The sequence below is a fragment of the Falco biarmicus genome, chromosome Z (assembly GCF_023638135.1).
Source record: "Falco biarmicus isolate bFalBia1 chromosome Z, bFalBia1.pri, whole genome shotgun sequence".
NCBI classification, from domain to species: Eukaryota; Metazoa; Chordata; class Aves; order Falconiformes; family Falconidae; genus Falco; species Falco biarmicus.
The window spans coordinates 31,900,181-32,113,006 of NC_079311.1; the positions used below are offsets into that span (position 1 = coordinate 31,900,181).

Here is a 212,826-nt window from a genome sequence, read left to right on the forward strand (position 1 = left end):
TTGGTATGTGAAAGTGCTTATTAATCATCTGTACCAGTTTATCATCCTGAAAGCTCAGTATCTGTGGATCTGAAGGCACTGCTGAGGGAAATGACAGCTAATGCACAATATATTTTTGGGACTAAGATCTTAAAAAATGTTGTAATCCCTATAGCGGCAATGATATATATAAAGATGAAACCCACTGAGTTACCTCTGAACATTCTATTCACAGACACCAAGATAAAAGTTGATCAAGACTGTAGTACAGTTACTGCCAACTTTAGCCCAGGGAAGGAGGAAAAGGGAGGAGAAAGTAATTTCACACCCAGAAAGTCAATAAAATAAATCAAGAGAATCTTACTTTAATAGCAATTTATTATTGTTAAAAGTAACAAGTAGGTTTAAATCTTTTTTGTCTTAAAAATCTATTGTAACACAGAGGTCACTGCTACAGTTCTATGAAACTTATGGCAAAATTGTATCCCCAAATCACACCATTCTGCCTCATCCTCACAGACATTAGTGTTGTGGGACACAAACAACACAGATTGTTCTGCACAGCACTTGTTATAAGGACGATCATTAGGCATGAAGATGCTACAAGTTATTCTGTAAGAGCTATTAAGTATAACTTTAGCTTTCCCTTTGTTAATATTGCTGGAACAATCATTCACAGAGTTTTTGGTAAAGCCATAAGAATCTTTCAAGAATAGTATTTCCCCCTGTACCTCTTCTTTGCTGCTGAAATTTTCCTTTTTCCTTCCCCCTCAGTGTCACAGCTGCCCCATGCCAGAAGACTAAACTGCAGTGATGTTTACACTCACTCTCCACACAGCATCATGTGTTTCCTTCACATTCAGAAGCCAGTGCTCAGCTGTAGCACTTACCTTTACCACTGCTACCAGAACAACTTGGCAGTGCACAGTTCAGAAATACTATGTGCTCATGTATTAATCTCCAGCTTCTTGGGAGCTCCACAACTTAAGTTAAGCTCAAGCTAAGTACCCAAGATAGCTAATTTACGGTTTGTTGAGATTTGTGTAAAGGAGCAGCAGCCAGACACTGCAGGACAGATGCATCTTTACGTTACAGCTGTTCACAAAAAGGCCTGAGCAAGTTATAATACTGTTCATCACTGGCTTGCAGGACCAAAAAAAAAAGTCTCCACAAGCAAGCACGCACATTGATGAAAAGGAAGGATGGTTCTAATTCTCACAAGCATTTCATGTGTTGAATTTAAGCATACAATGTTACTCAATTTTCAAGAGTAAGCAGAAGCCTCTCATGTAATGTAGCAAAGAAAGAAACAGAACAGAAGTAAACTTTATACAGCTACTCAGATGTGGTTTGTACATCATTTCAGGTACACACAGTTTGTTCTTCAGGAGCAGACCCCTCAAATGGGTATTTCTGCATTATTTCACAGTAGCATGTAGAACTGGGGAGCTAAATGAAAACATCTGTAAGCAGCTTGAAGTACCTCTATATCCACTCTGGATTTAGAGAGTCATGGGAAAAAAAAGTATAAACAAAATCATAGAATAAACATATGAAGGAGGTACTAGAGCAACAAATTCTATGAACACACTCCAGTTCTCCAACACCAGTTCACACTCTTCTCTAAGCAGACCCACAAGATAAACTCCAGGAGGAATGGGGGTGTTAAATTTACTCAGCTGGATATCTTGGGGAAAAAAACCCAAAACAATGCTTACAGCAAACCTGTGAAATCCTGTCTTACCTAAATATCCTAAACTACTATCTTGCTTTGTAAACGTACCTAACAGTTTATGAATATCCCACGCTTACTCAATAATACCTTAATGACTTTTAACTGAGGTAGCCACTAAACCATCACCATACATTAGCTATGTCAACACAAAAGGAAAAGCTCAACTAAGATGCTCAAGAACAGCTAGTTTGCCAAAACCAACAGCAGTTTCTTCCAAAAATGCCAGCTTCTGTCTTGCTTTCCTCCTCCCACCCTTGTTTCACTTCCTGTTTCTCCTTTTGCCCATCTCTAACAAACAGCAACAAGGAAAATTTAGCTTTCCAGTTAATTTGTAAAACGTCTTTGGATTTTCAAAAGCAAATTTTCAAATGAAAAGTCAACGAATGTACTTTTATGTGTCACTTAAAGCACTGACACTCAAGGACAATCTCCAGCCCCAACGACTGACATGTCAGGTGCTAGCTCTATTGTCTTCCTGCACATGCCTAGGTGCTAAAAGCCATGGAAAGACTCTTGCATGGGCAAAAGACAGTTGTGAAAAGGTCCCTTTTATTTTGTCTCATCCCATACATGCAGACACGCAAAGAATCATCTGTCTAATCACTGTCCTTCAAGTACTCAGGAAGTTAAAATAAAATGGCAATTATCATTCCTGTAGCTAAGAAGTATATAGATCTACCATACCCTTGATGTTTCTAGTGGCATTCACTTCTTAAAATGAAGATATTTCCAACTTACATCTGTAGCTATGATAGCCTAAATTAACATTCACACACACAAAAAAATATCAACTTCAAGGATAATTAATACCCTGGTATTTTTTAAAACATTTCCAGGATTCTTTTGTGGTCCCTTATCACAGAACTTTTTCAAGATAATTCAGAATTCCCTCTACCTACATGCAAATCAACCAAAAAAACCCATCACTAACAAATCCCAACTGAAAATTAAACACCCCAATATCTAAGTTGTTTAATATTTGTATTGCAGATGTACATTCTGGTAAAGTTCTGTAGTGTAAACGTTCAGTTCTTTCCTTCAACCACTACCCAAGATTTGAGGGTTCTCTCCATTGGCTAAATGCTTTAATGCAACTAAAGGAATGCAAACCTCTCAGTTCAGACACATTGCATCGACCCAAGCAGTGTAAAACCTCTGCTTTCAAGACACACACATACCTACCAAACGAACAAGCCTGAAAAGAAAAACCATGCCCCTATTAGAGCACTAACCAGTCTGGCATGCATGATACTGTTTTCCCTATCTAGATCAGACACTGTGTGCATATTCCCAAATATAAAAATAAAATTGTACAAATTGCATGCAACTGTACATAGTGCAGTTCAAGCAATACTGAGGTGTTCTCCTTGTTTTTGTGAATCCTGTGGACAACAGCAGACTGCAGGGTGATAACTGTAACGTGGTCCTTGGGTGTCTTCTTCCACACAGACACACAAAACCACTTTTATTTTCAAAAACTATAGCCCACAACCTGGAGATATTAAACAATTTAGTATGGTAACTGTGCTGTGAAGAATTTCTGAATTTCCTTATATGTGTCTAGATTACCCAAATGGACTTCTTGTTAGAAGTCCTTTACTATGACTCCTTTTTCACAAAACACACACCAAAAGAGGTGCCTTCTGCTTTGATTACTTATAGTTGTTCATCAGGTGGAAGTAGATGAAGGTAGTTTATTACATCTTTAAACTAACCTCATCTTTATGAAACATACATAATAGACAAAGATTCCAGTTAAGCATCACCACATACTAACCCTTCATATTTGTGTAAGATGACCAGTCATGAAAGTGTAACTACTGAAACTGTACACAGGTGCCTTGCTAAATCATACTTATGCTACAGATCTCTTTCTAAAACCTTCCACAACTGCCTCTGCATTTGGGTCATTTTTGTTCATTTCACCTATTCAGCCGCTGTGTTACCACTTCTCGGTACATGATAGAGATATAGATCAGCAGAAGAAAAATAACAAAGAAATCATCCAAGAAACCCAGAATTCCAAAGAGGGCTTCAGGAAGAAAATCCAGAGGTGAAGCCAGGTAGAGCAAGGCTCCAAGCAAGCAGAGGAATATTCTGATGCGAAACATCCAGAAGAGGCCACCAACAGAAAACATCTCTCTGAAAGCATGCCGCAATAAAGTGGGCAGATCCATAATTCTTTCCATAATCTATGAAGAAAGAAAGCTAAAGTTAGCATTTTGCTTTAGCAACAGATTCACACTAAATGGGTCTTTTTCCAGGCTGAAGTTTCTATTACTACATTACAGCTTTGGAATCTGTTAAGTTTGTAAGAATTAAACTAAACCAAAATAAGACAAAACTTTCTGGATTTAGTTTTGCTGGGTAAGCAGGTTTAGAATATATAAATTTTCAAGAAACAGTCAAACTATGTTATTCTATACCATAAAACATACATGTAACTCACTACAAAATACATTGACATCTATTAAGAAGGAAAAGCAGTGACTACTAGAGTAAAACAATTGACTGAAAAAGTGAGAAACAGCAAACAGGTTAACTGGAGTGAAAAACAACCAGGGATTCACATAAGCTTCCAAAGGATGGATCAAGCTTCAAAGTAAGCTAAAGAACCTTTAAGTGAATCCATCCCTGACTCCTTTCCATTTTTCTACAATGAGTCTGTCATCTCAGTGAAGCAGAAAATACTCAGTTTTTTGTTGTGAGGCATAGGGAGGGGTGAGCTTTAACATTTTTTTTTATACTGGTTCCTTTTTCTCCACAGTCCCGTGACATTAAATGAGTTATTGCCAATGCTGAAAAGTTCCCTAGAAAGGAATTTTGCATGTGGTTAAGGCAATACACCATGTATAAACCAAAGACAATTTATCCAGTCTGATTAGGGCTTTAATGCAGGCTTCTGGTGTGACCTCTGATTATCAGGGACGACACAGAGAGGTCTGATGGAGCCTGAAAGGTAGTTTCAGTCTATTTTGGATCAAAAGAATAACTGTTTCATAGTTTAGAACACACAAAAAAAGAACTCCAGTCTCACACCTCTTGTGTCTCTTTGGACTGTAACTTTTTCTTGCTAACATTTTGTCACTTTATCCAAATTGAATGAACAGATGAAGAGAAGCGGGGAAGTTACTAGTATGCAAGTGTGCACATTCCACCTGGCAAATCACAGAACTTGCACATACAGGACAGGCTCACAAGGCTGACTTTCTAAAGTTCATAGCACTTCAGCCATCTCTTAGCTATTTATAAAAAAAATTATCCTGTTTTCTTCACTCAGAGAGTAGAATAGACTGTCACAAAATGTAGGAGGAAAATAAAAAAAATCAACACCACATATAGCTTGAAATCTAAGGCAGGCATGGAGTAGAACTTCACATTCTTCTAATCAATGTAAAAAGATCAACCAAGTCAATATCCTTCCTTGCAGGTCATGTATTTCATTAAGTATTTTTACTGACTAACTATTAATCCTTTCAAATTAACAAGTCACAATTAAAAAAGAACTTAACATGTGAACAGGGAACTCAAGGCTTATTACCAGTTCTCACTCACAATAAAAACGCAGGTTTCCATACATTTTCGCAAATTACAAATAAATATTTTCAAGGTCATGGGTTTGCCCTAACTATATAAACACAAATTTCTCAAGGAAAATGTGCGTAGTCCTTAAGCATCACAAAGAGAAAATCCATACATATCCCAGGGGGGGTGAAAAGACAAGGCAGGAAGGGCAGATCACAAAAAATGCTGTTAATCTCCCCCAAAATCACTGACTTCCACCCAAATTTACCCAAAACTTACAGATCTGGGCTGTCCTGAGAATCGCCGATTGTAATCATTAACATCTTGAAGTACTTGGGTTGCACCCTGCTGATCTTCACCAAAGAGTGGTAAGAACAGTGTTACCTAAGCACAGCAGGGAGATTTTGTTACATGTGCAGCTGTCTTTTAAATGGAGGCATTGTGAATTATAAATGAAAATGGTAATCTCCAGTTAACTAGAGAACAAACTCTGTTTTAGTTGAATATTTGGTCGGAAAATAAAACAAAAACTACTAACACGGATACTGCTGCTAAGTTTTAACAAATTCATTGATTACAATTCTTTACAGTATATTAATTTTGAAAAAATGTTATTAAAAATAAGAAAAAGAACCCTCCTTCTCAGACAGGCTTACAGGAAATTTTTCTGAACACCAAAATGGTTTCGGAAGTGGGATGAATGATCTGGAGAATAAAGTTAATTTACCAAATTATTCTCGTTTTGTTTCTTAAACTGAATATAAAATAAAGCAATCGATAAGGCAATTTTTTTCCCAACTTCAGAATGGCCTTGCATTTCAGCAAACAGGCAGCAAATTCACACTTTTGCATATGGATATTCATACCAAGACCAAGGACAATAATACTGAATAATGAGTTAAGAGGAAAAGATCTTCAGCTCTTTTGTAAGCACAGAGAATTCTGCTATGTTCTTGTATTAACTTTCATGCAAACAGAAAAACATGGAAGGTCATATTCACATATATCTTACGTTATCTTTCTGTATATGAGTTTCTGAAAACTTAAGACTTGAATTTGGAAGTGAATCTGATATAAAATTCAGGTTATCATAGGAAACAGAAAATGCATAGCACTTTAAATTATTACAATCTCCAAAAGCTCCCTCTGTACTGGCCACTAAACGTATACCTGTGCAGTAGTCACATTTAGGAAATGACAGCAGGATTAGATCTACATTCAACTCCCAGCCCTGCCACAAACCTTCTGTATGACTCATGTTGTTCACGTGTACATACTTCCAAACCCCGTTTATAAATCAGACCTTATTCTTACTTCATAGGTGAGAATGAATGCATAACCATGCAAGCAGTGCCACCCAATTTACCTGTTACTCAGACAAAGAAGAATATCTATTTAAGGACAGACACTACAACAATCGCTTATTTTCCCCTTTTCCATCTTCCTCACATTTATGTTTTGTGTCACCCTCCTCACTGGCCGCACTCCAAACCTATACTCATTCTTCCTCAGTCATATCTATTTTTCTTTCCTTCCTCTGTGTTGTCACAGTCATTTCTCCTGCTGACTCTTCCTCAGTCATATCTATTTTTCTTTCCTTCCTCTGTGTTGTCACAGTTATTTCTCCTGCTGACGCACACAATCAAAGCAGGATATAATGTATGGGGAAGGGTGTGCAGCACATTATATAATTAATCAGAAGTTACTAGCTCTGTAGTTTGTGCACTGTTAAAATAAAGATGTACTTTTGTTAAAACACACACTGTAAGACTCAGATCCTAAGTGTTAATGAGTTACAGGGACATATTTCAAACTGACAATGTAAGTTGCTCTGCGTAGGAAGTTAATGCTTGCTCTACAAAGCTCAAATTAATAATACATACAAACTAAAAATAGGGACAAAATAAGAAATTGACATGGGTAGGTTTTTTTGGCAGGGAGAGAAGGAAGGGAGAGGGTACTTCTCAGAAGCCAGCAGTATACTGCCTACTGGCAGCCCTCCACAATAGGCAGGTCTTTCAGATGCAAGTTCTGGTAAAGCTATTATTTAACATCCCAAACAGAAAGAGGCATAGTTGAGATCTTAAGATTTTCTGTTTTCATATACTCCTTTACAGAAAAAGGACTTGAGTTACCAGCGCTGTTCACTTAAATTTGAGTTGTAGAAACAATCTGTACTTCTTGAGCCATTTGGCAAAGCAAAAAGTTTAAAAACCACCCTTAATGTTCACCATCTACACTTCACATACCCATATTCTTTCAGTTTCTCAGACTTATTCTGTCAGTTTCACTACTGCAGTTCACATGTAAATGCTTTTTTGGTAAGTTATATTAGATATATTGGTAAGATATATTAGATAGCCAAACTATCAGGTCCATGATTACTTAAAATATTACCGTTTGTCGGCAGATTGGACAACGGATGGCACCAAGCCATGAGCCATACCTCCAGTAGGCAATAATACAGGAACCTGATGAAGGTAAGTTACAGACATTTAAGCTTCTGAGTTGAAACACCCATTGCATGAAATAGCATCTTACACACCAAAGAAAACAGCAGAAGTGTATAAACAGTTAGGTTAAACTATTTTTTTCTGGTGTAATTTTGTACATGGCATTAACTGAAGATTCCAAGAACCAATGTGTTCAAATTCAATGCTATTAATGAGAAGAATCCTGAATAGGTTCAACTGCATCATTAATTTTAAGGTATTACTTCTGAAAAGACAGAAACCTTCTTAATCATTAACTGAAAAAGCAAATAATCAAAAATTTTACCAGTTTAAAATCCAGATGTCACAAAGATGTCAAGAGATGTAAAACCTATCCTAAAAACCTGGTTTTATTATCACAGTTTCAACAGATGAAGAAATATATAAAAGTCTGAGTACTTTTCCAAATTTGTAGATTCTTTCATTTAAACAACCAGGCACAGATGCACTATATACTCCATAGAACTAGGTGAATGCAGTTAAAGAATCCTGCTGGGAACCTGAAGGCGAGGAAGCGAAATGGTACATAGAGCATTTATATTTAAGTTTGAATATCTGAGCCTAAAAAAAAAAAAAAAGGCAAAAGCTTTAAGCATTGTGAACTTAGTCTTAATTTTTCAGGACTTTCCAGAGAAAAACAAATCTCTGAGATAAAGACAATGCAAGCAGAATTTTTTACTCTTTCTAAACCAGTTATTTTAAAATTATACATTTCCAAATGTTTTTCAGCCTCTTCACTATTTTTCTTTCAGATGCATCTGGAAATAAGTTATACTCTGTCCTTGACATTTTCAAATTAAACCGCAGTTCCAGTCCTGATAGCATAGGAAAAAACTGCAGCACAATCTCGAAGTGACTGTTTATTTTCTCAACAATTTATTTCTAATGCAGACTAGAAGATAAGCAGTTAAAAATTGAACAAAGTTTTGCATTAGGGTGACTGTACTAGTGCCAGAAGTTTGTATTTCTGTTCTATCTTTGCAGCTTGGGATTTTTGTTGCTTACCACAGAAGAGGTGTCCACAGTTTGTTTCTATAGGAAATGTAGCCTGTTGCAAACAGACTGGACAGGACATATCTGTATAGAAGCGATGTCTGTCACCAGCAGAAGCATCCTGTTGGAGCAGAGGAAAAATGCAAAGTGTTAGATACTATTTTTACATGTCTATCGAGTTTTAAAACAAACAATAAAACCAGTGTTCATTTAGTAGAAGTCAAACATTCAAATGCAAAACTATGTGAAATGAAAGCAAAATATATTTAAATTCAAAAATCAAACATACTTAAATGCAAAACTGGGTGCACTAATCAAGTTCTTGTGACAAACACATTATTTTATCTTCAGCCATTACATAAGTATGTGCTTCAATCAAATTAAAGACCACAAAGAAAGAACCTCCTTGGTCCTTCACGTTAAGTTACGTTATGCATGCTGAAGCATGAGTAATTCAGATTAAGAATGGTACTTTGTTATTCCAAGTAGTTTTGTCCATACCCAGGTAACTGGCATTGCTCACCAGCTGCAGTATTTCAAGTTCCCAAGTGCAAGCATAGACATCAGTTTGTGTATGTCACTGCCATAAAATTGTTTTTTCTCATGTTGCCATATTTATTTTGCACACGAATACGCACTGTAGTTAAAAATCTGTCATTATTTTAGGAAGTATTATGATGAAAGACTCTTCTCAATACTCTCCAAAAGTATGGCTTTTCAGTCTAGGGTTGGGAGTCAGCAATTTCCAGTAATGTGGCCTAGACTCTCCCATCCCCTCCTCTACATGTAAGAGCTGGATGCAGTCATAGAACCATAGAATGGTTTGGGTTGGAAGGACCTTTAAAGATCATGTAGTCCAACTCCCCTATCATACACAGGGACATCTGTCACTAGATCAGTTTCTTCAAAGGCCCACCCAACCTGACCCTGAACACTTCCAGGGATGGGGCATCCACAACTTTTTTGGGCAACGTGGCCTAGTGTCTCACCACCTTCATGTAAAAAACTTCTTCCTTATGCCACACCTAAACCTACGTCTCTCAGTTTAAAACCACTGCCCCATGCCCTGCCATTAAAGGCTTGGATAAAAAGTTTCCCTCTGTCAACTCTGTTGCCTGGGCTCTTCTTGTTGTGCCATTGTTCCACTACACATAGTTTATCAGTCTAAACATCTAACCTCTGTCCTGTGGCAGCAAGCTGTACTCCAGATTTCCTTTCCTTTACCACTAAGTTCCCAGGAACACTGCAGGAAGCACACAACAAACACACTCCACCTTGTGGCAAAAAATTGTTTTAAAAAAGAACCACCCAAATATTTAATTTTAATTACTTATCAATTTTAAAATGCCTACATTATCTCATTACTTGATAAAGTTCAAGGATGCCTCTGTACAGTAAGTAAGCTTCCATAGCTTTCAAGACTAGCTTCTTCCAGAATCTCACAGAAGTCTACTCTACCACAAACCAGGCAGCTGAACAATGCCAACACTTAGCACAGCACCTGCTCAGTTTGAAGCTGCTGACGAAGAGCTCGCACTAGCTCTTGATTTTCTGGGTGTATGTTCTGATGTTCATTTCTGTGAAAGGAAATATAAGCAGTAAGAAAAACTGAACGCTGTGACCCAACACTGAGAATTATGAAAAAATACTTGTACAAAGGGCAAAAAAAATCATTCTTTCCTGCTATAAAGCATTTTAAAGGAAGTACACAAATAATTAAGGAAACAGGACATTTATTTTAGATCCTAAATTACTCTGGACATTTAAAGTTGTACAGCAGCAAGATTTTTCAGAGACTCCGTAATCAATCAAATCATGTTAAAACTAGATTTTAATCTGAAAAAAAATTAAGCCATTAACCTGCAAAAAAATCAAGTTGCTTGAAAGCTTTTATATTCCTCATGCAGAAATATGTTTGGTCTCCACTGCTAGTTTTTGTACTGTTGGTCTACTCACAGATATCTTATTTTTTCACTCACTGCTTAAGTTATAGAGTTGAAACCCCCTAATTATTTCACTTTTATCTGATACATGAAAGAGTAAGGCAGAACATTTACATAAGACTGGGTAGACAAACTCTTAGATTTAGAACATTGAATTTATGTAACTATCAGCAGACTGGATATAAAAATAAATCACTCTTTTTAAATAACTCTTTAAAAAGAAAGATTCTACAGGCAAGAAAACTACAGGTTAGAGATGCCAAGGGGAATCACAGGGAACAGATTCACTGAAGAAAGGAGGCTGGATATTACAAGTTTGAAATTCAAAAGCACAACGGGAACAGAACTGGAATTAAAATCGTGCTGACAACATTAAGAGGTGCTGAGTTACAATCAACATGAGCCCACAGCATCGTATTCAGAACTGAATTTTTATGCTTTATTTATTCATACGGATTTCTCTGGCGATATATGCTGCTCAGCACTGTTGACGTCTCAGCTGGATTCTGTTCTCCATTTTGGGCTAAATGCATAAAAACATGTAGAAAAGTTGGAGGAAGTTCAGAAGAGTAAGAAGGATGGCCTACATTTTTTAAACGTTAAGAGAAAGAGTGAAGAAATGCCAGTTCATACAGCAGACTGCTCATGGAGAGAAAAGGGGACAGGATAAGGCTTTCATTCTATAAATATGAGCAATTATTTCCCACAGTTATCTAGGGTTGGTGCAAAAAACATTTCTAACTACTAAATGTACAAAATCAGAAAAGGTTACCTCAGGGTATTGCAATCTATCTTTGACTAAAGTTAAATCAAAAAACAGGTTGCACTGCTTCCAGGGATGATCTAGACAAACTGATCTTCTGTCAGAGCTGAGGGCTGGACTGGCTGAATTTTTAGGCCATTTGCTTGTTGCAGTTCTATTTACATGATTTCCTCAACGGCTCTAGGAACTGCAGTATTTTCCTTCATTTGATGTGGTCAATCATAATACTGCATTACAGATATCTTTTAACATTCTGCCTCCTTCATTCTTTCTTCAGAGGAACAGACAAACCCCATATTTTTCATACCAATAATTACACGGTTATCTGTAAAAAGTAAATTTATTTAACACTAGTGTGGGTGACATATGAAAATTTAATGATGGGAAGCTTACAGCTGGGTCTCAAGAGTCAGATTTTGTGGATGTTGTCTGTCATATGTGTTATACATACAAAAGTATTTTTCTGTTTAGTTGCTACAAATTAGCATATTTTGCACCTTCAGTTCGCCAAACTTTGATATATATTGAAATTCAATTTGAATCACACACATGTGGAAGGTGTGAATTACAAGCCCATTTATTCTGATTCCTTCATAAAGAACTTACTGCAAATTTGCTGCTTAAGTGTTCATTTATATGACTTCAGTATCACATACTACATTGAATATATGAGGGTATCTGTGGAGCTGTAGAGGTACGCTATGCACATCTGTCACTTACGCATAAGATGCTGAGGTAGCAGAACACTGCGCAATGTCCAGGAGGGGACAGACAGAGCTTAAGACATATCCAATTCATAACTTCCTTCATGTAATTATTGTGACAAAATAAATGAAAACTACTATGGTGCTATGTTAATTACAGGCATTATCAAACACAAGCCAGAAAGAAATAGTTAGGTGCAAAGACTTCTAATTTCCCCATTTCTGAGTGTTAGCACTCCATAACTTGAGGAAAAAGGTCCCATGATGTGGAAAGATTGTACTATGTATCACAATGGGCTCCACCAGAGTATCAGTATCAGAAGGAGGAAGGCTGCCTACTCATTCAGTGTGCAGTCTCACGCATGGAAAGGGAGGGGTGGTACTGGTGTGGGCTGGTGTATCACCCTGTGCAATGGTGGCCATTGTTCACTTCCAAGGATTAAAATCTCACTTCTACTGAAAATACTGACTTGATCTAATAATCAAACAACATGATGGAATAGAAAAATGAGAGGAAGAGATCTAAATTTGCAGATTCTTAAGCATGGATTAGGTAAGTCATATTAGACAAGTAAGGAATCTCTGATACAAAACACTGGAGGGTCAGGCTCCCTTTAATTTGTTGCATGAACTAAATTTTTACAGTTTCATTTATAATGTGATAACCTACTCACAAGTTTAAAAGATGATGGAAAAAATCTGGCTGCATTTTATAAAAACTTATAACTCAAAGACATACAGGTTTTGCAAAAGTATCTTCCAGTGACTGAACAAAACATCTGCAATGTAGTACATACATTAATTACTGCTAATAGGTTTCTCCACCAAAAGCAGAGAGGCCTTCAGCTCATGCCCTGTTCTGATGTCTCATTGAGTTCTCCCTTCTGGAAACAAGTACAGCAACCATATCCCTTAATAGTTCTTTCCATGTTTCACTTCTGCCCCCTAAAAATCTACTGCAACGCTGCTTACTTTCCCTTTTTATTCAGTTCCTGCAACCTTATTCATTCCCCTGAACTTTCTTTCAGGTATTCTTAGCCTGCACCTGTTCCTACTCAACTTAAGTATTTCAGATGTTGCATACAGAAGTGCGGCTGGCAAAGAGACTGGGTTAATAGACACAGTACAAGGAACACACAGACCACTGTATGGCCCTAAGTTAACTACGGAAGAAAATACTCCTTTTCTCCTCCACTTCCCCTTCAGTGCCAAATAAATAAAAATTATTATACTTCTTGTACTGTACAGGTTTTCTACTGTACTGTGCAGATTTTGACGGAAACAATACAAAGCAGGTAGCAGAAAAATACTGCTGAATACAGACAATTTCAGAAGGTACCAGAAGGCACAGTGGAGAGCTAAGAGGATGGTGATAGAACTTCCAGTACTCAGTCATACAGTGCAAAAGCAAACAAGCTTCAAGACTTCTGAAGTATGAAAGCTTTGTGTCCAAGTGAGTTTGCCCCTCCAGAAAATAAACCATCAGGACATGTAAGAGGATCCACAAACTTTTTACTTAGCTCATTACACTGTAGAGGTAGCTAGTAACTGGCCTTTTCTCCCTCTCCAAGTAATCCTTCACCACTGATGTATCACCCCCCCTGAACTCCAATCCTGAGTGAATTCCCACTACTCTTGCCCACTGCTGACACTTGTTCCATTCACTTTTCTTCCATGTTCCTAACTTACTTTCTGTTATGAAGTTAAAAAAAACACGTTTAAACAAAACACTTAAAATTCAAGTCACAAATGCTAAAAATGTCAATGTAAAGGGTATAGAAAGCATAAGAGAGCAGGGGGGAAAAAAGGCACTCTTGCAGCCATTTCAGTAACTGGAAGAGCCTTAGAAAGAAAAACAAGGTGAAGTGCGTACATTTCTCAGACTCCTTTACTGTCTCCTTGGTCCTGAACAGCAGCACTGCCTGGCAGACCAACCAAACTTTCCCACTTCTGGTTTCTTTTGTAGCTTGCTCTCAAATGTCTCCTACCTCACTAATATTTTTCATATGGACAGACCCTACTTGGTAAATTCCATAATGCCAGTGCATCATTAAAACTGAGTTCTCTTAGTTCTTAAAACTCTTCTGTGTTCAGAAGTCTACAGACATCCATTAAAAAAACCCCAGCATATCTGAAAGCTCAGACATTTTCCCAAATCACACAGGCTAAGGTATTTGTTAGGTTGTAAGGAAAACCTCTGAAATGAAAAACAAGCTTTGATTACTTGACCATAAAAGCTACTGAATTATGAACTTAAGCATTTGCTTTACAGAAAGCATATTAAAATCCACTGTTTTCCAGCATACTAAATTATATACAAATCAGTCAATCTATTCAGGTTTGAGTTTTTTTGGGGGTTTATTTTTTTGGAAGGAGACTGCAACTAGACTATACATTAGAGGATTATATCCAGTCTTGATTGTAGTGTCATTATTGGCAAGCCTGTACTTTGTAAGCAGATATGACACACCAGCCACGTAAACTGTGAATTCAGCCATGTTCAGTCTTAAGGAATGATGAACATTATTCAGTTTGATCATATGAAGACAAGGAAGAGTTAAACGTCACTTTTGAGAAATTAATTATTTCATTCTAACTGTGAATTAGATTATGAAACTCTGCCAAATAATTAAACAGAGTAAGTGATCAAGCAATCTTTTTTTAACGTCACAAAATCACAGTTGTTTTATATACCAATGCAAAAATTTCTTGAGAAAGTTAAAATTTTACATATGCAGGTATGTTGATTAATTCCTGTCAACATATTCTCTCACCTTAAAAGCGTATATACCAGAGCAGCAATGAAAGTGAAACTGAGCACAACTGCCACCAGTACCTGGTCACTTATTCCTTCTATAACTGAATCATTATCTAGCTTCAAACTCTGAACTTCCGCTTGGTGACTGGCCATCACAGCTCTAAAATGTAAAAAGAAATATATAAACATACACACACTTTTTGAACAAGTTACAAACATGTATACAGATGTATTCATACACACAAATTCCTGAAGCAACAGATTAGTCATTACTGGGGGAAAAAAAACAGTAAAAGAAAAGGGAACAAAGGCGTTTTTACCAAACGTTGAGCTTGCTGCAGAGGACTGCAAAACATTTGCCTTGCGCAGTGGCAAACAAGTCTTAAATGACTGTGCTGTGATTTGAAGATTTTTTTTAAAATATCAGGTAGATACTTTACGTGGGAGTCTTTACCAGACAACTTGCCTAGGAATAAGTCACTGTTGAATTCGACATATTATAAGGACAGTTAATTTAAAAAAGGTGTAATGGCTCTGCATTATCTAGAATTTTAGCTATTACATGACTCATCATTCCTGCTAGGCTAACATAACATAAGAACCTAATTTTCACCACTTATGTGAAGAAACAAACAAGGACATTTGGGGTTTAGCTGTTTTTTAAGGGTTAAATGCCCATTTGGATACATAGGAATCACCCAATGCACTTCATATTTTATCCGTATTTTCTAAGCTTTACCATCTTTCAGCTGGAAGGACGGGAAAAACTTGAAAGAAAGAGTATTATCAGGCTTCCCTAGTTAGATAATTTATTTTATATTAATTTCATATATGCAACAAGCAGAATGACTTGCCAACACTAACATTTATTATCCTACAGCTGGAGACAAGCAAAATAAAATAGTTTCCAACACACTGCTAAATCACTGCTGTTTTAAACAGGAAGTGAAATGAACCACAGATGTGGATATCATAAAACCAGGAGAGTGACATTAACTTGCAAATGACCGAAAAGTCATACTGAAGCTGTGTCCATACACAAAGTATTTTTCATACAGAGCTGAGAAAATTTCAGCATCAGTTTATGAGGTCAGGTAAGACTGGTACCATTCACTTTACTTCCTAGTCCAGTGTGCGTGCCTTAAGCTTGCAAACTTTCATCAGTGTTTCTCTACTCCACAGCTCATGTGTCATTTTTTAATTTGAGCCTTGCTGTCTAGCAAACATCACTAGACACTGTCTGGCCCTGAATTAATTGCAAAACTGAATGGAACAAGTCATTAGGATTTTAGTGGATACCTTTAATGACTACCCTGGCAAAATTTCAACATGTCAGTCTACCGCTAATAATTTGGAAAGATTAACTTCTCCCAAAGGTGGAACACCAGTGACTCATCAAGAGTAATTTTTAAAGTAGGTCAATATTGACCAAGTTTTCATATATACTAAAGAATAAAAGACTAGATCTTTGTGGAAAGGTCTTACATAGGAACAAGAGCCTATACAAGGAGTTACAGCATTTCTCTGTGTAGCTAGTTACACAATTACATTGCTATAAAGGCATGAGGCTAAGGTGTTGTGGAAGTTTTCTGAGAAGCAGTTCCTTATCACTGAGGATCTGGACTGGTAGGTGTGCTGTGATGCCTCCCCAGCTCAACATTCCCAACCTGTATGATTTATTTCTTTGCATATCCAATCCTGGAAGAAGCTTCTCTTTCCTTCAATACAACATTCTAGGAAACTAATGTTCCATACTGTGTCTCAAGCAGCGTGCTTGTATCTTTAATTCCTAAGACTTATCTCCTTAAGTACTATCATTAGTCAACTAATTTTTACTATGTCACATTTATTTCTGGGTTGACCACTCAGTACAAAACTAGAAGGAAGTGCCAAGGAACTACCGTGTGATGATTCCTCCATTGTCCTGCATCAGCTCTGTTAGAACAGACCAACATGCTAATAACAACTACATCACATTAAGTATTCTGCACTTCTTTTCAGAAATACACGCTGTGGCAGAGACATGTAGATGATTTAACTGCACCTTTGGAAGGCAAGTGTTGCTCACACTGTCACCTGAAAGGCTTCCTGTGTCACTGCTTGCTTGGTGTGCTCTGAAGCCAACACAGGAATTGTCAGTATCACACAAAGTTAACTCGGTTTCCCCGAACAGCCTTCAAGACATTCGCTCTAGAGCTCCCTCTCCCTCCCTGCATGACCCTTGCAACAGCACTCTTAACCCTTACCTGCCTACCGTTAATAGCACTCAGTGCATCTGTCTGCCTTCATTTCTACTCGCGCACTCTTTTTGAAATGCCAAACTATGGTGCCAATGTTAGCAGCAAAATATGTATAAGAAATACACAGATCCTCACCTTCTCTTCCTTCCCGCACATAATGCCAGTTACTCGTATCTACTTCACCCTTTTGATTACCACATACCACTTTCTCGATAACCATTTTCACACAAACTTAAGTGTCCAAATGAAACTGCACAGTCTCTCTGGCTACATAAAACACCACTCCCTCAAAAGCTTCGTATTCATCTACATATCAATACTGACAAGATGTACAGAGAGGGGAGTGGAATCTCTGTCTCAAGTCTTTCTCCCAGCTTCTTCTATTACTAATTTCTAAGAAAATGGGTTACCAATGCTTAAGGCTCATGTTAATGATTTAACTTACTTGCTGCTTCTGGACAGCCAACAAGTGCTAAGCATATTCCCCTCATTACCTCTAGCATTTTTTTTGAATCAGACCATTGCACAGGAGGGCTGACATGATTTGTCTAGACTACAAACTACAAAGACAAGAGCTTCACTTCGAAAGACCAATACATACTTTCTCAGAACAGTCATTCAAACCTCAGAGACAGTAACAACCTCCTTCTACTCTTATCCCTGGGCTAGCATGTAAAATAAAGCAATGGCTACAAGGAGAACACTGCTAAAATACACTATTTGAAAACCGTCTGACTGGAGGAAGGAATTTTCTGATCTCAAATCTGTTTTGAACACTTTCAAACAAAATACCTAGAACTGCAAGCTCGCAGTTCATGTTTCTTCAGGTGCAACCACAACAGCTAATGAACATATCTGCAGTGGTCTGAATGTGTAATAGATTGGCTAACAGTCCTAGAATAGTTGCTAGGAATCTTGCCTCCCAGTGCATGTGTTTTGCAGTGATGCTCTTTCAGTTGGTACAATTAATAAGCAGGATATAGGAGACTTAATTCTAAATGATGTAACGATGACCCTTCAGTCTTCAGAGACATCCACTGATAAGGACTAAGCGTATGCCACAGAAGACTTCCAGAACCAGACTTTATCACAAAAACCTAATCTTTCCTAAAATAATAACCACTAATAATTTTATGTCATTTAATGGGAACTTTATGTGGTTTGTATTAAATTCAATCTCTTTATGCTGATCCATTACATTTGTCTCATTATGCAAAAATAACAGTATTTCATCAACCTTTTCATCATATTACCCTTTTCAGATCAGCATCCCACACCACAGGCTTTTCAGACATTATCGTTAAAGCGGGTCTTTCTTCTCTGTAGATTTATGCTACTTCTGTTTCTTTTTAAAATTACAAAGAAGGTTTGAATATTTTTAATGCTGTGGCTCTATTTTTTCACACAAGAAATTAATTCCTGCCTATACTAACTCTCTGAAATTAACACCAAAAAAGTATCAAATTAATAGAATGAATTCAGGAAAAAATAGGCAGTAATTGAAAACAGATTAAATTTTGCGAATTCATGTTTGGTTACACATAGGATTTTTTCTCCTTTTAGCCATTTAACAAGAATAGCTTCCTTAATTGAAATGATAACCCCACCCTGTGTTCCAAATAAGGGGATGAAAGCCAAACCACACTTAATGACACTCACATCAGAATTGGAATTTATACAATCAACTTCGAAATGTGAAATGCATTAGTTGCAAAGTTTAAAAATCTGACAAAAATATTAGGCCTTTTTCCTACATCAAAAGCAACAACAAAAGAGCCCAGAACTTAATTTCCAGTTTCATTTAATCTCATCTTTAAACTACTGGCTCTGGCTTGAAGTAAAACAACACAACTGCTCAGTAAGGGGAAAAAAAGATGAATGACTCTACTGTTCCTCTTGGGGTAGCTAAGTTACAGGTGGACTTTGCAGCACAGTACTTAAACTGGGATCAGGTTTATCTGCATTAGGATTCTTGATAGCTACAGAATGTGAAAAACATCAGACTAAATTGTCCAAAAAATGCTTGGAAATAGAAAGGAAGGGAATTTAGCATTTGTAAAAATCACACCATTTTGTTTGTAAAACCCATCACAGACTAACCATGTGAACACAAGATCACCTCATTTATTATCAGTTTTTCTGAGAGTGATCACTGACAGAAAGCAATGCTAAGTTACTTACATTCCAAGTAAGAACCCACAGGCCTTAGAAGTTACATTTCTCCCTCTGTGGCTACATATAAACAATGCATGCAAGTTTACGGGGGGGGGGGTGTGTGGGGTGTGGTAAAGAACCATAATGAGAATACTGCAATTACAATGTCTTTTATTCTTGGAAACTCATACAGATCACATGTGAGGGCATGAGGAAATACACTAGCATGGATGTACTCTTTCTTCATTTTTCAGATTTGAAAAGTATTAGGAAAACTTTCAACATTCAACATACTGCACAGCTAGAACAATGCCCCATGTCATGATTCATAAAGAATGAAAAACCACCCTGTGTTTGCCATGATACACTAAACAATTGTCAGCTATCCAAAGTCAGAACATCCCCATAGATTTCTTAAGGATTTGAACTTTTCCAGGTTTATCAGGGAAGTACCATACACTAATATACTCTCAAAACCAGAGATTTTAGGACCCACTACCAAAGGAATATACAAGCATAATGAAAAAGTAGTAAGAGGCTCTCTTCAGGGCTGAGAAGTAAACAATGAGATAACACACAAGTGATACTGACGAGATCCAAAATTAATAACCAAGAGCAACATTTCATTGACTTTGAGAGCATGGTAGAATTTGGTCATCAACTGAAAGACATGTTGGATAACAATGTGTCATTGCAGGGATGAGCCAAGAGTGAACCAGACAACAAAACAATTGGGTTTGGTTTTTTGGGTTTTTTTACTTCATCTTTTCAGTATTTTCTTTTTGATGCAGTACTGACAACCACCCTCCGTGCTTGAAAGAAAACTGTAAAATTAAGACAGTGGTGGTGGGCCAGGGTGCAAGTCAGAGCCTGTAATTCCTTTTGCCAGTTGTCTTTTATCAGCAGAAGCATTACCTCCCTCCTTAAAAATACTACTTAACTGACAGGGATCATGTGTTTCCCAGGATAAGCTAATTCCTCTCCAATTAGTAAAATATTATGAGTCATATTTTTTTAAGAGCAAAAAGGCTTTAACGCCTTAAATTTTTTTTCCATGATAAAAGGAACCAACAAATAAACAAAGGTTTCATTTTTATCAACAGGTCTGTAATAAAATTGACCTGCTTTAGGTAACAGAAATCAACTTTTAAGAATAAAATAAAGTAAATTTATTCTGTAACCCACCCCTTGCATGCATATAAGCTTCCATTGAAATATCTAAGGCATACATATATTCAGTGTTTTTCATTTAAGCGAAGAATAGAAATAAATCCCCCAAATAGACAAATTCTTAAATGTGGGGCAATAATTGAGACCTCAGTCATCAGAAGTTATTCAATTACTTCCTGCTTCAGAGTAGCAACAGCTCGTGTAGCTACTGTCAGTGGTTGAGAAAAGGACTTTATGAATGGATCTGATCCAGCAAACTGGATCCTTGTTGGAGGAAAATGCCAGATCAGTGCTACTGTAGGCTGTACACCTAATCTTTGTCCCCTGTATAGCCCAAACCAGGACTGCAAGCGCAGTCAGCTGATAAATGCTAGACAATAAAAGTTTAATATTAGTAAGATTATGCCTGACAGTTCAAACGAGCTTTTTAGAACAGGAGACCCTGACCTTTAGAAGGCTGAAACGATGGAGATTGTCTATTGTGATTACTCAGAACTGGGACGTACGGAACCTGAAGCAATCATCCTTGAAAGAAGAAGCAAAATAGCGAGGTGATCAAGATACGGAACAACTTGTGAAGCCGACTGTCAAGATAGGAACTGATACTAGATTTATTGTGGAATCAAGAGATTATGTAATGTTTAGGTAGATACTATAAATATGTGACTGAAAATCTTGTAAGCTTGTCACTCTCTGCAGAGGTGACCCAACGCTGCTGGACCGATTAAAACATGCAAACCTAGAGTAACCCATAAGGGTTCGAGTCTCTTCTTTTACATCCTACAGTTATTTTTTACTCTCCTTCATGAAAAGCTCAAGGGTGTGCCTATTTTGCATTCAGAAGGGGTTAAAACCAGCAGGCCTTAAGCATGCATGACAAACAGCAAATGGATAAACAGCACTAAAGACTCTAGCTGAAGTTAACTAGCCTGAATCAGCTGAATCCTAACCGGTACACTTTATCCATGTACTTCAGTGTACTAAAGCTGGCCTTTGAAACAGCAGTGCAGACATACCTAACATTATAAAATACATATAAGGGAAGTGGTGGATGGTGCACTCAGAAAAAGTGGTTTTGAGGAAACAGGATTTGTTAGCTTCTCATTTTTTTGAGCATAGTCTAATTTGAATAAAGCACACACAATAACCTCTAGTATTAAGTATCTCCATACATTTCAAAAATCAGGAGGAGACCACCCAAAGGGCATATTTACTAAGGGAATTAAAAAAGAGTAAAATATAGCAACATACGAATTGACAAGATAAATTCTGTGACTTTTGAACACCTTACTAGGATTTCAAGCAGTCTGTTAACACAACATTATGATGAGTTAGCAGCAACCTTGGAGTCACAAATCAGTTTGCCTGATACAGCAAAATTAGAGCCAAACTCAGCCATATCATATTCAGCTATCTCTTCACCATAAACCACTTTTGCTTTCAGGAGTACACTGACTACATTTATAGGCATGCATGCTCTTTGCAAGAGAAAGGAAAAAGCCTAGAGAGTCTTGCCAAAACAGGGGAGAGGGCCATTTCAGTAGGCAAATAATCATTTCGCTGAATATACCTTAAGAACTGACCAGCTGAGGCACTTGCCTGGTAAAACAGGTCTCTGCAAAGTCTGTCAGCACTTGCTGAGGTACATTTTTTCCTAAACAGAAAAAGAAAAAAAAAAAGAAAAAAAAAGAAAAAAAGAAAGTAGATGTTCTACTTTTGCTGGTGGGGTCATGCTTTGCAAGTTAAAAATACTACAGATGCAAACTCCAGATGTAATTCTGTAAGGGAAAATAATCCCAAGTTACTACACATTCTACTGTGAAACAAAGTCTCCAATCATTTTCCCCATGAGCCTGAAACTATGTTGATGGCTTGAAGCAAAAAGACAAAATCAATGGTCTGTATAACATTAATATTTGAACTATCTGTCTGGGTGACATGCGACCTGTGTAAAACAATCTCCGACAAAATTTTCCACTGCTCTGTAAACCTAAAACATACTGAAATGTATACAGCCCTAAAAAAAACCCAGGGTAGAACTGAATTCATATGGAGTTAGGAAGATGAGAAAGAGCCTGCCAACACTTTCAGTTTGGATATCTGACTTTTCTGATCAGACAGGAAGAAAAAGGAAATAGTCAATTATAATGTTTACTGGAATATGGTAATATGTCAGCTAAGAATGAAAAGGCTTTATCTCTCTTTTAAGAAAAGTACCCAATAATTCTTTACTGCAGAAAACAATGCTTCCGTATATAAATTCATACCTAAAACAGCAAGACAAAAAGTATTATTGTATTTGCTTGCATCAACAAAATACAAAACATAAGCTACACACCATGACAACAGGTAAAGCAGCATGGGAAATGGGTACATAAAGGAAGATGTGGCAGAAAGCCTTAAACACTGAAATACACCTGTGAAAGCATTGTTTGTCAGAATAAGCACATAGCTTAAAGTACACCTTAAAACTTGGAATGAAAAGTTACAATCGCACAGCTTACATAGCTTTCTAAGACTTTTTAACCCATTCCTCAGTGTAAAAGCTACCTTTAAATGAAGGCAGTTTGAATTCATATCTTAAAAATGAAAACAGCAGGTTATACAACGAGATCAGTAAGAAGGTACTTTAAATGGAAGAAATTTAGAATTTTCCTAGCTTTTACAACTTAATTCAAAACAGGTTGACATAAAGGAAAACTCAGATTTTGCCCATGCTACCAACTTATTTAATGGAAGAACTGTGAGAAATCAGGAAGAAAGCAGCAGTTACCACAACCCTTCCTTTCTTAGTTGTTTATCTAATCCTCAGCTGTTACCAGTACACTGTATTGGCTAATCCATATTGCTGCACATCATGACAGTTGCTAACAGGGAACTGTACAGCTTACCACAACACCTAACAATTTCATTGTAAACTTCGGATGGCCCAAAACTCAACTGACTACTGAGGTGTTCCTTGAGCTCTTCAGGCAGTCCCTCTGCACCAAGATGGAGAGCTACTCTGCCTGGGGCAGCAAGGACACAGAGCCCCTCTGGTCACTAAACACACTCCTCTTAGAGATGAGAAATTAATCGAATTACGTGCAGCTAACGCTAAATAAGTAACTTTTCTCTTATGTTAATTGTTTTTTACTATAACAGAGAGAAAGTTTATGTCATTTGCTACTCCAGAAAGAGAAGAGCCTTGTATAGGCTGCTCATTCCGCAAGCCAAGCTGTATTACTAGCAAAAGCATCCTCACCAGCCAACGCTACCGAGGCCAGGGGACAGCCGGGGCTCGGAGTGCCGCTGGACGCAACTCCCGGCCCTGCCCGAGACCCTCCGAGGCAGCCCCTACCCGCCACCGGCCTGCCGCCGCCGCGGGCACACACAGGCGGGGAAAAACGGCCAAGCCCGTGGGGGGACGTGCCCCCACCCCCAGCACGCCTCAGGGGCACCAGCGGCCTACAGGGGCCCCCACGGCCTGCGCCCCACGTCGTCTCATCACGCCTCACGACAGCACCGATCCCCAGGCACCGCCGCCTCCGGCAGCGCGCTTAAACACCGCCGGGCCGGGCCGGGCCGGGCCGCACCAGAAGGGAGCGAGCGACGCGGCTGACGCCCACGGCGCTGCTCACGCCCCCCGAGGACCGCGCCCCCCCCCTCCCCGCCCCTCGCCGGTTGAAGCGGAGCGGGGGTGGGGGAGCCCCCCGCCGGGTCGGGCCGTGCCGGACGGAGACCCCGCCCCCGCCCCTTCCCCTCAGCGGCGCGGGGCGGGGCGCGGCCCCGCGCGGGGGTACCTCAACTCCCGGCGCGCGCACGACGGTCGCCACCGGCCGCGGCCCCGCCCCCGCCAGCGTCGCGACGCTGCGTCGCGCTTATCCCGCCCCCGCGCGGCGAACGGACGGCGCAGGCGCGCCCGGGTGGGTCTTGCCAGGTCGCTCTGACGTGTCGACGCCAGGGCACGGCCCGGAGCGGGGCGGGCGCCGGCGGTACTGGCCTGGCCGCGGCCGTTGGCCCCTTTGGCTGCGCCCACCATGTTCAACGTGTCGAGCCTGGAGCGGGCTGAGCTCGGGGAGAGCCTCCTCACCTGGGTAAGTGCCGCGGCCGCCAGCCCCCCGCCCGGAGCTGGGCCGCTCGGCAGGCACACGGCTCCGTGCGCCGCCCCGCCGCCGCGGCCCTGCTCCGGCGGGAGAGGGGGTCTCGCTCCGCCTCCCGAGCCCCTGCCCGGGCCGCACCCTGCCGCTCGGGCCGGTTCCCGTTCGGCCGGAATCGGCGGAGCCCTGGCGGACCCGCCCCGCCTCGCCTCGCCCAGCCGCGGCGGGGCCGGCGGCCTAGGGGCTGCGCGGGGTGGGGAGCCCTGCGCCGCCGTGGCTCTGCCTCTGCGTGGGGGGAACAAAGAGAGCGGCGCTCCGCGGCCCGGGCGCACGGCGGGGGGTGGCGCACCTGGGCGCGCTTACCCCGGCCGCGCCCCCCGCCCGGTCCTGGCGCTGCCCGTGGTTTTGAGCCTTCCGCCGGCCCGCGCTGCCTGGCAGCGCCCCGTGTGCCGGTGCCGCGTTTTTCAAACCGGCCGGCTGCGCCTCGCAGCTCCCTGACCAGAAACTTTATTTTCGTCTGTTTCTTTCTCTGCATTTTTAAGTAGTACTTGAGCCTCGAGAGGCAAAATTCACCTTTGCGGTCGGAGATAATCCATTATCAGCCTAAGAATTCTTTTCCTGTTTTGTCGTTCGGAGCTTGGTCCATAAACTTTTCGGGTTTTGCAGCCAGCATGCAGTGGGCATTGAAACTGGGTTTGCAGCTACTCCATAATTTCAGCAGTGACTGTAGCATAGCTATGCAACTTGTATTTCTGAGGCAGCTTATTTATTGGCTTGCTGTTTTGGACCACTGGATATGGTTTAGGGGCTGGTTTTTTCTTTTGTTTTGTTTTTTTTTCTCTCACTCCATCACCAAAATTGGCAAGGAAATACCCAGTACATAAAACCCAGGAGTACAACTGATTGTTAAAGAAAATGAGATTTTCTCTTACGTGTTTAGTCAGTGCAAGGCCGGAGCTTGCCTTGTTGCGTCTGTTGCACAGGAGCTAAACCTGTGATGGTGATGAGTAAGTTACTGGGAAATGACAGGTTAGGTTTCTCTGTGAGGGTCAAAAGGGGGATGAGCAAGGGGAATTCAGTGACTGTCAAGCGGTGAGCAGGTGGCCTGCAAAGTACAGAAGGTGGAGGTTTGGGGGAAGAGGGTACCTCAGTGCTTCATAGAGGTCTGGATTAAGTAACCAAGTGTCTCTTTCCTTCGCATTCTTGCCGATCTTTGCATCTTTGTTGGCCAGTTGTCCAGTTTTTGGCTTCCTGTACTTTCTTTGTCAGATGTTGGGAAAGAAAGTCCTCTTACCAATAGAATTGATGAGGAAGTTGATGTGTGTGAATCCTGGCAAAGAAAGCCTGAGTGAAAGGATTGCTGCTAGGAGAAAGAGGAAGGTTTACTGGGGAGCAATGGGGGAAACATCTGTTGTTACATGCTGCTAGTTTTCATGTGTCTTTGTTTTAGCTGTTTTAGATATGTTCCTCTTGTGCTCTCTGGCAGTAAAGCAGCTGTACCAATTGGAGAAGCAAAAGCTTGAAATCTTACCTGGCAAGTGTCCACAGTCCCAGTGTGCTTCTAACTCCCCAGATTTCCAAGTAACCAACAGACTAACTCTTTCCTTTGTGTGTGAGACTACTGTATGTGCAACACGGGAAATGCTGCATGATAAAAGAGATTGAATTTTCTCTTGATGGCCTGTTAAGAGTTATTTGAACTGTTGATCCTACCCATCATCCAGTCGCAGGCTGGATAAAATTGTTAATGACTTGAGAATATTTTGTTGAAGTATAGCATCTGTGCAGAAGCCTGTGTCAAGTCTGAAAAGACTTCAAAACTAAAAATACTCCATTATTCTGTTACTTAAATATTCTGTTCAAGTTTGAATTTGAGGTTTTAATATTTCAACAAAATTGTTTTTAAAACTTCCAAAGTTTAAGATGTTTGCTAGGGAAATCACAAAATGCAAAGTAAGAAGGCAGTGGCTACTTCCCTGTTCCCCAGAAGAATTCTTTGTACAGCCAAATATAGTACAAACCAGTGGTTTGTATGTGTTGGAAAGGATTGTTTTATTAACTTCTGCATGTGTTCAGTTGTGGTGGAAGTTGTATTAGTCTCAACAGTAAATAAGTGTCACAGGTTCTTGTTTGTGGAGATGAAGAGGACAATGTATGTGAAGTCTATTCAGTTTTAGTGAAAATTTCACTTATTTTCTGCATTAAACAAAATAGTAGAGAGAACTAGTGATTTGTTTGTTTTGTTTGTTTTTCCTTGCCACATTTGAGGTTGGTAGTTGAGGCAATTGATCTGAGCAGCAAACTGTACTATTACCCTTGAAAATAACCTGTACTTTCTTAGAAAAGTTAAACCATTGAAAAAAAATTACCTTGGCACAAAAAGCTGTCCTGGAAAAGTAGATGCAAAAATTGAAAGCATAGAGAGAGAAATCACAGTAACAGAAAAAGTCTTGGGGCATTGACCATCTGTAGGAATTATTACTGTCATATGGTCATGTTTGAGCAGTAGCTGGTATGTATAATCTTTGGTCCTGAAACTGCCTATACAGTGGAGTCTTGTCCTGCCCGTAGTAATAATCCACGCAGATCCCTTTTACGTTTCTAACCTTTGCACCCCTTCAGATATTGAGCTAATCAAGAAACTGGCAGCATCTTTTTTGGTTGACAGAAATCCTTCTTAAACAGCATTAGCATTTGTCAGTGAGTTTCTTAGATAAATGTGTGGGGTTACGGGTCATTTTTATTATTTCAGTATTTTTGTTTGAAAGTGACTTTGAAACAGATTCAGTAAAAAATATGAGGAAAGGTGATTTCAGTTTATTTCAGGATACGTGAAACTTGCAAAAGAGGCAATGAATTTTTTTTAGTCCTCAGTGAAACTGGCTGTATAAACAAGGTTTCTTTTTTTGTCTGGCTTTCTCTCAAGCCCCGTAATGATTCTTGGGAAACCGTTCATTTAGATGGGAGAATAGAGCTGTTTTAATTGCAGTTTATGCATACCTGGGATGACCAGTTTTCCCATTATGCTAGAGGAGCTGGCTGTTCTTAAGAACTGGTTTAACCTCCCAGATGGCTTGCTTCACATTCATGAAGAAGTACTTGAACTGGTTTATTTGTGTTTTGAGTAGATAAGGCTTTCCACAAGTCTGAGAACCTGTTCAACCTAAACTTTGTTGTTGTGTTGGCTCAGATAGATGTAGGTTGAGATCAAACTGCTCCTCCCTCTGCCGATGATTTTAATGAATAACAATATCCCTCAAGCCATTTTACCTTGCGTGTCTGCATTTCCTATTCTGGCATCTTTAAGTAGGAGTAAACTGCTTACTTGTGAATATATTTTGTTTTATTCTTTAATATATTGTGAGCACTCCGATGTTTGGTGTTGTGGTCTAGCTGGGGTTCTTTCCCTCTTTGACAGCATTGTCAAATGGGTTCCTGAATAACTTTTGTTCAGGATTTTAAACATCTGGGAGAGATTTTGCTTCCTACCACTTCAGCCGGTGACCATGATGTTATTTTGAACCAGGCAGGGTAGTGGCAATTTGGACGAAACTGAGTGAAGGACTGGAGCCCAGCTACTGAGATATCAAAGTTGGTATTTATACTTCAGCAGTGTTTGTAGCCTACTGTAAATGCAGAACTATTGCTCTACCAAAAATCTCCCAGAAGCCTCTTCTGAGACTATTGTAGGCACTGTGGTATAGTTATCTAAGCTGCACTGCAGCCAAAGCAGTTTAGAAAAATGTGGCTGTGAGATAAACCTGTGATGATACTGAAATTGACCAGCATATCAAATACAGATTCACATTTTTTCAGTTTAAAACTTATGATTGGTCCACATATGAATACACTTTTAAATCTTTTTTTTTAATTTGTGTGTAGTGTCAGGAGTGCTTTTAACTCTGATACATCACTGAGTTGCTTCTTAAAACATGGAGAGCTGTCAAATGTTCATATGACAGTTATGCTTGAGTATGTCTAGATCTAAATTCAGTGTGATGGCTACAGGCTTTTGCAATGTAATCTTGAGAAATTTTTAACATACAACTAAGACGTGATACTGAGAAGATTGCTTAACACTGGTATGTGAGCAGCAGGATGCCTCAAAGAGGTCACTGCTTCCTGGTTTAAGTAGCAGATTGCTGTGGAGATGTCATGAACTTTCTTTCCTTCGTTATGATAAATACATCTTACTTTGCCATGTGCTGCATCTTGGATGCTTGCTTTCTCTTTCAACCCTCGAGACCAAATAGTTTCCGTGGTAGACATATTAAAACCTTTATGATAAGTGAGAATTTTGTAAACACTGTACAAGGCCAGTGTTGGGGCACCCTCCATTTTAAAAGCACTCTGGCTGTTTACATGCTATCAGTCCTTTAACCTGTCTCCTTTTTGGCTGAAAAAAAGTCTTCTCAGTACAGTGTATCTTTGTCTTCTGTGTGGTGGCCTATCCCGGACTGGAAGGATTTGCCTCTGTTAGTTTGAAATATGGAGCCCATGTGAGCAAGTGCTGAAATGGATTTTGATTCCTCAACCAGGGCTGCTTGTAAATGGTCTGTGGGCACCCTTTTCGGAGAGAATCAAATCTGCTGGAATTTACTAGGAAAGTTGTGTTGTCTCCTGCTGTCCAATTGCCTCCTCTTTAGACTATGCTGTTCTTGGTTCTTCTGTGTCTGTGGTTTTAAGTACTCTTCAGGTTTCTTGTAGATGCCAAGATGGTATGAGACTTGCTAATCCTGTTTAAACTCTCTTCTTTCAGTGCTTAATCATTGACGACAAAGTTGTAGGGTTTCATTTTCTTTTGATGATATCATCACATCAGTATCTCTTACCTCTTGAAGAAAACGCCACGTTTCAGGACTGGTTGATTATGCTGGATATGACAGCAGGTCAAGAAGATAGTTGTTTGAATATGTTGCTGCTCAGACAGAAGGGAAAAAAACCACTGAGCTTGCCAGCAGTTGTGGAGCATGGGCTGAGATATATGGCAGACCACAGCCCCTGTATCAGCTGTGACAGACCAGTGCATTGAGCAACATTTTTTGTTTTTGATAACCTCTCACTAAGATGGTAAAGAATTTGTTGCTCCATCCTTTTAGGGGTAGTTTTCTAGGGTAGTGAATGGTTATGCTCAGAATATCACTATGTTTGAAGGAGCTGGGCTGTCTAGTGTCATTATTAGGCTATAGGGATTTTTTTGACCTGTTGCTGAGAGGTCAAACAGAGGCAGAAGAACTTCTCTTATTAAACACTGTATTGCAGAGCAAGGGTATAGGGCTGATAATACATTAATATGATAATTAAAGACAATAACCTTTAGTTTGTATGTATTCCTTCCCTCCCTCCCCCTTTCTTTTAAGTCAACAACAGGAAGGAAGGCTGAACACAGGATTTGGAGGTGCAGGCATTATTCTTTTGTGTGTTTTGACACAGTGTTAAGACTTTCATTCTTTGGGGCCTTATTCCAAATTGTGCATTTTTCCAATTTACTCCTTTCTGAAGAGCTGCTCTGTAGCAGTGGTAACTGTATAACAATTACTAGTTCTCTGAAGAAAAGTTTAGATGTGATTCAGCATGTGTTCAATTTCAGCTTCCAGTTCTGCCCCCGCATTTTTTGGGGTGGGATAGTGAGATGTTGCTTGGAGAAGAAACAGATTTTGCTGCTAGGAACTGTGAACCTTAAGCAGCGTAAAGGAAGCAACTTTTCTGTTAGCTTGTTAATCTCAGGGTGGGAGGTGAGGAGAGAAACCTGTTTCTCTGTTCTTTTGAAATACTTAAGCAGTTCTTTCAAAGAGGTGAAGTGAAATCATGAATTTTGCACAATTACCTTTGTCTTATTGTGAGATTGTTTTGAGGCGCTTGAACTGGAAGGCAGTGTTCTGACATTTTATTCTTCCTGGACCATCAGAAGTCTTTGCTGCAATGTGTTCGACTTGTTGTGTAGAGCAATTGCATACTTCCAAGTTGTGCAGCAGGGAAGGGAGAAAAGGGGCCCAAGGCTCAATTGCAATTCCTGCTATCTGCTTTCTTGGCTGAGCTGAGGAGCCTTGAGTACTGTGATAATTTAGAAAGACTTAAGTTGCTTAATCGATTTAATTCACAAGTCCTAGTCACTAATTAAAAAAAAACCCAAATCAACAAGGTTGTTGGCTACAGAGCAACTAACACTAGCACAAAGTTAGGCGGGAATGTGTGGCTGGAGGTGAGGGGAAGAGGGTAGTAGTGTCCTTCTTACATCTTTTGCTGCCAACAGTGTGGCACGATGTCCCACACAGGAAAGGGATTGACTGGTTTCCCAACCTACCAGTAGTGGTTTTCTGCCCTGCAGAGTATGCATGAGCTGTTTTCCTGGCTGCTTTACATTGCCATACATGACAGTCATTTTTGTGAGTTAACTTAGTACTTCTCATTCGGGGCAATGAAGAAGGGACAGCATAGAAAGGAGGAGGAAGGTTTTTGCAGAGGGAAGAGCTCTCGAAGGTTAAAGGCAGGGGGAGTCCAGCCATTGCGGCGGACGAAAGCTTCTGAATGAAAACAAAGCTGGAGTTGTGTTTCAGTGGACAAGCTGAGGCCACAGGGGGATGGCAGCTTTTCAGAGGGGGCACACAGGAAATGTTTTTGGAGTGGTGCATATAGTGGAGCAAGGATTGCACAAAAAGATGCATTGTAAATCTGATGATAATGTAGTTCATCCCTAGAATTCATAGGGCTCTTTCATGCCATTTAGCTTCAAGCTTCTTTGCAGGAGTACACTACACCAGAAGTACAGTGCTGTGACCTCTGTGGAAGTCCTGTTGACTGGAGCTAAATCTCAAGGTAGCTAAGTTTTACATACTTAAGATAAACAACAAGTGGGTATTCATGCCACATGTGATGTGTGTTTTGGAGGCATTAAATCTAGGAAATGAGCCTCTGTATTTTATTCATTGCAGATTTGAAAAGTATTAAATGTGTTATAGCCTTTTCTGTATTACTGGATTAATTAAGGTAAACCTTTGAGTGAACTTGTTTGCCATGGCAGCAAGGTATCCATAGTTTTACTTAAGGATAGGAACAAGTAGAAATAAGTTGTGTTTAATTGTGACAGATTATGGTTGTTTTATTAACTTTGCTGCCCATTTGGTGGAAAGGGGAAGAAACCAGCAGGACTGGATCACTCTGGCGTGGTTTAGCTGATTTTATTTTATGGACAATGCCAAAAGATGGCAGCCTGCTCAGTGGTGGCTCCTGCCTTTTTTTAAGGAATCATGGAATTTGGTCGGTCTCTGGGAAGAATCTTGTTCTGTATACCTACGCAGTCTCCATGAAGTTCAAGAAAATATTTACTGAAATGTAAGTCCTGGAAATGGGGACCTGAACTGTAAGATGTGCTAAATTTAGTGGTATGCTATACATGTGTGTTACCAGTTATAGAATCTGCTAAGTCTGAAATCTCTTAGCCTGATGAAGACTTACTGCCAACTCTTTCTGAATCCTATCTTTCAGCTGCTAAGTTTTTCTTACTTTTGTGATCCTGTGAAAGATTGAGCATCCACACTGATCAGAAAGTTTGTGTGGATGATATTTCAGTAGAACTTAGTGCTCTTGGATTAGCTTCTGTGCCTTGGGTGAAGAGCTCTTTATTCTGCCTGTCAATAGAAACAGTACTTTTCATCTAAATTACAGCTGCAAGAAGGTGGAGTTGTGGGCTTTAAATAGTTATTCTTCTTTTTCTTTATCTTGCAAGGGAAAAGCTGCCTTCTATGTTCACCTTTTCTTGTTTTGTTTAAGTAATATTAGAAATATGTATAAATTTGGACTGCTAGTATGCAAAGCTTTCTAGCAAAGCACTAGCGGATAAGTTAATGGATTTTGCTTTGTCTTATGCCATCAGATTGAAGCTATGCCTTGCTGCCTGTCCTTTGTCTTGCTATGGATCAGTTTGGGCACATTTGCCTGGTGCTATTCAGGTTTTTAGTAGCCTGTCAGTCTTCATTCAGGGTAAAAAGAACTTTACTCTTTTGTTCATTGAGTACTGTTTTGCTATTCATCTGCATACCTACTTTTAGAGAACAATTCCATTATCCGCCTTTGGTGAAACTTCATGCCTCCCAGTTCTATGGGTTGCATTATCATCTAGGCTTCAATGAGTCAAAGAGTGTTGAAGACAGAAGATAACCTACATGTTTAATGTGACATCACTTTAATTATGTTTTTTTGTCAACGCTGAGTAGTAGAGGTGGAAATTTTTGCACTCTGATCTGCAGAGGAAGCCAGTGGTTCACCTCCTGTAAACCCTGCCATTTGTATTTTCTTCCATGAGAAGATGATTCTAGTCTGAAAAGACACTTTTTTGGGTTTCTCAAGTTCATTGGTGCCTGATGGAGTGTGAATGTATGGATCCTATAAATGTGGGTGTATTGAGGTAATGTTTGGCAGTTTTGCACTTATAAATAACTTGTGTTTTGATAAAAGAAGGGACAGCATCAATGGTAAATATTATCTTTTAATAAAACATGATTAAGTAGATAAAAGCTTAGAGAGAACTGTGGTTTATGGTGCTGTATTAGACCTTCCTATTGTGTATCATATTTTCATTTTATCTTCATCACAAATGCTGTGTAATATTTTTTTTCATCAGCTGGCTCATCTAGCTTTCAACTGAAGAAAGGAATATGTTCATTTTCTCCCCAGGAGTCGGTACATTAGCTTTGATTAAGCTTTAGTCAAGGTATCTCTCCTACTTTCTGCACTCTGTTTCGGCAAAGGAAATATTTAATATTTGGAAAACTTAATCTATGAATGAAGAATTTTGACTGAGATCTTTCATGGCTTTGTCCTGTTCAGGTATGAGGTTAAACACAGTATGTATAAAATGAGAAGGAAATTAATATTCAACTTCTCCCCAAAAAACTCCCCACTCTGGCCAGTAAAGACCTTGCCATTTCATTGTTTTGCTAATTAAGTGCCTAACATTGTGACTGGATTGCAAAGTAATTCAAGTAACTCTTGTGTTTTTAATAAGAGAGGTCCGACATCCTAAAATTTGGTGAAAACATCTAGAAATACAAATCCTGGAATAAAACTTGTTTGTTGGGGAACCTGGATCCCCTTTGTTCCATGCAGTCTACTACTGTCTTGGAAAGCATGAAAAAATAGCTTAGGGCATGACTATTCAAGCAGAAGATAGCAGTGCTACCAGCTGGGAGGAGAAAAATGGGTGAAGAAACTGGAAAGTTGTCCAGAAGCACAGGATCTGGTTGTAGGATAGGAATCCAATTCTCATTATGCCAGGTCTGCCTCAATACAAAAATTTGGCATCTGAGGAAGAACAACTTTCTGTATCACATAATTAGCTTATCATCCTGAAAAAACCTGATGGTCTGGTTTCCTCTGGGCACTGAAGCTGGGTGAAGTTGTAGTGTGGGATTCTTGTGGATGTTTTAGGTAATACTGAGTGAATGTATGAGGCCGTAAGTATCCAACCCTCCTTAATCATCTCTGCCAGTTTGCTCTTTCAAGTGTTCTTGCTAATGACTGGAGTAGCGATTCGCATCAAAGCCAGTGAGCCTGGTTCTGTTCTTGTTCTTACTCCTCTCCTTTTAGCCACTTCTTCCTCTCTTAGCTGTGTGATCTTCTTTCTTCTGTGGTGATACAGTATTGTTCTAAGCTCTACATGGCAGCTAGTTGTAAGCTTGCATAGTCTGTTACAAAAATGTAGGGAAATACTGGGTAAGTAATTCAAAACGATCATTTGTAGGTTGCAGAGTACTTTGGGACGTAAATAATTGGAAACTAATTGAAAAAGGGTATTAACCTTTTGTTGTGTTTAAGATAACCAGTGACACGAGAACCTCTAATAAAGATTTCAGCTATTATTACAAAAGAAAACAAAAGGTATGTTATGAAACTGCACCAGCAATAAAACCCAAACTACGTATATAATCACTGTGCAAAGAGCAGGTCTTTCACTAACTCTTAGTGTTGAGAAGGGAAAGGTGCTGGAGAGCTTTTTTTGTCTTTGGGGGGGAAGGAGATTGGGTGAGGTTGGTTTTGTGTAGTTTTTTTTTAATTTTTTTTCTTCCAGCTTTGTGGGGTTCACCATCACAACTCTTACCCTGGTCTTCAGCTACTGTCCTTGAGAACTGAGTGTTTGTCCAGTTCTCTGACCTTCATATCATGAGTGTTTTTCATGAAATATGTTTCTGCCTCCTATCTCTAGTAGCTAATGAGCCCTCACTAGTCATATATGTAATCTGGAACTGTAACTCAGATTTTTCTAAGGTTCTGACTTCCTGCTGCTATTATTTAGTCCCCAGTGACAGCCTTCTTTGCACTGAAACAGTCACCTGCTACTCCTTTTTTTAAGGTTATATAGAAATTGACAGCTCATGTTCATGACCATGTGGATCAGAGGTCTGAATTAATATTTAATAAAATGAAAGAACCCTTTTCTCTCATTACATGGTAGCTGATGGAAGGTGTAAGGCCTACTAAAGGTAGCGATTGAGCGACTGAGCCAAGTGGTTCATGTGTTTTCCCCTAACACACACCCCCCAGCTCTTGTCTGAAAGAATCGTAGAATAGTTTGGGTTGGAAGGAACGTTTTAAAGGTCATCTAGTCCAAACCCCCTGCAATGAGCAGTGACATTTTCAACTAGATGAGGTTGCTCAGAGCCTCATTCAACCTGCTTGAATGTTTCCAAGGATGGGCCATCTTCCACCTCTCTGGGCAGCCTGTTCCAGTGTTTCACCACCTTCATCATAAAAAATTTATTCCTTATACCTAGTCTGAATCTACCCTCTTTTAGTTTAAAACCGTTACCCCTTGTCCTGTTGCTACAGGACCTACTAAAAGTCTGTCCGCATCTTCCTCATAAGCCCCCTTTAAGTACTGAAAGGCTGCAATAAGTTCTCCCTGGAGCCTTCTCTTCTCCAAGTGGAACAATCACAACTCTCTCAGCCTTTCCTCACGTAAGAGGTATTCCATCCTTTTGACAATTTTTGTGGCCCTTCTCTTGACCCACACAAACAGGTCCATGTCTTTCCTGTACTGGGAGCCCCAGAGCTGGACACAGTGCTCCAGGTGGGGTCGCACCCAAGTGGAGCAGAGGGGCAGAATCACCTCCTTTGACCTGCTGGCATGCTTCTTTAGATGCAGTCCAGGATACGTTTGGCTTTCTGGGCTGTGAATGCATGTTACTGACTTATGTCCAGCTTTTCATCCACAAATACTCCCAAGTCCTCCTTCACAAGTGCTGCTCTTAATCCCTTCATCCCCCAGCCTGTATTGATATGATACCAGAAGTTTCCATGCCCCAGGTGTGGGACCTTGCACTTGTCTTTGAGACTCAAGAGGTTCACATGGGCCCACTTCTCAAGCTTGTCCAGGTCCCTCTGGATGGCATCTCGCCACTCAGGCATGATGTCAAGGCTCCATATAGTGGTACAAAAAGTGGAAAAAATCGTACCAGGGAATGAGAATTAATTTACAGCTTTGGGGAGCTAACGATGGGGTCTGTATTGCAAACACTCAAGAAGTAGGAGCAGTTCCAGCAGGGTGAGACAGAAGTCTTCCAGGGGAAATGCATCACAGTGCACAGGAAGGACAGTGTTTTAACAGCTGTTCTTGAATAGCTGTTTAGAGGCACACACAAAAAGTATTTTCTTTGTCTCTGTAGCTGGACTTTGCTTCTGCGTTGCTACATTCTTACCATTCTTCTCCCTTCAGGAGATTGAACACTGGTTTTTGAGGTTGTTTTGCATTTTGTAGAACTATCTGAGAATGGTATGGGAGTTTGACATAAATTTGTAAAGCTGTTTTATGTAGGTTGTTTTGGAAGAAAATTCATTACCTATCTGAAGGATTTGGAAAGGATATAGTTCCTTTGTTTTAGGAGCTGAATAAGTGTTTTGTAGCATAAATTTGACACCTTAATTGAGGTATTATGCTATATATTCCTTTCCTATGCAAGCAAAGACATTTATTATAAAATTCAAATGTATGTGAAGAAACAAGTCATAAAACTAATTTTAGTCTGTCTCTTTCTGTTCTTTGTCATCTAACTGTGAAAGGCATTATTGTCCTCAGTGGTTATGTGCCTACGTGACTGTGGAGAACAAAAGAGTTCAGACTGGTTACCTGAGCCTTAATGATAGTGTTAACCTTTTCTTGTTCATGTACATAAAGTATTGGGGAATTATGATATTAAAATGAGTTATAAAACAGCAGAGTGTGCATTTTGTTTCTCTGTGTTGCAGAAATAGGCATAGCAACTTTTCTTCTGTCACTGTAGTGGTATCTCCTATGTACACTTTTATTTAGTCAAGAAAGTCTTTCATATACCAAGATGTAAAATTAATTTAAAAAATCTGAGTAGTTTGCACTCTGTTTGAAGACCTCCTTGATGTTGGTATTACTTATTTGAAACAAGCATTTCACTTTGACTATTTTTGAAAAATCCTAGTTCTTAAGTGATTTTTTTAAATTTGTCTATTGTACAGCAAAGTGATTTAAATTTTCATTATTTAAAGGTAGAATATGCAAAAGTAGAAGCAAGTTTTCATTGGCTATGCTGAGAATTTTATCTTCATAGCATCTTGGAACTTCTTCAGGCATAAGCATCCATGATGATGTAGCTCTTTTTTGCTAGAAAGTATTTCCTGTTTAGTGTGTTGCTGAGTTTGTGGATTCAGATTCAGAATTGTCTCTGTATTCCTTCAACAGTATTGCAATTCAGAGACTGTAAGTAAATTCAATTTTCTTGCAAAATAGCAATTTGGTGTTATATCCTGTTACGTAGTGTTTCATGTGTGCTTTTTTTTTCCCAACCCACCCACCCTGATTTTTACCCAGTGTCTTGACAATCTGTGATGGCTTCTTGATTCTCTGGAAAAAAAGCAAGGAGCTGTGTTTTCTGGGTAGCTCAGCACAAGCTATAGGAAAATCTACTGTATCAGAAGTGCAGAAGTCACTTCTGCCTGTTTTGTATGCCACACAGTAATTTGTTCTTGTACTCTTGGAACATGGACATCATTCATGAATCATCGGTCACTGTTGAACTTGATCAGCAAACGTGCTTCGAGAGCTCGGTTTTTTGGCTATTTGTGGGCACTGTTGCCTTCCCCCTCCCCCAATTGAGTGCTAGGGTTTTTTTTTCCAGAGGAAGAAAGGAGCATTCACCTAGGTGCTTGTTCTGCAAACTAATGTTAAGTGATGCTGCTAGACTGCTTACATGACATTCCAAAGATATTATGATGTCATGGTTTAACCCTTGAGGGTGATGATAGCAGACACACTAGACAGATAACATCTAAATGATGTAATCAAAACTATTTTCACAAAACTCAACCACATCCTTTAAAAATAGTGTTCATTTCAAGTAAATGATCAAATAACTTAGACCGGTTGGAAAAAATGCTGAAGTAGAAAGGCTCTTTTCCACACCAAGGGAGGAAGAAGAGCAGCTTTGCCTTGTGTATTTGTACACTTGCTGATATGGCAGGGGGAGGGTTTCAGATAGCTTGTATGCTATATGCATGAAAATGGAGTTGATGAATAGAAGCCATATAGAACCTAAGTGTGTTTTTGTTAAGAGATTATTCTTGCTCCTGTGTAACCTAGACTATTACACAGCATCCTCAGAAAATTAACTTTAGGTTGGTTTCAGTGTGTTCAGTGGGCAGTCTGGAGGGGAATTAGTCCAAACTAACTCATCTTTAGTCATAAGTAATTCTGTCATCAAACAGCTCAGTCCTATGGTCCTTGGCATTCCCCTTCAGAATAGCAGCATTTTTGGAATCTTAGCTTCCATCTGAAGATCAGAGACTTGTCATTGTGGACCTTACTGTCTGTCACCGTTAATAAAATGCCTTGAAACCTTTGAAACAGTAGTAGTGCATAAACTTGTTGGGGTTTAGCAGCATTGTGGTCCCCTCTTCCATCTGATAGTATGGAATAGTTTTGTTTGGAGTATGTATGTCCCTCTACATTTGATATTCTGGTTGTGGGGAGCCTATGAGAGCTTTGTGTGATCTGGGTAACTTCTAAAAGCTGAGTTTCTTGTGTGTATTCATTGAAAGAGTCTACTTGAGTATATGCTCCAGAAGTACTTGAATGGGAGAACAAAAGGCCCAGTGACTTTCCAAATTAGAAAAATAGCTTTGTGGAGAACATACTGCTGTTATTTGTCGCAAAGTTTACAAGTTTGCAAAAACGAAGATACTAAGCCCTGGCAGTGGTTTATTTCCTTGATTGCTACTAAATCTAAAGCTTCTTAATTCCTAACATGTACACTAAAAATGTGAGGTTTACACTGTTCTATTTGGTAGCATTTTTTTTACTTTTGAAAATCCCTTGACACTAAAGTAAAAGAGGATAACCTCTTCCTTTCTCCCACAGATACAGACGTTTAATGTTGAGGCACCATGCCAGACAGTGGAGGATTTAACGAATGGAGTTGTAATGGCACAGGTTCTTCAAAAAATGTAAGAAATTATTTAATGAATTAAATACAGTTTTTTATTTTTACATTTTGTAAAAATACAATTTGTGTATTTAAATGTATTTCAGTTCAAACTTGGCTGGTATTCCATAAGGATATGGCTTGTCCTATGCTTATACAGTACTTTGATCTGGAATATGACTGTTTTTTATCAATAGTTTTCAGAAAACTATAGTAAATGGAAAAAAAGTTTGGTTTTAGGGGGGTGTTTATTTAAGTGTGAGTTCACTACAAAGTTAGATTAAAACTAGGCTTACAAATTCAAACTTCTAAGAAGCTGGAACCAGTGCAAGGTAAGGTATTGGCCCTGATTGTTTGAAACTACAGTTGGTATATCAGTATGTCATTATCGTATTATAATTCATGAAATAAAACTTCTGCAATAAACTGAATGGACTATCAGTTTAGCTGTTTGCAAAGATACTACGTTCTTGAAAGTAAGTGAAGGAATAATAGCTGTTAATCTAGATAATGCTTTTGTTCTTTTGAACTTGTAAGAACAAACAATATAAAATGCATTAGTTCGACATCTCTGTGTAATCTAGGATGTTTTGGGGGACTACAGTTATGCATCTGAAATGTAGCTACATGCAGATGTACCTATTTTCACAGAAATACAACTTTTTATTGTTCTTTAGGCAGCATTTGCCAGTCAGCAGTCCAAACTAAACATGCCATCTCCTACAGACCTATAATAAAAAAAACCAACCACCGACCTGCTTCATTCTTTTTAATGTGTGAAGGGTACTGTCTTGAGTGTAAATGCAGGATAACATGTTTCTCGTGTAATCTGTTGTAAATGAAGACTGGACAGGTGCAGAACAGGTATGAACAGCTCTGTGTTAAAGTTCTGGTTTGCATCAAAGAACTGTAGAACAGTTGAGGTTAAACACTCCAGAGGTGCCTTTCAATCCAGCTCGCCTGTTCAGAGCAGAGTCTGCTAGAGAAAGTTGTCCCAGGATTGTGTCCAGTCAGACTTCAATTGTATGGAAGGATACAGACTCCATAGCCCCTCTGGGCTATATGTTCCAGTATTCAATTGCCCTCACAGTTTTAAAAAAAACGAACAAACAAACCAAAAAAAAACCTCACCACCCCTACCCTGCAACAAACAAAAACCCCAACCAATAAAAAAAAAAAAGCTGGGGGCATGTTTTTCTTTATGTTCAGGTGGAAGTACTTGTCTTTCAGTTTGTGCCCACTGCCTCTTGTCTGCTCACTGGACACAACTGAGAGGATTTATGAGGGTATAAAGATGAAGGAGCTGTGAGGTATTTATACATGGGATTGATAAGATCCTACTGAGCCTTCTCTTCCTGAGGCTAAACAGACATCTTGCTCAGTCTCACATTGTATGACATGCTCCAGTCTGTTAGTTATCTTAATTGCCCTTTACTTAGCTTCCTTGTATGTCCAAGTCTCTCTCATATTGGGGAGTCTAGGACACAGCACTCCAGATGTGGTCTCACCAGAGCTGAATAGTAACTCCCTTTGCCTCTTGGCAAAGCTGTTCCCAATGCAGCCCAGGATGTGGCTGGCCTTCCTTGCTACAAGTACGCATTGATGGAATGTGTTCAGCTTGCTTTCTACCAAGTTTGTTCTCTGTAAAGCTGCTTTCCAGCCGTTTGGCCCCCAGCATATGCTGGTATGTGGGGTTTGCACTTACCTTTGCTGAAATGCTTAAGGTTCCTGTCAGTCCGTTTCTCTAGCCTGTCAAGGTCTCTCCAAATGTCAGCAGAACTACAGGTGTATCAAATACTCCTTACAGTTTTGCATTATCTGAAAACATGCACTCTGTTCCATCATCTAGGTCATTACTAAAGACATTTAATAGTATTAACCCCTTGGGTACACTGCTAGTACACTGGCCTCTGGCTAGACTTCATGCTGCTGCTCATAACCCTCTGAGCATGGCAGTTCAGGCATTTTTCAACCCACCTCACTATCTACTTGCCCAGGCCATGCTTCATCAGTTTGTCCATGATGATGTTATCCTGATCAGATGGCTTGTAGTGGGCATCTGTAACAATGTCACCTGTGTTGGTCTGCCTGGTCATCCTGGCCCATTTCTCAGCTGTCTGATCATCCATCCCAAGACAGAGCTCATGCATTCCTGCTGCTCCCTCACATAAAGGGCATCTCCCTGTCACTGCATTCCCAGCTTGTCCTTCGTAAAAAGCCTGTATTTATTCATGGCAGCACCCTTGTAAGTAATGTGAGCCATCCTATGAAGTCTTTGTGATCCCAGTGAGACTGTGGCTTTCCTCCTGTTTGTTTTCAATGCTGCATGCATTAGTGCACAGGTGCTTCATGTGTGCATACAATCCTGCTGATTCCCAAGGATGAGAGCTTTCCCTGTAGTGTTTTTTTGTAGGCCTTCCCTTATTTATGTGCATGTGCTTGGAGTGACACTATTTCAGCCCTGATTTGTTGACTGAGGTAGCTCTTGTTCACATCATCTCATGCCCTCAGTCTGCTACTTTGTCACTTGATATTTGGTTGTATTTTTGTATTTTCGCTCCTTTATTGTTCCTTGTTTAAAAAAAGCTTTTTACCAGGCTGACCAGCCTGTTGGTGAAGATGCTTCTGCCCACTGTAGTCACATGGACCCCATCTCTTCCAAGCTTGATTCTCAAAGAGGGTTCTGGTGCTCACAGAAACCAAAATCCTGCTGCCAGCACCAGTTCACAGCCAGCTGTTGACCAGTAGGATCTGTCTGCTCCTCACACCTTTCCTGCTAACTAGCACAATTGGGGAGAACACCACTTGGGTCTTGACCATAGCTTCCAGAGCCGTGTAATCATACTTGGTACTTTCCAGGTCTCCCTAGCTGTACAGCTGCTGCCCAGGTAGAAGACTAGAAGGAGTAACAGTCTAAGGACTGGACAAGCTTTGGCAGTCTTTCAACAGTGCCATGAATCCAAATCCTAGGAAACAGCAACCTTTCTTAGATGATAGTCAGTCAGCTCTATCCCTTGCTAGTGCTTGCTACTTCCCTCTTCTACTGTGTAGCTCAGATCTACTGAATGCAGACAATTTGACTGCCCTCCTGGCCCCTTAACTGCTAATGAGGATGCTGAATCGGTTCTGTAGTTGCAAATCCTCAGGTGGAGCAGGAGCCTTCCTCCTAGTGAAAAAAGGGAGAAAGAAGAAATCTGGATGTAGTCAAATATTTAAAGGGAACACTTTTTAGCATGTGGAAAGTTAAGACCTGGAATGTAAAATCCTAAAGGCTTGAGGTAGAGAAGTCTTTTTCTAGAGAAGATGTAAATGGTGTGAAGTTTCTTTCTGCACTTAATTTCTCCTTCTGAGAGGAAAAGGAGGGATCACTTACAAGAATTACCTAATCTTTACATATTTTTGCGTCAGACAAAACTAATTTCAAGTAATGTCAGCAGTCCTCTTGCTTCAGAGTAATTGAAACAGTCTTTTTACTCTTCTGATGTATTTTGCTGGTACACAAAAGATGACATAATACGCCATCGCAGTAATGAGTTTTCCAACCCATCATTTAAATAAGCTTACTTATAAGTGTTCTGAAGTCTGAACATGAAGTTTGCAAGTCTGAAGGTAAATACATCGATCATGTACCACTAGTGTGGTTTTTTTTAGGTTTGGAAAGATGTCCTTTTCTACCTGCTGGAGTGTTAAAAGATGGTGACCGTATAAATGGTGTCTTTTGTAAACATAGTAAGTCAGGATTTCAGCATAATCATCATGAATCTCTTTTCAGAGTATTTAGAAAAAATGTAATAGCGATGTATCTAATATGGGTATTTTTCTGTCTTGAACTTCTGCTGTAGGGTATGAGTTCCATTTAACTTAATGATGGCCCAACAGTTGATAACTATATATGTTCTTGATTGTCTAGTTCAAAGGCAAGTAAAAATGTGGATTTAAAACATAATATACCTTGATACAAACCAAGACAAAACTTCAGTGTCAAAGGCCCCTCAACCTTACTGTCTGTTTGGCCTGGTACTGCAATGACCTGAAACAACTGCCTTTCTCCCTGGCACAGTATTAAGAAAACTATTCAGAGTTACTGTTTTCAGCTGATGAACCAAAGTTTTAAAGAGAGATGTACAATAAAAATACTGCATTTCTGTAGTTTGATTTTAAAGTAATTCCTGTAGCAATTGCCATGCTGAATATGGGAATTTTTTAGTTTACCCAGTTTGTATGTAAAGATCAGCTAAGCAATTTAAAGTTCTTTCTCTATGTCCTAGGTAATAATTTGAACCTGAAAAAATTAGTATTTGGTGGTCTTATTTTATGATAGTTGTGGTTCAGATTTACCATTTTGCATACTTGTGCAATGAATACATTGATACTCATGCAGAGATTTAGCAGTACTATTGCTAAATTTTGACTGTGTTCCTGCTGGGATAAACTTTGAAGTGCAGCAGCAAGCTGATCTTGGATTGTAAAACAGTAATGGTAACATATGAATGAGGGAAAATATTACTGCGCTTTTTTTTTTTAGTGACAGAAGAGTGCTGCAATTGATTTTTGAAATGGATACCAAGGGTTGCAGAATTGCCAAATATTGTCTGGACATGAGAACATAGGCCAAATACAGGGATCAGCATTTGTTTAGTTGACTAGAAAACTGATAAGGAGCATACTGACAAAGCCATTTTAAATATTCTTTCTTGAAAACAAATCCGAGTTTGACACTAGCAGTAAAATCTTCCTTTTGCTCCTTCAAACAGATACCAGAAGAGGAATACTTCGTTAGGAATCGGGACATACTTAACATAAAGCAAGTCTAGAGTAGGGTTCTCCAGTCTACTCCTGTTTTTATATTAGCAGCATTGGCTCCCTGTTTGTCCTAAGAAAAATAACCACATAGAAGAAAATTTTTACAGGTATAGAAATGTGTAAGAGCAAGATGGCTGGGTGCCTGAGGTTATTTGGAAAAGTCATGCAGTGGTGTTAAATTGTGAAGAGCAAGTACACCTGAAAGCACCATGTGACTGCAAACACTTAATTTGCAGTGGAACCTTGAACAGTGTGGCTTTGACACGAAAATCTCTCAAGTTAATCTTCAAAGGACAAATTTATTGTCTCCACTGGAGATACAGAACTTAAATGCTGTTATCCCCTTTCTCAATGGAATAAGGAAGCTACTATTTCTGTAATGCATGTTCCTTGAAATTTGCATGTCTTTCAATATAGCTGCCTCCTGTTTAGGGTTCTTCATCTGTGTGTTTTTTGAGGCTAATGGTACTAATAGGTTAATTACATGAAGGTGGGAGGGGAGAATTTTGGCAACTTTAGGGTGCATCAGGACTCTTACTATAGTAAATTAATCAGTGATTAAAAAATAACTGAAAGAGCAGATTAATATATCCAGTGAGAACCCTTTTTAAAAAAGTTTGCTATGAATGAGGAAAATTCAGCCAGTAAGGAACTCTTGAGGTAGAGAGCACTGATGAAAACTGGAAGATGTTGGGATGATCCAGTGACTTGGATATATTTCCATAGGAGAGTAAGGATAGCATTTCTTCTTGAAAACTTTAGAAGTCTGAACTCTGTTTTTTCTATTTTTTTAACCTCCACCTTCACAGAGAGAGTCTATTGGTACTTGTGAGGGTAGGAGATAGTGGAAAGAAGATGAAATCAAGACAGTTTCAAGGAGATCCCTAGTTCAGGGGATTAGTTGCTTTAGATATATGGAAAATTTGCACAACACAGAACTGTAGGATTTGTTGTTGCTGAAAGAAAAAAAAGGATTGCTTACTCATCAACTTATTCACAGCTGTGCCTTGTCTCAAGCATTCAGAAGGGGTCAGCAGCTTCCTCCATTGCTGTCCATATTCGTACATTGTTCTCAATATTTTTTGCACTCAAAGTAGAAGCCCATTTGTAAGTAACGGCCCTTCATCAGAAGTAACAACTCATGTAGAATTTTCTGTAATAAAACTGCTAGAAGAAGCAGTGAGAAGAGGGTACAAGAGGGTAATTACTGACACCTTCAGAAGCTTTTTACTGATGTAGCGTGTGATGTAAAATGGCAGAAACATTTGCTATGTAACCAAACATGAACATTTTGCTTAAAAATTCAGTTGTTAATGAACAGCTGTTGGTGAATCCCTGAAGGACACTTTCTTTTTATCATAAAACCTCTTATCTTCAAATTCAGGTTAAAGTACCACTGAATGGAATTATCCAGTGCTGACTATATTATCTTGGAGGAAGAAATTCAGCCTATGCTTTAGCTTACCTTTTTGTATTATTCTTTAAGATTCACTGTTCATTTGTGTTCAGATGTGGAGATTACTGGTTCCTGTGACTAGAATTGGTATGAAATACAGTGAGATAAGATCCTGTGCACAATCAGTTTTGATTATTTTACAGAGTGCTGTATTCCAGGAGTAAAGACTGGAAGCAAAATATAATACTTGAACTGAGTAAACTGTCTGCCTAAAATCATGTGGCTTATGCTGTTTCAAGCAGATAAAAGTGCTGTGGGTTGCTTATGAGTTGCATACTTTTTTTCTTTTTATTTTTTGTAGCTTCATTGTTACTCATGTTTTCAGTGTCCACTGGTATCCCTATAACAGCATAATTCCCTGTTTCATACTACAGTTCCAAATTTTCCTTTCATCCCACTCGGGAGAATGTTTAGTACCAGGTGTCCCTCTTCTTTTAATTCTTTCTTAGCCTGTCATACTGGCCTTGGTAAATGTAAGAGATGGTATATATTTTCATTTGTCATCTGTGCATTGTGCCTGACTTAATTATTCATTTGTTATATTATACATTGCAGCATGCTGTGTATGTTTTGACACATGCAGAACACAAAAGCCATGCTTTTGTATATTACTGGGGGAAGGAATTTTTTGTAAACAGACATTTCTTAAAGCAGCTTACTGTACCACTGTCAAAATGAGTAATAATCATGAGTTAACCAACCCACAGAGCATGTAGTATTTCTTCAGAAGAATATTTCTGTGTCTTGGCTTCTATGATGTGGAGAGATGATTGCTTAAGTAAAGGAAAATTTGCATACAAAATAAGATGGAGATGGTATAAATGAGCACTGCTGAAAACAACATCACATGAAGTGATAAATTAACAGCGTAAGTATCTTGTGCTCTGAAGAAATGACCCAGATTTCTGCAGTACTGTTCAGATACTAGGCAGCAACCAACTAATATACAACTACCTTTATAAACCTGGAAAGTTACCTAGTGCAAGAGATTGTGCAAGTTTGGATCCAGCTTCAGGAACTGACTGAATTCAAAATGCTCGGTTCTAACAAGTCATCTCATGGTAATGATGATGCTCCAGTCAGTTTTCTGCTGCCCTTGTTTAATGCAGTACCTTTTCAAAATGAGCTGGTAGGTTTTGTAATCACAGCTGCTCAGTTTTCAACCACGTACTTTCATATTTGCTTTGGTGATGCTTTTTCAAACACTCTTAAGAAATGATAGCATCTTTCTTAATGGCATGGACTAAGGGAGTTAAAGAACTCTGAATATAACTGAACTGTGATTCCCAAAAATTCAGCAGAGAGACTTGTTTGCAGAAAGGGCTGTGAATGACTGACTTAAATGTCTGGAAGCCCCTTTTAAAAAGTATTTGTAGAAATTCTGATGGATTTTTTTTTTTCAGATTTGCTTTCTGTTAGTTTGATAGAGAAAGCATTGCTGTTGGTATTAATGCTGAACTTTAATCGGACTTTTGGGGACAGAAATTAAATTATAACGGCACACTAGAAATTACTCTGAGGTCACTTATGGTTGAGGAAAGGATGATCATTCTAGATTTGCCTGGTGTTGATACCAAACCTGTTGCTTTTCTGATTGTTGTATTCCTGTCGAAGCGTTCTTGCAATATGCTACTAATTATTGTGTAATCTGTGTGGAGGTGCTGTAAAGAGAATTGTTGGTAGTATTCTCACCACTGTTACGTGTTGGTAATTTAGAGTGGATTACTTATCAGCTGCTGAACCCTTGGATCATTTGAGGTTTGTATACTTAAAAGAAGCCAACAAATGTCATCCGTGCGAGTGGATGACCACAATGAGTTTGGACTTAATTCTCAGGGACCTTTCTTATATATCTGAAGACACATATAAAGGTGTAGGTAGCCCAAGACTTACATCAAGACAGTGAAGGCCAGTTGCTGGTCCATATGTTACTTTTATCGCAGGAGGTAGTTGAGAAAAGCCGCTTACTTGCTATTGAAGTACAGGCTTCCAGAGTGGAATGAGTTGGAGCTGACCCTGAAATCTTGTTGTTCTTCCTGAGCTGATGCCCTTATTATTGAAAAATAGATATGCAGTATTAGCCATCCAATCAGTCCAAATATAATTCTGCTTGTAAGTGGTCGTTTCTGCTTACCCATGTTGCTTCTTAGAGTCACTGTTTACAATGAAAATGGCAAATCAAGAATTGGTATATTCATGGCACTGCAGCCTTGAAGCAGCTGAAGATGTTAGTGACCAAGTGCAGTCCTAAAGAAGTCCCTAAGAAAGTCCCTCTAGTCTTTTTGCTGGTGAGGCACAGGTAATTAGGCCTACCTGCTTTGTCACTCAGCTGCATAAACGCTTTGTAGTTGTGAGTCTGTTGTAAGCAAAATTCACTTTGTCCTTGGCAATTCCCAGAAGACCTATCTGAAAGGTGCTGGGGTGCTTTTTGAACTCCACACCTCAAACAGAATCAAATGTAACTTACATGGGGCTTGAACTCTCCTCCCCCCGCCCCCCCTTACTGTACAGATTATTTTATTGTGATTGGTAGAATTTAGGCAAATTAAGACTTTTTGCAAGAAGAGCCATTTGTTGCATGTGAAAGCTGAACGTGAGCCTTCATTTCTAGTAGATCTTGTATGTATTCAGCTCAATTTCATCCTTAGTTTTACCTGGTTTCTGAGCGCAGAGAAGCCATTTGAAACCTATTTGGAAACATCTGTTTCAAAACCAGATTAAATTCTGGATAAGACATTGCTTTTTCTGTTTCATAGTTTAAGATTCTGTCATCTGTGCTAGAACTGCACTGTTTTTGAATGGGAGTAATTTGGAGTCATCAACTTAACTAGTAATTAAAGCTGTTCTTCCAGCTATATGTTTGCGGATGCCATGTCAGAGGAAAGGAAATACACCGTAATCTTCACCAGACTCTGTAACAGTATGTGTAAAAATAGCAATTTGAATGTGTCAGTAGAGAAACAGTGTTGTTTGTGATCTCTCTCCATTGCTGTGTGTTGTATCGCGGGCTACTTGGCAGACTTTGATGCAATGTGAAGAAGACATTGGGGCGAAGATGGAGTACAGGAGATATTGTGCCTCAGGTCCAAAGTGAGGTTACAAACTCTGTGCCCTAATATAATTATATTATGTATGTAATTGCTGCATCCTGCTCTTAAAAAGAGAGCTCAGTCTGGAGGCTGCTTCTTCGTGGCAGATACAGCAGTAAATCTAACAGTACTCGGCAAATGCAGCAGTGTAAGTGCAGAAATTGGAATACTTCATGTGAAACTCCAGCCTGGCCTACCGCACTGATTCTTAAGAGCCTTACACTTACAAAAAAGTTGTTTTTTCCCCCAACTATATTAACTTCATATGTTGGATGAAATATGAGCCTTTGTTTATGTTATGTTGACCTATTCCTTTAAAACCAGTTATTTGTAGTACAGTCCATCTCCTTACTTTTCATCATAACATTTTCAAAATTCTCTACGATACAAGGAAAACATGGTTTAAGTGAACGGTAGACAATGTGAGCCTTTTAGATGACCTTGGAACCTGGGCAAGAGAGTCTTGGGAGTTGTCTTGAAACAGCAACTTATGGAAGGTGCTTGTAAGGAAAAGGAGGGAAGAAGTATACTTTACAACCAGTAGGTGTTCCATACTTTGTCTTGATTGCCTTGTCAAAAGTGCAGAAGATAAAAAAAGCTTTCAAAGAAGGGTGTTCACATTAAGGTTTGTCTAGGGTTACCATGAGAAGAGATTTGCAAAACCTGATAGTGTTTGGTAGCTGAAATAACAGAAATAACTGTTAACTTCAGTGATTGTTTTTGACTCTTCTCACCATATAAAGGCAGCAGTTGTATTACTCCACTTCAAGTTTCCCATTTTAGAAGTTGAATAGTTTTAAGTAGTGTATAGCAGTAGGGATCCATAAGACATGTAAAAGTATTGTTTTAACACTTCCAAGTAATGCAAGCAAATATTGCTCTAGCACCAGCTAATAAATTGGAGGAAGAAGAACTTAAAGAGAAAAACTGGCAAAATGCGTTCCAAGTACAGCAGCTTCCTCAAAAGCATTAGCTACTCACGGCACACAAATGAAGCTGTGCTGTCAACAGAGTGCAAGGCCTTAGAAAAGTAAGTAATAGCAGGTTTCTGAACTACTTTATACAGGCCATGTGTTGTATACAGAGGTCATCACTTAAATAACCTCAGCCTGAAGTAGAGGCTTAATTACTAAGGTATCTTCACAGCTTCTGTAACCTGTTTTTAATAAACACTCTACATTTTTTGTGTTTCAGAGATCCAGCTTACTTTGATGAAAATTGGCTGAACAGGATCAAAACAGAAGTAGGAGATAATTGGAGGCTAAAGGTATTTGACTGACTTTGCTTGTCTGTAAATCTGTATTTCAGTTCTTAGTACAATATTGTGTCTAAATATTAGCATATTTCTAGATTAAGACCTTGCTTTGTAGTACCACATTTTGAATTTTATACCCTTATAGTTACGCTTCCTTGGTTTTTATGTTGTTAGTCCTGCACAGTTTAGTGAAGAAGACACTTCGAGTTTGTAAATGGGTTTCAATTTAAAAGGAAAACATAAAAATAAAATTTATGCATAAATTACCTCTTTGTTTTTTAAATGTTGAATGAAAGATATTTTTTTTAAATGCAAAGTGTGAGAGTAGCATTAAGAAAACCACACTGAGAAGCAACTGGATAAAAACAGCAGACTAATAAGCGATTATTGAAATAAAAATGGCAAAGTGTTGTTTTCTTTTACTTCGTCAGCTCTGTGCTATTACTGACCTTTAGGAGAGGAAGTAATGTTTTTTTGTTGTTGTTTGTCCTCAGTGTGTGTTTTAACCACAGTCTATTTGCTGGGTCATTTGTATCGCTTGGTATTTTAATACTTTCTCTATGAACCTTAAGGGAATAGAATTTACAGTGCTGTGGCTGAGGAGCATTTTGGCTTATAAATCCCAAAGAACAGAGTTTCACATGCAGATGTTAGTGTAGTTTCTGACTAGCTTTCTTCAGGGTGTGATATATGCACCTTTCTAAATTGCCATTTCCAGCCTGACTGCTTGGGGAAACAAAATAGTGATGGTTTGCATGTTAGTTCATGTTACCTATAAAACCATTTTGTTGGCCACCAAAAACCCTTCTGAGCATCTGGGGAAGGGCTAGAACTGTGAAATGCTCTAGTACTTACAGGCTCATCAACATCACTTGCTGAATACATAGGACACACATGTTAAATGCTGCTTGAGGCAAGGGTGGAGTATGCTGCTGCCGTGTATGTTTTTAGTTGGCCAGTAGACCTGTTGGGGTGGTCTCTGCTGCCTTCCTGACTGTGTGGAAGTCTGATCTTTAGAATGTTTTGTCTACCAGGGCTGCCAGCAAAAATGTGGGGTATATTGATGAGGATATATTGACTGGCTGGTGAATAAAAGAGTGAACCCTAAAAAAGCTTTTAGTTCTGCTGGTTGTAGAGCAGTGAATTTAAATGAACTTTTCAAAGAAGTGTGTGGAATTGCAAGTGAACAGCTGGATGCAAGGTTTTGTTTCTCTAAAAAAATTCCATGTTTTTTTCCTGAGGAATATTGAGATCTTGGCTGTTAAATTTGGAGAACAACAAATTGAAAACTGTTTGTTATAATGGCATTTCAGCTGATTGAATGTGAACCAGCAGCTTCTGTAACTCTCATATGGAGCTTGAGGAATAATTTTTTCATGTCTCCCACCAGTTTGGCAGATACTAAGGCTTAGCAGGTGTGAATTAAAAAAAAAAAAATAAAAAATTGAGCAATCTAGTAACTTCCTTATGTGACTGAGATTGGAAAAACAGATCAAATTTCAATTTCATGCTGGTGTCATTCCTTCTTGTTTTTCATATATCCATGCAAATAGAAACTGAAGACTGATTATTTGTTGTTGTGGTTGAGCTGTATATGCCAGCTTTTTGTATAAATTTTTTTATTCCAATTTCCTTTTCATGAAGGATACTGAAAGGCACAAATGTGATATTTTAACTTATTTTGTAACCAGGAAAGCAATCCTATACTTTGCCAACTGTTGTTCTGCTTTGTATGTGAGTAAATACTGTTAGTAATCTAGTTGTTTAAGTGTCTGTCAGTCAAGCCGTCATTTGTAGTCTGGCTTGTAGGAATGCTTTCAATCCGTGCACATCTATTTGTTTGTCACTAGATTTAAAATGCAGGCAACATACTTACACATGACTGATAACAGATTTCATGTTTTGAGAAACCTCATGAGAAATGATAGTTGGGTTGTCTCACTGCCTCACAAATCAAGACAAGAATCTGAATTATATTTTTGTTGCTATGCATGTTGCTCTTTGCCTCTAGTATCATATGGTGTAATAGTCGCCACTTGTACAAGCTCTCAGTATTATGTACCACATAAAGGGAGCCAGTCTGTAGGGGAGTAAGTTAAAAAAAAAAACCACCAAAATGTCACATGCAGGTAGTTCGACTTTGGGGAACAGTGGTTAGAATGGCCTGATAGAGGTTAGTGTAGGCTTGATACAGCTCTCCTAACAAATGCTGGAAAGAGTTACCCAGAAAATCATGCAGTGGTTAACTCTGAATTTGATGCTGTCCTGTATGGAGAATAAGCAAGAATACATGGCTCAGCTTCATTATGTTTTGGGTTTAGCCATTCACTTTCCAATAACTGCAAGAATGCAATCTTATTAAAAATATTTTTTGCTGTTTTGTACCAGTTTATAACAAATGTATGCATTCACAGGGATGTTCTATGCTTTGTTTCAGGGCAGGTTGTCTGACTTGAGAGACTGAACAATGCACAGGGTAGAAAAAGGGAAATGGTGTAGCTCAGGGGACTTGCAAAGTAAGAAGCATTCAGCAAGCATTCTGTGTATTACAATTGAACAGGTTTTGTCAACTGTTTTTAGTAGAAAAACATGTTACTACTTTGGGGTTAAAATCTCTAGGGCATAGCATACATCACTGTACATAGCAGTTTGTTTTCTCTTGGGCAACAAAACCCCGATTCTCCCTGCTGAGCTGCACTTTTATGTTGTGGTAAAAAAAAAAGGGGGGGGTGGGTAGGGAGCAAAGACATATCTCTTCTGAGTAGTACAGCTGAATACTTTAGTTACAGTTTAAACTGTAGTTTAAGCAGTAGTAGTATTTCATTCTGAAGAAAGCGTTTGGAAATGAAACGGCCTTTACTGAAAATGGGAAACAGCGTAGAAAATAATTGTTGCCAAAATTTTGGAGGAATGAAATTCCCTAATAAAGAAACAAATGTAGTTCAGTGTCACAGGAACACCAGTAACAGGACAGAAATTTGAACAGTTAATGGTACATGTGTCAGTTTTGGCAATTACAGAAGAAGTTGTTGACTGAGGGGTTGTCTGAAACTGACACTCTCTTCCTCACTCCCCCCCCCACCCCCCCCCCCACCCCCCCCCCCCAGCCCCCTTTCTTTCAGTGTGGTTATACCTAGCTTGAGAGAGGAAGGAAATACATTGTTCAGCTTGATTTCTGACTTTTTGTTTTTCTGGACTTTTCGCTTCGGCATTCAGACTACAGCATCAGTTGAAAGTACAATTTTATCGATGTTTATAGTAGCAAGCTGTGTTTGTTCCATTACTGAATAGCACATTCAAACAATAGGAGCTACTAGACTTTCTGCAACTAGTACAGTTTGAATGCCCTGCATTTGGGCAATATTGCAAAACAATCAATGAACTTAGAACACAGACTACTTAATGCTGTAATCTAAATAAACAAACCTGATTTTTGAAGTGATTTTGACTCCCTGCACTAGTACAGTTATGTTTGCTCTGAATGCGCCTACAGTACAAACCGGGTTGGTCTGGTGGAGTAATGGAAGCTAGTTTTCAGTGTACACTATTATATTTATGCTACTTTCTTGTTCCTTTACAAGGGGAGGGAGCACTTATTCACGAGCAGCCTTTTAGAGGGCAGGGTTTTTTTCTGATAAGGGTGGAAGCCTGTCATGTGGATGTTTTTGTGCAAGCAAGAAGCAGAGTTTATAGGTATATTGTAAGCCAACATTCCTGTCACAGGTAATTAGCAACTGATGTATTTAATTCTGTTTCAGTATACCCTTAATTCCCAAGTCAACAGTGTGTCCAAATATGTTTAATTTGTGAATGCTCTCTGTGTTCAGAGTCACATTTATTTTTTCATTCTTGTGGTCTAACTCAAGGCAGTGTCTGTATGTGTTCTTTTGGGGATTTCTTTTTGCAGAAGACAGGCTGGAGGGGGATAACCCCCAAAGCTAGTGGACACTCTTTCTCTAGGCTTCATTACCTCCATAATCAGTGAAGAGACAGGCTCCTGCAGAATGTGATTTAGAGCAGAAAACTGGTGTATGTCTTGGGAACAGTGCACGCACATTCCCTCTCTCCTCCTTCCCTCCCTGCCCCTTTCAAGCGCAGCCAGGAAGAGTACCTTAATGAGGTACCTGAAGCTCGTTGATTAAGAATTCTCACCATTTGCAAGTGTGCCCTAGCAATGCTTCCAGAGGTTATAAGGTTCTTAATTATAACCCGTGTGAAGGGAAATAGGTCTGTGTGTAGTTACCCAGGAAAGATACTGATTAATAGCATTTCAGAACATATAGTTTTCCCATTCAGACACTTAAGGACCTGAAATGTACAATGACAAGTCAATTTACACTGGGTGTTCAGCGCAAACAAGATTTCAGTCATATATGTAATGTAAGGATAAATGCAAAGCTGGGAACTGGCTGTCATAATGTTAGAGAGAAAACAGGAGGTTAAATAACCCAAGTTCTCTTTTTGTCAGCAATCACAAGCTTAAGGGCATTTCTACTGTCCACTTGCCTCAGGCTTTCCTTTTGTTGCTTAAGTATATATATTCATAAAGAGAGAAATCTAGATGACTACTCTTACAGACCCTCAGTTTGGAACCAGTAAATTGTAATTAAATAAAAATAAAGATTTCATATGACAGATGGGGGGGGGGGGGGGGGGGGGAGACCACCACCCCAAACAGTTAAGTTGTATGGTGTTGACAGATTGTGTGCTGCCTTCACTAACCCAGGACATACCATCTCTGCTTTCATTCCAGTCAGTTTATCAGGTTAATGCTGTGTAATAAGGATCAGTCTCATACTGAAGAGTGTGTGCTAACTATGTAGTACTATACTACAGCAATGATGACTGTAAACTGAGAAGGTAATGATCATTTAACATAAGGAACATTTGCACAGCTCTGCTGTGGATACTGGTGAAAGTTAGGTGTTCAAAAAATGAGTGCTATCATGCAGATTGTCTTTGTAGATGCATTAGTTCAAAGTGAATGTCCTCTTCTTTGGTAATATGAGATTGGGGAAACAAAACAAGACAGATGGAAAAGAGGTTGAAATTGAATAGAGATTTATCTAGAAATAATAATCCATCTGTTGTGAGTTGCAATGGCTTTTGAAATGGAATAAAGCATAGTTGTCGCTTTTCCCCACCCCCCCAGTAAGTTTAATGTCTTTTCCAAGAGAGGTATGGGTGCAGGGAATGGATGTGAAAAGAATTGGGAGGATACTGTACATGCTTTGTGTGGAAAAAGAGGAAGTCAGGTTGCTGATGCAAGCAAATAATTGTCCCATGTGATCATCGGCTGATCTCCAAATGATGATACAATGCTTTACAGTCATGATCAATATTGGAAATCTTCTCTGTTGTGTTCTATCATTGCATAATTTAATGGTCTTTGTTAACTAGCTATAGTTAGGTTTTCCCCATGTGCTTAAGAAACAGAAAAAATTCTGAAAGCCATCAGAATTCTAAATCAAAGCAGGTGATGTAATAGGTTGTCTTTAACACTTTCTTGTGCTGTTGTTCATTTCATTCATCTGTATTTGAAGTCTTCCTTTTAAGAACTTGCTATGACCTAACAAATGTTACTGTAGCTACTGAGTTGAATCTCAAAATAGAAAACATTTGTGGTAGTTTCCCCAGAACTATTCTTTGCCAGTGGCCCATCTGTAGACCCATTTAATGTATTCACTGCAGCCAAGTTAAAAAAAAAAAGAACTTGAGAGCCCTCCAAGTAATCGTGAAGATCATTGTTAAATTTAAGCCAGTCTACAAAGACTCTGCTTTAGCTTTATAATTGTCTGATTGTGTGTGAGATACAAAGATGGTACAGTTAACTCTTGAGAGCAAGTTAACCAAGTACTGCTGATTGACAGTGGAATAAAATAGGACCTCAGAGACAAGATTTGTTTTCAGTTCATGTGCTGTTTTCTTCTTCCTATATGTTAGTTTGATGACAGATTTTGGTCAATATTGAGTTTGTTCCAGCATCACAGCATTAAGCTCTATGGAAGTTCTGTGGAGGAAGATGACTCTGTTTAAGGAATTTTTAAATTTAAACAGTGCTTCCAAAGAAAGGGGAAAAGAAGTATTTTGTAGATGGGTAATTTCCATTTTGTTTCTCATTTTTTGGAATTATGTTCAAGTTCAAGGTTCCTCACAATGCACGAAACATCGGTAAACTGGACTTAAATTTGCAACACGACCTTTATGTTTCTGGGGCTCTTTCTGCAGCAGACTCAGGTAAATTACAAACTGGAAGATTTTAATGAATCAAGTTTGAAAATTATATTCCAATCAGTGCTGTATTCTTTGTGGTGATTTGAGATGAAAATAAAATTCTTTACATTTCTTTAAATTCTTAAATCTGTGGCAGACCTTGGTTATGATTGTGCATAGCCTTTGAGTGGTGGTGGTGATTGTTTCTGGGCAGACAGCTAGAAGATAGTTGTAGTTCTTACAGAAACATGATGTGTTATTTATAATATTACAGAAATAGTATGTGTTTGGGAGTAGAAGGTGTAAACCTGAAAGTCAACTAATTATTATGCTGTTATGGGAGGGACAGTAAATATTGTTACATACTTGCTCTCATGTAGCATCTGCAGTTCTCATTCTAGGTTGTCAGAATATTTGATGCGTCACTTTTCAAGTCGAAGTAAATTTTTGTTTCTTTTATGACTTAAAGTTCAGTGATTGTGAAGACAATCAGGATGTTCTTACATCTTGATAAGGGGTCAGCTTTTGCTACTTGTTTCCAAAAGGGAGTGGATTAATAGGGGTAAGGTAATCAGATCATTATCACTTTGGATTTCATGGCTAAATCTTTTAGCATGTATTTAGGCTGTTCCTTTCTTGAATTTCTCTTAGAAAAGAGACTGGATTTTGCTTTCATTACCTCACTTTGTCTGTTGATTGTGAAGTGTTGAGTTTGTGCCTGAACGTCAGTATCATGGTCCTAACTGTTTTCTGTAGTGTTTCCTCAGATCTTTTGGAAGACAAGTGACTTCTGTCAGAGGACATAATCTTCTAGCTGGATAGTTTTGGAATATAATCAAGAATATAAAAATTATTGTGGGCTTTAAAGACTGGGTTTAAGAGTTTTCACTCTGCCTTCATTATAGTTCTACAGTTAGCCACTGTCGTCAGCAGCAGCACTCTGTGAATACAGATTTAATCAGGTTCAGTCTTTGTACAACCTATTCATAGAAGTCATAGAATTGTTTAGGCTGGAAAAGACGCTTAAGATCATTGAGTCCAACCATAAACTTTCACACTACCAAGTCCACCACTAAATCGTGTCCCTAAGCACCATGTCCGCACACGTTTTTTAAATACCTCCAGGGATGGTGACTCAGCCATTTCCCTGGGCAGCCTCTTCCAATGCTTGACAACCCTGTCAGTGAGGAAGTTTTTCCTAATGTCCAATCTAAACCTCCCCTGCCGCAACTTGACGCTGTTGCCTCTTGTCTTCTTGCTTGTTACTTGGGACAAGAGACTGACACCCACCAGCCTACAGCCTCCTTTCAGGTAGTTGAAAACAGCAATAAGGTCTCCTTCTCCCCAGCTAAACAACCCCAGTTCCCTCAGCTGCTCCTGTCACAGGAGACAGTGTACTGCTACTATTACCTAGATTTCTTGGTGAAATACTTGGGAGATTATTTAGTAGGAATCTGTAGCTATTACCTTCAGCAAAGTTTTCTTCCCCCCCCTTTAAATATCACCTATGAGATCCATGGGGCATTTTTATAATTTTAACTGCACTCTTTGTTTTGATGTACAGATATTTTTTTTTAATGTAAATGGATTTTTGCTGGAAAGGGAGCGGTGTTCAGTACCAGAGAAGTGTGGCACAGATTGTATACAACAGGAGACACCTAACTAGTGCCATTGGATATGCAAATGAGCAGAAGCTATCTTTGTATAGCAGTGTGGGCATCAGTGAGAAATGTGAATTTTGCCTTGATAATGTAAGATAGACATTCAGTTATAAAGAAACTGGGTGAAGGGGACACATGAACATGAAAATTAAAGAACTAATAGGAATAATTAATGAGAGAGTTAATAAATTAAGCTTACATAGTTGGGGAATAAAGGATATTGAGCAGTAGCTGGTTTTTGTTTGGAAGAAGAGGTTTATCTCTGCAGAAGGATCACTAGGATATTTTAAGAGAAGAAAGGAAAAAAAAGACTGTTTCAACTTCTGGATGCAAAAATAATCCTAAAATAAATAAGTACTCCAAAAAATACTCATGCTTTAAAGTCTGATCTAAAGCCTATCCAAGACAATGTGATGTCTTTTATAAATTTAGATGGGTTCTGTCAATTAATAAAGACTTGTGATCAAGTCTGGAGGCCTGATCATAAGAGTCTATTGCATAACTTTCATGATTCTAAATGAAATTGCTCAAAGTCTTAATGCTGCAAATAGATGTAGTTGTATGATTCTTCTGTGATTGCCTACTTCATGATCATTTCTCTGTAATTTATTCCCTGCATTTATTGTATTTCCTTCTTGTCAAATAGGTAAGCAACCTGAAGAAAATTTTAAAAGGAATATTGGATTACAACCATGAGGTAAGAACTGTTTTAAGTAATCTAGATCTGCTTTCCTTTTTTGTTACATATTTTGGTTAACCTATTCAATATAAGTTATATTTTACCAATTAAATCCTGACTTTCTTGCAAAGTGATTGACGTACAGAGTGTTTCATGGCCTGTTCTCAGGTGTTAGCCTTCTCTAAAACTTACCTGGTGTATTGAATACTCAGAGTTGCCAGAGGAGTCTGATGTGCAGTCTGCTGGTCTGATGTGCAGTTGTACAAACAGTAGATGTTTTTGCTGACTGTGTTCTGCAGATGGACTTCTAACAGCTTTTGACCTGTATCTGAATTTCGTTTCACACACACACACCCCACCCCTGTGCTCCAGCTAAAGATTGTCTCTTCCCTGGCTTTTTCCCTTGAGGAGAGAGAGTAAAGAGCCTCTCCCCATGATAAAATTTGCAATGAAATGTTTTAGTCCTGAGGTACTGGGGTCTCTCCTTGGCATTTGCTCTTATGCTATTGAGCAAACTCAGAAATTAATCACTCCAGAGGAAATACAATATATCCGTTTTTTCAGTGGTGAATTTTCAGTTGAAATATGCTTTCAGTTTCAGTGATGTTTTGAGGCAAATTGATCTTTACAGGCTGCAGCACAAAATCCATAGTATGTATGTTCTGGACATGGCTTGTCTCAAAATATTAGCTTCTCATAAATACTTCAGAGGAAGATATTTGTTAATGAACTTAAGTCTTTAAAAATGAACAGATTTTCAGAAAAAGTTTGACTCAAGCTCATATTCGGTGGATGGTCAGGTATCTGTGTTGAAATGAATTTTGAGAATTGATAGTTAAGCAAGCTGGTCATAACTGACAAATATAGAAAGGAACAATTGGTTGTTTATAACAAGTTAATACTATTGTGAAAAAGTGATCCCAGTGTGATGATTACGTTTCTGATGTGAAAACTTCACTACTAAGCAAGCTTAGAGTTGTTTCAAGCTGATTAGGTTTTGTATAATGCATATTTATGTTTAACTGTATTTGGTTTGATTTCTTTTTTTTTGGCTGAGGCAATGCTTGTCATGATAATTCTACTATGAACCCTGGTTATGTTTTCCTCAACCTGATTCCCTGTCCTAGCTATCACCTTCTACAGAAATACAGATTTGAATTTGTATGGACTTTACCTGATGTAGCTAAAAGCCTTTGAAAAGCATATAAGCTAATTTTGTTCATCTTCAAAAACTCAAAATTATGAATTGCATTCAGGAGGACAGTCTTCCAATAGCTGTCGTATGTTGCTGTCTCTTATCAGTTATAGTATGGAAGGACAAGAAGCCAAAGTCTGCATGCTGTGTTATGCCCCACTGATCTTGCTATAGAACTCTGCTGCTCTGTAATTGAAACTTTTGTTTTTACAATTGAGATCTTTTATGTTTATTTTTTAAAAAGGGGAAAAAATGCTCTTTTTCATCTCAGGATATTTATTGCAGAGTCTAGCCTTTATTTTCATATCTCTTTCACTTCAGTTTTTTTGTTGGATTAAAATCGTATCTCATGTTTATTTCAATATTTCAATCTTCTGTTTACACATTCATATCCTTGGTTTCATGATAATGCCTGTTGATATGGCTCTTAGCTTCAGCTTTCTTCAACAGCATTAATGAAGCCATTTGTATTGTTAACTTAAACCTGGCATTGCCTTTGAAAGAAATTAAGGAAGTACAGATCAATATATAAACATGTCAGATTTGTATAATTCAAATAATACTGTGTTATACAGTATTATTGCAGTCTTTATACAATGGTAAAATTTTCCATTGTGCTTGATGCATTCACGGATTTCTTATTTTCTCACTAGAATGACCTAAAGGAAGTCTTTTCCAATAAGAATGTATCTGGGTCCTTCAAATTGTACAAAAATTTTTAGTGATGTTGGTGCTTATTCTTTGAGATACCTGTTTAGAAAAAAATAATGCCACAATACAAAAAAACACTGTATAAAACAAGAAAGAACTTAACCACAACAATTCCAGAAAGCTGAACTCTGGAAAACTTTGAATGGCTTGATTTCAGTGTGTTCTTCATATACATCTGTTAAATGTTTTTTATAAATACCTTTACCTCATTTTCTTCTTTTCTTGAGTATTAACACAACAAAGGGCATCCAGCAAGCAAATGATTGGTTCCCTCCATAGTAATTGTTTCTTTATTGCACTCTGCTTAAGAAGTGACAGTTTCTTTTTATCTGCAATTAATGTGTCAGAGATGTTTTTAATTCCATATTTCATATTCATATTTTCAGCCCCCTGAAAGCTCTTTATGAACAATTTAGAAGTATTGTTTCATTTCTTCTACTGACAATCATTAATGTAAATCCTTCTTAAGTATAAATCAGATTACATTAATTGTAAGTCACATGAGGTTTTTGTTTTGTTTTGTTTCCTTCTGTATGTGGGCTGTGTAATTATGTATTGTGCTACTACCTCAAGTTCTCCTCCATGGAACTAGCTTTGTTAGCTCTGAGACTTGCTAAATATCCTTGAATTTTCTAGAAATGTGAGGCCAAGTGATGGAGTTTTTTACTGTCTTAAACTTGCCATCCATCAGTCCTAGATACATATGTTGCATAAGTGAAATATTTCAATTTCTGACTTTCTAGTGGTAAAGAAATGAGATTTATGTATAATACTTTATGCTATATATTTCATATAAGGTGGGTTTTAGGCATTAGATTTTTTTAATAGGATGCTTTTAAAAAAAAGTGTTATTATCCATGTGCTATTGATCATTGTGGAAGCCTGCCTTTAACTTTTATCTGAAAAAAAAAAAAAAAATCTTCCAGGTTTGAAACTATTAGTTTCTTACTAGTTAAGACAGTCAGGTTTCTCTTCTCCCAAATATTAGTTGTGTCAAGCAGGTTTAATATTTGGATATTAGGTGTTAGGCAATTCAGTTTGTTTTAAAGTTGGATTGAAAACTATGTTAAAATATAAGTGAATTGCTTTTGTTGATTTGGAATCATCTTTGTATTTCAAAATGTGTGTGTGTGAACATGTGTAGTGATACAGACATGTATGTATTGGGTCTTCATACAGATTCTGGGGCAACAGATTAATGACTTCACCCTTCCTGATGTCAACCTGATTGGAGAGCATGCTGATGCTGCAGAGCTTGGGAGGATGCTTCAACTTATTTTGGGATGTGCAGTGAATTGTGAACAGAAGCAAGGTATAAAATTTTGAAAGCATGTTTTCTCCCAGGCAGTGAATAAAAATCTAGCTTGTTGTGTAATTACTTAGGGGGAAAATTATATTTCTCATGTTGCTGTCAGAGGCAAATGTGGGGTTTTTGTCAGTGATGACATTGTTTTGTACTACAGATAATAACTTGTTTTGCTATAAGCTTCACTAGTTTTGGAGTCCCACATTGTGGAAATGGTTTTGCTTCTAATATACATGTTTTCAGTTTTTCTTTGCTGAGCTGAAAAGGCACTCTACACAAGAAAATTCTTGGGCCCATCATTTAACCATTTATGAAGTAGCTTGGGATAATAAAGAAAGAAAAAATGTGGTTGTTGCACTATTCTGTGTAACTCCTGATTTTAGGGGTGCATTCCAGTTGTCGTGTTACTACGCAGTCAAGAGCCATCAGTGTGGCTTAGGGCTGCACTGAAGATGTCTAATGTGATTTGGGATACTGTAGTTTCTGAGATTTTTGCATGGGATTGACAAATAGGAAAAAGTGATGCTGGCAACCATGCCCTTCTGGGCAGCAGCTGAAGACCAAGTGTGATACCTTAAGGGCATTGAAAATGTCACTTGAGGCATCTGTTAGGCGGTTGAATCCCTCTTCAGCAGTCACTGAAAGAGACTTCGGCCTCTCTTGACTCCCATGGCACCAGCTGTCTTATCTGACCTGCACAGGTAGATAAGGACCCATTAATTTTTCCTGCACATGCCACAGAGGATGTGATGAACAGCAGAGACACTTGTCGAAGTGTCCCAGATCTCATGCTGTCATGCTCTAAACTTGCCTTGGGTGCAGGGTGTTATTGCTTAATTACCTTAAATTGTTCTTAATTCAAGCCAGGTTAAAGTAGCAAGGCAACTACAAACATTTATTCTTAACACTTAAAACAGGAAGCAGAAGAAAAGGTTTATAAAATACACATGTGGGTAAATTAATATAAATACAGTAAACATAGTTTTAAGTTGCATCAAATACCTCTCTTCCTGATTTAACTTAATTCTGGTTTCCTTTCTGAAAAAATTGCAGCCAGGGTTTCAGACCCTTTGTCTTCCTCTTGCATTATGCATATTAGTTTTTTATAGCTAGTTTCGCCTTTCCACTTTTCTCAGGTGTCTAAATCACTTTAAAGTAAATTCAGAAGGAGAATTTATTCTTTTAATCAGGAGACAGTCTGGCTATTGTATTAATTAAAATAGAGGTAGTTTTCTTGCATGAGTACCTAAATAGATTTTTATTAGACCTTCTGTACTCCTTGTTTTATGTAAAATTATCTTCCTTTTAGTGACTGTTTGGCATCCTCAAGTGGGAAGTGTATCTTATTCCTGCATTTCTCTTACTCTTTCAGTCTGGACTTCAAAAAAATCTGTCAGAAATACCAGAACAGTCTAGTTTTACGTACTTCGATTGAAATGTAGCATGATCTAATAAATGACTCTGAGGTGACTGATTCCCAGCATTTTCCTCATGGGAAAATCGTTAAAGAATACAGGTCACATGTAAAGATGATCGTGTCTGACTGGAAACCATATGCTACTGGGCAAGTCAAACTCCATGATTTAGTCCAAATGTCAGAATCTGTCCTTATAACCCTGTATCATCTTACAAGGTACCTGCTGCGTAATTCACATCTACACATAGGTGAGGAATGAAAAAGTGGAGGGGACTTACTTGTGATGCCGCAAAGAAGTAAGAACAGATATGAAAATGCCTTGAAATGAGGATATTGTAGGAAGGCAGGATGTTTTTGTTAACTTATGAAAGAGGACAACCTATGCAAGGTTCATATACTTCTATAGCCTGAATAGTTTGGGAACAAAGTGAGAAAAGGAAGTTAAGTAGCTATTTCAGAAGTGAGAAATGCCAGAAGGAAAAAGAATGGATGACAACAGTGTACTTTTTTCATTGTTGCAGACTTCCAGTGAGCCTGGATTTCTGTCTGAACAGACTTCTAATACTAATGAAGTCTTGTTGAGTTTATTGACTTGGAACTTGAGTGGTGATTATACATTTTGGTGTCATCTGTGGCACCTAGTCACTTTGTAGGAAGGATGCAACTTCTGACCTCATGTTCTGTGTGACTTGAGTTTTAACAGTAACATTTCAGAATGCTCTTATTTTCAGAGTACATCCAGACCATAATGATGATGGAAGAATCGGTTCAACATGTTGTCATGACAGCCATTCAGGAGGTATGCTGGGATGCCCACAGTGTGTAAAAGTTCAGCCTGTCAGTGTTGTACAAAAGTCTGCTATTTTCTACTTTGGAAAAACAAAATAAGTGGCATAGATTTTGCCATTTTACATGGAGAAATATCTTATTTTTCCTTAGAAAAGCTTGCTTTTTGTCAAGGAACTCTGGTTGAATGTCCCACTTTTCTTTAAATCTAGAAGTTTGAAACTTCCAGATATTTTTGGTACTGGGTTCCCTTTCCTTTACCTTTCCCACCCTATGGCTCCTGAATTACACTAGACTGCTTTTGTATGAGTAATCAAATACTGTAGGATTTCTTCAAAATTTGTATCCTGAAATTGCAAAACTCCCATCAACTGTTAATTAATATTTTTGTTTTTGTTTTTTTTTTTTACTGGACAAGTGAAAAGAGAAGTGGATAGTATAGTATTATTTTGTCAGCTGTATTGTTATGAATAGGCTAATGAAGGTAGTTGTGCTAATACGTTATTATGAGTTAGCAATTATACTGCAGTGTGTTTTGTAGAAGTGTTCTCCGGTAGTAAATTAAAACTGTAGTGAAATACAAACCACAGTGTTAGGGACCACTACAACCATGAAGCTGCTGTGTGACTTCTTACAGAGTCTGGAGTGCCTGTCAGTTTTCATAGATGGAGGTTTACTGCAGGGCAGGCCACTGAGGAAAGCAGGAAATCGCTGGTAATCCTGTTTCTTCTGGACCTGAACAACAGAAACTAAATTCCACATTGATCTCTAGGGCAATTTCATTTTTCTGTAATGTCTGAACAGAGAAAGATGTCAGTGAGTCTAGAGGGACTTTGTCCCCTATCATTTTGTCCACTGCTGTATCCATGCAGTCATACATCCTGTTGTCTGTGTGAGGACTGCTATCTATAACATTGCAGAGGGGACTTTTGAAATTAGCATTGAAAGAATCCTTATGCTAAATCATCTTCCAGTCAGTGCTGTTAAGTACCAGTTTGCCTGAGTTTTGGGATCTATTACTTTTGCATTCTTTTTAACTGTAATACAGTGTTTTGGAGGATTTTCCTAATGTCTGCTTTTATTAAACCCAACTTGCAGCATTGCTTTATTCTGCGCTGTCTTAAAATAGTAAACCTTTTCTTATCCTTCCTTCTTCTGTTGAAAATCTCCTGTTTGATTTATTTAAAGATCTCCTTCATTTGCTAAAATGGGCAGATCTGAAGCAGCCCACAGTTTTTGGCATTTGATGAGTAGGAATTTAATTTGTTTAGTGTTTAAGTCCTTTTCCAGAGGTGGGGAGTAGAAGTGGGGAGAAATCACAGGTTAAGGTTCTGTTCTTCTGAAATAGATTTTTGAAACTCAGTGAATCAAAAACCTTACTGTTCAGGTACTTGTGCAGCTCTGAAAGGCAGCATTAAATTCACTCAAGCTTCTTAGAAATCCAAAGTGTTGAGGAGGATCTTGGGTACTTAACAAAGAGGTCAGAAAGTGTCAAAAAAGAAAAATAAAAACTCTGGGACACTTTGAGAGCAGAACCTCCCTCCATTATTTTTCAATGGTTTTGGGAGTCTGGAGAGGTCCCAGTCAACTGGAAGCTGGCAAAGGGTTGTCCTGATTTTCAGGAAGGGAAAGAAGGAAGACCCTGGTCATTACAAGCTGGTCTTATTTCAGTGCCTGGCAAATTTATGGAGGTTATTCTGAAAGTTACTAAAAAACACTTGAGAGACAATGCAGTCATTGATCATAGCCAGCACAGGTTCACAAGGGAAAAGTTCCACTTAACTAACTTAATTTTGACTTTATGACAAGGTTACTCATCTAGGTGACCAAGGGAAGCCAATAGGGGTGTGTTTATTTTATCAAAGCTTTTAATACTGTCTCTCACAGTATCCTTCTCGACAAAATGTTCAGCGTACATTTAGATAAGTTCATAATATTTTGGGTGAGCAATTTACTGATGGACTAGTCTCAAAAGGGTTATAGTAAATGAGGTTATATTAGGCTGGTGACCAGTCTCGGGGGTCAATTTTAAGGCAAGTGTTCTTCAATATTTTTATAAATCATCTGTATGCAGAAATTGAATGTACATTAAGTAAATTTGCTAATGAGCTTAAACTAGGGAGGAGCTGTGGACTCCCTTGAGGTTAGAGTGACCTTACAGAGAGATCTGGGTAGGCTGAAGAGCTGGGCATTCACCAACCATATGAAATCTAAGAAGAGCAAGTGCTGGATTCCCCACCTGTAATGGGGTAATCCTGGTTATACATAGAAACTGGGGGACGAGAGGCTGGAGAGCAGCCCTGTGGAAGAGATGTGGGGCTTTGGGTCCATGGAAAGTTGCATGTGAGTCAGCAGTGTGTCCTGGAAGCCAAACAGGCCAGCTGTGTCTTGGAGTGTGTTTAGCACAGCATAGTCAGCTGGTTGAGGGAGGTGATTGTCCCACTTTACACCACGCAGGTGCAGCCCCACCTTGAGCAGTGTGTGTTTTCAGTGCCTCAGTATAAGAAGGACATCAAACTATTAAGAGTGTCTGGAGGAGAGCAACCAAGATGGTGGAAGGTTCTGAGGGCAAGACTTGGGAGGAAGTGGCTGAGGTCAACTTAGTTTGTTCATCTTGGAGAAGAAAAGGCTGAGGGGTGACATTGTTATGGTCTACAACTTCCTCAAGGAGGGCAGTGGAAGGCGAGCTGTTGATCTCTCTGGTGACCAGCAATAGTACAGGAGGAAATGGAACAGAGCTGCATCAGGAGAAGTTCAGACTGGACAGCAGGACAAGGTTCTTCACTGAGAGGGCAGTGGGTCACTGGAACAGAGTCCTTAGGGAAGTGGTCAAGGCACTGAGCATGTTGGAGTTTTGAGTGTCTGGCCAAGGCTTTTAGTTGTATGGCTTAATTTTAGGCAGTCCTGGAAGGAGCAGGGAAGTTGGACTCTATGATGATTATGCATCCCATCCAACCTGAGATAATCTATGATGGGAGTTTAAATCCAGAGAGCGTTTTCAGAGCTGCACCTGCAGTCTGTGCCTTTGGAGGGCTGAAGCTTCACTGAATTTAGGGAGGTTTTTCTGTCCCTTGGACTCAGAGCAGCTCTCAGAATCCAAGTGACTTGGACTAAGCAATATGTAGGAGACACCAAAATAAAATGCCTAGGAAAGTAGTTATATATGCATATTTTAGAAGTTGGTATGTCACCAAAGTCAAACATTTCAAAGCATTTGACATGCAGGTACTCTTTCTTCAGAATTAGGTATATAAAAAGACTTCTGTAAGCTTTACTGATATATTATGTAATTTGTTCTTCTGTTTCAGCAAAGCACGTATTTTTTGATATTTCTTTGGTTTTCATAAATAATCTTACTCATCAATATATTTCATGAGGCACTGTAGAACAAGCATGTGCCCTGTTTTCTGTTTTTTGCATGAAGAAGCTGATTTTTAAATGGAAGAAGGAACACTTTGTTTTGTATTTTATTTGGTCATTTCAGTTTTTTAATAAATTCTGACTCCTCAGCATTTCCTTTCTTCACTTACTGAAGTGTTAAAATGAAATAGCAATAGTAAAATATGCTTATGCTCTATAAAGGTTTTATAAATTGAACAATGGTCTTCTGTTACTTCTTCAATGCAGTCAAATCAATCTGGTTGTTGCCAGCACCTAGATTCTTAGGTTCTAATATGAAGATGTGCTTTTCTAAATGCAGGCTATGCACAAGGTAAAATACTGCAAAAAATATCACATATACTTATAAATCAAGTATTGTATATTCTATAATATATACTCTTATATTCTGGTTATACTATAATTTATTATTACTTGCAATTAATGTATTACTATATATAATATGACATACATATTTTATTTCATAATTTGCAGATTTTTTTAAAGGCCAAAAAATTATTTAGCCATTTTGTGTTTCTCTTTCCTTTTCTTGACATCCTTTGGAAAATCTGCTGTCATTTTCCCAAGTCTTCTTTGAGCAGACAAGTTCATTGTTGATGAAGGTGGTAGCTGGAGAAATTGTTTGCCTTTGCTCTTTAGAACATCTCTAACCTTTATCACGTAGCAGGTATCTGTACAGGTCAAGTTGAGAGTCAAAATACAGGCTCTTAACAGCAATGTACTAGAGGTAGTGTTGAAAACTTGCCTGGGGTGTATAGCAAAAGGTACTTTCTGTCTGGATTAATACCAACTGTGTTACTTCCACAAAGCAGAAACTGTTTGGGTTTGTGGGTTTCCTACCCCCCATCCCGTATGTTGTCCTGACTGTTTAAAGGTTCATCTTGTCTGAAGTAAAAGTGTTTTTTGAACACCTAGGAAATAATAGAAAAAGACTTCTGTGGGTCTGTCAGTCGTACTGGAGGAAGAAGCTGCATCAAAGGATACACACTATGTGATACATAGCCTTGACTCTTAAAAAGCAAACAAACAAAAAGATGTTTTAAAAAAGTAAAACAACCTCCTGAATACAGAAGCTGGATTTTGAGTGTTTCATGGACACTTAAATAACCTTGTACAATATTAACGACCACAGAAGAAACATTTATATAAAGCAAATGTTTTGAACTTTTACCATCATCTGGAATGGTGCAGCTGCATTTGCAAAATCATGCAAATCATGTGTAGGGGGAAAAAAGCATTCATAATTCAGGTTATTCATGCATGCAGATTTTGTGATTTACCCCTTCCCTAATCTTTATGTATCCATGACAACACAACTTGTTCACATTTTGCAGGCAAAGCAGTTAAAAAGTGAAGGTTTTAATGATATAAAATTAGCAGATCTACAAGTATTTTTTAAGACATTGTACCAAAGCTTTGAGCATGTAAATGTATAGATGTAAAGGATTACAAGGAATGACAACTGCTTCTCATAAAACTACACAAAAAATATAAAACTTGTCATGTTGTGCAGATTATTGTACCATTTAAAATCCAGACTTAAGTCTTCAGCACAGAACAAACTCTTTTAATTTTAAATGACACTTTAGTTATTTGAACAAATACTTGTGCTGCTTCAAGTCTTCATTCTAAATATGCAAAGTAAACCAGAAAATGAGCAAGGAAGTAAATGATAGTTGTTTGCTTTTTCACTGTGGAAGGCTCTTAAGCAGACTTTTCCTTCTACTGTAGAGGCCTAATGCAATGGCTTGATTTTGTAGGCACTTTTTTGATTTCCCTTTTCATAATGAATTCACTTGTAAAATCTCTGCACATCATCCTTTAAAAGTACATGTGAAAATAGATTATAATACTAAAGCTAAATTATGCATTTGGAGCTGAAAGCCAGTTGCAGTGCTGCGAAATTGTGAAGGCAGATCTTTATGCCCACCTGTAGTTTTGCTTCTGAAGAAAAGAAAACTTGCAACTATGGAAGGAGAATGAGAAGGCCGGTTCCTTCTGATTTTTATTCTCTTGAATCAGCCAGCTGAAATACAAATGAAGGAGTTTGTCACTCTAATCTCAAAAGTACTGGCATTGGCCCATACCTCTCCAGACCATGTGTTTTAGTATCACACTTGCAAGTTGTGTGTGAAGCACTGAAACTACAGCAGTATATCAGGAATGTGTCTGAATGTGAGCTTGTAAATAAAGGAGATTTATAGCAGAACACAGCAAGGAAAATTGCTTTAAAAATCAGTAACAGCCTACCAGTATCATCAGATTAGTAATAAATAATGCAGAAAAAGCTAATATGCATGCCATTGAGCAAGTAACTGATGAAATGAGCATTTTGGAGCTCTAAACTTCAGTAGTACCAGAAGTGATAGTATCTGGTGGACAAAAACCAAAGTGAAGAATAGGGGAAAATGGGCAAGCCTGTTATACTTTTTTTTTTTAGGTGGATGGAAGGTGTAGTGTGTGTTTTGAGTTGACATGCATGTCTGTATGGAATCCTAAACCACAGCATTCAGTAAAATGTTTCTTGAATTTTTCAGGAAATCTTATTAAAGAGAGAAGCTTGGATAGGTAGGTGGAGTTATACCTTATTAGCTGTGCTGTTTGTGGTAAGGTGTTATTAAGCTAGAAGAAGCTGGGTAGAGGCAATCCAGAACCAGAGCACAGTCAGGGCAATTGCTTACATATACCATTGTCCTCTCCAGTGTGAGGGGAAAAGATGAAGGCATCCTTCACCCTGATAACTCTGCCTTTTCACCCCACTTCTTGTTTATTGTTAACTGATGGCCAGAAGTTGTATTCCTGTATTACTAGTGAGCAATCAGGTAATTTTGTTCCTGTTCCTTGTCTAGTCATGCTACCGGATGCAGCACAATCCCTTAAATTTCTTCTTTAGCATCCCTGCCATATTGCAGGCCATAACATTGCCAGATGCATTCTGTTGCATTGAATCAGTCATCTGCATATGTGGCTGTGGCTGTTGCCTTCAGTGCTTCATGCCAAGTAAATGAGGGAAAAGGCTGTGGATGCTGTCTCCCTGGACATTGGTAAAGCCTTTGACACAATCTCTCACAGCATTCTCCTGGAGAAACTGGCTGCTCATGGCTTAGATGGGTGTGCTCTAACCTGGGTTGAAAGCTGGCTGGATGGCTGAGCCTGAAGAGTGGTGGTGAATGGAGTTACATCCACTTGGCAACTGGTCACAAGTGGTGCTCCCCAGGGCTCAGTATTGGGGCCAGTCCTGTTCAATGTCTTTATCGACAGTCTGGATGAGGGGATTGAGTGCACCCTGTGTAAGTTTGCAGAGAACACCAAGCTGGGCAGGACTGTTGATCTGCTTTGGGGGTAGGAAGGCTCTGCAGAGGGATCTGGACAGGCTGGATCGATGGGCTGAGGCCAGCTGTATGAGGTGCAACAAGGAGAAGTGCCGGGTCCTGCACTTGGGTCACAACAGCCCCAAGGAAGGCTACAGGCCTGGGAAGAATGGCTGGAAAGCTGCCTGGTGGGAAAGGACCTGGGAGTGTTGGTCAACAGCTGTTTGAACATGAGCCAGCTGTGTGCCCAGGTGGCCAAGGCAGCCAACAGCATCCTGGCTTGTATCTGAAAGAGCGTGGCCAGCAGGGCAAGGGCAGCAGCGATCATCCCCCTGTACTGGGCACTGGTGAGGCCACACCTCGAACACTGTGTTCAGTTTTGGGCCCCTCACTGCAGGAGGGATGTAGAGGTGCTGGAGCGTGTCCAGAGAAGGGCGACGAAGCTGGTGAAGGGTCTGGAGTACGAGTGTTATGGGGAGCGGCTGAGGGAACTGGGGTTGTTTAGTCTGGAGAGGAGGCGACTCAAGGACTTCATTGCTCTCTGCAACTGCCTGAAAGGGGGCTGTAGGCAGGTGGGAGTAGGTCTCTTCTCCCAGATAACAAGCAACAGGATGAGAGGAAACAGCCTCAAGTTACACCAGGGGACGTTTCTAGTGGATATTAGGAAAAATTTCTTCACTGAAAGGGTGATGAAGCATTGGAACAGGCTGCCCAGGGAGGTGGTGGAATCACCTTGAGGTCTTTAAAAAAACACGTAGATGTGGTGCTTAGGGACATGTTTTAGTGATGAACTTGGCAGTCCTGGGTTAATGGTTGGACTTGATGATCTCAAAGGTCTTTTCCAACCTAAATGATTGTATGATTCTATGCATACTTCCCATGACATTCCTGGTACAGGCCATGGAGTTAAAATTCACTAGTTCTGTGTAACATTCACGCTAAACCCACATCCTAGATCTGCACTGCCTAATCCTTCTCCAGCTCATGTCATCTTCTCTGATTTCTGCTAAGGGTTCTCAAGGATAGGATGTTTTGGAGATGGCAAAACCTGATGAAGAATAAGGGGATTGTATCACGGGCCTCGGCCTGCTTCCCTTAGGGTGATCCACAGAACGCAGCAACACCACAGTGGCCCCTAGTGGGTTGTACAGCTGCTGGCCTGCGGTGGGCCTGGGGCAGGACACCACGCTTGTCACATGCCGGCTGTGAAGTACTGGCTTAAATGGGGCAATTTAGTGTCTGAAACGTGTTGGTGAACAGTGTTGTGGGGTATAGGATAGGGAGAGGATTTGGTTAATATGGATGTCTCTGTTAGTGCCTGCAAAAGCTTTTGTACGGTAGCTAGTGAAATGGTGTAATTGAAAAGTGTATACATATCACAGAGCTGAGGGGGACAGGAAATTCTTGGTTTAGATGCAAAATGATAATCAGCTTAGAAAACATGGCCCTAAATTAAATACAAGTTTGTAATGCCACCATATATGGTAAAGAAAAAGACATGTGACTTCATTTTTCAGGGGAACAGCACTGAGGCTAGGGGCTTTCTAATTACTGTTACAGAGATTCTGGGCTTCATGGAATGCTTCATTTCGGAGTAGTTTGTCATTGTAAAGATGTAGAGAAAATAAAGGAAGTCAGTTAGCAATAGACATTGTCAAGGTCTGAGGAGGACTTAGGTACAAATAGATGAATTTAAGCACGTGGCATACAGCTAAATCCCACTTAAGGATATGTGGAAAGGGAGAGAAATGTGTCAGACAGAAATTTTCTTTCATATACCATAGTATAAACAGAAAGGATGGAGAAGAAATTCAAGCTCCATGCTGTGTATCCACAAAACTCTGCCAATGAAAAGTAATGCAAAAGCACTGATTTTTGGAAGGAATAAAAGCAGCCGTGTCTCTGGAGAGAGTAATTAGGCTAGACAGCACACCTTGGGAAAGAAATCTTGCCCTGAATTTGGTTAGGGTAGGGCCTTTTTTGTTTCTTACTTCCATGGATTGTGTTATTGCACAACTCAAGTTTTTTGTTTGGTCAGGATGGCAGAAACCAACAGTGTGGTTCTGTAATGCTGCCTTTTGAGTTAGTTACAACCAATTTCTTCTTTGGAGGACTGTTTCTTCATGTGTACTACAACTTTCAGTAGTAACTTGACCTTAATATGTTTGGTGGAGGTGGGTGGGTGGAGGTCTTTGGGCTACAGATCTCACTACATTTGATTTAGTTTTTAACTACCTGTGTAGCTGCTCAGTGGCTTACTAAAAGAAAACTTTCGTACCAACTTTTTATCTTTTAGTAAGCACATCAGTCAATTTGGAGGCTTGCTATTTTGTTTTGTTGTTTAATTCATGCATAAAAGTAAGGTTTTCTAGACTAAAACTACTACTAGACATTCCTACAATAAAACAGGCGTTAGTATGAAAGGAATTGTAATACTCATTTCAGGAATACTCTCTGTAGCCTTTCTTTTTAAATTTGCAAGTTACAGACGACTCCAGAGCAGGAATTTTGATCATCTTTGTTTTGCAGTTAGCTGAGATACATGTCCCAACTGCAGTTAAATAAATAAGTTGATGTGAACTTCCAGGTGATCAAAAAATGCAAACCACTGGCAGAGAACGGTTAAAGGCAGATCTTGCATGGTGTGTTGATAGCTACAATCATTCCAATGCCACTTCAGTAAAATGCATAGCAGAGTGTACTATAGGTTACTTCATAGATAAAGAATGTGCATTGTCAGAAGAAGAAGAGATTACATAAGATTTATTTTAGTGTGTTTTAAATATTATAAATTCTGAAGTTTTCTTTCTGTAGTTGTTTCTGAAAAAGTCATATATAAAAACGAAGTTAAACTTCTAAATGAGGTCAGATTGAAGCTCCCAGAAGTTAAAATCAGCCTGATGTTCATTGAAGCTTAGCTTTTAATATAAAAGTAAATCCTTGCTTTTTCTAATCCCGTGTAATCTAATTGCAGTTGATGAGTAAAGAGTCTCCAGTCTCTGTTGGAAATGATGCTTACGTTGACCTTGATCGGCAGGTATCTTAAGACTAGATGTTTCTTTTCCTTCAATCATAGCACATCAGTGGCCAGTCATTTTGTGTTACTAAAAAGACTTCTTTCTTTAATCATGAAAAGGTTTTGTGGGAAATTCAATTAAGGTGTGTAAAACTAAATTTCAGTATTTCAAATCCTTTTGCTTTATAAATGTAGTTTACCCATTTTGTGGATTTAAAGGACAGGAAAAACTATATTTGGAAAACAAGTTTAGCTGTATGACATAGTATAGCAAAACTGCAGACCAGTGCAATCTTTGGGTATTGAGAAAGAAGAATAAAAAGTGTATGGTATTTGAATATCACTTTTTTTGCCAGTTCCTACTTGCAAAGTCAGTTTAAAAAAACACATAGATGTGGCTGAAAATCCTTAAAGCAGTCCTGGGAACTGTTACAATACATAAGAGAAATTTTCAAAGAGAATGCTTCCCTGTCTGATATATTTAAAGAATATGCAAACCCGATTTTATTCTTACTAGCTTAACCTCATGCTAATGCTGTCCTACTTCCTCGGTTTTTTCCTAATTGAGAGGCATAGCACAGTGGTGTTCCCTGTGTTCCTCCATCCTTTCTCTGCAGAAGTATGTAAGTTCTGGCAGATGGAATTATTTTTATATACCATTAGGCCCTTGAGAAGTAAAACTGAAAAAATAAGATACAGTGATGCTGTTTGAGAAAGTCCACCTAAAATTCATCATATATGATAATACATACCTATATCTCTGTATACATAATATGCACACACCTGCTTTGTCAGCCAAATTTTCTTGTAGCTGTTTTTTATGTTATCTTAACTGCAGTCATGCAAACCTGCAAGATACATATCTTTGAACATAAAGGCTTTGTGGGAAGTATCTGAACATTTCCTACTGCTTACAAGATTCAGCGCCCTTTTTCAGAAGGGTGGGCTTCTCCCTTCACCATTTTAGTGGTATTCCTTTTGTGCAGTAAGAGTAGTTCCCAGTCACTACAGAGATTTTACCCTAATTGTCCATTCCCTGTATTCCACCTTCCAGTCCCTTCTGTATTTGAAAAGTAGATTGAAAACTGAATTTATGCATTCTTCATCCCTAAAGAAAAGTGGTATTGACAATTTTTTTCAGTGTACAAAGCTGATGATTTCTTCAGACCCAAATTCTTCAGAATTTCAGTCAATTCATAGAACAGATGTGATAATTCTAATGCATTTTTGTAAGTCCAGATATTGCTTTTAGGTATGTTTACTTTTTGCTGTCACACAAGCTGAACAGTAATCTTATCTGCTTCTTTCTTTCTTTCTAAGAGCAGAATTGCCTTAGTTTTCAAAAAAATTAATGTATTACCTAAATGTAAAAACAATTTTACGGTCATGTAGTTCAGGATATTTTTAGACACTTCACAGAGTGATGGAGCTATAAATGTTTGTTGTTTATGGTAGCTGAAGAAAACTACAGAAGAATTAAATGAAGCTCTAGCAACAAAAGAAGAAATTGCCCAGAGATGTCATGAATTAGATATGCAGGTAAGGTTTGCTATATTGTTTGTATTAATTTTGAAGTGGAAAAGAGAGATGTTAATTTTTAGGTGGCTGAAAACAAAAAGTATAGTGTGATGATGTGATTTTTGAAAGGGAGATGAAAATCGCACAGTAATTGTTTTGCTTTACTTGTGCTAACGGAGTGAATTTTGTTGTTTTCTTGTCTTGATGCAGTGTTGCCAGTATTAAGATTATTTGTACTAACAAAAATTCTTTTCATGCAGGTAAGAAGGGGTTGAGCTGTGTGGTTAAACTCTTCCATTAGACAAATCTTGGAGGTTATGCTACTGTAACAGTTTCCGTTAAGGGTTAAATCCCGATCTGAAGTTACTGTAGTGTGTCAGCGGTGTATGGATTTAGACTAAGCCTTACTGTAAATCAAGCATGCCTTATCTGGAAGGCATAAGGAGTGTAAAGTGGGAGCCCCAGAAGGCATTGCCATTGCAACCCTGCTTAGGAGTATAATTCAGGCTTTTGCCAAGCAGTTCACTAACTGTTAGAATGAATAAAGGTGATTTGTGTGTCGTGGTTTTGGTGTATGTGATGACTCAAGCTCTTATTGAAGCATTTCCTTCTGAGATGTTCACATTCCATCTCTTCCCATCCTGCTCCTGCATGTTAATTCTATACTATTTAATAGTTATGTGAACCTGTGCTTCATCTGTTGTTTGAGTTGCAGCACTTTGGGTTCTTTTCACTACTGCGTGTTTTCACAGCGTTGGGGAAACAGTAGTCTTTGGGGCTGCGTTCCTGTTTCAGAGGCACTGGATTAAAAAAAAAACAAACAAAAAACATCTGGGAAGGGCACAGCCGTCCCTTCAGTGTGATTGATAGGCATTGTTTCTTTTGGAAATAAGTTTTAAAAGCTTTACTATGGAGGCCCAGTTCTATTTGGTTGTTGGGAAAGTATGCAGACTTCATTACAATGAAATCATCTTCTGTGATAACAAAGACTTCTTTAGATGCTTGTGCGAAATACAGTTAAGAATAGTTACGTTTTCTGTGTGGTAAATCTGCCCCTAATGTTGCAGTGGGTTAGTTACTTCACATAGCAATTGAATACCTATTCATGTTACAGTATATTCTTGTGAAATGTGATTATTGAAGCCTGTGTTTCCATTTGCAGGTTGTGCTGATACTTTATTATGCACGAGAAAAAAAATACTCTCTAGTTGGATAGCTCAGTTACTGCAGTGTAATGCTTTTACTACCACAGGTTGCAGCCCTCCAGGAGGAGAAGAGCAGCTTGCTCGCCGAGAACCAGATTTTGATGGAACGTTTAAACCAATCTGATGCTATTGAAGATCCCAACAGCCCTGCAGGTCGTAGGCACTTGCATCTGCAGACACAACTAGAACAACTCCAAGAGGAAACATTCAGGTAGAAAAGCAATGCTTGATTAAATTGTTTGTAGCTTGCAACAAGCTTGACTTACATACTTCCAGTTCTGCTGGCAATTAAGAATTAGTATAATGGGTGGTAAAACCACAGTAGTAAAGTTTTTACAGTGATATACATGTTATGATTTACCTCTTTACATGCTCCAGCATAAAAAAATTACATTATTTCATAATGCTGAAATGTTGTATACATGTCACTCTCTACTTTCTGGAGTTATTTTGAATTGTTTGCGTGCAATCACTTCACCCATGTTTTTCAAAATCAGTGAGAATGAAAAGTAGCATATTTTCCTTTATGTGAATTATTCTGACTGTATTCTTAAGGTGTAGGAATTCCTAGCTGAAAGTTTGCTATGGGCAGTACTACAGGTGGTATTATTATACAGCAAAGTGTGTCCTCAGAGTTTGAAAACAAATTATTTCATATCTGAAAGATGGAGATTATCAGCAGGTGAGCTCCACTCTTCATTTGCATTTCATTGATGTGGAAATCCAGTTCCTCTTTAAATATCCTTCGTGGTCCTTTTGACTGTTGCTTTCAAGCTGTGTAAGCCTATTCTGCTGAAGAAAGCTGATTCACTTCACCATCATCTTTTCATTCTTGTTGCTGTACTTTCCATAGCCTTTGTGAATGAAACTGTGGTATTTCTTTACACTGCCATTTTTTTCCTATCTTTCTGTCCTCTTCTGGTTGCCCTTTTCTAATTTTTATGTCAGCTGCCGTATAACTCTCCTTTTTTTGCCTGTTTTGCCATTTCCCACTTCCTCTTGCTAAGCCTTTTTCCTGCATGTTTAAACACAGTCTCCATTTAGTTTCTTGAAGAATGTTCAGCATTTCTCTTTTGCAGCAGCTAGTGTGTGATTTTCTTCTATGCATCTGCCATGTAAAGGAATAACATAGTGCTGTCTCCCTAATGTCCCCTTTTATCTCTGCTTCTTCATCTCCATGCTCTGGAATGTGTCCTACCTAAGTCTATTACCAATTGCTGTTTGAACAAGTTTCGTCCCCATATGCAATATCTTCACTGCCTGCTACTCTAGTTTCAGGTTCTGAAGGTCTTTTCACATGTGAGACTCATCTCCCAACCTCCTTTATCTCTTTCCCCTGCCTTCATAGCATGTGGTTTCTAAAGGCAATTTGTGTGTGTTCCTTGTCCAGCTCTACGTGAATAATCACGATGTACGTACAGCTTAACTGATGCCCAGTGTGGTGTAAGTTTTTCTGCCAGCCTTGCATCTTTATGTCCTTTGACAGTTCCAGACTATCATGATCCAAATCTTTTGTTGCGTACGATTTAGTTGACACACTGACTGTCTTTTGTCTCCATTCTTGTAGACTGTTTGTGGACTTCTTGAATTAATGGATTTAATACCTTGCCTTGCCTGTGTGCTCCCCCCTGCCCCAGCCCATACCTCTTTCTTCAGACCAAAATCACAATAGGACTTCAGGGTCCAGGTTGTGTCCTCTTCCATTCGTTCAAAATGCTTTGATAAAGCTTCTCTTATATTGTTCCTTTTGTTCACTGGCAGGTTAATGCAGCTTTGATTGTGTATTCTGTATGTGAGTAGTTCACTCCAGAAACTTTGGTCTGAGTTCTTTACATGCTAACTAGATAACTAAATGTATGACTTGGTTCTTCAGAGGGTACTAGGCATGCACAGGTTCTTTATAAGTAAATAAATAAATAAAGTCACCTTGGTGAGAGCTCTACAGCATTTGGAACATCTTACAATCAAGTCAGTATTGTCAAAGGTGTATAGGAGTTGAACAGCTGAACAAAATCTTAGGATAAAGATGTGTGTTCAAACTCTGTATGCCTCAAGATTAAAAAGGGTAGAAATTTCTGCTTGAACTGTCAATGTGAAAAATTATTATGACACAAAACCACCAGGATTTGTCTTTCTGAGAACATACATCACCTTTGGATCTTCCAAATAGAAAGACTGATACCAAATCAGGGAGCATCAAAAAAGTCAATCTGCTTCTACATTTTTGGAAAAGCACATTGGGCTGCTGTTTCCTTCACTGCACCAGAAGGCTGTTTCATGCCTTTTTATAGAGGATGATGATGATGAGGAAAGGTAACTGTGGCTAAAGCTGAGAATTATGTTCTGTTTTACTTAATTTCTATAGATTAGAAGCTGCCAAAGATGACTATCGAATACGCTGTGAAGAACTAGAAAAGGAAATTGCTGAATTGAGACAACAAACAGAAGAGCTTACTACATTAGCAGAGGAGGCTCAGTCTTTGAAGGATGAGATAGATGTACTCAGGTAAACTCCGTTCCATTAACCCATTTTTAACTAACTTTTAATCCATATAATTTGTGTACTTAGTCTTCATTAAGTTTTGCTTAACCAACTTTAATATTAAATATAAACACTTTGTCAATGCCAACGTTCTTTTGGATCCTCCAGTTAAATATACAGACCACCACACAATTCTGCTGAAGTAAATTAGTTATTATATACCTAATCAATAACTAGTAGTAAAATGTTCAGTCCTACATCATTTTATAGTCACAATAAATCACTCACTGGTCTCTTTGAGTATTCTCTACTCATCTTCACCATGACGTGGGCATCTGTTCTCATCAAGGGAACTACACTCTTTCCTTTCCTGGGTTTCCATTATTTGGACTGTGGGTCACACTTTTTGGTTCATCATACAATGCTAATGTGAACAACATCTGTTATAGATCTCCTTGCCACTGGATTTTAGCACCCAAAGTTGTGATGATTTGATGATGCTAGGCGTTTATTAAGTGGGATGGTCCCTTTTACTATGGTACATAATCCCTCTTTCATAGTGCCTTTTCTAATTCACCAGCAGCTTTTTACCAAAGCTGTCTTTACCTCCTCTGTGATTAATATAAGGAATGAGCCCATCAGGCTGCACAATTCCACAAACTATCTGTGTGGGCAGCATGGGTTCAAAAAGTAATTCCTTGCTTCACAGAGAGGCTCTGCACTTCATTGGGGATTAAGATTTGTCTTGACTCAGTGTCCCATAAATGAACCATCAATTTAATGGAGGATTCTCCAGACTTCATAGGAAATTGAGTCTGTAAATCAGTTGGTAAAATGAAACTGGGGGCAGTAATAGTAACAAGGGTGTGGGTGGTTGGGGGTGTGAGGGCTGTTGCTGTCCTGGCAGTGGACCAGGTGGACTGAAAAAACTGTAATGTTATAAACGAAGCCTGGTGTTTTGTGTTGTTTTTTGTTGGAGGTTTTTTTGTGTGTGTTTGTGGTTTTCTTAGAAGGAATCAGGCTCCAGAGCTGTTACGGTACTTCTGTGTCACCAAGTACATGCTGCCCAGGAGATAGATCTTTATGATTTTATTCCTGGGTATCATTAAAACAAATTGAAGGGCAGAAAATTTTATTCTTTACCCTTGTGAAATGCAGGACTGAGGATCGATTTAGAAATGAAAGGAAATGTGTGGGAGTGAAGGTGCTGAAACTTATTTTACGATTGGAAGCAGATAAGAAGGCTGTGTTAGGAAGAGTGATAGTGTCTAACACTACCTCCATCAGCAGCTCTTTGAGTTGTGGGAGGGAAGCGGACAATTTAGAAGTGAAAACATTAGTAATAGGAGGATTGCTTTCTTGTTCTCCCATGATGTCTCAATGTCTTCTGCATTAAGGCAAAATACTGAGGAAGCTTCAGGACATACAGTTTTGTTAGTTTTCAGAGTACAAATTTGACACAAATCTGTCCCTCCAGGCATTCTTCTGATAAAGTGGCCAAGTTAGAAAGCCAGGTAGAGTCATACAAAAAGAAATTGGAAGACCTGGGTGATTTGCGACGGCAAGTGAAACTCTTAGAAGAGAAGAATACAATGTATATGCAAAATACTGTGAGCCTGGAAGAAGAACTAAGGAAGGCCAATGCAGCACGCAGTCAGCTGGAAACATACAAGAGACAGGTGAGAACAAACATCATCAATGGAACAGTTCTCTGTATTGATCCACATTTTCTCTTCATAACATGGCTACATAACACCTCAAGTAAAAAAGGTATGAACAAAGAGTTCCTTGTGTTTAGGAGACTTCCATGTTTTGTAGGTAATACCTTTGTTCTCTTTTCCTGCAATTCTTATCATTGTTTCAAGTTCACAGTAGTTTGCCAATAAGCAAAAAACAAAGAAATATTTCTTACTTCTAAAAAATCAACATGTTAAGTTTATTTCCTCAAATTATTCCTAATTTATGTTTAGTAGGGGGGCTTGAATTAAAGCCTCTTCTTTCAGAAAAAGCATCCACTTTTCACTTAGAAATTTCCAGCAGTGACAAATGCACCACAGCTGAGGTAAGTTATTCTTGTAGTTAAGTATCCTCTTCCTTTTTTGTAAGGTTCTAGTTTGTCTGGTAAGTCTGGATTATTTGTCCAGTTATGAAGAGGGAAGGATGCACACCATGCCTATTGTGTATATGTACCCAGCTGAAGTAAGAGGCATCTGTTTATCCTCCTGCTTATAAAAGTTCTGTATGAACCTGTTTCTGTAATGGTGGAAGATGTGCTTAATCGTCTCTCTGCTTCTGTACTATACTGACATGACATCATTCTGGAATGCTTGTAACGGGGCGAGACAGTGTGGTTTGTTAAAGTGGTAGTCCCTGCCCTGTATTTTTGCCTGCTCGTAAGCTGAAGTGGTCATGGCCCAAGGGTCCCTATGTGTCAACTTACAGCAAAACGAAAATACAGAAACAACCACTAACAACATTGCAAGCCTGAGAGCCATGGGTGTCCCTGAGACCTCATAGCTCTTTCCCTGCACCTGACCATCTTTGTTATTAAGAACTAGCTTCAGTCTCTGTGGGATAATTGTAAATATGGTCTAAGTGATTCCACCAGAAAAAAAGAACTTTTCTTGTACAAGTTCTGCAATAAGACAATCAAAAGGAAAAGTGAATGTAGAAAGCAATGGCCTTGCACATGAGTAGTATCATGCTTACTGGCAACAAATATTTCACTCCATTGAACAGCTAAGTATGTGTTACAGTTGTGTAACCTTGATATCTGCATCTGGTTATTCTTATTTCACCAGCGGTAAGGATTTTGGAAGGGTCAGTCCCATCATTTGTGCTGCAAAAGTACTCCTCCTTTTCTTCATTGTTCCCTGTGTGTTATGGGTAGGATTTCCTGTCTGAGGAGCTGTCAATCTATACAAAACTGTTCTGCTGGCCGAGACTGGAATAAATGTCAGGTGTCTCATGACAGATGAGTTTTCTTCACCTAACCACAGGGCCTCAAAATGAATATGCAGTGTCAATGTATGTAAGGCTGGGCTTCTTTTGAGACATGCCTGTGAATTATGAGCTGTCACAAAATTAATTTCTGGGAATCCTAAATTGTGCTGTAAGAATTAAGCCAGGTATTAGGATTCTGATGCTGTGTCACTGCTGGGCACTAGTGTGCTCCTGTAGTAGAATGTGTCTTATCTGGTGTGTGAAGGATCCAACCCCACTCATGATGATGCTGTCAGAGGAGTTATTTCTTTCTTTGACTTAGAAGCTCTGTGCTGTGCAGATGAAAGTGCTTGATTCAAACTCCTATAATGATATGCAAGGAAATCACACCTTCACCCAACCCAGCAATTTTTGAGATGAGGTTAGTGGTGATGCATTGTGGTGGGACATATGGTAGCAATTATTTAAGAATTTTTGTTCACTTTTCTGAAAGGAAGCACAAGCATTCTCTAAGAAACTTTTTATTGCAGCATGAAGAATTGAAATATGAAGACTCCAGGATTTTTTTTTTATTTTAATTCAGCCCCTTTGTTCATGTGCATTCTGCAATATTTTTTAACAGTATGTCATGCTTTTCTTTGCTGCAAGATTCCTGCTTTATTCATTCCACATGTCAGATAATGCTGAGTACTCTGCATCACCATGTTAGCTGTACCTTTCTGTACACTCCTAAGTCCTGATTCAAGACAATTTATTTCCTGCTGTGTTTTCTATATTATCGTTACCATAGCATGAGTGATTGCAAACATTAATGCATTTGTTTCCATATGAAGTGAAAAAAATATACTTGTTTTGCAAGTGGGGGCACAATTGCAGGTGAAGGCCTGCATTTTTTAATGCCTGCAGTTATTCTGATAGCCCCGGTGATGGATGTCACATCTGAGAAACTAAATATTTTCATACTTAATGTTTTGGTATGATTTTAATCTGATAATCTCAGAAATGGCAGGTCTGTGGGGTTTTTGCAGGCTGTAATTTAAGAACAAAACCAGTAAAGTCCTTCTCTGAGACCATGCAGATTTTTAGACTTGGTAGTTATTTGAAAATAAAAGGTAATTAGAACCACTAGGCAGTGTTAACGTAGGTATGGCTACTGCTTTGCTTCACAATTTAAATTACTTTCTCTGTAATCTAAAAGCCATGAAAAAGACTTCTTATGAATTACTTCATTAGAAGCTGTATGTCTTTAGCTGAGTCTTCATTTAGCTTTTGTGTTTGCAGATCAGTCTTTATTCAGCTTACTTGCTTCCGTGCTCTCTGTGTTATGAGCTTTACTAATGTTCTGGGAATAAGCCTTTGCTAGTAAAGGCTGAGAGTTTTGAAAAGGCAAGACCTCACTCATTTGCCTCCCTGTTCACTGATCATTTCTGCTCAGCTTTCAGATTTCTGTTCATTTAATTTTAAAAATTCTTTACTGATCTGTAGTTGAAAGTATACATATGACTTTGTTATCAATGTTTCCTTCTTAAGTAAAGAGAACTGTTTATGAGCCTGTGGCTGAATCTTTATATTAGTGTATTAAAAATTATTAGGAAAATCTCAAGTTAGGAAATGTTACCTAGCTTCATAAGCTGATGTTTGAATTCTGAGTGAGGCTTGTGAAACAGACTTAACAAAAGGTGTAGATAATTTGCTTTCTTCATTTTTTTTCTTTATCCTAGGCTTCTCTGAATGCAGGGGGATTTTTCTACTTTTCCTAAGTTCTTTGATCCATAGAACTATATAGCTTTTTTTCTGTAAACCATGCTTGGTTTCACAATTTTTGCTTCTTTTGCTTGTGCTGAGACCTAATATTTGAATGCTGTTGGTTTTGCTGAAACACAGAACAACTGATGAAAGCAGTTTTTAGTATGTCCTGTAGGTAACTATTTCACTTGTTTACAACATGACTGGTGGTGCATGGTAATTGGCTACTTTGTCTTGTGTATTTTGTTTTAATTCTAATATTTGCAGACAAATTATTGATTCTTGTTCTCACAGGCAGTTGAACTACAAAACAGGTTATCTGAAGAATCCAAGAAAGCTGATAAATTAGATTATGAATGCAAACGACTGAAAGAAAAAGTAGACAGCCTCCAAAAAGAAAAAGATGTAAGTGCCAAGGTGTTATTTATTGGTAGTAGTGGTAGCAACTTTGTGTCCTTTATAATACAGAGATATGTTAATCATAGTTAGCTATTTACAGCAAGCTTTTTAAATTAGGAGGTCTTTTTTTTCACTTACAATTTTCTGATGTTTTTGTACAAGATTCTTTTTAAACCTGAAAACTGAAACATACATAACCCATTTTTAAGAGGAAAAGCTTTAATATTTGGGATCTGAGGTTGTTTCCTAACCATTTACCATGAGAAGGTTAATAAACACCTAAGGTAATTGTAATGTATTCTGAAAAACTATTTAAAGTAGGATTTCTGCAGTATCATCCTAGAACTAAGCTCCTGTTGCATTTTTTTTCTAAAGCATTCTTTGAGGTACCAGCAACATGCTTCTCTTTGTGGAGTCATGACTACTGCAGCTAGAGGCTTAGGGGTCGTGTTGAGGGACAAGTCCTTTGTGTCAATCTCACCTTTTATGACAGGTCCTTGTGATCTATCTTGTATTGCCAACATGGAATACATCAGTCTATTCCCTTCCTCTCTGTCATTTGCTGCTAGTGATTCTGCAATTAATTGCTTTGTCCTCTCTTGCCGAGACCAATCCTTCAGACTTCTCTTGCACACTATTGTTTCCCGTCAGTTTATTTCAGCTTGTTTCTTAGGAATGTATATGCAGGTGCCTCAAAGTACCTCAGACCAAGGCTGGCACTTTGAGTTAGCAATTTCTTAAGCTTGTTTCAAGTATAAGTCCATCTATCCATCAGAATCTTCTTTTCCCTCAATAGTCGTATTTCCTGTTCAGTTCTTTCCAAAATTTCCAGCCCCTGAACTGGCTTTGAACTGAAAGTTTTCAGTTATTTTCTGTTCGTAGGTCTCTGATTTCCATATTCTATTAAATTTTCAAACTATTCTGAACACTTGCCCTTTATCATGTCCATATGCCCCTCAGTTCAGATTGGAATGTCCATAGTAACTGTATTCATATTGTGCTTGACTTTTTTTTTTCTGCTCTTTATTTAAAGTTTCGTTTTCCAGTTTTGTTATGTTTAACAATGGTAAGATTGTGTCTGTGGCTTACCCATTGCTTGGTGGACCATTTCATCTTGCACAAAGGATCTGAATTGCAGGCCATTGCCATATACTTTTCTGTATTACCTCCTGGTAAATGGCATTTTAGGGGTGATGTTGTTTTTCAATGCATTCTTTTGAATAGATACGCACCTGTGAGAAGTAAATTACAGCTGAAGTCTCTCAACATTTGAATTAGTAGGTAAAACCAGTAGAAAATAACTCTTTCAGTTGCTTATTGTCACATACCTGTCAGTAAGGTTGTCCATAGAGGTATCTTGTCAGTTATACTTTGGAAACAATTACTGAAATTGGTTTTGTCCTTGTCTTTATGTTCTGGCAAAGTGTGGTAGTGTGTTTGATATCTTCAGCTGTGTAGCTTGGCATTTTACCTCTGTGGTGTTTTGTACTTATACAAGTACTAAGATAATTTGATGAGTTGACTTCATCTGCAATGTTCAAATGAAGCCCTAGAGCATATTCTAGCATTTGATTAATCAACTTGGTATTTCTGACTGATGCTAGCAGACTGCAGAATCCTTGTTTTAAGTAGCTGAGTTTGAGTACTCCTCTGTATGTCTCTTCTGTAGTATTTATGGTAAAAAGTTTTTTCACCTGTGGGGTTTGTGAAATGGTTTTCAGTGCTAATAGATTGTATGCTTTATTCAGATTGTTCTGACAGTTGCATGAGTTCTTGTTGCAGGATTCAGAAATACAGTAGAAGCCTCTGTCACACCTCATCAAAATGTTCTTAGCCAAAGTGATTCCAGGTCCGAGATCCATTTGGTCTGACATATAAAATCTACCTGAATTAAACTGTTAATAAGATTAAATGCAAGGGAGCTGTTGGCTGACAACTCCATACTTGCGCAGAGCCAAGGTCTGTCCTGGACCTTTTAGTAAGACTGGACATGCCTGATTTTAGAGCAAGCTACAGCTTGGATCTTTACATAGTTGCCATTGTCTCCTTTCATTTTTGAATCTTGGCAACCTTCTGGACAGAAACTTGATGCTACCTGTGGATTCTCATTTTTTGCTAAAAGGAGACTTGTGCCAAATTGGGGGAATAGTTGACTGATGCTACAGAGGAGCCCATCTATCAAGATCCCGAAGTGGTCCAGTCATGTTCTTCAGTTCTCTTTGGACTGATCTTCAAGCACCTGGGGTTTTTTTCATAGCTAAGATGCTGGTAAATGGCAAGGCCAGCTGACACGCAGGAGAAAGGGGATATGGAAATGCTGCTCACACTTGTACTGTGGAAAGACAAACAAAACAAAGTTAATGCATTTTATTTATTATGCTGACTGTGTACTCAGCTGCTTGGCTTCTTAGGGAGGGAAAAATCTATGGACTTATAATTAACTTAATTTTTCCCAGTCCTGATGAGAGGGAAAAGGAAGATGACTGGCCACAGTGGGTGATGTTTACCACCTGGTCCCAGAACTCGGTGTCACTAATATCCTAATTTTGTAAGCTTATACCCTGGTATTTTTACCCCCAATAAGTGTAATACAGAGCAGCAACCCTTCTCAAAAAAAACCAACACTGTTGTTCATGTAAAATATATAGTATTTGTTTAATCTGTTGCAAAATAGACTGAGATGCCTTGATTTGAAAGTCATCTCTAGAGTTGCATTAAATTCTTTGTAAACAGTTGAAGGCTGTGTCTTCTGGTGACTTATGTACTATTAGAGATGGATTTTTAGTGCCAAGACTGATATTCGTTCTCTTTCCAATTATTCAGAGATTAAGAACAGAAAGGGATTCTTTGAAAGAAACTATTGAAGAGCTTAGATGTGTACAAGCTCAGGAGGGTCAGCTCACCACTACAGGTAAAGGACAAATAAGGAGATCTAATGCATCCTTTTCTAAAGTTGTGGGACTTCTCTGGAGAGCATTGAATGTGCTTTTATTTAACACAGAACAAATATAAGCTCTTCTGAGATGAACAGTGAAAAGCTGCTTCAGCTATTCATAGCTTTTTAAGCATTTGAAAACTCAAATGTTATTTCAGTCCGTCAGAAATGCTAGTCTCCTCCCCAGTTTGACATTTTTATACTGTATATCTGATTTTGTGTAGTTATATAATCTTCTTCAGAGAAAGAAAGTTTTTCTCATGTGTATGATGTTTCATGTGTTGCAATTTATTTCTACGTGTAATGCTGCACACTTTGTAGTTTTTAGATAAGCTAATGAGCAGAAAATACACTGCAAAATTACTTTATCAGAACGGATGAAGACAGAAATAATTATTATTCTCCAAATGGAATTGTGCTTGTCTGTTTCTCTTGCTGTAGCCTGACTTTGTGTCATTTTCCATTGCCTAGCATTACTCTAAAACTGTAATCTTCTAGAACAATGTTTACTTCTGGTCTTTTAAAGAAAGTTACTGGTCTACTTGCTGAATTTTTTACTTTTCCTAACGTAGGATTGATGCCTCTGGGAAGACAAGAGACTTCAGACAGTTTAGCAGCAGAAATTGTTACTCCTGAAATAAAGTAAGCTGATGTGTGCTTTGTTCTACTAACCTACACAATGTGCCAAGAGATGATTAGTTCATTTTCAGTGTTATAAAGCTTCTGTACCTTACTACAAGAGCAATTCTTTGTTGTTTCTGAACAAAGCTAAAGAACAGAATAATGTTTTGAGGCAGTTTGTGAAGTATGGAGTTACTGCATAAACGTTCCAAATGATTGTGTGAGAGAGGACAGGACCCTAAATGCCATAAATACCCAAGCATTGCCTGTGGTTTTAGTGACTCATCATCTTTGGCTTCTGAAGATTAATTCTGGAGTTTATGCAAGCATACATCTATGCAGACTGTTTGCAGCTGCTAAACTTGGCCTCCATACCTGCTTGACAGAGGTGGACAGTAGCAGTGGCTGCTGTAGGACTGAAACTTTCTGGTATGGAGATCAGGGCCACTGCTTCTGCTGATGGAGGGGGAAGACTGCACAAGGCGGCCTATGCATAGGAATAGCTACTGCTGCTCTCTTGTTCCCTCTGGGGTGACAGAGCATGGGTCTATGTCCAAGCAGCTTTCTCCATATCATGGAGAAGATCTGTGGACCAAATAAGTGAGTTTTGTGAGGCAGATTCTGTCTGTGGCTTGTGAGTTGCAGCTCAGCATATCAACAAGTTCAGGGAGGAGTTAGCAGGCCTCATTGAAAGAGCTTTAAACTAGATTTGAAGAGGGAAAGGAATTAAACCAGACTCAGTAGAGATAAGCCTGGGGGCAGCACACTGTGTGCGTGAGGGATTGTGCTTGCAAGGCCCTTCAGTCTGCTCCACAGTAAGCACAGTTGGATGTCCCTGTACTAATGTGCTCAGCACCTTAGCCATTTCAGTGGAGGCAGGGGATGGAGATGCATGTGGCAGCTAAGATGCTTAAGTTCTTGATGCATTAAAAACCACAGAATCACCTGAGAACGGTCACATCAGAATTAGGGTTTCTTACCAAAAAAAGGTGACAGGATCAGTAGCCCAACTGAAGTGCGTCTACACCAATGCACACAGCATGGCAACAAACAGCAGGAGCTACAAGCCATTGTGTAGCTGGAAAACTGGTACAGTTGCTATCATAGAAACATGGTGGGATGACTCACACAACTGGAGTGCTGCAGTGGATGGCTATAAACTCCTTGGAAGGGATAGGCAAGGAAGGAGAGGTGGTGGGGTAGCCCGGTATATTAGGGAGTATTTTGACTGTCCAGAACTTGATGATGATTAAATAGTTGAGTGTTTATGGGTGGGAATCACGGGGAAGGCCAACAAGGCTGATACCATGGTAGGCATCTGTTACAGACCACCCAAATAGGATGAAGAGGCAGACAAAATATTCTATAAGCAGCTGGGAGAAGTCTCATGGCCACTAGCCCTTGTTCCCATGGGGGAATTAAACTTTACAGATGTCTGTGGGAAATACAGTAGAGAGGAAACAGTCTAGGGGCTTCCTGAAGTGTGTGGAAGATGAATTCCTGACATGGTGAGGGAACCAACTAGGGAAGGTGCCCCACTGGACCCATAGTTTGTGAACAGAGAAGGACTTGTGGGTGCTGTGATGGTTGGAGGCCATCTCGGGCACAGCGATCATGAAATGATAGTTTTTTCAGTTCACGGAGAAGTAAGGAGGGCAGTTAGCAAAACTGCTGCCTTGGACTTTGGAGGGCGGACTTTGGCCTGTTTAGTGGCCTGGTTGACAGAGTCCCTTGGGAGACAGTCCTGAAGGGCAGAGGAGTCCAGGAAGGCTGGGCATTCTTCAGGAAGGAAGTCTTAAAGGTGCAGGAGCAGGCTGTGCCTTGTGTGAAAAGACAAGCTGGCAGGGAAGAAACCTGGCCTGCCTAAACACAGCTTTGGCTGAAACTCAGAGGGAAAACATTTGGAACAAAGGGCAGGCAACTCAGGAGGACTACAGAGATGTCATGAGGTTATGTAGGGAGAAAATTGGAAGGGCCAAAGCCCAACCAGAACTTAATCTGGCTACTGCTGTAAAAGATAGTAAAAATGTGTTTGTAGATAAGTTAGCAACAAAAGGAGGGCTAAGGAGAATCTGCATCCTCTATTAGGTGTGTGTAACAAAGGATGAGGAAAAGACTAAGCTATGTAATGCCTTCTTTGCCTCGGTTTTAATAGTGAGACCAATTGTTCTTGGAGTATCTAGCCCACTGAGCTGGAAGACGGGGATGGAGAGCAGAATGAAGCCCCCATAAACCAAGGGAAAATGGTCAGCGACCTGCTACACCACTTAAGCAAACACCAGTCTATGGGGCTGGATGGGATCCACCCGAGGGTACTGAGGGAGCTGGCAGAAGTGCTCCCCACAACACTTTCCATCATTTGCCAGCAGTCGTGGCTAACTGGGGAGGCCCCAGTGGACTGGAGGTTGGCAAATGTGACACCCATCTACAAGACGGGCAGGAAGGAGCATCTGGGGAGCTACAGGGCTGTCAGCCTGACCTTGGTGTTAGAGAAGGTTATTGAGCAGATCATCCTGCCATCAGTCAGCATGTGCAGGGCAGCCAGGTGATCAGGCCCAGCCAGCAGGCAAGTCCTGCTTGACTAACCTGATCTCCTTCTATGACAAGATGGCCTGCTTAGTGGATGGAGAAGGGCTGTGGATTTTTTTTAGCTGGACTTTAGTAGAGCCTTTGACACTGTTTCCCACAGCATTCTCCTGAAGAAACTGGCTGCTCATGACTTGAATGTGTGTACTGTTTGCTGGGTAAAAAAAAGAGAAGTGCCAGGTCCTGCACTTTTGTCACAGCAACCCCATGGAAGGCTATAGGCTTGGGGAAGGGTGGCTGGAAAGCTGCCTGGTGGAAAAGGATGTGGGTGTGTTAGTCAACAGCTGGCTGGATATGAGCTGGCAGTGTGGCCAGGTGGCCAGGAAGGCCAACAGTATCCTGGCTTGTATCCAAAAGAGCGTGGCCAGCAGGGCAAGGGAAGCGATCATCCGCCTGGACTGGGCACTGGTGAGGCTGCACCTCAACTACTGTGTTCAGTTTTGGGCCCCTCACTACAAGAGGGATGTAGAGGTGCTGGAGCGTGTCCAGAGAAGGGCAATGAAGGTGGTGAAGGGTCTGGAGCACAAGTCTTCTGAGGAGCGGCTGAGGTACAGAAGAGGGAGACTCAGGGGGAGACCTTATCGTGCTGTATAATTACCTGAAAGGAGGTTGTAAGGAGTTGGGTATCAGCCTCTTTTCCTAAGCAGCAAGTGATGGAACAAGAGAAAACAGTCTCAGGTTGCACCAGGGGAGGTTTCAATTGGATATCAGGAAAAATTTATTCACCAAAAGTATGGTCAAGCTTTGGAACAGGCTGCCCAGGGAAGTGGTTGTGTCATCATCCCTGGAACTAATGAAAAGACATGTAGGTGTGGCACTTTTGGGGACCTGGTTTAGTGTTGGACTTGCCAGTGTTAGGTTTACAGTTGGACTCAATGATTTTAAAGGTCTTTTCCAACGTAAATTATTCTGTTAAAACAGACCAGCGCGGTAGACGTGACTTGCTCAGGTTCATGCAGTAGTTTGGTGACAGCTGAGATTACAACCTCCTGTAACACTCGGCACGAAGCTTTGCGTTCTCCGCGTTCTACCTATAAATCTGTTCTGTACTCTGAGCTATAAAAAGGGCATTCAGGCAACTTCCTTGTGTTGTGCCTTCTACAATTACAACTCTTCTAATCAGGTTTGTGTTTGAGGGTTTGATGACATGATTGTTGCTTCAGTTGTCTCCCTTAAATAGGTAAAGATTATTTTTGTTACATTTACGCCTTCTGTGGTAAGTTGCTTTCTTCTTTGTAGACTGGTGTACTTTTTTCTAAAAAACTGTTTTTTATGTATTCAGGGAGAAACTCATTCGCCTTCAGCATGAGAACAAGATGTTAAAATTGAACCAAGAAGGTTCAGACAATGAAAAGATCGCCTTGTTACAGAGCCTTCTTGATGATGCAAATTTACGGAAGAACGAACTGGAGACAGAAAACAGGTAACAAGTTTTGTCGCCTGTTTCTGTTGTCTTTTCTAACAATTACATACACTTTTGACTGTACTGTGTGCAATACTGGCTGCCCCAGTAGAAGAAGGACATGGACTTACTGGAGTCAGTCCAGTGACAGGCCACAAGGATGTGATTACAGAACTGCAGCATCTTTCGTATAAGGAGTCTGAGGGATAGAGACTACTATGTGGCCTGGAAAAGCGAAGGCTCAGGGTGGGTTTTATTAATGTTTATAAATATCTGATGGGAGGGTCTGAAGGAGATGGAGTAAGACTCTTCTCCGTGATGTGCAGTAGCAGGACAAGAGACAGAGCATTTAAAATACATTAAATTTCATCTAAACATAAGAACATGCTGCTTTTTTTTTTTTTTTACTGGGAGGGTTGCTAAACACTGGAATAGGTTGTTCAGAGAGGTTGTCTCTATCCTTGGAGATATTTAAAACCCAACAGGACATATTCCTGGGCAACCTGCTCTGACTGACCCTGCAAGATTAAGCCAGTCAGCATGTCCATGGGGACCAGCATGCATCTGAGCATGCTAAGGTAACTGACTGATACTGTGAGACTACTCTACGTCTAAACTTTGAATCTGCTCTCTATCTAATCTTCTCTGATCCTCCCCTTTGACTGGGGAAGGTTCCTGAACTCTGGGAAAAGGTAAATACTGCACTCACCTTCAAGAAGGGCAAGAGAGTCTGCAGAACTACAGAGACTGGTCAGCCACAGCTCGTTTTCTGGGGATTTCACAAAGCAAGTCCGTCTGGAATCTCTTTCCAGCCCTATGAAGGACAAGAAAGTAATCAGGAAAGGCCAACATGAATTTATACAGGGGAAATTATACCTAATTTAGCTGTCTTGACAATGAGATGACTGTTTATGTGAAGAAGGGTGAAACAGTGGACAGTACTTAGCTTTAGCAAAGCCTTTGGCACAGTCTCTCCTAGTATCCTTATGTTCAGAATGGTTAGATATAGGCTGAATAAGCGGATAGTAATGCGAGTTGAAAATTGATTGGACAGCTGGGCCTAAAGCATTATTATCAGTGTTACAAAATCCAACTGGTGACCAGTTCCTCAGGCATCAATACCAGGACCAATGCTGTACATCACCTTTATTAACAACTTGACTGATGGGAGGGACTATGCTCTTAGCAAGTTTGAGGATGGTACGACATTGGGAGGAGTGACTGATATGCTGAAAGGGAGAGCTGCTATTCAGAGGAGCTCAGCCAGCCAGAGGAATGAGCTGATGGGAGCTCTGTCCTGGCTGGGACCCATAGTTTGGGGAGCAGCTCTGCTGCAAAAGCCCTAGGGTCCCAGTGGACAACAAAGGAGGATGTGTCAGCAGCAGACCTTGCAGCTGACAATGATCTGGGCTGTCCTTACTACGGTGCAGGCAGTCAGTCTGGGAAAAGGATCCTTCACCGTACATCTGGACATAGAATATAATTTTGGATTCCCTAGTACAAGAAAGACATGGATGTGCAAGAGTGCAGCAGAATACTGCTAAGGTGAGGGACGCTGGAACATGTGATATGTGGGGTAAGACTGAGAACTGGGTTTGTCAAGGCCACAGAAGGCATAGGAGAGATAATACTGTGATCTGCATCTATCTGATGGGAAGGTGTCAAGAAGACAAGAGCCGGACTCTTCTCAGAGATTGACAGTGGAAGGACAAGAGGCAACAGACACAGTATGGAGTATGGGTCTGAGCTTTAGAAGAGAGGCCCAAAGAGACTGTCAGACCTCCATCCTTAAAGGTGTCCAAATCTGGATTGGATGTGGTTCCCAGCAATCTGCTGTAAGTGCACCTCCTTTAAGGAGGAGTTTGGATTTAGACAACCTATGGAGATCTCTTCCACTCTACAAGTTTATAGGATTCTGTGACACTGTAACAGCAGTAAGCTAGTAGCTCTCACACAGTAAAAATGACTGTTAGAAACCCTCTTTCTCATGTATATAGAAATCATTTCTATATACATCTATATATATGCATTTAGGTTCTCTTGGAAGAGTATCAGAATGTCCTGGATGATGACAGACTATAATCTCTGGACCTACTGTGTGCTCTGACTACTGTTGTAAATTTTCTGTGAACTAATTTTGTATTTATTGCATCTCTTGTGTTGATGACCTGAAAACAATGGACACTAAAATCTTGGGCTTACTTCTGCAGTTTGGGTTTTTTTCTGGGGGGAAAAAAAGAAGAAAAAAAAAATATCTCTTTCCTAGATTGGTAAATCAGAGACTTCTAGAAGTGCAGTCCCAGGTTGAAGAACTACAAAAATCTTTGCAGGATCAAGGTTCAAAAGCTGAAGATGTAAGTAGAAATGTACATCAAACTTCCATTCTAGTAGTTACCATTTTTGAAACTTTAACCTTTTTGTAAAAAAAAAGAAATATGTGAATGGAGATTTGTGATAGTTTTCCATATTTACCCCTATGGTCTCATCACTAAGTTGTGCATCTCTAAATAGGATATAATTTGTGTAGAAAATGCAATCATCCTGTGTAGAAAATAAAATCATCCTATGTAGAGAAGGTGTCAAATATATTTAATTTGATTAATTGTCTGTTCCAACAGTAAACTTAGTGTTAAAATTACTTAATTAGAATATAGAGTTTTGCAGGGAACTAGGGAAATCTTAAATCTCCATGTCTTAATAAAGTACCTGAAGTTATTTTTGGTTTAGTTTAGTTTTCTCAATGAAAGTTAAGGCTTTCCTGACAGTGGAAGCTCTGTAATTGTGGATGTAGGTGTATGTCATAATGCAATAAGCCTGGCAGGCCAAAATGGAAAAAAAAGTCAAATAATTAGTCCCTCAAGATAATTCAGCATTTTTCTGTTTCTGTATGTGGAGTTAAGTTTATTTTTTATATAAGAATACACATTGTGGCAGTTAGGTGTGGAAAACAACTTCCAGTCTTCCACTCAAAAGGTGTGTTTGCCATCTCCTGTATTTGACAGCGGAAGCTCTAGAACTTCCTTGAAAGCAGCAATTTGCTGTACTGTACATGCACAGTGTTATGCTCACAATTTCAATGTATTGTGTTGCTAATCAGCAACAAGTTGTAATGTGTTGCTTTCTGTTTTTGTGGTTTTGTTTTAACTAATTTATATAAAACAGTGAAAGTTCTTAGTAGCTGCTTATCTTCATTTGAATGTGTTTCATTTAGCTTATCCTTTTGGTTTTCAGAACAGACTGTATGAAAGTAAAACACCTAGTTGAGTTCAAATAGGATCATTTTCCCTAAATAACTTAGAATGCATTTTAAAATACACCCATGCTATTATATGTTGCTGAGATAAACTTTGTTGTCTTGATTATTGGCCAAAATCAGATTTTTCAGGGTGAACAAGAATATGAAAAAATTTTCTCAGATAATAGATATTGTAAATGAACCAGATCTTAACTGAATTTAGCTTTGTTTACTGAAATGTTAATTGTGTCTCTTTTTGAGGTTCTGGTTTGGACATTAATTTAGGACATGTTCATGATGCAGTTGCTGCATTCAAGTTCATGATGCAGTTGCTGCATTCCTGGCATCTGTGTAGGTCTGACCATGCCAGTAGTGATTTATAGGCACTAATCCTATGGCCTGTTTTGCTGAGTGTGGTATGTAGGATTTCATTTACTCTTAATGAAGCAAAAGAGAGTGTAGACTCCGTGAAATACTGAGGCTGCAAGAACCTCTGAAGGTGTGGACACCTCATCCAATCTCCCACACAAAGCAGAGCAAACCTCAAAGTTAAACCTGGCTGCTCAAGTAGATGGAAGTTATGCTGGGACCACCTGAGTTATCCTTGAGATAACCTTACAGAAAGAGATTCTTTGGAAGCATGAGAAAAAGGATAAGGAGAGACATGGCATACAGTTCATTGATGCATCATTTTCAGCATGTTTCCTCTGTTTTTCACTACTTTCTTTTCTGCAACAATTCACTAAAATTGGTGTTTTTATATACTTACACCGTAAATATGCTCAACCCAGAAGGCTGAAGATCCCATTTCTATTCGGTCCAGAAATGTATGATGAAGGCTTGGGGTTGGTTGGTTGGCTTGTTTTAGTTTTGTTTGTTTTCAAAGCTGAAGTAATTTTTAGTTTTGCCCAAAAAGTAGTAAAAGTACTATGCTAATCTAGGCAAGTAGCATTGCAATGATACGTACTGCTTACGGAGGTCCACACAGGCAATCAGTTTGGATTTTGTATGGAAGTGCATTGGAAGGCTCATGTTAGGAAGATACCAATGCCTTGAGGCCTGTAATGGGCACCAATACATCCTGTTGGGATGCATGATTAGTCCATGCTGGCTGTTGCCTTGCTAGCCAGGGAAGGGCCTCCTTACCCCGGTCTTCCAGACTACTGAATCAGCTCAGACATGCCTGGTGTGGTCAGAATAGCATATTTTATTTTTCTGACTGTCCTCCAGAATGCAGTGGTCATGTACAGGGCTGCTCAACAGGTACCCTGAACAGCTTCAGCTATGTCATTTGCATGCCTTATTATCAGTCTTTTGTCATCCTTGTTCTCCCTTTCTCTTCTCGAATCCCTTCCTATATAATCAACCTGCCTTTAGTTACTTCTACCCCACTGGACCTAGTCTTGCTAGATCCATACCATATCCAGTGTTTTTCATACTGTTACATACACAATCTTGGTATTATATGCTGTTACTGATACAGTTATAAGGCCCTTCAGAAGTGGCACCTCCCTACAAGTTCCCTAAAACACTTTTACCGGTTTGGTTACCCATGAAGTTCAGCCACTTTGCTCATCTGGTGAGACACTGGAACAGGTTGCCCATAGAGGTGGTAGATGCCCCATCTCTGGAGACATTCAAGGTCAGGTTGGACGGGGCTCTGAGCAACCTGTCTAGTTGGAAGATGCTCCTGCTTGTTGCAGGGAGTTGGACTAGATGACTTCTAAACATCCTGTCCAACTCAAACTGTTTATGATTCTGTGGTTTCTTTTAACATCTGTGAAATCTGACCATCCCTCATGGTGCTGTTTATAACTTTTGTTGTCATCTCACAGTGTTTCCAGTCTCATCAAGCAATTTTCCCAAGTTGTGCTATAGTTCCCTCACCTGGCTAAGTTAGCTTAACCTCAAGCCAGAGCCTAGTCACCTGTGCTTTTGACCTTAACATGAAGAACAAAACCAGACTTGGTCTTCAAAAAGAAGACAGACCTGTTCCTTTGGCTTGTTTAAGCATGAAAGAAATTTCCAGGAAAAAGACTTTATATCTGTTTGTGGGTTTGGTTTTTTTTGGGGTGTGTGTGGTTTTTTTGTTTTGGGTTTTTTTGTTTTTGTTTTTTTTTTAATGTGAAAGATGGCAATTAAATACTAGGAAGAATACCTGTTTTCTAAAAGCACACCATAATAAGTATTTTTTTCTGGTGTTTTTTAAGTGGAACTTTTAGGTAGTGGGAGGAAAAAGCAAAATAGCAAGTGTACAATTGCCAATTTTTACAGTTTTGTTAGAGAAATGTTCTTGTATTATGAACAGATAAAACATTTGGATGAAGTTAAATGTAAAACTAAATCAAAATTAGATAAAGCTTTTTTTTAATTGTGATTTTTTTAAGAGACTGGTTTTGCTATGAAAGAACAACAATTACAGTAATTGCTTCTTAGGAGCAGAGGATTTGGAAATGTGGCTTTGAAGCTGACGGAGACCTAAGAAAAAATAAATTCATTTTGGTCCTTTTTTAGAGTAATTAATCTGCCTTCTACAAGCATATACAGGATCTTTGGGTGGCTATAATCACACATTGTACTTTTTTTTTTTTTTCTAATCTTGTGTCTTGCATAAATTACACAGGGTAAACTCAGTCCTGCTTCTTTTAATGTGTGTGCTTTTTATCATTGTTAGTTTCTTGCTTGTGAGAACCTAAGATCTGTCTAGATGGGAGAGGGGTTACTCCCACAACAATACTGGTATTATGCAAGTAATATATATGAAAATATACCAGTAAAATCAATGCTGACAGCTAGTTGTGTCTGTTCCAAGCTAAACCCAAGTGCAATGCAAGGGTCACAAAAGAAAAGCTGAGTTCAGTTTTTATTTTCTTCCCTTAGGAAAATGGGCACTGCTGCCAACTTCTCCCTTTTTTATCCAAATCAATCACAGTCCCCTAAATGATCAGACATAAGTGATGGTGGCAGTTCAAATGCCTTGTGACCAAGAAAGATGCATACAGACATTTATTGTTACAGAAAACAGAGTGTTGCTGCATTTGTTCAGAGGACTGGAAAAGAAAAAAAACCAAATGGTCAAAACTTGTAGATCCTTAGCTGCTATGAGTTTCTGACTCTGAAGTCAGTAGAGTCACGGTAGCTTGTTTTTACGTGATCTGCTCCTTTCTTATAGTGCAGTAAGTAAATCCAACTTTGAAATCATGAAAAAGCATGACCCAGGATTGTGATAAAAAAACAATATTTTGGAAGTATTTACATTGTAACAAAGCTAAAAGCTTTTTTTGGGTGCACACAGTAATTGTCTCTGTTGGCCAGGTGTCTAAACCTTTGTTGAAAGACCATTAGAGAAAAAACAATGAAATAATTTTGTTAATGATTTTATCATATATTTTGATGATGGTCTAGTCGTCAGCCATATGCTGGACCTCCAATGTGATTGGTGCTGGGTAAATACAAATGAAAAAGGCAGTTTCTCATCTAAATGTTCTACATTTGTCCTGTGTGCAGTGTGGCAATAACACAATTCAGCATTACTCCACAAAAACACATCCATCTCTTAATTTTTGTTGTAGCCCAGTAGACTACGTATTTTCTCCTGTTTTTTAATTGTATGGTTTTCGCTTTAAAATTACTTTCCAAAAATAGCAGTTGCTCTTCTTTGAAATTTTAAGCAGAATAATTGACAAATGTGCTTCTTTACTATTTTCTTATTTTTGTTTTTAGTATTATCTTTTAGAAAATGTTACAGGATGAAAATGCTGATAAGAACAAAGGAGAAAAAGGCACATGTGTGAAAAAAATTCGTAGCTTTTAACTTTTTCTGTTCATGACTTTCTAAATAATTTCTTCTTTTGGCTGCTGTTTTGCTTTATACTAATGTTATCTTTGTTTCTTGGCATGGGCTTCTGCGCAAGGCTATTGTGAGTATGGCTTTCTATTTACTTAACAATACTTTGTTTATAGACATTTATTTGGTTAATTTTTTGAAAGGCGTACTCACCGAGTATTAAGTGAGTTTAAAATTAAAATAAAATTTACTTTGAAACTTTTATTCAAAGAGCTTATCTAAATGTGATTTAACCAGAAAGTGGAACACTGTAAGTTGTATGATAATTTTTGTGTGTCTGTAATCAATAAAGATGAGAAAGAGAAAAAGAGTAGAATTTCTGCTACACTCCAGTCAGAAACACTTTACTCCCTCTAGTTTCTGTGGGGACAGGAGTTTACTTCAATTAATTTGCTACATGTCTTCGTGCAAATTGCATTACAATATTGGTAGGAGAACTCTTCTAGAAAATTTTGCTGCACTTTCCGATTTCAGGTTAATTTATTGAGTCCAGTCACAGAAGTACAGAAGACATTAAAACAACTGCCATTGAATTTTGTCATTTAAAGATCTTGTTTTTATTGTCCTAGTTCCTGGGAAAATAATTTTAAAGTTACAAAGTGCTCTAATTTCAGGGAAGTCACACAGCTGTGGAAAGAAGGTTTGCTATCACAAAGGATGGCTTTACAGTTGTGATCTAAAACTGAGTGAAGTAAAAAGTTGGATTTTGGTTAGAATGTCAAAATTACGTGGTTTAAAATAATTTTGAAATTGTTAAACCTCCGCAATATAATAAAATAAAACATTTAACTTTCTATTTTAGTCAATTCTTCTGAAAAAGAAACTTGAAGAACATCTGTAAGTATTTTGTTTGCCTATTTTCTGTGCCGTTTGAAATTATATGTTTTCCATATGTTAAGAAACAGTCATTAATCATGCTTCTGGAAAATATGCAACTAGAGAAATCAGATAACACAGAAGTGCTTGGGAATCTGCTGTTCAGATACTGTTCTCATCTCATAGAAGACCTTTGTGAAAGCAGTAAAAAATGACAAAGGAACCATCATTTTGTGCTGGTTGGAAAACTTTGCTTAACATTGTGTAAATCTTTACTGAAGTAGCAGAAGTAATTCTGTTCTGAGGAAAGCATGCTAATATAAACAAAACTAATGTGTTTATTTTTAGTATACATTATGGCAAAGAAGGTAATATTTTAGGAAGTGTTATCATTTTGCTCTGCTATTTCTGCACCACTTTTACTTCCCTGCAATGCAAAGAGCTGTTAGCTTTTTGGCTGGCTTGCAAAAAATAAAGTAGTCTCTTTGGGTTTAACCGTTCTTTCTCAATGTAATCTCAATTACAATTGTTCATTTTAGGCATGCATCGTACAGTTAACTGTAAGTTCTAAATTAGGTTTGTAATTGCTGAGAATGAAGCTGTTGTTACAGTTCTCCATACACTGTAATGTTTTTCAGCTTATTTAAGAAATATTTCCACAGTGAGATTGTCATCTGGCCTCGTGCCCCACAGCAGAAATCAGTCGTACTCTCAGAAACATATCTTAGGATTTTTTGTGCTGCTTAATGTTTATTCAAGCACAGTAATAATACTGGGAAAACAATATGTGATTTTATGGTTTGTAACAGTGAGAAGCTCCATGAAGCTAACAATGAGCTACAGAAGAAACGAGCTATTATTGAAGATTTGGAACCAAGATGCAATAACAGTTGTGAGTTACCTGTGCAGTCCCATTTTTTTTTTTTTAAATTATTTCATGTGCAAGGTCTTTAATGACAATACCTAAAGGAGGTGCAAGATAGACAAAATGTACATTTTAAATGGCAGTCATATGTATGTTGTTAATTGCGCTGGAAGCTATGATGACCAAAGAGGTGCTTCTAACGCTTGAAATGCAGGGAATCACATCTTAGAGATCACCATAGAAAGAAAATTACAGTGGCTGTAGAAATACCAAGTCGTTGTCATACCTGTCATTGAACCTCAGCTGTTCAGAACTGTCATGCCTCCTAAATCCCTAATTTAGGAGATTCTTGCTGCCATCACCAGGTTATTTTTACTCCTAATATGTATTCCTTCAGTGTGTTTTCAGAACTGTATTGTAATTTGAGAAGATTCTGAGACACTGGTCAGGGGGAATATAGAATATATGCCATATTGCTCAGATGGTATCCAGAACCCAGCATCCACTTGGTTTTTAGCACGTTAATGCTGCTTGTTTCCTGAGAAGTATTGGAGGAGGTAGATTGGTTTTTTTTCAAGCCTACTTACTATAGAACAAGACAAAAGATTGCAACCAATGGCAGCTTTTCTGGTTTGTGCTAAAGCGATATTATTCATAGAGATCAAGGAAGATAGAAATATAAGTTCAGTATTTATTACATACTTTCTGTATCCAAAAAGAACTTTCATTTTTGTTCAGCTAGAACTGCAGAACATGTTACAAATTCCATGTCTTAGGAAACGTTAGAGCAGTTGGAAATGAGGACCAGGAATTTCATGAGTACCTAATAAATACATAATCCTATCATACTTGATAAGCTTCAGTGTGAGTGTAATAGCAGTTTCCTGACTTGATAGCTTCTAAACATTAGGGCATATTGAGGCTTCTGTTGTTGGTTTACTGAAATTACAAGTTGCTTTTAAAAAATCTAGGTCTGAACTTAAGTCTTGGTAAAATAAAAGTAGTTGTACATTCTTCCTTTCTTTCCATGGCTAGGAAGTGTGTGTGAATTATTTTTTCAGATTCTTTTAGCTATCCTGGATATGACCAGAATGCTTGGGCGTTGCACAAGAACCATGGCACATTTTGAAAAATGGATTCTTGTCATCTTGGAGACCATCTGCTATTGGTTTTCTTATCAGTCAATGAAAATCTTACTTGGCCCTGTTACCAGCCTAGTGTTTTCTGGGTGCTTAGAGAGAAAACAGTAGGGAAAAACATGAAAGAACATTTCAAAATGAGGCTGCAAAACAGATGGACTGAGGGTTGCCTGGGAACCAGATGTCAGTGTTATATGCTATTTGATTCAGGAGGATGTAATTGATCCCCTCCCCCCCCTCCCTGAGATCTGAGAAGACATATAGAAGATACATAAGCAATAGTGGCTTGCCATATTCTTACATCAACACAGAAAAAGGCTGTGCAATGAAATTGTCCTACTGGCCTGCATTGCTGCTTAAAATGTGTGTGTGGGAATTAAATTTAGTATATTGATGTCACAAGTCTGATACATTGTGTTCAGTGTTAAGAGTTTTGCAGATTTAAGCAAGGGTTGTGCCTGTTAAGAATTAGTCCTCTTAGATAAAATGGGAAAACTCGTGTTTAGCTACAACACCAAGATATTATGGAATCTGTAATTTATTAGTAAGGTCATTAATGGAATTGATTCAGGATTCCATTTCTCTTTTATTTTTCATAATTTTAAACAAAGCAAAATTTGTATACTAACTAGCTATCTCATGAGAATATATAGGATTACACATTTTTATGTGTTTCTGAACGCTTCAGTAATTAAAACTATGATATCTGCTACATCAGGTTCCTTATGTTAGCTTTTCTTAACTGAAATAAATTCTCTCTGTGTCTTAAATGTCTGTTGAAAAACATGAAAATAAACATAATAATGTTACTTTCCAATGTGTGCATCTTCTGACAAAAAGCACTCAAAATTGAAGAACTGCAAGAAGCTTTACGGAAAAAGGAGGAAGAAATGAAGCAAATGGAAGAGCGATACAAAAAGTATTTGGAAAAGGCCAAAAGTGTGAGTATGGTGTTCCATATTAATGATTCCTTTCTGACAGACTGCACCACATGTCTACTCTGCTGGAATGAAAATAAAGGAGTTATCTGTATACATAGTAGTAAGTAAGAGGCCAAATGAGGTCTTTGTGTCTTAACCATTACGGTACCTCATAGAGATTAATTCTGCAAATTTTACCCTGTTTTTGTGTTCATGACTGTCCCCTTTTGCTGCCTGTCCATAAGCCCTTCTGATGCCTCTGTACACATGTGTACCCAGTGCTACAGATTTTTGAGAGTCACCCAGACAAACCTTGTTAAGCACACTTTCATGTCAGCTGATGACAGGGAGAGGTTGTTAAACCCTTTCTAATGCTGAGATAACTTATTTCTTTGTGGAAATTATCTGGACTTCTGTCTCTGAGTGACAAAAATGTGTAGTACATCAGCTAAAATGGTGTCCATACTGATGGTGGTGGACTGATGGTATAGAAATAACCAAAATAGCTGTGCTGTATTTTAGAATTGGAGAACGACCCCATCTGCGAGCAAAGTACTCTTTAATTGGTGTTTGGGACTTGTGGGAACTTCTGGCACAGTTGTCATGAAGAGTCTCTTTGTACACACAGATAGAGCTTAGTAAAACCAAGTGCACAGTTGGACTGACAGGCTCTGGTTTTACCAGTTTGGCAGGGAGGGAAAAGGAAGTTTGGGATTCTTCACAAGTGACTGGATCTGTTTGTGTTTCTGGATGTTGTAGGCTTCTTGTGTTGCTCAGTCAGTAATGTTTGTCTTACCTGGAGCAGATAATTTGATACACTTTTTTTATAAATACAGCTTCTAGCTACTTCAGATTTCATCAGGTCAAAATTGCTCACATAATTGCTTATTCTTTTTGATAGACTCCGATTTACAGGCAGGGGTCTGTCTTCAGGAAATCTGAACAAATATGTTTGCCAATCTAAGCACAATGCAGAGCCACTTCAAATTTTATTTGCTTTCTTTGTTCATCTTTTGCCCCTGATTTCTATTCATGTTCTGTTTTAGTTAACTGTTTTAGAAACTGTTTTAATGTAGATTCTTTTATTGATGCTTTTTCCAGGTAAAGTGATCTTTTTAGCTGAACCACCTTTGAGAGCAGTTAGATTTCTTTGATCATGTTCAGCATTCTCTTTGCCTTTACTGTTTCATATATGCCTCTGTTGAGAAGGTGGCTCATATTTAAGTATAATATTGAGGGTATGCGTATACTACTGGCTTTACAATGGCAGTATTGTTGTCTTAATCATAGTCCCATTTCTTCTCTTACTCTATTTTGATATTTTACTTGAGTTTCTTAAAAGCATACCGGTGTCTTTGTTCATCTGATCACGGTAGTATCAAGATCTTTGCTATGGCTGCGTGTCATTAAATTGGAATTGCAAGTAGATTCCTAATTTGTCAAAACCTTATGCTTCCTTCTTTTGTTACTGTGTAGTTTCCTCAGTGACATGTGAGATGTTTCAAAAGTCTTCAGGAAATGTAAACAAATATGGTTTGGGGTTTTTTTCATCTTACGTTGCTGACTGTCTCAAAGTATTCCAGTGAAAGACTGTGTCACAATTTCCCTTTTCAATAAGATTTGTTTGTTTGTATGTACTGTGTTATATATTCCATATATATTTCATACAACTGTAGCATTAATTATTTTAGTTAGGTTAGCTTTTTGTGATCTTATCAACTTTCAGGTTTGGGGGGGGGGGGGGGGGTTGGGGGTTTTGTTGAATTTTTTTGTGTGTGTGAAGACAAGTACAATCATTATAGCTTTCCATTATAGAAACTGTATCCACCTCTAATGTGTATTTTTGTAACATATAGTGCACTTTCATGAATCTTCCTTCATAAGTACCATTCAGTAAAAATTACTAAAATTTAAAACAGTTTTTTATTTTGGTGTCTGGACACAATTCTGAAATGAGTAGAAAGACAAAACATGTTAAGTCTCCTTCTGTATATCCAGAGGTTTTTAAAAAGTTGTAAGCTATTTTCTATTAAAGGCTTAGGAATCAAGCATTTTGCTGGGTTTGTTACTGATTTAGCTCTGTGTTTGCTAGCACTTATGCTACCTCTAATATGCCATGTTACAAACACAACCAGGTGTCCCTTCATCTTACTAGTAATATAATGGTTGTGCATGTGCCACAGAATGCCTCTTGGCTTAACAGAACCATCTAGAAACAATATCCCATGTAGGTGAACCATGGCATCACTCATGAAGGACCTTCCAAAGGTCCATAAGGCTGCTTTTCCAAAGCAGTCCTTCCTCTAGCAGGAGGAATTGACAGGTGGGTAAACCTCAGCTATGAAGAGGGAAGATGTTTCTACCACTGCGGCCCCAAGATAGTGCATCGAGGAGTAGGAACTGTGTATGTGCATCGGGACACTGTGCCACTTTCCCCTATCGGTAGATTTGTTTCACAGCCCTGTAAAAGAGGGGCCCAGTTCAGAAGCTCTTAACATATCATGGCTCATGTTCAGAGGCAGAGCTGGCAGCCAAAGTTGTTATACAGGAGTCAGCTTCTTAAAACTGCACATCCCTCTGTTTCACATTTTGGAGTGTCATTTTTTACTTTCATACTTTGGAATTCCTTTGTCTTTCCCTTCAATTAGATTGCTTTTGCAGGATTTAATTAAAAACAAACTTATTTTCTCTTACAGGTCATCCGCACCTTGGATCCTAAGCAGAACCAGGGTGCAGCTCCTGAGATTCAGGCTCTGAAAAATCAGTTGCAGGAGCGAGACAGAATGTTTCATTCATTGGAGGTAGTAATCCTCATGTTTCCTAGTAGATGCATATTTCCTCATTTGTTTTTTAGGTATAGACTAATACTGTTGTTATACTTTGGTTTTAAAAGTATGCTTTTTTCGTATTTGTTTTGTAGAAAGAATATGAAAAAACAAAAAGTCAAAGAGAAATGGAGGAGAAATTTATTGTTAGTGCCTGGTACAATATGGTAAGAATCTCCCGCACATTTCATTACAAAAACCCACCAAACAAAACAGGAAAGAAACTATTAATATTCTGGGTTGTTGATAACAGCATTCATTTACACTTTTTGTGGTTTTTTTGTCTAAAACACATTTTCCAACACACAGACACAGAAACAAATGGTTTTAAATAATTTTAAGTTACCACTATGTAAGAATAAGTTCCTATGATAACCTTGGGGTAAAGGAAAAAGAACATGTTTGTTATTTTTAAATTCTAAAATGAGAAGTGGCACTTTCTAGAGGGGAGGGTATCTCAGATTGCTGTTTTGTAATTCCAGCCCTTCAGTTATACTAATTTACAGTGCTCAGATTACTTTCTTCTTTGACTCTGCACTTTTCAGTCTTCCAGTTGTTTCTAATGAAGGGGCACAAGAAAAGCAGTACAGCTTGCTTGCTGCAGGAAGTGCTCTTGAGACAAAAACCCTTTAATGTGAGAACAAATTTAGCCCCATGTAAAGGGTAAGCACAAGGGCAAGACCCTCACTTAAACTTTTCAAACCATAAGGAAGTGATCTGTGACAGCTGTACAGCTTTTGCTGGGCCTCTATGCCAAAAGATTTTTCACTTTAAATGCATTCAAGACTTCCCTTTGACAGTGTGGCTGCATTTAAACTGCTCTTCAGATAGAAAGAATTGCTGACCTGTGTAACAGTCATGTTTCATTCTGCTTCATCATGGAGTTCAGATTCCTCTTATCTGTCTTCCCTTGGAAAAGTTTCCTTCTTGCTGTTCTTGTTCTTGTTATGTCCATGAATAGTAAGCCAAAAATGGTACTTAAGCAGGGAGTCTGAATCCTTTAAATGTTGAAGGCATTTTCAAATGACTAGTGTCCTTGACCAATTTTGTAAGTTAGTCCCACAGACAAGCAGAAGACAAGCCTGAGCTAAGAGCTGTGATTCAACAGCCTGTCATGAACACTAAGATGAGCATTGGTAGCTTTGTGTCTTTCTCTAATTAGCTTCTGCGTTTGTACATAATTCATCACAGCTTCCCTCATTTCCTCCTTGCATTTACTCCTGCTGAAAACATACTTTTTCTCAAAATGTTCTCCTGCCATATGAGCTGGTATTTTCACAGAGGATGACAATACTTTAATTATTTTCAGAAGAAAAGTACGCTTCTAGCTCAACATGCTGAAGGGGAGCAGAGTGGAGAGGGGAAGCACTTCTCATTGGAGAGACTGGTCCAGTCAGTTAACACGTGTTTATTTGGAGAATCTGTGTTCAGATCTGGGACACTGGGGGTCCTGCTTTTCACCAGTTACTCCAAACCCAGACAACGATGGGGGGGAGAGAGGAAAAAAACCCGCCAAAAACAACACACAAAGAATTAAGAATATCTTAGCTTAATCCTTGAAAATATGGTGCTTCATGTTTGAAATGCAAAGTAGCTTAGTGTTGGTGAAGAGGGAGATAATAAAGACAATGTAAATGAGTAAAGTTGTTCAGTGTTATGTGTTGGTATTCACTGAGAAGTTTCTCTTTGTCCATAGGGAATGACTCTGCATAAAAAAGCAGCAGAAGATAGACTGGCTAGTACAGGCTCAGGACAGTCCTTCCTGGCTAGACAGAGGCAAGCCACGAGCACAAGGAGATCTTACCCTGGTCATGTCCAGCCAGCAACAGCAAGGTAGAGAAGCCTTGCCCTTAGAAAGAAAACTGCCCTGTGATCCAGGCCACTTCTGTTGCAAGTGACAACATTCAAGGAAAATCAGCCAGCATCCTTTCTCTTTCTCCACTACTATTATTTTACAGTTCAGGAAGGGGTTTTATTATGGTTCTCATTGTTCTGTATTGCCCTTTGCATATATTTTTTGGAGTCAATCTCTCTCTGTGCATTTTTTGAATGTGCCAAAGTTTTGAAAACATCTGGAGGAGTGCTGTATAATCTTATTTGTATGAAGCCTGGTCTCTTATGAAAAGCTTCATATGGGCTGTGTAACAATGTGAATTTCCTGTCACGGTTGATAAATTTGTGCCTATAAGGGTTGTTACGCTTTATAAGACTGTCGTTGTTCAAAGGGAATTAGGCTTTTTATTTCATGTGCTAACCTGTTGCTTCAGAAAAATGCTGAAAACTCATTACAGAAACACAAAATTAGTATATAATACCATTGTGAAATGTATTTGCTACTAAAAATATTAACAGCAATTTTATTTTTTTTTTAACTCCTACATGCAAAGTTTGCTTTTATTCTTGGCATGTAATAGGGAAGTAGGATGGGGGTTTTTTCAGGTTTTTCTTTATCTAGTGGTGTTACCTCTTTTGCTGGCAGAGCTGACAATTTTCAAATGGTTTGTTCTGCTCTTCTTGATCAAGTGTATGCTTAAATACATATTATAAAGACATTGAGAAATATTTAGAATGCTCTAATACGTTACTGCATCATCCTTTTAAAGAGGTCATTTGTTTTAAAATTTTATAATTATGGATGAACAGTACATAATGGATCAAGGCCCTGATTAATATTGTTGATGTTATTGTATACTAGTTGTCATCCGCTACTAAAAGTCTTGCTTTTAGTATGTTGATTCAGGGTACAGTTGTATCAGTTGCCTTACTAACGGTACCAGTGCCTTCAGGTGAGTTTGTTGCAGGCTTTGCTGGAAATTGATTGTGATTCGTTGTACTGCCTTTTTAGTGTGTAGCTGGTTATTTCTACATCAGTCATTTTAGCACCTTCACATTGATCAGTGGAGTTAGTGGTGGCCCCTATGCTTAATTTAAGTTCTGTTCCTACAGAGTTCTGCCTTTTTCCTGACTAATTCTGTGCTCTCCGTATCATTTTTGTCAAAGAATGGATGGACACAGAGGACCTGAGTATTGACCTGAGTTGAAAGTTTCATGTACATACATCTTGCAGTGATTCAGTTTTAAGCATTTTTTCATTTAGAGACTGTTGGGACCCTAACATACATGCCGTCTGGTTTATAAATTTACTTTTACCTTATTTTAATGGCCTCCCAAGTGAAGACATTCTTTCATGAATATTATTAGAGAAAAGACATACTAGCATTTATTAATCATCTGAAGGTCTGTGTTAATTCACAACTTGGGTATAATGAGCAAAGGGTAATTCAAACAAGCACACCTAGATTAAAGGGTAAAGAACAGGTGAATGACACTTTGAGGTACTGTTTTATCCTCAAGTACATCATATATTTTAATCTAGGCCAAGAAATGCATTCAGTATGAGTCTGAAAAATTTTATCAGTTCTGTACCCCCTCCTACACCCCCCCAGTAATATGAAAACAGATGTTGAAGTTTATTAATTGCATATAGGTTTGTCTACTATGCCTCACATTTAGAAAAAAAATGATTTTCTAAAAATTCTCTTTGCTTCTTCAAGTTATGACGAGTCTGGGTTATTGCAAGATTAGATAAGCTAGTGAAAATACCTTCTTGTGTGCAGAAAGGTAACAATGTAAGGGAAGTGTAGGACGATTTCTGTAGCTCAGGGAGGTGATACTCATTTTGCTGTCTGAGATACAGAATACTAAAGGGACAAGAAGTCATATGTGTTATCTGGCAAGATGACCACAGTCCGTGAAGGATGTCTTTTACTGATCTTATTGTGCAATCCATTCTAGTAATTTGAAGAACTCTTTTACCACATGCCATGTGTGAACAGGAGTGAATAAGATTGCTCCTCTGAGAGAATTTGATGTTCCTGTTTGAGATTACAGCATTTTATATCACCCAGAGAAAGAACCTAAGAATACCTAAAGCTCCATTTTTATTTTAATCTGGCTGGCTCTGTCTGTTACCTGCCAAAGCCTATTTGTGAAAGCGAAGAATACCAGGACATTAATGTGAAGTGTTATCTCTTAATTTTGTCTAATAATTTAATTTCCTGTTGCTGTTGATTAAGTGGAGGTCTAAAATAACCTGAACAAAACCTACACACTAGAATAAAACCTCTAGCTTTTATTATTTTAACATTTGTTTTGCCATTTTGCCTCCAAAGTTTTGATGATGGGCAAATGCCCCTAATGGTTAGGAGATGAACAGATGCTCATTAGAAGACTCATTTTTAGCTTTTGCTTTCCTGTCTCTCATGACTTCTTTTTACTGCTTGGTGGTTGTTGGCTTTTATGTTCTGCGTTGTAGTTCTGGTTGGTCTGGCCTTTTCCCCTAAGATAAGGCACTGAAGTGTTTTCCATAGTTCCCTTCAAGAATATGTACTTGCATTAGAGAGCAAAACAGCAAAACAAGGCTAATATTAATCTGTGCTTTATTGCACATAGTAATTTTTAGGTAAGATTGAACAAGCATTTTGTCTTTTGAGAATTCACAAACTTGTAGAAATTCTGGTATTTCCCAGAATTTGCGTTGAAGAATCTAAAAATACACTCTTTTTGCTATCCAGTTCCAGTAAGTCATTTGTTCTGTCTTGTAATGGTAATCATCAGGAATTTTAGTTCCTTGTTCTTCAACATTTTACTTCTATTATTTGCTGCAGATATAAATTCTTAATCTTTGGGTGTGGATGAGTGCAGGTGGTAAACATCATAAACCTTCTCTCTCACAGGAACAGCTTCTTATTGAAAACGTTAAGCTTCATTATTTTCTTTGCTTGTTATGTAGCTCTGGAAGTAGTGTGGTATTAAGAAGAAGAAGGGGTTCGTAGTGTGACTTCAAGGAATAAGCACATGTATAGACAAGCTACCAGTGAGTGAGGTCTATTTGTCTTATCTTCAGTATTAAAAAAATATAAGCAAAAAATCCGTGTAAAACAGAATTATCTCAGTAGTTTAGATTCTTCTAATAAGCTTTTAGGAACACTTTTTCAGGGGCAACAAAGACCATTTTTACATCAAAATGGTAGTGGTAATTACTAAACCAATGCTATATCCTTTCCTGATGCACTACAGAAAAAACCCCTACAGACTACAGAGCTTAAAGATAAAAGTTTCTTTACTGATAGAACAGCTGAAGAGTTCATGAGAGTATGTTCCTGACCACTGTGCTGGGGATCCACCCAGAATAATCTTTCTGACAGATTTAATTAATGCCAATAAAAGATAACAGTTAAATAGATTAATATTTTCAGCATTCAGAGCTGAGGCTTAGTTTCTGGTCTTAAAGGATGTGTCTGCAGTTCAGTTCATACACTTTGGTGGGGAGTTAAGTTGTTAGCATATCTGATCAGACATTACAGAATAAAATATTCAGGTTCTCCGTTTTCATGATAGCAACACATAACCACTTGGATCATAACACGTATTTTTCAAGTGCTGTGAAAATTGGAACAATCTAATTTAAAGGTTGTGTGTTCCACCACAGTGCAAAAGAAGATGAATTACTAGAGCACACAGCTTTATATCTTGTAAAGTGAAGTAAATATTTAATAGCTACAAGATGCTTTTCATTATATCCTTGGAAATAACCAAATGGTAATCTTGTCCTGTTCTGATGTCACTTGATGTAACGGCAATGCTTCTGCAAGTTTTCTGTGGCTTTTTATTCATGTAAGGACCACCAGTGACTTTATATTAATTGTTTATGAAAGAATTAACAGTGACTGTTCCTTTTACTGCTTTATGATGCTCTTAAATAGTAAGTGATACATGCAAGCTGTCAAGAAAATTTAAAAGTATTTTGCGCTTTTAAAGTCTTTGGTATTTTAACATGTGTAAGTAGCTTTTGCTTTTCCTCAGTTTTTCCTCAGTCTAGTATATGAGACTATCCACTTAGCAGCTTCCTGGCTGATTCTAAGTGGATTTAATTGTCTTGATGTCTTGACATTTTATGTAGATTTGGTAACAAAAATATTTTCATTTCACCGCTTGATTTTCTTCTAGTTAGTGATTTGGAGAAAGACTGTCCTGAATATGTCTAATTTTTCTTTTTCTTATGAAGCAAAACAGTACCTGAATTTTACTCATTTTGTAGAGGTTTTTATTCTTGTCCAACATTTGTACCGTTCGCAAGGATTGATGAGGGATGTATTTTTGCACTCAAAGTCAGCTGTGGCATACTGACTTCTTACAGATTTTTGCACATGTTTTAAATAGAATGGGGATTCTGTGTTCTTCAGTAATATTGTATGGATGAACTTTGGTACCTCCAAACGAAGTTTAGCAAATTTTGCAGGCATTTTCCTCACTGGTATTGTGCAAATAAACAGCTAAAAGAGGTTACTCTGTCAGGAAATACTTTCAAGTGGTGTTTTTTCCTCTAAGCCAAGTAGTCATACTTCAGCAGTGTCACCTACAGAATAGTTCAGTAGCTGGATTATGTCTGGAATGTGATCTCAGGAAATCAAGTACTTATAAAGAAACCTTTTCAGAAGCCCTTCCTTGAAACAACAACCAGCTGATGCTGGCAGTATGATACATTTAGCATTCTGTGAAAATGAAGAGGTGAATCATTATATATAACAATTTAAATGTAAAGATCAGGTAAACAAGACATTGAGTGAAAGAGGTTTTGATACAAACTGCAACACAGCCCAGGCACATGTCCCCTCATAAATCTGAGCAGTCTAGCTCCCTTCTCTATGGGGAAGAACGCTGCGTTTGGACTTTGTGCCTTTCAACAGGAGGAAGTGTAGTCTTGCATTATCTCATAGGTGAGTGCAGGAGCAAATAACGAATCACACTTGCACTCAGAACATCTCTACAAGCCAAACCATATTATTGGCTTGTGGCAGATACCAGATTCTAGGTAGGATTCTAGCCATACCTCCAGTTTGTTACTTTCAAGGAATGAAGAACTTGTCCTGGCATGACCGATTACCTTGCCTTGCTCCCTCTGGAAGTCCAAAAAAGGAGCAGAAGCCTGTCAGTGACTCTGCAGGCTGAAAGTAAAAATAAGGGATGACTTCTTCAGCTTGGAGGTGGAGGAGACTGATGCAAGCAACTATTTAAGTACAAAACTCTGAAGAGCAGTATGTCTTTCACCATTTTGCTTTTTGGTGTTAATTTGAAAACAATGAAACAGAACCTGAGCTTTTGGAGCTGGGCACGGTGGGGTGGTAATTAATTTTGAATTGCAGTTGATTAAGTATTAAAGGCTTTACCTATGTGAATAAGGCAGAAGCTATCGTTATCAGCCACAGCAACTTCAGACTTCATCCATGTGGTACAGTGAGGCCCCGGAGATTTTGACTCTGCTGCCGGCTTCATTGTACCATTCGGAGATGTTGAGGACGTAATAACTCTGTCCTGTTTTTTATTGACTTGACTTCTGTGGATTTGTTGAAATACTGGACCACAAAGTTAATTTTTTTACATGTATCAGCTCGTTGAATTAGGTAATAAATGACTGTTGACTGAGGAGTTCTAGGAAACATGGCAAACCGTAAAGTCCTGTGGGGCACCGAGGCAGCACTGGGCAGTACAGCCGAGGCAGCTTCCCAGGCAAATTGATCTGGTTTCAGGTTGTAGCCAGTGGGTCAGCAGGAGCTCATGACAATTGAAGTCCTTGCCTATTAGTTGTGGAGGGGTGGTTTTGCTGTGAACTTTGCTATGGCCCTAGATTCTAACCTTCACCTTTAGGCCTTGCCAAGGTAATGCAGGACTGTCCTGAAGCAGATGTCTGCGTTAGCTGGTTCTGGTGGCAAGTGAGGAATTTCCTCTGCTGCTGTTTGCTGTGTGCATAAAGTCATTTGGAAGACTGCGTATTGTGCAGTCTCTGTTGCACTGCGTGTCAATTCCAGACTGAAAGCAGGTTCCGTTTGTCAGATAAAAAATTCTTGCTGCTGCCTTGTTGCTTTGGATCTCACAGACTGATCCATACAACATGAAAAATATTGCTAATAGAGGGAAATCCAGGACAGCTGGGAAGCCTTTCTTGGCTGTTGGTGCCTTTATTCATTGCTTCACATTAGAAAGGTCCTTTACTATCAGATGAATAAGTTAAAAGAGTATCACGTTTCAGAAGGAGGAACAGTTATTCTAATCATTACAAAAGTAGTCATTTGTCAGCACTTCGAAGAGCTGTTAACTACTGTAAGATAGCACAAATCTGAAATACTGCAAAAGCAATTATTTCCACAGGTATAGGATAGCTTATTCTGCAAATGAAACTTGAATCCCTAATGATTATCCCTAATGTTAAGAGAAGAGAAAATCAACATAAAAGCCAATTGTTAGCATGCTTATGAAAATGAGCAGAATTTTAAGAAAATCCCAACTGTTGTAATATTTATATACAATAGTTATAGTGAAACCATCAGACTTTTAAATTGGATTTGAATATAACATTCATTATGCAATTTAAAATTCTGTGAAACGGAGAACATAGTTCTCAGTCACCAAAGTATGCAGGAGAGTAAACCTATTCCATGGAGGTACTGGAGGTTTTGAGAGAGATTTTGAAGCTTTTATTTAGCAGTATCCCTCAGAACTTTGCATAGTTATAAGCATGACATTATAAGGGCACTGTTCTTAGAATTTATAGTCCACCTTGTATTCTCTGGTTGTAAGAGTTAAGAAAATGCAAAGTGGATTCTTGGTTGAGCCTTTGCTCCTTTAAAAAAATCTCAAGGAAATACCATGGAGAAAGACAGAATAGGTGCAGAAAGAACAAACTTTAGCAGTTAAAGCTAGGTAATGAAGCTAGGAAATCTGCAGAAAGAGAAATCTGGAAGCAATTATTTCAAAGCAGAAGTATTTTGGGAAGAGTGTCTGGTGTTGGACCTGGAAAGTGAGTAGACTGCATTGGTCTGATAGTGTTGGTGGTGGCGTTAGAAAGTACTGCTTATGGACAGCAGGGTCTTGGCTGCAGAAAGCCTGATTCACTTTAGGATCAAACCTAGACTGAACAGGAAAAAAGTAGTTGCTCAGAGAGGACATGGGTTTTTTTGTGGGCGGGTTTTTTAGGGGTGAGCAGCGCCCTGAATTCGAAGTTCCTGTGTTGGTAGGTACCCCCCAGCTGGCTAGGTTAATGAAAAAGGCTGCCGTCCCTTCTGTGGCTTCGATGTGCTGGGGTTGTCCCAGTCGTGCCTGTGTGTTGAAGAAACAAGACGTCAGTGAGAAGTTAAGGAAGACTTTTAAGGGACAGATAACCACTTGTAATGAAGTAGAGCTAATGGGATTAGGCCCTGAATGTTGAAGGGAAATGCGTCACGAAGAAACAATCCCTCAGGCTGACAATGAACCTTCACTTGTAGCGGGAATATTTTGGATTGGCAAAGGAAAGAAGTAGGAGAAAGTCACTCCTCTATAGACACATCATCTGCTGCATTAACTGTCTCTTTCTGAAGATGCTGCAGAAGCAATGACAGATTATGCTGAGTGAATTTACCCTCATGTCTTGCATCTCTGTCTTCTGAAGTGTTGCCTCAACAGGTAGCTTTAAAATACATTATTTTTGAGGAGTTCTCCAAGAGAAAGAAATTGACAGAAATTTTTTCTGTGATGATTAGAATTTCTAGTCAGGAAACAACACTGTCAGATGAATTTGTTGCATCCTTGAAAGAGGATACACTGTCCTGAGTTTACAAGACCTCTCAAAAGTACTGTTGACTCAAAGCAAAACCTCAATGTCATCTCCATTTATGTGCAACAGGACACTTGAAGTGCTACTAAGTAACGTCTGAACTAAGTTACAGCCAGGTGAGACTAACAGAGTAGACTATATTGATTTACGCACTATAGCATAGATACATGCTTATATAGCTTGAATGTTTTTTTTAATAGACTAACTACAGTGATCATCACATTATTAACTCTGATTTCTGTAACTTTATGCACCCCAGCAGTGCCATGCAAGCTTAACAGACTATGATTGCTCAAATACACTCTCAAGGTCTTTGAATGTGTTGAAAGTGTTAATTTTTAAAAATTTTATTTCATTTGCTTTATGTCTATTTGGTTTTCAACTATGGCTTGTATTCTGTGTTGGTGATGAGAAGGAAAAGAGGGATGTGCAAGCTGCAGGACTTACAGAAAGGCAGATATTTTTTTGCAGTAAGTCCTCGAGTTCAGCTATAAATACTTTATCTATTTAACCTGGATTTGCCCTCATTTTTGACCAGTGCAATACTAGGAAGGAGGAAGTGGGGAGAGAAACAGTTTGCATGCTTTGATTTCGGTCTGGTGAAGCCATTTTGCTCTTTGCAGTATCAATCACAGTGAGTGCAATGTGAAAATGAGAACAAGCAGGTAGTGCTGTGCCATGCTGTGCGGGGATATTTGTGTTACTTGTGGAAGCTGAAATCACTGTAGCTGGTTTGTAAAGCATTCCGTTCCAATTAGACTGGCCAAAGAAGAAGAGAGCGCATCAGCAAGGATGGAGAAATATGCCAGCCTCTCCAGTTCTCTTCCAAACTTAGATTCACTTCCACAGCATTGTGATGTTCTCTTTGGGACTGCTCAGTGGCTTCTACTCGGCTTATTTCAACAAGAATACATATAACGTTCTTGCAATTCGAAACTGTATTCTCATGCAATGAATAGAACTTACCAGTGTAGTGTGGCAGTGATGCTGTTGTAGCCTCACACACAGGATGAGCTTTGACGAAACAAACACTTAAAAGTCTTTGAATTGTGCTCAGAGCTCAAAGGCTCAGAGTCATTATGACCCTGATTGTCCTCTAATATATAACCACACGCAGTACTGGACAGGCACCTTTCACTTTATATTGCTTTGATTTTTTTAACTGTTGTACTCACAGACAGCAGGAATGCCTGAGATGTTTTCACTGCTGTGGACTTCTTCTGTAGCTGTGTTAATTGAGAATGGTGCCTTGAAGGGCTTTACTCAGAATTGTTTTAAATTTTTCTGAATTATGTCTAAATTTAGGTATTGTTTAAGGCTGTTTTGCTGCTCTTTACAATTACTGGCATGTAACCTTCCTGTTAATTTGAAGAGTGGCTCTGGCAAGGGGTTTTCCCCATGAATTTGCACGACTCTTAAGTAGAAACAGCCTTACTAAACTGCTCTGAAAAATACCTGTTCTGTGCTCTGGGTTTTTTTAAAGGTAATATGTTATCTGCTTTTTAACTTTCTTCTTTATTCTTTTATTTGCAGTGATGTGGTTGCATGACCTGCAGCATTATTGTAACAGGGACTGTTCAGTGCATGACTTGCTTTTCTGTCCAGACTACATAATCAAAACTTAACCAGTTCTACACTTAAGACTCATGGCCATCTGATTTCAAAGGGAGATCTACTTGCAGAGAAGCTTACCATCCTGGGGAGTGGCTTTCCCATTTCCCACTTGCATTTACTCTTTCTCTTCACAAAAAGTCTCCTATGAGGCTAGGAGAGAGGAAATCCAGTATTCAGAACTCAACAGGAGGCGTTCTGCAAACTGACAGAGCATTGTCAGCTCTCCATTTTTATTTCCACCTGTCCACTTTATTTAATTCTGATTAACAGTATTAACACACAGACTTCCTGCAACTTTTTCCTATACTGAACTATAAAAATCTAGTCTTAATGAGTTCCTAGAAACATCTTTTGGTTACTGTTAAAATTTCAAAGCACCTGTACCCTTAAAGGATCCACTTTGAATCTTTAAATAATTAAAGCAAAGCGAAGGAGGTGTCTTACCAGGAGAAATGACTAAGGAATTGCTGCTTGGCTTCCCATCTTCCTTAGAAAACCAGGCAAGGTTCATCTGATAATCTCCGAGCCAGGCAAACTACCGGGTGGTATTTTGTTCAGACACTGCCTGCTTCCTTACTATGTATATACACAGTAGTGTTTGGCTGTTGTATTTTCCTCTACATTTTAGCTGTGTTGTCAGTTCCTTTCAGAAATTTTTTTTCCAAGTCTGTGTACAATTGTTAAAACAATCTGAGGAAAGAACGCGAATGGAGATAAGTATGAAAGCAGTCTACACTTTCAGTATCATGCAGACTGTCCTTGCCAGTTTATACTTTGGGTCATTTATCTTTCACCTGTACTATTTTTTTTTTTTCTTTTCTTTTCTTCTCCTTATAGCAGTCTTAGCTATTTAATTTCCAATTGCACTAGCTTGGCTGTTTCTTTGTATTATGAAGTCTAGCTATAAGATTTGCCATATGTAGACAGTGTAACTCAAAATGCTTTGTACTGCCTATATTAATTTAAAAAGCTACTTATTTAATATTCTTAAATATCTGCACATTTGTACTACTGTATCTTTGTTTTGTATTGGACATCCAGTACTGGCAAGATTCAGAATACGATGGGGTGCTGTAGTGTTCGAAGTTAAGAAGTTTATTGTATAGGAGTTAGTATGTAATGAATGGGAAAGGGGGCTTCGAAGCCATAGGAGTTGCTGGAAAATCTGAAGAGAGTCTGAATGATGAGTACTGTTAAGTGGTTTGGCTGAAGTCTGGTTGCAGAGAAACCCCATTCTTGCTCACTTGGATCTTAATCCTGCAAAAATGTAACCGCATATGTACTCTGCTTACTCCAAGAACGGTTTTGCTTATTCAGGCCACAGCGTAACTACGAGCCCTGTTTTCCATGTGAGCACTCCCATGCTGGAGGAATATTGTGTGCACTAGTCTCTGCAGTCACTTCTGGTCACAGAAACCAGCGCACGCCTCGTCCCTGGCCTGTCAAGTGGGGCTCTGGGCAGAGCTGCACCACTGCACGTGTTCAGTCCCTGGGGATCATGGTGCCTGCTGTGTCTGGTAGCGACCGGCCGGGTATCCCTGCAGCAGAGACAGCAGCACTTTCATCAGACTGAGACCAACAGAGGGCTAAAGGATTTGTGTCTTTCCAGGTCCTAGCCATTGATCCCTTCTTACATGTTCAGGGCGAGCATTCTTAGAAAAATTCCTTTTTGTTGAGTGTTAAAGGCATGATTTGTTTCTCATTTGCAAGTGCTGCTCTGGCTGGGACAGCATCCTGCCCCAAGACAGTTGGGTGCAGGAGCCCCGAGGTCAGGGGTTCTGTGCAGGGCAGGAGGGGATGTCTGTGTTTTCATGTACCTGCCTGCAAGGTGTCCCACAGTGGAGCTGAGCAAGTGATCTGTGCAAATTAGAGACTAAGTATCAGTTGTTCTTGAGCCTGAAGATGTTTGTGTGTCAGTGTGTTTAGCTTGGCCAAAACTGAGTTCGCTAATGCAATAGAGAGATGTCAGGTGGAGCCAGTAAGTTCCAGCGAGCGGGCTGGCTGCTGTAGTTAGATTAGCCTAGCATCTCTGTCATGAAGTGATTGCAAGCTCACAGCTCAGAGGTGATCTCCAGCATGTCTCTGATGTACTAACTTCATTTGTGCTGCATAGAAAACTCTTATTTTTTTAATAGCAGCTTGTTTGACAGTCCTGAATTAAGTGTTGATCAATTATCAAAGTAACTATTTGTAAAGTTGCTAGTGATACATTTTCTGTAAAAGAATGGATACTTACTGTGTCAAAACATTAATTTCCCATTTCAGTTCATCTACAAATTGTGTAACTACCAGATTGTCATGGTAGCAGTGTTAATATACATATCTGTATATAGACAAAAAAAAATACTCAGTAACGATAATTGGAATCAAAAGTTTTCATATTTTTTCCCAGTCAAATACACTAATGCTTCCAAGGTGACAGAAGAGTGTACAGTTGTTAAACAAGTTGTAAATAAATGCTTATATAAAATGTAGGTGCTTGTTTTCCTTTATTTGGTACCTGGTTATAAAATGAGGCCAGCGCACAGTCCAGGTCACAGTTACTGATGTGAGCCTGGAGTGCTGTTCTGCTGTGTGCGATGACGGGAGCTGGTGGGAGCTGTTGCAGCCAGGCAGTGACCAACGGGGACCTCAGTGGAGTGGGAATGACATGGATAATGCAAACCTTGCCCTTGAATACACTTTGAATCAGTCACTACTGACTGCCGGGGAAAAAAACGGAGGACTTTTTACAAAGTATGGCTACACCTGGGCTGTCTGATTCCTACATACACGAATGGCATCTTGGACACACATTTTCTGGGGCTGTGCAGGGGAGGGTGGGTGGCAGGTACGTAGCAGCAGGGAGGACACCAGAAACCACAAACCACCTCACTTCTGCTGGGAGGCTTCGCATGTGGCTGCCCCATCACAGCAAGAGCTGCCCGACATGGTTTGCCTCTTAAAGGGCCAAGGCTGAACAGACAAAGACGTTTTCTCTGGCTGATGGAAGTTTATCTGCAGAGGTAGCTAAAGGTGGGGGGAAAACCGCTGCTAATAGGGACAGAAACATCTGTCCTTCCTTCGTGTGCTGATAAGCAGCTTTGCCATCTGGGGTGGGAGGATAAGGTGCTGTCAGACATGCGTAAACGTTGCTAGTTGTGAACGAGAAGGTAGCATGCAAGAAACAGTGAGCCTTTTGGCGTCATGGATGGTGCTGGGGCTGAGAAGGATGCAGGAAGATCCTGCCACCGCCTTTCAGGGGCTGCTTTGTAGAAGGAAAAGAGCAAAACCGGGAGCATCCCCTGCCTGCATCCCTGGTGCCAGCTCAGCCCCAGCAGCATGGCTGTGGTGGTAGTGGGAGAGCCCACGGGGCTGGGGGCACAGCTGGGGTGAGGTGTTTGCTGGCTGGGGAGGGCAGGAGAACCCCAGAAGTCTCCCAAGCCACAGGCAGTGTAAGGTGGACATGGGAGTTCCCAGAGCTTCACCTCCAGGTGGTAGTGCTCACTCCAGTCCTCTGCCTCCCTCAGTCGCTCCTCTTCACCTTGGTCATTACTGCAGCATCTCCTGCCCCCAACCACCATCCCCTCTCTTGTCCTATCATTTTTCCCCCATTGCCAGCTGCTTTTTCCTTTTGCTGTACTTTTTTCCGTCCCAGTCCACCCCCTACCCTACCCCAGCCCTGCTCTGAGACCTGCATCACAATCCCTTGTTCCTGCCTCTGCCCTCCCTTCCCCATCCCTCTAGCTCCTCCACATCAAGTCCTGCAAGGCCATGGTCACCTCCCTATGCCATGTACCCCCTCCCTTATGCCCCACAGGGTGTCAGGGGGAACTGTGGCCACCTTACCCCTTCACAGATGCTGGCCCAACAGAGAAGAGGCAGCACTGCAGGATGCCTCCCACTGGTGCCTCTCCGACACACCCCACAGCTGCAGGGGCTGCTTTCACCACTGTATCCCAAATGTGTTTATCCTTGTGCTGCATTAGATGTTCTTGCGGGAGGCAGCAGCTGCTGCTGTGTTAAAAGGACACGTGGCGGAAGCACAAGTGAGAAGCCGCACGGTTCCTTTTCACAGTTCCCCCTTTCAGATTTTTTTGCCCACAAGTAACTCTGAGCGCTATGCTGCGCACGTGAATACCTGCAAATCAATCTCTGCGTGCATTGGCCTGTCTCGACCCTTTGTGCAGCAAAGCAGAGCCCAGAACGTGTGCACCCCACCGTGCTCCGCAGGCAGGAGCCAGCAGACCAGCGGGGCTGCAGTCCTTGCGGCTGAGGGCAGAGCCACACTGTGCTTCAGCACAGGACACGACAGCACAGCAGCGCGGAGCTTCCACCAGTGCTAGGCACGCATACGTAGTTCCCTTTCCTGAGGAGCTAGGAGAATAAAATGGCCTCAGAGCAGCAGGGAGCCCCATTTATTTGGCAAAGCAGGTGGATCCAGAAGTGATTGTCAGGTATGCCAGGGAAGAGCAAAGGAACATGAAGTGATGTAACTGGAAAACTCTTCACACACCAGATGTATCCACTGCTTCCCCGTTTCGGGTGCTCCCAGAGCCCCAGGAGGCAGTGGAGCATCTCTGCCACCTGGGCCTTCTGGCTGGTAACAAGAGAGTTGCCTTTACTCCTTCCCCGCAGACAAGCATCTCAAAACTGCAACGTGCACATGTCTAGAGGTTTGGTTTCTGGGCCAAGTTACTCACAAGCTACTTGGGAGCACAACTCTACACCAAGAAGGAAAGTCTTACAAACCCTTCCGAAGGGAGGCGGGGAGGAAATCCTAAAACACAACTAACCCCCACCCCCAACACATCCCAGGGAATCAATGAAGGCAGTCATAGCAAGTGCAAATAAACCTTGAGGTGGATGGAAGTTAAAATGCATTTTCACTGTTCATCACACCACCTTGTACAAGTCTTTGGCATTGACCCAAAAAGGAAAAAAACAAACCGAAGCACCAACCAGCTCCCTGACTAAAGCAGATCACAAACTACAAACAGAATTAGTGCAACTCCATGGACAGGCCGGTGGGGCTTGTTCCCCAGCACTCTCAAATGAGTCTGCACACCCCTTCGACTGCTACAAAATACTGGCAAGGACGATAAGCCCTTCTGCCAACCCCCTCCCCCAAAAAGGCTCTTTGGCAGTCCTCAGCAGCTGAAGACTGACAGCAGAATGAAAGCTGGCACGCTCAGCTGACAGCGCAGTACTGAGATGACACAGCCTCTGGTGCAGTGGTGGTGACGCGGGGGATGCCGTGCCAGGGCAGCACACAGGCACAACACCCAGCTGAAGCTGATCACCTGCACCTCACAGGCAGCCTGCGACCTGTCCCAGCCCAGCCATGAACCTGCACACCAAGGGTGTGTATATTCAGCATCCAAACCTGGGTGAGGGCTCCCACCAGCTGCACCAAGTGCATGGACCTCTGATATAGGTGTCACTGCACTCCAAGAATTGCACAAGTGCCAAGGACTAAGGCTCCCTTTACTGTAACAGTCGTGTTTGTGTTGTGATGAGGTTTTGGGGTTGCTTGTGTTTGTTTGGGGGGGGTGTTTGTGTCCCCTCACAGGGAAAAGGCAATCCCCTTACAGGATTCTCCTGCAAAGTTCCTGAACGCTACTTCCATTGTAGACCACAGCACCTTGAAAATAAACACAAATGTTTTGAAAATACCCCCAGAAATACTATCCCAACAAAGCCTACTCTGTGAAGGAAAGGATGGCAGACTACCCAGTAGCTATTTCCTGTTATTCCTAAACCTACAAAAAAACCCCCAAACAACTGAGGATCTGTCAAGAATTAACGTGATGCCCAAGAATACCTTTAAATCTAAGTCAGCATATCTTCAGTCTCTAAATTAAACAGGGCAATACTGGTTTGCATCCTCTTCAGAGCAAGTGTGGAAGTCACACGATGCAAGTGTCCTCCGGAGAACAGCCATACACCTATTCTAATCAACACCACACTGAGAAGAGCCTGTTTTATAATGCACCTTGTTCTACGGAAACTTTGTTTCACCTACCTGTGAAGACTTTAGGATTAGATACTTCATCACATGCCTAGGCATCTGGTTTTAAAACATGTTTATGTAAATCACCCAGGATTTCTACATGACCTGATTTTGTATACAGTTGGAATTAAAGACAGCTGCTGAAATTTCTAGAAAGAAGCTGTCTGGAGAACACATCAAAAACAAAGAAAAGCAACTGAACAACAGTCTTGAAAATGCTTTATTGAACCGTGTGTCTTACTGTAATGTGCAGATGTGTTTGAAAAGACTACAGCTTGAAAAAGTTTTGAAAATCCTCAACAACCAATAAAAAAAATTCCCTACTGGGGGTAACTCTCAGAATAACCACAGGCCTCATGTAAAGTTTCCCTTGAAACATTTTCAGTTGCAGAGACTAAAAGAAAGCAAAGCTAGTGCTGCTCTACACAGAAACAATCAAGATTTGAGGATTATTTTTTTTTTTAAAAAAAAGGAATGGAACTCAAACTTCAGTCTATGGGATTGCTTCTTTTGTGGCTCTTATTTTGGATTAGCATACACGTCACAGTTCTGCTGAGAACACCAGAACACCATCTGGTGTTCAAGTCTGTAAATTTACTCTAAAACGCTAGCAATGCTGCAGAGATGGAAGGATACAGAGAAAGAGAGAGGGGGTGAGGTGAGAAAGACCTGGAAAACCACCATTATGATATAAGCCTAGTTTAAGTTTTCATCAGAAGCTGTGTGCACTTTTGTGTTTTTTTTTCCTAACTTTACATTCAAACAAACCCACCAAAAAAAAAAAAAAAAAAAAAAGAGGAAAGAAAACCAAAATCAAACATACCCCTTCTGTCCTTCTCTTGGGGCTATTATAAACTTCTATGCACAAGGACACCACACTCTCTTTTCTTCCAAACCAGTAGGGTTAACAGTATAGGCATGTAGGTGGCACGATTCAACTAAAAGGCTTTTCCAACTTTTTTATACCAGCAAAAATAACCAAAAGAAACAATAAATAAAAGGTGCTAAAGTTAGCAATAAGAATTCAACTGTAATATACTGACAATGCGGGAATCCAAATCCTCAAGCTCTCCTGATACTGATAGGTCTCTACAAACTATGAAGCAAATACATAAATAACTCAGAATACGATTGAGACTGTGAAAAGCTTTTTGAACTAAGACAATATGATCCAGGTTAACTTTTTTTTTTTAAACACAGTGAATATATAAATTGTCTACACCTGAACAAAACATATTTAACAGTTAAAAAATTTTAACAACCACAAAAAGGAAAAACTTTAAATGAAAGTGAACATAATTTGATTTTAGGGCACACAAAAGCCCCTTGCAAGTAGCTTCCAGCAGTGGCCTTACTGTCACGTCTCCTACAGATGCATAAAATAAAGTTTAACTCCACACTGAGGTGATGGCTAACGGGGCAACATAATGGTCACATACAGCAAAATGCCACACCCTGGTCATAACAATATATCACACTGCAGTTTCCATCCTGTGCAGGAACAGCACATAAAGATGTCATTCTGTCATATATTATTCAAAAGCTACTTCGTGGTCAAAAACTGCTAGTCAGCACTAACCTTTTTGTCACGTAACCTTTGAATAATGGGAAAGCTTTGGGTTTTATAGTTTTACTCCTTGTAATTAAATTTTTAAATGACAAGGTCACTAAAACTCATGCACGCTGCAAAAAACGTCATGCAGTAGTTAAGGTAAACCATCCAAGCAGTTTTTATTCATTAATATTCATAAATACACACAGCAGCTTCATTAGAGATTTTTCATTTTTTTCCTCTTCAGTTTGAATGTGGAGTATTAGGAGAGCCTTTTGCATGTCAAGGTACAGGACACAGAGCTTTTTGCTCTGCACTGCAACCTACATTTACCTGCTAGAAGTAAAAATTAGTTAAGTGGAAATGATTATCATATATATCTTTTCTCTCTTTCTTTTGAATGTACACAATGTAACAAGAGTGACAGACCTGAAATTACAATCACCAAAACAAACCCAAGATAGTTGTCCACTTTCATTGGCAAATACAGCACAGAGGACATTGTCTGCAAAGTGGGATGTCATCAAAGAGGAGGTGGAGGAGGCTCATTTCCTTTATTACTCTCTTTTAAATTTAGGTTTTCTAAAGCAACATCTAGAGGCATAATATCTACACAGCCCATAGCACCAAAATCTGCAATCTCCCCCCGCTCATCCTCATCTGAGGAAGAACTTTCTTCCCGCATCAAAGTGGACAGTAGAAGCTCCTGAACAAACAGGCTGCAGTCTGCCCGTTCACTTTCCATTGACTGACGCTCTGCTTCTGACATCTTCGGATCATTCAACCTGTACAGCAAAGGAAGAGAAGACAGGCAGTTGGTGAAAGCCTTTTTCACCTGCGGCACTACTGACAGGCACTCGAAAACCACCCCAGGACAGTCCTGCTTGCCATTTGTACAGCTCTGGCAGTACAACAGGCGTGCAATTAACAAACCACCCTTTCCCTGTTGCTACAGCAGCATTCAAAGTGGAGCCCAAAGCTACAGGAAAATAAAAAAAAATTTTTGCAACATTTCCTGCTATTCAGGAGTCTTTTAGGGAAGGCTGCTGTGATTTCCTAGACTCTCATTCATTATATGCCCATTTGCTTCCATGACAACTTCTAAGTTCACATAAGTTCACAATACATTATTGCCTACGTACGGCCTAGGGATTCCCAAAGCACAATACAATGTTCATCCCACCACTTCTCCTAGGTCATAGTGCATACCCCTACCAGCAAGGAAATCGCTCACTCCAACTCTGAAAGTCACCATCTGTGACATCTGCAGGTACTCTGATTAAAGTTTCTCAAGTAATAATGAGTTTCTGACTGAAAGATACCACATGGTATTATTTTGCACTTAGATGCAGATCCAATTGACTCAAATCCAGGATTCTTGACACAGGAGCTGTTAAAATGCCCACACTCTTTCACCATATCAGACAGACAAGAGTATGTATGGGTGGGTGTGGCAGGGCAGATGTGGAAAATATTTTTATTTCAATTCAACAGCCAACCTTCTAAAAGAACTGGAATGACACAGTGGGTGACTTCTCTTCAAAATAACCCCGGGATCTAAGTATAATTTCTAAACTAGACGAGTATTCTGTTAATTAACAGCTTCCTTTATTTGCTTTGTTATCCAACCTCTAAAATAATTAATATATGAACCCTTATTCAACCTTCAGCTTTTACTAAAGATTAATTTCCTATTAAACAATACTATCTTCTGACTCTCTCCCTCTCCACTACAGCTCAACTATGTGCTAGTATCACTGGAAATGCACTTGTTTTGTTGGAAATACTAGGGGAGACGAGCACAATTTAGTTAAGAAATACTCCTTTTGTTCCTCTTGAATCTAAGATCTTGAAGTTTTAAGGGAAAATCTCACAACTTCAAACAGAAGTGCAGTATGTTGTCTACAAACTTGATGAAGGATCTGACAGAAGTCACAATAACTTATTCAGCCAAAACTCAAAACCACCTTCCTTTTCAAGGTTTGCAGAAATGCATACGCAAGTCTAATACTTTAAACAACTCCTAGCGGCATCAAAAAACAGTACAGCATATTTGTAAGATTGCCTCCCTTTTTTGCAGACACCACCGCAAGACACTTCCACAGCCAGCTCTTGGGAGTCAGCTTTCCAAAAGCAGAACAATTCCTTTTGGGCCAGCTATAAACTGTACTCTTGGGTGTTGAATAACTGGGTTTACTTTCATGTTAGAAATGTGGATTGAAGCAAGATTTATGTATTGCATATTCTGTGACCACTGCTGGTATCTACTGTGAATACATTCTGTATAATTAATTAGCTTGTTAACTCTGGGATATTACTTGATCAGTTACTGCTTTACTAGGGCATGTGCTTAACTCCAAACATTTCAGCTTCACCAAGCTCAGTTTCATTGAGCTCTATGTTCCTATCAGAACTAAGGCAAACAGAAATGGTAAAAAGTAAACACAAGCAAATACACCGAACAAGTTACCTTGTAAGAAGAAACTGGGAATTCTGGATAGTCTGCTGACTGTTTTCTGTGTTAGATGTGTTGGGTGATGTTGTAGATTGTGTCATACTGGTGTTGACATTGATCGTGTTGGTGCGTCTAGTTGCATTGCGTGCAGTTTCCAGCTGTTGTCTCGCTGCCTGTGCATGTTGTCTTTCCAACTGCAGTTGCATCTGCAGCTGCTGTAACTGAGAAGCAGAAGGGCCAGAGGAATTGAGCTGTCCTCCTGCAGAACGCCTCACGCCTGATAGCTGAGATAAAAGCTCTGCCAGAGAAGAGAGAGTTTCTACAATGAAAGATCTCAAATGCGTTACGCAATAAAATCAATACACCCTGAATTCCAGTGCATCAGTTGCTTTTTTCAAGCAAAAAAACCGAAGAAGAAACAATGCTGAAGAGCCCATGAAGCTCTTGAAAAAAGTCCTAGCATTCAACGTCTCAAAGGATAAGGACAATTAAAGACTAATTTATGCAGAGTTATTCCAAGTAAGAAGTCAAAGTTTAATGCCTGCAAAGTAACAGAAGACCAAATGTACAGGAAAAGCCTGGCAAATGATGTCCTCTGCAGCAATTCTCTGAAACTTCAAGTCAAAATAGCAACTGACTAAGAAACAACTGCATTTTGGCTTTGGATGGTGATTTCATTTTCCTCTCAACAAATGTTCCCTCAAAACACAGGCTTTAACTTCCCAAAATCCCAGAGGGAAGCTGTGCTGCAGCAAAAAGAGAAGCATCATACCATTGCTTCAAACATTTGATAACAAATATTTAATTAAGAAAACATATTAAAGTATTGCCTCACATCAAAACCGAAGTGGTCAATAATTGTTGCTGTATTAATTTTTATTTCTGCCAGAAGTACAGGAAGGCTTAGCAATTAAAAAAACTTTGTCCCTAAGTTTTCCAAAGCAGGTGGATGGAATGCTTGCAGCGAGTTTCATCCACAAAGAATTTTTTGAAATAAGTATTAGCAGCAACTTACTGCTCAGTGCATTACTGCTGAATCTCTTGTACACCCTGCATAGATGGTAGTTATAGCACCTGCTTGCTGTAGTTGATGCAAGGGCAGAGGAAGTAGGGGATGATACTGCTCTTGCCCCTCACCTCTAAATTACAAAGTTGTGACAATTTTCCTTCCATTGCATTAACAACATACAATCCTTCTAAATAAGGCTTTCTTTAAGGGAAGACGGCAAAACGCAGCTGTCTTCCATGTCAGGAACTCGGGACGGTCAAGCCATTTTTACCACCGCTGATAGCAATGTTAAATAACATAATTCAATTGTACTTACTAGAATACAGGGAGGGAAAAAAAAAAAGTAAAAAAGCAACATGTTACCAATGTCATTTACTTTAGACAGAAAAATTCTAGTGGTCTTTCCTATCTATTACTCCAGTAAAAGGGAAGACATATCAAACTTACAGACAAGATTTAAATGTATTTATTCTCACTGCAAGTTAAAGCATAACTTAAAGCTTTGATTACAGCAAAGCAGTGTTTTGGAAGCAGATGTGAGCTCCAGACAGAATCCTGGTGTAAGAAGCATACCCAGCTCAATGTGCAACTGAACTATAAATGCAAAACCACAGCTTCTAAAAAAAAATAAAATTCAGAAGAACACCATTTAATCCCACACTTAATGCTGCTAAGTGGGAAGGCCTTGTGGGGCTGAAAGCAATTGTTAGCTGGAGACTTTACAAACACCCTCCCTCCTTGAACAAACTCTAGTCCTTTTTAGATCCTCCTGTGACCCCACTTAACTTATTTTCTTCTCTTGATGGAATACTTATTCCCAGCAAATGGAATGAGTTAGATCAGGTACTGGGCCAGCAGAGCACCAGAGCCAGCAGAAGGTGGGCAAGGGGACCATGATTAAGAAAGGCAGTAGAACCACAGCTCTCTTTTCAGGGGCAATGCCTCATTGAACTGGCTGGCTGGTTACCTCCCTCTGAAGAAGTCACAACATGATAGCAGGAAGCTCCAGTTTAAGCATTATGCCTTCTTGGCACCTAAAGCAAAGGTGGATTATGGCAGAAATTCTGAGGTTTCCCTGACACAGTGGCACATTCGAAGGCTACTGTATAAAAACATTTAGATTTCCCCTTAGGTAAAGTTTTATTTGTTTTCAGAACTGTCTTCATTCTCTGTTTTTGGTCTCCTGTAAAAAGAAGTTTTTTTTACATCAAAGCTAAATGTATGCCAAACAAGTTATTCCTGGGAATCCTAAAGACACATCTTCATTATTTTCTGGTGTTGAAAATGAGACACGCTTCTCCTCCCCACAGTGTTTCTAAACTTGACCAAAATACACTGCACATATTGCAACAGTACATTTATATAAGAATTTACAAGTACACAAATAAAATATATCCATGACATTACCAAGTCAGGCTTTCAAACAGCAGCTTGAATGCAAGAGAACATATTTTATATGTCCATTAGTACTCAAACTGAGCTAATTTCATGTTCATTGAGACAGATACTCCTCCATAAACACTTTAATCCACAGGCAAATTAACATGGTATATACTAAAGTAGGTGATGGAAGTTGGACACACTCACGTGCAAAAATACACAATACCCATGCATAGATCAGATTTGGGTATAAGTTTTACACCATCTAGAATTACAAGCAAAAGCTACAGGCAGCAGTTTCAGCTTCAGCATCTCTATGCACAGGCCCTGTGCCAATCCAGCCAAGCACACTGTTCACCTGCGAGCAGCCATCAGCCACACTTGCACAGTGCAGAGTATCTATACATGCACCTTAATAACAACAGAAAGCAGGGCAACTATTATCTTCAATTTTACTTCCTCCATGTAAGAAGGGTAAAATTTGTGGTTATAGCTCTTACCAGCTATAGGATCCATGGCTTCTCTATTGCTTGGAGAATACGAACTCTGAGAAGATGAAAGCCCACCAGGGGAACTGGTAGTAAAGTGCATGTTTGATCTACGTGCACGGGGGCCTCCCAAACCCCGACCTGGGTGGAACATCCTACGTACGTGCCGAACACCGCTGGATTCATCATAACAAGAAGTTAAGAAAACAGAACTGATTGGCATTGAGTATTAAATGACAAGGACATTTGATGGGTAAAACACTCAGATGCACATTGTTCTTCATTCATAAAACAGAGATTAAATGTGATGAAGCAAAGCTAAGGTACACTGTAACTATGGTGCAAATCAGATTTACTGATCTGAATTGAAGATACCAAGTGCTATGTGCACCAAGCTACCTGTATTTCTTCAGATGTTTATGACATCTAAGATCAGGATTAATGTCTTAAGGCTTTTTTAGATCAAAGTTTTCTACTTGGTAATCTGAAAACTCCGACAAAAGCGTGTTCAGCCAAGCTTACTACAGATATAAGGAGTTTACTCTCCCTCCCCAATTCTTATGTTAAGTACTGAAAATAATAAAAAAGTTTATTTCCACTCCTATCAAAAGTACATAATTACTGTATTCCTTCTGACTTTTTTACTTCATGCTTTTATCCAAGAAATTTTGTCACTTGTCCTTAAGAAATTGTACTGTTTCCAGAGTATTCAGTACTTAGTCACACTCCTTTGTTTCACCTTTCCTCTTTTAGCCAAAGAAATGCCACTAATTCCAATTATAACAATGCCTTTCATTTCCCCATTTTCCCCAACTTCTCCGTATCAGATGCTTCTATTTCAAGTCATACCTTTTATGTATTCTAATTTAAACTAAGAGACAAACAACAAATTATTTAAAGATTACTTTTGTCAGAAAGTTGTTAACATTCATTCCTCCAAGACAGTCCAGATAAGGCTTCCTTTTGTTTTAAAAATCACTATTATAATGCACTAGTGCAAAACGAAACAGCATAGGCTTGAATATTTTCTTTTACTGTTACTAGTCATTTACCTTAGATCCTCCTATCTCCTACTTTCTTTATTTTTATAATTGTATGCTTACCACTCGTACAGTATCCATTGCTGTGCAAGAGTGAAGTTCAATGTACTTTTCATAAAACACAGTTACAATGTACCTCAGGATGTCATGGAGGTAAAGAACTTAAGACTGAAAGAAATGAATGGACTCCTCATGGCAAGAAAAACTTCTGACTATTACAAAAAAGATGTTACACAACATTTGCCTCTTTCAAACCTATTAGTTATGCTACACTGTAAAACACTTAAAATCTAGGGTGTAAGAGGAAAACCTACCCTGCACAGAACACACTTCACCTAACACTGCGTGCAGCTGTACCTCTGAGCGTGCTAAAACTGGATGCTGCTGGAGACAGGATAGGAAAGGCCAGTATATCTGGGGATTTTTCAAGCACAGTACTGTGGGGTAACTTTCCTAACCACAGTTTTTAATGTGTTTTGAGATAAACATCCTTCCTCAAAGACTAGCTAAGTATGCACCCAAGTCTTACCATCTACTTTGGAGTAAGAAAAACCTTTGTGAACCTTACCTTGGGACAAATAGATAAAATGAATAGCCACGCAGGAACTATTCATACAACTGATGTGAAAAGCTCTATTTAATGAATTTTCAAATATTTTTCTGCTAAAGCAAGGCACTGGGCTTTAAAGAGTTGTCCCCTGACTGCAGGAATAAAGGACACACCTTGCAATGGGTGCAGAAGTTTTATAATGAGAAACACATGCAGCCTTCTGGGGCCACTTAAGGAAAAAAAAAACCCAAACCAAACAAAACCAACAAAACAAAACCCCAAACCAAAATAAACCACACTTGTATAATCAGTACTTGGAAGATGAGGCCACTCCTTGAAACTCTAGAAGACTCAACAATAAAACCTCACAATAAACTGCAACAGTAATCTTCACTCCAGAAAAAGTGCAAGCGGGGAGCCTTCTCTCCATCTCCTTTTTGTCCGTGCAGGTTGTTAGCATGGAGAGTTGTTCTGTACAGCTTTATCTCCATATGAACATGTTTAGAACAGCCATATAGCAGTATCAGAGAGCAAATTTCTAACAGCTCCCTGACTTGTGACAGTTACTCTTTTCCACGCTGCCAGACCCTGGATGAAAAGGGGCACCTCCTCTTCCTTTTTTCCTATTTTAGACCTAACTGTTGCTAGACATCATGTAGAGTACAATGTGTCACTTAAGAACACGCTTCTCACCAGTTCTGGAGACTTGAGAACACTGATCACTGAAGCAATAGTGTACAAGCAGAAAATTCTACATGCATTGTCTTTAATACTAAATCATGGACAACGTACTATCAAAATATATCCAAGGAAGATCCATCTTGGAATGACTGATGTTGAAACCTTGCTCTGTATTTGAAAAGATTGATTCTTCTAGCTCAAATTAAATACCCAAATTCAAAGTAATTTTGTGGCATCTCTGATATTGGAAGGGAAGAAAAATCTGCAGAAACATGAACTCTAATCAAATGTCTTGTTCATTTCAGTAGGAAACTAATTTCAGTGTGTAAGTGCGAAAATGTAAACCTCCTGGCCTACAGAGCAGTTAAGCCAATGCTGGAGGACCACAGTTTGATCTTTGGTACATTGCTATGTAGTTATTAGTGATGTAAACTTTCATAGAAAAGGCATATGAGGCAGGTGCTATGAAAACCCTCACAACTGGTAGAAAGAGCAGAACTAAACTGATACAAGAAAAATTGCTCAGCTACTCACTTCACCAGTCATCAAGCAACATCTCAGAGCAGTCCAAAGAACAGGAAAGATCCAATGGTCTGGAAGATGCTCTCCCCTCACCAATCTCATCCCACCTCCACCTGAAAGGGAGGATGGCACGACTGCACTGGGGGACACCTGACCATGGATGCCTCAGACCAAGCTCACATGGCCAGAGCTACTACATTCAGCACCTTGTTCCACTCCACAGGGAAAGGCAAAGTAGAGATAACAGCTTTTATCTAACTTTGTAGTGTTGTTTGCTTTATTAGTTACTACTTCACAGAGCCAACACCCAAACTCCTTTGTCCTGATCAAATTATTGTGTAGTAATTAACACACGTATTTAGCCTGTCCTGACCTTAAACTATGGTAATGCTAAAAAACTTAAACGCAATCACACATCAACTGAAATGGAGCCATCTCCTTAAATTCTGCCTGCCTTCTGTTAGCATAAAAAACTCCAGTTGCTAGGGCTTGGATTATTTTTTTTCCCTTTTAAAAAATCTTTAAACAAAAAAAGCCACTATCAAACTAATAATGTAGTCCTTTTGTCTGTTTAAATGAGACACAAAAGAATATTCAGAGAGATTGGTTACTGTAGGGAGGCTACATAGCCTGCATGTCATTAAATAAAAGCCCAAACCAAAATATGTTTCATCAGTTAATCTTTGGGAAGGATAAAAAAAATGTAAAAAAAGAAAAATATTCCTAGAACAAGGATAAAAAAACCCCAATAGTTCCAGCTCTTCGGCCATCAAGCTGATTGTTATACAGGTTTATCTACAGAAATCTGCATAACCTGCTGCCAAGGTAACCGAAAGACAACATTCCACTTCCCAGGAAATCTGCAAGTTTTCTGAGTTATATTACAAAATATCAGTAACATCAACAAAATTGTATTATTAAAACAAGGTGTTTAAAGTAGTTAAGCAAGTTTAAAATAACTTGTCAAAACCAGCTAAGCTCAAGTAATCCTCAGACCATCACGTTCATGTCGCAAGTACTTACAGCACACTACTGAATCTGGATACACAAAGCAGCATTAAGACTAATGATCACGCAGAATAAACCACACTGCAAGCAGAAAAACCTCTCAAGTGTCAAAATTCTTAAATGTGTTTGCTGTTAGAGAAAAAAGCACTTGGTAGTCAGGTATACCTGCTGTCTATTCACAATCTGGCATTTATCTTTTTTAAACCATCTAATGATATATTTTTTTTTTGACATACAGACCTTTAGCAAGTTAAGTTCCAGGAAAATCAGAGGTATGACCCTTTGACTACAAAAATCAAAACAAGCAGTCACGGCTACTAAATGCAACAGTCTAGCCCCTTTGCCTCAGTGTGGAAAGGATATTAAATCTCTAGGAGCTCTGTGTTCCAGTGTAAGATGAGCTGCAAAGTCATCTGTGACATGATTCGGATCCCCTCCAGGTAACGCAGCACATATTGGACAAATCTGAAATGACAAAGCAAGAAAAAAACCCAACTTTATATACACAAACAGAACTCATATCATTGAGTCAATCATTAGACATTGATTCTTATGCTTTAAAAATCACATTCTAGGTATTCACAAACACCTAGATAGCAACATAGTCAAAAAACCCAGAAAAGGTATTCAAGTGCAGACATTAATTTAGACATCTACTACTTTATGATTTTCAGAACACTGTGGAAACCAGAGCTAGAATTTTCAAATTCAGTTTGCAATGTCTTTGTATGCCAACTCTGCCACAGACAGTAGAAGTAGAGTCTGATTATACAGCATTACTATTAGCCTGCTTGAACCTAATCCCAGCAGAGGAATCAGAATGAAATCACACGGTAAGTATTTGCTGAACTATCAAACTTCAACCACCCATTGAATGATGTACCACTTATCTATAGGATGATGTACTTATGTTTATCTAAAAGTTGGGAAACGTCCAAGGACCCTTACTGGTAACATGACCGATGTATTAATTGCTAAGTCCTTGGATTTGTCATCTTTGAAAAGGCTACCTGGTCCTAAGTTCCTGTTTATACAACGTGGCAAAGACAAGGACCTAAATCATGGTCACTAGTTTAGTGAGATATGTAAATGAGTTCCTGGAATTGTAATGAATATGTAAACAATTTCCTGGAAAGTTAATGAATAGGTATGAGTAGCTTGTATAAAGAGGGGGCTGAAAGGTTCCCTCGGTGGAGCGATCCCGCATGCACCCAGCGCTGCCGAATAAAGATAACCTCCGCTCACTCAAATATTGGGGACCGATTCTTCAATCACCATCCAGGCAGTTAGGTGTAACTACAGGTTTGGCAGAGAAGGGCTGATCTCTATATCCCTACACAACAGTATTTTGGGAGAAGACCCTGTCATCTGCCTTTGGGTTTTTGTTTTTTTGTTTAAACCAAAACACATGTTAACTAGGTAGACAACCAGTGCCATTACCATTACCAAAATTATGATTTGTTTCTTGAATGACTCCATGAACAGCTTGAGAAGCACCTTCCATTTTTCTTCACAGTAGCTTTGCAGACTGATTTTAGAATTTTACAGATGGCAGACAAAAAAACCCCCAAAACAATCCATTCCACAAAATTCTCCCCCCAAATGCTACGTGCTCAAATTAACAGCACTTTTACAGTTAAATGCAGCTGTTGTCTATGAATCTATCTCTCTGTTCCTCAGAGTCAAATAGTCTTGACTTTATGGAGCAACTCGGGCTGCAACATAAAGCTCAGGTTCCCAGTGTTCCTCATGCATATACTCAAAGTTGTTGACAGCAGATCTCAAGAGACCACGGGTGTTAAGAACATCTATGTGATAAGGACCCACATCTGTCTTACTCTTTTGGAGCAGAGGACAACGTCTTGAAATAAGTTTACTGTAAAACCTCAGCTGCTTTTGACAGCAGCTACTGTATCTTTAGTGCCACTTCAATTTTAGCAGTCAGGTCTAAGCAGAAAAGCAGGTATTTTAAAAGTTTTTTGCTACAACCTCCTTCCCCTTTACCTTCAATGTTCAGCATTTTTCTTCACAGAGTTCCTCCTCCTCTTCCCAGATTTTTCACCACTACAGAAGCCATAAGAGCAGACATGCCAGAGAGCAAAGGCAACTTCTATAATAATACCCAACTATGCCAGTATATCATACAGCTACCCAGTAGGGACACAGGAATGGATGTATGTTTGACAGATAGTTCTAAAGTCCATAAACTTATAAATAAGCTGCTTAATCTTCAGGAATGTGTTTCACACCAACAGGAGACAACACCTTCAAAGCAACCTTTTTTCATTAAGCTACTCTGAGGAAGTGGAACCGCAACGTAAGAACAACACGCTTCTGGAAGTGGCCACAGAAAGTTCTTTTACTAACAGGACAAAGGTGCTATGAACTGTGCATATTTGCCTGAAAAAGAGATACAGTTCTCAGAACAGACATCAGCTAAGAAAAAAGTTATAAGGAACAATGAGAAGGAGAAGGGAATTAAGTATTCTAACCCAAATTTTAAACATGAGCTGAACTTCCAAGAATTCTCTTAAACATGAACTAAATTTCCAAGAACTCTCTGGGAAAAGTTACTGAAGCACTGTTGCACATGAACAAAAATTTGATTACACATAACCTCTAGCAAAATCACAACAAAGACTGCAGCATCACTGGTTAAGTGTGACACTGCTAAAAATCATTGTTCATAGAACACACATGAGTAAATGATGCAGATGAAAGGAAAACACTGTCAGAAGTTTCTCTTGAAGCTACAATCATTTGTGTTAAAAAACCACGTTACCCTGAATAATGTCTGAGAGAGAATTGCGATGTCTTAAGTCAATCATTCACACAGAATACCCAACCAGATTCCAGAAGTGTGACTATATTACCACAGTAATATAACCAGACTGTCTCAGATTGTCTATTTCGTTACCGCAAGAAAAACTTCTCAATTTTACCAGCAACATATCAAGAACCTAGCCTAGTTACTGCCTTGCTAGACATGAGAAAGTGACTGCAGGGCAATGTAATACTACTGAATTTGCGTCTCTGCTCTGAAATGACATTCAAAGATGGCATTTGATGAAGTTTCCTAAAATGTTTGTATTTACAATGCTAGCAGACTTCTAGTTGAATGCTGCATTTTACTTGGAACCGTTGACTGACTTGAAATCCAATGCCAACAATAACAATCATCATGCTGACAGCCTGATTATTCTGTGCTTGCCTTGTAAATCTTACCATTACCCTTGGACATTTACTTGTGAAGAAATACTGGTAATTACTGTGGCTTTAATATTCACCAAAATTGTACGATTTATTCTTTTTAGTGTGTAACCTTAGAGACTTAATCAATCACAAAACTTGAGACTACTCCCACAGACACCGGTATAACTCTCTATTAAATTGCCCAGAACTAAAACCAATCACCTCTGAAGAAATACCATCAAACTCTCCTCATGGAGTTCCTCTCCAGTACCTCAACAGGCTGGTGCCTCTCCAAAGTATCCGTACACTAATGCACATTCAGGATGTGAAAGTCAAAGGCAGCTTTGGCTGCAGTGACCTTAAGAAGGTGGAGTTCAGCATCCTGAAGGCAGGGAGGAAGATGAAAAACAAGCTCATAACCTTGTCCTTCAGATGAGCAGACTCTGACTGCTTCGAATTCCTCCTTGCAGGAGGCCTGTGTGATAAGGCTCTGGAGGGTGGAGGGGCTCCAAGAAAGCTTGTTAATATTCAAGGATCTTCCCCTCCAAGCTTAAAAGTGTCCCATCCCAATGAATATGAAGTCAGTCAAAAATATCAGGAGGCCTACATGAATGAAAAACAATCTCCTGGCCAAGCTCAAACACAAAATGGTAGCATACAGAGGTAACCCTGGAGGAATACAGAAACATTATCTGAGCATCCTAGGACAAAGTAAGGAAAGCTAAAGCCCAAATGGAATTGAATCTGGTGAGCAATGTCAAAGGCCGCAAGAAGGGCTTCTAGAGCACACAGTCAACAAAAAGACAACTAGGGAAAATGTGGGCTCATTGCTCAAAAGACAGAGGACCTGGTTACACAGAAGAGACTGAAGGAGTAAATGCCTCCTTTGCCTCAGTCTTTACTAGCAAGACCAGCCTTCAGGAATTTCTTCAGAGACCAGGGGAAAGTCTGGAGCAAGGAAGAGATTGCCCTGGTGGAAGAGGATTAGGTTAGGGAATACTTAACTGAACCAGCCATATTCAAGTCCATGGGCTGTGATGGGATGCGCCCACAAGTTGCTGAGGGACTTGGCAGATGCCATTGCAAGGCTGCTCTCAACAATTTTTAATCCATCGTGGTGACTGGGAGAAGTGCCTGAGGACTGCCGTAAAGCAAATGTTACTCCCATCTCAAAGAATGGTAAGAAGGAGGACCTGGAGAACTACAGGGTGGTCAGCTCACCTCAATCCCAGGGAAGGTGATGGAGCAGCTAATCCTGGACACCATTTCCAGGCACATCCAGAGAGAAGAAAATCAGCAAGAGCTGTCAGCATGGCTTCACAGAGAGGAAGTCACGCATGCATGACCAACTATGATTGCTCTGGTATACAACTGGAGAGCAGTGTATATTGTCTACCTGGACTTCAGTAAGGCCTCTGACACTGTCTCCCATAGGATCCTCATAAACAAGCTATCGATGCACAGGCTGGATAAGCAGCAAGGTGGAGTGAAAACAGGCTTAATAGATGGCTCAGAGGGTGGTGATCAGTGGGAATTTTGCTGATGACAAAACTGGGAAGGGTGGCTGATATGCCAGAGCGCCATACTGCCATTCAGAGGCTCCCCAACAAGCTGGAGAAATGGACCAGCAGGAACCTCATGAAGTTCAACTGGGGCAAGTGTAAAGTTCTGCACCTGGGCAGGAACTACATCAGGCACCAGCACACACCAGAGGCCACCCGGCTGGAAAGCAGCTCTGCAGAAAAAGGCCTGGGGGTCCTAGCGGACCATGAGCTAGCAATGTGCCCCTGTGGCAAAGAAAGCTAATGGTGTTCTGGGCTGCTCTAGTAACAGTGTTGCCAGCAGGTCAAGGGTGATGGTCCTTTGCCTCTATCCAGCACTCGTGAGGCCACACCTGGAGTATTATCCCCACTTCTGGGCTCTGCACACAGGACAAGCATATACTGGAGAGAGTTCAGCAAAGGGTTACAAAGATGATTACAGGACTGGAGCATTTCTCCTATAAAGAAAAGCCAAGAGAGCTGAGACTGTTCAGCCTGGAGAAGGGCAGACTAGGGGGAAATTATGAATGTAAGTACCTGAAGGAAGGGTGAAAGAAGGACAGAGCCAGGCTTTTATTCAGTGGTGCCCAGTAACAGGACCAGAGGCAGTGGGCACAAGTTGAAACACAGGAGACTCCTCATGAACATTAGGGAACATTTTTTTCACTGTGAGGGTGATGAGCACTGAGACACAGGTTGTCCAGAGAGGCTGTGGAATCTCTACCCCCTCAGAGACATTACAAAGGTCCCTTAATATGGTCCTGGGCAACCAGCTGTAGGCAGCCTTGCTTGAGCAGAGAGCTGGACAAGATGACCTCCAGAGGTCCCTTCCAACCTCAGTCTGTGATTCCTGTCCACAAGTACCTAACACTGCTGTACATACCAGTGCCAAATACCTGAGAAAAATCAGCAGAAACTAAACTTATCTGAACCACTGTGAAGAAAAAAAAAAGGCAAAATTCAACAGACCAAAAATACTTTGACTTATTCTTTGAAAAACAGGGAGGGAGCTGTAAAAATAAAAAAAGTGATTCCATCCCTGTAAACTTCCCTTGAAGACCTACAAATAAATACATAAAATAAAACAACTTTGGAAGGACAAAGATGCTACAAAGACTGCAATCTCAGTATCTAAACAGAAATAATTGCTTCGAAACCTAGGAACACAAACATTTAGAATCTAATATTTGCCTCTTCAGTAATGTTGTAGCCTTTCACTACATACAGTGAGACTGCAGTACCCAAGCAGTTCTACGTGCAGGCACACTAATCACAAAAGCTAGATTCAAAACTTACCAGAATCATACAATCATATTCAAGGATTAAAAGTATTGTCCTTTATCACTGCTTGGAACAAAGATGTAACAGAATTGCAGGCTGACTCATAAAAAGGAAAGCTTTTTTTTTTTTTTTTTCTTCAACACATACAACTCTTCCAGGAATCGGTGGAGTAGCAGGTGTCTAGAATCACAAATTTAGGCTTTATGTACTGAGTTCCAGAAGTCACAGCTGCAAACAAGGATGTGTCAAATCAAAAAACCTGGAACCTTAACATTCTGTGTCAGGAACATATCACTGACATCAAGTGGTGCAAATCAGAACTGCAATACTAAGCCACCAAAGGAAGTCAACCAAAGAGAACTTTCAATGGTTGATGCTCCGTTTGGAAGTTGCACAGTTAAATTAAAACACAAGGAGATGATAAAAATTGCAGTGTGTCACTAAATTATAATCCCACAGTGCAACTGATTGTGACATACACTGTTTCACTTTGCATTTTTTTAAGAAGGATCAGAGCACCTTGGAGTCTCAAAAAGGTGGATGTAGTGGAATGAAGCTGGGTTAATTATCATTGATAATACACAACTGTGGGTTGGCTTCAGAGGCGGCAGGTTGGCCAATGCAGATAAGGCGCAGCGGTGGCTGGTTAAGTGGTTGAGTGTCAATGAAGAGAGAGCAGGCAAGGAAGAAGTAGAGAGAGAACACATCCTGCCTCTACAGGGTGTGAGGAGAAGGCAGCAGAGGGACTGTATGAAGAGTATGCTGGTATAAGGTGGTGAAAGACCTTGTTGCAGCTTGATAGTCTAGAGAGTGCTGCAACAGGTGGAGAAACCACCCCCATCACTCGTTCACACAAGATCCTTAATAGGCCTGGAAACCAAAGGTTCATTTTCTTCCACAGAATCCCCTGGAAGTTAAGAAAACTAGAAGATCAGAACAGAGAACCTATTTATAAGTCATTTCTTCACAATGTATTAGTGATGAGTAATCCACTTCAAGCATTCACATTTTTCTAGGAATCTCCTGGTACAACAGTTAACCAGAAAAAGAACACCTGGATGCTGTTCTGCTAACCTAGTTTCTCCTACCCCCAAAGACACTCAGGATAGCAGGAGCTAACACCTCAGATAAGCGTCAAGAGAAATACTTTAAAGAAGTGCATTTTTAACCCTGTGAAGTGTCCTACTGCTTAGGGATGGGAGAAACCCCTCTGCTTTAACAGTAATAGTTTCAAAGAATGACAACTTCCACTGCATAAGTACACCAGGTCCATTACAAAAGCTCTCCGAAAACCACACCAATCTGCCTGCATGTCTTCCTTTCTTAGAGTTACAAAAGATTGTCACAGCTATAAGCTTCTAGGACAATTACATACTGGTAGTGAAAAGGGAGACATAGCTACACAGAATAACCATGAAAACATTCTAAGTTTTGCCTTACAGGATAATAAACTCCTAAACATGACAGCCTTTACATCAGGACAACCAAACAGCAAGCAAGCTCATTTATATTATAATACCCATGAAACACAGAAGAATTTTCAAGTCACCATCAAATGTAGGTACATCTCACAAAGCATTTAAATGAACTCATGCTTCAATAAAGTAAAAGAACAGGAGGATACCGATTTTCTAGAAGAAAGATTCTTTTTAACATATTTTTACCACAGCTGAAAGCCAATTCTGAAGTTTCTTACCACTTCTGTTGATGTCTCTGCATGCTCAGAAGTAACATGGTCTTGAAGAGATGTTTCCGTGTAACCCATTTTCCCACAATAAGGACAAGTGAAAGACTGTGGCTGCTCTACAGAGAAAGCTTCTCCACCATAGTACAAATCTGGAACAAAAAGTGTTTAAGTAGAGGTTACTTCAAAGCAGTATCATTGTTTATTTTGTTCAGGTAAACCTCTTTTTAAGTATACTTCAGTGTAATCACTGCCAAATTAATCATCTGGTATTTAACTGAAATGGCTATTTCAATCTTGTATGTAGGCCATATGCTGATATCCAAGAAAAGTTCAATTACTGATGACAAAACCCAGACAAGACTACATTTCATTTCCATTAGCAAACATGACACAGCTTTCTATTATTCAGTAGAAGCGAAGACTCCTATGATGATGATGCTGGTACTGCCAAACCTTCACTTTTCTGCCACCTTATCCCATGTACAGGGTCATCTGCAGTATTTTTCAATCATAAGATGACTGTTCAAAAGCTGAACTCTCAACAGTACCTCAAAAATACAGATTTATATTTAGAAATCCTTAGTGATACCATATGTCAATCTTCATGCCATAGCTGAATCAATCCTTAGCAATAAGTGGTTTTAGAAACGTCTCAAATATATAATGTAGAAGATTGATAGTGAAAAGGTATCTAATTAACTGTTACATACTGGTTGCAACTGTTAGGTGTGTTGGATGTAAGCACTTTTGCATTGCTGATGAAAAGCAGGCACTTTTAAGTTGCCAGCACAGAAGTTCCCCAAACTTAACACAAAAATTTATCACACCATGCAAGAAAAGCATGCTTTTCTCTCTCCTCCTCTGCAGGTACTATGTATTCTACATGAAACATGAATGAACTTCACATCAAGATAAAAAGTGTGACTTTCTTCAGCAAGTAATTTAAAATCTTTTCACTGGCATTTTTTCTAGGACTCACTGATAGGGAACTGAAAAATATTTTCATAGAATTATGACTATTCTGCTATAAATTAAAATCTGGACAAGTCTGAACAGATACTAGACCTCATATTCTGCACCGCAGGGCAATATCTATCTATCTAATGTGTTAGGAATATGTCCTTCTGACAGTTTTAGTCACAGCTTCCTAAGGTTCAGGACATCTGCTACTGACCTGTCTTCAGGACATGACTAGGAAGAACAGAACATTTTTGTTTCTGCAGCTTTATAAAAGATGAAACTTTAGCTAAAGATGTACATATCTATAATCCACTATATTAACAGAGAGTATTTTACATGTAACTAGATATTGAGGGTTAAGACTCCCCAAGAGTATACCGGAAATGAACTTCTTATGAACATGCTAGTACACAGAGTTAAAGACACAGAAGAACCTGACTGAATACACAGCAGAATAAAGTTTACGTTCAGTAAGTCCCCGTTCCCCTTTATTTAGAAACTGCTTCTAGAGAATTGAAATGCCGGAGGATGAAAGATACCCCTTTAAAAACCACGCTAAGGAATGCCCAAGTAGACAGACAGCCTTACCAAAGAAGAAACACTACCTGACACACTGAACATTTTAACTCGTTCATCAACTTAACTATCACACTAAACTTGGTGAGTACCATCCTGAATCTAGGTTCATTTATTCACATACATATGAGGAAAACATTATGTCCAACTATAAAAAGTAAAAAGTTCCCAGCCTGCCAATTAAGTCTTAGTTCTCCAAATTAGCATTTGAGGCTCCATTGAATGTTTTATACAATAAGGCACAGAAGTAATTTTCCATTAGAGAATGGAATTGTGTACCAGATATCACTAAAACTGAAAACTATACAGACTGAAAGTCAGCATGAAAGTAGGTTGGAAGACATGCCCAGATTAGATCATGATCTCCCAACCTGAAAGTCATTTATATAGTACTGACACAAACAGATACCTGGAATCATTATTAGAGGGAAATCCCAAAGGTCTTTGCACAACAGGCATTAGGACTCACTTCTGAATGCATCTGAGTCACCCAACACATGAACAATAGGCATTTCCTTGACAGGTTGTCAGGCATTCAGCTGGCATCCTAACAAGACGTGTGGTACATCTTACTGCAAAACATACGTCCGTATCTGATCCTCTGCAAATCCACAGGAAGAACCAGTGAAGCTATTAAAAGGAAGGTCTACCTTCCCACATTCGTGGGAGAGGCCACTGGTCAACACTTAAATATGCCACATTCAGCTGAAGACAACAACACTACCAGACTAGAAAAAAACCTTCTTAGAAACTCTTAAATCTGCTTGTTTGTTTTATAAGCTAAGTATCAACCAGCTTTAGAGTACTCAGAATGCTCAGACCCAGGAAAACCAGCAAATTCTACCACATCAAAGCTTTTAAAACTATCTGTCGCTATCCATTTCTCACAGTAAGCTTATGTTTATTCCATATGAGTAGACTGATATTACAATTACTCTGGCAGGTGTCCAGAACACCTGGGTCTGAGGTAGGATTACACCATTAGCACTCAGAATTCTGACAGTCCCTACGTACAGGTGTTAAGCAACATCATCCTACAGGATGAACCAATTAGATTTACTTACATGCACAACTATCTTCTGAGTTGAATAGCTTCTCTAAAATTACAGCACACATTTTGCAGGTGTTGACCAGTCTTGTTTCCAAGTCTTCCCCTTCTCCTCTTATTTACATGACATGCAATAAAGACTTATATAAAAGTTAACCTACTCCAAGTTTGAGGTTATGAAGACTGTTTCAGATATAACACAGAGAGACTGACATAATTCACATAACTTCAAGGTTTTGCAGCTCCTAACCATTGCCACTTCAGTACGTATTTCACTAAGTAGTACTCCTCTGGAAGTTTCTCCAAGAATCAGACTCCTATTCTGATGAAGCCAAAAACCTGAGCGGGGGTAAAAAAATTACAGTGATGTAGCATACTCAAATACAAAGAATTTGCGTATGTCATGGTTTCAAATGAGGAAAGCATGAACAAGGTTTACATGGAACAAAGTTCAAAGCAGTTGAACAGTCCCTGAATGGAACAGCCATGCAGACTTGGGAACAGATACTATTTCAGAAAAATACATCTGCAAGGCAAAGGATTCAAAACGATTGTTGTCTAGAACAGATAAATGCAAAATGTTCCAACGAAGATGGATGAAAGAATTCTCCTTGAAAAAAATCCTCCTCTAGAAAAATTCTAATTAAAGCAGCTCAATACACAAGTTGTTACAGTACATGGCAAGAAGGAAAGCTTTAAAAGCGTTCTTACTTCTAACAGTGTCATTGCACAGAGGAAATGAAAACTTCAGTTCTCATTTTTTCAGTGTCCTAACGATAGAACAGAGTTGGAACTTAACTAAAGATTCTAGGAACAAAATAAGATGGAAACACTATATTGTTCTCTGAAACTGAACTAGAACTTCTGCAAAAAAATTATGCAAACCTGTACCAACAGCAAAAATGCCAGTCACAAATACATCAAAAGCTAATGACAGTTTGTTTAGTTGATCCTCTGATTTCCTTCAAGCTTTCATATGATGCTCATGATGATGATTAAATGCCTATTTACTGATTGGAAAGCTGAAATTCTCCATCACTGCAAATATACATATACATACGCAAAAACACCAAGACAAATTTTCCTTTGAGGACTCTTTCTAGCTGAACAGACTAATTTCTGGCAATTTTCCAAGTCCTGGCATTTTACATACTGATGTGGATAAAACAAGGTGATCACTCAAAGGGGCAAGCGAATGAAAACAGGGGTAAGTCATCTTATTCTTTACAGGATTTCCATATAAAAGTAACTTCTGCATCTACTATCTAAAAAGAAAAAAACCCACTCCTCAGTTATCTGATCATCTAAAACCCTTTACCTACAAACTTCACTACTTCATGAATGTAAGTATTTTCAAGTAAGGCAGAAGTACCAACTTCCAACTTCACAGCTGAGCAAACAGCACAAGGCCACAACTGATCTGCAGAGAGTGGTAAACAGATTAGCCCACAGGTAAAAATATCTTTTCAGTCCAGCTGTCAAAATTCCAGCAGTACACACTGTTCTATCACAGAGGGGAAAGATTTGATGAGTACTGTCAAATCCTGTCTCTCACCCCTGCTTTTGAATAACATGAAACAACCCATTTATTAATTTAAAAAATTAAACATCTGAGTTCTTTCCAGCCTTCTGATTATCCTGCTGCATGCTCTCTCATGCATACTTCCTTCTCCTTCTTTCTCATAATACACAGCAAACATACTTGCACATGCAAAATAACAGTCTTCCTCTGGAAAAAAAAAGTAACTAAAAAATGCACCTGCCAGAAGTGAAATAAGTCACTGGCAAATCCAAGTATTTTTCCTTTGGAAGTTTCTACCTCCATTCTTCCTCCTCAACTTTAATCTTTCTCCACCTCTTATAATCAAAACCTGTCCCGCTTCTAACCTGAAACACAGGTCAACAGGTAAGTTTTCTTTTAAACTGTAACATAAACTAAAAAGAAAGAAAAAAGTTGGTAATTAAGTGACATCATGAACCCTTCTGTCTAATTTTAGCACTGAAGTTACAGAATGGATATTTCTCCACCTGAGAAATTCTTTTGCAAGAACATAAAAAATCCTAAAGATTATGAATAGTCATGTTACTGACTTCCATTTGCTAAGGAAGACCCTAAGAATTAGAGGTAGTATGGGAAAAAATTAAGAGGCCATGCCTCCATGGCTGCAGAAGCAAGGCAACCTACAAACGTATTACTGTTTTCATTTACAGTTGTATTACCGTTACGATGCAACTGGCCCGTGACCAAAGAATTATCCTTTCTGATCACAAATAAATCATTCAGATAATGTATTTCAGTTCTTTCCGAATACCTTTCCACACAAAAGCAGGAGTCCATAACTCTTAACTCCTCTGGACCTGTAAAGCCCTCTTTTCAAAGTAGCTAAGAAGACAAAGTTGCTTAGTAAAAAAGAAAAATAGAGTAAATCTCATCCCTCTTGCTTATGAATTAGGGGAAGAACACAAAAAAGTAGAAGGATCAGGATACCATCTAAAGTGGACTCAGCAACAGTTTCTGAAGTTAGATTTCAAGCTCAAGTGTTTAGACAAAACAGCTTTTCTTAAAAAAAACAACACAACCTGCCCCAGCTCCCCAAATTTAATGTGAAATCTCAACAAAATATGTGAGCAGGTTTGCTTTCTTATCCACCTATAGGGACACACTGCTTGTATTTAATGTTTAAATTTAACTCACACATTCCTGAACTTGGCAGGAGGTTAGCAATGGGACAGAAGTACAGTAGGATTCCTTAGATAAAAATCAAACTTTCAAAGAGATTATTCAGGACTTTTATTTTCTAACAGCTTGTCCTTGATTTCTGTTAAGACATATTTCTTTACAGGGTACACAGCAGTCAGGAATTTTAGTTTCACTTTTCTTCTTAAAAGTGCTGTAATTTTAATTTGATATATATATAGAGAGAGAGATTTAAAAATGTTGGTATTATACAAGTTCTATTATTTTGATTTTTCCCCCCGATGTTTGAAGAAACTAAGTGGTGGCAACACACAACATTTTACAAATTATATATATTCCTGTATTAGTGATCAAGCAGCTGTATTATTCAAAATGGTATTACCCTTAAAACTGGTATTATTTCTGTTTTGCTGCAGATTATCTGAATGAAAAAATTCTAAAACATGCTATATACTTTACTATAAATAAATGACATTCGTCTATGTCCTATTTATAAACATCTGCATAAAGGAATGGGCCAACAAGAGTTTTATGAAATTCAGCCCAGCCCTGCCCCAAGCAGGCGTGCATGCAGCAGCTCTGAGGAGACGCTGCTGGGTGCGGGAAGAGGGGACAGCGAGCTCAGCTGGGGCCAGCCATGTGCCTACAGCAATGAGTAAGGGTGATCCTCTCAGCTCAGCACCCAGCAGCCTCCTCCAGGCACTGCATCTCCTTTGGCACCTCCTAGTACAGGGGAAACATCAAGCTGAGGTGAGCTCAGCAGGCGGCCATTAAGATGGCAAGGGCTGGAGCACCCGACCTGTGAGGAGGCTGCAGGGCCAGCGCTGGTTCAGCCTGGAGGGGACAGCTTTGAGTCACCTCGTGGCTGCCCCCACGCCTACAGAGGGCGAGGACTATCAAGGAGACATAGCCAGGCTCTTCACAGTACTGCAGTACTGGAGGACAAGGGAATATAAGGAGAAACATTTTCCCTGACACAGACGGGCAGTAGAACAGGATAACCAAGCACTCCCTGTGCAACTCCCGTTCCTGCAGGTTTTCCAGACCCAAGTGGGCAAAGCCCTAATTAGCCTGGTCTGACCTGACAGCTGGGAGCAGAAGGTTGAACCAGAGACCTCCAGATATCCCTTCCAACCAGAATTACACTTACAGCTGACCCTATGAAACAAAGACACACAGTGATATAGCTGTAATGCTCATCTAGACTCTAATAGTCTGTAATCACCAGCATTGTTCTGCTTTACAGACGGGAAAGACCTGCTCCCCACAGGTGAGATCTCTACTTGCCTCACCTGGAACCCTCCCCTTTCACTACAAAGGCATGCAAGAGCCATGTCTGCTAGAGTAAAATGCCAGCTTGGTTGAACCTGGAAACAGCTGCTCATTCCTTCCAGTCAGAGCATCACTATCACAGTCTTTCAGCAAGTTTCCAATACAGCTATGCCTAGAATAAAGAAACAGCATGCCCTCCATTTTTCTTCATAGTTTCATTAGCTGCCAGTCTCGCCATTCAACCTCAGAGACGCATAGTGCTGGGCCAACTGCCTGGGTGTCAGACAGGCTGCCTGGGTGGACAGTGATTATTATGGCTGGTATTCAGTTGTTTGCCCAGCAGCAGCTGGGTGTTTCCTTTTCCCGGCAGGCATCAGGGCCCTGAGCTGACAAATCAGCCTTAGCTGCCTTGACCAGCCTCAAGCCAGACCTCCACACGCCCTTTGCCCATGGGCTAAATCTAAGGCCTGACCATCTGGCCATGCAGATGCTGCAGCTGCACCCAGCCCTCCTCCTGCCATAGATGTATCTCCTGCCTGCACCCCAGCGCTGACCTGTCACACTGGCTTTGCCCAGGACTGTCAATGGGAGCTGCTCCTGTTACTAGCCTTGCCCTGCACACAGTCAGTGAGGACGCTGCCCCTGCCTGTGCTCTGCTCACCCCCAGCTCCTGGTTTGTTATGCCTTGTGAAGCAGCCCTGGTCTTGCTGCTCCTCACAAATAAAGAACCACATGCTGAAGCCATGAATGAGCACAGATGCTAATGAAGATGAGAGAGGATGTGCATCCTCTTTGCCAGTACTGAGCAGTCTCACAGCAGCACCTGCTGCTGCTGCTCAAAGGCTGGGTCAACTAGCTGGGGAGTAGCTCTGCTGACAAGGATTGGGAGATCCCAGTGAACAGCAAACCAAACGTGACTCAGCATTGTATCCCTGTATCACTGAAGGCAAACAATGACATGGGCTAGATCAGCAAGAAAAAGGCCATCAAAACAAGAGATGCAATTATCCTACCTTACGTGGCACTTAGGCAACATCCTACATCACTAGGAAGTGACTGAAGGCTTCATTACTTCTATGCCACTTAGTTTTACATTGTGAATCTTCCCCTGTATTATTTTCTTTTAACCCATTAATATCTGCCTCCTGGGTTGTTTTTCATATTCAGTAGTACCGCTATACTGACAACTATGAAATAGGTCATTCTAGATTAGTTCTAACGTTCATTATTGATTTTCTAATTAAACGTAACATTCCTTAGTTCCTAGGTTTTTGGATGTTCCTAAGTCACATGATCTTAGCTACACAAGGCCCTCTGAAAAGCAACTGTAGCTTGTCTAAGCATCTGTACAATATTGTACAGGAACACCCCTTTATGTTTTAACATTCTACAGAAAACTATAAAATAAAAACATCTGAATGACATCACAGGCCTTCCTGAGCCCTAAGGAATATGTTTATTCATAAGTATTCCCCAATTCATTCTCCAGTGTATAAGCTTACAAAGTCACTAACACTCGGATGCCACCAACCTTTGCCAGTGATGATTTGCTCTTTCCCATTCCTATTCTACAGTGTTAATCAAACTAGAAGTCTTGCTGCAGAGCTGACCTGCAGTACTGGTTTTTTCCCCCCAGCTCTGGTTCTGTGGAAGCAATGCTCAGATATCAAGCCATAAGAAATTTCTAGAGCCTGTTCTCTTATTCTTGTTATTTAAAGAAGCTACAGTACTGTAAACACCAACCAATGCAGAAGCAGCCTATTAACAATCTCAATACTTCACTGTAAACCTTCTTCCACCTCAACCTCTGTATTCTTCAAGTAGACTGAAAGAGCAAAAAAATAACCCCTCTCTGCCCCCACAACATACACAAATATGTTACCCACGTGTAACATCCAAGAATAACTGTTGTCAAGGGGCTAACAAGTTCGAACTGTGCCTCTCAGTGACCAGAATCCTGAATTAATATACTGTACACACAGAATTTTACCTCATTAGTGAGACCAAAAAAAGAGAAACCCAAGAAGAAACATATGTAAGCTACAACTGTGGCATGCATTTTTGATAATGCACTAAATAATGTCCTTCCAAACCCTGGATTCCAAGGGCCTGGATTTCTGAAGTCATGACCAGGCAGTCTCAGGGCAAGTGGAGGCCTGAGAATTAAAAGAAAATGAAAGACATCTTCATTCAAAGGCTGTTTTGAGAAACCAACTGCATGTTTCTATATATAGCTGTTGTCTTACCTTTACTGCTATAAACTAGATTTTACTTCAGTTTTAATCAAAGAGGTAAAGTAGTAATTTACAATTCATAAGACTTCAACTTTTGAAAAATCATCATGTTTAAAGAATTCACAACAAAGAACACCACAGCTGGAATCACTAAAAAAATTTTATTGAAATGATAGCCTTGCAGGCTGAACATAAAAACAAAATACATGTCCAGCATCAGCAACATTTTAGAGCAGTGGTTTGTCACAGAAGCATCTCATGAGTTACAACCTGTTATAAATATGATGCAATAGAAACAACAAGCAGGATAGGAGACAAAACCAATTTTTTTTTTTATTTTAAATATTGGCATGGATTTACAGTCAGAAATAATTCTTAAATGAATAGACCTTCAAAGGAATTCCAAGAAGACTACATGCTAGTCCTTGCCTCTAATCTTTTATACTCGGTACAGCCCATCACTACCCCTACCTACAGTCCCGTATAAGCCACCAGTGAATTAACATTCCTACAAAATCTCACCAGGATTTTTCTGCTTGGACAGTGTGGCACTTGCATAAAGCATACTAGGGGAAGAAGGTTGCCACATCTTCTGAACTGGAAATTAATTAGGAGTAGTCATTCTTATTAAGTATATTTACTAGTCTGATAACAGCTGGCTATCAGCCCAAAATATTAAAATAATTTTAAAAATATATGTACCACTTAAGAAAAATATAACTCAGTTCTTGTATGCTAAAATGGAAGAAAACATGGCTGTTTTTTTCAGAAGATGAGAACTTGCTATTATTTTCAGTGTGCTAACAGAGGAAGTGATTAGTAAGTAGAAACATGAAACCCCATACTATGTTTGTAGATGTAACGTAGCAGCAAATTACCAGAATTTGAAATTATCACTTACCAAAATCTACTCTTGTTAGTATGCACTGCATTGGATGGTCAGTTGTATGCCTTGTCGTTGTTGCACCACTTTCATAACAAGTTGCACAGAGATCGTAATCGTAGCAAATTAAACACTTGTATCTGCGACCTCGAAAATTTCCTTTTAAACATGCATCACAGCTGACACCTGTAAACAAATAAAATTGCTTTAAAACAGCAAGAAATTAACTTTTTTTTATAAGAGGCAGATTTGTTGCTGTCACTGCTCAACAACTAAAAGGAGCCAGCCATCTCTGACATGTACAGCTGACTCAATTTTTAAATGTATTTATGTCTAAAGATACTGCTCTTCCAAATTCAGTATTTTGAAATCTTGAAGTAAAGTAAGGGTAGACTCAAGCACTTGAAATAATAATACGTTAAGTTACAAAATTTCTTCAGGCACATCTTCCTACAGGCACCTTTACATACTTTGACTGTTCAGTTAGGAATCCTGGGCTAAACACTCTTAAACTAAACGGTATAATGGTTGATGGAGACACACAATCCCCACCCCCGCACCCCCAATAAGCAAACCAACTGCTGACAAAAATGCACTAGCTTTTCTGCCTTTACTTTCACACTTCCTAATACTTTAATTCTGGAGAATATCGTAACCACCCCTGACATATGTGGGGTAGAAATTAGGAGCTTTTCTCATTTTAAATAAGAGGAAAAAGTTAACGTGTTTCTTGAAGTTAGGCTACATCTGTTCTCTCCACCCTATTTCTTTCTCAAGCTCAATCTTTATACTGTAAAGGAGCCACACTGCATGTGTCAGAGAAAGGCGTTACAGGTTCCAAAGGTTTTCATTTTTCTCTGTGTAGTTTCAGTTTGCTCTTGAACTTAATACTTCATTAAGGAAAGTTCATTAAGGTTAAGTGCAGGCGAAATGTCATCACCTTGTAATCTGTCAAGTTAACACAAACTTCAATTGCAGCAGCAAATTCAGGGCCTCCATGAAAAGAAACCAGTGAATACAATTAAGGCAAGGTTTTCATCAATATCCCCTTTCAGCATCAGCTAAGACATGTTCTTCATAGCATAGTACAAGAACAGACAACTTTAGAGAAATAAAACTGCCAGAACAAAATAATCACATTATTCACCTCCCTATATTTTAAGCCTAACTGCTAGAGGATTGCTGTTAATTACAGATTTTTTTTTACATTTTTTGTTGTGCTACTCCACTCCGGAGCATTTGAACAGAAACTTCACCACACCTAATGCAGGAATGCAACAGTAAGTAATTTCTTTAAAATCCCTGCTACTTGTTCAATGGCATCATTATTTAGATGAACAGTAGACAAAATTACTTTTTTCCCCCTTTAGTTTCTTTAGCTACAGGGATAGCTTAAGGCACTATCTAACAGTTTCTAATGTCTAAGCACCATGCTTGTATGAATACTGAACCTATTTCTTTAGTTGCCTCACTCAGTATCTACTTTGAAAGACTCCCTGCATGGAGTAGCACTTTAAAAGAAAATATTTCAAGCATCTTTGTTAACAGCCTCAAAGAACTGCATTTTGAGGATGGCCCTGTTACCATCTTCAAAATTTTGTTTTGTTGTTGGGTTTTCTTAAAATCTTTCTCACTTGACATGCTTTTTTCTGAAGGACCTATAACAATCTTTGATGACTAGGACAGTGAGAGCAACCTAACTTCTGAGAGCACCTGTTTGTTAACTCTGTAGAATGAATTTAATTGCTTCATTTCATTTGTTTGCTTTTCCCATATAGAGATCAATAAAATTTTACCTATGCAGCATCCATATCTCCTCAACATGCTACACATAAAACACGTTATCAGTTACTGGCAGCAGTGCAAGTCTTTGTTGCTTACTTAACTTTCTAGAAAACAAGTTGATCAGCAAGTTAGACACTGAAGTAAGGAGACTAGTTTAACCTACAGTCTGTCAGACACTAACAGCTTTCCTGATGAAGTATTAAGCCATGGTTCTCCAGTAAACTGTATTCTCCCCACTTTTTTTTTTCCTTTAAAGGGCTCAGAACAGTTGATTTAATGCAGATGTAAGCCTCTTTGCAACAAACTCTTCCTGTCACATGCCCTCTCAAACATCTAGATCGTTTCTACTTGAAGACAGCCATGTTCTTAAGAAGTTTTAATTTACATGCAACAGCAACCCACACACACTCTGTGATACTAACTTAGGAGAAATTCAGCCACAAACATAAATCACAACATAATGTTTGTATTTAAAACTTAATAACATTTCCAGTGGAAATGTACAAGGTCTTCAAACAGATTAATTTTACTTCCTACGACCAATTACCAGACAGCCTACAATCTAATTAGAACAGAAAAATTAACATTAGCATAACACATCACTATGGCTGGTGAAGTCAGACCAAGAGAGTAACAAAGTTAAGGACAGCAGGCTCTCTGCATCTCCCAAAGTTGACATTTTGCCACAACAACCATATCCTCCCCCCTTGGGAAACGGGCTAACAGCAGGGGATGTACCATGTTACTTTTATATCCTTTTGTATAGCAGTGAATGAAAGCCACAAAAGGGAATATGGTAATTAGAAGTCTCAGTTTGGGAGTTAAACCCATGTTTAAATCCCCAGATCTCCCTCTGTATCCAGTAGGGCCCCTTTTCCAGAAGTTGCATCACTTATTCTTTCCTTTTTACAACAGTTTCACTGAAGTCAAGGCTGTTAACAGTTCTTCCTGTTCTTCAAGCCTATCACTTGGCTCCCAAAACCTCATCCATCTATCCCAACCTAGATCTGGAAACCAAAATGTCCAGGCAAATAATCTCCTCCCAACCTCTTCTTTCTACTACTGTAAACACTTACTTCTTTATCAAAGCTTTGATTTGGTTTTTAGTTTTTCTCTACTTTAATCTTTACATCAACTGAAATTCCAGAAGCTCCTTTCTTTCCCCTGCTCAAACCCCAAACACTCAAAGATAACACATGACAGTCAGCACAGCGTCTCTTCTACCAGGTGCCTATCCAACATTTCCCTGCATTTACCTTACATCTGCAAATACAGCAGATACACTACAGATTCAAGAATGTCAGATTAACCTGAACATAATCATAATAAACACAGGTTTTGAGAAAAAAACATGGTCTGGAGGGGTTCACTTTGAAGCAGGGAACAAAAGCAAACACCAAACCAAAAGAAGAGCCTGAAGAAGGTATGACAAGGATTTAGATACTCAGCAGACATTTCTGACTTGCACAAAATGCTACTGACTTTTAAAAGAATCCTTGAATGGAATCCCACTAACCCTGAATGAATTGCTATTTGATGAGAACTTCAAATTCACCTTTTGCAAAGCAACAGTTTAGAATGATCAGAGTAAAAATTATCCATTTTAGTTACAGATTAAATTTTCATCATCATAGGTGATAGAGGTGACTTCCTCAAATTTTCTTCTACTTTGTTATTGCTATACAAGTACCCAATATACTGCATAACATATATCATGTCTAATTAAAATCTTGCTGCTCAGTGGCAGTTCGGGTTTTTTTTTAATACAACACCGTTCCACTAGAGGGAAGCATTGTGCTAAAAGCCTAAGGAGTTTTGGTTCACGTTACCTTTGATTACCAAGTTTCAAGTTCTGAAAGTTTATTCTGCAGTATTCCCTCACGGTATCAACAGTTTCAGCCTCTCCAGCTTCACATTTTGAGTGAAATGAAGTAGGAGATAGCTAACAGTCCCGTTAATAAAATACAGTTTACCCCTTCAATAAAAAATTCTTACTACATTTAATGTGAAGTCACCCTACATCTTCACCTAATCCAAGCCGAAGACTTCAGGGAAGGTATCACACAACCATTTTTATGCAGCATGCTGAATAGTGATTTTAAAAAAAATAAAACAAAACATAATAAATAAAAAAACCCACAACACAAAAAAACCTCCAAACAAACCCAGAAGAACTCCTCTCCCCAACACTTTTCATACTTTGATCCTGATAGCCAGATATAACTTGCTCTTATGACATGGAATTGGTTTTGCTAGGCATTAACTGAAATGAAAGCAACTTCTCCTAAGTTTAACAGACAGACCAAAGGAAGCACATAATCTGATTTCATAATGGAGAGAATAATGCTGGACAGACACGTGGTTCAAAGATTACATACATCAGGATTAATTTGTTTTTACAATTACAAGCAAAGAAGTGTCCTGAATGTCCCAAGCCATTACTGTCTTAGATAGACAGCCACCTGTAACAGAGCACAGGCGGTTTTGCCCATAATATCTGAGGAGGCCAAGTGGGGAATCAGAATAACAATATTAAAAGCACAATAATCTGGCCCAGATAAAAGTGACCTGAGAAACTGTGGAGAACTCAACAAGTTGGTTTTTTTCTTATGAAGAACATATGGTCAAAGATAAGCTATATAGACACACTGAAATATGTTCCTGCCTCAAACAATGTGAGCAGCTAAATCTTATCAATGCTTTGTATCATGTGATTTTTAGAAATTTCAGAGAAAACGCCACCCACTAATCACCAGAAAACACATACAAAGCCTGCACCTTAAGTATTCAAACAGTGAAGACAACAACATTCAGCTCCTGAGGGCAGTATTTAGTCCTTGTGCCGTCCCTGAGAATCAATGAATTCCTGAACAATACACTGGAAAAAACTAGGTGCACAGGCTTCACCATTTAACATACTTGCCAGCAGCTAAGTGTCCAAAACCCAACTTTATGGCCTGTAGTTCAGGTACTGCTTTTAATTCATCAGTAAGAACAACTGAACTGATTTAATGTCCCAACATAAATACAAAATTAGCCTGTCAAAGACTTCTCCAGAATGAAAATGCCAGTTACATAAGCATTTCTCCCCACCTTACCTGAAGTACTAAAGGGGTTCACCCTTCTCAAAGAACACATTCTTTTATATATATATATATATATACACACACACACACACACACATATTACATATATATGTACCACTGAATTTCAAGGGGACTGGACAAACTTCAAGGTTTCTGCCTTTTAAAATCACCTTCTAAAAGCCCCAACTTAAGCATGCAATGGAAGTGAAAAAGTAGTGCTGCCTCTTTTGTGGTACAAAAGTTTGCAACCTATGTAGCGCATTTAGATGTTCTGAGGATCACAAGTAACACTACTTTTAACATGCACCTGATAACATTTCACTGCAAGACGTTCTTTCAGTGAGTTCACTTGTTTCGGCTTTGGGGATTTCTTTTTGGTTTTGTTTGGATGGGTTTCTTTATCATCTTTTTATGTTCTGTTTTTAATACATTTGCTGAACATCAGCTCCCTCATCTGTAGTCTGCATGCCACATGGCAACCCCAGGCCTTAAAGCAAGACATTCTATTTAAGTGGTTCAGTTGTTTCTAAGACTTAAGATAGGAAAATATATGCCACTTGATAACATTTAAAAAAAGAAATGCCAAACATTTCTTACTTCAGTAGCCTCATTCTTAATGCAGGCTACCTAATTTGAGAGGTTAACTTCCAGGAACAGAAATTTCTTGTTTCTATGAAAATTTCACCAGAAATTCAGCCAAACCATAGAACTTTAATTTTTTTTTTCTCCTCACATTTACTAAAGCAGATTGTGAGAACATACATCAAGGATACTCCATATATACCATATCTCAAGAGCATACTTCATCACCATTGCAGCTCCGAGTGCTGAACAGAAAATTCACACCCCTGAACTAACTAAAATGCTCCATCCCCCCATACATCCTGTGTACAACAGGGCTGAATATGCAGTATCTTCCTACAGCAGAGTGGAAGGAGAAACAACCAGACTAGCATGTCTGCAGGAAGAACCAGTAGGATTAAAGCTGCAGGAAGAGATTATGTTGACCTAGAACTGGAAAGAAAGGGAGGAGGAGGAAAGGAAGGTAATCAGGCAGGCCTATTAGACCAGAACGGCAAAAAAGACTTTTTTCTGAACAGCACTCCTCCTTGTCCTTTGTCTCCAGAGTCTGGAGTACAAACAGATCCCCAAATCTAGCCATCTCCCTGTCATCAACAAGTTTCATAAAGCCCACTTGCACAGTGTCTGGTACTTGTCTAGAGTGCCTAAAAAGAAAGAATCAAGCAGTATGGCTTGCCCAACAATTTCCAGCCTTAGTCCTAACACATGAGCATCAGTCAGCCTGCTACCAAAAAGAATTTTTCCATTTTTGCTTTCGCATCGCCAAGTTGTGGAAGTTATAACAGTTTCAGTTATCTAGGGCATCAGTAACACGTGATTAGTGAGCATGGCAAAACACGCCCAGCATTAAGCAGGAATCATGCAGGAGAGATGGCACCCCACAGCAACAGTCACCTGCCTTTCCCATGAAACCGTCCTTCTCTCTCCCGATTTGCCCAATTCATTCATTTGCTACGCCTTTCAATTCTGACACCACAATAAGAACCTCACACAGCTCACTGTCTCACATCTGTTTCAGAGGTGCAGCAGAATGCATGTCTATTCCATTCTCAGAACAGTCTGTTCTGTGCACCAAGGCAGCCAGGGAAGAGTGTTCCACGCACAAACTAGTACATGGCAAGGTAATTAAACTTACCATCTTAAGGTCTATGTGTAAGGGATGAAACAAAGTTGTGCTAGTTACCTTCATTTTGCTGCTTCCTAACTTGAATCTGTAACCTTTTTAAGTCAGTCCATCCATTTCTATTTGATTACACAAATTATTTTAATGGTGTAGTACTAAAATCAGCCAAAGAACAAGACAGCCATTACAACCACTTACATTTCCCTAACACATCATTGAAAATTCACTCAATACTGAAAACATCACTCAACATTTCTTCTCCAGATCTAACTTTCAAAGGAAAGGCACAGCATCTAACTGTAACACGCAGGGCTGCTTTTACTCCTTTGAAAAACATACAGAAATGCTGATTAAGTATTGGTAGTTCTTCATCTTTTTAATCGAAAGGTTCCTCAGTAGTCTTACTTTAGGATTCACTACTCTCACAGGCAGGTTCTACATATCTCTCATGTACCAATCACACCACCCAGTAGATGACATCCCATGACACCAGTGACATTTATATAGCAGGTCCAAGAACAACTTTGCCACCATCAGTGCAAATATAAACACTAAGTGAATATTTTAGTTTTTTGAAATGGATCCCAGAAACACTGGTGGTTCTACTACCACCTTAGCTCAAAGAAAGAACTTGTTTTCTTACAATGACAGATGGATGATATAACAGCCATCTAGTAAACCCTGTGCAATTTTCCTTTATTTATCACCTTTTCCAAAAAAGTTCCAACACAACAAACAGCCATCAATATGTATTCATTGCTTTCTGCCCAAAAATCATTGTGATTTTCCCAAGCACCAAATCACTGAAATAGGAGATAATATACAAATAATTCTGTATGATGAGGTTTAAATATTGCTCATTTATTCTGACCTGAAATAGGCCAAAACAGGTTCTGTACAAGGACACACATATAACCTTGATCAGTTCTTGTCCATATTAAACGTATATTCTCTCTACATAATAAAAAGAGCAATCACTTTCTTTATAGAAGTTTTACATACAAATCTGCAAATTCTTTCAACTCTCTAAATATACTGCTGGGACACCTCAGACACAAACCAGAAACTGCTCTAAAGGCTGCTGGAAACTCTGGACTCACTATCTAGACATCATTTTACTGAGAATCACTATACAGCCTATGATGGAAAAAAACTACTTTCCTGACAAGCTGGGTGGAATAGCTTCCCATTATCCATGATCAGAGCAAACTTGTCTACACTGAAAAGACAGAGGAAAAAATGCACATCCCTGTGCCAAAACACAGAAAGCAAGCATGAATGAAAAAAGGATTTTAACAAGTTCATAGGAGTCCTTGGAAACTCATTCAGGTAAGATGAGAAAGCAGCTGCAGGAGACCAATTCTGAAAACACATTTTTTAACTACCCTACGCTGTTTCTATCTAAGAAATTTTGTATAGTAAAATGTAAATGTGGGATCCACCTTTACTAGAGGATAGCTTTTATGTTTGAAACCTGCTAGAAGAATATTTGCTATGCCTTCTATTTTATTACTTTTGCAAGTTACCGTAAACATAAGACGGAAACAAACCACTTTCTCCAGATATATTAGCCCAAAAAAAAGTGTATTAAATAGTCTTGTTTTATAGGCCTCATATCCTGATCAGACTCTTCACTAACTATTCCTTAAATTCAGACAGTGAAAACTAGGTTAGTTTTAAGCCCTGGCCTCCTATAGCGAAAATGTTTTCCGAGTATCACTGACTTCCATATTATCAAGAAAAGCTGTCAAATATCTTCTCTGACTAGATTATTACATTTAACATATCTAAACATTTAGAAAGCAGCAGAATTCTTAACCTGTCATGAAAACTGATTCACAGTGAAAGGTTTTGCCAGACATGTTGAAGACTTAAAGCAGAACGATGAACAGTGTACATTGCAAGGATTTTTCATCAAGCAGATGTGGATTTCTAACTTAGTATTTGATACTCTGTCCATCCATCTCTTATCATTCAATTAATATAATTTAATTTGACCATCAAATCCATCACAACATGAAAGCCTGCTAAAGTACTGTTAATACATTAAAATTAAATAAATTGCAACGCATTTATCAGAGCACAGAAAGTTTGTGGTGTGGCAGCAAAGAGAACTGGCACCAGACATGACCTTATTTAAGAACTCTGTTAATCTGGGAAATGGCAAACAGCATGTGAATTCTATTAACAGAGAAATACTTATACTGAGGAAGCTGTAAACAGTGCCCGGGCAAGAAAGTAACAGTAACAGCACTGGCCTAAATCCTGTATCTAGTAAAATCAGTCTCAAAGTTTCTCATTTAGTAGGACAGGAACAGGTTCCTCAGTTTCTTCCAGGGCTAGAGACAACAGAAATACGCAGCTCAGACAAACAGCTGAAAGAGAACTGGGCTTGGGGGGAAGAACATCACACACAAGTGAGTTTTACAGGTGTAAGAAACATGAAGAAACACTTGAGAAAATCCTAAGAAGAAATTAAACTGAAGAACTGCTATTTCTCTGTTGAGCCCTGCAAGAATAATGAGATTACCTTATAAAAAAATAAATATTTGCATATTTTAGAGCATTATACAAGAAGACTGACAAAAAAGTAAAAAAAAAAACCAAGGAGAACAAGACACATGTTGAATCAGGCATGGAAAAGAACGGAGCTGTATGGCTCAACTGAGCAGAAAACTCAATAGTCTTGAGTCCTTTTTCTACAACCCACTGTTTCAGGCAGGTAAGAGAAAAACATCAATACTCAACACACCTAGTAGAGGCAAAATTCATCAGTTTGCCTTGTAAATTATTACCTTTGCAAAAAGATTAGCAGAAATGAAATACACTATTTAGGTGCACCCTACACATAGCTCTGGTGTCTGGAATACACTCAGCTTTACTTCCTTTTGTGCTATCAGTCACTCCTGACCTTCTTAAACATTCCTCATGTATGCAAGTGTGGCAACCTTTTCTCTCCTGCAGTGCAGAGAAGAGTTAAGAATTGCACAGGCCAGGCAGCAGTGCAGAAAGCAGGCAGCATAGCTGGGCAACCAAAGAGCTAGAAGTGAAAGGCAAAGTTTTCATGCAGTAAGCACTCCTGCACTCCCTGTAACACCTTGTGATTACAGCATGTCTCACGACAGCCAAGACTTACAAAAAAGACTTGCACAAGGTGGTCTGGAGATACACAGACTTTTCATGTCAGAAAAATACATCCAGAAAGCAGCTGGGAGAGGGAAGGAAAAACAAGTGGTTCTCCTCTCCACTAAAGCAAGCAGCAATACCTATTTCACAGCAGGCAGCCATACCTAGATTCCTATCATCCAACCAAGTTTACAGAGAGGAGCACAAGAACACTTTCAAGCCTACAGTCTACCTTTAAAGTCCAATTCAAATGGCACCACAATGTCATAAAAGGAATTTATCTTTCCTTAACACCACAAGAGGTCTAGGAACTTGTATAAAGAACTGAGTTTCTCTGAACACAAGACAGTATGATAATGTAAATTTAATTTAAAAAATGGCAATAGGAAGTTAAAAACCTACTGTATATTCATTTAAGTAGTAGCAATGTTCTACCCTGGGCCTTCTCAACCATTTTTCTTACTATGAACATAAACAGACTGCCTTGGCAACCACTTTTACTCCCACTCCGCTACAGAGAATAACTTCTTAGGCTGGTAACATGCCTGCAAAAACTACAATTGCTTATGATGTGAAAGCTACAACAGAAGAATACGGTAGGAAATACAGTAACCTAAAGCAAAAAAATGTTTCATGCCTGCTTTGGTCAGGCTTGGAGTTTGTTCCATTCCTCTCTTCCCCTCCTTTCTGATTCAGCATGGCATATACTTCTTTATTAATTGCTGATAGGTTCCCTGGATTGGCAACCCAGCCATTTGCCAGCCACACCAAATGCCTACCTTTGTCTTATTAAAAAAAAATTCATTTAGCTTTATTATTTGTAGTTTCTTTTTTCTTCTCCTTTTATACCACATATGCATAAAACCCCAAAGACTATCAGAATATTACCTTCTGAACACTTCCCTGACAGTCCCATTCATCCTTTACACATACTTCCAACTTACTTTGCAGAATAATTTACTAACCACCCTATTTGAAAATAATGATTCAGATCATTTTCCTAAATAGCTTTCCATCTATCACTAAACACTAAAAGTCATTACTGATTTACAGATTACAGTTCATGAGTCTCCAGGATTTAAGTCTTTTTACTGTAATTAGCTCAATCTCTTAAAGAAAATATTTTTATTTAAGAAAAACTGCTTTAAAAGGATATTTCTGTTCAAACCTGTCCTCAAAGTAAACCTGATTCTCAGGAAAAACACTACACAAATGGATTTATATTCCAACACACCAAAAAGGAAAGAATCACTTGGGACAAGTATAAAAAATAATTAATTGCAGGTCCGTCAAACCAGATAAAAAGGGATCAATTTACTGTAGAAAATATAAAATGTAAGTTCATCAGCTTCACTATTATTTTGCCATAAAATCCCAACTGTATTCAGAAATTTAAGTGCAGGAAGAGAAAGTTCATTTTTATTCCTAGAACAGAAAGCAACCACCTACAATTTCCAAGTGAAAAACAATATCTATTTTTAACCCTATAGAAACTGAAGATACGTTAAGGTCAGCATTTAGAGCACCTATTTTCAGCTGGAGGGGGAAACAACTACTCTGAAGAAAATAATCACTGTGGTTTCAATGTAACTGTTCTGCTGCAGGTAGAAACACTAGAAGGCAAAATAAAAGATCGAAACTGGTGATATTTTGTTCCATCCTGCCAAAACTCAGATCTCTCAGATCCTCATGTTAAATTTTAATGAAGCAAGTTGCCAAGTACTCTGATGTACACCACAAGCGTCAGACAAATACCACAATTTCCATCACCTTGCTCCAGGCAAAAGCCTTCTGCAGCCCCTCATCCTTACTATGAATAGGACACAGTCATTCAGCCTTGCCCTAGAACAAAACATTCAGAATTAAACAATGTCACAAGCATTTGGGAAACTATACTAGCAGAAAAGATCAACAGCCAGATGAAACAGTCTGAACTTGAAGAGCTGCAGAGGAATACTCAGTACAGGAACCTAATTTAACAACCAGATGACAACTACCAAAAAAAAAATCTTATTTCCCACAAAGTTCTAAAAATTTGGAAATTGAGCTTTAACAATGAAGACATTTTTCTAAATTAAAATATCACAGCAATTTATAGAAATGTTTTTATTTGCTGAACTACAGGACTAAAGCAGATGCTTAATAATACAGCATTTTATCAAACACATAACATATCCCACTTCATAATTTAAGAAACAAGGAAAGGGAGTGTCAAAACCCATTAAGCCTACTCTTACTATAGGCTCAGATGCCATGCTGCAGTTACAAAATGTGCAAAACAGTATTTTAAGGATAGGAAAAAAAACAACTGTACAAACAAATCTGATAAATCTTCATTGAAAGAAGTTTTTAAACAATCTGCCTGTTGGGGGGGGGGGGGGGGGGGGGGGGAGAAAAAAAGAGTGCTATAATATAAAGATACTACTGAAAAAAACTAGATAATGAAGGTGGTGAAGGTGGATACACCAGATATATTTTCACTGGTTTACCTTAATTTCCGCATCTTGGAAGCACAGTCATAGGGCATTCAAAACACTGAAAATGACAACTTTTTCTTTAAGTTTTCAGACTAACTTATAAGCTCTGATCTCCATCTCCCACCAGACTCTACTTGATTTCCACACAGAAAAGTAGTTTTCACCCACTAAACTGCTGAGCTATTTCAAGTTCTCAGATGCTCATGAGCAAAACCACTCATTGTCATACTTGCATCTTCCATAGCTATACCTTCTTTAAACACATAAACATTTTTTAACGCTGCCTCACTGCACACTGTGTTGGATTCTAAAGTTTTATTTAGGAATGCATGTAAAAAATGCAACCAGTTTTACCCCACAAATAGCACAGCCTTCTACTCTGCAGATACCCAGCCTCAGTTATGGGTGAGCATGAAACTATCCATTTACCTTAGCAGTCTCCAAGGTGGTGTCACTGGGGAGCAGGGATGAAAAAGGGATTGAAAACCTTCAACCTGTTCGGCAGAACAGAATGTCCACATTTCTAGTACAGCTTTAAGCCAAATGCTATTTTAACAGGTTTTCTGAGCAATCTGTTGACTGTTACAACACACCAGCTCTTATGGGAAACAGCATTAACTGCTGTCCTTCCTGTTGCCTTCACAGGCGCGCGGTGACCTGGTTCAGGAACGGCACAGCGGCCAACCCCTGGCCGCGTGGTCCATCAGCTCACAAACACCAATGTGGTGGATGGCAAATGGCGTTTATTGCTGAGCGGCGCGACACTATATAGCCTAGGTTTACAGTGTCACTTCCGTCTGCTTCTATCATAAGCTAAAAGCTGTTGGCTACCTGGAGGGGGGCCCTATGTTTCCGTACAGCACAACATCTTCCAGCCGCCAGGCCCTACTTAGCAACATTTCCCCTCTCCCTATGCTTAACTAAACAGGCTAAAACAGTAAAAATATTTCTCAAAAAAAAAAAGAGTACAATTGCACACTGAGCAATTGGCACTTGGGAAGTGACTGGGGGTAATGGAGTGTAGCTTGGGATACCTGGGGAGAGCCAGGGAGAATCGGGGGAAATACTGATCAAGTACATTTTTAAAGCAGTTGTTGGTGTTCTACAAACATGATGTTGACCTTTTCTAGCTGGCTCTTGACAAAGGACATGAGCCTGTTTAATATACAGGGTCCGAAGATCAGTGTCAGCAGGATTACTGCAATCGGCCCTACCAAGGTGGATATCAGGGTGGCTAGCCACAGTGATTGGTTAAACCATGATTCAAACCACCCTTATTGCGCTTCCCTGTCTCTTTTTCTTTGAGCGCCACGTTGGGCGCCAATTGCTGTTCCACTTTTTACTTCCTGTTTTTTAATAAAAAACAGTCCCCCCTTATCTGTGCCAGGTTGCCAGTATCTAATGCCCCAAGTTTTGCCGATGGTCCATCCCAGGTCATTTTCATTGGTTACGTTTAAGAAAATATATTGGCAGTCACACTTCCCACCGCATACTGTCCCTCCCAACGCGTTTGGTCTCCTAGGGGTGCAGCCTGTTGGCCCCCAACTGGTCTTAAGAAACGGGTCTGGTTTCGCCACCTTCCAGCCAGATGCGATGGTTTCACAGCCCCAGCGAGAACAGTAATACTGATAAGGGACGTTACAGTAAGATTTGCCGGGGTTAGAGCTGGGACACATATAATACATTATAGTGTTCAAACAGGGGTTTGAGAGGATTAGGTCACAGAGATATACTTGGAAACTAGGGGGTCCCAGGGTAACAATCTTTCATAGTATCTTCTGGTCCTCCCATCTCGCCAGTACCCATTCCCACGGCTGATGTTCATACAAGCCCCTAGACGGCGTTATGAACCCCAAAATTGAAATCACACAAAAACATCGCAGCCCCGCCCTGCGGGGGCTGTTTCGCCGTTGTCTGGACTCCGCCGGTGCAGAGCTCTCAGATGCGGACAGGCCGCTTGCCGACTCGTTGTCTTCTCTTGTCACCAGGGTATACGGGTTATGGGGGTGTCCGATGATCCGGTCCTGCAGACAAAACCTCACAGTTTTCATTAGTTTTATTCTGAAGGTCTGGCTTGATAGACTTAAGTGGACACCATTTGATTCTGTTATCTTTTCTGACCGCAGCATACCCTCACCCCGTCAGAACTAATTTCCACCCTTGTTCCCATTCTCCTAGCTCATTTCTGATCATGACCGATGGGCCTTCTTCTAGCGCTCAAGTGGCCCAGTGCTTCTGGGCAGGGCTATTCACCTCATCTCCCCTGGGGAACTGGTTTAAAGCTAATAGGGCTGCCAATAATAAGCGTGCCTGGTCCCCTGAGGGAATGACGTTGGTAAAACCTTCTGTTTTTGCTAATACCTCTAATTTAGATTTCAGAGTTTGATTTGCCCGTTCGACTATGGCTTGTCCTGTACTATTATATGGGATGCCGTGTATTAGAGTAATACCCTATTTCAGAGTGAATGCCTGGACTGATTTAGACACAAAATTTGGACCATTGTCCGTTTTGATCTGATTAGGGATGCCAAGCCACGCCATGGCTGTTAGCCAATGTTGGATGGTTGCTTTAGCGTCAGTCTTAAGGTGTTGTGTCGCTACGATCACCCCGCTATATGTGTCTACAGTTACTGCTAGTCGTGCTCGAGGTTTTAACAATTGGCAGAGCGTAAAATCTGTCTGCCACACCTCAGAAGCTTTAAGACCTCTGGGGTTGACTCCACTAGACCACAATGGTGCTTTTTGACAGTGAGGACATGTAGCTACTATATGTTTTGCGTCAGTGGCCGAGAACCCACATCTCTTTGCTAATGCTTTAGCTCCAATGTGGAGGGACTCATGTAATTGGCGGGCATCTTTCAGTGTCCACAACCCTTTTGCAGCGGTGTCTGCTTTGTCGTTGCCGATTTGGAAGAACCCTTTGATTGGGTTATGGCTGTTGACATGGATAACTGATATAGTGCCCTTTCGGGGAAAAAGTGCTTCTTCCAGCATCAGAGCTATTGTGGATGTTGACACGCCGGGCCCTGACATGGCTAAGCAAAGCTTGGCCACAAACATTGAATCAGTTACTATGTTGAGATGTTCTGTCGGGAACAGTCCGCACGCCAGCACTACGGCTGTTGCTTCCAGCTGTTGGATGGAGACTGCACGATTGGTCATTTTGACACAGTGCCATTCTCCTCCCGATTGCCATACTGCTGCCGCGGTTGAGGTCGCTGAGGATGCGTCTGTGAAGACCGTTGGTCCCTGTTGGGACCGGTCCATGATTTTCCGTGGGAGGTTGACGTCGACAATAGCTAGCATTTGAGTCCAGGGGGGCTTTGTGGCATACCGGACTTCTCCCCCAAATCCAATGAGGGCTATAGCTAGATATTCTGACATTGCCACTGATTGTGTTGGGAGCTGTTTGCGAAAGGGCAGGTATATTCTGGCTGGTTCAATGCCCAGATGTCTTAGGGCGAGTTTTCTGCCTTTCATGATGAGGTTACCGAGGCACTCGACTCCTGGAGAGAAAGCACGTGACGTTTTCCCCAGGACTATCCACTGTATTGGCTGAGCTTTTTCAGGAAGGCCTTGGGCCAGCGCTCCTACTCCCCCCCCTTCCGTGAAATGCACATACAGATCAAGTGGTATAGTCGGGTTCCACCTGGCGAGCGTGTTTGATGACACCTGTTGTTCGATAAAGTTCGATAAAGACTCTTCTGCATGTGCTAGAGCTGGCAGCTACCTTACTTCACTGCTACACCTCTCACAGCAATGAAACTCAGAAGCAATTTAGCACTTCTCACCTTCCTAAAGCTTACAATTCTGCACTCATTTTTCAGGAACAAAGAGGTATGACACTGCACCTGAAATAATGTCCACATAAAATATATTTTACAGATAGTTTTGAAGCTTTTTATTTGCAGACATCTTTCAGTGCAAGTAACATACCCATATACAGCAACTGGGAGCCTATGGTACAGCCAAGAGTGAGTCCATTTTTCTTGTGTACAATTAGAAGACTCCTTACCATTGTTGCAGGAGGAAAACAAAAGGATTCACAACCCTGTTACTTACAACTTCTTTAGTCTTCTTTAACCCTGTGATCTGCTTTGCCTTGAATACAGCTAATCAGATCATTCAAAGTACTTCCTCAGCAGTTTCTCACTTCTGAGACATTTCTCAGAGTTCCAGCAGCTTCTCAAGAGTTCCTGGATTAACTGGAAAAAGCTACAGTATGGACCTTTACAATAGTTACACGCTGCCAAGACTTCCAAATGCTTAGCAGTATGAAAGAACATGAAGGCAGTGTCACCTTACAGATTAGGGACATTTAATGCCATGTCATAACGTACAAGAAAAGTGTCTGCTTTCTTCAAAAGCATTAATTTGTGAATAAGGACATTAAAAGAAAGGAAAAATATGTTTGGAAGAAGCTCAACACAAAACTTAATGCAAGCACTACAAACAGTATTTATCAGCTGCTGACATGAAATATTTGCTCTGAAAAAAAAATCCATCACAGTATTCCTCAAAACTAGGGTCTGGATCTGCACCTCAATCAATTATCACCCCAAAGCACTTTATTCTTGGCTAGATAACTGTATTCTGGCATGTAATTCTCAACAATCTACTCCTTCAGCTTTCTGATCACTCTCCTTGAATTCCTAATGCTTCCAGGAACAAAAATTAACTGACCTTTGAGGTACAATGAGAATGACACCTACAAAGTAACTGGCTTAAATATTTCAGAGCTGGATAGCATCATAACAAAAGTAAAAAACAGAGCCAAAACCTATTAAAATCATCCATTTATATTATTTTTCTAACGTGGTATCATCAGCTAACCTTGAGAAATTCCATCCTGCTGGTAACTCTGCTTCTAAATAAAATTCAGACAGCAGATTGGAACAACACAATGTTATCAATTAGCAACCTCTACCACTACAAATTTGAGTAGTAACAGTCAATTATTCTAAGGAACCTTTACTTACAAAGTCAAGGTTACATTCTAAGGAGTCTTCACTTACAAAGCCATTCTTCTATAGCAAAATCTCAAGCAGTTTTCTCAGCTCTTCACAAAAGTCTTCCAGCATAAGGAATACTTGGCATGCTGTCAGATTCTGCCTGGCAATTCACAGGCCTTAGGCCAAAACAACCTGGGAGAAGATCCTTGCAGATCACAGAATCCATTCTTTCTGCATTCAGGAGGGCAGAAAGGTTTATTCATCTTTGCTATTTTCCAATACTGAAGATAACCAAGAGCTTGAAAATGCACTCAACCTCTTCTTGAGTCAAGACACCGCACAGTTTCTACTCAGTCTTCTTAAATTTGTAAGGTATCCAATTAATGTAACTAACAAGTATAAACAATGAAAATGGTCATGGTTTACAACAGAAGTAACCAATTTCATGTGTACAGTCAAAAGATCAAACTATACTTACCGACATTTTCATCTTCCCAGAACAGTACAAACTGTAGCAGGGGACAGGTATGGAATTAAGATCACCTGAGGGATCTTACTCACATCTAGACCGAAAAAAGTTTCATCATGACTTATAAAGCTCTGTATTCTCTATGGCTTTCTTTTGCAAAGCTTAGGCGTCTTTCTTCAAGGGCACCCTGAATTCTCTTTGCCAATCTTACCTCATATTCCACAACTAGGTTTAGGGAGGGAGTCTACTCTGACCATGGGAAAAATAATACAATCATTCAGGCACTGAAGTTAGTGGTCTTACTTTTGGAAAGTACAGAGACAGTCAGAAGAAACTTTGGAAGCAATGGTGGTAGAACTATGTCTGTCCAGTTGTGACCTATGTTCCACCACCATTACTCTTAGTGAACCTGTCGCACAGACCTGATTTCACCAGTGAATCACAAGACACTTCTCACTACAGAAACTTCCCACTTGCAAAGACAACCCACACCTCAAGTTGTATACTGATACACACATAATACCATGTTTAGTGTACAGGTTTGTGTTAGGCACATCTCATTGTTACTGCCTATATTAAAAGCATATGCAAATATCTGCAATAATTAAAACATATACTTGTTGAACTGAAAGTGAGGTGATGGTATCATTAGCAGAGATAAACCTTTGTGCCCAAGCCACAGATTTCTTCAGGGTAAATTTTATGTTACATATTACAAAAGAAATTCCACCCACAAAGGTTTCTAGTCAGATTCCCAGCAGTTTCAAATTCATTCCACTGATTTCTAAGCACATACAGCTGACACACGAGTAAAGCAAAAAAATACCAGGAAAACTGAACATTGCTTCTTACTAGAATGATTTATTTGGAAGACAGAAGTTACTGACAATCATGCAAGAAGTCCTTACATGACTATATCCTAACACATTTCTGATCTTGAAATTCTTGGTATGATCTATTGCTGCTGGAGCTAGGATACTTGAGATAGGTATCCAGAGAATATCACCTGTTAAACAACAGCTCTCCAGCCAGCCACATCCAGGATGGCCCCATTCAGCCTCCAAGTAATGCTAATGTTCTAGGCATGTGCCCAGGTGTTTACTTACAGAAGCTGCCATGAAGTTTCTGCCATACTATCAAGTATCTGCAGACCAACTCTGTTGCTTTGTAGAGCTGCAGAATTTTTTTATAAATAGGTTTAAAATAACAAGGCTAATATGAATATTCTCAAACCGCTTTATCCCATCTGTCACATAAATTTATGCTAATTTCTATACTGTTTGTACACAAAGACTTCACTCCAACCTTTCAATTTTTTAGGGTATGGTAAGTAATCAATAGCAATCACCTTCAGCCAAGAATACTGTCTGCTTTAGTATCAATAAGCTAAGAGAAACCAGACCTTAAATACCATTTACACTAGGAATCAACTGTTACTGAAGAGTTTTGTAAACAGTGACTCTTCTCAACAAATAAAAAATTCATCAGTCATAACGTAGACCAGCGAGATTTTCACTAGTAAAGCCACCTCATCTCATCTAAGAAACAAAATTCACAAACCCATCTCCATATAAAGTCAGAGAAACCACTGCCTAAAAACATATTCAGCGATAGCCATTTTCTGAAATGAGTTGTGCTACCAAGAAACACTGGAGCTTTACTTTTTAAGGAGGCATAGAGAGGCAGCATTAAACTTCCATGGCACTGGAACTCAACATGGGTCTACAGCTTCCCCAGGTGTTTCTGAAAATTCCACCCTAGAGCACTCTAAGGAGAAAAGCAGGAGAGAGCCAGCACAGCAAAGGGAAAGAATAGCAACGACAAGGAACTAAGAGTGTGCAAGATAAGAGATTAAAGACAAAAAGAAGGAAAGCAAAGAAGATAATTTATCCTACCAGAGACAGCACCTCTTGTCAGTCAAGACAAGAAACATTGCCTCCCAAAAAGAATGTGGCACCAGGAAGTGGCAGAAGTGATGGGGGAAGACCAAATCTGACCTGAGGTAAGGAAAAAAAAAAAAAAAAAAAAAGGAGTTACTATTTTTTTAAAAAAAACTTTGTTGCTTCATCTTACTTTTGCAGTATGTCTTTTAAAAACCTGGGATTATTATTTTTGTTCAAATTAATACCTTTCTTCAGCTGGATTCTGTCAAGTGATCCAAATCAAATGTGGAGTGGGACCAATAGCATTTTGATGAAAATGTGAAATTCTATAAAAATACTGAAATTAAAAGCAAATTTAAAATACTTTAGGGAAGCTGTATGAAGTGATAGCTGCAAACAGCATATGCCACTGAAATGTCCCAATGAGTCAAAAATTTGGAAGAATGGACTTGCATCTACAAGACTCACTGCAATAGAGTACAAGACTACTAATTCCTATCCACTGAAGACTTCCCCAGGCACCTTCTGGCAAGACGTAAAATCTCCATCTGATATCCCACGGGCAAATGGGAGAAACACCATGGCCTTCTGTGTCTGGGTTCCCTGCTTAATTGTAATAAAAAAGTTTTACTCAGGACCTCAACTGAAAATGGGGCAACTTTCAGAGAAAGTCTCCTAGAAGCTCCAAATAAAGGAATCATGATAGAAAGAACCAACACACTCATGAAATTCACTGCAAGGTGAAAAAAAGGGCAATAAAAAGAAGAATTATTGCACAAAGACAAATCACAGACTAAGCCTAAAAAAATTATTTCAAGATTTTAACATTTAAAAAGATTAAAATTCCATCAAACATATCCATCCCCCACACACACACTCATTCAAAATACATTTTCAGAACAAACTGGGGGGTGGGGGGTGGGGAAGGGGGTAAATTTTTCCAAATATGTCAGAGGCTCCAGTAACTTCTATCTATACTTAAAATTGAATTTCCAACTAGAACCAATGACTTCACATGCCAAAAATCAAGCCATCACCTACACACACCCTTGAAATACAATTTTAAAGACCTAGAGATGAAGAGCAGTTGTGTGAGTGAAAAAAATCGTATCAAAGCTGAAGGTATTTCTATGACAATGCTCCACAATTTTCACTTGGTACAGACCTCACATATCAACTTCACAGATGTCAATAAGCCAAAAAGATTTTTTAATAGCTCTAAACTGAAACCTTGGGTTTATACATATATTCTAAACCAGTGAAACTAAGAAGCTTGTTCTCTGTGCTCCACACGGAATTCAATATGGTCTTACTTCACGGCGTCAAAACTCATTGTTAAAATGCCATGCAGACATTAAAATGTGGATACCCGTAAGGACTATATGTACAAAAAACGCCACAGGAGTTAAGTTCAAACGAGATGTCCAGGTGATGCTTCAGGAGAGGCGTAGGAACCAAATGGGACATAGTATTTGAGATACTCAACAGCCATTTCAAATCTGAAATAATGAACAGGCCTGGAGTATACAAGACAAAATCCAAATCTTTAAATTTTAATCTGGGTACTAGGAAACCTCAAGAACCTTCAGTGAAAAAAAAAATCTCTACAGCATCACTACATACTGTATGAAAAAGCACTTGTTTTAATCACCCTCTTGAATTCACAAAATACATCTTGTATTCAGAAAGGGAGATTACAAACTCTTATGCAGATGATACCTTTCTTTCAGATTCCCTCTCTGTATCAGTGTGAGGTAAACACCTTTTTGATTTCCATCCATGCTGCTATTCTCCCTCACACGTGTCCCAAGTCACAAACAGCACTCTTTTTCAGTTCTCTGAACTCCATGTGCCCAGATTGCTCACAGTACCTTGTAACGCTGGTTCCATATAGGTGAGCAACATTGCTGCCTATAGTTAAGCTTGTATACCTCTTATCCATTAGGACTCCATTTTCAGAACCTACAGCTACCAAATCCACTCATCTGTTCTAAAACCCATAGAGGGAAGAATACATTGTGTGTGGAGGATTTAGCTCACGTGACTCCAAGAACAAAAAAAGCCAACAAAACCAAACCAAACTCACATGAAAACTCACAACCCCGCTCATATCAAAATATGTGTCTTAGTACCAATCCATTACAAGAATCCATAGCAAATGCAATCTAACAATTGTATTTCTTCCTAGAAAAATACCACTCACTCAGTGCACCTGGGCATATGGCATCCACTAAACAAAGACAAAACTCTATTTGTTTTATCATTACTCATCACTCTGAGCCTTCACGTATCACACTTCAAAAAATTTGCATTGAGTATTGATTTTCTCACTGCCTTTTCCCTGCAAGCATTTCTCCACACCATTTCAGTGCAGCGGAAATATCAATGTACTTTAACTGCAGTTCTAAGCAGTATCTTCCTTCTCTTGAAATAGAGGAATATCAAGGCATGTAAAGATCAAACCTGAAAGTTCACTGAACCCAGCTGCCCAATGTGAGATGCCAGAGGATGGATTTTTCAGAATCTTTTGATTTTCTAGAGGTGTGTTTTCAAAGCTTATCACTCAGTTACTACAGTTGCAGTCATGAATGCTCAGATCCCCACAATCCCAAATCCAGACTCCATATGGACCAAACAGCTAACATCTACCTGTGAATTCTTGCCAAAGTGATTTGCCTAGCAGTTCACATGAACTCTGCAGCAGAGGACAGTAGGGTCGATTCAGCTTTCCACAATAAAACTCCATTGTCAACACCTTGATAATCCTTTCCGTCTGTAATGCCTCCACCTGCTTATTTGCTGTACGCTCCCAAACAGAGCTGTGGTCTAACATATAAAACCTCCTGCACTATCTGAAGGGGGCAGGGGTGTGGAGTAGATAACATGCAGCTGTGTAATTACACAACGCAGATGCTCGAAGAAGTTTGAATTAGTGCTGTCTGTGCAACCAAATTCTGGCACATACCAATTCCTGAGTGCTGTTCTTCAAATCTCCTGCTGTGTCCAGCAGCTTCTTGAATGTAGTAACACTTTTTGTCTTAGTCACCATTCTGTTTTTGTATTTAACAGTAACTGAAGTAACAACAATAAAGAGGCAACTATGAACAGTGACACCCACAATTCTTCCTCAAATGTTATCAGTAATGTAAACATGCAATGGCATTTGAACAGCTTTCTTCTTTTTATTTAATGTGTACAAATGTTATTTGCCCAATACTACTCAAGCAACTTGCACGGCTCTCAAATTCCCCTGCATCCCTCCTTCTTGTCACCACTAGTTCAAACAAACATTTGGAAGTAAGAGTTACTTCACTATTGTCTTCTCTCTTCACCCTCACCCAATAAAGTTAAAAGTATCACAGTTCGGTTTCAGTATTTCTGCTTAGGATACTGGCTATCAACTTTTCACCATTGATCATTTAAATCTAAACTTTTTCTGCTGTTTCCCAAATAAAATTGGATCCATGGCATTCCTTCTTATCATAAACCTGAGAGAAAAAATGGTCCCTCTTTCTAAGTAATTTTGGAGAACCTTGTTGACTGACTCTGCAGGGACAACAGCATATTGGTTAACACAAGAGTATGACTCCTAAACCATCAGAGCCAGAAACCTTTTTTAAAATGAAAACCTAGTCTTGGCAGTTAAAATATCACTGATTTATCCAGCCCTTTTTATCATTAAATGATAATTCAGTTTCTCAATGAAAACAGTCTGATAATAAAGCAAATTACTGTGTTCCAATATTTCTAACCACATTTGCAGCAGTTTACATATAACACTGACATTTTTTTGTGTCCTAAACTTAGCTTTCCCTAGTTAATTATCACACTAACTTGTTTTCAGATACTGCACTACACCTGTAATTATATGTGTTAACATGCTATCATAGAGTAAAACTAACAACAGTATGAAATACTTTGACACAGACTGCTAGAAAATGCTTTGTCAGAGTCAAATATTAGCGCAAATTCAAAGAACTTCACTGTTTTATGTTGCATGTACAACTTAATCTTGATTTATTTTCTACAAAACAAAAAAAATTAGCAGCAACATATGAAATAATTTGTCATTATTCTGTATTGCAGAATAGCAAAATTTCGTGTTTGGAGAAGACATAAGCAAACTATTAAAATGCATCACAAGGCAGCAAATTATAACCGGTCTCACAGATGCATGTTTCATTATTAAATTCAATACTTCACCAACACAGTATCTTGAGTAGTTTGTATGAAAAGTATGTAGTCTTGTTACCTGAACTAGGAACTTTACACACAAAACCAGATTAATTCTGCATTTAGTGGCAATTCTATAACTGACACTACTTGAAATATTAAAAGTTAGGTATCACCTGCTGAGTGTTACTTGTCTTGACAGAAGTCTGTAGTACCTTTCTACAGCTCACGTATGACAGAGCTACTGCATAATTACAAGGGGCATAAACTGCTCTTGCTATTATCTTTTTCAAAAAGCTTATTATGGATAAAATTTTACTTATGCTTTGTATTGTGATCATACAGAAAGCATCATTAACTTAGACTCCTTATCTGTTCCTTGTACAGCTAGAAGACTGCAGCTAACATTACTCTTGTATTAGCTGTTTTCAAGTGGTTGGTACATATTCAAGCGTAACACTAGGACTTCCTGGATTTCAAAGACCAAGTTCTGCGTATTTCTTTAAGATGTACTTGTCCAGCCTTCTAAATCAAGTGCTTATTTGTAATAAAGATCTCTATGCAAGACATTTATATATATACACACACACAAAAAAAGAGAAGCACTGAGACTCCAGCTCCCTCAAATACTAGGAGCTTGAAGCCAGCAGCAAACATCTGGAAACTCCACATGGTCCTGACAGTCACCGCTCTCCCTTCCAAGCTTTGTTACTACAATCTATTCACAACTTTACCTCATGTGGGACTAGGATTAACTGCTGAGCTTTGCTGATTCATAACAAATGCTGACAAATGGGCATCATCAAAAGCAACCACCACTTGAATTGCTGCTGACTCTTTGAAGCTTAAAGAATACATCCCTTAGTTGAAAGTAAGAAACGAAGTATGGAACTAGGGCTGGGAGTGGGGCACACAGCATGTGAGACCAAGAACCAAGTTGTGCTGGTGGTGTGGCACTGGATGCCTCCTGGACCTGCGGAGTATAAAAAACCTGAAGCCAGGCCCTTGTATGACCAATAACGCTGCAGCAACCTAGTTTTGCAAAAGTTGCAAAAAATGATCTAATGATATTTTCCTGGAAATTGTGATTCTCTCTGCTGTCCTGAGTAGTATCTACTGCCATACAAGAGAATCATTGCTAGATGCATGTCCACAGAAAAAAAAAAGTCTGTAATATGCAAAATACCTTTCTACAGTACAAAAATATTACCTACCTGCTCCTTGTAGGCTGTCAAATATTACACCACCACATAATCAACAGAAGGGCTAACCCACAGAAACACAGTACGTTGCTCCTATAAAGGGAACAATGTGAAATCCAAGACCAGGAGATGCCCTCACCTTGCATTCTAGAAAAGCAAAGGCAGACAACAGCTAGTCTCTTAATACCGTATCACGGAACAAAACTGGTTTTGAAAAATTCTAAGTAACTAGCAATAGCAAGAGGTGGATAAATGCTAATAGCTACTCTTGACATTATTATCAGCAAAAACTCTTAAACATTGAATGAACATTTCAAGAAAGAGCAACAAGAATTCAAGTTCTAGTTATGCCCATTTTCCTGTATTTGGGAGAAACATGAGCCTACAGCTCGTGTGAAATGACAGCACTGTGAAAAGGCAGGCTGTGATCAGACTTCTTCTGAAGGATAGTAAAAGCTCTTTAAAAAAAACCCACACAAACACAACAAACAAAAAGACCCCAAAACCACGCCAAAACAGCCAATTGTATTTTAAGGACTACTATACCAAAGAAAACAGCTGAGAAAACCCCAATGGAAGTTAAGCTTTAATTAGGTCACGAAGCATCTGACAGAGATTTATGTCCCAAGACTTTGGAATTCCAACTTCTCCAGCATTTACCCTTCTAGAGACACCTTTTCCCATCACAAAACTGGTACAGCATCCACATTGTCAGCAGCAATCAATAAATCTTAAAGCTACAAACAAGGATGGACCATTTTAAAGGAAACACACAGAAAACACACCACTTCAACATGATTAAAGCTTGGTTCTTCCCTATATTCTTCCATGACAGACCCTCTCAAACTAGTTCAACTAGGATCAGAAACTGTTCAGTTGTGAATGACACCATACAGATCTGAAACAAGATTTACCTGTTTTCAATATTTCTTTTCTCAGGATTTCCAGATTTCTAACAAAATTGAGTCTCCAAACTTCCATGAAGTTGGAAAAACATGCCTCCCGTATTAATATGAGTTATTCTAACCCTATGACTAAAGTTGACTTAAAAAAAAAAAATCTGAAGTGTGAAGTAAAAGGAGTACCACTCAGAAATTAAGAAATGGACTAGATTTTTAATAAAAATACATTACAAGGTACAGTGACAGATATAATTTTTAATCTCAGTGTTCTCATGGTTTCAATCACGCATGAGCACGTGCGCACACACCTGAGAAGTCTACATCCACTATATGAAATTACCAAAACTCACACTCACTCATCAGGAAAGACAAGACAACTCTTCCCATTTTCTCTAACTAGGCATGTATAGAAAGAACACACACTGATGAATCTGCTACAGGAAGAGAATATTAGGCCTGGTTTTGTTATCAGCCACTCCTTCTAAAAATATCAACAAATATCCAAGCCAGGAAAAACACTAAAGAACACCACACAATATCACTTCCAAATTTTAACCTGTTCAAGCTAGAAAAGCTTTTATTCTACTATTGTACTTCAGAGTATAATGAATACGTGCATCACAGCAAAAGATTTACAGAACGTATAACACCACAATGTCACTAACAACCACCATGTAATCATTACTTCTTTCATTCACTATTGTTAAAATCTGAATCTTTAATCATAAAGAAATCCAGCATCTCCACCCTCTTGTGAAAATATGTATTTTATAAGGGGGGAGGGGGGGAAGAGGAAGTATTTGGCACCCCTACTAAATTTTAACTTTAAAATCTAGTGAATTCAAGAAAGATGGTTCTTTGAATACAGAAGTGCACATACTTGCACAAACAAGAAGTCTGCAAAATACTGTGACGCCACACAAAAATCCACCATATATACCACTGTCCAGCACCAAGCTACCAACTAACTTGAATTCATCATTAGCCACAGATACCGACTTCTCCTAAAATGTTTCTGTCAAAACATTTCTAGATAAAACAAAGAAATGAGAAATTAGGTAAGAGAGAGAAAATGGAGACAGGTGCTGAATTAAGCTCCCAACATGGCAGAAAGTTACCCTTGCAAGTGACAAAGCCTGGTTTTACAGAGTGTTTTAATACTTGTCCAAGCACCTTACGCACTGGTAAGGAAGGGCAGAAAAAACAAGCGACCTTCCCTCCTGCTTTCACACTCCCATCGTCTTCCTGTATAAATTCCTTTCTTTCCTTCCAGCTTTCTTTCCATCCTGCTCCTTCCGTCTAATTCTGAACTACCCATCGAACTCACGCACAGCGGTAAACACAGCGGGACCAGGCCAAACACGCAGATGACCTCTCCTAATGCCTCCGCACATGCCACTGTACCAGCACTGGTTCCTCTGCCACAAGACACAACAGACACGAACAGGCAGCTTCCGGGGCCCCCCGCACACAAGCTGCCCCTCGGCAGGGCCACGCAGGCTGCACGCACGCCTCTCTCCGGCCCCGGCGCCCGGGCCTGGCTCGCCTCCCCGCCCGCCCGGCGCGCCCCCCGGCCCCGAGCGGGCCCCGCTCCCCCGGGGTGCCAGGCCGAGCTCCCGGCGCGCCCCCCGGCCGCACCGCCCCCCCGGGGCGTCGTGCCCGGCCTGACCCGCCGCGGCGGCCGACACGTCGGCAGGCCGCCCCGCGCCCTCGCCCCCCCCCTGGCCGGGCCCGCTGGGGGCTGGTGGCGCCCAGCACGGCCGCCCGGCCCCACCTCCCTCCGCCCGTCCTTCAGACGGAGGAGCGGGAGGAGAGGGGCGGAACGGCCGCCTGCCGCCTCCCTGCCCGCGCCCGCCGCCGGCAGGCCCCGGCCCCGCGCTCGGAGGGGCGGCGGGGGAGGCGGCCGGACCCGCCGCAGGCCGCGCGGGGAGACGGGACGGAACGGCCGCGGCCGCCTCCCCTCCCATGACACTGCAGAGCGGGGCCCGGCCGCCGCCCTCCGCCGCCGAGGCCTCCTTCCGCCGCCGGCTCCGCGGGCTCCCCTCTCGGCGGCGGCGGCGCCATGATGATCCGCCCGAGCGGGCGCAGCGCCAGGCCCTAACGCCGGGCCGGGCCCCGGGACGCGCCCTCACCGCCGCGGCCTGGCGCCCCGCGCCGCTCACCTTCATGTCGGGACATCCTAGTTCTGAGGCGGCTGCCCAGACCCGTCCGGGAGCTCCCGCGGGCTGCTCGGGCGCCGCTGCGGCCTGGCCCCCGCCGCGCGTACGGAGCCCCGGTGCCACAGCAGAGGCGCCTGGGGCAGGGCCGGGAAGAGGGTAAAAATGCAAGAGGCGGCGAGGAGCCGTCCTCCTCCCTGGCTCGCCCTGCGGGGGGGCGGATCCGGCGGCAGCGGCTTCCCGGGCGCCGTGACACGGTGACTCTGGGCCCCGCCGGCTGGTAGCGCCGCCTCCCGCTCCGCTCCGCCCGCTGCCGCAGCGGCGGCGGGGCCGCTCGCCGTGCTGGAGCGCTCCCAGCCCCTTCCCCTTCCACCTGCGGCCCCAGCCGCGCTTCGGGAGGAAGAGGAAACACCCGCCGAGGCGGCGGCCCTCCCGCGCGGGCTGGCGGCCGAGGGCAGCGGGCCCCGCCGCCGGGGCTCGCCGAGAGGGGCTGGCAGCGGCCCAACGTGGCGGGGCGGGCGCCGAGGGGGAGGAAGCGGCGAAGGTAACGGAGCCTGCCGGCGGCGGGGCTTCCGCTGGACCGGTCCGGCCTGCGGGACGCGCGGTAACCAGCTGCTAGTTTAAAAGGCGGGGGGAGAGCGGCGGAGGGCGGTGCGCGTGTCCCGAGCCGATTTTTCCATCCCGGGGAGCGCAGCTCGCCCCGCCGGCCCTGGGGAATGGCAGGGGGTGGGCTCCCGGGCGGGTACAGCGCTGATTTCCTTATTTTTGCCCCTTTCCTCTTAGTCAGGCCTGCGGAGTATTCCTGCCAAAAGCGTCTTGCAGTCAAGCTCCGGCTCGGTGAGGAGGAGGAGGGAGGTCCCACGTGTCGTGTGTCATCACAGTCCAGACAAAGTATTTCCGTGTCGCCACAGCATGAGAACTTTTCGTCCCGTCATGGTTGCTTCCTGCCCTGTCTTGAAAGCAGGCTGGTCTTGAGATGAGTGACAAACCCCAGGCATGGCCGCGTGCCTTCCCTGGGACAGATGTACAGGGTGCATACACCAAGCGCCTGGCTTCGGCGCTGCCTTTCTTACTCGGACTTCCCGGCCTTCCCCCAGTTTTCACCCTGAGGAGCACCACCCACTGCACCTCCTTTGTCCGTGCTACTCCCACCTGCCTTCATTTTGTTCTGAATTTTCATCTCCTCCTCTGCTCTTGGCGTTCCTCTGTCTTTTATCTCTGCCAGTTCAACATGTCCCTTCTTCTCTATCTTACACCACAGCTCCCATGAGTCTGCCCCAGCCCTGCAAATGGTAGGAGTGAACAGTAAGCACTGAAAGGAGGAAGTGCCAGCCTCATTCCTTGACCACCTCCCTCCCATGCCAATTGTATTATATAGCCTCTGCTTCTCCCCTTTACATACATGTGCACACTTCCATCCACTGCACTGTGGCCACCTGCTTCACTTCCATCTTCCCCTTGGCCACATGCAGTTCATAAACAGAGTGCCTACTGAAAGGGTAACCCAGATACAGTTTGTCTAAAAGTCCAGCGGGCTGAGGACATTTTCACTAGAAGCAAGCAGTACCTGTGTGTTGAATAAGCTGTAGGAGAAATTCAAGGTTGTTTTGAGTGATGGAAGCCAATGGCTTCACTGCTTCTGGAAGCAGGGGAAGAGTCAGTGAACGTGCAAGGAGTCTGCAAGAGGCACACCACAGGTGACAAGAAACCAGAGAAATCTGCAACTGTCATAAAACTCACTACCAAACTAGTGGCATCTTCCAAGATAGTTCTAGAGGTGAAGCTGTGCCTGTCTTGTCAGCATTTCACAGCAACAGCGTGCACTGGGACAGTGGGTCATGTATGTCCTACTCTTACGTCCAAGCCCAAAGACTGGTGGTAAGTGGCTGTACATCCAGCTGGAAGCCAGTCACAAGTCATGTTCTCCAGGGCTCAGTATTGGGGCCAGTCCTGTTTAATATCTTTATCGATGATCTGGATGAGGGGATCGAGTGCACCCTGTGTAAGTTTGCAGAGAACACCAAGCTGGGCAGGCAGGCTCTGCAGGGAGATCTGGACAGGCTGGACCAATGAGCCAAGGCCAGTTGTATGAGGTGCAACAAGGAGAAGTGCCGGGTCCTGCACTTGGGTCACAACAGCCCCAAGGAAGGCTACAGGCCTGGGAAGAGTGGCTGGAAAGCTGCCTGGTGGGAAAGGACCTGGGAGTGTTGGTCAACAGCTGTTTGAACATGAGCCAGCTGTGTGCCCAGGTGGCCAAGGCAGCCAACAGCATCCTGGCTTGTATCTGAAAGAGCGTGGCCAGCAGGGCAAGGGCAGCAGCGATCATCCCCCTGTACTGGGCACTGGTGAGGCCACACCTCGAACACTGTGTTCAGTTTTGGGCCCCTCACTGCAGGAGGGATGTAGAGGTGCTGGAGCGTGTCCAGAGAAGGGCGACGAAGCTGGTGAAGGGTCTGGAGTACGAGTGTTATGGGGAGCGGCTGAGGGAACTGGGGTTGTTTAGTCTGGAGAGGAGGCGACTCAAGGACTTCATTGCTCTCTGCAACTGCCTGAAAGGGGGCTGTAGGCAGGCGGGAGTAGGTCTCTTCTCCCAGATAACAAGCAACAGGACGAGAGGAAACAGCCTCAAGTTACACCAGGGGACGTTTCTAGTGGATATTAGGAAAAATTTCTTCACTGAAAGGGTGATGAAGCATTGGAACAGGCTGCCCAGGGAGGTGGTGGAATCCCTGGAGGTATTTAAAAAACACGTAGATGCTTAGGGACGTGTTTTAGTGATGGACTTGGCAGTCCTGGGTTAACGGTTGGACTTGGCCTCAAAGGTCTTTTCCAACCTAAATGATTCTATGATTACTTATTTTGGCAATGGCATTTTTAAATGCAAATGGAAATTGTCTCACCCAGATGCAAAATACAGACCATCAGGTGCTCTTGGCTATTGCTACCACCTTTCAGTCCCTAAAGAGCAAGCTACCTTGCAAGCTGGCAACTCAGCTTAGCAAGGTTTAGCAATACCTTGGCTCTGTGTGCAGCTGCGGTTCCCTGTGTATGTAACTCTGCCTCACTCTGAGCACTACGATGCTGTGTTGGCCTGTGCTCAGTTTTACCCTGTTTCTGGTGGAGGTGGCCTCCCACAGGAGCTTGGCCCCATGCATCTGGTAAAATACAGACTGCAACCCAGGCATTTCACTGCGACCTGGAAGATTCAGTCTTTGGTCATGGAAGACCTTGGGCCAATCGTTGTGTCCCTCCATGCTTCAGTTGCAAAATGGTTTAATAACCTTTCCTGCCTCTATTAAGGGACATCTCTGTGAATAACACTTGGTTGCCCGTGGTCCTGCACATGATGGTGAGCCCATCAAACTTTTGAGGGTTTTTTCAAACTTTTTTGAAACATCCCTGGTGCCCATGGCAGCCAAGCAGAATTCTGTGGCCTCTTCTCTGTCTTTGTAGGCTCGAATCCAAAATTACAACGGTAATCCTGTTATATATACTGTTTTCTTGCCTTAAGGCCAGTTCCTATACCCAATGAGGCAGCATAAATAAAAGCCTCAGTGCTTTTGGAATCCCATTAGAATATGCCTGCAAGTGCAATAATACGTAAAACACACCTGCATTATATCCTTCAGTGGGAATTTTGCTGATTATCTTCTCTGCAAATATAGCAAATACCGCAAATGTAAGATGCCCAGGTTCCCAGAGATGAGCATGTAGCAACTCCAGCTGAGTGTGGGAAGAGTTGCATAACATATTTTGAAGGCCCTTTACAAGGTCATGGCCACCAGTAGAAAACATTATTACCTTCTTAGCATTAACCTGATAATTAATAACCTGTACTGTCCTTGTGTTGCACAATATTGTTTCTCAAACCCACATGCTATTATTCCACAGACAGAATGAAAAAGATTTTAATGAGGTTTATAAAGTTCTAGTGTGGATGGATCCTTCTGTCCCTAAGGGAAGAGCCTGCCATGACTGGTTTTCTCGTTCTTTTTCTCCTGTGCAGCAGAAAAATCCATAGGTGAGACTTTCTATGAGAAAAAAAAAATTCAACATCATTATTTTCCTGATGGGTAAACATGAGCTGAGAAATGAAAATTTGCCCACTCAAGGTCATTCAAGATCAGAACCAGGCAAATGATTAGAGACCCAGATCTCATAGCTAATTAGGCTATTATGTAAGCCACAGTAAGAAACAAAAATTCATGAATTTTCCCAACATGAAATAATATGATAAAGTTTGTGCCTTGAAGTAATAAAGTCCCCTGAAATAGGGAAGAGATGCTTGTGTGGCATCATGTGGTTTCTCTCCTTGCCACTGTAAAATAATTCAGTGTCTGGAGCGGAGCAGGACAAGTTTGGATACTAAACTGAATAGCAATATCCTACAGCAGCACTCCTGAGCAATAGAACTGTTATGTTAGGAGCCACTTAGTCCATTAATCTCCTTGAAATCTTTCACCCTTTTGTGGGCTACTGAAGCCCCTGGAAACAGGCTTCTTACTTGTCCCAGTGCTACCCCTGCCAGGCTTCATCCATTTGAGGAAGTGATTTCTGCTGCACTTTGCTTGGTACCAAGGATGGGCACTACATGCCACACTAGCTCCTTGTTGGTTTTATGGTTCAGCTTCAAACATGGGAGATATGCTGTCACTGCAGTGGTGTAAAACTTGCATAAATCAGTTGCTTGGATCAGTCTGGTCATCATATGATGAATAGGGAACTGTGATTGCATACATGCTCAAATAATACGTTTGTACACTGGTACACATCAAGGCCTCCACACTTTTTTTTCTAATTGCTCCTTTTCTGGCTCTTCTTGCTCAGTAGTCATTCAACGTGATCCAGGGCTGCTTACTGGCTGTGTTCAACTGTAAAGAAATCTGTAAAGAAAGCTTTTAAATCAGAGAAAGACAGTGTTCCTGCTTTCTAATTTATAAGGAAAGACCTGAAAGAACTGTATATATTTATCTTTTTCTGTTTTATTTTGGTGTCTGTGCCAAGGACAAGTGTTCTGCCGTCATAATAGACCAGAAAACACAAAGGCTCTCAGACTCCTGTGCTAGATGGGAAATGGTATTTCCACATAAATACTTCTGGTGAACTGAATCCTTCCACATTACCAGGCCTACTGATGGTGTCTCACAACCCAGCTTAAAGTGTCCAAAGCACTGAGGTACAACACAAGCAAACTTGAATCACCAGAAACATCAGATGGCTTTGCTTAGTGGATCTCATTTAGGGCTTTTACAATGGAGGACAAGCATCCCACTGAAGATGGTGAGGCTTGAATTTTTAGCAGAGACATCCCTCTTGTGGGAACTGTTTGGCCTTGGAGCTAAACTGAGCGAAGTACAACTAAATATGCTATAAAATGCTCATCATCAGTTTAAACTTTTATTAGAATTCCTCCTTTTGAATGCTGGACACCACTAGGCTGTGCAATGCAAATGCTACACTACTGTCCTCATACTTTACTCGCAACCAGCAGTTGCAGAAACTGTTCCATTTTTCAGATGTGCAGTCCAGTTTTAGACCTCATGGCTACCATCTTCCCTGAACAGTGGTATCCCCATATTCACCTGCACATGCCCGAAACTATTACCTTCTCCCCAGGCCCTCTGTAACAGATTTTGCACATTCCCAAAATCTTTTTGAAAGCCAGATAGGTACCATGAAGAGGTTAAGCTGATCGGTACTTGTACACAGGCAGACATATGCATGCAGGCACTGCACAGAATTCTAATATATCATTGCTCTGTTCCTTCTATCAGCAAATGTATCTGGACTTCAGCAAAACCAGGAACTGTCTTGTTAATCTCTTCACCTTTCCAGACCACTCCACTTTGGAGACAGAGGGGAGTCAGAGCATTCAGACGTTATCTCAGATCTACCCTTTACTACTGAGAACTTTCAACCTTCTCAGCAGTCAGGTTTTGATGCTGGTTAAGATACCAGATGTTGATATAAAGCTAAAAGTTCCCCAGCTAACTCTTTCTCTCCTACTTTTCTGGCCAAACCTTTATGAAGAATTTGAGCTAAAGCAAACACTGAAAATCCATCAAATCATTCTGTCCTCTTACAAAAATATTCCAAACTGACCACATACCCTTGTAGTGGCGTGGTTCCATTAGGCACACTGTTCTTACAGGACCTAAAGTCAGAGTGTACTAGGAAATAGAAAGAGCTTTCAAAAATTCTCCGAATTCCAGCTCTGCTCTCTGTCAGAAGAGGACAAAGAAAAAAGAATTTATTCTTTCTTGAAATTATTATTACAGTTCCTTTGGAGGTTACTGCTGAACCAACTGATACTCTTCTGCTTAATAACCACAAGTGTTGCTGGTTTTACTCCATTCTGCTTGAATGCATCAGAAACACAGTGTCCCAAGCACTGTTCCAGCAAGGAGGAGATATCAGGGATGTATGCAGTTTGCTTACAAAGCCCTGTTTCTGTGAACAGGAGAAAACACATAAACCCAGTATCTGCTCATCACTGTAAACATTCTTGCCTCTGCTGTGCAGCTCTATCTTATGCTACAATACTTGTTCAGGCTGTGAGCTAGGTTTTTTTATTACCATTGGGTTTCTTCTGCCCTTTTCTTCTGTGCTATCCCCACCCTCTTTCAAAACAATATCCGCACTTAGGCAGGTTCCCTATGAATTCAAATCACTGGATGACCCTATCTGACCTTTTTGAGTGCTGCTTTGTGCTTATTCTTACAGTGGATGCTGCCATCTGATACAGGAGACAAGCTGCTCTTTACAAGGCATAGTGGTTAATCTTTGGATCTATACATCTCTATTTCAGTAAAATCTAAGCAAAATGCTGCCTTATGCCTAGATCTCTCAACTCATCTGCTGGGAGGACGTGATGGGTGGGATGCTATGATGAGGTGTTACAATGGAGTCATATACCCCAGCCTCCATAACTGGCCCAAGAATTGGTGCGGGGCAGGGTGAAGAGTACAGGAAGAGTGTTGCAGGGGTCATTTTTCACAAGGACGCTTGTGAGCAAAGGGGCCCTCTGGAAGTCACTGCAAAATCTGAACGCCAGCATTACCCAGGCTAAGTGCAGCCTGGGAAAGCATGGGAAAGCACTGCGCTTGGACTGCACTGCTTGTATCTGCTATGCGAGTGTGGACCTCAGGAACAGAAAACTCCTATAGTGACAAAGAGACTGCTACCATTTGTTGGAGTCAGGGAGCATGTCTGTGTACACCAGGCATTTTCAAACATATGAGGACATGTGTTTTATGCTGTAAAAAGCCTGTACTATGAAGTGACAGCTGAAAGCTGGCAGCATGGGATATAAAGCCTAGGGGATGAGGGTCATGTCCTGGCCATGGCAGCTGAGTAGCAGTCCTGCACTAAGATGGGTTATATCTCATCTTTACCTTCCTCTTCTCTGCCTATAAGTTTTAGCCCACATAGCTCAGAGAAGCGCAGAGCCACCAATGTATTAGCAATTAAAAAAAGAGATGAGAAAGTCAGTACAGGGTAACCTGGAGGGAAAGCACTACCCTTACTGCAAATGCAGAGAACTGCTGGGTGTGCCGGGTGGCTCTGTCTGGTTCAGCAGCAGGCACCCCTCCTGAAAGCATTTGCTGTAACATTTTTAGCTGTTGTTAGTAATGCATGAGTAGTGATTTTGGATGACCCCAGACCAGGCATCCCTCATCTTCCCCTTTCTTCTGCAACGACACATGAGAAAATTTCAGCTCTGAAAGGGACCTAGCAGCTACCCCTGGGATGATCTGCTAAAGGTAAGCAGAACTCATTCAGCCTTGGGGGTTTTGTCTTCTAACAAAAAATTAGATCTCACCTAAAACAAATCTCTCTCATACATCTTCCTTCTGAATGTTAGAAGCCAATCAGTTTTCTGTTCTCAATTTGCAAGATTTTTATTTTTCAGTTAAAGAATGATCAACATCGACATTTGAAAATTTGTTTTTAAAAACAGATGTTTCTAGTTTTCATTTGCCCATTTAAAATACAGAACACTATCTCATTTTATTGTAGCCATGAGCTGAGCTCAGGGTCTTTGCAGGCTTAGACCTTTAAAACAATTTAGCAAGATGATTTGCGCTACCACTCAACTGGTAGCAGAGTGCTGGCATGGTGCTGCAAAGGGTTATATGCTTGGGAGCTGCACACACCAGCTATGCACCCGGGCTGTGGGTACCTGCAAATGGTCATTGTGGCTCATTTTTCAGCAGAGGAACTGTCAGTGCAAGAAGCATCCAGCAGAGCCATCAAGCACCTTATGCTATGATGTACAGGGAGAGTGTGTTCTCACTCTCTCACTTCTGACTCTCTAGAGTCAGAAAGCTCTCACTTTCCTAGAAGATTAGGAAAACCAGGAACAAAACGCACATTCATGGTGTAGCTGAAAGCTAGAGCAAGAATGGATGTGCAAAAGGAACTTGGCTCTGAAAGGGGAAGGTTGTCTATCCGCCACCCTGTCCCCTGGTGACAAGTTTTGGCAGAAGGGTAAGGACAGGGGATGTATATCAACAATATAGACACAGCTCCCTGTTCCTTTTCCTCCTTCCAGAGCTTCTTGGTAGCAGCACCAGCATTTGTTTAGCTGTTCTTGGGTCTGTTGGAAAGATGATTTGGACAACAGACAGGACACATCAGGAAACCACTGAAGTAATTAACCAAATATACCTATACAAAGCAACCCAAACCCAAAAGAATGAGAAGCCCAAGCACAGCAAGACATCTTCTGCAGTGGCAAGATCACTGCTCATGAGCAGTACTTATACAGCATCATTAGACCTGTCATCCAACCATTTCAGATAGGGGCAGAGGTGCCAGAGCTAGTGTTATACCCGTAGGAGAGGATAATGGTATCACATCCTGGCAGCTCTGTGCATACACACACAGGAAGCAGCTGCACCTGAGTAGCCATGGCTGCTCAAGCTGCCTTGGGTAAAGTCACACATGGCATCTCTTCACTTAAAATCCCCAAACTATGGTGACAACGTGCAAGACCCAGTTTCAACAAACCAGTGGATAAGGAAGAGTTCCATCTTTCCCCTTCTTCACTGAAGTCCTCAGTCCTGCTTCCTGATGAGCAATGCAACCTCTTTTGGACCTGCAACAGCACGCTGGATTTCCCCAGTTAGGCCTTAGTCCTCCCCTAACTTCCAAGAAGCAGGAGTCCTTCAACCCTTCTTTACAGAAATAGTCTGCAATGGCTGGCACTTCATTACAGAGGGACCAGAGAAACTTACCGTAACACGCCTGGCTTTAGGGGACCGAAACTGCCCAACTTGTGAAGGTGCATGAGTGTAGTACTCTGATTGGAGACATGTCTCCAAAAGGTGTAAACTGGCCTCAAAACCCATGCTTCCAAGGAGAGGGGTGTAGTCACACAGTTATTTTAGAACACCAGGACTCAACAGGGTCAGAGGAGACATCATTTTAGTTAATGAACAGTTGCTTTCCCGTTAACACCAACAGCTGTTAATGAACATGACAATTTAACCCCTCCCGGGATACTTGCGTTTGAACCCTCTGTGGTGCTATGTATTGACTTACCAAGCAGCTGCTCTTCCATGCTTAATCAGCAGGTGTGAAATTAGTGATGTTGCATGGAGAAAGAGTTGTCCTAATGACAACTCTGCTTGCCCAGGTAGCCAGTGTCAGGGAGCTTGGGGTGAATTTTGCACATCTAGTGATCCACATCCACTTCCCCTGCTGCACAGCAGCAGGAAAATGACACAGCGATTTTAATTCCCCAAGGCTGAAATTTTAGGTAGACTTAACATCCCATGGCTTCTTGAGGAACAGCGATGGGTGACACATGTAATGGAGCACAGAGTCCTAGCCCCAAGGACATCTAGACATCCTGAGGTGGGTTTCCTAGCTGAATTTGGTGAGGCTTCTATTATTAGCTCTTCATGCAAAGTACTTACAGAAACCTAAATAACTGCATACGCCCTTGATTTTGGTAGCTTTGTCCTGACCCTTCACATGCACACACTTGTGAGCCTCTTTACATGCTACATTTTTTAAAAAAAACACATATTTGTTTTTCCTTTTAAGCAAATTCAGGGCCTGCCCTGGCTGCAGAGTTAAGGTATTATTTTCAGAGTGGGCACAGGGAGGCCCGGAACTTGTACATGTCCTTCTCTCAGCAGTGCCAACAGCATCGCTTCTCATCCAGGAACAGGATCCTAATTTTCATTATCTTGTGTCCGAAGAGTGTATGTTTTTAAACCAAATGGTGCATTAAGATGAAAGGATGCTAAGAGCAGAGAAAGGAAGAACAGACAAAATAACTGGCAGTTTTATACTGTGAGTTGAGCACTTAAGCATTAGGTAAGATATTGTGGAGAAAAACACATTATTGCCTACTTCAGAGATTTCTAGTCTCTGCATCAGACTTCATGCACTTTGCACCTGTGTTGAGTAGGCACCCATACCGAGTGTACTCATGTAAACATACACAGAGTACTTTAAAATGGCAGTGTTATTCATGTCCAGAATTACACAGAACAGTCAGACTGCCAAGGATTCTGGAAAGGACCTGTTATGGGACAAAAATAATGTAGTTTTTACATTCAAGTGTAATTTTTTTATCCTTTGCTGTTAGAATATATTGTGCCAAAAGCTTGACCTTACAGCCTTAAAGGGAGAGAAAGTGTTTTCACTTGGAGATATTTAATAGAGATGGTTATTTAAAGGAAAAACTAAATACTGAAAGATATTTGACTTCTATGAACCAGAAGTAAAATGCTGTACTACCAAATTAACAGGCTTGCCAGAACTCAGCCAAACATCATCTTACCCAAGTTTTCCAACTCAATCTGCCTTAAGCAGAAATACACTAGGGAAACATGCTGCCAACCCAAAAGACACAGGGGTAATCACTGACTAAACCCAGACTTGGAATAGAAAGTGCAAAGCACACACCTTATCCCACAATGTCAGGAACACGCATAAGGCACTGGTGTTCAGAAAAGGGCATGAGCTAGACTCAGGAGCATTGTTGATATTATTGCATCCACCATGCCATATCTGGGGTAACATCTGAGACGTGTCTCAAGGTGTTCATAAAGAAATTCTCTCCCTATTCACGTGCACAGGGCAAGAAAACCACAGCTGCAGTGTCTCCCCTGCCTATTTTGAACTTGCATATAGGCAAGTCCACCAGCACTTGCAAAGCCTTTGTTTGACCCCACGAGGGACGACTCCACACCATCACTTAATGTTGTTCCCTTACCCCTTTGCTGGCTTTAAGGCATTTTGTGCTCTTGTAGGGGCCCGTATCTCCTTAAGCTCCTTGTCACCACTGGACTGCATGAATTGCCTGCTAGCACTCGAACAGAAATGTTTTGTGTGGTGTGAGTGATTAAAAACCTTGCTGCTTCCCTGCTGGAGGATACTGCTCCCACAGAAGGTCCAGCTAAGCAGCATGCTCCTAATCTGCCTCAGCACAGACAGCAACAGACAGAAGCATTCTGTGCTCGCCGAGGTGGTTTTGCACTGCGTAGATTAGGAAGGACTTGCATGCTGTTTGTCAGCTGAGTTGCGGAGACAGTAAGATAGAAGTCAGTAACAGCTTAGGCAGACACAGACACAGCTATACCAAGGCAAGTACATCAGCCTCTGACGAAAGCAGTCATAGGAAATTATTTCCCATGCTCCGTACTCCACTGAATGTTTCAATTATACTGATTTACAAGGGACAGTTGTGCCAGCACATTTTCCCCTTTAGGCACAGCTCTTCAGTAATAAAATTGTACACGAGTCACATTGCTAACACACAATCAGTAACAACAGTAAGTTTCCTTGTAGAGATGAGCCCTTATGACAAATTGTCAGGTGTTTCCACTGGTAATAGGTAGGTAGTGTTTACAGCTTAAAGTCATCTAACACTTACGGTAAGATTCTTCTCTCTGTAGCTCATACATTTTGTCAGGCTCCCACCTCCATGAGAAAGATTCTGTCTCAGACACATTTTAAAATGAAAATCTTGGTAGCCGCAGTTGCAAACTAGCTGGGCAGCCTGTCTTCCCAGCTCTGACAGCACCGTATTGCTGAGTGTGGCTGACTATCACAGAACTGAGGTGCCTTTTGAAGAGAACTGTAGAGCTTAGAGCTTCTTTGCTATCCAGATGACAGCAAGCATAAACATTTGAAAGAAAACCTGAAAATTTCTGTTAAAACATAATGACCATCTTGTTTCCCTCCCCCCAACCCCCGCCCCCCACCCCCCCCGAACTTTAGTCTCCAGCATGTTTTCTTAGGATTTGCATGATTTGTTTGGTCAGACATCTGTTTTACAGAAGATATTTTTCTGCTAGAGTACATATCTGGTTATTACTTCACTGGTAAACTCAGAAGTGCCAATACCTTTGCAAGTATCACTGTGCTTGTATAACCAGTATAAAGCGCTATTAACCTTGTCAGTAGATGACTCTCTACATCTAGACATTTTCAAGAATGAGAAGGCTGCAAGTTGGCCACATCATGAGAAAATAGTCTGAGTCTTGTCAGAAGAGCCCACCGTTCTTGACACAGAACCACAACAGGGGTAAATCTTGGTATTTCCTCAGACCACAAGTGACTAAGATCACATCCCAAAATACGCTGTCCCAGTGGACACTGTTCATCATCTCACCTTGGGATGAGTTATTTTCACTGAAATTCATGCCAGTGTCTATAAAGAATACTCAGCCTTATTCCACGTACCCTCTCAATTTTGTTTACGAAAGATACAGGAACTCAATAACACTATATGCAGAGGCGCAACTCTCTTCCCTCTTCATTGGTGACATTTATTTTAAGGATTGCATTTGTCTGTTTTCTCTCTCTGAGCTTTCTTGACTGGCTGCGGCAAATATATTACTTTGTCCTGAAGACCTTGAACATCCAGTACCCCGTATTTAGTGTAGTTTCAAACAGGAACAATTCGTGGGGGTAGAAATGTATACTTTTTGTTCTATGCTGGAGCGTCAAATGTGGTTTAAAAAAAAAGCAGATAACAAATCTCCAAGAGTCTGAACTTCATGTCCATTTTAAGTGGTCGTGGTCACGTGTTTTCTCTACTGCTGGGGAAGTGGAAAAAACATGGAAAAATTACGCAGCTTTCATTTATTAATTCCATTCCCCATGAGTTGTTCTAGATTTAAAGAATGCATTGCATTAATGTATTTCAAGTGTCTAAAATAATCTCCACTACAGTTTAATTACAGCAGCAGATTTTAATGTTTAGTATCAGACAGACTGTTCATATTATGACATAAATACTAGTATTTATTCCCTTTATGATTATCTCCAAGAAAATATTTCCTATCACACAAGCACTCTATGCTAAGAACCCAGTTTACAATAGCCATCGACTGAAATCAGGGCAGATGCAGCAGTTTTCTTGTACAGGCACACGCACCCTTTGCAGTTCTGTACTGAAGATGTCTTCTCTCTTTCACAAAGGGGAGCAAAAATACTTTTTGGCTGAATATATGCATGGAAAAAGATACAAAAACCCTACAGGAGCCACAGGGTTAAGACATTTAACGCAAAAAGGTCCCCAATAAACCCATTCCTTCCCTTCCAGTTCAATGAAGATACGTAACATTACCAGTTAGCTATAATCTGTTCTGTCCTATGACTTCAGTTTGGTCTGGTTACAAAGGGTGAAGAAAAAAAAAATAATTCAGATTTTCAGCTGTCGGAAACAGAACTCCAAGAAAAAAATAAGCGGATCTTCTAGGGTCCTCAAAGCATTTTTCCTAACTGTGCAGATAGGAATTCAAGGCTCCTAAATTCATCAAGTGCCCGGAAAGTTTCTGGGATGAGAATATTCCAGTGCAAGACACCTCAATGCGACAGAATCTATTGTCCCTAAAAAGGGGTATTTTATCTCAATTAGCATCTGAGAAGAACAGACTATGCACATTAAAGACCCAAAGAAACACACTAAAAAATTTCAAATGCTTTAAGTTGGTTTTATTACAAAATTACACTTGGTGATAGTTGCATACAATAATAGTATGTGCTGTCAGTGTTGTGTAGCTGCTCCCACATAAAGCAACAACTGCAGCACCTGCCTGCACTAACCAGAAGTAGGTTACTTTAGTAGCTAAGTTACCTGCAGTCATTACTGCTGCATCTGATGTGACCGTGTTAGGAACCACAAGTGGGTAAACCGAGGCATGAGAAATTGGTTTTGTGCCTTATAAATTGCAGGTATAGCTTTATGTATTTATTTCAGGAAATTAACCCTTTACTGGTGCATTTCTGTAATTAAGCCTTAATGCATGTCTTGACTGCACCTGGCTACCAGCAGCAGCAGCAGTGACCCGAGACTATTACCACTGCACTCTTTCATTGCAATACCTCTTTACTAGGGGAATACTACACCGGATTTTAAACTAGTTGATGGCCCTACTTAGTGCTGCTTTCATTTACGTGCAGTACGTGTTGTGCTGTTTGTCCTCCTTGAGACTTGGGCTAAAGTCATCCCAGTGTAGTACTATGCAGCGTTGGTTTACATGCGATGGACTCGTGGGCCGTAACACCGTGCCCTGCGCACTCGGCGGTGGTGTCGCCCCTGTGGGTCGGGCGGCCCCTGGCGGCAAATGCCAGCAACTGCACCTCTGGCTTCCCTTTTCCTGGGAGCCGGCCTATGGGCGGGATCCCAGCCTCCTCCTTCCCCCCGGGGCCAATTACTGAAAAATTTAGGGTTTCTGGCAATTCTGAGTATCTTTGGTCCGTCGGATGCACCACAGCGCGGGTCGTGACCCTGCTGGCTAGGAACACTGAACGGGGTTTGCACCTCCTGGACCTGGTGGAGATTTAAGCAACTAATTCTAACTACTAACCTCATGGCTACTCCAGCTCCCGCGTGGTTGCTCTGGCTCCCGCGGCAGTGTCAGTATCAGTGGCGCCTATACTGAAGGAGAAGTATAGATTCTATATATGAAGAAGAAATGGAAACGGAAAGCAGCTCATTTTGTAAAGGGGGAGGATGAAGCAGGGCCATCACAGGATCAGGATGAACGCAGCGAACAGAACAACAGTTAACCTCCCGATTTCTGTTTCTGAATGAACAGTGGGATAATGCAGAAAGATTATGCCTGTCAATCAGGTGAACACCTTATCGCCTGGTTACTTCGATGCTAGAATAACAGGGCTAATACTATAGAATTGGAGGGTAGGGAAGCCAAGCAGCTGGGATCACTTTCTAAAGAAGGAGACGTTGACAGGGCATGCAAAAGGAATGCAAGCCCTCAGCCTCTGGAAGGGACTCCTGTCAAATGTTAAGGTACCCCTACAAGGAGGGTACCACACGTCACGCAGGCAAGTGGACCGCAACAGAGAACCGGACACTCAAGGGAATTAGCTGTGAAAGACATGACTTCTTATAACCAGGATGATCCATGGTCACCCATGGATCCTGGCAAAGTCCTTATGCACGCAGCCCATGTGACAGAAACTGGTACAGAGCAGACCATCATCATGTGCCAACTCACTGGCAACAATGAGTTGAAAAGACGATGCACCAACGGTGGATGAAGTTATGAAGATAGCAGCTCTACCTCCATCACCTCAGCTGTGGAGAGACCGGTCCAGCAACTTGATGAGGATATCCTGTTCCTCACCTGTATGGACCTGCATCTCAGCCATCAACCAGAGATGCCCTTCTGTTTGGGAGGGAGAACACAGGAGATACCACAGGGTACCCTGTGGTTTTACCTGTGGGACCACGGAGAGAACATGAGGAGGTGGGATGGAAAAGCCACCTCAGTCCTGGAGGCACAGGCGCATTAATTACAAGGAAAAATAATCATAAATAAAGAGTCTTCCAAGAAGGTTGCTGCTCCAGTCTCCAGAGGGCAGCTTTCCAGACAGACTGATACAGCTGGCTTTACCCACAATCCTGTGAAAAGGAATTCTAATCCATTCTGCCAAGACATAAGTGACCAGAACTACTCCACGCTACATCCGCTTCGCACCACTTGCCACCCTGGTGGAGAATCCTACAAGCAGGATTACAGCGACCCTGCCTGCAGCCAGGCGGAGGACACGGATAGCTGCGTTTACCAGACCATGTGGATCTGCCGGCCAGGCACATCAGACCCACAGGAACATAAAGCTTTAGTAGATACAGGTGCACAGTGTACTTTAACGCCATCAAGCTATGAAGGAGCCGAGCCAACCAGTATTTCTGGAGTGACAGGGGGATCTCAACAGCTAACTGTATTGGAGGCTGAACTGGGAAGGAGTGACAAAAACATCCCATCGGGACTGGCCCAGAAGCTCCCCGTATCCTTGGCATAGACTCTCTTAGGAGAGGGTGTTTCAAGGATCCAAAAGGGTATCAGTGGGCTTGTGGTATAGCTGCTCTGGAAACAGAGGAAATCGAGCAGCTTTCTACCTTGCCTGGTCTTTCAGAAGAACCTTCTGTGGTGGGGATTACCGAAAGCTGAGGAACAGCAGGCGCTGATCGCCTCTACCACGGTGCACCGGGGGCAATACCGCACCAACCGAGACTCACCGATTCCCACCCAGGAGCTGGTTCGCCAACCAGAGAACTAAGGAGCGATCTCAGCAGAACCCATTCACCCTTTAATAGCCCCCCATACGGCCACTGTGACAACCTAATGGAGAATGGAGACTAACAATGGACTATCGTGGCCTGAATGAAGTTAGTGCCGCCACTGAGTGCTGCCGTGCCAGACATGCTAGAACTTCAACATGAACTGGAATCAAAGGCAGCCAAGTTGTACGCCGCCACTGATACTGCAAATGCACTTTTCTCAATCCCTTTGGCTGCAGAGTGCAGGCCACAGTTTGCCTTCACTTGAAAGGTGTCCAATGCATCTGGAATCGACTGCCCCAGGGGCGGAAACTGGAAACACATCCCTACCATCTGCCATGGACTGATCCACGCTGCACTGGAACGGGGTGAAGGTCCAAAACACCTGCAAGACATTGATGACATCATCGTACGGGGCAATACAGCAGAAGAACTTTTCGAGAAAGGGGAGAAAATCACCCAAATCCATCTGAAAGCCGGTTTTGCCATAAAACAAAGTAAAGTCAAAGGACCTGCACAGGAGATCCAGTTTTTAGAGACGAAATGGCAGGATGTATGTTGTGAGATCCCAACAGGTGCGATCAACAAAACAGCAGGGATGTCTCCACCAACTAGTAAGAAAGAAACTCACGCTTTCTTAGGCGTTTTGGGCTTTCGGAGAATGAACATACCAAGTTACAGTACGATTGTAAACCCTCTTTATCGCGTGATGTGAAAGGAAAACTATTTTAAATGGGGCCCTGAGCAACAAGCCTCTGAATAAATTAAACGAGAGATAGTTCGAGCAAGGCCTTGTGCCAGTTTGGACTGCGCAAGATGTAAAGAATGTGCTCTACACCACAGCCGGGGAGAATGGCCCTGCCTGGAGCACCTAGCAGAAAGCACCAGGGGACACTCAAGGTCAGTCCTTGGGCTTTTGGCGTCGGTGATAGAGAGGATCTGATGCCCACCAGACTCCAACTGAAAAAGAGATACTGGCAGCTTATGAAGGGGTTCGAGTTGCCTTGGAAATGATCAGTAGTGAAGCACAGCTCCTTCTGGCGCCCCGGTTACCAGTGCTGGGATGGAGGTTTCAAGGGAGGGCCTCCTCTACACATCATGCAACTGCTGCTAGGTGGAGTAAGTGGGTCACGCTGATTACACAACGAGCTCAGATAGGCAATCCCAATCATCCAGGAATCTTGGAAATTCTTATGGACTGGCCAAAAGGCAAAGACTTCAGGATGTCACCAGAAGAAAAGGTGACACGTGCTGAAGAAGCCCCATCGTACCATGAACTGCCTGACCGCAAAGAAGTATGCCTTATTTACCGATGGGTCCTGTGGTATTGGTAGGAAAGCAACAGAGGTGGAAGGCGGCTGTATGGAGACCCCTGTGACATGATGCAGAATCTGCTGAAGGGGAATCAAGTCAGTTTGCAGAGGTGAAAGCTACCCAGCTGGCTTTAGAGGTTGCTGAATGAGGAAGGTGGCTGATGCTTTAACTCTATCCTGACTCATGGATGGTGGCAAATGCCCTGTGGGGGCGGCTGCAGCAATGGAAGCGAAGTAATTGGCAACAGAGAGGTGAACCCATCTGGGCTGCCACACTGCAGCAAGATATTGCTGCTCGGGGAGGGGGGTAGAACCTGGTTGTAAAAGTACGTCACGTAAATGCTCGCGTACCCAAGAGCTAGGCCACTGAAGAACACCGAAACAACCAGCAGGTAGATCAAGAAGCTGAGACTGAAGTGGCTCAGGTGGATATGGACTGGCAACGTAAGGGTGAGTTACTTATAGCTCGGTGGACCCATGACACCTCAGGCCATCAAAGAAGAGATGCAAAATATAGGTGGGCCCAGGATCGAGGGGTGGACTTAACCACGGACGCTACTGCACAGGTAATCCACAAATGTGACACATGTGCTGCAATTAAGCAAGCCAAGCAGTTAAAAGCCTCTGTGGTATGGAGGATGATGGCTGAAATAACAGTACGGGGAGGCCTGGCAGACTGACTATATTGCACTCCCCCAGACTCACCCAGACAAACGCCCTGTGTTTACAATGGTGGAAGCAACCACCAGATGGCTGGAAACATACCCTGTGCCCCATGCCACAGGTTGAAAAGGCGCTATCCTGGGCCTTGAAAGGCAGGTCTTGTGATGACACGGCACCCCAGAAAGAGCAGAACAGAACAGAATCAGACAACAGAGACTGTTCTGAAACAGTCTCGTAAACACCTGGGCCAAAGAGCATGGCATCGAGCGTGTGTATCATATTCCCTACCATGCACCAGCCTCTGGGAAAACTGAGTGATGTAACGGACTGTTAAAAGACTACACTGAAAGCAAAGGGTGGTGGAACTTTCAAACACTGGCATACACACTCAGCAAAGGCCACCTGGTTAGTCAACACCACAGGACCTATCAGACAAGCTGGACCCGCCCAACCAAAGCTTCTACATGCTGTAGAAAGGGACACAGTTCCAGTAGTCCACCTTAACATTATGTCTGGGAACACAGTCTGGGTCATTCCTGCCTCAGGCAAAGGCAAACACACTTGTGGGACCGCTTTTGCTAATGGACCCGGGAGCACTTACTAGGTAATACGGAAGGATGGGGAAGTTTGATGTGTGCCTCAAGGGGATTTGATTTTGGGTGAAAACAGCCAATTAATTAAGTTGTGTGATGTTAATTGTTACACAGTATTGTATATTGTCATTTCTATATGCCTATTAGTACACTGAGTGCCTTGTGGTGCCATCTCTACCACTTTGGATTTGAACCCGAGTCCTTTTCAACTGCCACACCAATGAAGAATGACTTTGGTGAAACCAGATCAGGGCAGCTCTAATAGAATTAGAACTGCCTCCAAGACACAACAATCCAACAACTCACACCATCTTTCCCACCTGGACAGACTGTTGTAACAGATGAAGCCCAATGTCACGGACTAAATGAACGCAGCGGACTTCAGAAGGATGGTCCACAGACTAAGGGAATGATATCCGTGTATTTATATTAAAAGACAGGAGATGTGGTTACGTATTGGAAAATGCTGCATGACATAAATGGTATGGAATAAGGGGTGGATACTGTCCTGGTTTTGGCTGGGATAAGGTTAATTTTCTTCTTAGTAAGTAGTAAAGTGTTGTGTTTTGGCTACGATGCGAGAACAATGTCGACAGAACACTGATGGTTTTTAATTGTTGCTGGGTAATGTTTATGTTAATTCCAGGACTTCACAGTTTCTCAGGCCTTGCCAGCCAGAGGGCTGGAGGGACACAAGAAACTGGGAGGGGGCACAGCTAGGACAGCTGACCTGAGCTAGCCAAAGAGGTATTCCATACCATGGGATGTCACGCTCAGTATACAAACTGGGGACTGGGGGTTGGCCGGCACCTGCTGATCATTCCTTGGGGGCTGGCCAGGCATCAGTCAGCAGGTGGTGAGCAGTTTTCTTCCAAGTTCAGTTACTGCTGTTTGTCTGTCAGCATGCTCTGTTCAGTGCCTGAGCCGTGCTTGTCCTTAAGGGACCTTCCAATATATCTCCAGTATTCCTTCCGGATGGTGTCTTTTTCTTTAGCTAGAATTTCACACAACTACGAAAGACAATTGAGACATTGGAGTGTTACACCAAAAGCTGATGGAATTCTTAATTATCTTTATAAAAACACAGGCAATATAGGACTAAGCTAGTATTAAAACACCTTTCTTAGCAACACTTGTTTTATTCACCAGTTGCAACTGTCCAGTGACCTCAAACTGGTATCAATTCCAATTGATAGTCAACCAGTCTGACACTGCACAAACCTCCCCAGTCCTACTTCAGTTGCAACTGCTTCCCCATGACTCCTTTCTGTGCCCACCACTTGTCATCTATCCCAGGCTATTCAGCCTGCAGTACACTACAGCGTACTTGGGACTTCCTGACAAACCTGACTGTCTTTCAGTGGTCCAGTAGCTGTAAACCACTTCATTCAAAACAGCGGGGGAACATCCTGCTCTTAAATCTCCAGTACTGCCAGTGGACTGACAGGAGGTATTTTGTTTATGGTTTTTCCCTCAGCATACTGTCCCAAAAGGATTCTCCATGCAAGTCAGTAACCTTCTCTCACGACATGTTAAAGCTGGTGCCGCACGCTATTTCTACACATTCTGATTTGTTTTATTTCGACTTGGGTAAGCAGCGAGGCACAGAAGTCAACCCCACTCACAGGATGTGCTGTGTAAAAGGTATATGCTATGAACACTGTGCAAGTCTTCTAGTCAATTCCCTTTGATAATCAGAGGGCATTGCCCTGGTCAGTGAATGAGAGTTGCGAAACAGGAGATTCCATGCCTAAATAGATGAAGAAGTCAAACTCAGAGAGACAGTATAAAGGGACACCAAGCTGTGAGGTACAACTGCACTTATTTATACTCTGGTTGTAGAACACAACAAAGGAAAAGTGTTGACAAACTTTGGAATACAGACTCCATGTGAGAACGGCAGCTCTACTTACACTGTGTTCCAGTCTGTTCCACAGTGAATGAAAAGTAAAAGTAAAAAAGTAAAAAAGTAATGTAAAAACTACACTGCAAACCACACGGATCTCCCCAAATGTGCAGGTCAGGGAATACACAACATTGCTACGAGTCATTTATGCTCTGTAGGAAATGGTGCCTGACATTCCTCACAATGTCCCCAGTGCCTACTAGCCTTTAAGCTAATTCTGCCAGCTTTCTTGGAAAGACCTAAGAAGTGCAAAGGGAGTTTAGATACAGATACTTGAGGCAAGATTCACTAGCCTGCAGGTAAGTGATTTTGGACTACAAAGTTAGCATCAGAACCTCCTTGATTGTTCAAGTATCTCCTTTCTTCCGCAGGCAGTGTTAGGAACCTTCCTTCGCCACCAGGTGAAGAAAACTTACAGTGATTTTGTAACTGGCAAATTACTATTTACAGAAAAGTTCATGAGACTCTTGGGATTATCTGGCTTTCAAGTTCAACTCCCCACAGAGCTCCTGAGATTGACAAATAACCTGCTCTAGTTATGAAAATCAATCTCATTTTGTCGGGATATAAACCAAGAGAGCAACAGATAGCATACCTGAGAAGCAAACCCAACCTCTCAAAACGTACCTCCAATGCCTTGTTTAGTGTTTCTTCCTTGTTATCACACTGGTTCTCAAGCATATCTTCATATATGTCCACAAGAAAGGCAATCAGATAGGGTGAACTGTGGCTAGGCTGCAAATTCAACAGCTGCTCTAACAGATTTGGATACTCAGAAAGACCACGATCCTGTAGAATCCTAGAACAGAGGTTAATAGGCTTGAAACGTAATGCTGGGAAATACGGTGTGAAGAATTCAATTTTGGTTATGACTCCTTTATTTAGAGATCAGTTTTGAAACAAGGGTGCAAACTCAAGTAAGGCAGAAAGTAAGCAGCATGCAGCAGTAATACAGCTTAATGTGGCAGTAGGCTAAATACAGGCATGCTCAACTGAGCAGAAACTAAGACTGAAAGCATGCTCACTGCTTCCTGCTCTAGGCTCTTGAACCCAGTAACATCACAGGCCAAGTTTTTAAAAGCATGCGAAGCACTTGCAATCTCCCACAAGAACTACAGGGCCAGAAACTTAGCGGACAGTTACAGAGAAATTAGGTTGATGTATTAAGCCTTTGAGCAAGCTTTCGCCTCCCTGCTTAAGCCCACAACACTAGAATGAACAGCAACGAGCTCTTTCTAGTTAAGAGCTAGGCGTAAGACACTTTCTACAGATACTCTCTTTGCCCCACAGAGAAGAATACCTCACCCTTTTAAATAGTTCCAAGCGCTCTCATTATGTGGCACTGCCGTGATCATCTCAAGAGTGTATCTGTGAGAAAAAGACAATAGGTCAGGAACGCAGCCACTAACAATGCAGTCAGAAATTACTGGCATGTGCTCAGACACTCCCAAACACATCCTCTACTCTGATTCAGAGACTTTTTGCAGATCATCTCATCTGGGTCACAGATCAAAAATGCCTTGCAATACAATCACCGCCAGTCCCAGACCAACAGACACTGACAGAACTGTTTTAGACTCTGAAGTCTTCCATTTGCTGCATTTTATACAATAATGAAACAGTTCTTGAAATTATGAGCAATTGCACTAAGAAAAAACACGATACACTGTCCTGGTATGCTAAAGGAATAACTTGTGCCTTAATGCTCAGAAATGGCAAGGGGCTGAAAAGGGCTAGAGTAACTGAAGCCCAGGTTGAGCTATGTTCATATGAGTGCCAGATCATCTCAACTATGTACCTATTCAAAATGTTCTGTACCTATTTGCAAAACCTTTTTCACGAGGCTGTATTTGAGCAAACTGCAGAAAGGCAAAGCTTGAGCTTTCAGCTCACGCAGCCTTCTGCAGCAGCTCTTTGAAAGTAACAATTAGGCAACTCCTCTGAAAGCAAAGCAACAAGAGACATCTGCCATACTTTTGCAAAGCCACATTTCATCTTCACAAAACAGACTTTACCTTCTGCCCTTCACCAGCGTAATCATTCACCTGATTTTCAGAGACAACAAATACTGACAAAAAGTTCTATAAGCAATACTGAAGAAAAAAACCCCCACAAACCCACAACTCTCAACCTTTTTTAACTTTCTGCAGTCACTATGGCCAAGACCGAGTTTATCAAGCAACAAGCAGCCCAGCTACAGTTCTATAATGACATCCCTGAAGTCTTAACCTTAGACAGTCTGATTCTTTAGATGGTATCTAATTAACTTGAACACAGCACCATGTATAAACAGATCAAGGGAGGATGTTTAGATGCAACCTCTGGAGAGAAAAAGCTGTAAATATCCGAGCCTAAGTCATAGAAATAGCTCAGATTTATTAATCTGCAGAGAAGTTATAGACTGGAAGAGAAGTACAACTTAGAGCAGTTTGCAAAGACAACCACAGAAGGCGATGAGGGTTGGGATCCTCTACGAACAACGTACCAATGGACCTATTCAGAGACCCAGTATTTCTTCTGAAGAGTAACTCCAAATAATTGCAGGAACTTCTCCTCATTGCTCCTTTGCTTTAGACAAACAGCTTCTCCTAACCATCAATCCTGGCCAGCGGTCTGAGATAAGAAAACCATACAGGAAGATTCCTTTACCACCATCAGCTGTAAAATAGATGTCTAGAAGCCCAGTTTGTCTTCAGTTACAAACGTGCAGCTTTGAAACAGTTTCCAAAGCTCACTGTCCTCCAAACTGGCCAACTCACAGAGACATTTGTTGTTGCACTGACCACAAACCCCTGAAAGCTCCTTTCTTTTTCCAGCTGTATCAAACTCCTCACAAAAGGCAATTCCTCTTCCTACAAGCCACGCCCATCTTATCTTTAAATCATTGTGGCTACTGTAGTACTGAAACAGCAGTTTATCACAACACAGAGTGCCTCTCCTTCCAAGCTTTCTAGGGGTAGGACGTAAGACACTACTGAACAGCACAGCTCACGACGTTTCCAGTGCCACACATCTGCAGGTTGTTCCACTACAGCTAGCTGACTACAAAAAGCCAAAAGTTTTGTTTGCACAATAAACTGGGTCGGAACACAGACTCACGAGAACGCCTTGCCCAGGGTAAGCATAGCTTGCTTCTGTACTGCTCAACAAGTCAGTAGTACTGAAGCAAGCTATATATGCACCAACACTTGATCTGCCATCCACGAGAGTGAGCCCAGAAACCGCAATAAAACCAGGAAAGACAAGCCCACAGGGACTGTCAAAATATTCCTTTGCTTCCATATAATGGAGAATGCTGAATGCGAGCATGAAAAGCATTACTAACTGGACTTCTGTGTCTAGGACTACTGGGTCATCATAGCCGATGGTGCTGAAAATTACGAAGTGTCGTTGGTTCCAAACCGAGTTGTTTCTCACATCTTCCCTCAAAAGCTGGTCTACATATTCTAGTTCATTGTCCCATAATTTGAACTCCTGTGGCAAGGGAAGGAAGAGACAATGTCACAATCCAAAGTTTTATATATTCTCCTTGCTCCTGAGGTCTCTGAACGTTAGATACAGAGACTTTTTAAAAGAAATAAATTAAGGATGGGTGAACGAGGAACACGATACGCTATTCAGCTGCACACAAGGGTATTAGCTCTTCATTAAATTCACACACGGAACAGCAAGCAAACAAGAAAAGACCTTTTTGAACTTGCTTCTTAAAAGGCAAGTTTATAGCTAACCTCTACCACACATTAAAATACAACTGGTTTTCCCCCCTCAGCCTTAAGAAACAAAGTGCCAAATGGAATTCCGATTGTATTTAAGAAACCAAACTCTACAGCCTGAGCAGGTTATTTAGTGAGTCTCAGTAATTCTGAATACAATGTTGGATACGATACCCGAATAACCCACTGTCTGTGTTGCCATGCATGGTAATTTTTGGCATCTTGCTTAAGAATGTCAGCTACGAACTCAAGCTCTTCGGATGGATCCTGCAGCCACTCCACCAACATCCGTCTGTGATGCCTAAGGACAAGAGGAGAAAACTATTTTTAGAATAGTCTATAAAAATTTTTATGATGTGTGGTCTGTATTCAAACAGCACGCAACAACCGTACTACTCAGGAACAAAACACTAGTTAAACACTTCAAATCAAACATACCGAAACATTTCACTTGTGCCTGAGATATATTTGACGCATACCTATCCTATAACAAATTCTAACTACGCATACACATTGGCCAATCACCTCCTTTTAGACAAGTGATGTTTACTTGAAGTAACATTCCCACTTTTAACACTCCTGGCCAAAGCCTTCAGCAGAGTAAAATTTTCTACTACTATGTTATTTCTCTAGCAATAACAACCCTGCTGCTTTTCCTATTCCCCCCAAAAAACAACAGGTAAGCAAACCCCAAGAGCCAATAAAAGAAAAAAATAGTTTTTTCTATTTGTCTTTTTGTTTGCCTTTTCATCAGTCATTTTTTTGGTCTGTCAGGCTTATTTTGACAGCTTAAAAATCGAAATGAAAACAAGGCCTTTTTTGCATGTCATAATCACTTTTAGAACAAACTGCTAAAGAGGCCTTTGGCAGTGATGCTGATGCAACTCCATGTAACTCCTCCGCTACCGCCACTGCAGTAGATGCAGGCAGCAACTTTCAATAACTTTTAGCATCAATGATCACAAATTACTCTAGCCAATTTACAAAGCAAAAGTTACCCGCAAAAGTGTTAAGAACTGAGAGTAAAACATGATTTTACCAGACTTGGTAGTTCTTTGGCTGATCTTCAATGATAGCTGTAATGTACTTCAGTTCCTCATGAAGATCCTTTCCCAAAGACCGCAGGAGGACTCTCCGGAAATGCCTGTGCAAAAGTCAAGCATTCAGACACTGCAACAGGGCTCTCCTAAAATTCACAGAGAGGAACACAGAATAACCTTTGTTCACGGTTTTTCTAACAAATAATGAGTTAAAAAGACTGCAAAAAACTAAACCACATATCCAGGTCTGCTGAAGGCCATTCAATTATCAAACAGGGGAGAACTGGAATACAGCTGGTTAAACCAGCATGTTATCTAAGTTCACAGCGATCCTGTTTCAAATGAACCTCTGCCAAGCCACAGGAGTACTTATCATCACGGAAACCATGAATTATGCGCTAAAGAAATGTAAACTTTCTGACCCCATGCAAGTTAGTCAAATAAAGACATACAAAGAGGTAGTTGTTGGCATAAACATGTTACAGGGCCCTGCTCTGAACATCAGAAATTCACTGTTTATTCATTATCTAAATGAACACTAACCTAAAATGCACCATTTAGTAAGTATGCAGTTATTTCGCAGGAAACGGCAGCTATCATGCTTTTATGCCTCTTCTTGGAGTCAACAGAGGCCATCTTCAGCATTTTGCCAAGGCTGCGTCATCAGGTAAGCAACCTAATGTTAAACATCAAAGTTCTTTTTGTGCCTAATCGTGACCTTGATCGATAATATCCTCTAAGCCAAATGAAAGAAAACCACTAAATCAAAATAAGACATGGAAAATACTGAACAAAGACTTTCTTCAGAAGCTCACTGGAAGTCTACACTAGTCCTCTGCATAAACTCAACTAGTCATACGCTGATCAGACTAACAAAATTATAAAACACGTAAGAGGTCAGCAATCAAACGACAACAGAAATAATCCCAAGATTATCAGTTACCATGCTGTGTAGTTTGCAGCATTTAACTCAATGGCATCTGCTGTTAACTTGAAAGCTCTTTCGCTTCTCTCATCCCGCTGCAGAACCGCCCGGAAGTAATCATAGACGTCTTGAACTAAATAGATAACAGCATCTTATTGAAGGCCATAAGACAACTGCCTGATTAGCGTGTAAGGTTAATAATCCTTTGACACTACTTCCTATTTTGTGGACTTTATAAATGTTAAAATGACAGCTACAGATTGGTCTGACAGCACTATGGGTGGAAAGTTCTAAACGATACCAGCATACCCAAAGCCTACCAAAATTTCTTAAAAATACACCATCCAAACCATATGCAAAGCCATCAGAAAAACGCCTTGCTGCTTACTCACATTACTTCCCCAGATGCAGGACCTTCATATGTCTGTCTGTCTTCCACTTGTGGGCTAGAAATGCCTTATTATGTGAACCAGCCAATCTGCTGTATTGCCTCTTAAGCCATATGATTTTAAAATAAAACCTTGGCTATTCACATCTCAGATGAAGATTCAGCTTTAGAGATGCTTGGTGAAAACAGCACACACAACCACCGTAACAGGATGAATATTGATTTTTCCAGTGTACTCCTCTAGAAAACATATTACCCAAAACATGAAGTTTCGCTTTCACACCACCAAGGACCGATACCAATTCAACCGCCTTTGGTTTTCAAAGCAGAATGTATTTAAAACTTACATTTTTTACTGTAGATGATCTGAACAACAGGATTTGGCCCGTCGTTCTGAGGGATAGGTTCAATATCCGCCCATTCCTTCCTGACCCTGTAAACACATGTTTTTGTCTTTTCAGTGCTTCCAAGAAGCAAAAAATGCAAAGCTACATGCAGAGATCTACGTCCAGTAACACACCCCTGTTCCCACCGGTCCCCATTATTGCCACTGTATTATTGCCTGTAGCACAGACCAGCGCGAACTCGAGGAAAGGAGGCACCGACACAGGCGACCACATGAAAATTCAGTCACAAGGTCGCCTGGCGGAGGACGGCCCCAGCTGCCCCGCGGTGCCTCGGGTAGGAGCGGATCGCGGCGCTCGCAGCGCCGAGCGGCTGCCGAGGCTTCCCGCTCCAGCCGCCGGCACCGCCGCCTGAACAGTGCATGCTGTACCGCTTATCTCAAGGATGACGCAACTATGTTTAGTTAAAGTCGGGAGATGTCCAAGGACCCTTACTGCCACATGACGGATGCACAGACTGCTAAGTCTTAGATTCCTGTTGTACATGCAACGCGGCGAAGATGGAGGCTTCGAACATGGCCGCTAAGGAACAGAGTCTGCGTAGAGACAACTCCTCCAGGCCATCGCGCAGGCACGAGATATGTTCACGTTGTTAACGTGAAGATATACTAGGCCCTTGAATGGAATGTGCCAATCGTCCAGGTGTGAGAGATGTTAAGGTGTTCCCGGAAAGTTAATGAATAGACACGAGTGACTTGTATAAAGAGGGGGCTGAAAGGTTCCCTCGGTGTGCATGCCTTTGGTGGAGCGATCCCCCACGCACCCAGCGCTGCCGAATAAAGATCACCTCGCTCGCTCGAATACTGGGGACCGATTCTTCAAATCACCATCCAGCCCTGCCCTGCCCTGCCCTGCCCTGCCCGCCGCCGCCGCAGCCCTGCCCGCCGCCCCGGCCCGGCCCGGCCCGGCCCGGCCCTGCCCTGCCCGCCGCCGTCCCGCTCAGCCTCTCCTCCCCCTCCTCCGCCCGCGGGGCCGGCCCTGCACGGACAGTAGCCGGCCCTCTCCTCCCGCCGCCCCAGCAGCGGGGGCGGCTGCCACGGCCGTGGCGAGAGCGAGGCTCCGCGCCGCCGCAGCCCCATCCCGGCCGGTCGAGGGCTGCGCTGTCGCGGCCGTACCTGTAGGGCACGTAGCCGGCGTCCTCCCTCGCATCCGCTTCCTCCAGCAGCTGCCCGAAGCCGCCCTCCGGCTCCCCGCCGTTCTTCTCCGGCTGCAGCTCCGCCGCCGCCGGCCTTGCCGCCGGGCCCGCTGCCGCCATCGCCCCGCTGCCGCTTCCGGGGCCTGGTGAAACCAGAGAGGCGGGCGCCGCGGCGGAGGGCAGAGCGGCCGCGTGGCTCTCCATCGCCCCCGCCTGGGATGGAGGGCAGGGGGCTGCGCGGCCGGGACCGCGGCGCGCCGGGCGGGCGGGACGGCTGCCCCCCGACCAGTAACCGGTACCGGCAGCGCCCGGGGGCCGCGCCGAGAGTATTAATTCGCGGCTCTGCTCATTAATCGCCGGGAACGTACCGGAGGAGGCGGCGGGAGGCGAGCCGGCGCCCGGGTCTGGCGTGCTCCAGTTTGCTCCTCCCCTTCCACCGTCCCCTGGCGGAAACGTGAGGGACCGGCGGGGCCAGCGCTGGCGGCGCCCCAGCGCGGGGTAACGCTGACCGGTTGTTCGGGTGGCGGCTGGCTGTGCTACGGCGCTGCGTGCTTGGCAGTCGCTGCTGTAAGCTAGAACCTGCGACGCCAGCAGTGGAGGCGTTCCCCCTGCCCGCAGCAGCGTATTTCCTGTGAGACCCCACCCCACCGCAGCACCGGGGCCTGCCGGCGCAAGGCCCAGACTAGGCCCTGGGGCCAGCGGCGCCGGGCGGGCGCGGTGGGAGCTCGGGGTGACGCTGCTGCAGTTGCTGAGGTGGGGACTTGGAGCCGCGAACAGCACGTCCCCGGCACTGCTGCTGCGCAGGTGCTGCGGGCATGGTGATCGGTGTTTCCTCCCCGCCCCGTGGAAACGCACACAGCAGCACCGTTTCGGAGTTGAACCGGGGGATCTGGTCTCCGTAACAGGTGGCAGTAAGAGGAGGCTTTGAAACAGCCAGTTGTAACTGGCGCGTGAGATGGGGTAAGGCAGGAGATCTCCTAAAGTGCTGTTGGTCCCCAGGGCAAAGTAGCCGAACTGAAGCTACTGGTTAGGAAAAGCAGCTGACCCAGTGTTGCAGGTTCATAATCCAGGGCCTGCTGAGACGCTTTAGAGAGGGGAGGGTTAACGACAGCCAGAGCACATGTGTAGTAAGGGCCATGTGCACATCTGCATCAGTGCTGTATGTTCAGGGAGGTGGGAAACTGTTCCGTGTGTGGTGGGAAGGGTTAAAGTCTTTAATTTTGGGGTGCTTAAATTGAAAGGGCGGTAGGTGTGTCCACGCATTGCAGTGACTCTGTGGAAAGAAGAATGGTGCCAGAGCAGCAGTGAGGGAGTGCGGAGGCATGGCTGCAAGTTGAAAGGCAAGGTGCGGGGCGAGGAAGAATTGGGCCCGCGGGTGGTTATTCTGTCACTTGAGCGGTGTTGTTTCCTTTGGGAAGTTGCTTGGCCTCTGCGCTTTCCTCGCCTCTCTGCCTTTTTTCCTGCCCTTTCTGTTTTAATGGCGCAGTTGGAGACTTCATTTGTTTCTGCCAGGATGTTCATCCAGTAACTGGAGTGCCTAGTTTGGTTGGTGCCTCTGGGTATTACAGTAATAGAGACTACAGTAACATCATAATGGAGGGGAAAACCCAGAACAACCTAGTGGAAGGTTGCTTTGGGCTGTAAGACTATGAATAGAACAGAAACGAAATGGAGAAAGACGTACCTAGAGGCAGAGAGGATATCCAGCAGTACCTAGGTGAAAGAAAAAAGTTAGAAAATGCAGAACATTCTAAAAAAAAAAAGAGAAAGAACCAAGATGGGCCTAATAAGAAACAAGGTGTATTAAAAATGTGCACATACGAATGACAGAAGCCTCAAAAGAGTAAATACTGTTTTGTAAGAGGCAGAGCAGATGAGAAAGTCACTGTTGCTGACCTGCAGAGTCAAAGGTTGCATTGCGAGTTCATTAGATACCGAAAGCTCTCCAGGGGCAAAGGGCACTTGAGACACAGGTCTTGAAGAAATCTGGTTTATCAGCTCTGCTGTTTGAGCAACGATTTGGACCTTTTGGTCAAGTTTTGCCCAGAACTAACATGTAACGAATGACCTGCCATCGCCATTGCTTATCATCTTTACCAGCTATTTAACATGCGTTACAGGCAAGCCAGACCCTGCGGTATCGGCTTATTTCCTCAGAGTGGCATAGCAGGACAAGAAACAACAGTGGGCTTCTGCGATGCCCACCACTGGATGGAGCTGGTCCAAGAATAGCTTGCTGACGGCATGGGTAGTGCAGCAGATAGGAAAGCTATCCCTCTGCCCTCGGGACTAGGTTCTGCATTCTGTCTGAACCTGTGTGTTGTTGGGTCTGTGGACTCCTTCTAAAGGCTTGAGGAATGGTAACTGAGAAAAAGCAAGCTATCTGAGGAAGCTGAAGCATATTCCAAACAAGTCGTGTCATTAATGAGAGCAACTTGGGAGTCTGCCAACTCGGGAAGCTTGAAACCCATGAGTGTAACTGAGTTTTAAAATGACGGACCAGACCAAAAAACCCATTTGGGATCACAGCATATCCTCCCATAAGCTGTACCAGGCTTCTGATCTGCCTCCAACCACTCCATTCAATTTACTGAACTACGCTCTCGTTGTGGCATGCCAGCGTCAGTCCTCTCAGCCTCAAGGCACACTGAAAGCCTTAGTCAGGCCTGCAAAGGCAGGATTCTTGCCTTAGCCCGGATCTGCTTGACAACATACGGCTGGTTCGTAATCAGTGGAAAGTGTTCATGTTACAGGTCTAGTATCTGTGACGACACTTCACAGAGAATATTAACACCCCACACCAAGCTTCTACTTAAAACTGTCTCCAGCAGCTGGGACCTTTGAGAAGAGGCAACAATTCGGATGAGACCTGTGATGAAGCACAAAGAGCGGAGGATAAATAAATCCGTCATGTCCCAGCACTGCAGTGTCAGTTACTAGTTTGTGCCTTGGGAGGAGCCTGGTAGCTCAGGGAGAAATCGGAGCTCTGTGGTGCAGTATGTGCAGCAATAGGTGGGCACTGCTCCAAATGGGCTGCAGGCAAGCGTAGCTATGGAGGAAAGGGCACAGAGCCAGCATGGCAGGGGTCACTTAAACTGCCGCAGAGGACTGGATTCAGGCTGTCTAGTGGGTACCCTGCTGAGCCTCTCAGGAAGGCTGCAGGCATGACCTGCTGTAGAGTAAGGAGATGAGTTGTGTGCACAACGTCTTCGTGATTTCTATCACTCATGCGTTTCAACTGAGGCACATCGGGTGTTCCCTCTGCCTCCTCTGGGATTCTTCCTCCCTCCGCTCCCCCGGGTGAGCACCACCTTGCACCCCCCTGCCCACCGCATCTGGGTTAGAAGCAGCAGATCTGGTGCTTTCCAGTGATTGTGTGTAAATACAAGTACATGTGAAGAACCGTGGAGGTATCAAATATCTCTGTGTTGATACAGTTGTCTCTGAATGACATACGCGCGTTATAAATACAAACCTTTGGTTCTTGCGTCTGTACTGGGTGGAAGAATATTGGCTCTGCTGTCAGCCAGCAGCACCACCCTTTCAGAGTCAGTACCCTTCACCACTGATAGCAAACGTCAAAACCTGCATAAAGAGGGCCCAACCTCTGGAAGCGCCGGGCTGGCTGACAGGACTGTTTCCTGATCGCTGCGCACTGCCCTGCGGAGGTGCCTCGGCAAGGCAGGGAGCGAGGCATGGTCTCTGGTCTCGGACGGGATGCCCGCCGCAGCTCCGCGCCCGAGGGATGAAGGATGCGCTTCCTCCCGGCAGCCGGAGCCGGCTCTCCAGGCGCTAGGGGGTCTTCCTGGCTGCCATGACTCATTTCTTTTTTTGACAGCCCCCTGGCTCGATGCAGTGGAAGCCCTTGTCAGGGTAGCACCAGCTAAGATAACGGCACCGATGCGAAAACCATAAAACCGCAGGAAGAACAGTTACGCTGACAGCGACAGGCCCCAGAGAATGCCGGGTTTATTTCGTGTGTGTGTGTGTGTGTGACAGAGGGGTCATGCAGCGCGAGACGCGCAGCAGGAGCAGTCGGGCGGGGTGGAGGCGATGGCGCTCCCAGGCCGATTAGCCCTCTGCGTTCCGTGTTCAGGGCCCTGAGGGCCCCCGAAAGAGCCGCTCCCCCCGCCCCCGGCTGGCAGCGCGGTGGGCGGAGGGAGCCGCAGGTCCGCGCCGCCCCGCCGCGGGGCCCCGCTTCGCGCTCGCCCAGCCCCCGCCCCGCCGCCCGCCCCGCACCGGGTGGGTGCACCAACCGAAAGTAAAAAAACAAGCCAAGAACTACCCCAAAGCCCCTCAAACCCAGCCGGGGCGGGACGGCGGCGAGGCGGGAGGAGTTCGGCGGGGTGAGTACAGCGGGGTGCCCGGCCGGGGCCGGCGGGGCGGGAGGGGCGGCGTGGGGGGCAGGCGCAGCCCCGGCTGGGATGCTGAGCCCGCAGGGATGCAGCGAGCGGGGCTGGCAGGAGAGGCGGCGGGGAGAGCTGGTGGGAAGTTCGGCAGGACTTGAGGGGAGCTGCTGCTTCCGCAGGACAGGCGGGAGCGGTGATTTATGCTTCTTCCCTCCAGCCCACAAGGCGTCCGCTCGGCCTGGCCGAGGTGGGAGAGCGCTGTGAACTCACCTTTGCCAGCAGAGCTGGGACAGGACGGAGCCTTGTGTGGCCCATCCCAAGCACGGAGCGCATCGGCCCGCTGGTTAAAAGTACCGAGTGTTGGGCACCGCAAGTGCAAGAATGAAGCCGTGACACAGCGCAATATCCTGGGGCGGCTGGTACAGCATACCCATGGCGTGGGCAGTTCCCCTTCTGGAGGAATACCTGAAAATGGAATGATCGCTACAACTTTTTTCCACAGGGTAGGCTGTAGGGGAGCGTTCAGTGGGTCATCGGAGTCTTACTTTTTGCCGTGTGCAGGGTAGGACATGTGGTATTAGAGATACTGTTCTGCTCCAGGGTGTGCCTTGAGTAGATCTTGCCAACACAGTTGTGCACAGAGTTCAGCCCCTTCCCCTCCTGGTGCCCCATTTTAGCTATAATGCAGGAGGCACAGAAGATATGAGGGGTTTATAAAAGATCCCACCTGACGTGAAAAGCGCTCAGCTGGCAGCTGCGCACTTTCATGCCCACACAAAACCTTCAAAAACTGTCCTGTGCAGAGCAGAACTCTCCCAGCATAGTTTTGTGTGAGGTTTTACTAAAAGGCTTTTCTGACGGTTGATGGGAAGATATGAACTCACATTGTGGTGGAGACAGAAAGAGGATCTTTTTTTTTTCCCTTTGGCTGCCAGCACCACAGAGGTAGTACCTTGGCTGGCAGTAGTTTTGGGACCTGTCCCGTTTTGTCAGGTTTTTGGAAATTTGTGAGTGGGATTAGGATGGGGGGAAAGCTGGCAGGTGCACACACATGGGGACAATACAATGATATCCAACTGATTTTCATAGAAACCCAGCCTGAACTACATGAGGCATGTCTCTGAAAGAGATGAGTTATAAAATAACAGTTTATTAAGCATTTTTGTGTGTGTCTTTCTGCTTTCTGAGCTTTCAGAATACCCACATTTTCAACCTTTACTCCTCTACATTGAGAAATAAAGTCTTATCTTTCTCCCAACTTTTTTTTTTTTTTTATGACAAAGCTGGAATTTGCACCTACTCCTGTTGCCAGGAGTTAGGATTTTCACACAGCAACATCCAGCATGTAGCAAAACACCGTGAAAGCTAAAAAACCCAGTGGATAAGGAAGAGTTCCATCTTTCCCCTTCTTCACTGAAGTCCTCAGTCCTGCTTCCTGATGAGCAATGCAACCTCTTTTGGACCTGCAACAGCACGCTGGATTTCCCCAGTTAGGCCTTAGTCCTCCCCTAACTTCCAAGAAGCAGGAGTCCTTCAACCCATCTTTACAGAAATAGTCTGCAATGGCTGGCACTTCATTACAGAGGGACCAGAGAAACTTACCGTAACACGCCTGGCTTTAGGGGACCGAAACTGCCCAACTTGTGAAGGTGCATGAGTGTAGTACTCTGATTGGAGACATGTCTCCAAAAGGTGTAAACTGGCCTCAAAACCCGTGCTTCCAAGGAGAGGGGTGTAGTCACACAGTTATTTTAGAACACCAGGACTCAACAGGGTCAGAGGAGACATCATTTTAGTTAATGAACAATTGCTTTCCCGTTAACACCAACAGCTGTTAATGAACATGACAAT

The 212,826-nt window shown here is 40.8% G+C and overlaps 3 protein-coding genes and 1 long non-coding RNA gene across 14 annotated transcripts; 2 read left to right on the top strand and 2 right to left on the bottom strand.

Moving 5' to 3' along the window:
* Nucleotides 1-339: 339 nt before the first annotated feature.
* Nucleotides 340-24,552, bottom strand: RNF170 (ring finger protein 170). 8 transcript variants are annotated; one of them, XM_056324945.1, is made up of 8 exons: nucleotides 24,239-24,311; nucleotides 22,027-22,110; nucleotides 14,909-15,052; nucleotides 10,226-10,301; nucleotides 8,737-8,845; nucleotides 7,637-7,710; nucleotides 5,519-5,623; nucleotides 340-3,906 (listed from the first exon to the last, which is right to left on the bottom strand). In XM_056324945.1, exons 3-8 carry the CDS (start codon nucleotides 15,043-15,045, stop codon nucleotides 3,637-3,639), a joined length of 771 nt encoding a protein of 256 aa, XP_056180920.1. In that variant the 5' UTR covers nucleotides 15,046-15,052; nucleotides 22,027-22,110; nucleotides 24,239-24,311; the 3' UTR covers nucleotides 340-3,636. The 8 variants fall into 8 exon arrangements, with proteins under 8 accessions (XP_056180920.1, XP_056180923.1, XP_056180924.1 ...); XM_056324948.1 differs by having other exon boundaries at nucleotides 22,056-22,110; nucleotides 24,239-24,260; XM_056324949.1 differs by lacking the exon at nucleotides 24,239-24,311 and adding an exon at nucleotides 20,904-20,981 and having other exon boundaries at nucleotides 22,027-22,093.
* Nucleotides 24,359-118,500, top strand: LOC130142645 (protein Hook homolog 3). 4 transcript variants are annotated; one of them, XM_056324937.1, is made up of 23 exons: nucleotides 24,359-24,532; nucleotides 38,916-39,001; nucleotides 49,522-49,594; nucleotides 58,103-58,153; nucleotides 61,221-61,353; nucleotides 63,496-63,563; nucleotides 73,235-73,297; nucleotides 74,732-74,815; nucleotides 76,047-76,210; nucleotides 78,365-78,505; nucleotides 79,959-80,160; nucleotides 83,465-83,575; nucleotides 86,393-86,480; nucleotides 87,077-87,146; nucleotides 90,994-91,134; nucleotides 93,380-93,467; nucleotides 98,998-99,032; nucleotides 99,821-99,903; nucleotides 101,856-101,956; nucleotides 104,632-104,736; nucleotides 104,856-104,927; nucleotides 106,457-106,593; nucleotides 115,946-118,500. In XM_056324937.1, the coding sequence occupies exons 1-23, from the start codon at nucleotides 24,476-24,478 to the stop codon at nucleotides 115,959-115,961; spliced, it is 2,169 nt and encodes a 722-aa protein (XP_056180912.1). In that variant the 5' UTR covers nucleotides 24,359-24,475; the 3' UTR covers nucleotides 115,962-118,500. The 4 variants fall into 4 exon arrangements, with proteins under 4 accessions (XP_056180912.1, XP_056180913.1, XP_056180914.1 ...); XM_056324940.1 differs by lacking the exon at nucleotides 24,359-24,532 and adding an exon at nucleotides 55,723-55,819 and having other exon boundaries at nucleotides 38,983-39,001; XM_056324938.1 differs by having other exon boundaries at nucleotides 106,457-118,500.
* A 59,907-nt stretch (nucleotides 118,501-178,407) lies between these two features.
* Nucleotides 178,408-188,561, top strand: LOC130142650 (uncharacterized). The gene is made up of 2 exons (XR_008819475.1): nucleotides 178,408-178,535; nucleotides 178,779-188,561. It is a non-coding gene; the product is annotated as an uncharacterized LOC130142650 (long non-coding RNA).
* An 8,956-nt stretch (nucleotides 188,562-197,517) lies between these two features.
* On the bottom strand, nucleotides 197,518-206,963 carry LOC130142646 (protein farnesyltransferase/geranylgeranyltransferase type-1 subunit alpha-like). Its single transcript, XM_056324942.1, has 9 exons — nucleotides 206,607-206,963; nucleotides 205,435-205,520; nucleotides 204,718-204,832; nucleotides 203,774-203,878; nucleotides 202,909-203,035; nucleotides 202,347-202,495; nucleotides 200,327-200,389; nucleotides 199,649-199,820; nucleotides 197,518-198,125 (listed from the first exon to the last, which is right to left on the bottom strand). Exons 1-9 carry the CDS (start codon nucleotides 206,828-206,830, stop codon nucleotides 197,997-197,999), a joined length of 1,170 nt encoding a protein of 389 aa, XP_056180917.1. The 5' UTR covers nucleotides 206,831-206,963; the 3' UTR covers nucleotides 197,518-197,996.
* Nucleotides 206,964-212,826: the final 5,863 nt, after the last annotated feature.

Excerpts from the sequence above, each read along its gene's own strand:
- LOC130142646 (XM_056324942.1), bottom strand. The coding sequence starts at position 206,830 with ATGGAGAGCCACGCGGCCGCTCTGCCCTCCGCCGCGGCGCCCGCCTCT. Across the intron at positions 204,833-205,434 it reads GATCATCTACAGTAAAAAAT|TTCAAGACGTCTATGATTAC; the intron begins GTAAGTTTTAAA and ends TTATCTATTTAG. Across the intron at positions 203,036-203,773 it reads CCAAAGAACTACCAAGTCTG|GCATCACAGACGGATGTTGG; the intron begins GTAAAATCATGT and ends TCTTGTCCTTAG.
- RNF170 (XM_056324950.1), bottom strand. The coding sequence starts at position 15,045 with ATGGCCAGTCACCAAGCGGAAGTTCAGAGTTTGAAGCTAGATAATGAT. Across the intron at positions 8,846-10,225 it reads AGCAGCTTCAAACTGAGCAG|GATGCTTCTGCTGGTGACAG; the intron begins GTGCTGTGCTAA and ends CTGCTCCAACAG. Across the intron at positions 5,624-7,636 it reads GTCCAATCTGCCGACAAACG|GTAACACTGTTCTTACCACT; the intron begins GTAATATTTTAA and ends TGCTGTGCTTAG.
- LOC130142645 (XM_056324937.1), top strand. The coding sequence starts at position 24,476 with ATGTTCAACGTGTCGAGCCTGGAGCGGGCTGAGCTCGGGGAGAGCCTC. Across the intron at positions 86,481-87,076 it reads GGGTCAGCTCACCACTACAG|GATTGATGCCTCTGGGAAGA; the intron begins GTAAAGGACAAA and ends TTCCTAACGTAG. Across the intron at positions 99,904-101,855 it reads ACCAAGATGCAATAACAGTT|CACTCAAAATTGAAGAACTG; the intron begins GTGAGTTACCTG and ends TCTGACAAAAAG.